Source organism: Schistocerca serialis, chromosome 3 (assembly GCF_023864345.2).
Source record: "Schistocerca serialis cubense isolate TAMUIC-IGC-003099 chromosome 3, iqSchSeri2.2, whole genome shotgun sequence".
NCBI classification, from domain to species: domain Eukaryota; kingdom Metazoa; phylum Arthropoda; class Insecta; order Orthoptera; family Acrididae; genus Schistocerca; species Schistocerca serialis.
In genome coordinates, this window is record NC_064640.1 from 451,375,316 (window position 1) to 451,618,803 (window position 243,488).

Here is a 243,488-nt window from a genome sequence, read left to right on the forward strand (position 1 = left end):
TCCATTCAAATTATTATTAACAAAAAGGGAATTATACTGCACAAACTAAGTTTAAACCATCTTAAGAAATAAATGCACTGTATTCTTTTCCACATACTAAAGTTGTGTTGCATGTTCCAAGAATTTTTTTTCCTGGTTTTGTTATAAAATTTTTACCAACAACAACTTAAATATGAAATGACAGTAAAAAGGACACAGGTTATATTGCTAATACAACTCTTAATGAAAACAGTATAACAATGCACTCAGGAGAACTGAATTAAGGATTTCTGCTGTAATGGAGGAGAGGAGTGGGATAGAGAGAGAAATAGAATTAGAGCTCAATGTGTGTCATTTTGTCAGTCACAGTTCTTCTCCATTTAGCTCCAGTAGTAGCAGTTTTGTTTAAAAGCCACAAAATATTATCATCATCTAAAGGCACTACTGTGTTCAGTAAATACAAAACTAACATTCCATTGAGTCTTTACTGACGGGTTACAAACACCCATACAGTGTTACTTCAACATTTTATTCAATTTGGTACAGAATAAAAAACTGTCTTATACAAAAATATCTTTCTTTTACATTCAAAGGTCTTACATGTATAGCCTGAGCTATTACATCTTACTGTATTAAAAGGTGAGATACACTTCCTGGTCTGGAAGTTAAACACTTTCATTATTCCTTGTTCTCTGCACAGGTGACTGGACAGCAAAATTGACATGCATTTTAACGTCACAAACATTACTTTCTATATTACCAGAGATGTGATTACATACAATGTATTGTTTCAGCTGATACACTGAACAAAAGCCATTCTTGCAACTGGAGAACTGTAAGTACTTGATGCTGTTTACTGGCAAGTAGGGAACAATATTTAAGTCTTTAACAGAAAGTAATGGAATTTGCACAAAAAATATGTGAATAACTGATATTACTATGAAGAATTACAGTTTCTGAGTACCAAAACTAATGAGATGATTCATATTTGGTGTGATGTCACATGAAAATTAACCACATCTACTACAAATAACTAATTTTCTCATTTTCAACAAGAAAAATGACCTGTACAAGGCATTTTACAACATTTTTCCACTACATGTGCAAATTTCCATGCAAGTTTTAACACTTGTAATGTGTACATCACAGGTACAAGTTCACAGCTCAGACACTTAAAAAATGTCAACAAAAATAAATAAAATAATTCTATATGAGAACTGGTACAACAGAAAGACATCTGAAAACATTCACAAAATAGAGTGAAATGTAATGCAATCATGGGTGAAAATTGTGGCTCGCATTATGCAGTCATTTGATGAGTACACACACAGTGGACAAATATACTGAAGAAATGCCTACCAATTTATTTCATTAGCTCCTTATCACTCAAAAGAAATTATATACAAAATGGACAGAGTAAGCAAATAAAACATGTGCTCATTTTTCCAAATCTGATAGGCTTATTGACTGTGCAGGATACTAAAAAAACTGTCACACATTTTCCTCTTTCCATAACTAAACAGTTTTATTTTGCATTGTTACATCGAAATGACTCTTATGACCTTAAAACGTGTCATTTATTTTGTTTACTGCTAGCCGTCTGTTAAATTAAACTGCCTCTGTATGTTCATATGCATTTGTTCTCTCCAGATTTTGGTAACAGCTACAGCTGAACATAAATACTTTAAATATGTAAACACGCAAATTTCTAAAATAACTTAAGTAACAACTACTATGACAATTTCAATTAGAATATTTGGCTAATCAATGCAACAAGAAAAATCAAACAACATATTGTATGCCAGTTTGACGAAATATATTTACTACATATCACATTTCACTTGCTACTTTAATCCAAATATGCACCAAAAAGAGTCCTCATTCTTTCACAAATTATGCCATTACATATATCGCCATCACAGACTGTTTCTGGACACTTCAAATAACTTTGAAATTCAATACTTTAAAACTAAATTTAGGACAAAAAGCTTTCTAATGGAATGAATTAATTAATTTTGTTATTCCTACTAATTAATTACATAAAGCCTAACAGTAAAATGTCTTAAGTAGTGACTGCCCATTACACAGTTTTCATACTGCCTATAATTGTTGCGAAAGGGCTATGTGGGCACATGTGTTACTAGGTGTACTACTGAGTTTTGGAAATGATAGTGATAGATGCATATTACTGAATAAATGTAACTGTAATGTTTCTGTGCCACATTTCATGATTAAATACAAAGTACCACCACAAAACAAAATCTTATCAGAATGGGAAGAAAAGCACCTGTGGCAACACTCATGTACCAGTCACTACTTAACTGTACTTAATCCAAAGTACTTATTTGTTTAAGGTACATTATCAGTAGTCTCAAGTACAAATATAATGTGATGTCAACATAACTGACAGAATACTCTTACTGCTTGTTATCACATGAAAATTAAAGTAGCAGTCAATAATCACAACTATAGTCATCTGTGATGTTACTGACAAAATTCTATCAGAACACTGCCCCACAGAGATTACTACCACATGAAGATATTTATGATGTATTTTCCCATAACCCTCTCCATAACACATACAAAAGACACTACATCAATAAAATGATATTACACAGTTAAATTTTACACTATCATGACATGTAAGTCACTGGAGTTAAGTAACTTTGTTCAGTAGTTAACTTCTCTTCTAGCACCATTTGCACTTAGCGAAGATATTTGATTATACTAACTCTGCTTTGATGGACTTCAGTGAAAATCTCTGCAAAATTTCAAGATGAATACCTGTTGTTATACACACTGAAGCCAACACACTTCCAAAAACTCTGTTTTTCAAAATGACTAGAAAAGAATTAAATATATACAGCTGTACAACCAAAGCATAAGGATATTTACTTAATAACATAAATATATGGTTCCATAAGTTAAACTGTGTAATAGTACAATTATATGCATCACACATGGAATGATTTTGCTATCACAGATGGACCACCTGTTTGCACAGAACTTACAACTGTAATCAAATAATTAGAAATTATCACCATATCTACGAACCTAGAACAGGTGTGCCACATATTTCAGTTCCACAAGTTGCTGCTGTGTGTCATTTTAATGAATATCGCCAATTTTATATTCCATATTTCATGACCATACACAAAGATAGCTGGCACGGTACTATTAAACATACTTGCAGTTACTGCAGTTTTCTTCTACAGTGGTCAGTTTATGAGCACATTATATATAATTCTAAAAACAAAGATGATGTAACTTACCAAACGAAAGCGTTGGTATGTCGATATACACACAAACAGGCACAAACACACACACAAAATTGAATTTTGTGTGTGTGTTTGTGCTTGCTTGTGTGTATATCGACATACCAACGCTTTCGTTTGGTAAGTTACATCATCTTTGTTTTTAGATATATTTTTCCCACGTGGAATGTTTCCCTCTATTATATTTATATATAATTCTGATTTATTGAACAAGAATATTCTAATACAACACGAAAAGAATAATTTTTATTCCAACCACCTTCACTTAAGAAACAGTGAGAATACAAACCTAAAAGAAACCATACTAACATTGTACTTTCCCAAGTAAAAATTCCAAATTATGCAATCAGCTTGTGTAGCTGCCAGTCAGTTATAAATACCATATGGATGTAAAGAAAGGGATGCAATTATTTAAATTAATGAAGCTACAGTTTTTGCCAAAATATGCAGATTATCAATATCATCATATTATCTACAACTAAGAAAAATGGAATGATGTGTTTATCAGTACACCATGTGCTTCATGCCTTCTTGCAGTGCTTCATGCCTTCTTGTAATATATTGTATGAAAATTGAGATTTTTATGATAATTATACTATTTTGAACTTTAAATTATATGTTCATCTCTGCCAATAAATGCTGTGATTGATACCTGACTATGAGAATACTAGGTCAAAACAGCAAATGGTGTAACAGACAGAAAGCACAATGTTTTGACGTAACACACTACAAAAAAAAAAAGACATTTGAGGATAATCTGCTCTGAAACCATGTCAGTTTACCTGATACAGAGATCCACAAACATATGTGGTCTATGTTACTTCAATTATTCATTTTATGCAAAATTTCATCATTCAGTTTACACACTGAAAAGATCAGTCCATGTCATACAAATACTTAGATAAAACTAAAAATGTTATACACAATAGCTATTATTCCCATGTGTACCTTACAAAATACCAATAGAAGAAAACCATGTAGCCTTATGAGAAATTTTGCACCTGCTTATTACACAACACACTTAGGCCATGAAAGTTCAGATTGTTTCATGCACAGCTTCTTTAAAAACAAAAGAGAAAACTTTTACATACAAATACACATGACAACGGAAGCAGATGATGAGCCTTCCAAACAGAGCAACAATCATTAGAGTTCAATAGTCACACATCTAATATAATTGTACCAAAGAATGAAGCCCAGACAATTTGCATAAAGCTGTTTGATTGAACAGCTAGGAACATGAACCACTAAATTTAAAGAATACTAAATATTTTTTTTTCCAACAGGCTCCTGTGATGATCTACAACAACAATACTAAAATGTGAGATAGAATTACAATGCTTTCACTTCTAACTCCCTATAAGTATCTGGCAATGAGAAAAAGCACCAAAGACAAATTATATCAACTGCACATACATTGAAAAAGAACATCAAGAAACAATACCATTAAAGAACAATATTGTATTGCCCAACAAAAGCAATAAAATTAAAGTTTACTACAATATTATTGGAAATAAATATTTGCCAATAGAGTAATACCTATATCTTAAAATGTAATGTTACAAACATGTCATTGGTACTGTAATGACAACTGATAACTGCAGTCTGCTATTATCTACCTGCTCAGACAAAACTGGGATTAGAATACAGTAATGGTGATAACACACTGCTGAACCTATTGGCAACAACAATGAAGGGCAACTGTTGAAGGAATGGTGTAAAAGTAGCTACAGGTATATACTCAAATAAACATAACTAAACAAAATATAGATTGAATTGTACAGAAACTAAATTCTGTTTAACCTGTCACACAAGAGAACTATCAGAGATAGAATTTTGTACCTCTGACTGCAAGTGGAATTTAAAAACTCATTCAAATTGATAGTTGGTGGATAGTTGAATATGATACAACACAGAATTTCTCTTTGTCAAAGAAACCAACCGAAGATCAGGAAATGTCAGTCTGCTTGAGAAACAGCTACCTGAAAAGAAAAAAGGTTCCAGATATGAAAAAAGGCAAAATCTTAGAAATTAGGTATTCAAAAAATGATGGGCAAAGCCAAATTTCAATGGCTAGTTTTGAAAACAATTTTTAATTTCATTGTGCATGTAGTAGTGGCAGTACTACTACTACTACTACTACTACTAGTAGTAAACAATTTTTAATTTCAGTGTGCATGTTGTAGTGGCAGTATTACTACTACTACTACTACTACTACTACCACTACTAGTAGTAGTAGTAGTAGTACTGCCACTACTACATGCACAATGAAATTAAAATTTTTTTTCAAAACTAGCCACTGACTACTACTACTACTACTACTACTACTACTAGTAGTAGTAGTAGTAGTAGTAGTAGTAGTAGTAGCAGTAGTAGTAGTAAAAGCAGCAAATGGGAATATAGGTTACAATTATATCTTTCACAAAGTACCAGAACCACAGGGAAATACAATTCGGTACTTTTGTTAAATTACTAGTTGACAGAAAATCCAACAAGGTCTCACCCGAATTCAGCTTCCTGCTTAAATACTCTGTGGCTCCTAAGCCCTATGAGAGAGGGAGAGATGGTATTCTATCCCTGGAGGCCCAGACTGCTGCAATGTGTCCATCTCATACATTTATCAAACATTTCTTAACATGTTTGAATGTAAGAAAATGTGAGCATAACTTTTAGAGTTTTAATTTATAGTGAGAAGAATGTAACACTCTCTGTTAGAAAAAGTACTCAGAAAAGGTAACACCAGGCAATCAGTTATGGACTGTGGGTCTCCTTTAGTAATGAGTTAGTCTGCCTTCCATATTACTTAGCTCACTACTACACAATGAACCAGAGGAAGGCAGAAAAAAGCCACTCTTTCATGTAGTGTCAACTTTCTTTATTGTCTTCTTTGACATATTGTTGTAAAGTTCGCTGTGAGTAATTTCCCTTTGTTCGGATAGTTAACTTTCCCTTATCAGTGTCCTTACGTAATCAACAGCCAAACACAGCACTTCCTGACATATTTTTTGGTTTTACACAATGCCACGTGCAGTACTGTGTCCACTGCATGGCGTCTTATTGCTTACTTTCAGGATAGCTTTGTTGCCTTCAAGAGCTCTCTGTTGTGCCAAGAAATCCAAGAGTGTGACACAAAATTTTACGGTGCTGGAGGTACAGCCTGTTTGAAGAAGCTAAGCTAAATATTTTACTTTATTATGTTCATCATCTAATTCCATATAAAAAAACAAAATAAAGATATGTGCAACTGCTGGACTTTTTTTCCTTTATCAACCAGAGACTTTTGTCCAATGGACGATGTGTATACATCAGCCAACAGCTTATTAAAATCCAGCATTGCCAGCATAAACAACCACCCACAAGGGAACTGCTGTACAGCATCAACATTTGTTGCTTACATCAAACATCTAATATTGTAGGACAGGCAATAGCCTTCCATACAACACCCACTTCACAGGAATCTTGACACTGAACTGTCAAATGACGTTCCAGTGTAGTGAAGTCAGTTGTCATATTACAACCTAAATAGAATGGTATACAGGGAAGGCCATACCTAGAACCAACAGTGTAGTGGTTCAGAAGAGGATCACTGCAAAGATGGTCAAAATATGTTGGTTGTAATATTTGTATTTATTTCAAAGTGATGCAGACTATTGCCCAAAAGAATTTTATCCAAACTGACACTGACAAGGAAGCCTACACCCTTATACTGGGTGCTACTGCTGCAGCAGAAAGCCATGGACAGAGGACGATGTCCTACATGGAGGCACATTAGTGCCAGTTCAAGCTACCTCTGTGACCATATGTATGAATGCCATGGTTGGAAGCTTATTGTTCATCACTTCCAACCAGTCTTCTGACCATCGGAACACAACCTTCAGACTCGACGCTGCATCAGTGCAAATGAACAGCTCATTATCCACAATATGTCCTTAACAAGCGTCCTTGAATGTTCCACCAACTTCGTCATTGGTACACATTCCAACATGCATTCTTACGCAGCAGAATGCTAATTCCTTCTTTTGAATTCATAGAAGAAGAAGGATCTATTTGATCGTCCATATTATTTCCTCCAGTGGGTGCATCTGTTGAATCATTTTAAAGGTAGTAAGGGAATCACAGTCGACTTCTCTCAATCAAACCTAGTCCACTAAAGTACCTTCAGGATTACATATGGTTATCATTTGAAATGAGTACCAAAATCATGTTCAAATCTTTATAATTTAAAACAGGGGCAGACATTTAAACAGTCTTTGCGTGAGTTGAGAAACTGTCCTATTTCATATATAGCATTATGATCAGGGAAAATGTCTTAAGCATTTCTGGAGCAGTACTGTAACACACAACAGTAGATTTTTCACACCTGACAGCGGGTTACATGTTGCACATATTACCGAATTCAGTTGCCACACTGAGAAAGTGTAGTTGTGAACTTAAGTGTTTGCATCTGCAGAAGTCCTGACTGCTTCTCTCAGTGTTTGGTTGGGGGTGACAAAGCTGGAGCCTTGATGATAGTGATTGAGCAAAATTCTCCACAGGTATCTGGCCTGGAAGATCCCATTCTTTATAACAGTATTAACAGAACACCTTCAGCTTCTCAACTGACATGTTTCTGATTTTCTACCTCATGGTCAATGATCTTTTTAAATGGTTTACGATGTTCGGACCTCCTCACAGCAACAACTGGTGACACTTTGGTTCAATTACAATGCTCACAACAATACAATCAGGTTTTAGCCTTCATAATTGGCTGTTCTTGAACCCTTGCAGAACAGACCCTCTGTCCTAGACTGCAGAGTGGAACTTGTCACTCTATCAAGTTTCATACTATCTTCTGAGCTGTCTGTAAGATTTTGTCATGGATTTATTGGCAGTGTGGCAGATCATGTTGTTGTTGTTGTTGTTGTTACTGTTGATATGATCCACATATTCTTGGATGTTGTCTCTATGTTCAAACAAAGATAATTGGTGATACATTGTAGAGTTTATGTTGCTGCAATCTGTGTAGATTAATATTTGGTGCTTCTATGTCTATAGAGGGTTTAAACAAGGGCGATGTACTTGAGGACAATATTATGGAAATGGAAGAGGATGTAGATGAAGAAGAAATGGGAGATAAGATACTGCGTGAAGAGTTTGACAGAGCACTGAAAGACCTGAATCGAAACAAGGCCCTGGGAATAGACAACATTCCATTAGAACTACTGATGGCCTTGGGAGAGCCAGTCATGACAAAACTCTACCATCTGGTGAGCAAGATGTATGAGACAGGCGAAATACCCACAGACTTCAAGAAGAATATAATAATTCCAATCCCAAAGAAAGCAGGTGTTGACAGATGTGAAAATTACCGAACTATCAGTTTAATAAGGCACAGCTGCAAAGTACTTACGCGAATTCTTTACAGACGAATGGAAAAACTGGTAGAAGCGGACCTCGGGGAAGATCAGTTTAGATTCCGTAGAAATGTTGCAACACGTGAGGCAATACTAACCTTATGACTTATCTTAGAAGAAAGATTAAGAAAAGGCAAACCTACGTTTATAGCATTTGTAGACTTAGAGAAAGCTTTTGACAACGTTAACTGGAATACCCTCTTTCAAATTCTGAAGGTGGCAGGGGTAAAATACAGGGAGCGAAAGGCTATTTACAATTTGTACAGAAACCAGATGGCAGTTATAAGAGTCGAGGGGCATGAAAGGGAAGCAGTGGTTGGGAAAGGAGTGAGACAGGGTTGTAGCCTCTCACCGATGTTATTCAATCTGTATATTGAGCAAGCAGTAAAGGAAACAAAAGAAAAATTCGGAGTAGGTATTAAAATTCATGGAGAAGAAGTAAAAACTTTGAGGTTCGCCGATGACATTGTAATTCTGTCAGAGACAGCAAAGGACTTGGAAGAGCAGTTGAACGGAATTGACAGTGTCTTGAAAGGAGGATATAAGATGAACATCAACAAAAGCAAAACGAGGATAATGGAATGTAGTCAAATTAAATCGGGTGATGCTGAGGGGATTAGATTAGGAAATGAGACACTTAAAGTAGTAAAGGAGTTTTGCTATTTAGGGAGTAAAATAACTGATGATGGTCGAAGTAGAGAGGATATAAAATGTAGACTGGCAATGGCAAGGAAATCGTTTCTGAAGAAGAAATTTGTTAACATCAAGTATAGATTTAAGTGTCAGGAAGTCGTTTCTGAAAGTATTTGTATGGAGTGTAGCCATGTATGGAAGTGAAACATGGACGATAACCAGCTTGGACAAGAAGAGAATAGAAGCTTTCGAAATGTGGTGCTACAGAAGAATGCTGAAGATAAGGTGGGTAGATCACGTAACTAATGAGGAGGTATTGAATAGGATTGGGGAGAAGAGAAGTTTGTGGCACAACTTGATTAGAAGAAGGGATCGGTTGGTAGGACATGTTTTGAGGCATCAAGGGATCACAAATTTAGCATTGGAGGGCAGCGTGGAGGGTAAAAATCGTAGAGGGAGACCAAGAGATGAATACACTAAGCAGATTCAGAAGGATGTAGGTTGCAGTAGGTACTGGGAGATGAAGAAGCTTGCACAGGATAGAGTAGCATGGAGAGCTGCATCAAACCAGTCTCAGGACTGAAGACCACAACAACAACAACAACAACAACATGTCTAGCAAATATATCTAGATCAGGAAATAGCCACAGGACCCTTAAAACTTCACCACTTTCACAAAGCAATGGGTTTGAGGGTATAAGGAAACAAAGAAATGCCAATGGCAGAGAATGACTTTGTCATACTGCAAAGTGTCTGCTCTGCTCCATGTTCAGGAGATACAGATCCTCTGACAACAGGTGGTTCTTAATAGTTCAACATACAAAGGTGGAATGGGCAGGGGAGCTGTATATAATGTTACACAGACCCTTTTGAATCTTCCAGTCCAAATACGAAATATTCCATATGTACCCAGAATCCATTTAATACTCCACACATTTTATTTTACCCCATCTTTTCATAAGATGGTGATGCTACAATGGTTACTGTGTTGTTTGTGGGACTTACTGGTTCTGCTATATGGTTTTAATATAAATATCAGAAGTCTTGGATCTCAACTTCATGATTTCTGCCAAAGTTTACATAAAAGTGTGACAGTTAATAAGGTGTTCCGATTTCATATTCATTTCTTCATGTTTTTCACATGATACACGGTCCTTACATTAAATAACGATAAGTTTTTAGCCAAATGGATTAGGAGCATGTGTCATTTAGGTGAAAGAAGCCAGCATTTACAAGTTTGGGCAAGACTGATGAATTGAAGGTAGATACAAATGTAGCTCTCTTTTCTTGTTCATCATTTGCCTTTTTCATTATATTTATCACTTCTCTGAAACTTTTCTATTATCAAGCTATTTAAACCATGAAGTCTTTTGTCATGGATTTCTTGTATAACATGTTCTTAGTGTATATACCATGTGAATTTGGGAGATGTTCCCATACCTTGGCTTCCCTACCATCCATGCTATGACAAAGATGAGGTCTTCTTCTGGTAATTCAAACTCATTGCTCCATTCTATAATTTTGTTCCTGATTTAAAATGTTCTGTTGTGTCATATACAGTTTTAAAGCTAGCTTGTTCCTTTTCCAACATGAATGAAATGAAATGAAATTAAATGTGTGTGAGACTGTGGCCTCCCACTGGGTGCAAGTCCTTTCAGTTGACACCACTTCAGTGACTTGCATGTTGATGAGGATGAAATGATGATGAAGACAAGACAAGACAACATCCACCATCTGAGCAGAGAAAATATCTGATCTGGCCAGGAACTGAATCTGGGCCCCTCCCATGATAGTCTGCCATGCTGACCACTCACCTATGGCAGTGGATATTCCCAACTGGAACCCTGCAATTTTTTTCTGTGGGCTAGGGATAACATTAGTGAACATCTTTCATATTACAGAGAGAGGATTGACAGGACTCTAGTTTCTTACGTCTTATACTTCTCCTTTCTTGTTAAAATAGAAAAACTACACCATCGTTCCACAGTGAAGAAATTGGTTTACTCTGTACACATTTAGTAAATAATATTGCAAGTCCCTTTTGCATTACTTTTGCTCCAGATCCAACAATTTCTATCAAAACACCATCTCCTGATGCCTCTCCTTTCTTCATACACTGACTGGCTTCGTACAAGTTCCTCTTCTGGGATTACTTTTGGAAAGTCTTCATTTCCATTAGTAACTATGTGTGTTTCTGATTCGTCTTTCAAAATACTCAAAGAGTTAAAGAAATATTTTACCGCTTTGTACAATTTTGTCTCTGTTGTTGGTTACATTGCCATCTGCTATCTTACCTGATGAAATAATGTGTCTATCCAACATAAACTTCTGTTCTGTCTTCTTGATACTATCTCTATTTTCACATGTTACCCTAACCAAATTTTCACTATACTCTCACATCTTCTCACAGATATTTCCAAATAGAATCTGCTGAAGTAAACAAAATTATTATTTTCCTATTATCGGTTGTTTGGAACTCTTGTATTCTCTATAACAGCTGTTTCTTTCCATCTGAGTTTTTATTTTCATTTACCTTCCTCATATCTGAAATATGTTTTGCTGTTTGTGTAGGTATCTGTTGACTTATTGCCCATACTGTGTAACTATAATCTTAATTTACCAGTATGTTTTACTAGTTTGAGATCCAGTATACTTCCCTATACCTAAAATAAATTCCCATAACCTACTTTTCTGACTTCCTGTCTGATTAGCCAGAGAGAGAGAGAGAGAGAGAGAGAGAGAGAGAGAGAGAGAGAGAGAGAGAGACTATGCTAACAGCAACGTGTTTAGGTGGGTACTGGAGACCAAAAGATACAATGCACTTCTTAATTTGCTTGATGACAACTATGTTCTGTGAAAGTTGGTTGCTTTCCTCCACGCAAAGACAATTCAGAATATTTTTGGAAGCTTGGCATATTATGATGCTCCTCTGGCTCTTTTGATTACACAGGCCAACGATGGAAACACTTTTTTGCTAAAAATACCTTATTCTTATGTCTTTTAGGGTGGGAAATCCAAATATGATACTTAACAAACTGTATCACCCACCATTTCTTCACATTTTACAGTTAAATTTATTAAATTAAGCATTTTTTTAAATTTAAAAGCTTTTATACACTTAAAATAATTTAAAAAGGAGGTGTAATAAATGTAGATGACATTGGTAGCACTGCTGAAAAACATTTGCTGGCAAAAAAAGGTCGATTCTATTTTTGTGTTAACAGATGGTTTTTTGTTTACTGTCGACATAACTTCACATTCCCATTTCCTGTACATGTGCTCAGTACAATGTACAATCATAGTTGTAAAAAATCTGCTGACAGTTTTTGTCATATTTGTGGTGAATTTGTGATTAAAAAACACCAAAGAAACATTACAGACTTTGTGAAAAAGGCTTATCTATCACACTTTGGATCTAAACTTGGTGATCAAGATAAATCTTTGGCACCGCATAAGGTATGTTATGTGTGTGTTGAAGATTTGAGAAAATGGTCCAAAAAGGAGAAAAAAAGCCTTTAGGTTTGCTGTTCCTATGATATGGAGGGAGACAAGAAATCATTCCAATGACTGCTACTTTTACAGTGTTGATATTACTGGTCATAATTCGAAAAATAAGAAGGTAATGAGCTACCCTAACCTTCCGTCTGCCATCTGATCAGTAGGGCATGGTGTAGATTTGCTGGTTCCTGAACCACCAAATGATTTAAATTCTATTCCAACAGAAGTATTTTCTGATGTACAATGTGATTTTGATGAACCAGATGTTGATGAATTCCATTGTAATACAGAAACTCTAGAGCCCAAATTGTTTACTCACACCGAGCTTAACGATTTGGTTAGGGATCTGGGCTTAACGAAAGAAGAAGCTGAATTGCTTGGCTCTAGATTAAAAGAAAAGAATTTATTGGCAGTTGGAACCAGCATATACATGTATAGAAAGAGAGAACAGCAATTTTCCAAGTTTTTTCAACAAGAAGGTGATTTGGTGTACTGCTCAGACATTCCTGGTCTGATGAATGAGTTTGGTACTGAATACAAAAAGGAAGACTGGAGGCTGTTTATAGATTCATCCAAAACTAGTTTAAAATAAATGTTCAAATGTGTGTGAAATCTTATGGGACTTAACTGCTAAGGTCATCAGTCCCTAAGCTTACACACTACTTAACCTAAATTATCCTAAGGACAAACACACACACCTATGCCCGAGGGAGGACTCGAACCTCCTCCATGACCAGCCGCACAGTCCGTAACTGCAGTGCCTTAGACCACTCGGCTAATCCCGCGCGGCACTAGTTTAAAAGCTGTTTTATTACACAATGGTAACATGTAAGCATCTATACCTGTTGGATATTCTGTACATATGAAATAAAGCTATGAAAGCCTAGAAATAGTGCTAAATAAATTAGGCTATTCCGCTCATGGATGATATGTGGCAATCTAAAAGTAACATGCATGCTACTTGGTTAGCAAGGTGGCTTTACCAAATTTCAATGTTTCTTGTGTGGATGGGGCAGTAGGGCTAGGGATCAACACTGGTGCAGAAAAAACTGGCCTGTGATGGATTATTTAAAACCTGGTGAGAAGAATATTCTACATAAAAACCTTGTAGATCCAAAAAACGTACTCCTATCACCTCTACATATAAAGTTAGGTCTAATGAAACAGTTTGTAAAGGCTTTGCCTAAAGATGCACCATGTTTTAAGTATCTCTGCCAAAAGCTTCCTCACCTTTCAGAAACTAAACTAAAAGAAGGCATCTTTGTCAGACCTGACATTAGAAAATTGATGCTTTATGTTAACTTTGAATCCACAATGACCTTAAATGAGAAAGAAGCAAGTTTATCATTCAAGCAAGTCATTACAAAGTTCTTAGGACATGAAAAAGACCCAGAATATGTTTCTATTACAGCTACAATATTAAAGAAGTTTGAAACTTTAGGATGTTTAATGAGCTTGAAAGTTCACTTTTTGAACAGTCGCCTTGATTACTTCCTGGACAATATGGGAGATGTTAGATAGGAGCAAGGAGAGCATTTTCACCAGGGCATTAAAGTGATGGAAAAATGCTACCAAGGCCACTGGAACACCAACATGATAGGGGACTACTGTTGATCACTTCACCGAGAAGTTCAGTAAATGACTCATTGTAGAAAAAGCTATGCAAGAAGCATCAAAGAAAAAAAGAGAAAGAAAATACAAACCAATTCCAGCTGACAAGTGAAACCTCTATAAACACATATCATTGTTTTAAGTAGCTTACAGTAAATACAAACCATGCTTATTTTGTACTAAAGCATTGATTAATTTCCCCATTTAGCATATACGATAAGATTTTTATAGTATACAATAAAAAGCATATAGCTCAGAAAGTATGGGTGATACAAAAATAACTAAGGCTAGATTTGGATTTGGCTCATAAAAATCTATAAAGATCAGCTATCAAAGTAAAAAAGTTTTTCAAAAAAATTTTTTCTTTGGCCTGTGTTATCGCCATTTCTGAATAAATATAATCCAACTGCCCCCTCCCCCCCCCCCCCTCTCTCTCTCTCTCTCTCTCTCTCTCTCTCTCTCTCTCTCTCTCTCTCTCTCTCCCCCCACCCACCTACACACACACACACACACACACACACACACACACACACACACACACACACACAATCCCTATCTATGTTCACACACTATGGAGAGAAAGTGCGCAAATTAGTTATCATATATAAAGACATGTTATGCTACTGAATGTCTTCTACACTGACTCTACAACATAGTGCAGATGGGCAAAAGATCTGATAAAACCATCACAACTAAAAGACCACATTCTTAAAATGCAAATTTCTACTAGATAATTTAAAGTATAAGAATAGTCTTTGAGAACTTTTTACTTAGTTGACAGGCTTACCCATATTAACATCAAAAACATTAAGATTACCTTTGTTGTGACAGTTCTCATTTTCCATCCCAAGTTTTCAGCTCCCCACCAATAAACAGAAGATTTCTTGTAGGCAAAACAACATTACTGAGCTGTTTATTGTAAATATTGCTTAACTCTTCCTGAAGGACTGGTAACTCCTTGAAAAAAGAAAGAATGAGGATTTATGGGATGTTTCATAAAACAAAGGAAAACATGTAAGTAATAAGTAATCTGAAAATAATATATTTGAGAAATGAATATGTATGTGTGTGTGCGGGGGGAGGGGGTCAGTGATTGTACACTTGCACACAGACATGTTGTTTGTAGAGCACTCAACTGTCTGCTAAAATAAAATAAATGTATTCAAAATTTATAAAACTGAAAAAAATTATAAAACTTAAAAAAATATACATAAGGTGAAAACTCAGTTAAAACTGCACTCACACTCTTCCATTTTTACATGACCAATCACACTCAAATACAAAGATTGCGGAACTGTAAATATGGGCTATGGTCCAATATACACTGTTGAAACACGGGCAAAATGCCACTGTGCAGGACGAAACAACAAAAGAGGAAAATGTGTCTCATTTATGATATTAAAATTTCTTCACTACTTGTTTAGAATGATGACTAGACTCTTCAAGAAATTTTAATATTCATATCACAAATATCTAACACAGATAAAAGATGATATCAGCTTCACTTTTGTGAATTCTCTTGAAGGAACAGGGAATCATGCACCAACAAACTGTAACTTATTAATAGGGCATTGAAACTGATTCACTTCTCCTATGTGATTAAAAGGAGGTGTGGCACAGTTGACCAGAAGGCATCATCAGGCACACCTGCTTGAAAGTCAGTTCAACCCATCATTTTTCTCACTGATTTACTGTTTTCTGCTTCAACTGATCTGCCTCTCTGAACCAGGTTCGCAGGAGAGCTTCTGTAAAGTTTGGAAGGTAGGAGATGAGATACTGGCAGAAATAAAGCTGTGAGTACCGGGCGTGAGTCGTGCTTCGGTAGCTCAGATGGTAGAGCACTTGCCCGCGAAAGACAAAGGTCCCAAGTTCGAGTCTTGGTCAGGCACACAGTTTTAATCTGCCAGGAAGTTTTAAACTTCATAATGTCAGCATGCTCAACTGTTTAAAGAGCAGTGCACGGAAGGTTCTAGGGTGAACACCACATACAACTCTTATTACACACTTCTGTGCCCCAAACAATTTTGTATCTTAATGACCAGCTATCCCAGAATATGATGTCATAGTACCTCAAGTGAATGAAATTTTCAAGTCAATTATTTTACATTTTCATCTCCAAAATTTGTAATCCAGAACTTATGTGTTTTAGATCCATAATATGAGAGTTGCACTGCATGTTCTAAATGCCCAAGAATTTAGAAAATTTTGTTTCACTTATTGATTTACCCTTGTCAATTATTTTCAATGATGTGATCAGGTCTTGCGCAGCACTTAATTGCATGTATTGAAAAATCCAAATTCAGTTACAGTCCATTTGCAGTGAGCCAGTTGTTACTTTACAAGAAAATATGATTTACATTTTCAAATGCTGAAGTTACTCAATTGTTGTTCTTGGTGTGGTCTTCAGTCCTGAGACTGGTTTGATGCAGCTCTCCATGCTACTCTATCCTGTGCAAGCTTCTCCATCTCCCAGTACCTACTGCAACCCACATCCTTCTGAATCTGCTTAGTGTATTCATCTCTTGGTCTCCCTCTACGATTTTTACCCTCCACGCTGCCCTCCAATGCTAAATTTGTGATCCCTTGATGCCTCAAAACATGTCCTACCAACCGATCCCTTCTTCTAGTCAAGTTGTGCCACAAACTTCTCTTCTCCCCAATCCTATTCAATACCTCCTCATTAGTTATGTGATCTACCCACCTTATCTTCAGCATTCTTCTGTAGCACCACATTTCGAAAGCTTCTATTCTCTTCTTGTCCAAACTGGTTATTGTCCATGTTTCACTTCCATACATGGCTACACTCAATTAGGCTCGATTATAGTACTTGCACTGTCAGCAAAGTGAATTATTTCTGATTCTTAGATATGATAGACGAGCCATACGACCCAAGATCAATCCATGTGGTAAACTTCTAGTGATTTTCCCCCATTCTGAAGATGATGATTCATTCTTTACACTTCCTGAGTTTCTTAATACAACACTCTACATCCTTTCAGTTGGATACAATGAAAACCAGTTACTAGCAACATCTCCAATAGTATAATATTTGAGCTTCTTTAGGAGAATACTGTGAACTACATAATAAAATTCTTTTGAGAAGCCACAGAAAATACTAGTTGGCAATATTTTATCATTTAAATATTGTATAATTGGATCTGTGAATTGAAAAATAATGTGTTCTATGGAGAGACTCTTTTGAAAGTCAAACTGAGTATCTATTTTGAGTGAGATTCATGTGTAAATAACCTTTCCCAGCACCTCTGAGATGGAGGTACAGAGTGGGCCTTGTCGGTGATTATTATCTGTCTTACCACCTTTTTAAAAAAGTTGTCTGGCCTTAGCATATATATATATATATATATATATATATATATATATATATATATATATATGGTAAATCACATCATCTTTGTTTATATATATATATATATATATATATATATATATATATATATATATATATATATATATATATATATATATAAAAACAAAGATGATGTGACTTACCAAATGAAAGTGCTGACAGGTCAACAGACACACAAACAAACAAACAAAATTCAAGCTTTCGCAACAAACTGTTGCCTCATCAGGAAAGAGGGAAGGAGAGGGAAAGACGAAAGGATGTGGGTTTTAAGGGAGAGGGTAAGGAGTCATTCCAATCCCGGGAGCGGAAAGACTTACCTTAGGGGGGAAAAAAGGACGGGTATACACTCGCGCACACACACACACATATCCATCCACACATATACAGACACAAGCAGACGTATTTCATATATTTCCTATATATATACACTCCTGGAAATTGAAATAATAACACCGTGAATTCATTGTCCCAGGAAGGGGAAACTTTATTGACACATTACTGGGGTCAGATACATCACATGATCACACTGACAGAACCACAGGCACGTAGACACAGGCAACAGAGCATGCACAATGTCGGCACTAGTACAGTGTATATCCACCTTTCGCAGCAATGCAGGCTGCTATTCTCCCATGGAGACGATCGTAGAGATGCTGGATGTAGTCCTGTGGAACGGCTTGCCATGCCATTTCCACCTGGCACCTCAGTTGGACCAGCGTTCGTGCTGGACATGCAGACCGCGTGAGACGACGCTTCATCCAGTCCCAAACATGCTCAATGGGGGACAGATCCGGAGATCTTGCTGGCCAGGGTAGTTGACTTACACCTTCTAGAGCACGTTGGGTGGCACGGGATACATGCGGACGTGCATTGTCCTGTTGGAACAGCAAGTTCCCTTGCCGGTCTAGGAATGGTAGAACGATGGGTTCGATGACGGTTTGGATGTACCGTGCACTATTCAGTGTCCCCTCGACGATCACCAGTGGTGTACGGCCAGTGTAGGAGATCGCTCCCCACACCATGAGGCCGGGTGTTGGCCCTGTGTGCCTCGGTCGTATGCAGTCCTGATTGTGGCGCTCACCTGCACGGCGCCAAACACGCATACGACCATCATTGGCACCAAGGCAGAAGCGACTCTCATCGCTGAAGACGACAAGTCTCCATTCGTCCCTTCATTCACGCCTGTCGCGACACCACTGGAGGCAGGCTGCATGATGTTGGGGCGTGAGCGGAAGACGGCCTAACGGTGTGCGGGACCGTAGCCCAGCTTCATGGAGACGGTTGCGAATGGTCCTCGCCGATACCCCAGGAGCAACAGTGTCCCTAATTTGCTGGGAAGTGGCGGTGCGGTCCCCTACGGCACTGCGTAGGATCCTACGGTCTTGGCGTGCATCCGTGCGTCGCTGCGGTCCGGTCCCAGGTCGACGGGCACGTGCACCTTCCGCCGACCACTGGCGACAACATCGATGTACTGTGGAGACCTCACGCCCCACGCGTTGAGCAATTCGGCGGTACGTCCACCCGGCCTCCCGCATGCCCACTATATGCCCTCGTTACAAAAAGATACGGTCAAACTTTCAGGAAACATTCTTCACACACAAATAAAGAAAAGATGTTTTGTAGACATGTGTCCGGAAATGCTTAATTTCCATGTTAGGGCTCATTTTAGTTTTGTCCACCTACGCTCAATGGAGCACGTTATCATGATTTCATACGGGATACTCTACCTGTGCTGCTAGAACATGTGCCTTTACAAGTACGACACAACATGGGGTTCATGCACGCTGGAGCTCCTGCACATTTCAGTCGAAGTGTTCGTACGCTTCTCACAACAGAATCGGTGACCGATGGATTGGTAGAGGCGGGCCAATTCCATGGCCTCCACACTCTCCTGACCTCAACCCTCTTGACTTTCATTTATGGGGGCATTTGAAAGCTCTTGTCTACGCAACCCCGGTACCAAATGTAGAGACTCTTCGTGCTCGTATTGTGGATGGCTGTGATTCAGTACGCCGTTCTGCAGGGCTGCATCAGCGCATCAGGGATTCCATGCGACGGTGGGTGGATGCATGTATCCTCGCTAACGGAGGACCTTTTGAACATTTCCTGTAACAATGTGTTTCAAGTCACGCTGGTACGTTCTGTTGCTGTGTGTTTCCATTCCACGATTAATGTGATTTGAAGAGAAGTAATAAAATGAGCTCTAACATGGAAAGTAAGCGTTTCCGGACATATGTCCATGTAACATATTTTCTTTATTTGTGTGTGAGGAATGTTTCCTGAAAGTTTGGCCGTGCCTTTTTATAAAACCATATATAAAAACTGAATACATTACATAAATGTAAAGAATAGGATTTAGTACTTTCCTTCCTCTGTCAGTGTTCTTAGTTTTTGAAGTAGTTAATTATATAATTATATTCTTCATTTCTTTGGAATAGCATGGAGTTATTGTGATTAGTATAAAGCATTGCTTCTTGCATGTATTCTATTGCTTTAGTCCATGAACTGTCTATGTCGATCTTCTGGGCAACTTCAATCAAGTGGTAATTAAAGAAGTTGGCCATCTGACTGCTATAATTTATTGTTTGGTTGTTTTCTTTAACAACGAGGTTGTCAAATTATTTAACAGATTTCCCAACTTCTGTTTTAACTGTAGCCTCTGCAGATTTTATTTTAGATAAATTACTGATTTCAGACATTATAAACCAGTTTTTAAATTTTTTAATCATGTTCTTGCAACATTTAATAAGCCCTACCTCTCTATTCTAAAAATTTCCCTTTCCATGCACAAGATATTCAGATTCCTTTTGTAATCCAAGGCATTTTTGAGGTCTTATTAGTGCCAAAGCCTTACTGTTTCCTCGGAAAATCACCTGGTAAAAACTGACAAACTCATCTATACTCACTTTATATCTAGTATTGACACCTATCACAGTAATTGCATCCCTCCTGTCAGCTTCCTGTAGGGCTGTCTTGAAACTTTTTGCTATCTGTTCATTAATTACTCTTACTGTTTTCACACAATACCACTTCATTCTAATCAAATATGTTATTTAGTATGGTTAATTGTTCATCAATGCAATAATTCCAGTTCCACATAAAGCAGGTATTGACAGGAGTGAACATTACTGAACTATAATAAGTTATTGTTGCAAAATACTTATATGAATTATTTACAGTAGAATGGAAAAACTGGTAGGAGCTGACCTTGCGAAAGGCCAGTCTGAGTTTTAGAAAAATGTAAAAACACGAGTCAACACTGATCCTGAGACTTATCTTAGAACATAGGTTGAAGAAAGGCAAAGCTACATTTATAGCATTTGCAGATTTAGAGAAAACTTTTGACAATGTTGGCTAGAATACACTCTCTGAAATTCTGAAGATAGAAGGGATAAAATACAGGGAGATATAAGTTCTCTACACTTGTACATAAATCAGACTGCAGTTATAAAAGTATGACATCAAATAGAAGCAGTAATTGAGAAGGGAGTGAGACAAGTACACTGCTTACCCTAAATGTTATTCAATCTGTATACTGAGCAAGTAGTAAATGAAACCAAGGAGAAATTTGGAAAGGGAATTAAAGTTCAGTGGAAAGCAGTAAAATAATCTGAGGTTTACTGATAACATTGAAATTTTGTTGGAGAAGGCAAGGGGCCTGCAAGAGCAGTTGAGCAGAATGGATAGTGTCCTGCATAGAGGTTGTAACATGAATCTAAATAAAAGTAAATTAGGCTGAAGGAACAAGATCAGGAAACGATACACTAAAAGTAGTAACTGAGTTTTTCAATTTGTGCAGCAAAATAGCTGATGATAGCCAAACTAGACTGGATATAAAATGCAGGCTACCTACAACAAGAAAAGCATTTCTGAAAAAGAGGAATTTGTTAACATCCAATATATTGTAAGTGTGAGGAAGTAGTTGTGAATTTGGTAATGGAGGGAAATGTGCTGGGTATATAATTCTAGAGACCAAGACTTGAATACAGCAAGCAGGTTCAAATTGATGTAGGATCCAATAGTTATGCAGAGATAAGAGGCTTGCAGAGGATATACCAAGAGGGCGAATGCCTAAACCAGTCTGGACTGAAGACAACGATAACAAGCTACATTATCATAGTCAAAGAGTCCATTCACAACTTGATAAACATTCATATAACTGATTAAATATTCACCCGCAAAAGTGTTTTCTATTAGTGCACTTATGTCCTGTTTAATTCTGGTGGGAAAATTTAACAGCAGAATTCATGTTATAATCGTTAAAGTAACATTTCCAAAACATTTCTTTTACCTGAATCTTACAGAAAATTAATATTCAATTCTCTATAGACTCCCTTTTGTTTGCTAAGTGGCATAATAATTATTCAATTTTTTAAGAATATTTACAAGTTTTCCAGTGGGGATCTGTATACTGTGTCAATTATAGATGACTTTTCCAGTAGCAGCAATTTGCAAGCATAGGTTTCCAATTGTTGATCTCTGCAGCAGCTATTGTTATCAATAGATTTGAACTTGATTTTATTTTTCACATACACAACAATTCCTTCTTTCTCCATATTTTCCCTACAGATGTGGGCTGCTAATTACTAGTTCTCTATGTTTAACATATGGATTCTTGTATTTACACAGTGCTCAAACACGTGAAATATATCAACTTCCTTTTGTCATTCTAGATTGTGTAAACAAACAGATAAGAAGTTCAACAACTTTATTTTTGAGTGCTTTAACATTTTGTTGCATTACGGTAAGGTTAGGCACATAAGTTTAATTTTGTGTGTGATAATTCATTTAACTGGATCTCTCTTAACCCTTGAGCACATGGCAGTGTATTTTGTACACGTTACTCAAGTAACCATGTATGAGTAAAATCACAGTTTAATCTTAATTTTAAAAGAGAAATATACAATACACTTAAATTATATGAGCTGAAGCATTGTTTAATTACACCACAACAAAAAAACTTTCGTAACATCACTCTGTTCCTGCATGCTAGTACTAACCTACAATAATAACCCACTCTAACCCAGTTACATCAGATCCCAGCCAAACACTTACTCCGTTATTATCTTGTACATAACAGCCTCATTATGGGATTTTGCTGCTAGCTCATAATCTGGCTAATTTTCTAGCACAGATCGTAAATTTTTTCTCACCTAGCATGCTGTTTATTTTATGTTACTTCTATTCACTTGGATGTATGATAGCACAGATTATCACTGTGTTATGTGAAGCAGTAACGAAGGAATAGGTATGGATTCAGAATCGTAAAACAACAATGGAATGGTACAAGAAAATGTTCTTTGTGGTTCGTGCACTTTATAGATACGCGCACCTGCTTGAGGGTTAGAGTAATCTGTCTGAATGAGTTATTTAACCTAAAAAAGGCTTACCTCTCACAGATATTTTACCACTGATGACAGTACCTTCCTCTTCACATCCTCCTTTCTCCCCATCCCCCCTCCCCTCAACCAACGTTTTCAGTTACTGGTCCAGCTAATCTGTTTTCGTCCTCCTGTTAAGGTGTGTCCCATGTCTTACATATCCCATCCTCCAACAGCAAAAACTGGCACAGAATCAATGTGAGCCCCATCCAAAATTATCTAAACTATTGCCTTTTTGCCCCTTTATTGTTACCTATGTCACATCGCCCCCCCCCCCCCTTCCCCCTCTTTATTTCATTTTTTGTTGCCTCAATCTCCGTCTGAGGGGTGGAAATCTTTGCCTCTTGTTCTGCAATCTTCCTGTCTTACATATGTTCAACATATCAATGTGAGGGCCTCACTAGGTACCCCTCCTTCTGTCTCACTGCATTTTCCCTACTTAAACTACAGTTTACAGTTCCCAATAACTACAACTCCCAAACTGTTAACTAACATGTGGCAGCATACAAATTTGTCACCAGTAGTCATACTGTTATAAAAAAAATTACACAAATGTGGGTGTCTGTACAGTCTGTACATACACTCCTGGAAATGGAAAAAAGAACACATTGACACCGGTGTGTCAGACCCACCATACTTGCTCCGGACACTGCGAGAGGGCTGTACAAGCAATGATCACACGCACGGCACAGCGGACACACCAGGAACCGCGGTGTTGGCCGTCGAATGGCGCTAGCTGCGCAGCATTTGTGCACCGCCGCCGTCAGTGTCAGCCAGTTTGCCGTGGCATACGGAGCTCCATCGCAGTCTTTAACACTGGTAGCATGCCGCGACAGCGTGGACGTGAACCGTATGTGCAGTTGACGGACTTTGAGCGAGGGCGTATAGTGGGCATGCGGGAGGCCGGGTGGACGTACCGCCGAATTGCTCAACACGTGGGGCGTGAGGTCTCCACAGTACATTGATGTTGTCGCCAGTGGTCGGCGGAAGGTGCACGTGCCCGTCGACCTGGGACCGGACCGCAGCGACGCACGGATGCACGCCAAGACCGTAGGATCCTACGCAGTGCCGTAGGGGACCGCACCGCCACTTCCCAGCAAATTAGGGACACTGTTGCTCCTGGGGTATCGGCGAGGACCATTCGCAACCGTCTCCATGAAGCTGGGCTACGGTCCCGCACACCGTTAGGCCGTCTTCCGCTCACGCCCCAACATCGTGCAGCCCGCCTCCAGTGGAGTCGCGACAGGCGTGAATGGAGGGACGAATGGCGACGTGTCGTCTTCAGCGATGAGAGTCGCTTCTGCCTTGGTGCCAATGATTGTCGTATGCGTGTTTGGCGCCGTGCAGGTGAGCGCCGCAATCAGGACTGCATACGACCGAGGCACACAGGGCCAACACCCGGCCTCATGGTGTGGGGAGCGATCTCCTACACTGGCCGTACACCACTGGTGATCGTCGAGGGGACACTGAATAGTGCACGGTACATCCAAACCGTCATCGAACCCATCGTTCTACCATTCCTAGACCGGCAAGGGAACTTGCTGTTCCAACAGGACAATGCACGTCCGCATGTATCCCGTGCCACCCAACGTGCTCTAGAAGGTGTAAGTCAACTACCCTGGCCAGCAAGATCTCCGGATCTGTCCCCCATTGAGCATGTTTGGGACTGGATGAAGCGTCGTCTCACGCGGTCTGCACGTCCAGCACGAACGCTGGTCCAACTGAGGCGCCAGGTGGAAATGGCATGGCAAGCCGTTCCACAGGACTACATCCAGCATCTCTACGATCGTCTCCATGGGAGAATAGCAGCCTGCATTGCTGCGAAAGGTGGATATACACTGTACTAGTGCCGACATTGTGCATGCTCTGTTGCCTGTGTCTACGTGCCTGTGGTTCTGTCAGTGTGATCATGTGATGTATCTGACCCCAGTAATGTGTCAATAAAGTTTCCCCTTCCTGGGACAATGAATTCACGGTGTTCTTATTTCAATTTCCAGGAGTGTATTAGTCACCTGTTCAAGTTTCTTTCGTAAGCCGTGTGGATGATATTAACTGTTTGTTGTGTTACAGTGTGATATTACAATACACACAAGTTGGAGTGCAATGACAAAAAACAAACTCTAAATCCATATCAGTCACAGCAGCACCACAATTCCCCCCCCCCCTTTTTTTTTTCAAGCACTCACTGAGTACACAAGGTTTTTTTAAAAAAAAATGGCATGAGCATAAAATTACAGTACATGTAAGCTTTATGAGGACAATTGAAAACTACTTGAAGCAGCAGCATCAGTTCAAACGTTGAAATCAATAGCCATAACAATGCTGAAGACATCTCCTATTGGAAATATGTCATTTAAATTTATGTATATTGACGTATTGTGCAGTTTATGTAAATGATGTATTTTCAATATTTGCAAGCTACAGAGCAACATTTGTTCAAGACACATCTCTGAGTATCGAAGTCCAATGGCATCTCAACAGAGGACGACACAGCAGCTTGTCAGCAATATGTAGTTCCTTGGGACTTATTGCAGAGCTACTACATTACTCTAACTTTCTATGAAACTCTTGAATCAGTATTTATAATTTCAATACAGTGGAAAAATGTAAAAAATGATGCTAACAAATCAAGTAAACAAAGGAAAGAATCACTTTATCTGAGGCAGGTAACTATGCTTTGATGTATCTATCTTTCACCTGTCACCACTGAAGACTTTTCACTTTGTTCAGGTAAAAATAATCCACAGATAACTGAATATCAATCACTCATCTTTTTGCAACTACCACAGTTTTCTCAAATTGAACATCTGAAGAAGATTACTCCAGGCATTGTCTGGACAAGGAGACATCTCCTAACTTCATAAAAAGATATAGGTATTCAGGGGAATGATGGGAGGGATATGAGACTACAAATCAAGAGCACATAATACAATCAAGCTGGAATATAGTCTAGGGACAAACTAAGTGAAAAATTGGTGTAATGGAAGGAACTGAACACATTAGAAAAATTTTAGATGATAAGTTTTTAAGAACCTCTTACACTGGACACAGAACCTTCAGCTCACAGAGTTATGTACTGTGCTCATTACTACAAACAGAACAGTGATAAGGTGACTTATCAAAACTGAAGCAAAATACAAAGCTACCATCACTGTAACTTATATGATTTATGATCTCCAACAAAATAGAAAATAATAAGAGACAGAAGATATATGAGCAAAAAAAGAATTAATTTATTATTTGATGTGAAATGCAAAAGCGTGGTTCAGTAAAACGAGAATGCAACAGAAGTGAGAAATAATATACAACGCACATTTCAAACTGTGTATAAAAGAAAAGAAGAAAAGATGAGTTCTTTATATCATCTGTGCAACTCTAAAAACTTCACACTAATGGGAAACGGGAAGGTATTACATGATTTCCATAAGGATAAGAGGAGAGTCAGCCACTGAATCCTGTAGTGTACTCAACAGCAAACTCTACCAGGGACTTGTCGAATGCACGCCACCCAAAATTACTCCTATATTGCTTACCAAAAGTTGGCCAACATACAATGGTTCACCAATGTGTACAACCAGTCACTACTGCCCATTAAGGTAAAAATAGTAACAAGGAAAGAAAAATTTAGTAATCACTGTAAATGCTTGGCATGCATTCCTCATAAACCAGAATCATGTTATTATCTTTGTGGGAAAGGAGTACTCCCAGGTTTGAAAGTCACTCCATTCGAAAGAATGAAAAGTTTTGTGTTAAAGCTATAATGTCTCAGTGATGCTTCTACTTTTGTTGCGAGAAGCTTGTAGTATCTATGAGAAGTTAACAACAATGTATCATAAAGATGCCATCTGGACTTTGTTTTGCGCAGACAAAATTTCAGATGCTGCATGACAAAGACAGTAGTTGCAGCAGAGTTGCGAGTGCACCAACATGTCATTTAAAGGCTTTGGTAACAGTTCTACGACACAAAAAATGTGTTGGTCAGTACATGGTTGACCTAGAGTAGCTGTTTCAAAAGAAGAGCAGTGCGTGGTCTTGCATACATTACAAAAGTCAACAATATATCCAACACAATTGTTTGCAGAGCTAACAGCTGCGTCATATGTTGCATTTTTCTGAAAACGTTACTACTGGAGGCTCAAGCACATTTGATTTATGTACTACATATCTGCCAATGTGTTTCCTGTTCATAACAATGTAGAGATGAACCCATTATTGCGTAATCAGAGACATTAAGATGGTGTGGTTGTAGGAGGATACAACTGGACTTAGACAAACTTTTTAGCTGATATGATGAATTGAAGCTTGACCTAAACACAAAAAAAAGTAAGTTAATGCAGATGGATAGGAGAAACAACCCCATTATGTTCAAATATAGCATTTGTAGCCTGTTACTTGACACAGTCACATCAATCAAATATGTAGGCATAACACTGCAATGCGATTTGAAATGAAACGAGCACATAAGAGCAGTAGTAGGGAAAATGCATGGCTGACTTAGGTTTATTGGGAGAATTTTAGAAAAGTGATGTTCATTTATAAAGGAGACCTCATATAGAACCTAATGTAACCCAATCTTGAGTATTGCTCGAGTGTTTGAGATCCCTACCATGTCAGATTAAAGGTAAACATCCAAACAATTCAGAAGCAAGCCGCTACGTTTGTTACTGGTAGGTTCCATCAGCATGTGCGTATTACAGATATGCCTCACGAACTCAAATGGGAATCCCTGGATGGAAGACGATGTCATTTCATGAACCACTATTGAGTATATTTAAAAAGCAGCATTTGCAGCTGATTGAGAAAAAATTTTATTGCTGCCAATGTACATTTCATGTAAGGACTGCAAAGGATAACATAAGAGAAATTAGGAGAAGGAAAGTTGCTACTCACCACATAGTGGAGACGCTAAGTCGTAGATAGGCACAACAAAAAGAATCTGTCAACAAAAGACAGACATACACACACGTCTCCCCCCCCCCCTTTCCCCCCCCCCCCCCCCCCTCCACACGACTGCAGTCTCAGGCAATCGTGGTCAGTTGCCTGAGACTGCAGTTGTGTGTGTGTGTGTGTTGTTGTTGATGGTATTAATGGTGGTCAAAAGCTATAATTGTGAGAGTCTTTTTGTTGTGCCTACCTGTGTCTCAGCATCTCTGATATATAGTGAGTAACAACTTTCCTTCTCATAATATTATTACATTCCATCCCAGATTTTCCATTGTTTGATAAGAGAACTTATGGCTTGTACAGAGGCATATAGATAGTCAATTTTCCCATCGCTAAATCTGTGACTGGAACAGGAAAAGAAACAACCAGTGGTGGTACGAGCTACCCTCCATACCTCATACAGTGACTTGTGTAGTATGTATGTAGATGTAGAACACAGGGATGTGCTTGTCACAGACAAATTCAGTCTATAGAATGATCTTAGTCACACATTTGTCTGAGGGAAGTGGTAGTCAATACAATAAGAGTAAAATATGGAAAGAAACCTCATAAACAGTCCTACTATGTATTATCAGCATGGTGTCTAATGGTTATAAATCAACTATAATTTTACTCATACAGTGATGACACGTTGAGCTAAGGATGAAAATTTAAAAAATAAAAGGTATGTTTATATACAATTTTATACTGTTTTTTTATTAATAAAAGTATTATACATTAAGTGTATTTTATATTTCTATCCTACATTGTGTAGAGACTCATTTTACAGTTTTATATAATATAATTGTTAATTGTCCTCCACTTGCAGCAAAACCAACTAATAAGGTCAAATTCTATTTCATGCTTCTGTAAATGTTGACTGTATAGCATAATTTTGTTTATGTATGTAACATGTCATCATTACATCACAAAAGTTTCCAATTTATCTGATGATGTATGCAACTATCTATGACACTTTACGGCAAGCTGTATCTTCTTTACATACAATTTGTGTAAACTTTGCCATTGTGATTACTTAGGGTATACTACTGTGATGATAAATTCCTTCCGTTAATTTCAATGTTAAACAAAAGCGTGAACCTCTAACATTGGGTGTAATTTTCATCGTGCAGTGCAGACTGCCATCTGGTGGTACCTCTCAGCACTAATTTCCATTACACTCCAAATCCAGTCATCAGTTACTCTGACACAGTCAACATGACATGATACCACAAAGAGGCAAGATGTGGCATGTAGCTGTATTGTTCGTGCCATTTGTACTCCCATGTTGTACAGACATTATGACAGTACCCCAGGCATGCCTTTGCAATGCCTCAACTCTCTCATGGAATGTTTTATTTAAATTTAACTTGTTAGATTAGTCTTTCTTATATTTTGACTTTGGATTGTATCCATCCATATGAGCAGAATTTTATGAGAGTTATCACTTTACAGCATATTGTATAGTCCCAAAGTGACAGTGTGATTTAAGCATTGTATGATGTAAAAACCACTGCCCAGTTTTATGGGTATGTAATTTTTGCCCCCCTGCATTTTTGTATGCCTCTAAGCATGTAACCTTGGCATATATTCTTTTCACAGATCTGAATATGGAAATACATATGGCCAATACCAGGAATCCAGGAATTGTGTTAATGCAATGATCTCAGTAAATAAATTGGTTTTCGCATTTCACAAGAAGAATATAGCAAAAACTTATATGTCTACAAGAACAGGTAAAGAACCTTCTTTAGCCGCATACTAGAAAAATTATTCCTTGCTCATAAGAAAAGTTATTAAGTACGTATATTATGAAACTTCCTGGCAGATTAAAACTGTGTGCTGGTCTGGGTCTCGAGCCCGTGAACTTTGCCTTTCTCGAGTAAGTGCTCAAACTACAGAGCTACCCAAGTACGATTCATGATTCATCCTCACAGCTTTACTCCTGGCAGTACTCATCTCCTACCTTCCAAACATCACAAAAGTTCTCCTGTATAACTTGCACGACTAGCACTACTGGACGAAAGGATATGCTGAGACACGTCTTGGCCACAACCTGGAGGATCATTTCCAGAATGAATTTTCATTCTGCAGTGGAGTGTACAGAACTTGAACCTGGGACCTTTGTCTTTTGCTGGCAAGTGTTCTACCAACTGAGCTACCCAAGTTTGACTCATGATCTGTCCACACAGATTTACTTCCACCAGTACCTCATCTCCTATCTTTCAAAGTTCACACTTCACACAAATTCTGTGTAACTTGCGAGACTGGCACTCCTGGAAGAAAGGAGTGATAGTCTTGCAGGTTACATTGTCTGACCCAAAAAAAACAACTAACCCAAAGGGGACGAAGAGATGAAGTGAAACTTCAGATATTCACGGGGTATATAATATTATTTCAGCAACTACAACACCAAGTCAAATTTACAAAGAATTTGGCAGTACTAGCCCATTTATTAGTATGAAATTACTCCTCCTCTGGCCTGGATGCGCAGACTGATTCGGTTGGGAAGGGAGTCATAAAAAAATTGTATTTTCTGCTGAGGCAAACTGATCCACAACTTTATTAAGTGGTCCTTGCTAATGGAACTGTGACAGTGTTGATGTCTGAACAGATCCCACACAAGTTTTGTCGCGGACATATCTGGTGATCTTGTTGGCCCTGAAAGTACCTCAACGTCATGCAGGCAGTTCATAGACACATGTGCCATGTGTGTCCTGTAATGGCACCATGATACTGCCACACAAGAAGTAACAAATGAGGGTGCAAGACATCCATGGTGTACTGTTGTGCCATCAGAGTTCCCTCAATCACTACCAGCTGTGACCTGAAGTCATACTCAATGGATCCCACACCACAATGGCAGGAGTAACACTGCTGTGCCTCTCCAAAACATTGGAAGAATGGGACCTCTCTCAAGGTTGCCACCATACCCACGAATGATGAACACAATGCGATGCCATTCATCAGCAGTTCAATCTTCCCCACCACAGCAAGACTCCAAATGCAGTCATCTGTATTGTGGTGTTAATGGCAGTATACATATGGGCCAGTAATTCCCTAGTCCGATTGCTGCTAGTACTGACCAATGGTGCAGAGTAACACACAATATTGCAGGGAGTCCATTACTTGTTCTTGGATGGTAACTGCAGATGTGAATGGGTGGCATTATGCTTGGTGCAGAATATGGCAATACTCCCTTGTGATGGTCAGACATGGTCGACTGGAACTTTGACAATGAGTACACCTGCCCTCATTTTCCCCACACAGTCCAACACTGCATCACTGTCACATCCGAATGTCACATAAATTTGGATATTGCACAATTCAATCATCCTGTCAAATGGAGACACTCAATGAGACCCCTTTCAAACTCTGTCAGGTGCTGATAATGCTGTCTCTAATCAGTACCCAGCACTTCCATGACCTTCGGTGGTCATTGAATACCTTACACTGTTCATGCCCCTTATATCCTACCAGGCCTGGCAACAACACTAAACATGAACAAAACCAATGCATTCTGGTGGCCACTCTACCTGTCAGAGGGAATTACAACTCTAACCATATACATACCTGAAAATGGCATGTACGTGTATGAAGTTACATTGACATCTGCTGATGAGTTCTGGGTGCTTCACTTTTTTTGGCAGGCAGTGTAGAAATGCCCACAGTTGCAACACTATACTCTGTTCATCATAAGAATAAATCTTATGTAAACATTACACCATGTATTCTTCCACATTTGCTTGAATCTCACTGGATTTCATTTCATGTGGAGCGGAAGGCAATCTGTGATCAGTATAGTCAAGTAAAATCACAAGGATACGTTTTATGCTGTGTTACCCACACAGACTGAGTGATAATGCGAGACAACAGCTTTACCGGCACATTCAACTTGGACAGCACTGACCAGCCAGCGGTCCAACTAACCTCCAATGATGTGAGCAGTTGCATTTCAGACGTAACAAGAGAAGAGCAAAGAAACAACATAGCTACAAATGTCATTTAATTTTTAAAGAGAATGAAATATTTGGCAAAACTCCAGCACTACCATGCTCTTCTTAGGTGACCACACACAAAGCATAAAATGCTTTTGTTCTCCCCGACACAGTATTCTAATTATCAACAAGAGTGATGAAAATTTCTAATTTAAACACAGGACTGTTGAATACTGAAGCCACTGAAAGTATTAATTACAGTCAGTCATATGGTAATCTCTTAGTCCCTTCCTTATCCGAATCCAAGATACACATTTCAGTTCTGTAAGTATCTGCTATGTTGATAACAAGCCTATCAACAACAGAATCCATTAAGCCAACCAGGTGCCGCATTTTCTCCTTTTCTTTTATGACGAACCGTTCTATATTTCGCCAGTGTTCGGCAGTGAAACGTGAAAAAGCTACATGTATTAGTTCCAGTACATCTGTCAGGTTAACGGTCTTGTCACTTCTTGGGCCAAATCCTGTAATTCTTCTCCAGATCAGTTCTGTTGGGTTCATATTTTAATTACACAGAGGTAAATGTAAAAATGCAGCACCTGTATGGTACGCTAAATGCCGTGAATGACTGTTCTTCATGTTTCTACAACACTACTCTACACCAGTGGTATAAAACAATGGACATGGTCCAAATAAAATGGTATTTAGTGTTTCAATTTTGCCATCAAAAATTAAATTGTTGTGTTTTCTTAATTTAAGCAATTTTTATTAAGTCTTTCATAAAATATAAACAATTAAGAATTTATTTTTGAAATGAAAACAGGAATTTTGCATGCAATATGTAATTAGAAACAAGAAGATGTGCATTATTCATAAAAAAAATGATGAATTTTACAGTTATGAGATGTAGATATTTCAAAATGAACGAGGAAAAAAATTGACATTGGCGAGATTTGAACCAGCGAACCACAAACTGCAGTACGTTATCAATCTATTTCGCTACTGATTCTTCTATACGTCCAATCCGTATGTGTGTCTCAACTGTATCTAATACAGGCCCTTGGAAAACTTCAAAGCTAATTATCTCTGTAAATTTAAGAAAAAACATTACGAACAATCTACTTCTCGACACTTTTTAACTGTTTTCCACACGTGTTACACTACGGAAGAGGAAGCAGCCTCAGCCATTTTCATACTGCACATTAACAATGCAACAATCAGAGCACAATAGTGAAGAGGCTGTGACTTTACACGATTTTTGAAATAAAAACTACACAGCCAAAGTGTGATTAAGAAAAAAACATTGAATATTTTAAAGTTTCATTTAATGTAACTTCATAATAATATATCTAATACATAAGTAGGACCTACTTCGAAGAGTGTAACAACACCAATGTATGTGTGCAACAGCTTCCGACCAATCATCACATTTGTGTTTGTTTACATCACGTTTATTCTTATGATGAGCGGAGTATAGAAGAAGCTGTTGGCAGCTGAGAAAGGAGTTCAATAGGTAGCCATAAAAATATTTGATCATTAGCCCAATGAAATAAAATGTCCACGAGATAGTAACTCACATGCCCATACAGCTCAATATTGAACCTGTATCAGAGATACTCAAGCTGGATTACTAATGTCTGGCAGCACAGCAAGGAGCATATGTTACGTGACATGGACTTGTCTGTCGGGATATAGTTACCCATATAGTTACCTGGTTACCCATCACGAGATTAGCACTTCACTCCATTTTGGCTTATGAAGCAAATCGTTACACACTGTATTGACCAACGTATTATCAACTCATTATGCTCAGATGTTTGTTTCTGGCTGACTTACACTCAATGAACTCTAACCTAATGTTTTTTCAAGTCAGTTGATATGCAGTTTCTGTGGTGTTTGGCAAACTGAAAACATGCAGCTTTATGTACTCCTGCGAACAATGGCCTTTTGCGAGGTACTCAACTCCGAACAACAATTGCATATTGTTCGCCTTTGAATGCTCATAAACTGGTTGATACGTATCTGAATTCACTAAAAGGAGCAACTCATGATGGTTTCGAATCTGACTGCCATTGACAAATCGTTACACTCTAGTTCGGTCCCTGTTGGTTAAGAGTCTTATCAGACCCATTGTTCTTATCCCGTGTTACACGGTTGTGAGTGGTACACCATTCCTTGTACACACAATGAACAATCCACTTTGATACACCAACAAATTGGACAGCTTCATTTGCACTGTAGTCATGGGCACATCCAAACACAATAGCTATTTTCTGCCATTCTGTCATGTGTCCATGCCTATAACATATCCCGTTATCATGCATGCTAGTGCATATGGACTCGTATGCTCAGCTAGAACCTGTTGTAAACCCAAAGCATCTTTGTTAGCAATAGGGCACAACAAATGTTCACAGCCAGTCATAATCAGCTGTTGCCATGACAACAGTCAATGCTCCCTTCACACGTGCCACAAGGGGCCATAGCAATCACAATGACTCAGCCTGACTACTGGTGTAGGAGTAATGAGCTCCAACTACACCACATTGTCACTATGACTTCTGTCCCCACAAAGGTTCATGGAAAGCAGGGACAGTCACTGACAAATGGAGATGGGAGGGGATGCTATAGGGGGGAAACTTTGACGCATTTACCATCGCCTAATCCCCCCTTCGCCTACCCCCCCCCCCCCCCTTCCCATCTTGGTCTACTAGACCTCTGCTCACAATACCTCATGCAGGTTACATGGCAGGAGATTGAGAAACACATGAGAGCTAAACACTTCCTATTTCCTAATCTCCATTCTCCTGCAGGCTGGCTCCAGTTGTACTTGTCAGATATCAGGGCAACAGGTGCAAAATCATGACAACATAACCTTTCTGGCTCCAACCAAGACATACCACTGAACCCATTGGTGGTGATCTCAGCACCACTCTCTTCCTATCCTCGTGAATCCATGGATGAACAGAGCTATTATTGGGCCTACGTGTTGATTAATAAATGAAGGAGAAAATTTTTATTTGTGCCTTTGTATTCATGCCCAGCACAGTCCAGGAATCCACACCCCATCTAACTTGAGCATCAATATGTTACTTGAATAAGACATACTTGAGCTATCAAGCAATGCTGATGTCCAGCAACAACGCAAGAAGCACATACAGCATATGATATTGGTGTGTCAGCTGGTTATAGTAACCTACAAATATTCCAGTGCAAACAGAGCATTGTACTCCTGTGTGTCCCATGAAGACATCCATTATATACCACATATATTTGACACTGCTGTATTTTGCAATTTTTTTTTTGACTGATCTTAAGGTCGACCTCACTTACCAATATAACATTCACTGTGCTATGGTGTTTGTTTGCAGCTTATTGTTCACTGTCTGAAATCTGACACTATTGACTGCTCAGAACTATCTGTGCATTCCCTCAATCACAACTTTTAGCAGTTTCCCAGAATAATGGTATACGAGGGCATGCTGAAAAGTAATGCCTCTGATTTTTGTGTGGGAGAACTTTTAAACCTTTTTAAATAAAACAGACATAATGAGCAATCTACATCTTTATTCTTCATGTCTACTTATTTACAGCCCTCTGCCGCAAGAGAGACCTGAAGTGTCGCCTTTAACATGATGGTGTATCATATAACTTTCTCAATGCACGGGAAACAGTGTAGTATAATCAAGTTTCGAATTTGAAGGGTTCATCCACACATGAAGCACCCTTTCCTTCAGTATGACAATGCCAGATCACACAAGAGCGCTATGATATTTGCACCAATCCTACTTTCCACACTTATCTAGAATGTTAATAACTTTTGATTTACTTAAAAAGCTTTAAGAGTTTCCACACAAATAATTTGAAGGTATTACTTTTCAGAATGCTCTTGTATTATTTCTGTCTGCAGTGCCTAAAATGTCACAGACTAACAAGTTCCCTTTTATTACCTTTAAGTCACTGTGTAATTTAGTATTCTGTATATGGCCAGCATTCAACCATATGCACAAACAAATAATATATACAAAGACTGTACACTGATTTGTTTCACAACTGTTTAATAGAAACTGTTCTAATAATCAATGGAAAATATAATTCACTAATCACAATCTTTTCAGAGATTCGGTAAATATATATCGAAGCCAATAGACAAATTTATTTTAACATCATTACTGGAAACTGCTACAGTGATTGTATTCCTTCCTGTGTACTTGTGAACTCTGGTAGAAGTTTATGATTAGCTACAAAAACAAAAAAAAAAAGAGTAACATAAGAGTTTGACCAATAATATGCGGGAGAGGTTCCAAGTAAAAACACACTATTCTTCACTTCCTTCCTTTATAGTATACAATTATTTTTCTATCAGTCTCATTACAGAGAAACCTACAAGTTCTGAAGTGTGTTCATACGTGTTTGTTAACTGAACCTTAGTCTTACTTTCATTAGATTTTATTGTAGATGATGACTGAACTATAAACTCAGTTACACAAATTGTCAGCATGTAGCCATATTTTTACTGATAAAATGTAGTCTAGTAGTTAAATTGCTGCCGCTTTCCACATTATAGCAAGTTATTACAAATATGATCTACAGAAAATGCAGATAACTAAATTAAACAGAAAAACAACAACTGTTATTTGGCTTCATTCGGAATGAAAAGAGTGTTAATAAGGTGTGCTAAAGGCAATCTCACATGTAGGAAATCATGTTTTTAGAAAGGACATGAAGCTTATCATTCATCAATAAATAAAACAAATACTTGTAGGATTCCAAGTGTGCCACTCATTAAAGGCAAGAATACGCATGCTAGAGTATGGCACGAACAACTGAACCCAAATATTATAAATGGGTTGGGGATAGTGCAATTTCTGTTTATGTATCACTGTAACTGTTTTTAAAGTAGATATTAACATGAAAAATAAGGAATGATTGGTCTCCACATATTGCATTCTTAACTGGTTCAACATCACAGAAATAATGCTAAAATTGGCAGAAATTTATTTGCAAAGGTGGCAGCAAACAGAGGAACACTGTTACTTATCCATGCATTTCTGAGAATTATTTCTCAGAATTCCACAAACCAACCAGGTTGAGGGTATGAACCATAAATGGTTCAAATGGCTCTGAGCACTATGGGACTTAACATCTGTGGTCATCAGTCCCCTAGAACTTAGAACTACTTAAACCTAACTAACCTAAGGACATCACACACATCCATGCCCGAGGCAGGATTCGAACCTGCGACCCTAGCAATCACGCGGTTCCAGATTGAAGCACCTAGAACCACAAGGCCACACCGGCCGGCGGTATGAACCATAAACTTAACAATTATTATGGCTTAATGGATTGAATGGAGTAAAGGCCACAGATACTGTTCACAGTAACACACCAAAAAATTACACACTAATGTTCTATGATGGTAGTTCACAGAGTTATTTTTATTATCCATACCTGAAATTTAGCTATGAAGTCCAACAAGTTGAGGCACAATTTACGACTGGAATGAGTAAGTTGACGCAGACTATCTTCTTGATACAGTTTGTAATGGAGGATATTCTTGCAAATTTCTCTGTTTATTTCCTGGTTAAACAGTGGAATTCCAAAACTACACTCCAAAAGAGTCCATCGATTTATATCTGTAGATATATTCTCAAGATCTCTCTTTTCACTACTATCATTTTCTGAGGACAAGAGGCTACTGTCATTCCTAATTTCATTGTCAACAGACTTTGATTTAATATTTAATTTTTCAGGATATGTGCTATCTATTTCTTTTTTTAAGACAGAAGCACATTCACCATTTGTGAAGCCATTGCTAGGTAATAAATCTACACTAGTGGGCTCTTCAAATGTGTCATCTGGGGATCCCGTTTTCACCCAAGCTTCTACAAAGCTGTCAACATTAGATCCTGAACTGGAGATAGGCGAAATGCACTTAGATTCTTCTGGAGTGTGCCTATAAAAATTACTTTTGTTAGTATGACCATCTATACTGTTCTCTGTATCAACCATACTTATAAAGCCACAGCTGCACTTCAGATCAATAACGTCAGACAGTTTCCTTACAGCAGGATGGGAATTCCAATCAACATCAGTGGTGCACACATTCTGAAAACTGCCACCTGTAAAAACAAAAAGTCAATAATATATGAAGACAGTAAACACTAACAACAGCACAATTCTCAAAATTCTTACCAATAGCTAGTGGTTTTGAGGACATCGGAAATGGTACCAAGAATGTTTCTGCTACTCGGCTAATACCATAAGCCTGAAAAATAAATGAAAAAGGAACTTACAGAGAGCTAAGGAAAATAAACAATAATCTCTCTTTTCTTTCCTTTTTATATTTACACTTTGTACATACTTATACAGTGAATATAACAGTTCTCAAAGAATTTTTTAAACTCATTTTTCAGTTACAAAGATCATCTGTTGTCCTGTATACACACTTTCAATTGTAAGGGTATGCTAAAACCTATGGAGCCACAGTTTTCTGCTAAGGGCAAACCCTCTGTCGCATGTCTGCACATGAGACAAAGTCACACTGGCTCAGCCAGCTTCTTTGCCGTTCTCCACTTCAACTGATTGCCATCAGTATGTTGCTGACCTGGGTTTTGGAATATATGCTATCTGGGCAAATCCCAGTGCAGCTGGTTATGATTTTGCAATTTATCACAGACCTTTCTTAGTACATTCTTAAGAAGGTGACCTTTGCTTCAATGACATGAATTTATTTACTGTCCATTAAAATGACCACATTGTGCAAAATAGTGTAACAGTATACTTTGAAACAGTGGCATTTAATTTTCAATAAATATTAATTTTGCAGCCATAAACCAGTATCCAACTTACGCTCAGTGATGTTCTCCCTTATTTTTGTCATATACTCAAACCCATTTCAATGCCAACAAAATCATCATTTGACTAGTACTGAATCTACTACTTACAATATACCAATACTCTCACCATATATCCTGTCTCACCATTTTTAATATGGGTGCTATTTTAATCAGTGGTAGGTAAACTGATCTCATTTGATTACTGAGGATGATATCTCCTGCACAAATGTCCATCAGTGTGAATGGCTTTATTATGAGATAGTACCATAAGCTTCATCAACAATCAATTTGTTGTTCAATCCCCATCCCCAACTCACATTCTCCACCCATGAGAAGAATTGTTCTGTTTATGAAATCTGTTTGTAAAATATGCCATAATAAATGAGTTATCATTTAGGAACAAGAATACCTAGTTTCAAAAAGGCAAACTATGAGGAGCAGTCAAATGAAAACTGAACATATGCTACAATGGGACCATGGGTTGGTTCCTTTCAAAAGTAATTACCTCATGCATTAAGACATTTAATCTCACTGGGAGATGAGATGATCAAATCCTGTTTCACTGAATGCAGTGGACTGCTGATAGACAATTGTACCCCCTCTTGCCCTTCCTTGTCTAGTTGAAACAGACGACCTGTATGTCTTTCTTCAGGTCGCCAAAGATGTGAACATCACACAGTGAAAGATCCTGGCTGTATGGAGGATGTTGCAGTGTTACCCAACCAAACTGCCGAAGCATAGCCTTCATCCAATTGGCACTGTGGGCACATGCATTATCATGCAACAGGATGATTTCATCTGACAACATTCCTGGGCATTCCGACGTTATGGCAAGTCACATTTCCTGCAACGTGTCTTCACAGCACTGTGCATTGACTGGGCTTCAATGCTCGAGGAACTCTATGATCAGAAGCAGCATCGTGTTGCACGATAACGCTAGCCCCCACACTGCTGATTGGACACTTTGCAATTTGGTTGGAAAATACAGCAACATCCCCCATACAGCCCAGATCTTTCACCATTTGAGTTTCACACTTTTGGCAAATTGAAGAAAGATGCGTAGATGTCAATTTCAATCGGATGAGGAAGTGCAAGAGTGGGTGCAGTTGTGGATACGTCAGCAGCTGACTGCATTCTACAAAACAGGAACTGATTGTCTCACCTCCCATTGGCATAAATGTCTCAATGTGTGCGGTGATTACTTTTGAACAGAACCATTCCATGGTCATGTTGCAGCTGGTGTTCGGTTTTCATTTGACTGCCCCTTATACATTAGATATTTATGAAAATATGAGGCATAAGAATTTAAGTGGTCAGTGGTTTATTTAGGTGAAACATAGATTTATACCTGTTACTTTGTGAATAAATGTCGGCAAAATAATAGTTTCCAAGGAGTACTGTGACACAAAAGTGTTGATTTATGTTTATTGCACTATACAGGGCACTGACATATAGTGCGTGGAGGTGTCCCACTTGTAGGGATTTGAGGCATACATTGTTACTGTCCTCCTTATTAGCATAAACAAGACAGTGCTGCCACCTTGGCCAGGTCTTCAGTTTGGCTTACCAGGTAATAGGTCTTATCTTTATTAACAGCACTACCAAAGGAATGACATAAAAATGAAAACATTCAATTAAGGTTCAGAATTTCAGACTATATTTCATTTATGCAATTTCATGTTATTAAACACACAGAAATGAAAATAACATAATCAATTCAGGTTCAGAATTTGAAAACAGAATTCTCCTACGCAATTTTTAAGTAGTTGTGCTTCACAGTATTCATCTCCAATGATTCCATTCATTTTATTTCAGTTGATGTTTATCTCTATAGCAGGGTAAGCCTTGGTCCTCTGTCATATTCTTTGCTTTGGTCATTCTATACCTAATAAGGAGAAACTCCTGTTGTTTGTTCATGAAAAAGTATGAGGAAAATGTAAGTGAGAATGAAGTTATGGGTCAGCCTAGGAGGAACCCTCAGATGGCCTAATTATTTTTGGCAACTGCTCACAATAGGCAGGGATCTGGGTGTGAGTCCTGCCCTGGCACAAATGTTTATTTTTAACAACAAATTCAACACACTAAAATTTAATTCATAAAAATTTAGGGTGGGTCCTCTTGCAGAGCAGGAAACTATGAGTCAACAGACTGTCCTGCTCATAGATGCGTAAGAAAGCCTTCATTCCACCTGACTGGCCTTCTGCAGATATACCAGTAGTTAGCATTACCAAATGTAGCTTACTGTTCATCACTCTTAGCCACACTTCTCCCCAATGATATATGACTGTGTACCTCTACAGTGTGGCGACAGCATGTAAGTGGATGGCACACTGGGTCACATATTTATCACACATTCTTCCACAGTTGCCATACTTGCTAATTTGTTTTCTTGAATTTCCATTCTTAGTCACGTAAGTAAAAAGACATCTCTTTTACCATAACCTGAATGCAAAGAAGGGATTTGTTCATCCTCCAGGTCCATGTGCTGTATAGCTTGAGGGCACTCAGGGAGTTCAAGATGGTGAGCAATTTCACTGCATGAATATCGAATCTTCTCCAGCACCCTACCAACTACTAATGACCTGAGGATGTACAGCACTTCCATAAACCTCACCTTCGTATCACTTATGTATGGCAATATCATGCAAGATACAAATATACGGGCCAGAAACTTTCCCAAATCTGTAAAACTTAGAATGGTACTCTTCATTTAAAAGTTAGGTAGGTTAAAACATGCAAAATAGTGGTTAACACTAGAACTATCAATAAGACATTTGTGTACCACTGAAAAAACTAAGAAACAATTATATAAATATAATAAACAGACACTGTGAAGTAGTGCACCGTGGCTCATAATCGTGGTCTCACAGACAAAAAGATGTTAGCTTTGATCATTAATAATGAAGAAGTTACATGCAAAGGAGAATATGTAGACAGTGTATCAATGGATTCTGTTTATGATCAAAACCAAAGTGCAGCAGGAAGCTCAGATGAATCAGAGGGCAGCCATGAAGATTTTGACGAATCCCCAAGAGTGAATCGTACTGGAAAAGGTAATACATAAAACATTTCTGAAATCATATATTTTTGTTTCACCACTTTCATTGCAACAGTGTTCACTCCTCAAAAAACACTCATTTCACTTATTCCTAGGTGCCACCTCAGTCGAAGGGCAATCACATAATCATGGTACAAGAAAAGTTAGCAGAGAGGGTGCTGTTGCAATGGTTTGTAGCAGTGCTGTCAGAGCTGCTAAACTTATTCTCAATCACTTTCAAACACACACTGAAACAGAGTTCTGTAGTGTCGGAATGGGAAAAATGGTCATTACCAATTGAGGAGCTTCATGCATTTGTTGCTGCTCTGTTTGTTTGGAGAGCTACTGAATCAAAGGAATAGTAGTGGATCTTCTTTGGTCAGAGAAGTGGGGAATATAATTTTACAAGCCCGTGATATCACACAATTGCTTCAGAGAAATGAGGTTCCTCACGTTTGATTTGAGGTTAACACACGCAAGAGAAAACAAAAAATGACAAGGCTATTCTCGTGTCATTTACATAGAAAACTGTCAAAGCGTGTATATTCCTGCCCCACATATTGGTGTTCATGAGCAGTTGTTTCTGTCCATGTGTAAATGTCAGTTCACTCACTTCATGGCTTCAAAACCTGACAAGTATGGGCAGAAATACGGAATGGCTGTTCATAAATAATTCAAATATATGCTAATGTTTTCCGATATCTTGGCAATGAAAAAACTCATCCTGGTAGTGAACATTTTAGTGACTTTGCAGTGAAAAAACCTTTACACCCAAACCTAAATAAAGGAAGGACTGTTTCGTGTGACAACTTCTTCACCCCACTTTCCAAAGAAAAATTAGAAAGGATGTGCCAGAGTGCAAAATGAAAGTGTGCGAAGACCTATACAAGACTGAAGCTTTCAAAAGTCATGAAATGATCCTCACAGTGTACCAAGGAAAGCCAGAAAAGAACGTAATAATTCTCAGTGCCGATTTGCAAATTGGACCTCACACCAAGTTGAAGTCCGACACAGTGAAATGTTATATTGAAACTACAAGTGGATTAGATGACGTTGACCAGATAGCTTGCAAGTACTCAGTGAAAGCTGATAAAAGAAGATGGCCTTTTCATACTTTTTCCAATATTCTAGACTTAGCAGGCATCAATGCTTGCATAATCTACAGAGAAGTAACAAACATCAAAGTAAGATGAGATTTCCTTCTCAAGCTCGCAGAGGAACTTGCCATAGTTTTTACAGAAACCCCAGATTAGAGCTCTAGCTATTCACATTGAATAATCAGATGTAGTTGGAAATGGTCACTGCTGTCATGTGCAAACATCTTCCAATGAAGAGAAAAGTTCATATACTCATAAATGTACATCATGCGACAAACCAGTCTGCAAGAAATGTGTTGTTACAGTTTGCTATATCTGTGTAGATTGCAAAGCTTAGTCTACCAATGATGACAATCTGCAGGTATTTAAAAGGAACATGGTTACTTACATAGACTGTAATGTAAAGCGATATTAGAATATGCCAATATGTTCTTGCTTAATTGTAGAAAGTAGCATTTTGTACTAATTTTTTTTTTTTTTTTTTTTTTGAGTTGGCTGTATTTCTATAAAAATACAAGATTTCTTCATGATTTTACAAAGAATTTTCAAGTACGTGCATATTTAAGTTGATTTGGACAAAAATTTTAAAAGTATTCTGTTTTTATTTTGTTACATGAAAATATTTTAAAATAAATTGTAAGTATCTAGTATTATTGTACTTAATGTTCACAATTAAAACAAAATAATGGACCATTAGAGTGACTATTTGCTACAGAAACACTCATCCACTAAAATAAAAATACTAAGAACAAATTCTAAGATCATTGACTAGAGATGGAACATTTTTGTATCAGCAAACGTTTTATAGAGTTTGAAAATGTCAGTGGTTTTAGTATCAAAAATCAAGAAATACACACTTCTCTATGTAAAAGTCAATAATTGGTATGTTTGGCTCACTCCTTCAACTTCCAAATTGCTTTGGAGGCTTTGAAGAGCAACACAAAGTTGCAAAATTGTCCACTGCACTGGATTTCTTAAGATGGACATTAAACTGTCAATGATGAAGAGGGCTATACTTCCTTGAGAGAATCTTCTTCCTCTCCAAATCTATCAGAAATAAATTCTCCAACTTAGAATCATTAAAAGCATTAGAATACATGAACCATATGGAGATGGCCACAGATGTTCCATTAATGCAGCTATCCAAGAATAGTTTACCTTGAAGTAGTGTCATAATGATTTCACATGACTTTCCAATGTCAAAAAGTAAGACTATGAAATGATGTCTATGCAGGAAACTCCAAAGAATAGCTATCTCCAATTTGTAAGGCCACACTTCAGTAGGTACTGGTGATGGTTTAGTTCTTCCACAGATTGAGAAGGGGAACCGAATTTACTTATTCCCACGTGTTGAGAATTCCTTAGATTCTGCTTATATGTCCTGCAGAATGTCCTACAGGTTTTCGTTGTGACCAGGCACATTATCAAAGTACTAAATCGAACTTCCACTTGGCAAACAGGCAGATATGGATTCACTCCTGTTGGAAATGAATCCACCACTCTCCACGGATGTACAGTGCAGTTGCCATCACAAAGTGCCCTACTGTTCCTTAAGCAACCTACAATTGTTTGGAGACAGCCCTTTCACAGTACAGTTGCTAGATAATGTAACTAATGCTCAGATTATGTGTAATAGCAAAAACAGCAACAGTGGACAAAATAGGTTGCTTAACATATTTACTGTTGTATTCAACAAGATGACAGCACCAGAAACTGTAAATAACATGCCAAAAAGTGAAATGAAATAATGATTTTGTAATGTTTAAAAAACTGTTATTTGCAGATAAGCTGCAAACAGTATTTTCAATGTGACACTATCAGCACAAAATAACTGCTATCATTATGTAAGATAACTACATAACAGTATAATTATCTTACTTTCCCAAATAGCTTTGTATGCCTAAGATATATGAAGGTGTACGGACAAATATTCTTTCAATATGGTATCTGCAAATAAAAAAGGAAGAGTGAGGGTGGAAAATGGCACTGGTGGTACACTATACACCCTCTGTCTCATATCACATGTCGAGTATGTAGATGCACGTGTCAGACTTAATTTCCTCACCCAAGGAGCAAGTGAATGCTCATTGCCATAGTATATGCTAGCCTCTATTAGGAAATAAGAAACACAGACTGTGAATCTGTATAGGTACTGAAATTAGTGCAGGAGACTCAGGATAAATTATTCAAGAGTGTGTAGATTAATTTTATTTGAAGATTAATTTTATTTGAATGTTAAATGTCTGGGAATTTTGTCTGTAAAATCTGAGTATTCATAAATATATGAGGAATTAAAAACCAGATATAGCTTCAATTCAATTTACTCTTAGAAATCAGATATATTATAAATCAGACAGTGTTGTTAAACATACCTGGACCAAAACAGCTGAATGGCAAAGTGCTTCATTGAGGGTAAAAATAATATTACTGACAGGTAGAACTCCAGGATCATGTCCCCATGTAGTTACCAAGAGCTTTTCATATTTACAGAATACAGCAGGTAGCCTCTTAATTCGAGAACCTGTAAAATCCAGAGAGAATAGATGAATAGCATGAAAGTGATTATAGTTACTTCAAGCAATACTTGTCATTTTGCATCAAAATGTTGTTATAATGCAGTCAATGGAATGCTTTCACAAACATACCAAAACATCACTTAACTTTCAAAAACACAATTTCCTTCAGTGAGACAGAGTCTTTCCTTCTCATCCTCTTCAATAAGTCTCCTCTGACCTGGGGTTCTATGCAACTTTTCCACAATCCTCCCCCATTTCCTAAACCTCACCAGTCCTTTTTATTCATCTGTCTTCCTTCCCCTTCAATCTTCCTATGGGTGGAGGAGCCCATGGCTCCAAAAGCTTGTACATGTCATTAACTTTTATGAGTTTTCTTCTGCTGCTGCTTGGTGAGTAGATTTTTGTCTATCTGGTTATATTTTCAAAAACTGATTATTGTCATTGCTACATTATCATTTAGCATTAATCATATAATCACCTACAGTTGCCTTTTTTTTTTAATTTTGGAAAGTTAAAGAATGGTTTTTGCTGTATAATACCGATCTTTGTGTGTAAGACCCCAACTATCAAGTGTATCAGTTGTCAAGCAGTGGAGTAGTAGTTGTTAGGAGGGCTACTGGACAAGTAATGTACTTTGACAAGCAATGCGATGATGAAATGTTGTTGAACACAATGTATGAAAACTAAGTTTTAGTAAGTGCCAACATATGTGCTGCGTCTACAACTGTGTTGGGTGCCAACTTCTTGCGTATTTTTCCAGCACTGATGAACACAGGAGCAATGCTGGTAATTTGCTTATTGTGTATGGACAAATGAAGTGGATTAATTACAAGCACTTTTCTGGCATGCCAGCTACTGCACAGTTGTGTACATTGTGGTGATCAAACAGTGAACTGGTGCTACAAGCTAACCTACAGTATCACTACGAACTGTGTGCGAAACTGTTAGTGCAATTCCAGGATCTCATAAGCGTATGTAATGTCAAAACTCCTCACAGATGGCAGTAAATGTATATAACTGACAACCACAACACACAGTATATAATGATTTCACTGTCACCATATTCAAATAATTTTTCCCCGGTTTCCAAATTTTATAGTAAAGGCTTTAAATAAACTTCCTTTTTAATTTACTACATCCCATAAACTTGGAGAGTCATATAAAAAGTAATGATTTTCTAAATAAGTTGTTTTGGATATTATATTTAGATAATGAGTAACTATTTTCAGTACCTCTCACATATAGTTCAGCTCACTGTTGAAATAAGGGCTGCAAATTTGCTAGTCTAAAACTTTCCACAGTGATTCTGAGTGAGAATTTTCAAATCTGTTTGAAATACCATTGCGTCATTTTTACAACTGTAGCAGAGCCTATGTGTACCTTTTCATGTTTTCCACTTTCTACAATCTTATTCTTGTCATTATTTTTCAGATAATATAATGCATATTTTTCTGTGGTATTTTCAGCAGAATTTAGTGGTACAGATATTTTTAATAATTTTTTTCCAAACTAAATGTAAAGTATTTTTATTCTACTTAACTTTTCAGATACAGGCCAACACACATGCACAGTTAACAATTAAATGCAAATGACAAATATTCCAATCCAAAATAAAATGTGGTTGGAGTATATTGTGAAAAGAGCTGCATCACAAGAGTGTTGTGATTCAGTAGCAGAACTTTCAAAATGAATTTTTCACTCTGCAGGGATTGTGCACTGTAACAAGCTTCCTTTGGAGTTTGGAAAATAAGAAAGATATACTGACAGATCGGAACTGAGATGAGATGTGAATTGTGCTTGGCTTGCTCAGTTAACTGCTTTGCCTGCAAAAGGCAAAGTTCAAGGTTAAATTTGTTCAAATGGTTCAAATGGCTCTGAGCACTATGGGACTTAACATCTGAGGTCATCCGTCCCCTAGAACTTAGAACTACTTAAACCTAACTAACCTAAGGACATCACACACATCCATGCCCGAGGCAGGATTCGAACCTGCGACCATGGCGGTCACGCGGTTCCAGACTGAAGTGCTAGAATTGCTCGGCCACACCGGCCGGCCGTTAAATTTGTAACACACTGGGTTAGTGTGATCTATTTAACAATTTATGGAGTTTACATGGTAGTCACCATGTGCGTAATATAGCACTCGACACTCTACAAATATGAAAACAAGTACTGTAATTATTTGTAATGACCATGCAGAACAAACATTCTAGTGTGGTATTGTATATGATGTTCAAAAATTGTATTCATCTTTTATATCTTTTTCATATTTTACAACAAAACCCAAAAATACCTCTCTCTCAATCCTTAATAATACTGTACTCTCTGTTCCCACTTAAAATACTTGAAAAAATTCTCTCTCTTCTGCAAATAACATTCAGTCAATCTCATATAAAGAAGTGGAATGCATTAATAGTGACAGAAGTATGAAAAGTATTATCCTCATAAGAGGAATTTCCTATAGCAAAGGTACACAAAAGCTAACTCCCATACGACATTTGTGTCTAACACCTGTAGAAAGATATCTGAAGGTATGAACATTCTCATAAAATAAGCACTACTGCTACTGCAATTTGTGTGTTAATTTGACATCCAAGCTGAAGTTACTTCCTGGTTTACCACTGTATAAAGTTCTTGCTGAAATTAAGCATGTGATAATTTTTGTAATGAAAAAAAGCTGCAATGCATTAATTACCAGGCAGAATACCTTCTTTAACATAATGTCACATTAAATTCTTACCTTTCACTAGAAGTAGAGATGGAGGACCATATCCAGTAATATAATATATGAACAGTTTAAACCACACACTATTTACTTCTGGAATAGCAGGTCCTAGATGAGGTGGCATACAGCTGCTAATTGGTCTTATTTCTTTACTCAGTGGCGCCATCGAAACAAGCAGCCTGCAACACAAACACACAGTGTTTTCCTTTAATGATCTGCAAATATAAAGAAGAACAGAGAACACATGAACAGACACCAGACACGTGTGTGTGTGTGTGTGTGTGTGTGTGTGTGTGTGTGTGTGTGGTGGGAGATCAAGAAACTACTAAGGTGTACAATTCAACATTAAATTGTATGTTCTATCATCATGAGAATTTTAATTGTGATCATTTCCAAAATAATTAGCAAAAAAATACAACCATACTGCCCCCCTCCCCATTCCTCTTTTTTCCTTTCTTTCAGATAGTGGAAATACTGGCATTGTGGTAAGACAAGGTTCTCATAAATCTACGGAATTGTTCTTGCCAAGGTCATTGCCAATTTCATTTGAATCTTTTTTTTTCCTCTAGGAGTGAAATTTATTTTGTTTTAGCTTGTCAAATCTGCTATATTACCACAACATATTGTGTCAGTACACCCTTTAAACATGCTACAAGAACTTAAGTGATGTTTAATGATTTGATTAGATTCTAACATAGTTGCATCATTCCTAATGGAATTCACTCTTGTATAATTTATTTTATTTTAGAATCACTAATAAAAAGAACAGAATTTTTTTGGGTTTAACATTCTCTCAAAAGGTAGGGTCCTCACTTAGAACTAACTCTCTCTCTCTCTCTCTCTCTCTCTCTCTTTCTCTCTCTCTCTCTCTCTCTCTCTCCCTCCCTGTGTGTGTGTGTGTGTGTGTGTGTGTGTTTAAGACAGCAGATTTCTGTCTTTGAGTGTCTAATAGCAAATGATGGTCTTCATATCTAGAAGTTTTGTAGCTGATGGACAAAATTGTCCAACTCTGGAACACATGGCCTGGCATCTGAAGTACTGTCATCAGATGGTTAATAAGTTTAATGGTGGCAGACAAATGCTGGTGTTGAAGAAAATATGGATGGACAAAAGATGGCTGTACCAATTTGTCTTAGATAAGTCATTTACGTGGATATTTTCTGGTAATGTTCATAAAAAAAAGTTAAAATAATTCAGAATGTAGCGGCCTACCTTCCATAGATGAATGGACTCACATAAGGCATTGGCTGATATGCTCTCGATGTATGTTGATATTAAACAGAGAGACTGGGATACAATACAGCCCATTGTGACATTTGCATACAACACAGTGTAGCAAGACACTTCAGTTTATACACCATTCTTTCTGTTCCACATTCACCCTTTTATCCTCACAGACCTCCGGAAGTTTGACCAAGTCTTTGTTCGACATGATACTGCGTGCAAGCCCCTGCAGTCACTGTATGATGGAACATATCCAGTCCTCAGCAGGATGAGAAAATGTTTAAGGTTGATGTTATGAGTATGCCAACTACTATCTCCATTGACTGCCTTAAACCTGTTTTCTGCACTTCCTATGCTGGTACAAACAAAACATCTGATAGACCTATCACAGACATGACAGAATTACCTGGCACCCATCACACACAAGCCACAACAGATATTGGACATCAACCATGCTGACTCACCAGCTGCCTTGGCAAAACCTGTTGTCATGCAATGTGGAGGTCATGTCCACTTCAACAGAACATATCGTTAGCATTTGGAGGGAGGAGGGTGATAAAGTGATTGTGCACCATAATGACATATGTGATAAAGAGGTAAATTGATTATGCTCCACAAAATGATTGCTGACACATGTTTATTCTTTGTTTTATATAATTATTCCTTGGCTTTGTCTTTTGATGTTTTCTCAGGCTGTTCTGTGTCCTTGTATAATACATTATTAAATGTTGCCAATAAAGTGAACATATTTAAACCACAATGGTTCAAAAATTTCATGGAACAATCTATATGATGGGAAAGTTTTATATTTCACAGTAGATTCAAAGTTTGGAATTGGTGTCTAGCACCCTCTACCAATTACTTAAGTGGGAATTGTGGAGTAATTATGTCACTGTAGAATAACTAATGGTGTTGAAAAATCAGCGGAATTCACAAAAAATAACAAGACTCAAGGACACAACCTAGCACCTGTCAGGTTCTATGAAACAAAACTGTTATTGAATTATTTCCACTCTTGATCATCATTTACTGCAGATCACTTGAGCAAATAACAGTTCCCAGTGACTGAGAAATGACCCAAGTCACACTTGTTAACAACAAAGGATTACAGAACTTATAAACTACACAACTTCTCTCTCTTTATAGTGTAATTCTACAAACAAATTTTTAAGTCCAAACATAATAATACATTTAGAACAAAATTACATTCCCCATGGTTAAACAGCACAGACTGCAAAAACATTCATCATGTGAAATTCAATATGCACTTCACAAGGCATCCAAAGGATTGTGGTTATGAAGGAAAAGTGCAAGGTGAAGTTACCTCTGACACTAGACTTGACGGTAGAATGTTTCCACGATCAGAGATCATCACACGTGGTACTCCGTGATGCAAAATGATGTCCTCTACAAGGACTTTGCAATTTCTGGAGTTTTGGCAGTCAGCACAGCTTTGATGACAGCACAGTGCGTGACATGCCCCGGACATAATTGTGGCATTTGCTTCCATTGACATTCATTACAGTGGTTCATATAGAATCTAGCAGATTGCTAGATACTCGACCAGTGATAGCTGAGTTTGTTCTGTCTAGTTTTCAAGAATACCAGGTGACCAGATGTTGAAAACACCATGGAAATACTTCAGGATAGCTGGCTGTATATGAGCCGGGATAACTAACAACGATTTCTGCACCACTGGATCGCAGTTCCTCTTATACAATGTTCCATCTATTAATTAGATTTGTCCTTTGGTTGGTTCCTCATTCTTCAAAACTTGTATGGTTTTCAGCAATGTTGGACCTTCCCTTCCGTTCAGCAGCAACATAATTTAATGCAGAGATGACTGAGACTTCGTCCACACTGCAGTGTTCCACCACCTTGCCAGTCAACCTGATGGATCCTCCAGGCTCATGAGGCAGCATTGAGAATGGTAATCCATGACAACAGTGAATGGTTTGCCAAATAAACATGGATAGAGCTTGCTGATGGGTCAAACAACTGCAAGGCACCCTTTCACAGCTGTAGAGTAATTATTTTTGGACACAGAGTACTCTGGAAGTATATACTATCGCCCTTTCAGCCTCTTCCTGAATTTGTACTAGAACTGTCCAAATCCCAAAACCACTAGCATCAGTATGAAGTTCTGTCTTGACTTTGTCATACAATGCTAAAACTGGAGAAGATGTAAGCACCTCACAAGAACAAGGAAACACCTTTCTTGTACCTTGTTCTGGGACTATGTGGCATTCCCTTGCAGTAGTTCTTGCAAGGGACATGCATTGGAATGGAGTCCTTTAAGAACCAGCAGTATTACGAACCCATTCTCAGGAAACTTCTCACATCACAAGCATACCACAGAGTTGGAAACTCTGTAACTGTTCTTATTTTCTCTGATATGTCTGTACTCCACTGCCATTCACTTGTCACAAGATTTTTATTTCTTGGAAATGAAAAGGCACTTTTTGGGATTCAGGCAGAGACAAGCATTCTCAACACATTTCAACACAGTTGTGTACTTCAAATGACACTGAAAATAACAACTGTGTCATCCTGATAGAAAATACGCATCGTCCATTTGAGGTGTTGAAGCAAGCTGTCACAAATTCAAAGGTGGCTGGAGCATTACATAGTCCAAATGGCATTACTTTCAATTTATAGAGGTCATCGAGAATTACGAAGACAATCTTTTCCCTGTCAGCCTCATCAATCTTGATTTTGCCAGTATTCTGACTGTGTGTCTGTAGTTTAGAAATACTTTTCTCCACTTTAGATTTGAAAGCATCCAAAACTGATGCTGGATAGCTGTTAGTCACTGATGATGTTCCTCAGCTAGGGTATATCCTAATGGTAGTTCAATAGTAGCTTCCTCTTCTGTGTTGTCTGTAGAGGTAGCAGAGCACACTATTCTTCCTCAATGACCCCAATATGCACCTGCTGAACTGGTTCGGTTCCCTATGCACATACCTTCAGCGGTGAATTGTGGATGCTCACGACAGTAACCCAAACTTCCCATTGACCACCTACAATGCTAACGATCATCACTGGCATGTAGATTTCTTTTGTGAGCCTGATTAGCTTTGTGCAATCAACAAATGCTTCACACTTGAACTGTAGATCTCAACTGAAGACTGAAACTTGTCTTGATGATGATGTGGTAACAGTATCTTCAACAGTAAACAACTGCACAGAGTAATCTTTGTTATGTGTGCATGCTGGAATAGGTTCATCAATCTGGAGCTCTGATACTCCACAGTCAATGACTGCATGCAATGCCTGCAAGAAGTCCCATCCACATTCTATTAAATGACAAATTCAAAATGCTGTGTTCTGTCACTTATAGTTATTCCTGTAATACATATCCCATTGGCTGGACATACAGAGCTACTGTAAATGATTCAATTGCAAAAGTATTACATGTACAAATATGGCTGATGCATGAACAGAACTGTAAACTCACGAAGTATGTATTTTGCACTCCAAAAATATTCTATGAGGCCCCTCTGGTCACATGACAAATACCTAAACAGTAATCAAGTTTGTTCCATACTGCATGTAACAACACCCTGTCAATGGTTATCATGGCAGCATTGATGCATTCTCGCAGTTGTCCCAGTGTTCTTGCATACGGGAGTATGTAAATGTGGTCCTTAATGTACCCCCAAAGGAAGTCACAAGGCGTTAGGTCATGTGATCTGGGGGGGCATTTCAAGGAAAGAGAGCCACATCATATTCATCATTTGGTCCCCTCCACCAAATCAAACAACCAACCATATTCACCACTATACCCAATGCAGCGAATGGAAAGTTTGCCATTTACGTAGCGACGAACATCGATGCTACTATGAGGGGTTGCCCCATCTTGTTGAAAGATGAAATTCTTGGAATCAGCAGTCAGTTGTGGCAACAACCACTGATAGTTATTCACATCAAGGTAAAATGTACTCATCACAATCTTCCCACAGAAGAAAAACAGCCCATACAGCTTCGTCTGTGACACTGAACATGAACTTAGCCTTCGGCAAATCTGCCCAACACTCCCACATTGGGGCGATTAACCTTTCCAGAAAAATAAATGGTGCTTCTTCACTGATCATCTGTTTGGAGGCAAAATGTTCATTCTCAAGTGCTTACTGCATTGTGGTGAAAAATGGAAGGCACTGGCAATCTTCCAATTTTAATTGCTGCACAAGCTGCAGACAGTACAGTTTGCAATGTAACAGCCATCACAAAATCTTCCAAACAGTTTGCTGCGGTATTCCAAGTTTGTGGCTTATGCAGACTGTTGATTCTTTTTTTTCAACTGAAAACTTTCTCTCACCCTCTCCATGGTTGCATCTGGCACACATCGTCGAGGGTACTTTTCTGTTTACAGAGACAACCAATGTCCCTAAATTGCCGAGACCAATACACCATGTTCTGCTTACTTGGCAGTTCTTTTACGTAATTCCTTCTAAATGCATGCTGCACTGTTGTAACAGACAAATATCTCGCATACTGCAACACACAAAAACTCTTTTCTTGCTTCGTCACAATTTTTTCCAGGCACTGCACTCATAATGCTAACTGGTGGGCACAATGCAAACTCGGTGAGTTTACAGTTCTATTCATGCATCAATCATATTTGTACATGTAATACTTCAGAAACTACAGAACTCTGAAAACAAATGAATCATTTATAGCTGCCTTGTATTTCCCGTTTATGATCTTCAGCAGTGTATTTTCCATTTGTGACCTTCAGCACAATCGCTTTCATATCGTGTAAAACAATCTTCTTTAGCTGATGATGATAAGCGTTCCACATTACAGAAATAGAAGTCTAAATCGAATAGTGCCCAGACTGGTTGACTGTAGATGAAATTGCATGTCATCTTGGCAACTGTCATTCATGGAGTAGACTCAACTCCATAGACAGTCATCTCACTTCATTTTCCTAAATTTGGTGGCTAGGCAAGCGGCTGGTACCTTCGTGCAGTTACAGGGAAAAGCTACAACATGCCGAGGGTGACAGGGAAAAGCTACAACATGCTGAGGAGTAACCTCATCCAGGGTACAGTAATGAGATTTGTCCCACAGGTCAGCTACATTCATCTGCAGTTGACTGTTGTGATGGTTGATGTCTTGTGGCATAGTAGTCATCAAACACTCATCTCCTTTCTCTGCAGTAGTGCACAGTGTGTCTGGGCATCCAATGAAAACAGAATGGCATGTTGTCTTCCATCCTTCAAATGTGTGTTTTTCTGTGGGACATTTAACTTGGTGGAAAAGTTAGTTGTACCTGCATTGGTCCAAAGTAGGGTTGTTGTTCAATTGGGGGGGGGGGGGGCAGGGGGGGGGGGGCGGTAAGTCTGAGCCCATTCTTCATGATGTGCTCAACTGGTGGTGGACACTCATGCCACCTCTTGTTCAATATTCTCTATTACCTCCCTACACGTGGAGTTGACACTCAAGGGTTCTATCACAATAGATACTCAGTCCAACATTTCTGGCTGCCCTACATTGCTGTATATCTTCTGATACAGTCTGGTTTATAAGAGAGGCGAGCTCATGGTGATCTACAACTGCTACAGGGGCCTCATTTGGGAGTCGGCTTTTGTCTCACTCTTTTCTATTACATTTTCTTGATTCCCTGGCACCACTTGATGAATTACTCTGTCATTGTGACATCCATTATCAGATGATCTCAATAAATGTCTTCTGCAACTCCTTTCATCAAGTGTGAGATTTAGTCAGCTTCTGTCATATTTGGATTCACAATGTGGCATAGGGTGAAAATATTCTACATGTAAGAGATTTAGTCAGCTTCTGTCATATTTGGATTCACAATGTGGCATAGGGTGAAAATATTCTACATGTAAGACCGTCATTTCTCTGTGACATTGGGCCCTGTTCTTAGATTGTATTCCTGCAGCGTCGACTTACTGATGATTGTAGCCAAACGTTTGCTTTGGTTCAGCCTGGAAATTGTTCCAGCTCTTGAGCTTTTCTTAGTTGTTTTCAAACCACTGGTGGGCTGTACTGCCTAAATAGAAGTGCCAAACACATCATGCAATCCCACCTGTTGTGTATGGTGGCTCGGGTGAATTCTTTCACTGAATTTGATGGGACCTAACCAGTGTCTTCAAAGAACACTGATGGATGCCTGATGTACAGCTGAATTACTGCTGGCTTGGAGTCCACTGGTCTCCTCAATATACACATCTTAGTAATGACTTACTGCTTGTATTCTGGTTCCTGTCCATGTAGGCAACAGCTATTACATTGTCTAACTGGAGCCATAGTGTTGCAGATGCTTTGAAGTACCTGGCATCTTCACCTAACAATGTCATGTGGTATCCACAATCAAGCCCAAATCCGAAACCAGGGTTATCAGAGAAGTACAACATTTAGCACTGATAGCAAATTTGTTACAGACACCACCATACAGTCAGAATATAACTGCCTCCTGGACAGAGATTGCTGCTATATAGGCACTGAAGCACCAAAGAAACTGGTATAGGCATGTGTATTCAAATAAACAGATATTTAAACAAGCAGAATATGACACTGTGATCAGCAATGCCTGTACAAGCGTTTGGCACAGTTGTTAGATCAGTTAATGCTGCTAGAATGGCAGGTTATCAAGATTTAAGTGTGTTTGAACATTGTGTTATAGTCGGCACTAGAGCAATGGGACACGGTATCTCTGAGGTAGCCATGAAGTGGAGATTTTCCTGTATGACCACTTCACACGTGTACCATGAATATCAGAAGTCCAGTAGAACATCAAATCTCCGACATCCCTGCAGCCGGAAAAATAGCCTGCAAGAACGGGACCAACGACAACTGAAGAGAATCATTTAATGTAACAGAAGAGCAACCCTTCTGTAAATTGTTGCAGATTTCAATGCTGGGTCAACAACAAGTGTAAGCTTATGAATCATTCAACGAAACATCATCAATATGGGCTTTTGGAGCCAAAGACCCACTCATGTACCCTTGATGACTGCATAACACAGAACTTTACACCTTGCCTGGGCTCTTCAACACTGACATTGGATTGCTGATGACTGGAATCATGTTGCCTGGTCAGACGAGTCTTGTTTCAAATTGTATTGAGCGGATGGACGTGTATGGGTATGGAGACAACCTCATGAATCCATGGACCCTGCACATCAACAGGGGACTGTTCAAGCTGGTGGAGGCTCTGCAATGGTGTGGGGTCTGTGCAGTTGGAGTGATATGGGACCCCTGATGCGCCTAGATACGACTCTTGACAGGTGACACGTATGTCTGCATCCTGTCTGATCACCTCATCCATTCGTGTCCATTGTGCATTCCATCCTGTCTGATCACCTCATCCATTTGTGTCCATTGTGCATTCCAACGGACTTGGTCAATTCCAGCAGGACAATGTGACACCCACTATGTCCAGAATAACTACAGAGTGGCTCCAGGAACACTCTTCAGAGTTTAAACACTTCCACTAGCCACCAAACTCCCCAGACATGAACATTATTAAGCATATCTGGGATGCCTCACAACATGCTGTTCAGAAGAGATCTCCACCCCTTTTTACTCTTGCGAATTCATGGACAGCCCTGCAGGATTCATGGTGTCAATTCCCTCCAGCAGTACTTCATACATTAGTCAAGTCCATGCCATGTCATGTTGCGGCACTTCCGCGTGCTTGCGGGGGTCCTACATGATATTAGGTAGGTGTACCAGTTTCTTTTGCCCTTCAGTGTATATACATCAAATATTCCAGAATATACAAACATAAGATATTTCGAGAACTTTCCACAATTGACAATAACTAAATAACAAATAACTGCTGGTGGTTGGGTTTGAACCAAAGACCTTGTAAAAAATAACTACACTCACTGATGGCGCTGCAGTCGCGGGATAATTTGAACCTTCCGCTGGACGCCATTATAGTGGTTGTAGTCTGATGTGTTGTCTAGTATTGTTGTTTATGAAGACCCTGATTCAACGTTGTATATTTGTTGGGGCATACATACAGTATTTGTTACTCGTAATTCTACTGTCTGTACATTCCAATCAAAAGAAGTACAATGGTGAAGAGTTGTGCAGCGATTAATTGTACAATTAAATTCGAGAAAGGAACGAATTTTACATTTCACAGGTACGTGAATATTTTAAGTTGTTTTGTATGTCAGTGCACTTGCTTAATAAATGTTTTTGTAATACGGTATTAGCATAATGGCTGTGCATCTATTCGCAGGTTTCCTTTCTCAAAACCACAGCTGTTACAAAAATGGTTACACGCTGTCAGGAGGCAAGATTTCCAACCGACAGAATACCATTTTATATGTTCTGATCATTTTGAAGAAAGTTCGCTGATAGATAGTGTTTTCATGGTCTAGATTAGGTTGAAACTTGATAATTTGGTCGTGAGTTGCCAAAGCACTATGCCATATATAATGCACCTCTCGTCACAAAATCTAAAGCAAGGTAGAGTCAGAAAATATCTATTAATATAGTGGGCAAATCTTCGAGTATTTTGATGCATTTTGCGTACATCTATCGTAAATGAACTACGGAAAATGCTAGGGGTCCAGTACATAACTTTTAGCTACGGCAGATTCCATGTAGTATGTAAGATAAATTCATAAACAGTGACTAGTTGCTGTTTGTTCATAAATTAAAAAGTATATTGTAGTAACGTATTTAAATGAGGCATTCTGTTTGCGACCTAAATCAAGGGAAGGCATTTTATAACCAAAAGCGATGTATAAACATTCGAACTCCGCACGTCAGTTTACCGCTCTAATGGCCTCCGGCCAGCTATTCAATTTGTCTGCTCTTCACAGTCGACCAATCGTGCGGTTGTGGGGGCCTGGTTTGAACTGACAATCTGTAGCATGCCAGCCAGCAATGTCAGAAACTACGCTACACAGCAAGCATATCTCATGCCAATACTGTTACATCACTCTGGAACTAGGTCACTCAGCAGGCAAGAGACATAGTTTTCTTATGGAGTCTAATCCAGATATTTCCAAAACAACCTTTTGGCCCATATGATTCTCATGCCTCTCTTTTTACACACACAAACAAACATGTAAGTGAAACAAACCTTAAGTGTGCATCATTCAGAGTCCCTGGAAGCAGTTTTCTGCACCAACAAAGAGTTCTTGGCTGACCTTGTAGAGGTCTGTATAATGTGAAGGAAAGTACTTTCAAAAGATAATAAAGAAAATATTTCAGAAAAACAGGCATCCTCTTGCAAAAAGAGAGGCAAGAGATTCAGGAATTTGCAGCAACAAAGACACCAGATACATACAGCTGGATAAAAAGGGCATAGATAATTTCTTAAGTTAACTGCTGACAAAGAGACAGAAGCAGAAGAAATAATCACAGCAGCAAAAAATGCCCCCTAATACCTGTAAATTTCTTCATGCAGTTATCAATAAAAACACTGTTCTCCACAGATGACTCACAATACACTTTCCTTGATGGGTATGTTGAATGGCTAAGCAGGAATGGCTAGAGAACAAAATGCAAGACTGTACAAGCATGGAGGAGGAACATACACTATGTGATCAAAAGTATCCAGACACCTGGCTGGAAATGACTTACAAGTTCAGTGAGATGGAAAATATGACACTAGAAGAAGAATTTAACAAAGTACTGAAAGATATAAGCAAAAACACGGCTCCTGGAAAAGACAACATTCCCTCATAATTCTTGAGATACTTGAGAGAGCCAGCCATGACAAAACTATTCCATCTGGTGTGCAAGATACTGGTAGATGAGATAGACAAAATATCCCCAAGACTTCAACAAGAATGTAATAATTCCAGTTCCAAAGAAAACAGGTGCTGACAGATGTGAATATTACTAAAATGTCAGTTTAATAAGTTATGGTTCCAAAATACCAACATGAATTATTTACAGAAGAAGGGAAAACCTGGTAGAAAGCAACCTCAGGAAGTATCAGTTTGAGTTACAGGAAATGCAGGAACATGAGATGCATTACTGACACCACGACTTATCTCAGAAGATAGGTTAAAGAAAGGTAAACCTACTTTTATAGCATTCATAGATTTAGAGAGAACTTTTGACAATGTTGACTGGAATATGTTTTTTGAAATTCAAAAGGTATCAGGGATAAATTACATGAAGCAAAATGTTATATACAGTTTGTACAGAAAGCAGACTGCAGTTACGAGAATTGAAGGGCAGAAAGGGAAGCAATGGTTGAGGAGGGGGTGAGACACGATTGCAGACTACACTTGATGTTATTCAATATATACACTGAGCAAGCAGTGAAGGAAGCTGAAGAAAAATTTTGATTGGGAATTAAAGTTCAGGGAGAAGAAATAAAAACTCGAAGTTTTGCTGATGACATTGTAGTCCTATCAGAGACAGCAAAGGAATTGGAAGAGCAGTTGAACAGAATGGACAATATTTTGAGAAGAGGTTATAAGATGAGCATAAAAAAGAAAACAAAGGTAATGGAATGAAGTTGAACAAAATCAGGCAATTCTGTCAGTATACAATCAGGAAATGCGACACTAAAAGCAGTAAATGAGTTTTGTTATTTAAGCAGCAAAATAACTGATGTCCAAAGTAGAGATGACATAAAATGCAGACAGGCTACAGCAACGAAATCATTTCCAAAAAAGAGGAACTTGTTAACATCAAATATGAACTTAATGTGTTAGGAAGTCTTTTCTGGAGGTATCTGTCTGGAGTGTAGTTTTGTATGGAATTGAAATATTGACAATAAGAAGTTCAGACAAGAAGAACATAAAGGTTTTTGAAATATGGTGCTACAGAAGAATGCTGAAGATAATAAGCTGGATAGACAATGTAACTGATGAGAAGGTAGTGGATCAAATTTGGGAGAAAAGAAATTAATGCCACAATTTGACTAAAAGAGGAGTTTGTTTATTAGGACACATTCTGAGGCATCAAGGAATTGTCAATATTGTAACTGAAGGGAAGTGTGCAGGGTAAAAACTGTAGAGGGAGGCCAAGGGATGAAAACAGTAAGCAGGTTCAAATGGATGTAGGTTGCAGCAGTTATTTGGTAATAAAGAGGCTTGCACAGAAAAGACTAATGTGGAGAGCTGCATCAAACCAGTCTTCAGACAGAAGACCACAATAACAGGGTGAAACACACAAATATGTGATATTCAGCAAAAACAAAACATACATGTATGAAAAGAAAACACAGTGAGAGACTAAATATGAAAAAAAAAAATGGATGGTTACAGCAAAAGTCAAAATTCAAAAATTAGCGTGTTCATTAGTCATTTATTTAAAAAAACATGTGTCATCAAATTTGGGTGGAAATAAATCAGGAAATTTCATTAGCTGCAACAATGTGCAGTGCTTACTGGCTGAACAATGTACACAAGATATCAGAAGCATTTGAGGGTTGAATAACATGTGCTTACTAGTTTTGAAACCAGAGGAAAAAAGAAAGAACATTAAAGCAGTTTCATCAGCTTTCTTGTACTTTTTTCCATTTCATGCTACATCTTTCCGTTTACAAAGAAGGAAATTATTTACAAGTTCTAATAGGTTACAATATAAAATATCTTTTGATCTATGCGCATGTCAGGCCTGCTCCAGATAATGTTTCTGTACCTGGTAAGCAGAAGCTGTTTTTATGTGCCAAATTGTGTTTACGTTAATGTGTAACTTCCATTCATTAGAGATCATGCAATTCTGTACTTTAATTAACACTTTACTTTTCATAACTTAAAGACGGCACAAGAAAACTTTATATGGAACTTACCTGTAATTCTTAACAAGCAGCCGAGTGCAGGTAGCAGGATCTAAAGACTGCAAGCTTTCACAGCGTACCAGATCTAGAGGCAAGTTCAGATCTTGTCCCATGGCAGGATTACTCCGTAAAAATCCAATGGTAGAACGTAAATTGAAGGCATGTTCAAAGTATCGTTGAGCTTCACCTTCACTATCCACTGTTGATATGCTATCTAGTTCAGTAACAAAGCTATCTAGTGATTCATCAGATAGCTTCCCCACTTCAAACATGGTTACTGCATGATTCTTCAACCCCTAAAGTAAAAGTAAATCACACAGTCAACACACACAGAAGGGTACAACTGATGTCATTAAGTAGTAGAACATGGTGCAAGTAATGCAAACTCTTGACATATATTATTCTTTTATGCAGGACCACTATAAGTGCAACTCCAAAACTGAAATAAATTCTATAAATTGACTTGAGCATACAGAAATGAAGTGTTGAGATGAAAGATGTTTAATAGTTAGCTTCATATAACACAAATCAGCAAAAAAAGTGGGGGCAAGATGGAAAGACATTAGTGGAAGCAATAATTTGGGAAAGTAAGTAAAGTGCAAGGACTGACAAAACAGTCAGATGTTGGACAAGAGAATGTAGACAAGGACAGGAAAAGGAAAAAAATGGATGAGGAACATGAGGTCAGTTGAACAAGGATAATGTGAGATATCAGTCATGGCCTTAATGGAGGAATGAGTCTGCCCTTCATCTGAAGCATTTGGGGAAACTGATGTAAATTTAAGTTAGGAAGGTTGAATAGGTATTTGAATCTTACATTTCCCGAATCTGAGTTAAATGCCTTAATTGTGGTAGTGAGGAACCCTGGATATTAAGAATAGTAGAAGATAATACTATCCAGATAGCAGAAAATGTTGTGTTTGAAGAATAATGAGGCAAAACTATACTGAACATACAGGAACAGAAAGAATTCTATGTCTGTCTGCTCTTGGAATGTCTGTCGTGTATTGGAGTAATGCATTCCTACACTTCCAGTTTCTCCAAAAAATGCTGGTTCTTTTGTCATTCTCAATTTCAGTTGATACAACACAATTCACGATAGTGTTCTTATTTTTTTAAACGTAACCACTTACTTTATTTGAGCTTGTGGGTTACATAAAACAAGATATTACATATTTGTTCCCTAATATTAGAAATTTTGCTGTTTTGTGATTGGCGTATAATATAATTTCCTTGGAAAAAAACAGATGAAAGCAAGATGTGGTAGGCATTTAGAGCCTTTATTTATGAGTAAAATTTTACCCGTCTTTTTCTTATTTAAAGATGTTTTGGCTAATGTAATGTACCATATTTTCACTGTGCTGACCTATTCCCCAAGTATAATAATATATACTGAGGAAAGGATCATTATTTCCAAATCTATATCTAATGGGAGTCTGCCCCCAATCCTGCTATGATCTTCACACTTTCAGCTTTCTTTGAATATCTTGTACCACTGAATACTGCAAATAGGTAACAGTAACGGTTTATCATCAACTAATACATTTCTACAGTTCTTTCATATTCCATAAACTGAGTCTTACATCACTTCTTGGTAGAACAACTTCATAATTATAAATGATAAGCACAGTATTGTGTATATTCTACAGTGTATACTATAGAACATACACAACAATAATTTATAAACATTTGATATTTCTCAAATCTTATTTCAATTTAATCACAATTTCTTGACATGACACATTAAGTCCATTATAATTATCCGGGCTGTTATGCCGTGGTCGGTTGATGAATTCTGTGTTGATTCCCAACGTTTCGTCTCCGACTGCGGGAGACATCTTCAAGGGGGTCCATAGCTCGATGGAAGGTCCAACACACCCACTGGCTCGCTACTGACTGCCGCTAAATTCCATGTCCGTGCGCTCCCACGCCGCGGCGTGATGTCACGTGTTTTGAAAACGTCAGTGCAATTGGCCGCTGTCCATCGCCGTTGCCATCACCCAGTAGTGGACGGGTGGTACACATCTTCTTTAGCACCGGCATCCATATACTGTTTAATTTCACACCCTCCTCCTTTTGGTTGAAATTATTTGGGTGTTTAGCGATTTCGATTGCCTCCCTGTAGAGCCTTTTGTAATATCCGCTTGTGGCCGCTAGTACTTGAGTCTCCTCGAAACTAATATTGTGGTTCCCTGGCTGGAAAGCATGCTCCGCAACAGCTGATCGTTCCGTTTCTCTACAATTTCCCTTGTGCTCTTCCAAATGTTTAGAAACAGTTCTTTTAGTATGACACATTAACACACCTTATTAGCAAAGCCATTAGCTCTCTTCGGAATGGTTATGAATGACTCAGTCAAATACTTATTCGTAGCTGAACATTTCTGAAGGCTGAAAATAAAAATAGTTTTCAGACTGACTGTGTGCCACTGTGCAACTGCCACACCAAAGTTGTCACATTACTAATATTTCATTTCTCTCTCTTTCTTTACATGTCTACCTGCAATCTCTTTAGATTTGTGTTTTCATGAGCAGATTCTACATATTACCCAAATAATATTATGAAACAAGAGTCTATTGAGAGGCATTCTTTCCAAATCCCTCTGTCAAAATGTGTAACACAACTTGAGTTTCCAAACCCAGGAGAATTCACTTTCAGTGAACATGACTGTAACATATTTTAAACATCAAAAACATGCCTCCATTTGTTGCCATTTAACAAAAGATATTCAACTGCTGATATTCTTCTCTTCCTAACCTGATGTTCAAGAGCATATGCCTCCTAATGACACAACACAGCACTTCAACACTCATGTGGTGGGATGCAGTGGACCACAAATTGTGCTACTGAGGCTCTCCTATAGTCATCCTACCTGTCATACCTTATCGGCTAAATCATTTCCCCGAATTCCCCAACAGAATCAGAGTATCAAGATACATTTCTCAGATGAGTATGTATGCTGAATAGCTTCGATGGTAGTCATGAAATCATTGTAGATGATGGATTTCTTGGCAGTGATATTTGATCTCTTCCTGAGTTCTCAAGGTCAAATGTTGCTCTGCATTATAAATGGTAAATCATTTGGTGAGTTAATTTTCAGGATTCCGTTTGTGAACAGCTAAGGTACTCTCCCTGTCATATTTGTCAGTAAAAAATATTATAAGACACAAAACAGTGAAGAATGGTGTGAAAATTCTCTTTATGTGATCTTTCTCTCTCTTAAAAAGTAAAGAACTTCACTTTCGGGGGATATTCAACACTGCCAAATTTTCTGATGACAACTCAATTAAAAAAAACCAAGCACAACCACAATTGTCAGGTGCCTAAATGGATACAGCAAACTTATCAGTATCACACTATTTGTTAACTGAATTATAGTGAAACAATTTATACTACATACATGCATGCGACTACACTAGTATCAAAACTGCAAAAAGAAACAGCTACAGATAGTTCAAAATGGTTCAAATGACTCTGAGCACAGTGGAACTTAACATCTGAGGTCATTAGTCCCCTCGAACTTATAACTACTTAAACCTAACTAACCTAAAGACATCACACACATCCATGCCCGAGGCAGGATTCGAACCTGCGACCGTTGTGGTCATGCGGCTCCAGACTAAAGCGCCTAGAACCACTCGGCAACTGCGGCTGGCAGCTACAGATAGTGCTCCACTGTAAAATATCTGTAATAACTGTTACAATCAAATAGCCTACACCACAAATGTATTCCTCAGCAAGATCAGTATATACATATTAATGAGAAGGTGTAGGTTATTTCGCTTTTAGCAGCTGTTACACGTATGTTGCAGTGGAGTACTATCTGTAGCAGTTGATTTTTACAGTTTTAATACTAGCATAGTCACATGCACATGTATGATGTAAACTGGTTCAGTATAATTCAGTTAAAGAATATTTTCATACTGATATGTTCTCTGTATCTACCTAGGAGTGTGAAGATGGTGGATTTTATCACCAAACCCAGCTGCAAATTAATAAAACTAATACACACAGCTGATTGTGCTGTTGCTACACATAAATTAGGAACAGCCACTGACCCATTATCCAATAAAAGATTGAGTGTAGACTTATTTGCTGTTCTCCTGAATTTCAAACATTCATCTACAAATTAACGATGATAAATAAATATTTCATTTGTTGTGTTACTCAACAGGAAGATACATGCATCTATGATTTTTTAAAATTATAGATCATATTTTTAAACACCCATTACAAACTTTGATGACTTTTAGTTGAAACTGAGTAGGTACGTTCGAAACAGTAACATTTCCAGGTTACTGAAACATAAAAATGTAGTGTAATGTACTCCCCTCCCCCACACCTCCTACATGAAAGAATGATAGTAATTTACTGTGTGTCTTAACTATAGCTTTTGTAACCATCTACTGTAGTAACAATACCCAATGCTAGTAGCTGTTGTTGTTGGCAAACATGATGCTGGTGAACAGTTAAAGTAGATCTACTACGTGACACAAATATACTGTTCATTTCGAAGACCCCGTAGCAACTGAGCATTACTATTAATAGGAGATAACATCAGTCTGATGTAATAAAAGACACAAATACATGCAGTCAAAGTGCATTAACTAACTCATTAATCATAATTCTATGCCAATTAAAACATTCCACACTGCATCATCAGACCATGCAGAATCAAGTAAAGTGATGATCACAAATAAAATTTTTTTCACTAGTCAGGCAAACAGAGGGTCAGCATGTCAGTTCCATTCATGATCTGCATCCTCAAAATGAACTGAACCTAAGATCTTACTGTTCGAAGTAAAAATGTTATCAAAGAGTTATTGGTTGAGAAGACAAAATACTGAGTTATCAGTTAAACACTGTCTCTTTTGTGGCAGCTTCTGGCTTTTAAAAGAAATTTTCAATTAATATTATCAGCAAACTGAAAGGAAACAAACGTGCTCTTAAACCGTGTCATGCTTATTTCAAGAAAGTATTCTAACACTGGGGATTTCTAATTGCTTATAACACAGTATAGTTTTATGGTGAAATGCACATTATTTTAAATTATTGGTGCACCCCACATGCCCAACCATATAGTTTCAACTTCCAGGGTTGTTAGGGACATTAAATGATGACAGAAAATATTATTCTTTCATTGGGAATAATGGCACTGACATCTGTGGATAAATTAGAGGCAGCACTCACTGGAGATAAGTTGCCCATCATGAGGAATGCAGTTAGTGTTGAATCAAACAGGAAGGCAATGCGCATACTTCGTGGCTGGTTTGATAAGAAGGCTGCTTCGACCTCTTCTGTACCACTTGATGCATCATCAGTGGGCGTTGTAACTGCTTCACTAAATGGCGAAGTCAGGTCAAGAGGTACTGGTTCTACTGATATGCTCCTGGAAATAACACTAAAGCTTAATCTTTGTGCTACAATATTTCTACACTACATTAATACACAAATTAAATGCACACACGCGCACACACACAGAGTCACATCATAACCACCGTCAAGTCCAAATCTGAAAGCAAAGTCAATAATGAAGTACAAAACTTACCACTGAATGCATGTTTACTACAGATACCAATATACAAACAGAAGAGAGCTGCCTCTTGGCCAAAGAGTGCTGCTACTGAATATTCCAGAATATACAAACATAAGAAATTTCATATATCTTCTAGAAATGATAAATACTAGTGATTGGATTTGAACTAGTTCCACACAGCACACCAGCCAGTAATGCTAATTGCTACTCCACAGTGCTTGCAGCACAACTCATGGCATTGCTCCTTCTCATGGAGAAACACAACAACCTGCTCCTTCAGAAGTTCCCAACTGAGCCGATTACAGCAACCTATATCTAGATCTAGATCCTGTGTTGCAGGGCTGGATGATTATCTCGTTGGGGTCACGCTGTCACATCCTACTCGCTATGATGAACATCAAAGGTAATCCCTCCTGTCGAAGCTTAGCAATCAACAAGCAAGCCTTCAGTTTTTTTGAACGAGAAGCCCACATCAATCCGTGCCTCATGACTGTAGTAATGTTTCATATGGGGGAGATGGACGACATTTCTACATTTTTGTCTTCTTGATGAAGTGTCATAATTGTCAACTTTGTATATGATGGTCGATAAACAACGAAGGATATGATGCAGCTCAAAATAGCATTTTAGTAACTTTTCCCATACTCACACTTTCCAAGTAGATGTAAAGCCCTATATCAAGTCTCCCGTACTGTATCTGTTTGGGCACTGTTTCATGTTATTGCATTCTTGATCCTTCTCGTGGGCATCTATGGAACAGAATGTGCACCGGCTGTCTTCCTTCTTTGATTCTAGTGATGAGGAGTTTCAACGTAGTCATCCTGGATATCATCTTGTCGAAAGGGGAGCAGTGCATCCATTCTCATTTTGGCCTTGCAACCATGGAGCAGAAAGAATAGTGTGCAGCTTTTAATGACTTGCTTTGCTGTATTATACACAAATGTCATATCAGACAGTACTGAAAACCAATACCTCCGACATCAATGTTCACTGAAGGCATATCTGCCAACATCTTATTAAACTGTTCTGCAACATCATTTATGTGTGGCAGGCAGTAGTCATTTTGTAGGTGATATTGCAATGTGAAATTACTTCTGATACTAGTCTCATCTGGAAACCACATTCATGAACAGAGACAATCAAATAGCTTCCTCTGTTTTTCTAAATGATGTCTTCCAGAAAGAACCTTGTAGTTTCTGGAGCTTCAGCAGATGGTACTACACACATCAAAAAAAGTTTTGCATCACCCCGGTTCCCAGAACTCCTGAAGATAGACGTTGACTGTGGATATTGTATCATGGACACAGCCCGTTTGACTGTTCAGAGATGTCACTAAACCCACCCGCAGATGTAAACAACCACGAGCAGCGCCTTACATGGAGGAGGTCCAACAGCTGACCAGTTCCAGTCATTCCACCAGGAAGGAGGTACACGGCTCGTGTTGTCCGTAGTTCAACCATGCCTAGACGGTCAGTACCGTGGTTTGATCGTGTCCACATTGTTACTTTTTGCCAGGAAGGGCTCTCAACAAGGGAAAAGTCCAGGCATCTTGAAGTGAAGCAAAGTGATGATGTTCAGACATGGAGGAAACACAGAGAGACAGGAACTGTCGATGACATGCTTCGCCCAGGCCGCCAAAGGGCTACTACTGCAGTGGATGACTGCTACCTATGGATTATGGCTCATAGGAACCCTAAAAGCAATGCCACCATATTGAATAATGCTTTTCATGTAGCCACAGGACGCCATGTTACGACTCAAACTGTACGCAATAGGCTGCATGACGCGCACGACACCAGGCAGCACGGTACAGATGGGCCCAACAACATGCTGAATGGACTGCTCAGGATTGGCATCACGTTCTCTTCACCGATGAGTGTCTCATATGCCTTCAACCAGACTATCATCGGAGACATGTTTGGAGGGAACTCGATCAGGCTGAACACCTTAGACACACTGTCCGGCGAGTGCAGCAAGGTGGAGGTTTCCTGCTGTTTTTGGGTGGCATTATGCGGGGCTGACATGCACCACTGGTGGTCATGAAAGGCACCGTAATGGCTGCACGATACGTGAATGCCATTCTCTGACTGATAGTGCAACCATATCGGCAGCATATTGGCGAGGCATTCATCTTCATGGACGACAATTCTTGCCCCCATCGTCCACATCTTGTGATTGACTTCCTTCAGGGCAATGACATCTCTCGACTAGAGTGGTCAGCATTGAGCATGCCTGGGATAGATCATTGTTGAGGAGTGGGGCAATCTGGACCAACAGCACCTTGATGAACTTGTGGATAGTATGCCATGACGAATACAGGCATGCATCAATGCAAGAGGACAGGCTACTGGGTATTAGAGGTACCTGTGTGTACAGCAATGTGGACCACCACCTCTGAAAGTCTCCCTGTATGGTGGTACAATGTGCAGTGTGTGGTTTTCATGAGCAGTAAGAAGGGCGGAAATTATGTTTATGTTCATCTCTATTCCAATTTTCTGTATAGGTTCCGAAACTCTCTGTTGCAAAACTTTTTTTTTATGTGTGTACTTTGCTGCCCTCATAATGACTGAGATAGTTGGGGCACACTATTATCCACTCTGATCGAATGGTGATGCTGCAGACAGATTTGATATGATATGCCCTAGAGGTAATTGCAGCATGTGCTTCTTTACAGTGGCACACATAGTGTACCAGATTGGTAGAGACCTGGCCAATGATACCTGTATCTGTTCAGTCAGGAGTCTTCAAGAATCTCAGGTTGACCAGATGTCAAAACGCCATGGAAATACTTCAGTACTGCTGGCTGTAAATGAGCTGGGACACAAGCAACAATTTCCACGTCACTGGATCATAATTCCACTTATAAAATGTTCTGTCTAAATATTGGAATTGTCTTTTGTGTTGTTCCTCATTTTTAAAGCTTTTATAGGTTTCAGCAATGTTGGAACTTCCCCCTGTTCAGCATCAAAGTAATTTAATGCAGTGATGACTGAGATTTCATTCACACTACTGTGTTCGTCTAAAGGATTCCTTGAAATGCAATTGGTGTCCTTGCATTTGTGTTCAGTTTTGTATATCACTGTGACACTGTACTCCTGAAGCCTTAGAACTACTCTTACCAGTTGACATGACGAATCCTTCATGCTAGTTAGCCAGCATAGAGACTGGTAGTCTATCACAATGGCAAATGGTTTGTCAAATTATTAGAGATGGAACTTGATGGCCCAAACAACAGCAAGGCACTATTTTTCGGTTGCAGATAGTTCATTCCAGACTTGGACAGTACTCAAAGCATAAGCTATCACATTTTCAGTACCTTTCTGAATCTGGAGTAGAACTGCACCTACCCCATAACCACTAATGTCGGAATGATGTTTCATCTCAGAATTGTTGTCGTACAATGCTAGGGCTGGAGATGATGTCACCACCTCCTAAGGACAAGAAAAGATCTTTCTTGCACCTCATTCTGAGAAAATTAGTCATCTCCCTGCAGCAGTTCTTGAAAGGGACGTGCCTTATTACAGAAGTTCTTCAGCAATCACCAGTAGTACGAGCATGTTCCAAGAAAACTTCTTGCATCACAAACAACTAGGGTCATGCGCGCCCATGTCAAAACTGTAAAACACGAAGACAATAAGAAGAGTTAATGATGACTACACGTCAATCCCTACTGACGGAAGAGAAGACAGCTAGAAACAGGGATGTGGAGAAAGGTCTATAAAATATGCCATAGAGAAATGGAAGTCCAGAACTAAATATTAAATGGACTTTTCCATATTGCTACGATGGATAAAAAGTAAGACATGGTCGACAGCCCACGTATCATTTGCTAAAACAGCCGATAATTCAGATGGCAAACACAGATGGGAATGTGAGCAGTAAAAAAAAAGGGCATTCTGTCAGGAAATGGTGGACAGTTAAAAGTTTGGTGGAATGTGCACAAAGTGGTGATGGACCACTTATCAAATGGTGATTGCTAAAAAGGCAGTGCCCAATACACAACCTAGTTAGAATGATATATTGACGGCGAGAGTGCTGAGATGAGGTCATCCAAGCCGTTGGGAGAGGCTTAATAACCCGGAGCTTGTTCCCATGAAGGGAGGGCCAGTGGTGATGCCAAAGTGACAGTACCTGCTGACAGATGGCAACACAGAGATCATCGGAGGAAGTGTACAAACTAGCAGGCTAAGGTACAAGAACTGCAGCCTTGGCAGCAGCATCAGCGGCCTCATTTCCTGTCAGACTGATGTGACCAGGAACCAACATAAACATCACAGTGGCTCCATCAAGAATGAGCAAGTGACAGCTTTCCTGGACCCGTTGCACTAAGTGATGGATGGTGTGCAGCACACAGAGGCTTTGAAGGGCACTGAGAGAGTCGAGCAGATGACACAATTGAAAAGCCTGTATTTCCAGATATACTGCATGGCCTGAAACACAGTGAAGAGCTCTGCTGTAAATACTGAGCAGTGTTCCGGAAGCCAATGCCAAAAAATGTCGGTGCCAATGACAAAGGCACACCTAACATCAGAGTCAGTCCCAGAGCCAGTAGTATATACAAAGGTACTACCGCGAAATTCCATATGAAGGTCATGAAACTGAAGGTGATAAAGTGAAGATGGAGTAGTGTCCTTAGAAAGCGAATGAAGGCCAAGGTGAACACAGGCCATTGCATGAAGCCAAGGTGGTAAAGGGTTCACACTCACTGGGAAAGCTGCAGGGAGCGACAAGTTAAGCTGCCAGAGCAAAAGCCGAAAGCGAACTCAATGAGGTAATGAGAAGAGGGATGCACCCCATACTGGCGATCAAAGGAGTCATTGAGGAAGGAAGCATAGGATGGGTGGCCATGCATGGCAGACAAATGGCATGCATGTCTGTTGAGGAGAAAGTCACGGCAGTAGGACAGCAGTAGTTCGGCAGCTTCTGCACACAGACTCTCAACTAGGCTAGTGTAAAAGGCACCAATGGCCAAACGGATGCCATGATGGTGGATAGTATTGAGACGGCATAAGAGGGACAGATATGCAGATGCATAAATGAAACATCCACAGTCTAGTTTTGAACAGACAAGGGACAAGTACAAACAGACGAGCGTGTTTCGATTTACACCCCAGGAAGTACCATTGAGGACCCGTAGGACACTGAGGGACCACATACAGTGGGCAGTCAGGTAAGACATGTGGGAGGATGAAGAAAATTTCCTATCACGCACGAGCCCCAGGAATTACATAGTTTCAATGAAAAGAAGAGCGAGGGGCCCAAGATGTAAAGATGGTGGAAGAAACCAATCACGCTGCCAGAAATGCATACAAACGGTTTTGTCAATTAAAAGTGGGCAGGAGATGCCCGGCGGGACACAGGCCATTATAGGGCTAATGGCGATAGCAAAGAGGACGACGTTCTGGATGGCATCCTGAGGCACACTGTTTTCCTGAATAAAGGTGTCCGACTAGGCAGAACCCACACGGACCTTGAAAACTTGGTAAGACTTCCTGCAAGAAACAGGGCAGGTGGCCACAGAAGCCCCACGTGTAGAGAGTACAGAGGATACCAGTTCTCCAGCAGGTGTTGTAGGCTTTCTCCAAATCGAAAAAAACAGCCACAGTCTGGGTTTCAACAGAAAACCATTCATTATGTGGGTGGAAAAAGTGATGAGATGGTCAACTGCAGAATGTCGTGCTCAAAATCCACACAGTGCAATGGTTACTAAATTGCGAGACCTGAGCCACCATGCCAGCCGGGCATGAATCATATATTCCATCACCTTGCAAACACAGCTGGTGAGAGAAATAGGGTGATAGCTAGAAGGAAGGTGTTTGTCCTTACTGGGTTTAGGTATGGGAATGACAGTGGTTTCACGCCAGCATTTGGGAAACTTGCCCTCTGCCCAGATGCGGTTGTATGTATTACGCAGAAAGTGCTTGCCAGCAAGAGAAAGGTCCTGCAACATCTGAATGTGAACAGCTTCTGGCCCTGAGGAGGAGGATCGGGATGAAGTGAGAGTGTCTAGCTCCCTCATAGTAAAGGTGGCAATGCAGCACTCACAATTTGGAGAAGTAAAGGGTATCGCCCAAGTCTCCTCCACTTGTTTCCAATGGAGAAAGGCAGAGTGATAGTGGGAGCAACTCTTAATCTCAAAAAAATGGCAGCCCAAGGTGTTGGAGGCAGCAATAGGATCCACGATGACATTGTCTGTTACTGTCAGGGTAGAAATTGGGGAATGGATCTTGGTCCCAGAGAGCCCTCATAGGTTGGCCCACATAATGGAAGAGGGAGTGGAACTGTTATATATAATAATAAAAAAAAAAAAAAAAAAAAAAAAAAACACACACACACACAAGGGAATGAAATCCAGCTAGCGTTTTTGCTATCCCGAAGAACGCGACAACACTGTGCACGCATCTGTTTATAACGAATGTAGTTTTCCGTCGTAGGATGACAGTTAAAAACACAGAGAGCACGTCTCTGCATGTGAATTGCGTCACAGCATGCCTCAGTCAACCAAGGGGCCAGGACACATGGAAAAGAAAAGGTGCAAGGAATGGAACGTTCTGCAACGTTTAAGGCTAACGCTTGTAAGATACTCCACCTGGTCATCACAACTGGGGAAATCTTACTTGTTGAAGGTCACCAGGAAGGAGTAAAGCCTCCAGTTGGCCTTAGTAAGCTGCCATTTGGGTGTGTACGGAGGTGGGGTATGAGTCAGCAAATGGACAGCACACTGGAAATGGTCACTCGTGTATGTATCAGAGAGAACAAACCACTCGAGACGATGGGCTATGTAGGATAGGTCCAAATAGGAATATGTGGGAGAGGAGTCTGAAAGGAACGTGGGCGCTCCTGTGTTAACGCTGAAGGTGTTAAGCTGGGCAAGGTCAGCCAAGAGGGCACCTCTCAGACAGGTTCTGCGAGGAGCCCGAAGGGGATGATGGGCATTAAAGCCACTGAGCAGCAGAAAGGGTTGAGGTAGCTGCCCAATAAGCTGGAGGAAGTTTGCCCTGGTGACATCGAATGATGAAGGGATGTAAACAGTACAAAGCGAAAAGGTTAAGTGAAGAAGGAAAAGGTGAACTGCAACAGCCTGAAGACAGGTAGTCAGGAAGATGGGTTGACTATGAACGTCATCCCATATGAGCAGCATGACTCCCCCATGAGATGGAATGCTGACTTCAGGTGGAAGGTCAAATCAGACTGGGAAGAAATGTGAAAGCTCAAAGCGGTCATGAGAATGCAATTATGTTTCCTGAAGGCAGAGAACAATTGGACATTGTGATTCTAAGAGCAGCTGTAAATCCTCTTTGTTGGATCAAAGGCCATGAACGTTCTATTGGAGGAGAGTCATGACAAGGAAGAAATGAAGGGGTGTCACCTCAGCAGCTGCCAAGAGCCAGCCTGTGAAGACTCGCTGCTACAGAGCACAGAGGCAGGAGGATCCTCCTCCATTGTGTCTACAAAAGCATCGGCTTTCTTCTGCTGTCAGCTTGCGGAGTCCAGCATAGAAAAATAGTTGGTGGTGCGCACTGGTGACACAGAGGCCAGCCGGGCGAGTGTATCACGTGGTGACACCATCAAAGAGGATGATCTAGTCAGCGAGGGAGAAGACCATTTGTCTTTGTTTCACTTCTTCAAGCCTTTCTGGTTACCAGAGGAAGACTCAGGTGTTGGTTGGTTGGAGGGATGTAGGAAGTCTTCACGAGAGTATTACTTCTGTCCTTTCCAGCCTGCCAGTTGTGCAGCTGGTGACTTCACCCAGTGAGGTGAGAGTTTGATGGCTTTTTGCACAGCTGGACAAAGAGACGGTGATGTTACCATGACACTAGGCGATTTCACAACCTCAGAGCTGAATTTGAGGTCACATGTCTGGGTGGCCATGTCCTTCATGGAGAGAGATGCAGCAAGAACAGTACAGTAAGTGCCAGACACTACAATGCAGAGTTTGCAACTTGCCAATAACTTGCGAGTGACCAGGTAAGGTACTTCTTCCTTTACCCAGATTTCCTGGACAGCCTGCTCATCAAGATACACCGGACAATATCAAGAGGAAGCGGCATGGTTGCCACTGCAGTTGATACAGTGGGGAGAAGGAGGTGGGCAATCGCCCTCATGAGCCTACCTACCACAGATTACACATCTGGCTGGTTGAAATGATGACACTGGTAGCAGTGTATCGGGTTTGGAATGTACGGTCGGACTGTGATAACTTCACAGCCTGCTTTGATTTTGGACACAAGCACCACTCTATCAAAGATGAGAAAAAGAGTGTGTGTGGGCACTAAGGAGGCATCTACCTTTTTCATCACACGATGGACGGTAATGACACCCTGATCAGACATTTGGATTTTGGTCTCAGTCAGACCATTGAGCAGCCTAGTGTAAATAACACCATGGGAAGAAGTCAGAGTTCTATGGGCTTCAACACGAACAGGATAGCCATGGAGAAGTAAAGCGGCAAGCAGTTGCTGTGCTTGAGAATCAGTAGTAGTCTCCAAACGCAAAGTGCCATTGTGTATCAAGAGCAGGATTTCACAGGGCCGGCAACTGAATCAACACCTTTCTGAATTAGAAATGTATTTATTGTTGCAAAGGACTGACCATCTTCAGTACATGGAACCATGAGGAACTGTCATGCAGCTGGGAGGGTCTTTGAATTGGGAGCTTCATTCCATTTACATTTGGTAGATGTGGACTGCAAAGATGATGAGTGGCTCATTGGAAGAATGTACCCCATGACTGCCAGCATCTCCGATGGCATGCTCCTTCCAACTGTGAGCCCCTTTCACAAGGGGACACAACTGCCTTATGTGGTTGTTCACACCTCAAGTCACACCTCCCGGACACCTGACAGAGGGACCAATCCACAATTTGGGAATGTAACAGCACAGACAATCACCCTCCCTGGACCTGGCCTATACAAGGGGGTATGTGTGAACCCTACCTGTCGACTCGGGGCTGGGAATTATGTGTTACCAAGTCACCTGTTGCATGTCAGACAAGTGGGCCAGCCTTCAGGAGTGCACAGGGAGGAGGAAGATGAAAAAGAAGAGCCTAAAATGCCGAAGCGCAGGAAGGCTGTGAGAAGGTAATAAGGAAAGGAAAAAGGAATTGAAAACAGTGGTACGACTGTTCTTATGTCAGCTACAAATAATGTGGAACATTCCCAAAAACACCCCAGACATGTTCCCCAAGAGAGAGGAAAAAGAATAGCAAGAGGATAGACACAGCATGGAAGGGAAAAGATGTTGCAAAGGCTGGGGACCTGTGGTAACCAAGCACGAACCTGCCACCCGCCAAAGAGAGAGAGCCCCCTGGGGGCAGAAAATCTGTGACTGCTCTTATTTTCTCTGGATCAGTCTGCACTCCACTGCCATTAACTTAGGTTCCCCAAGATTTTTATTTCTTGGGTGATAAAGAGGCACTTTTTCTTATTCAGGCGGAAGCCTGCAGTCAGAAAACACTTCAATGTGGTTTTGATACGGCTTAAACATTCTTCTGATGTCTTTGATAAAACAGCAATGCCATGCAGACAATGAAGACACATTGTCCATTGAAGGTGTCAGAGAAGGTTGCCAATCATACACTCTAAGGTGCCTGGAGCATTACAGAGTGCAAATGGCATTGAAGGCAGTCTTTTCCCAGTCAATCTCATTGGCCTTGATTTGCCAGTAGCCTCTTCATGTCCATTGTTGCGAAATACTTGGCTCCTTATAAGCAGACTAGGATGTCAGATAGCGTATGGCGATGGACTTCATCCCACAAGTTCTTTGATCCAACTCTTTTCCGTTTTCCTTGACATGCTGGCACCACCTGATGAATCTCTCTGTTGTTGTGACATACTTTACTAGAAGAGCTTGCTTTTTACTTGCCTTCTGCGATTCCTTTCATCAAGTGTGAGATTTTGTCACATCTGTCATATTTGGAATCACAATGTGGCATGCTGTCAAAACATTATGCATCTAAGGCTATTTCATTTCCCCTATCTGTTGGGCCCTCTTCTTCAATTGATTTTCCACTAAGTCGACTTGTTGCTATTTATCAACCAAATTTTTTATGCAGTTCGGCCTTTAATTTGTCCCCTCTATCAAGCTTCTCTTCATTGTTTTCAAACTGCTGCTGGGCTGTGCCACCCAAGTAAAAGTATACATTTGCCAATCACATCATGCCACGCCTCCTATTATATTTGACACCTCTATTGAAGCTATTCCGCTGTTTTGTCAGGTCCTGATCAACATCCCCAGAAAACTATGATGGATGGATGATGTGTAGCTAATGTACTGCTGACTAAGAATCCATTTGTCCACTGAATATATGGACATGGGGAACAATACTGTTTGTATTCCGTTTCTGTCCTTGTAGCCAATGGCCTTTACGTTGCCTAATTAGAGGCATGGTAATGTACATGTTCTGAACTACCCGGTGTCTTCACCAAACAATGTCATGTCATAACCACAATCAAGTCCAAATCTGAAAAAAAGGGTTGTCAATGAAGTAAAACATTTAGCACTGGGACCACCGTAGAGCCAGAACAGACCTGCCTCCTGGAAGGAGAGTGCTGCTATTAATGCAGACATCAAGTGTTAACATTGCAGAATGTGCAAACATTACAAACAGCAAAATTTTGAGAACCTTCTAGAGATGACAAATACAAAATAACAAACATTTGCTGATCATCAGATTTGAACTGGTGACATGCAGCATGCCAGCCAGTGACACAAACCACTACTCCAAAATGCATGCAGTATAGCTCATGGGAGTATCACTGTAATAACAATTAACAGTAGAGATGACAACCCTTAGATTTATAAACTTCAAAAGATGCAAAATCAATTTATGTTTCCTCTTTTGTGTGTTTGTCAGTGGCACTCCAACTGTTCATGCTTCAGCAATACACAAGTAACCACTTACTTAAATGATACTTATTATTCATGTCACTATTTGAGGAGAACAATATGGTTTGCCTTCCAAGAAAAACTATAGCCACTCTTCTACCTCATTCAGGAGGATAAAAACACATTATGTATAAAATCATCTTACAGCAATAACAATGACAAAAATAATAAAGCATTTAACCGAGAAATAAATTTTATGAGAATCATGCTGGCAAGTTTAAACTAGCTTTGCGTAGCTTATTACAGACTATAATGGAAGGTTAGGATTTAGCATCCCAATGATACTGAGGCCATCAGAAACTGCTCATAAGCTCAGATGGCAAGATGGAGAAGGAAATCATCAATGTCCTGTTCAAAGAAACAATCCTGGCAGTGACCTTAATCATTTAGTGAACAAATGGAAAACCTAAATCTGGATAACCTTACACAGATCTTAACATCACTTCTCCTAAACATTCAGTACACTAACCACTGCACCACCTTGCTCAGCAAAAAAGATTATTGGATGGTATAGGCTACATTACCAATAGATTTATTACCTATATGTGTTATTATACAGTTTCATTCAACAGCTTTCATTCTGTCACACTTCATAAGTATTTTAAACAGTGATTAAAAGAACAAGAAAGAGGATCAGCCCAAAGGGGATTTTGGAATGCAGAACATGATGACATGGACAGTTCCATAACGCATCATTCAGAAATAGGAACCGGTCATGGGGAGGAAAAAGGCGTGGGGGGAGGGATTCTAATAACGTAAGTGAGATATCCTAAGAAGTATGATCTGAAACTAAATGGTTACTTCTGATCTGAAGCCCAGTTTGGAGGTGGCCTCTGATACATATGGCCAGTTGATTTATTACCCAGACCTTGCAGGATGTTTTCAAGTTGTCATAGCAGACTTGATAGTTGACAGATGACGGCTTCATATGTTGCTCTACCAATGGTGGTAAAAAACTATCCATCACAAGACTGGAGAGAGGCAGGGGGATTGGGTGGGAGGGTTGCAAGGTGGGTTATAAACTTGGGTCATTACCAAAGATTTAGTCACTGGAGTATGGGGTTTTAGGAGATGCAGAAAGGATCTCCCGTGAATTGTTCAAGTTTGAGGTGGTATAGTATGAGAAAGGAATGTCTTTATGATTGGTTAACACTAATGCAAAGGGTATTAGGAGTTGCGTCTACAGTAAGGGAAATACTACACTACTGGCCATTAAAATTGCTACACCACGAAGATGACATGCTACAGATGAGAAATTTAACCGACAGGACAAAGATGCTGTGATATGCAAATGATTCGGTTTTAAGAGCATTCACAGAAGGTTGGCACCGGTGGCGACACCTACAACGTGCTGACATGAGGAAAGTTTCCAACCGATTTCTCATACACAAACAGCAGTTGACCATTGTTGCCTGGTGAAACATTGTTGTGATGCCTCATGTACGGAGGAGAAATGCGTACCATCACGTTTCCGACTTGATAAAGGTCGGATTGTAGCCTATCACGATTGCAGTTTATCGTATCACAACATTGCTGCTCACGTTGGTCAAGATCTAATGGCTGTTAGCAGAATTTGGAATCGGTGAGTTCAGGACGGTAATACGGAACGCCGTGCTGGATCCCAACGACCTAGTATCACTAGCAGTCGAGATGACAGGCATCTTGTCCACATGGTTGTAACGGATCATGCAGCCACGTCTCGATCCATGAGTCAACAGATAGGGACATTTGCAAGACAACTATCTGCACAAACAGTTTGACAATGTTTGCAGCAGCATGGACTATCAGCTTAGAGACCATGGCTGTGGTTACCCTTGACACTGCATCACAGACAGGAGCGCCTGCGATGGTGTACTCAACGACAAACCTGGGTGCACGAATAGCAAAATGTCATTTTTTCGGATGAATCCAGGTTCTGTTTACAGCATCATGATGGCCGCATCCGTGTTTGGTGACACTACGGTGAATGCACATTGGAAGCATGTATTCGTCATCGCCATACTGGCGTACCACCCGGCGTGATGGTATGGGGTGCCATTGGTTACATGTCTCGGTCACCTCTTGTTCGCAATGACGGCACTTTGAACAGTGGACATTACATTTCAGATGTGTTACGACCCGTGGCTCTACCCTTCATTCGATCCCTGCGAAACCCTACATTTCAGCAGGATAATGCACAACCGCATGTTGCAGGTCCTGTACGGGCCTTTCTGGATACAGAAAATGTTCGAATGCTGCCCTGGCCAGCACATTCTCCAGATCTCTCACCAATTGAAAACGTCTGGTCAATGATGGTCAAGCAACTGGCTCGTCACAATACGCGAGTCACTACTCTTGATGAACTGTGGTATCGTGTTGAAGCTGCATGGGCAGCTGTACCTGTAAACGCCATCAAAGCTCTGTTTGACTCAATGCCCAGGCGTATCAAGGCCATTATTACGGTCAGAGGTGATTGTTCTGGGTACTGATTTCTCATGATCTTTGCACCCAAACTGTGTGAAAATGTAATCATATGTCAGTTCTAGTATAATATATTTGTTCAATGAATACCCGTTTATCATCTGCATTTCTTCTTGCTGTAGCAATTTTAATGGCCAGTAGTGTATTTGGCCAGAAGTCTTTGGTCCCCTATTGCTGTTGATTCAAAAGATGCCAGCTATGTTACCAACAGTATGTAGGACTATTTCTTGCTACAATTTCAGCGCATAACATCCAAGGAATGCTTTCCACAGAGGTCTGATACGATAAAGAACATATTTTTCCATTCTTCCTAAAATAAATTCCAGTTATCAAATTATGTCACAAACTGACTGGACCTAGAACTTCTCCACTTTATCCCAAAAATGTCTGATAGTATTCATGTCACAACTATTAGCAGGTCATCCAGCAAATTCACCAGATTTTCTCAGAGTGAGGCTGACATATAAAGGGTTTGTTTTGACACTTTTACCACAGTATCATACTTTTGCTATTGGCTGAAATGTTTCTACTGACATCTATATTAATTCTGCCATCAACTGAATGGTCTAAGGGAAAACCAAGTGAATCAATGACAGATTATCCTACCATTACTAAATATACCTGTTGCATATTAGGCATTGACTCTTGTGATCACTAGCTTCTGGGAAGTAATATGGTCATGAAAACTCTGTCCTATCAACTAGCATGAGATGATTTTTTTCACTGATCTCTGTAGTAGTTGCAACAAAAGTCCTCCAACAAGAATATCTGGTAGTCGGTTCATACAGTACATTTTACAGTTAGTCAGCTCCTCTGAGTCAATTTTTAAGGGTTGTCAGAATGATGCTGGAGTTTGATATTTCCCAAACATTTCCCTTCACAATAAACCTGGTATCAGCAGACCCATGCAAACATAAATGTGAGATCTGTGAGAGTGTAAACCATAGCCTGGGGGTTGCAAAATAATGCACCATTAAAACTCACTCAGCTATCTCCATTGAGTCATTTGAGAGGCAAAAGTATATATTACAAATTGTGGTTGCACTTACATGCCTCACATGCTTAGTCTGATGTCACACAGGACCCTTCCTATTTTTCAGATCCCATTTCTTCACCTTTTGGTCTTCCTAAATCTCTCCATCTTCTTTGTAAAATTACTTCACTTTATTTGATCTTCTTTGCTCAGGGTCTTCTGCCAATCTCACATCCTCCCCATGACACACACACACACACACACACACACACACACACACACACACACACAAAATCCTCCTTACTGCCACAATTTCACACCCTCTTTCCAAGCTCCACACTATTTTCCACAACATTTCTCTAATTGGCCCTTCTGCTTTCCTGCCCTAGTGCGAATAACCACCTCTCATATAAAGACACAACATTTTTGTTTTATGATGTTTTGTTTATTGTTAATCAGGACCTTCCTTTATTGCAGTAATATATTTGTATTACACAGATGGGACAGTATGTAGTAGAGACAAACAGAAGAATCATATCACTGCTGGGAGTTCACAAATACTGTGGGAATTTCATTTGTTAAAAACACTAACACCGAAGGGCTCTAATTCTTAATTACTGTATAACAAATATTTCATAAAGGCTGAAGAAGAATTGTCCAGTTTCTTCTGAGTCCAAGAATTCTTCATCAGGTCTTGGTGTCAAGGCAGAATGCATAGCAAGTTTCTAGTTTATCCATGCAAATTCATAGAAAATGAGAGAACAGATAGAAAAAGACAGTGTATCCTGGACTGGCAATGGGTTCCTGTATCTGTGCCATAGAAACAAACACATAAAACACTGTGATCCACTCTCGCATCTTTTGTAAGACTTTTGAAATTATTACATTTGTAGCCAATTAATGTGGTAACAATTGTTGACAATAACTTCTGTTGCAATGGTGGAAAGGGCTGCAGATCATAAAAAAGAAATGAAATGATCATATGGCAATGCCAGCTGGGAGAGCCCTTCTGGGATAGTTCAGCCGCCTTATGCAAGTCTTTTTATTTGATGCCACTTCAGCAACTTGTGCAAATGATGTGGAGGACAACACAACACCCATTCCCAAGTGGATAAAATCTGTCCCAGCTGGAAATTGAACCCAGGGCCCCATGATCTACAGGCAGCAATGCTAGCAACTAGACCACGCAAATGAAATAATAGACACTATATGTGTACGTTTACATGGACATTAAACATTTTCTGTGTGTCTTAGCATTAGACATTGTTACCACAGTTAGCATGTTAGAAATGTATTAATTTCCAAAGTCACGGAACATTGTAATTGCTCTTTCACCCAATAGATTTGGAAGTATGGGACATAGTATTTTATATGGTTGTTCCATTAGTGTAAAAACATTTTTCTCCACTTCACATATACAGTGTCCTCAATATGTCCTCGGATTTTGTAAGGGGAATTATAAAAATTCTGTGTGTCAGTTTAAATGGAGGTACACACTGTATTCTTGATTACCTGATCCTGAGAAACATTAATACTCTTCAGCTAGCTGTGGGGAGGGGAAGAGAGATTATAAATAATTGCTGAATATAGCACCCATATTAATTACAAATTAACCACCACAGTTACTTACTTCTTACTAGAAGGATCACCTGCTTTCCAGATAGCATTTGTATCCTCTTGATCATCTTCAACACATTTTTTGTACGCAAATCCAAGACGACAATACAAGGAAACAGCATTTTTTACTGCCTGAGGATCAATCTGGAGTACATTTGCTAACTACGAAGAAAAATGACAAACAGAATTGTAAGTTCAGTAATGGGGTATCAATCACTTATCTTATACACACTTTCTATTTAGTGTAGAACACTGTAAATAATGGAATATTAATATTGTACTAATTACCTCACCCACTGTTGTATGTTCATCAATGGATACAAAAATTTTGTAAAGTAATGTTTCAAAATAATCACCCAGTACACGATTCATTACAAATCCTTTCAAGGGTGGTACAATTATACAGTCATCATCTTCAATAGGAACATCCAGGTAGATAAGGCCCTTCCTGTGATAAGAAGTACAAGTAATGAGAGGATTATTTTGAAATAAGTTTTTTTTTGCAAGAGAATTTACATCAATACAAGAGACAGTACTTACAAATAGAGATTATGTATCAGATTAATATCAAGATCACCAGCTTTCTGAGTGCCATTATCAATAATTTTATCTATAACTTTCTTCTCTTCTTCACTTATCAACTGCAATAAACAAAGAACAAAATTTATATTTTCAGTTGGGCATTATAAGATAAGTTACGTTTTCTTTTCTTAAGACTGCCAACAATAAAAAATGGTTCAGTCTTGCATTTAACATATTTCTTGTATTACTGTTTGTGAAAATTGCAACAGCCAGAAGGAGTTCCCGAACTCACTTCAGAATCAGAGGATGTGTATAAAAGTGAAACCATAACAGGCAGTTAAGGTTGCAGAGAGACAGCGTGCACATAGGGCCAGCAGTGCCCTCTTTTGTGCGACTGAGCAGGTCAGTGTTATGCCACACTCAATTGGTACAGAGCTGTCAAACAAAATGGAAATGTGTGAGCAAGTGCAGGTGTGCCTTGTCGACATCAAATGGTGTAATATCAGCATGTGAGCAAGTTCCAACAGGGCCAGAATGATTGGTCTCCGGAAAACAGGTTTGTCTCTCAATGGCACTGCGGTGTGTATGTGGCACACTGTTATGATATGAATGTGTTTATAGAACCAGTGGACAGAGAAGGGTCGTACACAGCAATGAATAGGCACTGGAGCACACAATGTGACCACAGTGCAGGATGACCACTATCTTGTCCGCTGGCTGTAACCAATAGAACAGCTTTATACACAGAGCTGACTCACTATTGGAGCATTGTAATGGGTGTGGACATCTCTAAGTTAATGTTTGGACACCATCTGCTGAGGGCTGGACTGGTGACACACACATCATTGTGTAGGCTTCCACTGACCAGAAACCACAAACATTTCAAACTGTATGTAAAAACCATCGCCGACATGCTGAGTGGCAAAATGTGATATTTTTGGACTAATCCCACTTCAACCTGTGCTACAATGACAGCTGCATACGTGGTAGATGCTACAATGGTGAACACAATCAGGCAGACTACATTGTTGAGCAGAATAGTACGTAAATGTCACATGTGATTGTTTGGGTCGCTATTGGCAATAACATGCAATCTTATTTCCTACATATTGAAGGCAATCTGAATGGTAACAGCTACGTCAGAGAGGGTGTAGTGCCCAAGGCACTGCAGGCAGCTTCACACCTCATATTTTATCAGGACAATGCCCAGCCATATGTGGCAAGGAATGTGCAAATGTTTTTTTCAAGAATTATGGATACCGCAGCTTCCCTATCCAGCACATTTGCCTGACATGTTGCCCTTCAAACATTTCAGCATGTGGTTGGTTGGCAACTTGTTCATTGAAGTCTTCATGCAACCACCGTCAATGCTTTGTGGATGCACCTACAAACCATGTGGCAGTGTGTTCTTCAGCAGCATATCCAGACCCTCTTCAATTCCATGACATGACATGTAGAGGATCTGAGTGCCAAACGTGGCAGCTTTGCACTGCACTAAATCCTGGCAGTCAAAGTGTGTGTACAGTTCTGTAATTCTAATGATCTGTATAGTGTCATGTCCCTGACTGCAGAATAAATTTCATTGTAATCATGTCTCTCTTGGTGTTGCACTTTTCACAAACAGTAATATACATTTTCTTCTTCATGGAGCTGAAGACTATGACCTATTACAAATATAAATATGTAAATAACAGTTTGATTTGAAATTTATATTTTTCAGTGAGGGGGTGGATATAGGTATTTCTAATCCAGTGTGTGTCAATTGTGTACCAGTACTGACTCCATAGGTTATTTATTCATGATGTGTGTGTGTATATAACAGACAAGTTCTGTATCATAAGAACCGTTATTGGCAAAATATTTTAATACTTTTACTTCATGATAACTACAAACATGTTGTCCATGGCAGCTTGGTAATCCAATCATTAGTACACCATCAAGCATTATGAATACAGGGCATTTTAGGAGGAATAGTAAATATTTTAGGAGGTGGTAATGTAGATTAATTCAAACAAAACATCCCATATAACATGTGCCCAAATTTTACTCTTTACAGAGATATAGCTAGTTATAGATATACATTTTCATTTTGCATGTTTGTACTGAAGTTTAGTGCACTGAATATGTGTGGTGAAACTGTGTGACAAGTGCTCATTCCCCATCACACACTATGCACACATTGCGGAAACACAAGGCCAGCAGTCTCCACAGTCAGTATCACATAGCATGCACTCGTCACTGAATGGCCCTGCCACACAGCTACAGAAACATATACTCTGCACAACTTTGTCTTGATGTTTGGTTTGTTGGGCGCTCAACTGCACAGTCATCAACACCCATACAAAGTCCCAATTTTTACACAACCCAATTTTTGTACACAGTTCAATCTAGCCACTGTCATGAATGATGATGAAGAAGAAGAAGAAGAAGAAGAAGAAGAAGAAGATGATGGTGATGATGATGAGGAGGAGGAGGAGGAGGAGGAGGACACAAACACACAGTCCCCAGGCAGAGAAAATCCACAACTTTGTCACAACACATCAGTACTAATGGGCCTGGAAAATGTTGGAATGCATTTAGAATTAAAATTATTTTGTAGCTGTCTATTTTCTGTGTTTCTTACGGAGAAAATGTATGCTGTATATCTAAGAGTCATCAAATATTACCACAGCAATTGAATATGGTTATGTATAATGAAAACTAAACAGATAATCAAATAGTGAAAGTTACTGAAGGTCACTGATTTAGCTGTGTAACTGCAAATTTGTGTGACCGAATAGTTGAAGGACTAATGTTCGCATTCAGTCTGCAGCTAAAATTGCACTGACACTGAGATGTATTTTGGACATGACAAATGTAAAAGATTTATGTTAGGAGCATGATAACTTGATGTAATTATCAACTTCGTTTGTAATTGACAACAAAATTCAACCACGCTACACTGTAGTCTGGCTCTCATGAGTAAATCGAGCAAATGAACTAAAAGGACTTATTACAGTTGAGAATATTAACTACAATGGCCATAAAGAGGAAAAAAGCACAAGACATAGTGGTAAGCAGTAGTGGGAATTATCTGAATAAATTTCTACCTAGATAATTGTTCGAACAAGTAGGTCATTCAAACAAATTTCTTCATGAGTAAATTATTTTTAGCTTAAATAAAAATAGTATAGAATGTAACTGCATTTTTCCTTGCTTACTTTTTGTACAAAATTCTACAAGTAGGTTTTGTTTCCTTTGCTCAATGCAGTTTCTGTTTCATAAATAACTTACGAACAGTTTCTTCGGTAGTAAAGTTCCAGACTACAAAGCTTAAGGTTAGGAGTTTTATCTCCCACTGGTCCTTTGATTTTTTCTTTTACTTAACACTTCTATCATTCTAACAATGACAAAGCTGCCAAGTCAAGCTGCACTGTTTTCAACAGTACATGTTTAACGTTAAACTCTAGGTTCCTATCTAACTGGCTGCACAAGTTCAGAGGGAGGGGGGGAAGAAGTGAAGGGCACACCACCATACCTAATAAAGCAACAAAGTGTTTAAACCAACCTATGCAAGATAAAAATACTCCACCGGGGTACAGCCTTAGCAGTTACACTACCGACACGGCCCAATTTAACAGACTCTGCACTTGTCTCTACTCCCATATCCCCTTGCTAAAAAAACATGCTGAAATACCATGTAAGTAGCTAAAGATGAGATGCAGCCAACAATTTCTTTGTGTTTTCTTTAGGAAGTAATAAACAGCTGTTTATAAAAATGTCTTCTTCAGAAGGATAATAGTGACAACTGGGTTACACGTTGTAGTGGAAGTACGTTGAAAAATAGCGGAAAAGTGTCAATAAAATATAAAATTTCACTTCCATAATATTAAAAACATGCACAACATGGTGGTTATCATTGAATAGTACATCACCAATGTACAGATTATGCACTAGTGTTGGGTACATGATGCTTGGACTAAGGAAAGCTTCCGGTGTGAGAAGGCACTGTTTTGATGATTTTCAACGAAATGCCCATATATTTAGAAACAGCTTTTGAGACCTGGCCAGGTAAGAATTTTAAAATTTTGTACATGGCTGGAGCAGCAACCACAGGATGAACCCCTCATAAGAAATAATAAAAGCCAGTCAGTTATAAAATGGAAGGCTTATTTAAACCCTTTGACCATGGTGTCAACATTTATAAATTTATATATTTTACTGATTCAGCTCTTTTTCAATCTATCTCTGCTACAACATGATGTTTTTATAAACATTTAATCCATGGTCCAGGAGTTTAAATAAACTTCCCATTTTGCAACTGATTGGCTGTTTATTATTTCTTTATGAAGATTTTATCCTGCAGCAGCTGCTCCAGCCAGGGTTACAAAATTTTAAAATCATCTGTGTTGGTAGTGCTAAAAATGAGTGAACAAATTAAGAACTCGGTGGTTTTTAAGCACTAACATCAAAACACTTTACATTTAAAGTCTCCTAAAACATTTTTGGAATGCTGCTGGATGTCCAAAGTCATCTGAAAGTGTTTTGGGCTAACTCTGAGTAAGATGACCATTAGAAGATGAAATATGTTTTTGATCTGGCATTCACCAATGCAGCTACATAGAGGGTGAGATTGAAAGTTTTGAGTTTGAGGCACAGAGTGTTTGAGGGCATGGATTACAATATTGCAGCACACTGGCAACTTTTTCACCAAGAAAGTGTCAAGAGTTGATTGGAAGGCTTTTTTCAGCTCTTTACAACCACGGCAATTATTGTTGCAACATCTTACCCATAATTTAAGAACACATAGTTCACTTGTATTGCTGTCCTTGAACAACAAAATTTATTTTGAACGTTATTTGGGAGTAGAAGCTAATGTGGAATCATAATGAATTTCTTTGCCAAAACTACACCAGAATTGATGATATCTCAATTTTTGCAGGCGATTTGAAAGTCTTCCATTGTTTTTCTGAAATAAAGACAATTTCAGGACATATAACACACAGATATACTCTTTGAAGATGTAGAATGCATTTTCTTTAATGTGTCACAATGTCAAATCTTCGAAAGAAATAAACTTTCCGGTGAGATGTTTGGGAAAAAAAGAGAGTTGTTTTAAAGACTGATTTAAAAGTAACAAAATGTTTAAAAGCAAGAAAATGTACATTTGTTTAATAAATAACAATGAACTGGGCCAATAAATATTGCTGAATTTCAATTTACAAATTATTCATTACACTTTCTAGTCCCAGATTACAAATACATATTTTTATTCATGTAAATGAATACTGTTTCAAATAAATACCGTAGTTTCATTTGTTACTCACAAATAATGAACAAAAATTTTTATCTGTATTTGTTATTCATCATACAAATAAATTCTGTCTCGCTCTGATGCTAAGGGAAGCACACTGCGCATGCACATACTGCTAAATCATTGGTTGTGTGCAAATGAGTGCAATTGTGAGAGGAGGAGGAGGAGGAGAAGAAGAAGAAGAAGCACCGAGAACCCTATTATTAATTGCAATTGCAGAGACTGTCAGACTTTTAACTTCTTGTTGAGGAACGCTGTTTCCCTGATCAAACCAGAAAGACGACACACCATATACTCAATATTATGAAGTAACATTAGAAAATAAGGACCATACAAAAACTGAAATATGTTCACAGGAAGACTCACCTAAGGAGTTTTTTGAAGACTGTTATTCTCCCATCTCCAGCAGAGTAGTCATGGTGTCTTGTGCGGAATAACATTTTATGAACCCACATGGAAATATTTTAAGAAGCTGCCTGGATTGAAAAACTCAGATGAAGCTGTAGTTCACAATTTGCTTCAGTATCTTTCCCACAGAGCCAATGATGGCAACAGTATCATTTTTATGTGGGCTGACCTGGTTCTCTTTGTGTCAAGGAAGGGGACAGATTGAATCTCTCCCTAAGGAAACTGACTTATTTCTTAGAACAAATAGAAAATATTGAGGTAGGTTTATTTAAGGTTCCTAGTGAGATGTTAAAGAGACAGATAATGCACAGTCTGACTGCCCCATGAAGAATGGGCAGTAATTTGCTACATCACAGGTCACAGTGAAGCCTCAGGTGCAGCTGTACAGATCACTATTTGGCAGTGTAAAAGCTCTAGTCTGACTGGCAGTCTTTCTTGTAGATGCAGCTTGCTGGAATGCTTTATGGCAGGCTGTTCCAACCGAGCTCCAGGGAGCCGGAGCGCTCACTGTGGCAGCTCGGAGCCCGCGTGGAGGGGGAAAGCGAACTCACTGCCCCCTGGCCGCATGCAGCCGCAACTGACGTAATAATCCGTGTTCAATGACAGCTATGACTGGCCGCGGGAACCCTGTACCTCTATTGGAGGATACCTTTCTATTCATTGAGAGGGATGGTCGTCCGCAGTGTCTTGTATGTCATAGAGTATTTAATTCTGCGAAGAGGTACAATATACAACGATATTATACACGTCTTCACGCAGCGCACTACGATCAGGTAGAAGGCGTTGCATGGAGAGAACTCGTATCCAGGCTTAAGAACGACATACCAGGAGACGTAAGTTTAAAAACGGTTTCGTAATACGGAGGGTATCAAAACATGCAACATAGTTTGTGTCCTGTAACACGTTTATAATTTTCAGGTGAATGAGAGCGGAGAAAACACTACTGAATCTGCAATTCAAGCAAGCTACAGGATCGCTCAATTCATTGCGATGGGTGGCAAGCCGTTTTCGGTGGGACCACTCGTAAAATCGTGCATGGTAGCAGTTGCAGAATGTTTGTTTCCAAGTCGAAGCACACAATGTCTCATCCAATCCTGGACATGGCAGCGGATTTAGAGACACAGCTCAAGAAAAAGGCGGAGAGCTTTGTTACATTTTCGCTAGCGCTTGACGAAAGCACCGACATATCTGACTGTGCTCAGCTTGCAGTCTTTGTGTGTGGTGTCGACATGATGGAGCTGCAAGTAACTGAAGAACTCTTGGATGTGGTACCACTCGATTACACCGCAACAGGACGTGACATTTTTGAAGCTGTTTGTGAATCAGTGGACAATATAAATTTGCCGTGGGATAAGCTCCATTCTGTAGCGACAGACAGTGCACCACAAATGATCGGGCGTCACCAAGGATTTGCTTCTAGTTTGAAAAATAAACTCAGGGACGAATTCGGGAAAGACATTTTGACTCTTCATTGTTTTATTCACCAAGAGGCACTGTGTGCTGAAACAGTAGAGCTAGATGGCGTAATGAAAGATGTCGTGAAGTGTGTGTATTTTGTGCGGCGTCACGGTATGAATCATGGCCAATTCAAAGGATTCCTGAAAGATATCGAAGCAGAGTATGGGGATATACCTTACCACAGTACAGTTCGTTGGCCGAGTCGGGGAAAAGTTCTTGATGTTTTCTTTGCCATTCGTAAGGAAATATCCCTTTTTCTCTAAACTAAAGGGGAAGAAATGCGTTGTCTAAACGATATGAAATGGATATCAGACCTGGCATTCCTAGCCGACATAACTATGCATCTGAATAATTTAAATCTGTCATTGCAGGACAAAGGGCACCTAATCGTTGACATGCGCGACCAGGTAAAAGCGTTCATGGAAAATTTACGTTTATTTGAGAGGCAGATGAGTAATGGACATTTAACGTTCTTCAATCGTCTTGCTTCTTTAAAACTACCTGAAGGTACTACTTTCGACGATTACCAAACAAAGTTAAAGCAGCTCATCACGTCATTTGAAACACGATTCCGAGACCTCACTAGTTTGGGAAGGGAACCTAAGGTGTTCAGCACTCCTTTTTCAGTTTCCCCGGACGCCTTGTCATCGTCAGTTCAATTGGAGATTATTGATTTGCAAAATTCAACTTTGCTGAAAGAGAGGTACTACAACACGTTGGAGTTGTCACGATGGTATCATTCATTACAGCAAAAAACATTTCCCAAGCTTCACAACAATGCCGCACAGATCATGTGCATGTTTGGATCTAGGTATTGTTGTGAGCAGCTTTTCTCAGCAATGAAAAGAGTAAAAAGTAAGGAACGATCCTTCTAGGTTGCAACAATGAAGGCCATCCTCCGCATTAACGCTGCGAACACTTTGACGCCTGATATTTCCGATCTTGTAATGAAAAGAAAATGTCAAGCTACAGCAATTTCTTGTAAAACAGTTGTTTCTTATTTATTTCCTGAACATCGTATTTCCTGGTGGAGCATGTCACCACGTGTTAGCAGCTGAGAGTATGAGGTTGTCGATCTTGTAAGACGCAGCTGGCACATTAAAACGCTTGCCTTGCCGCCTGCCTCAGGCAGCCGTGCCACGTGCCGGCGTGCCGGCCCACTTGAATGGTCACAGCAAGCGACACGGCTCCCTGGAGCAGGGAGCGCTCCGCAGCTCACAACGGAGCCGACGAGCTGGAACAGCCTGCTTTATGGTGTTAAGAAACTTAGAACACAATTTCTTCTTCTACCCTTTTGCAAGTCAGTGACATTTTCCCTTCATTTGGGAGTGTTGGATGGAATACCAGCTCATACTGGGCAAGGGTGGGAATGAAATTAGCTTTGGACTTGTTCCGAAAAGGAAATGTTGGCATTAAGGATATAACCATTGGAAACTTGAATATGGATGATCAGACTTGGATTTGATCCTCACTGTTCACTGTCAAACACTATGCCCTTTCACCCAGTGAGAATGATGAAAGAATGGTTGGAGTCAATGGAATTCTCATGTGACATGTGTCCCAGTGATGAACTACTAACAGCGTTTTTCCAAAAGAACACACATCTCCGCAGCACATATACTTACTTTGACTCCTTTTTTAAAAGATAGCTCTATAATTTTCATTATCTACATAGTTAAGTTGAGATCCTTGTTCCCTGTATCACATAAAGTTTCACTATCTTGCCTAATGATGATTACTGAAACAGATTCAGAGCTTAAAGGTATAAAGAGCAGGTAGCATTGACCAATTCACAGTTCAGGAAACCTAGTTCCATGATTCTCAATCATAATCAAGAACGGATGATACCCTGCGGTGCTAACCATTTGGCACCAAACAGAGAAAACATGAACTTCAGGTGCAATGGATGCTGTGGACTTCTTTGCTGATGAACTACTATTTCTAAGAATTTTCAAACAAATTTTTGTCCAGTATCTCTCTCCCTAACAACTGGATCTGCATGGGCACTCCATTACTTGGGTGGTAATTCCTAAGCTTCACTATGATAGAATCTAAAACCTTCATTGATAAAATATGTACTTCAAGATATCAACAAATGACTTGAAGTTTGAAATGCTCTCCACAACAAGCTGCTTCAACTAAATGCAGTGTACTGATGCCTATATACTGTGAGATTACCAACAAAGCTTCACACGGGTTAAATATGCAGCTAATTTCATGTGAAAATGTTCACTGGCCTAAAGGAACTAGAGTACTTGAGCAACTAAAACAGCATGTACAGATTGTGCTGAACTGTAACAAAAACATTTCAGCAACTATAATTCTCATATACACATGGAGGCTAATACTATTAGCTACCAATGTTGTCCAAACTTGTGGCATGTTGAATTTCTCTCAATTATTCCCCCCACACGTTCACAGTAATACCACCTATGATGTAACTGTAAGAACCCAGCATTTGTATACTAAAAATAGTGAGAAAAATGCTACATGACAAGCAATAAAACTTATCAACACAGTTTTTGGAATATTTGTGTTTGGCTATCTCTGTACGCATTACATATAAACACTAGTGAACAGATTGTAATGAAGTTTTAAATACTGCATTCACTAAATCTTCATGTAACACACAGGCTTTGTTTCATTGTGAACAGTCGATTGGAAGAAAAGTTACACTTGCCTAGAGATACAATTACTTGGCATCTACATAGATGGAGTCACATGGTTGTTTCCAACAGGCTAGTGACACACACACACACACACACACACACACACACACACACACACACACACACACACACACTACAGCCAATGCTCATTCACTATATGTCAACATATGACTCTGTATTTGGTTTTAATATGCAAAGTAAATATGTTAACTAAAATTTATAATGCACTTCCATTAACAATGCATTTATTCCACTTTGACATTCTTATACAATTTCTAAGTGCTTTACCATACTGATACAATATAGACAATATCATTAAGAGGATAGATTGCTATTCACCATATAGCGGAAATGCTGAGTTGCAGACAGGCACAACAAAGAGACTACTAAACCAGTAAGCTGTCAGACAGAAGGGCTTCTTCTGGGGAAAAAAACACACACACACACACACAGCTCTTACACACACACATGATCACTGTCTCTGGCTGCCGAGGTAGTCCATTTCAGGAGGAAGTCATCTGGCCAACAGCTTAAGTGTTTAGTAGTCTTTTTGTAGAGCCTATCTGCGACTCAACATCTCCACTACATGGTGAGTAGCAACCTATCCTTTTCATGATTCCTTCCTAGATTTTCCATTGTTTGATAATATTTAGAGTGATTTTTGTGACTTGAATACTTAACGGGTAGAAGGGATGGTTATTAAAGTAAGTAAGCAGCTTGAATTACAAACAGAGATTTGCAAAGTTTGAGTTCATGGTTTTGAGATTTTCATTGAGAAACATTAGTTATACCTAATTACAGTATACAGTTACTGAAACACAAATTTTCAGAAATTTTGACATGCCTGCTAACACTGAGATTATTTTATTTTATTTTATATATTTATTTATTTATTTATTTTTTTTTTAGCAAAGCTTTTCTCAGTTCTTGAGAAAATAGCTTAAGAAATTAACAGATTGGAGGAGAGTGAATACTCAGAACTGGAAGAATACTATGAACCACATCTTAATCCTCAACAAGTTTATACTGCATCCTCTGGGTCACTTTGGAGTAGAGAAAACATAAATTTTTTAACATAGTGAAGAAAGTTAAGTGCATTTAATCCCTGATCACAACCATCATGCTCATTCTCATGAAGTAACACAACATTTACTTGCTATCATGCAGTGCAAAGATATAAAGCCGTTATAGCATACAAGAGATCTTCAGTTTGTTTGTGAGAACTAGTAAGGACATATACAAAGAAGAACTAAAATTAATCAGCAGGGTCATTTGTGTGAAATATTTCACACACTATTATTATTGGCTTTCATATCATTTTTGTCTACTTGGCTACTGTTAGAGCTTCAAAAAAAAACAAAATGATTGATAATGCATACACTTCAAGATGACATTTCTTCTGTGTACAGTGCCAACACACAAATAACAGATAGTGTCACACCCATTTTTTTTTACCATCACCACCATTATGGGTTATGCAGTCATCAACCAAAAGGTCTGCTTGAACACCACAGTGCTTTGCTAGGCACGGTACTTTGAACCAACTTACCCAGCCTGTTATAGGGGAGAATTACAGTTTAACATGGACTCAAAACGATGATACAATTAATTACTTTTCACATTAATAATCATTGTCAAAGGTGAAAGAAGTGATAAATGACCAAATAAAAATCCTTGGACTGACCAGGCTCAAACCCTTAGCTCTTTGGATCTGTGATCTAGCACTTGCACAGAGCCACAAAACCACTACACATTGACAACTATTATTATTATTATTATTATTATTACTTCTTTAAGTCATCAATTTGTTGACTACTTTTATGTTGTCCACCATCTCTGTCTATCTTGTTCTAAACTTATCTCCTCAAAACTATTACACTCAGTATACACCACAATCTGTTTTATGTATTCCAGTCTTCGTCGGTCCTTACAGTTTTTACCATATAACACTCTTTCCACAGCAATTTAACTATTTCTGCGTGTTCTAACACATATCACGCCAACTTATCCCTTCTTTGATGACCTACTCTCACCTCAAGGATAGTATTACCACCAAAGAATAACCAAACTGCAACCATTAACACACATCTACTGTAGCATGTTAAGTAAAAATGTAAATAAGGGTTGATTAACTGGACTGTGCAGAAATATGATGATACCAATTACCTAGTTCAAGTTTTAAACACATTAACTAATCAAGGGCTTCTATGTCATCAACTAAACTTTAAAGTCAATCTGACAAATACACAGGTCATGATGAAAAACATGTTTTTATGAAAATGTTTTAGTCCTGTGGTTTTTTTCTATGCTGAAACCTAATATGATAACAAAGAGGCTGTATTACCCATCATATTTACAATGAACACCAATTTTTTTTTAAAAAAAAATCACTTTATACATAAATTAATTACATACATTTCATACGTCTGAAATTAACTGACCTGTACAAAAATCTTCGGAGCCTTGATAGAACACATTTTGCACAAGAAATTCATGGATATGAAAGATACTACTGTCTCTACACATTACATCAGGCCTGATGAAACAGTTTGTGAAAACGTTAACCAAAGAAAGAGAAGTTTTCTCAATCACCAGAAGCAAAATTAAAAGGAGGAATGTTTGTTGGACCGGAAATTTGAAAAATGAAACAAAAATGGCTGTTACAGAAAGAGGGGATGGGATATCATCCAAGGAGGTTACTACCAAGTTCCTACACAATTAAGAAGATTAACATTGTATTTACATTGCACTGAACATGCTGGAGAAGTCCAAGATTCATATTTTGAAAAGTCACCTTGATTTTTCCACTGAAAATTTTGTTGGCTGTTTGATTGGGGGTTAGGGGAGGAGGTTAAGGGACCAAACAATGAGGTCATCAGTTCCTCAATCTAAGAGCAGTACATATGGAAGCAAAAATGCCCACTGACAATGTTTTCTGGTATAGTCAGAAGATTCATAACAGTAAAAGCTAGCTAAAAATAAACTGGACACCTTTTGTACAGTCAATATAACACAAGCAAGTTGAAGGAGATGGGGAAGTCAGCAGATGGGTGTCCCTGGGGCTCTGCATGTAACAGGTAATATCCCACACCTGATCTTTTACAGTCAAGAATGTCCACCATCCAGTAAAGTGTGATTCCCACAATAGAAAATTGTAGTGCATCAGAAAAGAGGTAAACTGAATCTAAATGTGACTAAAAAAGTAAAAGGGAGATGAAAGGAGCCCAGTCAAGGAGGTAGGGCTTGGGATCCCCATACCTAGCATACTGTGGGAGACACCCGTCTCCAATCACCCCGCCCCTGATCCGAAGGTAGATTAAAACCTTATAACTGAGAATAAAAACCACTTTCCCAGAGAAAACTGACACCAGTTCAACCATTTCTGAATTGTCTGCCAATATGAGAGGCAATAAGTCCATAAGTCCATAGTTAGCACAGAGGGCCACAAGGTGGGAGCATTCCACCATGATATGAGCTTGTCTTTCAGGCTACACAGCCACAATTTAAGGGGGACACCCAATATGACCGATGCAAAGGCGACATAGGACTGTGGATTCCTTTTGGGAGAAGCTAAAGGAAGAGCACCATGCTGCAGCAGTCTCCTCAATTGTGTGGAGTTTATTAGATGGGGCAGTAGACAGCCAAATGATCTCATTTCATTCCAAAGCAAGCGGAGATCTCATGTGCACCTGCAAATCAACACCAGGGGTTGGCAAAGCAAATGGCAAGTGAGTTAGTGTTCCTCTAGACAAATGGTTGGCCAGTTCATTCCCTGGGACACCTATACGACTTTGGATGCAGAGAAAGACAACTGAGCAGGCAGCACAATGAAGGTCAGCAAGAAGGCCATGAATAGCAGAGACCAAAGGGCAGGAAGAATAGCATCAGTCAATAGCCTGGAGTCTGCTCATTGAGTCAGTACATATTAAAAAGTGGTCAAGGGAGGTCCGTTTAATAAAATGTGATGACACCAAGTGGTGTCATTAACATTATGCAGGTTAAAAGAACTGCAACAAATGTTGGCATTTAGAAAGAGCCTGTTGGGTTACTCGCTCTGAGCACTATGGGACTTAACATCTGTGGTCATTAGTCCCCTAGAACTCAGAACTACTTAAACCCAACTAACCTAAGGGCATCACACACATCCATGCCCGAGGCAGGATTCGAACCTGCGACCGGAGCGGTCACGCGGTTCCAGACTGAAGCGCCTAGACCGCACGGCCACACTGGCTGGCTGTTGGGTTACTGTTTCCAGTGTAAGTACATGGTTGGTAGTGGATTGTCCTTCATGGGAATCACACTGAAAGGGGGCAAAAGGCCCCAAGATTTGAAAACCCAGCATAATCTGCAGGCAACTATCTTTTACGTAGCTAACAGAGTACCTTGATTGGGCTAATCAGCTGGTAACTTTAGAGAAGTGATGGTTCTCTCCTGGCTTAAGGTTTGGGACAACTATGTTAGCGTGTCATTGCTAGGGGAAGGCACCTTGGAGCCAAAGACAGTTGAAGACCCTGAGGAGATTTTGACTTTGAGGAACATTCAAGCGTTGGATCATCTGACTGTGAACTGAATGACGGACTGTTGTCGCTTTTCCAGCAGAAAGGTAACTGGATAGTATGAGGATGCTGATGCTGTTGCAAAGTGGTTCTGCAAGAACCAATGAATCAATACAAAGGCCACCCTGTAGGGCAAGACCTGGGACAGCTGTTAAGCACTGGTGGTCCATAGGACCAATGAGCTTGTCCCATACCTGAGATTAACAGGCATATATTCCCAGGGAGGAGACATAGTGCTCCCAGCATTCCTTCTAACTGCGTATGATTAAATAGTGAGCCTTAGCATGAAGTCACTTAAATGTGATAAATGTGATTGCTTATCAGCAATACTGAATAGCTACTGCAATGCCTTTGATCCACCATGAAACCGGCTGACAATGGGCAAATGGAAAGGGGGAGGGGGGGGAAGGACCTGTAGAAAGGGAATACCAAATACCAATTCCAGCGGTGTGGTGGACAATCGCGTCTGAGATGCCCTGCACAACCTTATCAATACATTTCAAGAGAGAGCTGGTGAAAGTAACAGTGGAGGCACACATAGGCCAGCTGACTCTGTGAAGTGCCCAATGTGGTAGTCAGTCTGTCTGATTGTGGCAAGGAAACATCATCACTGGAAAGTGGTAACTGTCAAAAAGTTCACTGTGTAGTGACGAATGTAGTGAAGCCACAAAATTAGGGGAGAGACCATTGGATCAATAGCTTACAAGGTACCATGGACGGCACTGAAGAGGGTATGAGAAATATCACTGAGGAGGCACAGATCATGGTCTGTGAGAAACTGGTCGATTCGAAGGCTACTATGAGAAGATGTGATACTCCCCCGTAGGGGGATGGAGTTCTTTGAAGTCCCCAAGCACAAGAAAAGGGGGAAGGGGGTGGAGTTGCTGCATAAATGTGGTCAATTCAACGTAAGTAAGTGGCCTGTCTGGAAGTACATAAACACTGTAAATGGTAATTGCTGAGTTCATTTGCACCTGCACTGTGTCCAACAAGGAATGAAGGTGAAGCTAGTCACCATAGACATCTGTAGGAACCAGAGTACAGATCCCTCCAGATGCCCTCTCGAAACCAGAATGGTTTGCAACAGAACGCACAATAACCACAGAGCATTGGAGAATGGTCACCACTGAAGTGCATTTCTTGGAGAGCAATGAAAACCACAGAAGAGGAGGATATAAGGTGCTGTAGTTCCGGCAGGTGACAGCAGCACCTATTACAATGCCACTGAATGGCCATGTGACTTGTGGTCAGGTTTGGTGAGAAGGGGCCAGGATGGCCAGTCATGCTGTAGGATCACTGCCTGCAGCCAGTGAGGACAGAACCACATCCACATACATCGACTCAGAATCCGACTGCGTGGAGGGATCTGGTATCTCCAGAGGCATCAGAAGAGCCCTGTCCCTATATTATTTCTATTGCTTCTTCTTCTTCTTTTACTTTGTAGCCTTTGGTGAGCAAAGTTCCTCAAGGGCTAACCACACTGAGCACATGGACAGATGAAGAGTGGACAGTCCTGGGACCCACAGGCCATGGGTTCTTCAGCCATTGTTTGGTGTCAGGCCTCTGGTCTGAGGTTGCCAGGGAGAGGGATTCAAGAAGGAACCCTGTCACTGGTAAACACCAAAGATTGAGAATGGCCTTCCAATCAGTTGTGGGAACTGGTTCCTAAAGAATGTACAACGTGAACCATGAGTGAGGAGGGTTGGGGATATCAGGTTTAGGGAAGTTTGAGGTAGGGGCGACAATGGTCATGATGTTAGCATAATTGATAATCATATCCACAGGAATCAGATGTTCATATTCCTTCTGTGCTTCACTATATAACAGGTGGTCAACTGCTTTGTATTCCTAGATCTTCTTTCTTGAAAACTGGACAAACTAGTGGACATGGAGTATGATGTCCTGCACCACTGACACACACAGTTCGCCACAACTACCTTCATGGAGTGATTGTCCACAGCTGCTGCATTTTGGATCCACCCTGCAGTGGGATATCATACACCCAAAGTGTGCACATCTGAAGCATCTCAGGTGGTGGTACATACAGATTCACATCACATCATACCCGTACACCATGACCTTAACTTTCTCTGCCAGGACATTTCTTTGAAAGACTAAGATAAAGGCACCTGTAGCTTTATGATTATCATTGGGCCCTTTTTGTACTCGTCTCTTAAAATGTATGTCTTGCCACTGGAAATCAGTCCAAGCTCCCCATCTGTTTTGAATGTAAGATCTCTGTGGAAGATGATTTCTTACACCTTGTTTAAAGATGTGTGGAGCAGTGGTCACACGTAAGTCACCTACACGATCACAAGCCTGAAGAGAGCTGTAGTTTGTGCAGAAAAGGAAATTTTAATTAATAATGAACCATTTTGCATTTTCCCCAGTGATTCAACTTCCCCAATTTTTCTTCAATGTTTTCAACAAAAAACAATGGTTTCATTGGAGTAAAAGTACCCCTATCAGTCCCAGTAAAGGCCATGTATTGGGGGAAGCGTTTTGCACCCCAATGTCTGACTTGACCCTCTTCCAATGGTGTAGCCAGGGAAGAAAACACCGTGGGGTCATACCACTCTGCATTAGTATAATCTTTCCCATCTGAAGAGGCTACTGGGCTTGTGACCACCAGCAGAAGAAACAACATGGCACCATCCACTCTGAATGATGGCTCTCCCAATGGGCGCATTGAGCCACAGCAACAGTTATCTGGCCAATGAACTGTTGCCTGGAGTCCCTGTGCCCCAGCCACAATGGGCACACACTCCTTGGCTTGCGTGGCACCAACAGGACAATCCCTGCATGGTCAGAAGGTTACCGCCTTGCAGATACTTGATGACCCATCCCCCATCAACAGAATGGCTACCATGTTAGGTTTTGGGCATAGTAGTACCTTTGCAAGAAAGGAAGGGTGCAAAGAGAGAAAGGCACAAGAGGTGGAATATACACCACACTGGAAACTTTCCCGCATGATCCGCACTCCGTAAAATTTGGAAAAGGAGTAGCAAATCAAATTCAACAGGGGACCATAAAGTTAAGAATGACACGTTGTAGAATGCCAGAAGGGAAGAAAATTATTGTCCAAAACCACAAACCAGGTCTGGGCACAATCAGCACCAAGATGACCACAAAATGGAAAATTAGAGAAGGAAAAAAAATAGATAGATAGACTTGCAGCACAGAAATGTAAGTAGCGCTGAAAGGGCTGGGGACCCGTGGTGGCCAAGCACATACTCACAAAAGTGTAATGAAAGGGTGCATACGCGGACAAGGAAAAAAAATTCCCGGATTTTTCGGTTAAAAATACACTTTCTCCCAGGTGAAAACACACTTTTTCCATCTTAAGTGACAGTATATTTTCCCTTGGAACTGCAAAACTTATCAATCCTTTGAAGGTTATGGTTTTGGACATGGGCGCAGAATTTCCCGGCTCTTTAGAAAACGAAAATAAGGGAAAGACACGTTTTGGAAATATCTTTGATGTGCAGCAACATGTACGCTGCCTACTTTCATATTACGAAAATATACATTGGAATTCCACCAAACACCGCATGTTACTTTCTGAATCACTGAAATCGAGATTGCAATGCACTTTTGTAAGCTCATGTCACGTGATCTCGCCAGCCGATAACAGCGAATATTTAGAGCACAGGACGCGTGATGTAGTCAGCCAATAGCAATATCATTGTTAAGTAGCAGTAACACTCAAGTTAATGGTTTAAAATGGTTCAAATGGCTCTGAGCACTATGGGACTCAACTGCTGTGGGCATCAGTCCCCTAGAACTCAGAACTACTTAAACCTAACTAACCTAAGGACATCACACACATCCATGCCCGAGGCAGGATTCGAACCTGCGACCATAGCAGTCTCGCGGTTCCAGACTGTAGCACCTAGAACCGCACGGCCACTCCGGCCGGCCTAATGGTTTAAATTAATATACACAGTGTTGCTACAAGAAAAGAAAAGCTTTCACATATAATAGTGGTCTCTAAGGTTAAAGCTGCAAGAGAAGCTAATCTTTTGCATTTAATACTGATTTTTTTGTGCGTGTTACACTTTACGATATATCACACAAATGTGCCAGTACATTTTTTAATGACATAAATGTTTGATCTTCAGTGTTCGAAATTCTTCTAAATGGTTCTTCATCAAAGTGTTTATTTTTAATTGAGAGTCAAACGCTCTGTGATTTAAGAAATTCATGGTATATTCTCGCGCATAACCAACTTACGTTAAAGGATATTTACTTTGAAAGTAACGCTTTTCAAACCAGCATTCGCAATATTTTTCCGCGACCTGTTAGAAATAGGTTCGTTTCAGTAGTTGCCAGGCAGCGCCAGGTAATAGGCGACACCGCACTAGCGCAGCTACCATGACGTAGGAAGCCCGTATGTACGCACATGTAAAACATTAAAAGATCATACGTTATGTCATAAAAGAAACAAGACATCAGAGGATACTCCAAGAGCACCAGAATTCCGTGAACCATAATAAAATGTGCACACTTAAACTATAACTTAAAGTACACATTCGTATGTCCAGATTCCCAATGAAGTAGACCTCGACCAGATATTAAGCTTTTCAGTGTGGTTGGGTTGTTTTGGGGAAGGAGACCAGACAGCGAGGTCATTGGTCTCATTGGATTAGGGAAGGATGGGGAAGGAAGTCGGCCATGCCCTTTCAGAGGAACCATCCCGGCATTTGCCTGGAGTGATTTAGGGAAATCACGGAAAACCTAAATCAGGATGGCCGGACGCGGGATTGAGCTGTTGTCCTCCCGAATACGAGTCCAGTGTTTTCAGTGTGGTTTTCAGGGTGTAAATTTTCTTGGAGCACCAGTACTGTATTACATAGTGTTTGGTTCTTTATTATGGCATAGTGCCATACATGCTAGAAGATGAAAACGTGCACTTGAAATGCAGCGAACAGTTGAAACTAGCCAGTACTGTGGAATTAAAAATTTTGTTTCAAATACATTGACTGCCTCTGTGGAAAAGGTTAATAAAAGCCTAACTTCTTTAGCAAACAGACAAAAATAACTTCATAGTTCTGCAAGGCGATTAACGCTTGACTGACAGAAAGGTGTAAATAAAATAAAATCTGGAACTAACAACGTATTTTAGCCTTCCGTAATTATGTGAATGTATTTTAATTCACTTGATACCTCCCGGCAACAGATATCCGTTTTGTTTTCATTTGACGTGAGAGTAAACAAAGGGGAAACAGCAAAATCACTAAACGTAAACACGGGTCATGTGGAGACTACCCACTATAACTCAGGCTGCTCTGCGTATCAGCCCTGGATCTATGATATTTGCGAACCGGGTCAATACTAAAAAAAATTGAATTTTCAAAAATATGTGTATCTTGTAGGGCACATCATTCTGAAAAGTTTGAAACATAAAACATATGTGTTCGAGAAAATGTAAGACATGTTATTTGGTCTTAAGTGTGCCGAAGTGCAGTGCCACGCCTCTTCATACAGCATGTTCTATCGCACGTCACTGTGTTTCGTTCTGTGGAATTGAAACGTGTATATTTTGTAATCGATGCCATCAAACTATATTCAGGACAGTGGAAAATGAAATGTTCTGTGGTGCCTCTCCTGCTCCCAGTCGGCCGGTTTGACAGCCTGCCCCTCTTTTTTATTAAAAAAAAAAAACTCATCATTAATAGCGGATGGGATTATTTGTAATCGGGCGAACAAGAACTCTTCAGAAACTTACACTCTTCATTGTCTATTAGCTAATAACTTGATGTTTTGTGTGACATAAAAGTAAATATAGGATACATAAAACCAATATAGACCAGAGACAAGCAAGAAAGTACACCTTTCTTCAATCCTTACCTCCTAGCATTTTTTTCTCTCTAATCTTGCTACAGCTTTACATGACGTGCTTGCCTTCCTGTGCAAGAATCTATTACCTCACTAAAGTTCGTCAAACGTTTTGCTACATGAAAAATCAAAATTTCATTATCTAATACTAAAAAAGGTGTTAATACAAATAATACCCAAGACTGGTGTGGTTTCTCGATCTGATTACATATATTTTGTCACTGTATGCTAGATAAAACAAAATAGGCCTTTCTAATATTGCAGCAATTTTGTAACACACACCAAATAAGCGAGAATATCTTGGCACAAATGGTCATTTTAATAACACGACAGAATATAATTCACGAAGTACCAATATCAAATGCCTATTAGGCCTACTGCAAGCAAAGAGATTTATGTTAGGAAATAGTTTCACATTTCATTCATACGCACCAGTTTCTCAAGCATGAGATCGAAAGTAGTATTACGAAATTTTTATATAAATTTAGAATCATCTTATTCTTCCATAATTTGTGTGATGTCCCCATTTCTTCTGCTTCCTCGTTCTAACAATCTTGTCATCACCAATTCTATGGCTATTCCTGCCACTGTCAAAATTTGTTTGCTGATTAACTTCACTAACCCTGCCAGAATCACCGGTTTAGTAACACCACGATTGTTCTGCGGTTAGGCGTTGTTACATATTCGTACAAAATGTTTTCTGCGTTACTTCCAAAATAGAACTTAAGCTGCTAGCCGGGGACTGTACAACTGGTCCTTACTAGTGTAGCGATCTGGCCAAAAATTTTCTGTCAAAATTTCATTTTCTTGGATAAAACAAGAAGATAATACATAATCTTTCTCACTTGTTATTCCTGTAGTCGTTTGTTTCCATTCTGGTAGACTGAATCTATGGACTTCGCTAGTAATTATAACAACGCTGATCATTCGAAAACCCAATCAACCACATAATACGACAGCAATTGGCATTCATTCGTTCGGCTTTACTCCGCTCAGCTCATATGGCCCCATCCCCTTTTGTCTGCAGAAAGTTTATTTCTAGATGCGACACGGCTTCTCCTGACAGAGACATCATGTACACTATGCACGCCTTCAAAAATCAACTTATGATTCATTCAGAAATGAACTTAAAATGTGTTCAAAAATCTTCAAAAACCAACAGGGATGCGTTTCAAAATCATATAAATGATCGATAGATCAACGTGCGCTGGATGCTAGGTGCTTTATGAAACAAGTTTTCTTTCCTCGAGAATGTGAATTTGGTGCCCCCTTTTCTCGGTAGCATCTAGCTGCTTGCTGCGACTGCTTGCACAGCCAACAGCCACATTCCTGTAGCCAGAAGCGGTAGAATCTACTACTCAAACATGACTCAACAGCGCGTGCGCATGAGCCCACTCATAACTGCTAACACAAATCAAATGTAAACAGTTGTGACTTCACACTCATCGGAGGGAATTTGTTGTTATGAAGTATTGCATAGTCTTCTCAAAGCCTTTGACACATTTGCTGTCGGCAGACGCTTGCATGATGACTATGTGCCATTGTTGTATATGGAGCATTTCCTTTACAATTTAAGTTATTTTCCTTTTTTTCTCTCATTTATGTGTTATTGTTGAAGTATTATTCTGCAGTAGTGGGATACAGTAATATCCTTTGTTAGAGTAACGGTTCTTACTAGTCAAAATTATGAAAATTTAACTGAAAACTAAAACAATGAAAAATTCCCCGAATTCCACAAAATTCCCGAGTTTTTCCCGGTTTTCTCCTGGACAAAAAAATTCCTGGGTTTTTCCCGGATCTCCCGGTTGTCCTGGGTCACATACACCCTGAATGGGCCACCTAGGAGTGAGGATGGGGGGCTGAGGTGGGGAAGGGGTATTTGGGTGTTATGAGTGAGGAAACAAATTAGCATTTCAGAATGAGATTTTCACTCTGCAGCGGAGTGTGCGCTGATATGAAACTTCCGGGCAAATTAAAACTGTGTGCCCGACCGAGACTCGAACTCGGGACCTTTGCCTTTCGCGGGCAAGTGCTCTACCAACTGAGCTACCGAAGCACGACTCACGCCCGGTACTCACAGCTTTACTCTACTGGTAGAGCACGTGCCCGCGAAAGGCAAAGGTCCCGAGTTCGAGTCTCGGTCGGGCACACAGTTTTAATCTGCCAGGAAGTTTCATATCAGCGCACACTCCGCCGCAGAGTGAAAATCTCATTCTGGAAACATCCCCCAGGCTGTGGCTAAGCCATGTCTCCGCAGTATCCTTTCTTTCAGGAGTGCTAGTTCTGCAAGGTTCGCAGGAGAGCTTCTGTAAAGTTTGGAAGGTAGGAGACAAGGTACTGGCAGAAGTAAAGCTGTGAGTACCGGGCGTGAGTCGTGCTTTGGTAGAGCACTTGCACGCGAAAGGCAAAGGTCCCGAGTTCGAGTCTCAGTCGGGCACATAGTTTTAATCTGCCAGGAAGTTTCAAATTAGCATTTCATCAAGATGTGAAAATGATGGAAATTCTGCTTCTGTTTGAGATATGGTAGAATATCAATATGAGGGAAGACTACAGCTGGTAAGTTCACTGAGATTTGAGAAGTGAAAATCATGAGAGAAAAACTATAGTACATGCTTTAATGAGAATAGAGAAAGGAAATATAAGGAAACTGATGCATACCTACTTTAGTAAAACATATGTTCAAGTTTGAAAAAAATTAAATTACTTTTCAGTCACTAATTCCTATTTTATAATGAAGTCACACTGTGATAAAACTGTATGTGAGGGGGAAAAGCAGAGGTCAGATATGAATTAAGTGTCGAGCATCTAGAAAGCAGTGCAATGACAATTAACAAAGTGGAGGGGCAGATGCTGTGTGGTACGAGTGTAGCCCACCACATTAACTACGGTTCAACATGGCTCTCTTCCTTGTTGTTGATGCAAGCAGTCTATACAATCACGTTCCTGAAGACATCAGCTGAAACTATGTTTACATGGCAATAATGTTTATCATCCCATTTTTGTTTTCTCCTTCACAGTATGTTCATCTGTACATTAAATTTGTAAATACTCAATTCCATGCAACCATTAGCACAATTAATGTAACACTAAAAATTACTGGAATATTTATTAGAGATGTAATTTTTGCACACATGGCTTGCAGATGAGCAGTAATTTCAGAAAAATCCCAAATTTGCACACTAACTACAAGACAAATAGAAAAGTTAATTCCGGTAATCTTAATATATGAGAGTTGCCCAGAAAGTAATGCACCACATTTTTTTCCAGCTGAAAACAGTACTACTAATACGAAACATTACGCATGTATTATTTGAAGTCTCCTGAGTGAACGCGCCAAGTTTCCGTCACTTCCGATAGATAGCGTAGCTGCAGGACAGTTTCAAAATGGTGTCTGTAGGTGATGTACATTACAAGCAACCTGACATCATCAAATTTCTCACTGCAGAGAAAGAAACAGTGGAGAACATTCACAAAATCTCGTGCAAAGTCTGCAGAGCATCTGCTGTCGACATAAGTACAGTTAGTTGCTGTGCACGGAGGGTGAGGTCATCAGAAGGTGGTTTGGCACAGCTCCACTATTTGCAGCAGTGGTGGAGACATCCACGGCTGCCAAACCTGACATTTTGCAGTGAGCTGATGTCATTCATGAGGACAGATGCATTACAACTCAGCAGTTGGCTACATCTGTCAATCAGCAAAGGAATTTCACGCAGTGAGGCACTGGCTCTGCCACCAGGACAAGGATTGGTACTGACAGGGCATACACAGCCTTGTCTCACGTTGGAGGAAGGCTATACAACGGGATGGAGATTAAATGGAAAAATTGGGTGTGTAGATAAAACACGATTCTTTCATGTGTATAATTCTCATTATGTTCAATAAAGAATTGTTGAAGAAAAAAATGTGGTGCATTAGTTTCTGGGCAACCCTTGTATATTAAGATTACCAGAATTAACTTTTCTATTAGTCTTGTAGTTAGTGTGTATATTTGGGATGTTCTGAAATTATTGTTCATCTACAAACCACATGTACAGGAAATGTTTATAGAAAAAAGGTTTTACAGACTCATGATAATTACACGTAAACAGCATGGTCACAGTTAACATTTGAAGGATATTCTGACCTTTATATCATCCTCAATTACCAAACCAACTTCAACATTCCACCATGGCTTAACCATAATTTTTGCTGGTTTTGCTGGCAAAAGATCCCTAATTGTCTTCTTTCTAAAGAGCCTCGGCCGAGTACGATACTGGTTCATTAGTTCTATATACTCATTTCTGCCAATTCCTAATAATCTGAGACCTGAAACAAAAGAAAACCTCATTTAGATAACAGAGCAGAATCAGTATAATAACAGTAAACTCATACCTATATGTAGGATGCCCAGGAACTTGTGAATTGTGCACCAATTTTTGCTCAATCGGGTCACCCACACTGAAGCTGTCATGGTCATCATCTGGTGTCTCTGCAATTAGCAGTCACAAAGTAATAGACTACTGTGTTATTATAGAGAAAATATATTACAAAAGCAGGGGATATTTTGAAACAGATCACAGACTGGGTGCATTCTTGGACAGACTAATGCACCTGATAAATCCAAAACACAAAGACTGGTTATGATATTTAAAAATATGCATTTGACTGTAGAGTTCAGACCCTGCATAAGTCTTCTTTGAAGATGATGCTGAAAATGCAGTACCTGTGAATCGAGACCATCACTGATTGTGTTCAGAAACTTCGATTTAAATAGAGTGACACAACATGTCACATGCACCAAGGAGAGGAAAAAACCACTCTCACATGAACAATTCTTTCAGGCTTTTTGGTATCCCATATTCTTCCATGCTAGAGGCAGAGATTCCAAGTGTCATTCTGAAACCGAGCTGCAGGAATATATCGCCAAAAGAAGAAAATAATGTCAACAGAATCAAGGAAGCTATTTTAGTTCTTTTTAAGACTAATAAGAAATAAAACTACAAAATATATTTAAACTCACAGCAAAAAGAAAAAAGAGAGAGAGAGAGAGAGAGAAGAAAAATCTGTTACTTCCACAAACCAAATTCTGCAAAACATGCAGTAAACTGGTAACAACAGTACATCTGAGGTGTGAAGACAAACTGAATTTTTTTCGTCTGATGTGTACATACACACTGATCACTTTTTGTGAAAAGAGCGATTAATGGAGAGTTGATAACCTAGAAATATAATGTAGGTACAAATTTGCCCAACAGAAATCCACAACAGAGCACAACTGTACTAAAATAAAGTCAGTTTACATTGAGTGGTGTGTGACTTTTATATTTTGATTCTATATTCCAAAATAAGCCACAAAAGTTTACAAAATGGTGTAGCAGGAATATGTTTAAAATTTTCTTTCATAACAAACACCATTTCATTGGTTCAAAATTTAATGTTGACTGTGTTGGTTAGAGAGGATGTAATACTGTTTTCCCTTTTCAAGAGGTGGATGATTTGTCAGTATCAAGTAATTAGCCCCTCCTCTCTCCACCACACACAATAGTTATTGCAGAATTATATCACACATTAGTTTCGATGAAAGTATAGAACACATCTGATAAAATTTCCCTGATCTGCAACCATCTGATTGATATCTGAACCACAATCTCTCAGAATTATATGTAGCATATCTACCAGCATTGGCGAATACAGCTTACTGTGAGCATACAACTTTACCACTTTCAAAGAGACAATATCAATCTAAACACACAACTAACTTGTTTTGTAAGTACAGAATTAAACCCTGCTCTCTTAAGAAATGTAACAATGACTAAGTAGTTATGCATAATCAAATAAAACTCTCATCATTTCTAAGTCAGATTACAAATATCTTATCTGACATAGCACAAGCTGTACAAAATAATGAAATATGTGTTTACATTGAAAAATATAGCATGGGATGGTTATAATATACTCATATGGATTATATCAATACTCACAATAAAAGTGAAGTGAAGAAAAGTAATTCTTGAACACATCTACGTACAATTAAAGGCACTTTCAAACTCCCCCCCCCCCCCCCCCCAACTCTCTCACTCTCTCTCTCTCTCTCTCTCTCTCTCTCTCTCTCTCTCTCTCTCTGTGTGTGTGTGTGTGTGTGTGTGTGTGTGTGTGTGTGTGTGTGTGTGTGTGTGTGTTTAAAATATTTCATTACAAAGTCAGTGCTACATTATTTGAAATAAGTGTTGTACATCACCATAAATTAACTTTGCTCTGTACATACAAGCCAGTTATGTGCTCTTAATGTAATGTGTCTATAATATGTAATTTCACATTTCTTTTTTCTCTTCTACCATGCTTTAGGCCTTGCTAGAAATTTTGCATCTGCATTTGGTCCTTCCATCTTTTTGCTGATCTGCCAGTGCATCTTTTAACTTGCAGAATATCTTATGAAAAATTTAGTGGTTATCTGGACTCCTCCATTCACAAAGATGGAATATCAACTTTTGCCTATTTTCTTCCACCTTATTAATTATGTCTCAAACTTTATGTATCCTGCTATGTTCCTGAACAATTTCATTTCATTGGCCTGTAATATAATTTTATTTTTTTTTTTTCAGAACCCAAGATTCACTCTCATACAGCAATGTTGGTACTGACATAACTTCAAGACTGCATTGCCTCTAATGACCTCAAAAATGTGAAAACTAATAGCAACAAAATGAAATTGCATTAATAAATGCACTGCAAAACTAGCCGATTGCTGTTTATTCACTCATCATTGTAGCTACTCCACTCCTGGAATTTAAGTAACATCTGTATCACAGGGATTAAAATTCAAATACATAGTTCAAGAAACAAGAGAGTAGGGAAGAGCAAGAGAGAAAGGGAGAGGGAGAGGGGGAGGGGGAGGGGGAGAGGGGAGGGATGGAGGGATGGAGGGAGGGAGGGAGGGAGGGAGGGAGGGAGGGAGAGAGGGAGAGAGAGAGAGAGAGAGAGAGAGAGAGAGAGAGTACTGAATCACAACTGAAGTAAGTTTTGGATCTGTGTTGCATTTTACCAAGGGCCTTGAAGCTAGAGTTATTACTGTCTAAACATCCGTAACACAAGAGCATAACAGTAAAAATATTCAGACAAAACACACTTTCATTTTATCACATTAACATATATCGCATATGGACATATGTAAAGAGCTGAAGACTGCAATGAATCAGAACACTTTGCAACATGGAATCTTAAGAAAGACACATATATGTCTTATACATTACCATAACAAAAATAAATAGCTGTATATTGCTGAAAAGTTTTGAGAAGAAGCATATTAGTATACAGCACAATAAAAAGTAATGAATGATGAATGCATTCTGAATGCGAGTGCTGTAGCGGCTGTAACTTTATTGCCCAACTGTACAGCTGTGTCAAAATGCTAATGTAGTGCAGTTGTGAGTAAAACAGACAAAATGGTTAGCAGTTAACAACTCACCAAAAAAATTTGGCAATGTGCAACTGGAAGATTCTAAGCATGGAAAAAAATGAGGAAAATCGTGAAAGGCAACTAAATCTTCATCCCTTAGCAATCTGCAAATTGTGTAAAAAATCCCATTAAATGTATAATGCCTTGTCAAGTCATGATAGGGCCAATAGTATTATCACTCAAACAGGTAGACAACATTAAATCAAATGCATGCACACTGTGGGTACCACCAGCTGACCTGTATCTGCATGTATGGTTTGCAGATGCCTTTGTGTAGTTTGGATCAATTTAGATTTGATTGTTTCGAGGTGCTCAATAATGATCTTCAGCACCCATGCCTAAAATAATCAGACACAATATTGTTAACAACCCTGAAACATAATTAAAAATTTAGTAAAAATCATATACAAAAGTCTCTCTCTCTCTCTCTCTCTCTCTCTCTCTCTCTCACACACACACACACACACACACACACACACACACACACACACACACACACATCAGATCAGTTTATTTATTAAAAAAAAAAAAATAATACAAGTGGTGGTGGTGGTGGTGGTAGCAGTGGCAATTGTTGTTGTATTTTGGTTAAGGGATGAAATTATGGGGTTATCAGTTCCTCATATTCACGAAACAAGCCCTAAAATGGTACTGTCATAAACTGCTGACAAAGACCGTCTAGTCGAGGTATTTGGAGCAATAGAGATGCTTAGAGTAGTTTCACAAGAGATAAAGTGAACATAGGATCAGGTTGTCTTATAGGCTGGGGATTAGATGGGGGAACCTGGATTGCATTTGCAGTAAGATATGCACCATCCGAACCCCCCCCCCCTCCCCCCCCCCCCAAATGCAATGCCAGACCCACAGCTGACTTGATGCAGCATTGGAACAGTGTTGTTCATTGCTGGCTGTTCAAACTGCAAGACTAGGAAGGATGATAAGTGCAAAATTTTACTTATTGCAAGTATACATTATATTAGGAATAATAAATGATTAAATTTCTCAGTGATTTAAGGATGTACAGAATGTAAATTTTAGTACACACAGCTGTCATCTCCGACAGCTACAATGGCTCTAACACTTTGGGCATCAAATCGAGCTGGGCTTGTATGATGAATATGTGTATGTTGTTCCATGTGGTTCCAGCTCTTAAGTCAGAATTCATTAATCATAGCAACTGATGAATAGTGGGGTGCTAGTCTCTCAGTACCCTGAACTCCATGTTTTCAATGGGTTAGAGTCCTGCACTATGTTGAGGGTCAGGGGTCAGAACAGCTGGGGAAGGAGAAGGATCTGATAGCTGGGATGGTTAGGAAATTAGTGGACGGGCTAGGCATAGCTGAGTAGTAGTTGGTGACATCAAAACTGCAAGGATGAGATTCCAGACACCATCAGAAGACTGTCTATTGGGCTTTTCTGGAAACTTGCAGTGTCAATGTTTATCCTAAAATGGTGAACAGGGTCTAGTAATTGCAATGCTGATGAAGCTGCTGAATGTACACCTGGCATCCACATCCCAACTGTAACAAAACTAGAGCTCTACAGAAGCGTAATAGTATGATATTATCCACATCACAAGGGGTATGACTGAAAAATCTGAGTGCATTCTGTTTCCACATACAACTTAATTTGAGCTGACAGTGGAGGAAGCCACATCAGTTCATCATCGAAGAGTAGGCTCGGAAAGTTGGACTGTGCAACTACTTTGAGACAATGGATTCCTAAGAAAAATTCCACATATGAGTGGATTATGGTGAGACAATAAAAGAATGAATTGCATTTTGATGGGGAGAAATGAGAATCATGGTGATGGACCCACGACAATGTCCTTCTGGCCGCATTGCAGTTGATACCCAGAAACAGGCATGGACTGAAAGCTGTACCAAATAAAAAAGTCATCTAAATAGAGGGCAGGAGAAACTGTTGGCTCTACAAAGTTCATGTGGGCATTGGTAGCTTTAAGAAAAAGGGCAACACTAAGGATGGAACCCTGGGCTACAACATTCTCGTCCAACTGTGGGTTCAGATTAGCCCTGAACTATCAATGAGGCAAGAATTGTAGATAAATATCAGTAAAGCACCACAGGGGTATAGTCAAGATATGGTGGCACCCAAGTGTGTCATGCAGTTTAGGTAAGTCAAAGAAAACTGCAATAAGATGGTGGCATTTAGAAAAGACTTCTTGTATTGCCACTTCTAACCCAACCAGGTGGACCAATCCTCCCAAAAATCACACTTGCAGATGGATAAATGGCCTTATGACTCAAGGACCCAGGTGATTGGTTAGTAGATATCAATGAAGGTTGAGTCCTTTCCAGGCTTACGGAATGGGATTTCTCCATTGTGAGGAAAATTCACCTCTAAACCCAATATGATTGAAAACTCTATTAAGGTAATTTTTCTGATCTACATTCTAAAAGTGGATTATTTAATTATGGATCAGGTCAGCACGTGGGGCCATTTCATTAGATGGGTTGAGGCGACAAAGCACTTCTCATTCCATAAATGGTTTTTCATATGACCACAAACAGTTCACAGTAAAAGGTGGAAAGGTGTCCTCCACCCTATGTTTATATACCTGGAAAGCAGGGAGATCAAAAATGGTCACTGATGCAGCCACAAAGTTGGATTGCAATATATTCTTCAAGGACAGATTGAGCAGTGCAAATACCAACATGAAGCTGAAGACCAGGGACAGCCACCAACCATTGGTAGCCAAGAAACCCATAGAGTTTCAGACAAGGGTGCATGCATTTCCAGGGGACAATGGTATCATTCAAAGCTTTTTTTTTTGGTGTTTAGTTTAAAACTAAGTCCTCATACACAGCCATTTGAAATATTATAACGATGACCACAAAGAGGTCTCATTTTATCACTGAAGGGCTCACCATTAGTCATGGACTGTCACCACAGTTCCCTCAGACCTACTATGACCCCAACCATCAGTGATGAGAGCTCTTGGAGAACGAATTCACTACCTTCTGAGGAAGGAAGGAAGATTAGCATTCAATGTCCCAGTGACATCGAGGTAATTGGAGACAGAGCCCAAGCTCAGAATGTTTTGTTTAAGAATGGAAAAGGAAACTGACCCTGACCTTTCAAAGGAACTACCCTGGTGTTGTTGTGGGGCAATTTAGGAAAATCACGGAAAACCTAAATCTGGATGCCTGGACGTGGATTTGAACTTTCATCCTCCTGAATCCAAATCCAGTGTGTCAATCACTGCACCACTTCATTTGGTTGCTATATCAGCAGAGTTGGTAAATGCTGTTGTTTCATGTCAAAGAATATTGTCAACAGGTCAAGATAGAGAAACAGCGAACGTGACATTCAAAAGGGTAGCCAGTTTGTCCTCTGGAAGGCCCAACTGGCCAGTTGGTTGTAATGATCATTACATACAGCCAATTGGCTAAGCTGGGTGAGCAAAGTGTATGATCAATGGACAAGAACAAAACCTTGCACTGCACTGAAATGGACAGGGGGCTCTGTCATTATGGTAACACAGTTAAAAATTCGGCAAGCCTCCTGCTGTTCCTGAGAGCTGACACAAGTTTTAGCATGGACACAAGTGGGTTCATTTTACTGAGTAAATCAACTATTGACAAAGGTGGATTCATTGGGAAATCAATACGGTGTATGTCAGAGATGGACGCACTTAAAGCACCACAAACACAGTGGTACATGTGTCTTGACATCACAGTGGTAAACCAGGATCTTCACCATTCCTGTGAGAGTGATCCCTCCGAACACCAGAATAAATCCTCCCATGCCCACTCTTCTTATCCTCTGAGTCCTTCAGGATAAAGCATACAAACTGCACTCCCCATTGGAGGTTGACATGTAGTTCTTCACCTGATTAAATATCAAGTCCTGGTGACAAATAACATTCTAGGACGAGTACGAGAACTGGAATGTTGTACAAAGTAGAACAGTTCAAGACTGGGTGGAGTCCATGCCTTGATCTGGAGGAAGCCGTTCTGTTCCTTTTTTAGTGCAGTCACCTCTCCAAACTTATCTTTGTTGTGTTCCTTATACAACTGAGATTTGGCCAAAAAGGCTCGCCATCCATTCCAATACAGTGTTGAGCAGAGTTTTTCATGTTGAAATTGCTGTCCCACCTTCCATGACAGAGCCAAGAGCTGGTAAACTTTGCAGTTGTACTGATGAGCATCATAGTGGGACTGAAGAGACTGTCAGGGTCTAGCAACTGCTTGCATGAGCATGTCTGAGACCCTTCATGGCAGATTGCCCACCCTGGTGTCCCCCATTCCAAACAGGTGCACCACAGCCATGACAACAGTTACCTGGCATGATGAGTGTTGGCCATAGTCTGGGTATACCAATAGGGACAGGCACCAACTGCTTGGCATGTATGGAGAGTTTAAAGCACAGACACCAGCTGTACAACCCTTGGATTGCTAGGGCCTAAAACTGTGCGGGTAAATGGCAACCAAACTACAATGGACTAGCTACCACATTAGGTTTTCAGTCTGGCAGGTAGTCTGCATAGAACTGGGTGTCACGATGGTCATACCTGGACGGATACCGACATACTGTGTTGGGTGACCTTCACCACACAATTCACACCTCATAGAAATTTTGGAAAGACTGAAGGTGAAATGTGGGTAGGGACCAAAGGAAGCTAAGAAACGTAGGAAGTAATGTAGGAGGTCATGAAAATAAGCAAAGGTAAGACCTCAATGAGAGCTACATCGTCATTAGGTTGGTTGGTTGTTTTGGGGAAGGAGACCAGACAGCGAGGTCATCGGTCTCATCGGATTAGGGAAGGACGGGGAAGGAAGTCGGCCGTGCCCTTTGAAAGGAACCATCCCGGCATTTGCCTGGAGCGATTTAGGGAAATCACGGAAAACCTAAATCAGGATGGCCGGACGCGGGATTGAACCGTCGTCCTCCCGAATGCGAGTCCAGTCTCTAACCACTGCGCCACCTCGCTCGGTCGTCATTAGGAGAATGGGCAAAGGTAGAGGGACTGGAGGACTACAATAGGAGGCAGGAATTGCATTATACAAAATTAATGGCTTGGGGCCCAATGCTTGCCACTCACATTCCCACAAAAGAGTCATGGGCCACCAGCAGGATGATTTTGGGGTTTGTGAGTCACATTTGTCCCATATGACTTGAAATTTGTGCACCATGGAGGAGTACCAGAATTATCAGCACTTAAAGCAGCAAATGATGATAGTTGTAAAAGATCTAACTCTCAGGCAGCAGAATCTCTTGCAATGTACTCTAATAACTTCACTATTTTGAAGATAAAATCTAAAAGCAACAGTCTTTTCTAGTTCACCATCTCTCTCTTTTAATATCCCTGACTTTGGTTACATTACCATCATACCAGTTTTGCTGCAGCTCTTTAGTGTCAGAATAAATTTTGTTTTTACAGTTGATAATCCCTTTACTTTAGCTCTGTAGTTACAGCATTTAACAGCTTGTTTACTTTAATGGCTCTCATTGCATCAGGCAGAAATGTATAGCATTACAACTTCCTAAGTGATTCAAGTAACTCTAAAAAAAGTTTCTCTAGTATTTTCTGAAAACTGGATTTGATTTCACATGCACGGCACAGCATTATGAGCTGCCACTTGACGGAAAGACACAGCTCATCTGTCTCTGCACACAAGCTGGAAATGTAATTTGTTCTGTTAACTCCTACTGGCACATTGATTGTGTTATACTGGCCCATTCCTAGTACCAATATAGGAGGCTCACACTGATCTGCCAACAGTAAAAGCAAGATTGAGACAGCATTTCATAACAACCATCTCATGGTAGTTACAGTGAACGAAATCTGACAAGACCGGGGATGACTCAAGAATCCACAGAAACTGGATGACTAGCCAAGGGCCATCAAAAATGAGTTGCCAAGTGTGAGCAGGACGATGACAACAACAAAAGGAAGAGAGGCAACAGAAATGGCATGACAGCACTTGCAGACGTTGTAGTGGGGCATAGTGGCCGTAATCAAGTTCCCTGCCCTCCAACATCACTAGGCCGGGATACTAGATTTCCCCCAACCCCTCTGAAATGTGTGCATAGGAGCTGAAGGGACCTGGACTGTTCTTTGGAAGGCAAATCTGCAGCACAGATGATGTCCTGGCACTTCAGCCTGCTAGCTGGTGCAAGGAATCAGGGGGCGCATCGGGCAATGCACTGGGGTGCAGCAGTTTGGGAAACATTGGCTGTGGGTACGGAGGCTGCAACGAGATCTCCACCTCCATGACCGCATCCATAGGAACTGCCACTGGTGATTTGAAGTTCAAGCTATAACTTTGTGGTTGTGGAGCTGGCAAATGTTGTCTTTCCAGGTCTGACTGAGCCACCAGCAGCAGTGCAGCCAGCAGGCATGGATGGATTTGACTAGTATGATGGTACTCCAAACCTCTCTGAGTGTCAACTGTCAAAGCGCTATCCCTGGATGGACACTACAAGCATCTATGCATCTTTAGCCCCATATGAGGGTTCCCACAAAGCAGTGCCTGGTTAATAGTGCTCAGCATTCTGTGCCTGGGGTTTCTAGGACGGTGGGGCTAGGAGATGGAGGATAGTTCACAGCTGCTGCCCATGGAGAAGCTACACTTGGCTAAGATTGTCGATGGCAGTTGTTCCTTAAGTGCTCAGAAATACCGTAGGCACAGCTGTGGTAGAGATGGTTTCCACTGCTTTTAACATTTGCTGTTTATGTGAAGTCTGAGCTGCAGAATCCTTCAAAATCCATCACCATGAATTGGGTCCCCTCATCCTACACAATTGTTTGGGGAAGCCTTTCAATGGCTACAATATGGATGAGTGCATTAAGGTGGTGTCAGTGTTTATGGACACCTTGCTGACCACATAGGGATAGTTACACTAAGTGCCCACAAAAATGACCCACATCAAGCTCAGAAAGGAGATCACGAAGTATAAATGAATGTGGTTCCAGAGGCAACAGGGGATGTGCCAGTGGGTGAAAGATTGGGGTGGAGTGGGCTGGTGCTAGGCACAAGTGAATAGGCACAAGTGAAACAGCTGTGCATCATGGCCTCCACATCCTTGTTCAGTCATAGCCAGTAGCAGTGTTGCCTCATGAAGGTTTCCATCCATGATGTACCCCAATGCCCGCAATGAGGAGTTGTAAAACTTGAGGCTGCAGGGGAGTCAGAATGATGCCTCAGTGCCAAGCAGCAGAACATCGGTGATGATTGAAAGATGGTGGGAGTGGCAATTCCAGGCCTGAAGTTCTGGAATGGTGTTCTTTGAAAAATATGTGGGACAACTAAGGAGCACAGTTTTTCCGGTGTGCCATAAGATACCATCATTGCGCATGTCTACAATATTTTGCGCAATAGCAATCAGACAACTGTGAAAGGTGTGTTGCCGTTCCATAAGGAAATGAGATTTACTGCTAATCAAAGGCCACATTTGGTTCAGCAGGTAAGCGAGATAGAGCATCCACATCTGTGTGTTGCACTGTGGGCTTTTATTTAATGGTATAATTGTAGGAGTTGAGGAGAAGTGCCTAATGCTGGAGCCATTGGGCTCTCCTCTCTGTAAACTGGGAGCATGGCCCAAAAAGCTCTACCAGCATTTTGTGGTCCGTAATGAATGTGGACTCATTACTGAATATGTTAACTTGGAACTTCTTAATTGCAAAGATAATAAACAAAGCTTCTTTTCTACCAGTGAGCAGTCATTTCGAGTGAGTGTCAACATCTTTGATGCACAGGCAATCAATTGCTCAGTATCATCATCATTCCTATGTGCCAGCACTGCACTTATGCCATATGGAGAAGCATCTGTGGCCAAAACCAGTGAACATGATGGATGCCAAAAAGGCATTTTTTTTTTGGTGGGGTTTAAGGGCGCTCAACTACTGAGGTCATTAGCGCCCAGTCACAGTTATTAGAGCACATGGAATCTAGTAAAACTCAAGGGGAGTGGGGGGACACCAGAAAGGCTTGACAAAGATGCAGATAAAATAAGTAAAAAAGTTAGATGTCTTCGGACAAGCCAGTCAAAGTTATAAAATGCAGAACACGGGCAGCTGCTCGAGCATCATCAGCTAAAATATCCGGTAAAGTAGATGGCAGGGACAGGACAACACGAGATTGACTAAAACGGGGACACGACAACAAAACATGGCGCACTGTTAATCCCTGACCACAAGGGCACTGCGGGGCTGGGTCACCGGAGAGCAGGTAGCGGTGGCTAAACCGGCAATGCCCAATCCGCAACCTGGTCAGAAGGACCTCCTCTCGCCGAGATGGTCGGGAGGAGGTTGTCCAAGTAGTTGGGAGCAGTTTTACTACCCGGAGCTTGTTTCCTTGGAGGGATGACCAAGCATCCCACCACAACGACACAAGCCTCTTACAAACATCCCCACGAACATCAGATGACGGGACACAATGGGAGGCTGGCCGAGGCAGGAGGACTGCAGCCTTGGCTGCAGCATCCGCAGCCTCATTCCCAGGCATTCCTACATGTCCGGGAACCCACAGAAAGCTGACAGGAGAACCATTATCAGCGAAAGAATGGAGGGACTGCTGTATCTGTTGAACCAAGGGATGGACCGGATAGGGAGCTCCAAGGCTCTAAAGAGCACTGAGTGAGTCAGAGCAGAGTACATACGATGAATGGCGGTGGCGGCGGGCATACTGAACGGCCTGATGGAGAGCAAAAAGCTCGGCCGTAAAGCTGGAACATTGGTCGAGGAGCCGGTATTTAAAGGTGGCGGCCCCGACGACAAAGGCACAGCTGACACCATCGTCAGTTTTGGAGCCATCGGTGTAAATAAAGGTGTGACCGGCAAGTCGAGCACGAAGTTCGACAAACCGTGAGCAATACACTGCAGCCGAAGTACCCTCCTTCGGGAGTGAGCTGAGGTCGAGATAAATATGAACCGGAGCCTGGAGCCAAGGTGGTGTCGAGCTCTCACCCTCTCTGAAGGTGGTAGGGAGGGCAAAATCCAAATGTTGAAGCAGGCGACGGAAGCGGACTCCGGGGGGCAGCAGGGCAGACACATACAACCCGTACTGACGGTCGAGAGAATCGGCGAAGAAGGACTGGTAAGAGGGGTGGTCGGGCATAGACAACAGCCGGCAGGCATACCGACACAGCAGTACGTCGTGCCGGTAGGTCAATGGTAATTCGGCAGCTTCAGCATAAAGACTCTCGACAGGACTAGTGTAGAAGGCTCCGGTCGCAAGATGTAACCCCCGATGGTGGATGGAGTTGAGACGGCGTAAGAGGGATGGCCGAGCAGACGAAGCTCCGATAATCCAGCTTCGATCGGACTATGGACCGAAACAAGCGAAGCAGGACAGTGCGATCCGCTCCCCAAGATGAACCACTAAGAACTCTGAGGACATTAAGGGAACGTGTACAACGGGCCGCCAAATAAGAGACATGCGGAGACCAACACAGTTTCCTGTCCAACGTGAGCCCTAGAAACTTAGTTGTTTCCACGAATGGGAGAACAACGGGACCGAGATGTAAGGATGGCGGAAGGAACGCTTTATATCGCCAAAAGTTGAACAAACCGTCTTCTCTTCAGAGAATCGGAAGCCATTTGCCACGCTCCATGAGTATAGGCTGTCTAGACAATGCTGAAGGCAGCGCTCCAGGAGGCATGTTCTCTGGGCACTGCAGTAGATCGCAAAGTCATTGACAAAGAGAGAGCCTGAGACATTAGGTGGAATGCAATCCATAATTGGATTGATCGCGATGGCAAAAAGGGCTACGCTCAAGACGGAGCCCTGAGGCAATCCATTCTCCTGGAGGAAGACGTCGGACAATACGGAACCCACACGTACCCTAAACTTTCGATCCGTTAAAAAGGAATCAATAAAAAGGGGCAGGCGACCGTGTAGGCCCCACCTGTGCATAGTGCGGAGGATACCTCCTCTCCAACAGGTATCATAAGCCTTCTCCAAATCAAAGAACACGGCTAACGTTTGGCACCTTCGCAAAAAGTTGTTCATGATGAATGTCGACAAGGTCACAAGGTGGTCAACAGCGGAGCGATGGCGACGAAAGCCACATTGGACATTGGTAAGTAGCTGTCGAGATTCAAGAATCCAAACTAACTGAGCACGAACCATGCGCTCCATCACCTTACAGACACAGCTTGTAAGAGAAATGGGGCGGTAACTAGAAGGAAGGTGTCTATCCTTCCCGGGTTTGGGTATAGGAACAACGATGGCGTCACACCAACGCATGGGGACCTGACCTTCGGTCCAGACGCGATTGTAGGTACGAAGAAGGAAGCTTTTGCCCGCTGGAGAAAGGTGTGCCAGCATCTGAATGTGAATGGCATCTGGCCCCGGAGCAGAGGACCGGCACAGTGCAAGCGCACGTTCGAGTTCCCGCATAGTAAAGGGGGCATTATAAGTTTCCAGATTCAGCGAGTGGAAGGAAGGTAGCTGAGCCTCTTCTGCCTCTTTCCTGGGAAGGAAGGCAGGGTGGTAATGGGCGGAGCTTGAAACCGCTGCGAAAAACTGGCCGAAGGCGTTGGAGACAGCCACAGGATCAACGAGGACCTCATTACCTGAGGTCAGGCCAGGTACCGAGGAGTGGGCCTTAATGCCCGACAGCCGGCGCAGGCCACTCCATACGACAGAAGAGGGAGTAAAACTGTTAAAGGAGCTGGTGAAAGAGGCCCAACAAGCTTTTTTGCTGTCTTTGATGACTCTACGGCATTGCGCTCGGAGTTGTTTGTATCCAATACAATTCGCCAACGTAGGATGGCGGCGAAAGGTGCGTAAAGCACGTCATCGAGCACGGATAGCGTCTCTACAAGCCTCGTTCCACCAGGGGATGGAAACGCGACGTGAAGAAGAGGTAGTACGAGGAATGGAACGTTCGGCAGCATTGATGATAACAGCCGTGAGGTATTCGACCTGACTGTCACAACTGAGAAAATCGTGGTCCGGAAAGGTCGCCAGGGAGGAGTAAAGTCCCCAGTCAGCTTTTGGTATGTTCCAGCTCGAAGGACGTGGGGATGGGATGTGGTGCAGGAGACGAACGACACAGGGGAAGTGGTCGCTCAAATAGGTGTCAGAAAGGACATACCACTCGAACCGACGGGCAATAGTGGTAGAACAGATCGAGAGGTCCAAGTGGGAGTAGGTATGAGTAGAGTCCGAGAGGAAAGTCGGGGCGCCAGTATTGAGGCAGACAAGATTGAGATGGTTGAAGACATCCGCTAAGAGTGAGCCTCTTTGACAGGATGCAGGAGAGCCCCAAAGGGGATGATGGGCATTGAAGTCGCCAAACAATAAAAACAGTGAAGGAAGCTGAACAATCAGGTGCATCATGTCAGCCCGACTAACAGCGGATGATGATGGAGTGTAGATGGTACAAACTGAAAAAGTAAAAGCAGAAAGAGTAATATGGACAGCTATTGCTTGGAGTGGGGTGGTCAATGGGATGGGATGGTAATAGACATCGTCCCGAACGAGCAACATGACCCCACCATGAGCTGGGATACCGTCCACAGGGGTGAGGTCATACCGCTCCGAGGTATAGTGGGTAAAGGCAATACGGTCAGTCGGGCGCAACTTGGTTTCCTGGAGACCAAGGACGAGCGGACAGTGCAAGCGGAGGAGCAGTTGTAATTCCTCCCGATTAGATCGAATACCTCTTATGTTCCAATGTAACAAGGCCATCCCTAGTCAAAAAAGAGGGGGAACAAGACGGGGGAAGAGCTGGTCACCTCGACGGCCGCGGAGGGCCAGGTTTCAAGGGAACAACGCTACAACCGGCGGGAGGCAGATCCTGTTCCATCGAGTCGTCGCCAGCTGCGGCCGCTGTCCCTGGTTGTGTAGGAGGGGCAGCATCATTTGCCGATGAGAGGCCAGCTGAGCGCCTGGCAGCAGAGCGTCCCAGCGAAACTGAGGACGGCCGGGAGCAGCGACTCACGGATGGAGCGTCAGACGAAACGCGCCGGGGTGGAGAGGGGGATAGAGACTTCTTCTTGGAGGCCTTCTTGGAAGTCCGAGGAGGCACAGGGATGGTGGGCTGGACCCAAAGAAGGTCCTCACGCACGGGGTCCGTTTTGGAACGCCGGACCTCGGAAGCTGGGGTCCGGAACGTTTCTCCGATGGACGCCTGAGAAGAGGATCGCTTCTCAGGCGGCGGGGGGCGGAGGAGGAGGAGGAGGAGGAAGGGCGGCCCCTGGGGCAGAGGGGGCAGGGGCCACGGGGGAGGAGGATTTGGAAGGGAGGGATTTGGGAGGCGGAGGCAGAGACCCCGGATGGGGGGAGGAGGCGGAGGGGGGACAGGATAGGGGTGAGGATACCGCGGAAGGAGTGGACACAACTGAGGCAAACGAAGTGGTCAACAGCACGGGATGGAGGTGGTCATACTTCTTCCTGGTCTCAGAATAAGAGAGATGATCCAAAGTTTTGAGTGCTTGTATCTTCTTCTCCTTCTGATATGCGGGGCAGTCTGAGGATCTAGGCGAGTGGATGCCAGGACAATTAATGCACCGAGGTGGTGGGGTGCATGTATGTTCCTCACGAAGAGGACGTCCACAATCGCCACAAAGGGGCTCAGCCTCACACCGTGACGACATGTGCCCAAAGCGCAAACACCGAAAACAGCGCATATGAGGCGGGACGTAAGGTCGCACGTTGCACTGGTAGCACATCACCTTTACCTTCTCCGGGAGAACATCCCCCTCGAAGGCGAGGATAAAGGCCCCGGTGTCGATGCGACGGTCTTTGGGGCCGCACTGGACTCGCCAGACGAAATGCACGCCTCGGCGCTCCAGGTTGGCCCTGAGCTCCTCATCAGATTGCAGCAGGAGATCCCCATGAGAAATAACCCCCTGCGTCCTATTTAGTGCCAGATGCGAGACAATGGACACTGGGATGTCCCCTAGGCGGTCGCACGCCTGGAGCGCCGCCAACTGTGTGGCGGAGGTGGTCTTTATAAGAACGGACCCCGAACGCATCTTACTGAGAGCCTCGATTTCCCCGAAGATGTCCTCAATGTGCTGAACAAAGAACATGGGCTTGGAGGTGGCGAACGTCCCCCCATCGGTTCGAGAACAGACCAAATAGCGGGGGAAGTACTTCGCCTCAAGCCTGCGTGCCTGTCCCTCCTCCCAGGGAGTGGCCAAGGGGGAAAGGGCAGGAGAACAGAACCAGAGACAGTACAGTTCCTTTTGAAAGACTCGGCCGCAGAGCAACCTGATACGTGTTGACGTTTCATCTGCGAAACGTCCGCCCCGGTACCACCCACTCTGACCAGGGGCTCTCCCCACGGGCGCCACCCAGCCTCAGCAAGGGCCACCTGGCAGGATGACCGTTGCCGGGAGTCCTGATGCCCCAAGGAGACGGGCATCTACTCCTTGGCCGACATGGGGAGGGTGCAGCTCAGGTATCGGCAGCACGATCCCTGTGTTGTCAGGGGGCTACAACCTAGAGGGTACATGACGACCCCACCACAACAGGCTGGCTACCGTGCTGGATTTCTGGTGCCATGGAAAGTCCGTCATGATCGTAGGTGCAGATGGGGACGCACTATGGGCGTAACTTGTACAACCCATCAGGCGTTTAGGCCCAATGTGAGGAATAGTGGGTATGGTTACAACGCCGGTACAATGCTGAGTGCCAAGGTCTTAGTGCACTGAGGACCAGTGGTACACCACGTAAGGTGTCCTTCCCAAAAAGGCTCGTACTTCTGTAGAATTTTGAAAAATGGAGGTCAAACCCCAAGGGGGACCATCACATGGAAGGCCGAAACGGTTGAAACTCCCTTTTAGTCGCCTCTTACGACAGGCAGGAATACCTCTGGCCTATTCTTACCCCGGATCCGCAGGGGGTGACAGGGGCCTGAGCACAACTTGAACTATGTGATGGTATACTCACAGGCAGCCATCCACCTGTATTGAATGCCTTTCTTCTGCAGCTGGTTTAGCAAATGCATAATATGGGTGACTTGTGGGATGAACTTAGAATAATAATTCACTTTTTCAAAAAAACTGGCACTCCTTTAAGTTTCAAGTGTGGGACAGCTTTTCAATAGCCGCAACATTGTGGTCAGAGTTGGGCACGTGTTTGGGGTACTCACTTGCTCCTGAAGATGGTGGCAATTGTGCAAATAGGGTGCAAAGGTTGCGCAGGTGGTCTTGACAGAATAACATGGTTAACTGTTGCAGGTATCTCTGGAAGATTGCTGGACCAGATGAGATTCCAAAAGGAGAGTACTTACATTTGTATAAGCCCAAGGGAGTGTTGATAACCATGTTGCTTTATGACTCCTCATCTTGCAAGATCTGCAAATACACTGGGGAGGGGGGGATTAGACTAATGAAATTTTGGGTATACATTTGTCTAGGTAGCATATTTAAGTGATTAACACTGCCCATCTAGGTAACATATTTAAGTGATTAACACTGCAAGATCACAGGTTAAAGTAAGCACAAGAGAACCCATTGCAAATGTGAAATGATGTACCTGCCAGAATGTTAAATGCCAGCATGCAAACATGCATGCATTGTTCTGTACAGGTACTGGGTGGAGTTTCTTGCCTGCTGCACTTGCTCGGTCAGTACAGGGATGGTTAATGCTGGTTGTGGATGACGCTAGAGTTGTTATCCGATAATGTCCCATATGTGCTTCACTGGAGACAGGTCTGGTGATCGAGTAGGCCGAGGCAACATGTCAACACTCAGAGAGCATGTTGGGTTACAACAGTATTATTTAGTTGAGTGTTGTCCTGCTGGAAAACACTCCCTGGAATGCTGTTCATGAATGGCAGCACAACAGGACAAATTACGAGACTGAAATACAAATTAGCAGCCAGGGCGCATGGGATAACCATGAGAGCGCTCCTCCTGTAATACGAAATAGCACCCCAGACCATAGCTCCACGTGTACATCCAGAGTGTCTAGCACACAGACAGGTTGGTTGTAGGCCTAACCAACACAAGGCCATCACTGGCACCGAATTAGAACCAGATTTCATCAGAAAACACAACAGACCTCCAAACTACCCTCCAATGAGCTCTAGCTCAACACCAGAAACATGCCTACCAACTTCTGTTTTTATTGCACAAGTCCTTCTTGGTGATGCTTTTTTTCCATCAGTACAAATGTCGAACAAGTCTATCTTAGAAAAATATTCACTCCCGACCAGCTTTGTAACAAGGTCCTCTGGATGTGGTATGTGGTACGTTTCCACTTGTGCCTTGGCACTGATTGTCGGTTTAAAGTCTGCACACAGTCGAGGCGGAACCACTGGGTTTCTCAATCACTACCAGGGTTGTGGCTGAAGCACTAGTTTTAACAGGTACAATCACCCCAGTCTCTTGAAGGCAATCAAGTTCCTACGGGACGCTATACATGGGGCACTTTCCAGAAGATGGAGATCCTGAGAGAGTGAAGCGAGACGCATTCCAACCGGCAATCCCACCTGAGGGCAGGTATCAGGAGGAAGATGTCCCTCGTTTGCAAAGAGGGCAGGGCACACGGGATGGTCAGGGAATCATCGAATGGCGATTGCATAAGAAACCAGAAGCTGGCTCTGTCATATCTACAGAGGGGGAATCCCCACTTCTGCATGGAGACTGTCAGCAGGACTAGTGCAAAGTCATTGACAGCCAGCTGCACCGCATAATGATGAACAGGATGAAGTAGTTCCAGAGTGGATGGAGCTACTGAGCCATAAATCTGACAGCCATAATCTAGTCTCAACAAAACCAAAGCACAGTAAACATGGAGAAGAATTGCACCATCTGCACTCCAAGATGTATAGGCCAGGAGGCAGAGAGCATTTAGCTTCTGCATGCAGGTAGTCTTCAGGTGGTAAATACGAGATAGCCACATCAACTTTTCATCAAAATGAAGGCCCAAGAAACAGGACTATGCTACAACATCTAGGTGCTGGTTGCCTAAATAAAGTTCTGGATTGGGGCGTATTGTGGGTCAACAGCAAAAATGCAAAACCCCCATTTTGGAGGGAGAAAACTGGAAGCAATGAGAAAGGGCGCAGACAGACGCCCATCGGATGGCACCTTGGATCTGACATTCAGCAGATGCTACTGAGTGGCAGCTGCACCAGATGCAAAAACTGTTGACATACAACGTCAGGGTAATCAGAGGCCCATCAGTGGTTACAAGCCCTTTGATGGCGATGAGGAAGTGCGTGACACATAACAGACAACCCTGTGGGATACAGTTCTGCTGGATCGGAGGGGTGCTGAGTGAAGTGCTAATTCTAACCCGGAAGAGCCAGTGGGATAAAAACTCGCGGATAAAAATTGGAAGGGGGTCACGAAAGCCCCAGTTGTGGACAATAACTAAAATGTGATGGTGCCAAGCCATGTTGTATGCCTTCTGTAGGTCAAAGAAGACCACAACAAGGTGTCGGTGTTTAGAAAAAACATGCTGGATTGCTGTTTCCAATCTGAGTAATGGTCTGTTGTAGATCATCCTTCCCGGAAGTCACAATGATACGAGCACAAAAGGCCCCGACATTTGAATATTCAACATAATTGATGGCTAATCATCCTCTCAAGCAGTTTACAAAGTATGTTGGTCAGGCTAATTGGTCGGTAGCTGTTGAGATATATTGGGTTCTTCCCAGGCTTAAGCACAGGGATAACTAAGTTGTCTCACCATTGTGAGGGGAAGACACCTTGAGCAAAATGTGGTTGAAGCCACTGAGCAGCTATGGTCTCTGGGTAATGTCCAAGTGTTGGATCATCTGGTTGTGGATGGAAACCGGACCTGGGGCCAAGTCATGTGAAGAGGTAAGAGCCTTCAAAAACTTCCATTCAGTGAAGGGTCATGATAGACTTCAGCTTTGTGGGGGGTTTAAACAGAGGACGGTTTCTTCAACTCATCATTTCTGCTGGAGAAAGGTAGCAAGATTAGAAGAGGACATTGGCATTGTTCCAAAGTGTGATGCAAGGTGTTTGCAAGGACCGATGGATCAGTACACAGAGCACCCTGCAAGATAAGGCCCAGGACAGTTGATTGTCGCAGGTGACCCAGAAGATTATGGAGCTTGGACCAAACCTGAGATGAAGAGGTAAACATAGTGTTCCTAGCATTCCTTTTTACTCTGCTTAATAAGATAGCAAGCCTTAGCATGGAGACACTTGGTTGGTCTGTGAAGGTTGTCATTTAAATCATTGCAGTGGCCCTGGATAGCGACTGCTAAGTCCTTGGTCCATCAAAGTACCAGTTGACAATGAGGTGGTCCTGTGGATAGAGGGATAGCAGTGCTAGAAGCATGAACAATAGTGGCAGGCAAGTCTTGCACAACCACATCTATGCAGTCCAAGAGAGAGGTGTCAAAGTGCACAGAAGACATATATAAAGGCCAACTGGCTCTGTGGTATGCCCAACGTGGGGCCTGTCTCCCTAGGGTGGCAAGGTAATGATAGAGTCACTGGAAATGGGGTGACCAATGTAGTGAATATACGAAGACAGTAACTTGTTCTCGACAGAACAGTTACTGTTGATGACCGTGCAGCTTTTCCCTGGAATAAATGATGACTAACTGAAAAACTCAGCTGCCGACAGGTGTTGTTGATGTGAATGTAGTGAAGCCGCAAGACCAGGGGGAGGAGATCATCAAATCAATAGCAGAAAAGGTGCCATGAACGAAACTTACGTAGGTAGGAGAACTGACACTGAGGAGACAAAAATCAAAGTCTGTAATAAGTTGGTCAATCAGAAGAACCCCACACGTCGAGGTGACACTTCTCCACGTGGTGAGGGAGGTGGGGGGTGGGGGGTTGCACTGAAGTCCTTGAGGTGGAGATACAGGGGCGGGAGTTGTTGAATTAAGGCAGGCAGTTCAACATAAGGAAGTGGCCTACCTGGAGGGAGGTAGACATTGCAAATGTTGATTGCTAGGGTCGTTCGCACTCATACTGCACTTGCTTCTAGGTTGGTACAAAGGTGGATACAGTCACTAGTGACATCAGCAGGACCCAAAGTGCAGACCCATCCCTATGCCACCTTGGGACTGGCACAGTTCCGACAGAATGCCCAATCGCCACAAAACATTGGAGAGTGGTCATCACAGAAATGCATTTATTGAAGGGCAAGACAGAACACAGAATAAGAGGAAACAAGTTGTTTAATTTCCAGGATGTGATGGTAATATCCACTGCAATTCCACTGGATTAATGTGTGGCAAGAGTCCAGGTTAGATGTAAAGAAGCCGAGGGCAGGTCACGTGACCAGGTTAGTGGTCATCACCGATGAGGATGGGGTAACATCAATAAAAGCTGGGTCTGATTTGGAGTGAGAAGGAGTGGGCGAAGACCCACGGCCCTCTCCCTCAAAGGTAGGGAGGAGGTGTTATAATTAAGGGACTAGGTGGCAGCGATGTCCGGACTGGACAGCAAGCAAGCACTTTGGGGCTCTCAGAGCGTGGGTCCCTCGTCCCGAGAAAGCTGGGGAGGGGTGCTCCAAGAGGGAGCCAAAGCACTAGCAGGGGCCAGAGAAGAGATTTGTTCTCTGGCCAAAGAGTAGGAGTAGGAGTGGTTCCTTGAGGGAAAGGGAGAGGAGCCGCCAGGGAAAGGGGGAGGAAAGTGAAGAAGAGGAGGAGGAGGAGGAGGAGGAGGAGGAGGAGGAGGAGGAGGATGGGGGAGGAGACTTAAGTGAGCCAAAAATAGATAAGAGAACCACAAGGTGAAGGCTGTCAAACTTCTTACGGTCTCAAAGTAGCTGAAATGGTCAAGGATATTTTGTTCTCCGATTGTTTTTTCCTTAGTATACAATGGACACTCTGGTGAGTGGGGAGAATGTACACCAGAGCAGTTTACACAGACAGATAGTGGGAAGCAAGGGCTACCCACATGAAGGGGGTGACCACAGTCACCACAGATGGGAGTGGCATTGCATCGCGAGACATGTGGCTGAACTTGAGGCACACCCCCTTGACCTTCTCAGGCAGGGTATCCCCCTCAAAGGCCAGGATGAAAGTGCCCGTGTCTACACAACTGTCCTTAGGGCCTCTCTGGACACATTGTTACAGATTCATCATAAGTTCATTGGAATGGAGGACAAGATCCCTATGAAAAATTGCACACACATATTGAGACACTTGTGAGGAGTGATATTCACTGGGATGTCTCCCAAGTGGTCACAGGCACAGAGGGAGGCAGACTGGCTGGCAGAAGTTGTCTTTATAAGGAGGGAGCCAGATCTCATTTTCTTTAAGGACTCAACTTCATTGCACTTGTCCTCAGTGTGTTCAAAAAAAAAAAAAAAAAAAAAAAAAGGAGGTTTGGTGGTGGCGGCAAAAGTTTCCCTGTCAGCCCTGGTACAGACCAGGAACTTCAGAAAGGGTTTTGCCCTAGCCAGTGGGCCTGGCCCTCCTCCCGAGGGGTAGCCAAGGGGGGAGAGGCTGGAAGGCAGAAATGGGAATTCAGAAATGGGAATTGAGACAGAACTAATCCTAGGATACAACATGGCCATGGAAGAGTGGCTGGAAAGTTTAACATGTTTCATTTGCCAAACATCAGTCTTGGTACCACCCACTCTGATCAGGGGATTGCCTCGTGGGTGCCACCCAGCCACAACAATGGCCACCTGGCATGATGGTTGTTGCCAGGAGTTCCGATGCCCTGAAAAGATAGACAACCACCTCCTCGGCTTTCATGAGACATTCACAGTGCAGGTACCAGCAGTGTGATCTGCGTGGTGTCAGGGGGCTCAGCCAGATGGGTACATAAAAGCCACACCACATGGACTGGCTACCAAGCTGGTGACCCAGCAAGTAGGTGAAAGGGCTATGGCTGGGAAGGAGAAGGAGGCAGAGGGGGGAAAAGGGAGAGGAGGACAAGGAGGAGGTGAGGAACCCACACCAAAGACACTAGGGAGGGAGTTCTTCCCCATCTGGCTCACACTACAGATTTCAAATCTGAGGGAGACCAAAAAAGAATAGCCAAAAAAGAGGAGGAAAAGCAAACAAACTAAAACTGCAACACAAAATGCAGTCAGGAAGATAGCCCGGCTGACATAAATAAGAACACCAAGAGAGGGAAAAGAAGGGATAAAGGGAAAGGAATAAGGCCAGGGAGGGAGAAGGAAGGGGAAGGAAAAGTGACCTGGAAAAAATGAAAGACTGCAATAGCTTGTGGGCCAGAGCACGCCACACACATTGAAATGTAAGTGTGAAAGTGGCACAAAGGTCATCGAGTTCCCAGAAGGGAACCATGTCAAGACAACCTGAACCTCATCAGTTATGAAGCATCCAAACAACAACAAGGCATCCAGACCAAAAATGTTTCTGGCTAAATGTATATAGACAACAAACAGCCTAATCAGCTGTGTGACCATTTTGTATGCAGCAGTGATTGTGAGTTGACCCCAGAGAGGACTCTGTCACCATTTGCATTATACGTCTTTGGTATCATGTCATAAGCACGTGACTGTGTGTGAGATCGCTCTCTAAGTTTTTATATATTTTTAGGTTTCAGATACATATTTTAACAGTTTTTGTGATAATATTTACTATATAAGTGACTTATTAGTGGTTTCTTCATTCACCACTGCCTTTCTTGTGTTGTGACCTGATATTTGTGTGTGTTTTGTATTGAGCAACTTAACCTCTTACCTGTGTTTACATTCCGCGCTGACCAGTTGCAGCTGTAGCGGAGCATCAAAAGCTAAATACTAATTAATTGCTTGTGTATAGTGGTTCATTTAGGAACTTTAGTAGTCTTCAACCGGTGTTCTTGGTGTTTTATGGTGAAATAATTTCAGGAGAACTTTTTGGGAACTGTTTTCAGTTTTGTTACTGTGTCATTAGACATTTTATTTTCTTTCTGTGTTAGTCTTTTGTTATATTCTCATTTGTTGTTGATTAATACTGTTAATAATAGTTGTTACCTCCCTTGTAGAGTAAGTCTGCGATTATTGTAGTCAGTTTTTTTAACATCATCTTATTGTAGTAGTGGAACTTAATACAGTAGTTTTCTTATTTCAATAACTGTTACATTTTACCATTAGTGAGAAGTGTGGGCTTTGCCGTAGATTCGTGAGTAGTGGATTGTGGTGTGAGACTTGTTCAAAGTATTTTCACTGAGGCGGAGGGGGAGGGGGGGTGGTTGCAGTGGGGAAGTAAGTGGGCATTCTGGTGAGATCCTCTCCTGGAACTGCAGGTTATGTAGCAAGAGTAAGTTGATAGAGGAGCAGGAGTGTAAGATCTGTGCCCTTCAGGTGCAGCTGAAAAACACACAGAAAGAGCTAGATAGGATGAGGAGGGAGAAGGGGGTTGGGGAATGGGAGCTGGCTGTTGGCAAGAGATCTGCTAGGAGAACGAGATTTTCAGATAGTTTTACTATTGGCGTTTGCAGTAGATATGATCAACTGTCAGAGTCTAGTGGAGAGGAATCTCTAGTAGCTGTAGATGTAGGGAGTATGCAGCAGACCTCAGTAGTTACTGTGCCTAGAACAGTTGCAAAGTCGAAGAGAAAGAAGTAGGTTCTGCTGTTAGGTAGTTCTCATGGCAGAGGTGTAGGCCAGCAGTTGCAGGAAGTGTTGGGGACTGAGTACCAGGTCACCAGCTTTGTGAAGCCTAATGCAGGATTGGCTCAGGTGACTGTTAACATAGGGGGGTTATGTAGGGATTTTACTAAAGAGGATCAGGCAGTGATTGTGGGTGGGGCTGGTAATAGTATTGATAGGGATGGGGAGTATGACATAGATGGTGACCTGGCAAAAAAAGCCACTCAGACTGGCAACACGAATGTACATTTCATGGGACTGTTTCAGCGTCATGATTGGCCTCATCTTAATACAGCCGTCAGGCGTAATAACATGAGACTTGGGGGTGCGCTGATGACAGAAGACGTGGGTCACATTTCAGTGGTGTCGGTGGAGTCTATCAGCAGGATGGGTTTCACTAGACATGGGCTGCACCTCAACAGGTATGGGAAGGGGAGGTTGGCAAAGCTTATAGGTGACAGCATAGGTGGGGTTGGTGGGATCACTCATGGGAAAATTCCTGCAGTAGTGGGTGTTAGAGCTGCACCTTTTTTAGATTGAAGTCAGCTGATAGGTATTCCTGCTTAAGGGAAGTCTCTCTAACAAGGGAATCACTTTTGACAAAGCTTAGGTATCCGAGTAATGAGAGAATTAGTATATTTCATCAAAATATACAAGGTATTAAAAAACATGGTTCAAATGGCTCTGAGCACTATGGGACTTAATATCTTAGGTCATCAGTCCCCTAGAACTTAGAACTACTTAAACCTAACTAACGTAAGGACATCACACACATCCATGCCCGAGGCAGGATTCGAACCTGCGACCGTAGGAGTCCCGTGGTTCCGGACTGCAGCGCCTAGAACCGCACGGCCACCGTGGCCGGTTGCAAGGTATTAGTGATAAAGTTAGTGAACTGCTTATAGATGTTGACTCTGAAATTATTGGTATATCTGAACACTTCTTAAATAAGGAGATAATTCAGAGGCTTCTTTTACCAGGATACAGGTTGGCTGGCAGCTTTTCTAGGAGCTCTTTGCAGTGTGGGGGAGTAGCCATGTATGTGAAAAACGGCATCCCATTTGAGTCAATTGATGTTTCAAAGTACTGCACTGAAAGGTGTTTGAATGTTGTGCAGGTGTGGTTAAATTTAACGGAGCTAAACTTCTAACTGTTGCTATTTATAGATCCCCAGACTCCGATTTCACAACATTTTTGTTAAAGCTACAGGAGGTTCTTGGTTCACTTTATAGGAAATACAAAAAGTTAGTTATATGTGGTGACTTCAATATTAATTGTATAAGTGATTGTGCAAGGAAGAGGATGCTGGTAGACCTCTTTAATTCATATCATCTTACGCAAACCGTATTCTTTCCAATGAGAGTGCAAGGGAACAGTAGAACAACCATAGACAATATCTTTGTTCATTCCTTATTACTAGAATGGAATTCTGTTTGCAAAAAGGTGAATGTCCTTTCAGATCATGATGCACAAATTTTAACTTTAAAAGATTTTTGTGCTGCAACACAAGTTAAATATAGTTATCAACTGTTTAGGAAAGCTGATCCAGTTGCTGTAGAGACCTTCGTAAACCTTATCAAGGAACAAGAGTGGCAAGATGTTTATAGTGCTGATACAGTAGACGATAAATATAATGCTTTCCTCAAGACTTTTCTTGTGCTCTTTGAAAGTTGCTTTCCATTAGAATGTTCAAAACAGGGCACTAGCACTAACAGGCAGCCTGGGTGGCTGACTAGAGGGATAAGAATATCTTGTAGAACAAAGTGGAAATTATATGAAAACGTTAGAAACAATCAAAATCTAAATGCAGCAGCCCATTACAAACAGTATTGTAAGGTACTTCAAAATGTTATTAGGAAGGCAAAAAGTATGAGGTATTCGGATAGAATAGCTAAGTCTCAGGATAAAATTAAAACCATATGGTCAGTCGTAAAGGAAGTTGCTGGTCTGCAGAGACAGGTCGAGGATATAGAATCAGTGGGTAGTGGGAATGTCCGTGTTACTGATAAGTCACATATATGTACAGTATTTAATAATCACTTTCTGAATATAGCAGGTGAACTAAATAGAAACCTAGTCCCAACAGGGAATCATATACCGCTCTTAGAAAAAAGTGTTCCGAGACTGTTACCTGAAATGCTCCTCCATGATACTGACAAGAGATGGATTGAGTTAATAATTAAATCACTAAAGACCAAGAACTCTCATGGATATGACGGGGTATCTAGCAGAATACTGAAGTATTGTTCTATGTATGTTAGCCCAGTACTTAGCCATATCTGTAACTTTTCCTTTAGGAGTGGTCGGTTTCCTGACCGATTAAAGTACTCGGTAGTGAGGCCACTTTATAAAAAGGGAGACAGGGATAATGTTGACAATTTTAGACCTATTTCTATGCCATCAGTGTTTGCTAAAGTTATTGAGAAGGTTGTATATACAAGGTTACTGGAGCATTTAAATTCATGTAATTTGCTGTCAAATGTACAGTTTGGTTTTAGAAATGATTTACAACTGAAAATGCTATATTCTCTTTTCTCTGTGAGGTTTTGGACGGATTAAATAAAAGGTTGCGAACGCTAGGTGTTTTCTTTGATTTAACGAAGGCTTTTGACTGTGTTGACCACAAAATATTACTGCAGAAGTTGGATCATTATGGAGGAAGGGGAGTAGCTTACAACTGGTTCGCCTCTTACTTTAAGAACAGAAAGCAGAAGGTAATTCTCCACAATATTGAGAGTGGTAGTGATGTTCAGTCCCAATGGGGTCCTGTTAAGTGGGGCATTCCCCAAGGGTCGGTGCTGGGGCCACTGCTGTTTCTTATTTATATAAATGATATGCCTTCTAGCATTACAGGTGATTCAAAAATATTTCTGTTTTCTGATGACACCAGCTTGGTAGTGAAGGGTCTTGTGTGTAATATTGAAACAGTATCAAATAATGTAGTTCATGAAATAAGTTCGTGGCTTGTGGAAAATAATTTGATGCTAAATAACAGTAAGACTCAGTTTTTACGGTTTCTAACTCACAATTCAACAAGAACCGATACTTTGATCAGACAGAATGTAAGCTGTTGTGGAAAGCCCATGTTCTGGATCTTGTTCAGAAACTAAGTGCTGCTTTATTTACCATTAGAACAGTATCTGAAATAAGTGACACTTCAACATGAAAAGTAGTCTACTTTGCATATTTTCATACGCTTATGTCATTTGGTATTATTTTTTGGGGTAATTCTTCTGATTCAAAAAGGGTATTTTTGGCTCAAAAACGGGCTGTTCGAGCTATATGTGGTGTAAGTTTGAGAACCTCTTGTTAAGTCTAAACTGAAGAGTTTCCTCATGGCTCACTCCTTCTCTTCTGTTGAGGAGCTCCTGGAAGAACTGAAAAATTAAGCAAATTCCAGTGTTACACTGTTGATTTTCTTTATTTAAACTTATGACTTGTCACCTGAATATGTTTCTTATATTTACTTTTATCTGTTTCTACTATTGTGTTATAATTTCATGTATTGACTCGTTCCATGACCATGGAGACTTCTGCTTAATTTGGTCCCCCAGAACAATAAATAAATAAATAAACCACACATGACCAATGTATAAGAGGCTGCGACCAACTCAGACGAGCATATGTTTGCAGGTTCACCAACAAAACGGTAGCTCCCATGTCCACCTAGAAATGGACATTTTAAACTGATAACTGTGAGGTCAATAAACAACTTGGCAGAATGAGGATCACCCTTGGCAAGACCTGCCTGAAGTTCACACACCACCCTTGACCCAAGTGTAGATTGGAGAATGAATGGCCTGAAGCTTATGGTAGACCAGTCGGAGATGTCCATCTTTGCTACAGCAGGTGCAGTGCATTCAACTATCTGGACAGCCCACACACGGATGTGCTGCGAAGCAGTCAGGACAAGATGGAAGATCACAATGACAGGGTGTGACTGACTGTTCAGAGGCCATCAACACATCATAAGTCGATGAATCGCAACACCTTCATCAGAGAAAATTTTCACAAGTATTTCACCCCTTCTGGTCCTCCTCCCCCACATGGCACGATGTGGCAGCTAGACTGCTGCTAATTGTGGTCAAGCCATGAGGCATTCAGTCAGTCACCCATGAGTCATATGACTGACAAGGTTGTTTGTGGCACAGATCAAACTCGAGTCAAATGTGACCACATGGAAATATTGCAGATAATAATCAAAAGCAACAGATGCATCTCCCTGAAAGTGAGTGTGACTGGATTTGAGAAGGCAGCCACCTTCTTCAGTAAGAAAAACATCTTGAAGTAAGCCCAAGAAAGGAAGAGCAATCATTGGAGGGCATCGTAAGAGACCCGTTAGGAAGTGAAGTACTGTTGCAGCCACTCCAAATACATGTACCAATCCTCTTTGGCACTGTTAAAAGGTGGAAACACTGGTGAGTGGCTGTCCATCTGAAAAGTGACCACTGCCTACATGTGATGGGTACCCTGGAACATGCAGCTGCTCCTTCAAAAGTTGAATTTTCTGATGGAGCAATTCAGTTTGCTGCTGCTGCTGCTGCTGCTCCTGGTACTTTGTTGTTGTTGTTGTTGTTGTTGTTGTTGAAATTGCCGGTGAAAGGGCTGCTGCTGCTGCTGTTGTTAAATGAGCTATACAAGATTGGTGTCCACGGAATGCTGCTATCGTCAACTACAGTGATCTGAGTCTGACAAGACGGGAATGACTCAAGAATCCACAGAAACTGACTGACTGGCAAGTTGCCAATTGTGAACAGGAGAATAACAACAAGAGGAACTTGTGCAACAGAGACAGCATGGTCAAATAACAAGCCCAAATGAGTCTATGAGTCATGTGGCCAAAACAACAACGTGAAGTGAGAATGAGACAAGAGCATAGTGAAGACAGAGCCGCTGTGATGCTAGGTTTATAGTGTGGATCGAGCATTAATCAGGTGACAAGATGGGCATTACTCTGTGGTCAGCACTGCTGTGAAGAGATTTTCACAACTGCTAGGCCAGGATATCACAATAGTATGCTAATACTCTTGGAAGTCACAAATGAGCCAGTCATTTCAACAGCATAACTGCTTATAATGGACAGTAGAATGCCATAGCAGCACAGTACTCTTACTGAAACAATTCCTATACTAGCTCTGGGTTATCAAAGATAAGCAAAACGTGAAAAGTAGGGAGGCAAGATGACTGATGAAGCACTTCCAATAGAGAATTTCGCAAGCTAAAGCACAAGCATATCAGCAGACAATGAGATGACAGTTTTAGTGAATAAAACTAGAAACGACAGCAGGATGCAGCAAGAGAGAAGGAAGTTGGGTATTTTATGCTACTGTTACTAAGATTCCAACTAGATTGCAACAACAAATGTTTTAATAATTTTCCACACACATGCAACAATATTTGTGTCTTAATGAAATATTGCACACTTGACTACACAAAATACATCATACTGAACATTCTCCTCTTCACAAAAATAACCATCTAGTTAAACTCCCACTTTCTGAGTACCACCACTACATTATCCTGTTATACTTTGCACACTTGAAGTGCATATCAGGGCACACAAAGAAGACAAATTCCAGTCTCACCAACACACAACTATCCCTTCTATCCTAAATGTCCCATGATGTGTATGACAAAACCACATAATCGTTTGAAACAATTGTAACAGGCATAACTCATCTGTCTCTCAAGCTCTACCTTTGTGGCATTTAAAGATAATCAGTGCCCTGCAACTCTTTACAGTAACATCCTCAAATGTGGCAATCAAATAATGTTCGTATCCTGCCAGAAAGCAAGAAATCTTATGGTACTTTTTTTAAAAAAATTAAAAACTGGTGATAACTGTGGCAATTTTTTAAAAAACACACAAAAATGCACTGACGTTTAACTCAATGAACCATTACTCTATCCTCATAAGAATCTGCTTCAAGTGCCATTCATTCAGCAGTGACACACACTAGTTCAGTAGTCCACAAACAGGACCAGCCTCCAACAGAAACCCTTTTAAGACTGCTCTTTCAACTCTGAAAGGGAGAATAGTTTATCAAGAAATCCTGTATACAGTATAAACAGTGGCTACCACTCAAAGAGGAACTGGTTCAGAAAGGAATGAAAATAACAGTAGCACTTCATCAACATCGAAGTCAGTAGTGACAAAGCCTAAGTGCAGGTGTACCAGAAAAGGGGAAAAAATAAGACACGTTTTTTTTTTTTAAAAGAACCTTCCCAGCATATACTCAGATACAGGGAAACCATGGAAAACATTAATCAAGATGAGTGAACACGATTTAGGACATGCTCCTCCTGGACATATCTCACCCTCTTATTTATTTTTATTTATTTATGTATTTATTTATTGTCCCGTGGGACCAAATTAAGGAGAAGTCTCCATGGTCATGGAACGAGTCAATACATGAAATTATAACACGATATTAGAAACAGATAAAATGAAATATAAAAAAACATATTCAGGTGACAAGTCGTAAGTTTAAATGAAGAAAATCAACAATGTAACACTGGAATTTGCTTAATTTTTTAGCTCTTCCAGGAGCTCCTCGACAGAATAGGAGTGAGCCATGAGGAAACTCTTCAGTTTAGACTTAAAAGAGTTTGGGCTACTGCTAAGATTTTTGAGTTCTTGTGGTAGCTTATTGAAAATGGATGCAGCAGAATACTGCACTCCTTTCTGCACAAGAGCCAAGGAAGTGCATTCTACATGCAGATTTGATTTCTGCCTAGTATTAACTGAGTGAAAGTTGCTAAATCTTGGGAATAGGCTAATATTGCTAACAACAAACAACATTAAAGAAAATATATATACTGTGAGGGCAATGTCAGAATTCCCAGATTTTTGAATAGGGGTCGACAAGACGTTCTCGAACTTACACCACATATAGCTCAAACAGCCCGTTTTTGAGCCAAAAATACCCTTTTTGAATCAGAAGAATTACCCCAAAAAATAATACCATACGACATAAGCGTATGAAAATACGCGAAGTAGACTACTTTTCGTGTTGAAGTGTCACTTATTTCAGATACTGTTCTAATGGTAAATAAAGCAGCATTTAGCTTCTGAACAAGATCCTGGACATGGGCTTTCCACAACAGCTTACTATCTATCCGAACGCCTAGGAACTTGAACTGTTCCGTCTCGCTTATAATATGCCTATTCTGTCTGATCAAAATATCGGTTCTTGTTGAATTGTGAGTTAGAAACTGTAAAAACTGAGTCTTACTGTGATTTAGCATCAAATTATTTTCCACAAGCCACGAACTTATTTCATGAACTACATTATTTGTTACTGTTTCAATATTACACACAAGATCCTTCACTATCAAGCTGGTGTCATCAGCAAACAGAAATATTTTTGAATCACCTGTAATACTAGAAGGCATATCATTTATTTAAATAAGAAACAGCAGTGGCCCCAGCACCAACCCTTGGGGAACGCTCCACTTAACAGTGTCCCATTGGGACTGAACATCACTACCACTCTCAATATTGCGGAGAATTACCCTCTGCTTTCTGTTCTTAAAGTAAGAGGCGAACCAATTGTAAGCTACTCCCCTTACTCCATAATGGTCCAACTTCTGCAATAATATTTTGTGGTCAACACAGTCAAAAGCCTTCGTTAAATCAAAGAAAACACCTAGCGTTCGCAACCTTTTGTTTAATCCGTCCAAAACCTCACAGAGAAAAGAGAATATAGCATTTTCAGTTGTAAATCATTTCTAGAACCAAACTGTACATTTGACAGCAAATTATGTGAATTTAAATGCTCCAGTAACCTTGTATATACAACCTTCTCGATAACTTTAGCAAACACTGATGGCACAGAAATAGGTCTAAAATTGTCAACATTATCCCTGTCTCCCTTTTTATAAAGTGGCTTCACTACCGAGTACTTTAATCGGTCAGGAAACCGACCACTCCTAAAGGAAAAGTTACAGATATGGCTAAGTACTGGGCTAACATACATAGAACAATACTTCAGTATTCTGCTAGATACCCCGTCATATCCATGAGAGTTCTTGGTCTTTAGTGATTTAATTATTAACTCAATCCATCTCTTGTCAGTATCATGGAGGAGCATTTCAGGTAACAGTCTCGGAACACTTTTTTCTAAGAGCGGTATATGATTCCCTGTTGGGACTAGGTTTCTATTTAGTTCACCTGCTATATTCAGAAAGTGATTATTAAATACTGTACATATATGTGACTTATCAGTAACACGGACATTCCCACTACCCACTGATTCTATATCCTTGACCTGTCTCTGCACACCAGCAACTTCCTTTACGACTGACCATATGGTTTTAATTTTATCCTGAGACTTAGCTATTCTATCTGCTTACCACATACTTTTTGCCTTCCTAATAACATTTTTAAGCACCTTACAATACTGTTTGTAATGGGCTGCTGCATTTAGATTTTGACTGTTTCTAACGTTTTCATATAATTGCCACTTTGTTCTACAAGATATTCTTATCCCTCTAGTCAGCCACCCAGGCTGCCTGTTTGTGCTAGTACCCTGTTTTAAAGGTTCTAACGGAAAGCAACTTTCAAACAGCATGAGAAAAGTCTTAAGAAAAGCATTATATTTATCGTCTACTGTATCAGTGCTATAAACATCTTGCCACTCTTGTTTCTTTATAAGGTTTACAAAGGTCTCTACAGCAACTGGATCAGCATTCCTGAACAGCTGATGACTATATTTAACATGTGTTGCAGCACAAAAATCTTTTAAAGTTAAAATTTGTGCATCATGATCTGAAAGGCCATTCACCTTTTTGCTAACAGAATGCCCTTCTAGTAATGAGGAATGAACAAAAATGTTGTCTATGGTTGTTCTACTGTTCCCTTGCACTCTCGTTGGAAAGAATACGATTTGCATAAGATTATATGAATTAAAGAGGTCTACCAGCATCCTCTTCCTTGCACAATCACTTATACAATTAATATTGAAGTCACCACATATAACTAACTTTTTGTATTTCCTATAAAGTGAACCAAGAACCTCCTCTAGCTTTAACAAAAATGTTGTGAAATCGGAGTCTGGGGATCTATAAATAACAACAGTTAGGAGTTTAGCTCCGTTAAATTTAACCACACCTGCACAACATTCAAACACCTTTCAGTGCAGTACTTTGAAACATCAATTGACTCAAATGGGATGCCATTTTTCACATACATGGCTACTCCCCCACACCGCAAAGAGCTCCTCGAAAAGTTGCCAGGCAAGCTGTATCCTGGTAAAGGAAGCCTCTGAACTATCTCCTTATTTAAGAAGTGTTCTGATATACCAATAATTTCAGAGTCAACATCTATAAGCAGTTCACTAACTTTATCTCTAATACCTTGTATATTTTGATGAAATATACTAATTCTCTCATTACTCGGATACCTAAGCTTTGTCAAAAGTGATTCCCTTGTTAGAGAGACTTCCCTTAAGCAGGAATACCTATCAGCTGACTTCAATCTAAAAAAGGTGCAGCTCTAACACCCACTACTGCAGGAATTTTCCCATGAGTGATCCCACCAACCCCACCTATGCTGTCACCTATAAGCTTTGCCAACCTCCCCTTCCCATACCTGTTGAGGTGCAGCCCATGTCTAGTGAAACCCATCCTGCTGATAGACTCCACCGACACCACTGAAATGTGACCCACGTCTTCTGTCATCAGCGCACCCCCAAGTCTCATGTTATTACGCCTGACGGCTGTATTAAGATGAGGCCAATCATGACGCTGAAACAGTCCCATGAAATGTACATTCGTGTTGCCAGTCTGAGTGGCTTTTTTTGCCAGGTCACCATCTATGTCATACTCCCCATCCCTATCAATACTATTACCAGCCCCACCCACAATCACTGCCTGATCCTCTTTAGTAAAATCCCTACATAACCCCCCTATGTTAACAGTCACCTGAGCCAATCCTGCATTAGGCTTCACAAAGCTGGTGACCTGGTACTCAGTCCCCAACACTTCCTGCAACTGCTGGCCTACACCTCTGCCATGAGAACTACCTAACAGCAGAACCTACTTCTTTCTCTTCGACTTTGCAACTGTTCTAGGCACAGTAACTACTGAGGTCTGCTGCATACTCCCTACATCTACAGCTACTAGAGATTCCTCTCCACTAGACTCTGACAGTTGATCATATCTACTGCAAACGCCAATAGTAAAACTATCTGAAAATCTCGTTCTCCTAGCAGATCTCTTGCCAACAGCCAGCTCCCATTCCCCAACCCCCTTCTCCCTCCTCATCCTATCTAGCTCTTTCTGTGTGTTTTTCAACTGCACCTGAAGGGCACAGATCTTACACTCCTGCTCCTCTATCAACTTACTCTTGCTACATAACCTGCAGTTCCAGGAGAGGATCTCACCAGAATGCCCACTGGCTTCCCCACTGCATTCCCCCTAGTGAAAATACTTCGAACAAGTCTCACACTGCAAGCCACTAGTCACGAACCTACGGCAAAGCCCACACTTCTCACTCATGGTAAAATTTTACTTTTTCTAAGTTCCGCTACTACAATAAGATGATGTTAAAAACCTGACTACAATAATCACAAACTTACTCTACAAGGTAAGTAACTACTATTATTAACAGTATTAATCAACAACAAATGTGAACATAGCAAAAGACTAATACAGAAAGAGAATCAAACGTCTAATGACACAGTAATGAAGCTGAAAACAGTTCCCAAAAGGTTCTTCTGAAATTATTTCACCAGAAAATACCAAGAACACCAGTTGAAGACTACTAAAGTTCCTAAATAAACCACTATACACAAACAATTAATTAGTATTTAGCTTTCGATGCGCCGCTACAGCTGCAACTGGTCAGCGCGGAATGTAAACACAGGCAAGAGGTTAAGTTGCTCGATACGAAACACTCACAAATATCAGGTCACAACACAAGAAAGGCAGAGGTGGATGAAGAAACCACTAATATGTCACTTATATAGTAAATATTATCACAAAAACCGTTAAAATATGTATCTGAAACCTAAAAATATATGAAAACTTAGAGAGCGATCTCACACGCAGTCACTCGCTTATGACGTCACACCAAAGATCATGACTCTATTCCATCATATCTATCTACGAGTTATTTATATGTTGCTTTACATTTATACAGTAACGAGAATCCCCTTGGTACTGAAAAAGACTTATGAGAAGCTGTCTGCATAGGACCTTCTGACTTCCAAATGAATAGCACCAGAAATGCCTGAACTGAAGAGTATTTTCAGAATGGAAGCAGCAATTAAGTTCCTAGACTCAAGACTTTGCACTAACATGACAGTTATTGAGCTTTCAACGTCTTGCGTACGCAGCACTTTAATAATTAGTCTGATAAACAGACGTTCATCAGCACTGCAGAAGGAGATTGTAATTGTCTCTTTCACCCCATTTAGATAATGCCCTCATTCTAAAACTACGTTATTATTATTATTATTATTATTATTATTATTATTATAGAAGGTTTTTTTTATCTTCTACTTCTGAGTTGCCACATGCTACATTTGAAATTGTAGTGGCTGCTATAACCTATTGTACAGCACTACTCTTGTTCATGACAGTTTGGATTAACAAGGAATACTGAAACTGTAGAAGGAACATCACTGGTTCAATCAAATGAGTTACTGAAATTTCAAATACCGTGAAACTGGGCAACAGAGAAAGAAAGCTGTCAATTATCTTACAAAATTAAGCTTACACATTTCCCATAGCCAGGAATTAGTTGGTAACCCAGGATAGCCTGCTGGCTCCCAGCTACTGCTTTGATAGAGACTGTGAAGAAGAGACCAGAAAAATTACATCTCAAGCTGAGGCATTTAGGCAATATTTCTCCATGTTGTGCTTATATAAACAGAACAAAGAGAATGTTAATACTATTATACAATAATCATTTGCCATTTTGGCAGTAGTGTTTCTCTGTGTTCTAATGAAGGTGAAAGATATGTTCTGCAAATGGTCATAATGTTAATACTTTGTTATTTAGACGCATTTTTTATTGTTTCCCTGCAACTGTTCTGAATGTATTTATTTGATACTCTGAGAGTTGCACATTTTTAGCTATTTTTTCATATCATGTTTCATGTAACACTACATTCAGCTAATCTTCAAACATCAGTTGCACTTTGAAATCTCGCAATAACATCACATCATTGCAGATATATGCATTTACAGATTAACCACACAATACAACCAGAGGCCTCCTTAATGTAAATCAAAATTTTAAAAAGTAACTTTGTTAAGCTCAATAGTCACATTATGTTAATGTTATATGTCGTAACTATTTATCTGAAGAATGCTGCTGACATGCTAGCTAGAGTAGCTTGGCACCAACAAATCCAAAAGCAACAAAAAGCTTGGATATGGTCCATCTCGAATTAGGTAATCGGTGCCTGGTAATTACTGTATAATGAGTCTTGCATTCATCTTCTACATCAGTGTGGCCATAGGATTTTTGTGATCCTGAGTTACTAAGGCATCCATCCCACAGATTGGCAACAGATGGCCAAGTTTCAAAGGACTGTGTAGATGGATTGTTGGAATTTCATGTAATTTTGAATGACCAGAGAAAAGATGGTATGTGTGTTCCACACTAACTGATAGATATTTCCATGGTGTGCAGGTTCTGCAGATGTTTGTGAAAACATCTCTGATTACATATGAAGCTAGTTATTTAACAACCCAAGCATTTACACTGCTGCACAATGAGAACTTCCCCTATATAGTGAGTTGAAGGGCAAAAATGTTGATGCAGATGAGTAAAATATTTTCAGGACATCTTCAGGCCAAGTTTTTTCATCCAAATGCTACAGTATGTTCACAACAGCAGGAGTTACAGTCAGCAAGTAACTGATAAACTGACATGTTGGCTAGAGTAGCTTGGCACCAATGAATAAAAAGGCAATGAAGCTTGGCTATGGTCCATCTTGAATTGGGTAATCAGTGCAGGTAGTTACTGTATAATGAGTCCTGCATTCATCATCTACATCAGTGTGGCCATAGGCAGCTGCGAGTTATATTTATCAATTTCATACATGCCCATTATTCCAATTTGAATAATTTAGTTCAATGGAAAGTACCGCTGATATGAAATTGTAACTCCTCCTTAGGCAAGCCATATGTTGCTAATATTTTCCATGGGTGCACAGAGCAATATCAAGCAATCACAATATAACTTCATCACAGTTTGAAATCAGATAGTGGGTGTTTGTTCTCAGAACTGATAAACTGAAGTGCAGGTGAGACTGTATACTAAATACTAAGCCAGACACCTTAATGAAACTGCAGCCACCAATATGTCAGTCAGCATACAATATTTAAGAAGCATTTTAAGATTTGTATCTGGAAATATGAGATACATTTTCTTTGTAAGAACACTCTCTCTCTCTCTCTCTCTCTCTCTCTCTCTCTCTCTCTCTCTCTCTCTCTCTCTGTGTGTGTGTGTGTGTGTGTGTGTGTGTGTGTGTGTGTGTGTGTGTGTGTGACGTAGGAAGGGGGAGGGGGCAGGGAGGGTGGTGGTGTGATGTACTTTCTTTTATTTAAGTGTCTGTCAAAAATTCAGTTTATTTGATGGGTTTTATAATGCAGATATCCTCTCCCTGGATGGTTTGTTGTTGTTTTCAATTTTCTTCTCCTTCAAGATGCCTAATTTTCTAGAGATTTTTTTGTGTCTCTTAAAAATAATGAAAGACTATTACAATGAATGTTTTATTATTTATTATAACTTTCTCCCATTATCTTCTGCAATCTAAGGGTATTATTTTCAATTGTCGAATTTTGTCCAGTAAGAAGAAAAGTCCACACTCGTAAGAAAGAGTCCATCTGAATAATTAAAAAGCTAGCACATTTATGAAAGAATTGTAATCAAAATTGCAAACAAAACTGACAGAAATATACAAATGATAAACACCAAGAAGATTCCAAAGCTTCTGTCCTGATGATGCCATTTTACAATGAATAATCAGTTTCCAATTTCCCTCTGCAGAAGATATTGGACTTAATTCAAAATTTAGTATGACAGGGTATACAGAATAATCTCCATTACAGCATGAAAGCTGAAATAATAAAGTTGATATATTATAACTGCAAAAACACACACACACACACACACACACACACACACACACACAATATGATTGTGGTTTCACACATGAATTAATACTTTAAAGTATTTTTTCTGTTTCTGAAATAGAAAAAAACAATATCTTCCTGAGGTTTAGCAAATAACACTGCCATCCAAAGGTTTTTTTCCAGTTATAAGAACAATATATAGCATAGCTGGTAGGCAATGTGATGGGATCTCCCTGACCAGCCAGTCCAGAGTGTAGTACATGAGGAATATCATAGGTGGGAGAAGGCAGTTCTCTTTCTAGTTGGCAATCTTACACCCAAAATAAAATTCTTCTTTACAAGAGAATAATGTTTCTATTTTTGTGATTTCAGCATTAACTCTCTAAAGACATATAAAATAATTTCTTATTTTCACAAGTATGACCCATTTATTCTGAATTAGCACAAAACCCAAACCTTCATAAATTTAGAACAAGCAGTCACTTCCAACAATTATCAGAACTCTCATGCCGAGACATTTAAGGTGGGGGGGGGGGGGGGGGGGGGACCACAATGTTATTCACATGTTCAAGCGAAGTTCACCCACAGTACGATAAAACTGTCTTCTTTTCTGGAGGTAATTTTCTGAACTGAGGGCCATATACGACAACTCCTGTACATATTTCGATTATTTTGAAAATTTGCTAACACTTAAATACGAAGAATATTTAAGTCAAGCTACAGAAGAATATCCAATACATGGTGTTTCCAAGGAATACAATAAATAGTGGATAACACGTCATGAAAACTAAGCCATATAACTAAAAATTGATTTCACTTTCGAATACAGCACTCATGACTTAACAAAGAAAGTCATTTGCATTCTCAGTAATAAAAATGTTGTTGACTATTCTAACATAACACTGACAAAAGAAAATACAATTTTACTTTTAATAATTATGTTTCCACATAGTTATGAAGAGAGTTATACAGCGTATAAAACTTTCTTGGTTTACTTATTGCATCAAGTCTGGGTAATAGCTCAAGCTTTTAACAAAATCTTACAAAGTCTTTGCCAGAAAGTATAGAATTTTGTGGCTGTTGTTGTCAGTATCACATATAGCGCATAGACGGCTTGTGATTGGTTGGCACACATCATCATTACGTCATGCTACCAGAGACTGCATGCATGCCTATGCTGATGGTGCCCTTGCTCTCATAATAACAAAGAACTCAGCACCTTTCTCTATGTCTTCTCTGCATTGAGAGCTCACTTCCACACGCCACTACTTTCATAGCTGCTCTCCTCATTGGGATTTTTCTTGCATATTCTACATTCTACAGCTTCCTTAATAACAGAATCCCAATATATGGAAGCATGGTGCTGATTTTAGTTTCATAAAACATTATTCTGTGTTGACTTGAGACAGGGTGCTCAGTAACAGCTGATTTTTCAAGTTCTCAATTTTTAATGTAACTTTGGTGTTCTGCATAGTGGTTGACATAACAGTACGGACAGACTTACTGATGTAGTTGCTTCAGTTTCCACAAGGAATCTTATAAATACCAGCGACCCTGAGACTCAGATTGTCCTTAACTAGATACAGCATCTCCTCTACCTTCTTATGGGGTCCGAAAATATGTCTTACGCCTCTTCTTCTCAGGACACGATCTATTTTTCTAGATGTAGTAATGCAGAAGAAAGAAACAAAATAGATAGTTTGGCATGTGATTGAGCAACATGATCGTGTTTTTGTTTCTTGGAGAGCATTAACACTATATATACTCCACAGTCATTCTTCTGAACAAATACTTCAGATGATTAATCTTGGAATCCAAGTAGTCCTTGTAACTAACAGTTGCAACTATATATAGGCTGACCCAGGAACAGTACTGAGGGATACATCAGAATGATCATTTGATGCAAAAAAATCTAATAAACATGGGCTCTAAAATGCATACCTTAAGAACTACAAGCACTTGTTCAGTAACATTCCTGAATACTGACCATTCCTCCTAGGCTACCCTGTACATTAAAGCACTTAAAACTGCTCTCTTCTGGAAAATCTGCATACTTAAATAAAAATCAGTGTGCACCGACTTCTTGTAGACACAGTGGCCAAACCGTCCATCTGATTTTTGTTGAAGCAAAATGTCTAAAAATCCTAGCTTTTTTCTCTCTGTGCCTCAACAGCAAATAAGATGTTTGGATACATGAACTCCTCCAGAGCTTCAGTGCCACATGGCCTGGCCATATATGTGTTGTCAATATACTGATAAAACTGAGCTCAGTCAAGTACTGTCTCAATCTCAGGTTCCCTGGACTTTATAAACCTGATTGTGAGTGCGGAACCAACTACATCAGTCAGTCTATCAGTACCTTTAGTCACCACTGCACAGAACATCAGAGACACAACAAAAAATGAGAACTTTAGAAATCAGGAGTCTCACAAATAAACAAAGAATAAAGTCTGCTAAAACTAATATCTAGTCCCATGCTTCTACATACCTGGATTCTGTTATTAAAGAAGCTGTAGAATTTAGAATGTGTGAAAACGACTTCAACCAGGATAGCGACTATAAACTAAGCGGTGCATGGAAGCGAGTTCCCGATGCTGACAAGATGCAGAGAAATGTAATGAACTGTTCACATTCCTAAGACAGCAGACACATCACCAGCATAGGCATGGATACAATCCTTGGCAGCATGGCATAATGATGATGTACACTGACCAGTCACAAGACAGCTATGTTGTCACCACAACAACAGCCACGAAAGTCAGTAGTTCCTCACAAACACGGAGGATTTTGTCGAAAGCTCAAGATTTTACCCAGATTTGATGCAGCAAGTAAACTAAAAATATTTTGTACACGGATGTAGTCATGAGAATCTTCAATATCTCACACAGTACTCACAGTCAGCAGCTGTAAAGTTAGGAAGAGAATCATAGCTCTTCTCCTGTGCCATAATACTCTCCATCATTGCCGTGTAGTATTGGAAAGGTGTTACTCTTAGCCCCTTTACAACAACATCAGATAGATGGTAAGGATATAGCATTAAATTTTGTTTGCTATAATCCAACACATCTTCATAATAACGGCGTTCATCTCTCCGAACCAATCTGATGAGATTTCCTTTGTATCTCAATTGATTTCCGAGGCTGAATTGGACTATCCATTTTTCATACTCTTTCTGCGAGTTTCCAAGGCTCTAGAAAAATTAAAATCTGATATAGAATCTGGATCACATAAGATAAAAAGGGGGATGTAGGTGGAGTTCTGATCAGCATCATAATTACACACTTTTTTTATTAAAGTATGGTACACTGTGAATTACATACTAAGGCATTGGTGAATATGATAGTGTTACTTTCATATACTAAAGCACTACATAGAACACACACTGTCAAAACTGATAATATAATGAGAGAAAATTTCATACTTCTCATTGATTTCTCTTAAATATGAACTGAGGCATTGGTGATATTTAGAAGAGCACATAAAAACATACATCTTGATTCACACACAGATACCGAATAATATCTTATGGTGTGTCCATAGAAAGAGCTCCAATGTTAGACTGGAGTAAGTATCAATCATATGTACAATCATTCTTTTTAGTCAACTGAAGGAAGATTATGGTTTAACTCCCCAGCAACAGTAAGGTAATTAAAGACAGAGCACAAGCTCAGATTGGGGGAAGTGTGTGAAAGAAAACCATAGTATTGGATCCTTTGGCAACTATTTGCAATTTTGGGAAACCACGAAAAACCTAAATCTGAATGGTTGAAGAGGCATTTGAATCACTGCCTTCTCAAATGTGATTCCTGTGCACTAAAAAAGTGTGTCACCTCAATAGGTTCAAGCCAACTAAGAAACTACATATAAATAACTTTAGTCACTTGGGTTAGCAGATGCAACTGGTAATCAAATTAATCTTTTTTGAGTGCTACACACTAATTCTGTTGTTCTCTGGAAAATTAAGGGGGAAGATAATAGCACAGTAGTTACTAAGTGACCTACCATTAGCTTTGTGAGGAAAGTATACAGCATCAGTTATGCATCACTTGCCAGAAACAACCGACATTTAGCTACTGAAAGGAATGTCAGGTAAACATACACACAGGGAATCAGTGTTGGAGATGTTATAAGAGTAGAATCACTGATTTCCCGGATGATGTAATGGGAAACAAAGGAAAAATATTTCAGGGATATCCAACAGTGAGAGTGGGGCTTGCAGTGTCTTCTAGCTGTAAAACATGAGCCACATACATAGTAGTGTACTATAAACAAAAATACTGTCGCTACTTATGAAAACAATACTTTAGCCTTAAGTTTTTATGTTTTTGAAAACTGCTAAAACAATCCCAGATAATCCACAAACCAGAGACTGCATATCTGAATAATCAGGAGCATACTTTACTTGGATCAAGGCAGGTAGTAATATACATCTCTCCTCCACTGAAGGTGGAAACATTGCTGAACAACTTTCAGCCTGGTACCTGAAAGAGTGCACAGAAGTGTTTGCTTTGTATGTAGATTGTAAAAGTATGAGAAGCACTCAATATTCTTTCAGTTTATGGCGAATTTGGTAGGAATGGTAAAGAAACTGTCAAACTACATCATAATCAGAAGTTCATATCACAATAAAGGACAGATAAACACTTCAAAAATTTACTAACAAAAGATAATTGGCATGACAAGCTACCTCTAGCAGTCCAAGCAGTTTGTGAGATATTGCATCTAAAGCCTGACTCTGCTGACACAGAATCCTTCAACTACTGCACGAGTGTAAGTTTCATCCTTTGCACATCAGTCTACATTACTAACTGCATGAAACTGAATTCTAAAAATGGGCAATTTTGTAGATTCGTGTTGATGTACATACAAGATGAAAGATCTTTCATAAAAATGATACTGATTACTAATGAAAGCGCATACACGGACCAGGGTCATGAAAATTTGAGCATTATGCATTAAGAGATGGTACAGAATCCTTCCTAGTTGTTGGTGATTTCACATCAGTCTGTTGTAGAATTATAGAACATGTTTTATGCACACACATTAAGACCTTTTTGGACAATGAAAATCTCTGCTATAAAAATCAACATGGATTCTGCAAATAAAGATACTGTCTCACTCAGCTTACTCCACATGTCCACAGGCTGCAGAGCACCGTAAATAATGGTGTTGAGGTGAATGTCATGTTCCTTGACTTTTGGAAGGCACTTGATAGAGTTTTGCACTGTCATTTAGTGAACAAAATATAAGCTTATCAAGTAATGGATCAGATCTGTGAATAGATTCAGGACTTCCTTACAGATACAAGTTAACATGTTCTTAACAGGGTGAAACCAAATGAGGTAAAAGTAAGTTCAGGATACCCAATGAGAATGTTGTAGAGTCATTACTGTGTACAATATCTATAAATGATCTAACAGATAATGTTAGAAACTCTTTGTGGCTGTTAATGGATGATGCTACTGCCTGTATGAAGATTGCAACATGAAGTGCAGGAAGACCTGCTGTTGACCCTACACATAAGTAAATGCAAACTATTGTACATAAGCAGGTTATGAGATGCATTATTGTTTGATTGCAATGGTGGTAAATCACTAAGAGTAACTGTCCAGCATGGCCTAAAGTGACATGACTACATAAATCTAGTTGTGTGTACAGCAGATGGCTGGTTGAGATTCACTGGAATAATCTTAAGGAAATGTAATTAATCCCCGAAATAAGTGGCTTTCAAAACACTCATTTGCTTGATTTTTGAGTATTGCTCATCAATCTGGGAACATTACTGGATTGGACCGATAAAAGAAATAGGAAAGATCCAATGCAAAGTGGTACTTTCCAGTATGAGGTTGTGTAGAAAATGTGACTGCATAACGACGGTGTTCAACAAACTCCAGCAACAGACTATATAAGGGAGGTATCGTGAATCACAGAGAGGCCTAGAATTGGAATTCCAACAGTGTATGTTCCAAGAAGAGTCAGCTAACGTACTACTTCCTTCCAAATGTGCCTCATAAAATGACTATGCCAAGAAAATAAGAGAATCAGAGCTGATATGGAGGCATGCACCATTCGCAAATTGAACAGGAATAGGAGGGAAATAATTGTCATTGTAGAAGTACTCTTAACCACACTCCATAACGTGACTTGTGGAGTAAGATGAGGATGTAGATCATTGGATCATGTTCTACTGAAAGGACCTCTCACTAGCCACATTTGTTAATATCCTTAAAGAAATTTTGAAGGTGTTCTTGTAAATACCCTTAATGTTATGTCAGAATATGTGGTTTCATCATGATAGTTGAGTTACTACTTTCATTCAGCATCAAGGCAAATACTAAATGAAACACATCCAAAGTAATGAACAGGACATGGTGGCACAGTTGCTCGCCTGATCTCATACCAACCCATTTTTTTTTTCTGTGGGGAACTTTGACAAACAGTTTTAGACAGCACCAATGACATCATTTTAAGAAAGTTTTGTATGTTTATGTTGATAGTTGTTTATCCCACATTTTTATTTTCTATACTGTTTATGTCTTTTACTAACCAAGATCAAAAATACGCCACAAAATAGCGCACTGTAAAATGTTGTTATACTAAATGGATACCTGTTTCGATTATTTAAGGTTGTAGGAGAGTCATTTTCCCACTACGGAAAAACTGAAGCATTTAGCAAATTTGATAAAATACTGTAATTTATAATATTTTGTTACTCAGAATGGACCATGTCGCATTTTAAAGTAAAGCTGTCATCAACCTGAAGGTCAGGTTGAGTACAATAGTGTTTTATTAGGCATGTTCTTGTTGGAGGTAATATGTCACCACCTTCCTCTGACCTTTAAACTGGCTTACCCAACAAGTTACGGAGGTATATACAGTTAAATATGAACTCCGTAGTTTCCATATTAACAAATCATTGCCAAAGTGGAAGAAGCAATAAGTGACAGAGAAAAAGAGATGACTGAACCACAGACCTTGGGATTTGTAGCCTGCCCATCATCCAATTAGTCACCAACACAAAATGTAAATAAAATGTTGCTAATTATTTCAATAAATGCGCTAAAAACTTCAGCTTCCTCAAGAACAGAAATTTACTTCACTGTGACTTCAAAGCCTCCATTTGCTCACCACGCAGTTGAACCAACCAATTACATCTAGCATCTGCAAGTGGAAATGTTTGTGGAAGTAGGAGCACCTTGCAAGGCATGAAACTGCCCTGAAAATGTTTACTGTAGACTGTCACATCATTGTGTACGGCACCCCCCCCCCCCCCCTCCCCCCCACTATATCTCGAAGCTTTAAGCAATTAAAGTAATGAAGGTGGGACTTCATCTCGAGTGGTGCTGTACTAACAAGGGAACCTCCCCATCGCACCCCCCTCAGATTTAGTTATAAGTTGGCACAGGGATAGGCCTTGAAAAACTGAACACAGATCAATCGAGAAAGCAGGAAGAAGTTGTGTGGAACTATGAAAAAAATAAGCAAAATATACAAACTGAGTAGTTCATGCGCAAGGTAGGCAACATCAAGGAGAATGTGAGCTTACGAGCGCCGTGGTCCCGTGGTTAGCATGAGCAGCTGTGGAACGAGAGGTCCTTGGTTCAAGTCTTCTCTCGAGTGAAAAGTTTAATTTTTTATTTTCAGACAATTATCAAAGTTCAGGCACTCACACATAATCAACTTCGCTCTCCAAAATCCCAGGACATGTTCAGATTTGCTTGGACATATGCAGGATTTGACAGTCTACACACGGAAACATTTGAAAACGTAAAAAACATATGTTTCGACAGAGCACAGGGAAAACTGTGCAACTGTGAAACTGTTGCATTCATTTGTTGCAGTTTATGTGACAAACTCTTATGTTTTCATCACTTTTTTGGGAGTGATTATCACGTCCACAAGAAAACCTAAATCGGGCAAGGTAGAAGAATCTTTTTACTCATTCGCCAGGTGTGCAAGTTAGGTGGGTCGACAACATATTCCTGTCATGTCACGCACATGCCGTCACCAGTGTCGTATAGAATATATCAGACGTCTTTTCCTGTGGAGGAATCGGTTGACCTATGACCTTGCGATCAAATGTTTTCGGTTCCTATTCGAGAGGCACGTCCTTTCGTCTACTAATCGCACGGTTTTGCGGTGCGGTCACAAAACACAGACACTAAACGTAGTACAGTGAACAGAGACGTCAATGAATGAACGGACAGATCGTAACTTTGCGAAAATACAGAAAGTAAAATTTTCACTACAGGGAAGACGCGAACCAAGGACCTCTCCTTCTGCAGCTGCTCACTCTAACCAAGGGACCACGGTGCTCCTCAGCTCACATTGTCCTTGATGTTGCCTATCTTGCGCATGGACTACTCAGTTTGTATATTTTGCTTATTTTTTCATAGTTCCACACAACTTCTTCCTGTTTTCTCGATTGATCTGTGTTCAGTTTTTCAAGGCCTATCCACTGTGTCAATTTATAACTAAATCTGTGGGGGGTGCAATGGGGAGGTTCCCTCGTAAGCCTTTTGTTCCTACAGGTTTTGAATTAGTGTTGAGAAACACACAAGAAACACACAACTAAAAGCTTTTTTAAATAGTGACTGGCAGTGCAACTCTTTTGTCAGTAACTGTCATGAGGACAGAGGTTTTGTCCTTGTTGAATTTCATCCAGCCTTCACTGCCCCAAGTGCAGAGGTAAAGCACCAATACAGGCATCGATCTGAGGGCTGCTCAGCTTATGTTAAAACATTTAGAGCAGAGACAGTGTCTTCCTCTATGCCTTGGAAAATGTACCATAATTACAACTAACTAGCTTTTTGCAAAAATTTAACTACAAACCTTTTACAAAAACACTACACTAATCCACAGTTTCTAAATTATTATCACATTTACACAAATATATTAAGAGGGTACTGTTTGCTGAAAATAAAGGGTGACATGAACCAAAAAACTGGAAGATACAACATCAATAACACAAATGAAACATGGATGTAGATTAATAGAAAAGCCACAGGAACTAACAAATTTTATAAATGATTATTTTTCAGCTATTGCAGGGAACCTGCAGCTGTAGCACCCACAATGATTCTTGTGCCAGCACAATGATGTTGTATTCCACAACAGAGCAAGCAGTTAGGATGACAATACAGCCCACCTAGAAGAGGTGTTGATCTTTCTTCTGAAAACCTGAATTGACAGCATAGAAACTCCATTAGGAAAAATATTAAATGAGTCTTTTCAGTATGATATCTTTCTGGATTATCTGCAGTAAAATGAATTGTGCCCCTACTAAAGAAAAGTAATCCAGAAAATACTAAACATTATCAGGTAGTTTCTCTGCTCTCGTCATAAAAAAAAAGAATCACAAAAGACACACTGACTTCTTAAAGAATCATATTTTGATTTCCAAGGTAGCAGAAGTACACTATCAGCAATAATAAGGGTTTACAAATGTAGTACTGAAACTCTTGCAAAGGATGACTGTGTTACCGACATATTTTTAGATCTGTCCAAAGTTTTGGCACTATTAACCATAAAATGATGATAAACCAATTAGAATCATTAAGTATAAGAGGAATGGTTAATAAGTGGTTACAGTCATAAGCAGGGTGCCACAGATAGAGACAGCCCACACTTAAGATGAAACTAAATTTTTAGTGAAATGATTACCAGACATCGGTGTTGCTCAGGGATGTAGATTAAGACCAGTTCTATTCTTCATCTATATCAATAACTTTTCAGAGAATATAAGAAATGAAATGAAAATTAATTTTGATGGCAACAGCAACATTAGGCCTATAGTCACTGATAAAGCACCAGAATTCATAATTGAGAAGGCATATGAATAAGTCTATGACTGGTCAGTAGCTAAATAATGCATTGAAACTGCACATGAAGAAACAAGGAACATGAATGTCAGCTTAAATAGGGAAGACAATTCTGACATATTAAACATAAATGATGATGTCTACAAACTATGTAGCAAACATATAGTTACTAGAGCAGAATATTATTTGTGTAAGGAAATATTTTAAAACACTGGGTATCTTTATTGCACCAAGTGAATTCATCTACCAGTCCATTGTGTATAAGATGAAAAATAAGAGTAAATACGACTTTTCACAAACAGTCTGAACTTAACATTTACCAATGGAAAACAAATAAAAAACCCTAAACAGCATTTTCTATCAGGGATTAAAACTGTACAATAATTTATACAGTGAGATGAAAGAGATAACTAAAATAACTTCATTTAAAATGAATTCAAGGATTATGTCTTAAATAATGCAGTCTAGACAATTAAAGATTATTTTGATAAAGCAGAGTAGAGTTTCATAAAAATGTGACAATTTCAACATCTCTATCACATAGTATTTACACTTTTTCAAGATTGGAAGAACATAATAATGTCTGGCCACTACTCTCAACTCAAGATCTCACTCATCAGGAGAGAATGCCAATTCAGTTTTTTTCAAACAGGCTGACAGGAAGAAATGGAGATGAAAGAGAGGCAGCATGGTGGTAATCCTAACGTCATCTGCAAGTATGTGTGTGATGAGTGCAGTGATAAGTATTCAAATTTGTATCATTATACTTTCATGTTCCAAGTATTTAAAACGTAAAACCATTGTATGTTAGGTATAATGCAATGACAAACAATAGCACATTTTTTAAAGACACAGACTTCAGATTTGGCAGGATGAAGGCTCATGCTCTGTCTGACAATACTGACTTGTGTTTTCCTCAATCACTTCAAGCAAACAGCAAGATGGTCCTTTAAACAAAGCCATGACTGATCACATATACTCACCTCATAATCCATATTACTATTGGTGTATACATGACTTCCTTTTTCCTTGCATTAAACTGTCAAACCCTAACATTAGAAAATGATACTTGGAAGAATAAACTGCAGTCATCATCATGATGATCATCAACACATTCCTGACTACCTAACAGTGTGTCTGAATATACCGATACCTTATGTCGGCTTCATCCAAAATGTGATGATGGTGTGACATGTGACATCATGTGTGTACAAGCCTTCGACCATAAATATAATAGACTGGCCCTGACGTCATTTTCGTGGCTCCAACATCTCTGGGCTGAAGTCACGTGAATGTTGGCAAAACATGGTTGTTTCGTGTTGCGCTTATGGCTGTACTCAGCGTTTTGTCGGGGGAAATGGCATTACATTTCATGTGTAAGTGTTTCTATGATAGTGCAGATGCGTTTATTGAAATCTGCTGAAGTAACTTTTATATGTTTTTTACACTTGAAATAGAGTATCATGTAAATTAAAGTGTTGAAAGTGGTGCCTGTAAAGTCAGACTCATACTACATTTTGGAAATTATCTGTGATAATTCGGTTACAGAAGTAAGTAAAACTGTTTTTCGTTCCTACTCATAGGTTCCCCAAGGATGAAAACCGAAGGCAGCTTTGGATACAGGCCCTAAAGCGGAAAAACTTTACGCCATCTGCACATACGCGCCTTTGCTCGAAGCACTTCGAGGAGAAATGTTTTGATAGGTTAGTTATTATTTACAATCTATATTTATAATTTGTATTTACAATGTCTGTCATTTTTAAACCTGATGTTTTTATAGGGCTAAGACTGGAGGGAATTGGCTAAGTAGTGATGCTATCCTGACACTTTTCGATTTTCCGGAGCATATGAAATCGAAGAGGCCTAAGCTCCGTAAATCACACACTAGAAGGCGTTCGTTAGATGATGCCTCATCTTCTGAAATATGTGCTTCCAATGCCTGCAAGTCTAAATGTTGTTACAATGTGTGTAACAACTGCGAGTTAGTAAAATATTGTATTAGAATAGAACTGTAGTACGTTACATTAAGTGCCATTTCGGACATGCTTCGCCCACAAATTATACCTCAAAACACGCATTTTTGTTTTGTTTACAGTGACGTTATGCAATATGGAAACGAACACCCCAAAAAACAAAAGTTTCAGGTATATTGGGGACTTTTCGAATAGCGATTTGTGTACTCCTGGCATAGCAGAAAAAGTGATAGATGTAGCAAGATGGCAGATTAGCATCAAAGCCAGAAAGTTAAAGAACTTGCAGCGGTCATCTCGTGGGATGAAGAAGAAAGTCTTGTCTTTGAAATCTTTGATAAATAATTTTGAAAATAATCGTGTTATAAATGAATCCCCAGCTAATTTACTAAAGGCAAGTATATTTACAATGCCTGTCATTTTTAAAATGTATGACTGATTGCAGGTTGGAATACTTATGCTTAAACGATTGTGGCTTTATGCTATCAGATGCTGCCACCTGGTACTTCAGAGTTGCTCCAACGTGTCAGTAAAGGTAAAGAAGCAAATATGTATCCAGCAGCTCTTCGGACCTTTGCTCTAACACTCAATTTTTACAGTAGCAAGGCATATAGCCATGCAAGGAAAAATTTTAAAACATCACTGCCACATCCACGAACATTAAGAAAATGGTACAGTGTTGTTGATGGGGATCCTGGTTTCAGTAAAGAAGCAGCAATAGCGCTTAGAATAAAGAGTCAGGAACTCATTAGCAAAGGTAAGAAATTACTTTGTGCCACGTCATTTGATGAGATTGCAATAAGGAAGCATGTTGAATTTTGTGGAAATAAGTTTATTGGTTACATAGATTATGGCACATATCTTGACAATGACAATCTGCCTGTTGCAAATGAGGCATTAACATTCATGTTGACTGCTGCTAATGGTTCATGGAAAATTCCAATTGGTTACTTTTTAGTCAATGGCCTGGGTGCTGTTGAAAAATCAAACCTACTTAAGGAGGCATTGAAATTTACATATGATGCTGGAGTAGAAGTAATTTCTGTTACTTTTGATGGTGCTCACGTAAACACTGCAATGGTAGACAAGCTAAAGGCCTGTCTTTCAATGTGCAGAATGAAATCTTTTTTTAAACACCCTCTATGTAAGGATGATGTTTGCACATTCCTTGATCCATGTCACATGTTCAAGTTAATACGCAATACATTAGCTGGGAAAGGTGTCATTTTTGATGGAAACAGAAATCCAATAAAATGGGATTATGTATTAAAATTACATGAGCTGCAAAAAGTGGAGAAACTTCAGGCTGCTACAAAAGTAAGAACAAAACACATTGAGAGGTATCGTCATAAAATGAATGTTAAGGATTGCTGTGCAAACATTTAGTAGTGGTGTAGCTAATGCTCTAGAATTCCTTGACAAAGATTTGCAGCTAGCTGACTTTAAAGGCTGTGAACATACAGTTAAATTTATAAGGACAATGAACAACCTTTTTGATTGTTTCAATAGTAGGAATCTCCTGTCCAAAGGGTGTAAATCACCTCTGTCAATGCAGACAGCTGGCCATATTTTACCATTTCTTGATGAAGTGGAAAAATATATTCAGGAGCTGAGACTTGAGGCTAATGGGCCATCTATTTTGTATACTAACAGAAAGACTGGTTTCCTTGGCTTTCTTGTATGTATACAGAGCCTAAGAAAATTATATGTTTCCCTCATAGACAGCTCTCAACCAAAACTAAATTTCTTGCTTACATATAAATTGCTACAGTACCACATAGAGACATTTTTCAGCTAAATCAGAAGATATGGTGGTGATAACAACAATCCCACAGCAGCTCAATTCAAAGCAGCCTACAAACGATTGCTTATCCATCAGCAGGTAAGAGGGTCAGAATTTGGATCTACTTTGGATACTGCAGATTGTTCCATTCTCATTGTATCTTCTGGACTGGATGTGATGCAATCTAACCCATTTACATCAGTTATCAATTGTAATTCAGAGAAGTTAGGCCTAGATGTTGCATCAGTCTCTCATGATCACTCATACAGCATTCCTGCCGTCTCATCTGAACAGCTGTCAAATTATGTACAGAATGTTGTTGCATACATAGCAGGATTCATTGTGCGTAAATTGAAGTCAGTACATTGTGTAGAATGTGCAAATTCCTTGTGTGGGGCAGTGGACAGTGACATTGGACTAATCGTTTCATGTGCTATGACAGATGTTGATTGTAGTGTTTTTCAATCCATCAACGAACATATTATGGACTTTGAGCCCACAGAAAATCACAGAAATGCTCTAATTAAATAAATTTTATTTGAATATTTTAAAATTAGAAATCACCATTTTGGAAAGACTCTGACAGAAACATTCCAGAAACGTTGTGTGAGGATTTTATACACAAAAACTGTGCTGTTTAAGGGACATTAAATATTCTATGCCTGATCCCTATTACATTAGAATTAATAATTGCCAAAGTTATGTTGTTTATTATTATTAATGTTTGAACCTTGATGTCCACACAAAGTACAGACAGAGGTACCGGTATCTGGAGTTCTTAGCCTTTCTAAGTGCCCGTACTGCATCCACAGAGCCTTTTTCATTATATGTTTGGACTTTACTTCTGTTTTCAGACCAATTGGATTCATTTGTTTTATGTAAACCTAGATATGCTTTTGCTCTTAACAGAATATATATTTATGTACTGTCTCTTTTTTATTTTTTATTCCTTCTAGGTCTGTATGTTGTGTTGTTAATTTGTTTGGGCCCTTATATTTTTACTAGATTTATTCTCTTGTCAGTGTCTTCGATATCTTTTTATCTGTTAAACATTGTTCTGCCCTCTTAGAATATGGGCTTAAGAAATAAATCTGGTGGAAAATATTGTGTTGTGAGAAAGAACATGTGAAATAAAATTTTGTAAGAAATAAAATAATGTTGTGAAATAAAGTATTGAGTTAATTTTTTCTGACTATTTTTTCCCAAGAGATGTTAGTTTCCTTTGAATACTTGCAGCAACTGAGAAAAAAGTGTAATAAATTCAAAATGAGAAAAGCACTTGAAAGAATCAACACATATTTCTTTTCATGTTATCTATGGAAACTCAAACCCCCAAAAGTTGTTTCACGTAAAAGTTTAAACCAGTTTCTTGATTCTTAGTCAACTGTAGTTGGGGCAATGGATTGTGTTCACTTCGGTAAAATGTGTCTGCTATAGATATGTAATAGCCACCAGGTAGTAAGGATGTGTCAGATGAGATTGTAATACAAAATTCAGTAGGCTCTGAGTGAAGCATGTACAGGTACATTGAGTGAAGCAAGTACAGGTATATATATTTCATTCATATGCAACAATTTCCAAAATTTGGTGCAAAACATCATGAAAATGTGACATTGTGCATGGCATTGGCAGTTTATGAACTCTGCAGAAAACAGACCTCACTTTTCAGTGCAAGAACAACTTTTCCTATCTTTAAAGGTAAGCCTAAAATTTCTGTTAAAAAAAGTGAGTTTTTAAACTCTAGGTTGACTTATTGTCTTCTGCTGCATTTATAGTAAGCTATTCAAATTGTTCACAAACTGCAATGATAATAATTAATATTTAAATAAAGGGGAGTTTTATTTGATTTATGCTCACACGATTATTATGCAGAGGCAAGGAAAAATTTCCTCATGATCCCACACAGTGTCAGAACAAAATCAGATCACTGTACAGGCATTATTTTTCTAAAATAAGAGCCCCTATTCTTATTGTACTGAGACACTGCCAAATGTTTTTGTTTTGGCAGATGAGCTCTAACCTGTTTGTGCCCTGGAAAATAGCTCTTAATCTGGATGAGGGTCAGTACAGTTTTGCAATATTAGGAGTGGAAAGTGTCCCTTAGATAGTTTTCTTAAAAAATTATATACTGTCGCAGTTCATTGTGGGAAATATTTTGCAGTTTGTTTCCCCACAGAATGACTGTCTTAAGACAGAAGTTGACAACAGTGTTTTAACCTTGAAAAGAGTTTTCCTTGAGATTGTTTTCATCAACTGTGAAGAAATACCTGTAAAAAATTAAAATCATTGCATAGTCTCTTGGAACTTTTAATTTATGGCCTGCTCTGGTTAAATTGAGAGCTGTAACGACTGTTTCAGTTGAAATTTTATATGTGTTTCTGGAGTCATAATTGACATCTTTTACTACGGTGCACAATATTCACTTTGGTATATGCATTATTCATTTTGATGCACTTAATAGCCCACAGGTAGCAAGGATTTGTATATTCAAGTGAGATTATAATAAGGTAAGAGCACCTATAGTCGACACATGAAGAGCATTTTTTCTACCTTCTAATACTATTAAATAAATGTAGGCTCCAAAATTATTTTCTGAAACTTCAAAGTCTCACCTTTCATCTAAAATATTTTTTTTTAAAAACTGATAGTTTAAACTTTTGTAAAAATATTGGGAAACGAACCTTTGAAGTACACCTAAAATGGACCTGCTCCTAAAGTCGACAATTTTGGCACCTATATTTGACATAATTCCCATATCCCATTTTCTTTTATAAGTGACTAGAGCTCAAAACACAGCGAATCCAATGTTCAAAGTTTTGACACGAGCCCACTCTTACTGTTTAAAAGAATTTTAACGACATTTTACTTTAATTGATAGTTTATGGTAATTTCGTCCTGCTGCGCGCCAGAGTGGCATTCGATGTATTTGTTAGATTTTATAAATGATACTGTGAACAAATCCACGTCAAATGTAGTTCTGGAATAATTTTTCGCAAATAAAAAGTATTTTTTGTTGGAAGCGTTTGGCAGTCAATTGAGAAATGCAGGGAAAATACGATACAAACATAGGATGGCAGACTGCTGATTTGAAATCCCACCACGTTTTGCCAACAGTCACGTGGTTTATGTTGGAGCCACACCAGCCCTATAGCTTCTGCACAGCAAGGCCAGTCTACTAGTATCTATGGTCGAAGGTACAAACAGAAAAATAATAGAACATTGACAACATTTATTTTGCGTCTGCATTAGCTTTTGGAATGTAGGTTGTGGTGAGATTGATGTGAGGCATGGCCCTAAACCTACATTGTGTTGGGAGGTGACAGTTTGGGGTAAAAGTTACTTATTGGACCTCCAACATCATTGTTCAATATGGTAGGGACATAAACATTACTCTTTGTTACCAGTCAGTTTCTTAGCAGAACCAAAATTTCTGCTCTCTCATTTGTTAGCTTTGACAACTTACAAGCAAACTATCACCTTCCAACCTAATCTAGACCTTGGGCTGCACTACAGATCAGTTTCTCACCACAACCAAGAGTCCAGGGGAAAGGAGCCCCATCTGGTGGTCAGCTGCCTAAGAAAAGAAATGTGAATATGAGAAGATGTGTAGATATGTTGATCTATACCACAGCCTGAGATAAAACATAAGTTCAATGGTTAAAGTATCGTTAAGACCCGGCAAAGCAGTATCAGATGCTTCAGCTAATGGGTTAGTGTAACGGCTGGTGCTTGGAAATGGATGAACAGTATATCACTAGCTTTTTACACTAGGAAGTAACTTCTTTGTAAATGAATAAACAAAACAGCATTAGACACTGGTGATAAACCAAATGTGACTGGGCTGACTTTAATGGGCAGGCAGTTTATTGAGGAAGCTAAGGTTACATCACCCATGAGAACAACCTGATTTAGGTTTTAGGGATATGTCTTTTTTTTATTATTCTTAAACTGTAATAACATATGTGCATTATCCTTGTAGAAGTGTTCTACGTATGAAGATTACCATTACATACCTTGTATAAAAAACAGTATATTTCTTTTGTGAACGAGACGAAATGTTTCAGATTATAAATGGTCTCTTCCAAATGATTAATATGATACATGCCAAGTGACTAACTCTAGTCACCATGTAGAGTCAAATCCCATGACTGGACTGACATTTAACTATCAAATAAGTGTCAAGCATTAACTGACATGGAAACACTAACATGCAATATTGAATGAAATTTTTCTTTACCTGCTTAACATTTGCAGGAAGTTTCGCCCAAGTATCATTGTTTCGTATGTGGAACTCTACTTCGGAGTTCATGCTGTGAAGAATGTCTTGCTACAGCTGGTATCAGTAAGTACGTATACATTTAAAAATGATTGCCGCAAAACGTAAACTACTCTGCTCACTTGTTTTTTTTTTTTTTTTTTTTTTTAATAAACTAACGCATGTGCTGCCGAGCAAGAAAAGCACCACTTCACTTCAAAAACCGATTTTCACCTGACAATAAAACTTCCGTCAACTGTTGACTGAATCTTTGCTTTGCCAATGTGACTATTTGTACACATTTCGCTTCAACAACACACACCCTCTCGTCTCGACACAAACCACATCGACACTGATATCGAATATCTGTAGTCGAGATATCGCTACACTGCAGAAATTGATAATTGCAAATATTGTTTTCGATGTAGCATGCTCAAACTGCACAAGTTATCAAAAAAGTATAGAAATATAGACACATCCTATAAGAAACTGTTGGTATATGTATCAAATATTACTGACTTGTCGACACACTCAAATGGGCTCGGCTAAGATATGAGTAGTCGAGCGGTGAGCAGCGGGCGTCAAAGCGACAGAGCGGTACAGCAAAGAGTGGCGTCGGTTACGATAGAAGCGGCAGAGCGGCATTTTACATCATTTCTTAACAAGGCGTCGTCACGTTAACTAACAACTAAGCTCCTCATTTTGAGTGAACATAGTCCTTTTTGGGAACGTAAGTTACTGAAGGACAATAGGAATCATGGAATTCATGTAGTCGATATCTGTAGAAAGGGTTACAGAGAACAGCACCATCTGTTTCGTGATTTAAGAAATGATGAAAGTAGGTATTTTTGCTTATACAAGAATGTCTACCCGAACATCCAATTACATACTCCAGAGAATAACTCGGCGCTTGACGAGGAAAAGACCAGGCCTACCACTCCAAGCGACACCAGAAGAGAAATTCGTTGTAACGCTGAGGTATATAAAAAAGAGATTTACTAAATAACTGACACTTTACTTAAAAATCCTTAAAAAAAATAAAAATTGAAATATAATAAATTTATTTTCAGTTTCAGTTAAATATTTATTGTTGTTAAGGTAACAGAAAGTTCGTCTTATTTCCCAATATACATCTATAGGGTGTTTCAAAAGAAAGTCGATGGCAAAACTTCAAGAATGGATTCCTCATATAACAAGAAAATAGAAGTCTAGAAAACATGGGATCTAAAATGCATACTGCAAGAGCTATGAGCGCTTGTCTCTCTTTACTACTGTGAGATACATCTCTTTTATTGAACAAGTGCTCAAATTTCTATAAGGATGAGCTTTAGAGTCCATGGTTACCAAACAATTTCTTCTTGTTTTGCTCCTCCCTAAATATGGAAAGCAAACAGCTTGAAGTGAAAGAGATTTGTTTCACTGTATCGGAGATGAAGAACTGCTTCTAGCTCTTAAGCCCGGTTTACACCAGACGCGCGGCTCTCACAAGAAAATCGTCTTCTACTGCAGCGCTCTATGCGATAGATCGTTCAACCAAAAAAAAGCATTTATACGACGCGTGTGTTTGTAGTCGTCTGCTCTACGCTTTTGCTCGTTTGCTGACAGCTTCCAGAACGCGAATTGACAGCTTTAGTTCACATTCGAGACTATCAGGTATTTTACATCTTTTTGCAAGGGCACTACATTAATTTTTTCTGTAGATGGTCACTAGATGCTTCTATTGTTTTCATGTAGTTTATATGAAACTGTAAGTCGCTCACATGTGTAAATGCTCTCATTACAAAAGGCGTTTAAATACTTCATAAAGACGAGCCTTAGGACGGTGGAGGAAGATATCGCCTTGGCGCTTATTACCGTAGCGGCAGCTTTCATCATAAAGAAAAAGCCGGAAGAGAGACGCAGCAAAAATAGAAGCTGCTGGGTTTGGCCCTGGCTTCAAGGAAAGGACCAGGAAAAGGACTGCTATTCGTTATTGATGAAGGGTTGGGTTGTTTTTGGGGGAGGAGACCAGACATTGGGGTCATGGGTCTCATCGCATTAGGGAAGGATGGGAAAGGAAGTCGGCCGTGCCCTTTCAAAGGAACCATCCCAGCATTTACCTGGAGCGATTTAGGGAAATCACGGATATTGATGAAGGAGTTGAGAATGGAGGATCTATTGCAGTTCAACAATTTTGTGAGAATGGCTCCAGCTTGTTTCGACAAGCTGTTATCCTCCATTGAGCCGAATATACGCCTGAGAGACATTGTTATGAGCGAAGCAATTTCGCCAAGCAGAAGGCAAGACTTTAATGTTGTGTTTATATTTTTTCATATGATTCTTTGTTCAACTACGTATATATTCGCTGAAAACTCATATTTTGTACCTTTCTAGGTTAGCAGTTAAATTACAATTTTTGGCGACTAGCGGATCCTACAAGAGCTTTTCATTTGCGCATCGTATTTCAGTTTCGAGTTTGTCGAAACTGATAACAGACGTATGGTGCGAAATCAGTAATGCTTTAAGGGATAAGTATTTGAAGGTCCCTGTTTCCTGAGAATTTTCACTTCACTTCTGTTTTCTTACAGGCTCCAACAACTAAGGGGGACTGGCTTCAAATAGCAGCAAGTTTTGATAAACTATGGCAGTTTCCAAACTGGTAGGTAAGCTACTTACTTCAGAAAAGCATTATTTCTTTTCTTATCACTTATGAGACAACAATTTTAGATTTTAGATCAGATTAGATTTACTTTCATTCCAATTGATCCGTAGTGAGAAGGTCCTCCAGGATGTGGAACATGTCAGAAAAACTACAATACATGACAAATATTTACAACTAAAACAAATAAGCTAATGTACCATTCCACAGGTCCCAAGTGGAATGATCGTCATTTTTTAATGAACACTAAGAGCCATTTTACAAATACTAGTGCACTGAATTTAAAATAAAAAAGTTTTTTAGTTATTTATAAGGTAATAAACATATAATACAACTACTGTAGTACTTATTTACAATGAACACATTACTGCACTGAAATGGTACAGAAGTTAGATTATACTTACACACACACACACACACACACACACACACACACACACACACACACACACACACACACACACACACACACACAAATTTTCAATGAACACATTACTGCACTGAAAATGTGCAGAAGTTATGTTGTACTTATATACAAATCAGTTGGTTTTACTAAGAAATTCATCAATGGAGTAGAAGGAGTTGGCCACCAATAAATCCTTTAGGCTTCCCTTAAACTGAATTTCATTGTTTGTTAAGCTTTTTATAGCTGCTGGCAAGTTATTGAAAATGCGTGTTCCTGAATAATGCACACCTTTTTGTACAAGACTAAGTGACTTTAAATCCTTGTGAAGATTATTCTTATTTCTAGTATTGATTCCATGAATTGAGCTGTTGGTTTGAAAAAGTGATATATTTTTAATGACAAATTTCATTAAGGAATAAATATATTGGGAAACAGTAGTTAGTATCCCTAGTTCAGTAAACAGGCTTCTGCAGGATGTTCTTGAGTTCACACCACATATAACTCTTACTGCACGTTTTTGTAACCGGAAAACTTTTGCTTGGCTTGATGAATTACCCCAAAAAATAATCCCATATGACATTATGGAATGAAAGTAAGCATAGTATGCCAGCTGTTTCATTTTTATATCCCCTATGTCTGACAAAATTCGCATTGCAATCAGAGATTTGTTAAGATGCTTCAGCAGTTCTGTGGTGTGCTCCTCCCAGTTGAATTTATTATCAAGCTGTAATCCCAAGAATTTAACATTGTTCACTTCTTCTATCTTCTTGTTATCGTATGTTAGACATATACTCTTGGGACACCACTTACAAGTTCTGAACTGCATGTAGTGTGTTTTTTCAAAGTTTAGTGACAAAGAATTGGCTAGGAACCAGTGATTAATGTCCACAAATATTTTATTGTCTGATCTTTCTAAGACTACACTTGATTTGCTATTTATTGCAATGTTTGTATCATCGGCAAACAAAACAAACTTGGCATCTGGTAATGTTACTGATGAAAGGTCATTGATATACACAAGAAAAAGTAAGGGCCCCAAAATGGAACCTTGTGGGACCCCACATGTAATTAGTTTCCAGTGGGATGATGCCTGATAGCTTGATACATGTCTCTTTCCTAATAACATCCTTTGTTTCCTGCCAGAGATATAAGATTTGAACCATTTTGCAGCATTTCCTGTTACACTATAATATTCTAGTTTACTTAAAAGGATATTGTGATTTACACAGTCAACTGCCTTTGACAGATCACAAAATATACCAGTTGCCTGCAATTTTTTGTCTAATGAATTAAGCACATTTTCACTGTAAGTGTAGATAGCCTTCTCAATATCAGAACCTCTTAGAAATCCAAACTGTGACTTTGACAGTATGTTATTTGAGATAAAATGGTTATAAAGACGACTGTACATTACTTTTTCGAAAATTTTTGAGAATGCTGGCAACAGTGAAATTGGACGGAAATTTGATGCTATTTCCTTATCTCCCTTCTTAAACAGTGGCTTAACTTCAGCATATTTCAGCCATTCAGGAAATATTCCACTGATAAACGACTGGTTACACAGACAGCTTAATATGTTACTTAGCTCAGAATCACATTCTTTAATTAATTAATTAAATTTAGGAATTAGTTAAGCTATGATCAAGGTATTGATTCTGGGCATTTAGTACAGGGGTGTTAGTAATACATTATAGTACCATTAGGCTTGTGTTCTCTAATGTAATAAAAGTTTAGATCATCCCACCCTCCTCCCTTGCTTCATATTAAAACACTGTATATGTTTGGAAGGATTAGTTTGGTTTTAAGCACAACATATTACAACAATTGTGTATATTTTTTTCTGACTGCAGTCCTACCTACAAAGCCAACTTGCGCATACAGTCTCAGTCAGACATAAATGTCAGACTGCAGTGCTCTCATTCTGATCACTGTCCAGCTGTAAAGTAGTGTGAAGCAGGGAAATTCAATCCCTATTGTATGTTTTAATAGTGTTAAAGTTTGTTTTAGTTGCCAGTCATGTACTAGTTGGAAGGTTACTTACTGGGACAATAATAGGATTTCTTCCATGTGTAGCAATCTGCTGCAGAAAGGGTTAGTTCTTAATATCTAACATATATGTACAGTATACATGCAATAGTTCTAAAATGTGTAACTCTTACATGCACATTGTATTGAGATCAGTCTGCTAAATAAATATAAATACTGAGACATTAGCTGAACAAAGCTGTGAAAATGTTTTCTCTGTAGTTAATGTATCATATTAGAGCACTTCATTAGACATTCTGACTGCTTCATTAGTACATGTGTATTTAGTTGATGCACTGTATGCATCAGAAATATATATTTCATAGTGTTCATATCATGTGGTATGGGAGATATTCATTTGCTAAAATTATATCTCTTGTAAATATCTTGAACATACCAAATACATTGTTTGATAGCACAGACAAAATGTGTGTACTATTAATTTAAAAAGAAATTATGGCATCGGTTGTTTCCTCATTTTTTCTTCACTTGCATTATTTGCTTTTCCAGATCTCATTTTTTTCTTTATGCTTCTCTTGAAACAATGGGTTGTGGAAAACCTATCATCATTTTCAGTACAGGAAGGCATTGTGCCTTGTTCGTCGTTACATTGTGTGACATCAGTCTCTGGGATTTTGTAATCTGTGCCAGTGGTGTCTTCTTCTTCCTTGTTTCTTCTCTTTCTTCTCCTTCCACTGAAGGACACATAAGGTTTCCGACCATCAGACTCAGAAGAACTATGTCCCAGATGAATTCAATAAGAGTTACAGATCTACACTTCTTGAGTGGATGACTGGAAGCAGAACCAGATTTACACTGTGGAGTTTGCACATTCTTCCCGAACGTCTCTTTCAGGTTATCCCATTTCTTTCTACATTCGCCTCCTAAAACATTAAGAATTTATCTTGTTGGAACTAAAAACTGTAGTCATGGAAATCTTCGAGCCAGGAAAGTCTGCAGATCATGGTCTAGTGGATAGCGTTGCTGCCTCTCGATCACAGGGTTCCGGGTTCGATTACCAGCTGGGTATGGGTTTTTCTCTGCCCGGGGACTGGGTATTTGTGTTGTTCTCCTAATCATCAGTCCAGAAAAGGAATCTCATTATTTAACATATTTTGTCATGAATAATAAATGTGGAAAAACCTATGTCTCAAAATTTACCTTATGGAGACTTCGAATTAACACATTTATTCTAAAAGTTCAGATCAAGCACAACAATCAGAACTAAAAAATTTAAGATAAATATAATACCTACATTACTACTTTTATTGAAAATATTAATGAAGTTATAACATTAGATGATTGTGAAGATAATTCAGTTGTAGTATTCGATAAATTTACCCTCGAAAACCAAGATATAGATTAAGAGTATTTTATTAGAGGAAAATATAAAAGAAAAGATTGTTTTGATTTTGTCCAAACACATTCTAAATTGCCAAAACAACTAGTAAAAGATAATTTAAGTTTTCTAAATGTTTTCAGGCAAGTTGATACAAATTTAAATCATATTTACTGCTAGTTTTTTGGTGGAGATTTAAATTCTGGAGATTTTAAAGAAATGCATAGTAAATATTGGAATAATACTAAATGTGGTTTTATTACAATAGAGATGAAGAGAAAAATTAGTGAACGAAAATACTGAAACCAAATTAAAGTTTTTTTAATAACATAGAATTTTGAAATTAACAAATCTAAAAAATTTTTATATTACAGATTAAAAATAAAAATTTGACTATGGCGTGAGATGAATTTAAATTTGTCGAAAATATTTTCAATAAACCAAGAGACAAATAAATTAAAACTAATATTTGGAAAAATTATGTTGATCTGTCTTTAATGATAGAAAATTTGAGAAGTAAAAAAAAAAGAGAACGTTGATTATATGAAAAAATATGTTGATGAATTTCTTTTTACCTATGAAGATAATATTATAGATATTTGAGAAGAAATATAAAAGTCAGATACTCACTCTTATATGACTGTAAAACAAGTTATGAATTATCTTACAAATTGTGATCATGCATTGTTACATCTTTATATTAATATGTTTTTCCCATGAGGATGTGAGTATTGTAATTTGCCAAATATAATAAAAGACTATATAGAAATTTATACCATAGTTTTAGAGATTTCCTGAAGTAATTATCTAAAAACTGAAGATAATTTTTTTAATTCTCAGTTAATATTCTGTGTTATATATTGTATGCTAAATTGTTTTTCTGTAAAAAGTTACATAAGCTAATTTATCATCAACAATTTTGTTACTAAAATAGCACATAATTTCGTAGCAGCCTTTTGTTTCACCACTACATTTAAAATACAAATAAGATAATCTGAGATAACACTACAGGGATGTGTATTGATATCTGCTTTTAATTGTGATATTCTTTTAAAATCACAATAAGAATCGCAAGCTGTTAAATAATTAATTGCAGGTTCTGAATTCCACATTTCTTGGGGAATAATTACATTTCTTCCATTTTTTAAAATACATGTTCTGTAATTTAACATTATGAAATATTGAAGAATGAACCAATTCATAATTGTCTGGAAAACAATAAAAATATAGTAAGGTACTTTGTAATATGCTGAATATAACGATTTGTTGTACCTAATGCGAAATTACTTTTATTACCTAACCTAGCGATTTCTATAGTTTGTAACTGATAGAAATATATTGCTATTTTAGGGTTTTTTAGTCTTTCTTCTTCTAATTGGAGTTGATTATCAAGATCATATTTGATAATAGTACTCTCATTCCCATATTTGCAACTACACTTTTTCCTTCTTTCTAAAGAGTATCTCCTATTACAACTCCATTATTACTTTTTTCAGGCAATCTAAGAATAGAATCTGTAGCACTAGAACGCCAAGTAAAACTTACAGATAAATTTTGTTCCCACAAAACTTTTTTATAACCTTTAAAAAATGCTTTAGATATTTATAAAGTATAAAGTACTTAATTTTCTTTACTTTTTTAATGTACCATTATTACGAAAATGTCATTCCATATTGATTTTATCAGAAAGTCACAAAGATAAATTTAATAAAACTGATGAAAAAATAAAAGGATATTCTATTCTGGACAAAATATTATATCTTTTCGTTATGGTTATGAAATCAAATAGCTTTGCCACATAATTGTTCAGCAGTGTTTTATTGGATTTTCTGTCATATGTAGGACATTCTGAACCATCAACCTGATTAATTTTAAAACTCATAAATGATTAGACTGAAGACATTGTCCTCCAATATGTATATAAATTTCTACAGTTTCATTAGGAATATTTGATTAATTGTAAAAGATTAAAATTGAGAACTTTTAATTTCTTGATTTATAAACAATAAAATTTGCGAAGATTAAAATCTTCAAAATTTAAAAGATTAAAATTTATTAATTATATTATAACATAATTTCTGGTATCCAATTATTATGGAATTATCAAATCTTATCCATTTAACAAAAATTTTATCAACTTTCTTTTTTAAAACATTTTAGAAAATTTTTTCTCCTTTTAATTCGCTTAATTTGTATGTAACTGGATCAGAATATATAATGCTTTTAATTTCAAAAATTAAGCTGTGTATCCTTTTTGAAAGGTTTCTTATTCTTACTTTATTGCCTATTTTATATTTAGGCTTATTATTCTATACAGCAAAAACTTTCTATAAATTTTCATTAACTTGTATTGGCTTAATTAATATTGTCAAATGTCTTGAATTGTTATAGTTGTCAAGTACATTTTTAACTACATCGAACTATTTACAATTATCCTGAAGACCAAATTTTTTCCCTTTTTTCTTTTAATTTTGTATTAAGCCTTTCAACAACAGGTGCTTTTCATTCTGTAAACGTAGAATAATGATTAATACTATATTTTTTCATAATTTCTTCAAAAATCTACTATAAAACTGTATCCATTATCTGTTTGTAAATTTTTTGAAGTTCTTATTTTAAATATTTTTTGAAAGCATCCCCTACATTTTTAGTAGTTTCACATTTAACTGGAATAGCCCAAGCATATTTTAAAACACATCAATTACAGAAAATAAATATTTGTATATTATATTTCTTGTGATATACCTTTAAATCAAAGAAATTCATTTTTATTAAATCTGCATGCCATAAATCATCTACAAAGAGAGAAATAATATTTCTTTGTTAGCAATTTTTTCTAAGAGTTTCTTTAATTCATTAATAATTTCTACTTGAATATTATGTTGTAAACCGTTACCTACAACTCTCATAAAAAATATACTTTTTTTCAAATAGAACAATTCCTTCAATTCTTTGTCTTCCATTTTTTGCTGTTGTTCTGTTCTGATGATGTGTTCAGAACGTTTTTTACATTTTAGATACCAAATATGATTGCCTGAAATGCGATTAAGATAATTCATGTACATAATATTATATTTCACCAAATAAAATTATTTTCACAGCGACTGGAATAGTTTTAACTTTATCTATTAATTTTACAGTTAGAAAATTCGATTTATGTAATATCTTTATTGACTGGTTGCCAGTAGTTATTTTGTAAAGATTATAAAACATACTTAACAAAATAGTAAAATCATTGAGTATAGTTTTTTGTGGTTTCACTGCTAACAACAACTTCTTAAGGCAAAATACATTCACAAAATTAAGTGTTTTCTGTTCATTTCTACTTATAAATATATATTCAATTATTTGTTTATTTTTTAATCCATTAAATTCATCTGAAGCATAATTGAGTGTTGAATTGATATTATTTATCTTCCTATATTAGTCTTCTATAGCACCATCATAAATTGTATTTCTGCTGTTGATATTAGTGGTTTTTCTATATATTGTTAGTAACATAGTTACTGAATTGTATTAAAACATTTGTATATTCAACTTTAGTTATAAGATTTTTAAACTCTTTTATCTAACAAGGGAATGGTGCAATAAGACATGTCAAAACATACCCTGAATTTTTGTACACAGGAAGAAGACAAAGAAAGAAATTCACTGCCAAAATTTTAGCTGCTAAGAGGCACTGCAAGTATTTTGTAAAAAACATTGAAGTACATATTTTTCCCACATGAAAAACAGCTTATAACAACAGTTTGTACAGGCCTGCCCACCTAGCACGTAACTCGGTGAATCACTCACGCAGCACCATGAAGGAGAATTATCCATAGTTCACAGACACCAATTTTAAGCACCTAAAGGCTGTTTACAATGGAGAGAATGGAAGTGAACACGTATGAATGAGCAGTTGCTCAAAACTCACTACCATTGGCTTGTATATGGGTAGAATCGTTTATACCGGACGGAATGAATGAGAACACCAAACATTGCCTATGAATGCCGTGTTATTAGTTTTTAGTTTCTGGAGCTAATATTCGTCGCACAGGATACAACTCTATCTTCTTAGAGCCACAACACGAAAGTTTACTTTTCAGTTAGGATTATTTTGCATGGCAAGTGCACTGTTCTTGACAGAGTATGCAAAATGGAGCAGGGGAGGAAGAATTTAACGGTCTATATTTGCATGGAGGAGTGAAACCCATGGAGATCGTGAGTTTTACATTGAATTGTATCTCCATCTCTCCTTAGCACTATTCCTAAATGTTTCTTGTATGTCGGCTGCCATTTTTTCCTGGCTTCACATTACCATTAAGGGTAAATTTATAAATGGAACGCTAATTACTGACGTCGAGCATCACCTCAAGAGGTGATACAGCCTGCATTTACAGTACACATGTAAGGTCTAAGGGTCATATTCTTTTTCTGTTTTTTTTTTCTAAAACTAAAATGGTCAAGTGGTAAGGCACATGCTTTGTAATTCAGGAGCTTAGGATCAAATCCCATACAGACCACAACTTTTTCACTGTGATTTTTAACCGAGCATTTACTTCTCTCAGATGTTGGAGTGGCCATGAAAGAAATGTTGTTTCGAGCCCACTTTAAACAGCATGTCTCCATTTTCTGATTAGGTAACTGGAGAAGGTTAGGGACTCGTTAAGTAGCTGCAGTGGCGTCCAATTGAAAGACCCGCAAGAAGCCTACCGGGTACACCAGACTGAATTCGCTTTTGCTCGTACTTGTTTTATTTGTTTGCCCTGGTGAACACCTGGCTTAAACTGTACAAACATTTTTTTAAATAACTTCATATCAATAGTTCAATTGTTGCACATATAATTCTGATGAAAGTGGCTAGCAGAGAAAATAAAATCATGGCAGTGTTTGATTTCACAGACGACTTCCATCAATGAGGACTTGTAATTTGTTGAAATGGAATGCGTCTTGGAATGTGTAGAGGTAAGATTAAAGGGAAATGCTGTGACCTCACACCTGCGAAGCCGAGGGTAGCCATCTTGATCTGACCAAAACATTGCTGCTGTAAGCTTGTGTGCATAGGCTTGTCGCTCGTTTTCGGAAGCATTTTGAGCTATTATGGTAACTTATGTCGTTTTCAGATGTACGAATTGTTCTGATTGTGACCTGAAATCGAAGGGAATAACATTTCATGTGTAAGTTGTCGCGATAATAGTGATTTTACAACTTCATTGTGACCGAACGTAACTACATCTTTACTTGTACTATAGCGTATTGTTCTCTTTTATGATTTAGGGAGAGTTCATTTTCAGAGAAGTACTTACAATTCCTGAAAAACTGTTAATAATACCTTCTGTTGCTTTCTTTCCAAAGGTAGGTATTATAATACTAATATTATCTGCAGAAGTACCAGTTATACTTGATCAATGATAAGTTGAAGGTCAGTCACTAATATAATGAATATATGTTGACTCAAAACTGAACCTTTTGGGACTCCGTTTGTGATTTCTCCCCAGTCACTAAAACATTCTCTCCTTACAATAATGATTGAATTATTCACAACAACGTTTTGCAGAACATTTATTGAGTATGATTCAAAACAGTTGTGTGCAGAACCATCAGTTTTATAAAAATTAAGCTTTTCTAAGAGAGTAACATGGTCAATGCAATTAAATGTGTTGGAAAGATCACACAAATACCAATGGGCGATATTTCATTTTTTGATACTTGCAGAATTTGGTGAGTGAATGTATTAATAGCATCATCAGTTGAGCAGCCCTTCTGAAATATAAACTGTGATGTGCTAAGTAAATTGTTTCTGCTTGAATGTGAGACTGCTCTTGAGTATATTACTTTTTATAACCTTTTGGAAAAGGAAGGTAACTGGATAATAATTATTTAAGTCTTTCTTGTTACCCTTCTGACAAAGAAGTTTAACAGTTGCATATTTTAGTATGTTTGGAAGATAACCCAGTGCTAGCTATGCATTACTTACATCACTATGACATTATTTATTGTGTCAGACCAATGTTTCACGAATCTTTTGAAAATCTATAAACACAATATGAGCTTTTGTCTTTTAGAATTTTTTAATTCTTCTAATTTCTGTGAACAGAGGTGTAGATACAGGGATGATGACAAGAGCATCCTACAGCCCCCGCCCCCCTTCCTCAGCAACAAAGTTTTCTTTTTGGCAAGTGCAGTGGTAAGCATAACAAGAATCTCTGAATTTTGTCAGTGAATGACGAGCCATGCTAGTGAAAATTGCATCAAGAAAAGTTGAACAAGCAACACACTAGAATCATGTTACGCAAATACAGTGGCCCCTAGTGTACAAAGTAAGAAACTACAACCTACTTGATGCAAACATTTACTTGTGACAGGAGTTAATTATTTGGATTCATCACTAGAAAAGTGTGGAAGAAAATGGAATGATAAGTCACATGTCCACTACATTCACTTAGATATAGAAACTTTTTATTTAAATAAAAAAAACCTGTGAGTTATGTGTGAACAGTAGTATGGCACTCATGCATTTCAATTTAAACCCAAGTGTAACTGATAGAAATATAACTTGGCCCATTCCTGTTATGCTGTTCAATTTGAGTGATGTAGATAATCTACTGACTGCCAGACCAATATTTTCAAAATTGATAGTTACCATATCATGTTGTAACGAAAAATAGTTGCCATTGTGTGATTTCTTTGAATGGGTTTACTCATGTACTTCCAAAGAAAGCCAGTGGAATTTTTAAAACTTTCATTCTACATAATTTCCAACTTCTCAGATTACACAGGTGAAAATACATATTCAGGAAAACCACTTTATTAGACTGCTTCTGTTTTTTTTTTTTTTTACTTTTACCCCAGTCAGCAAAGACCAACTAATGTCGTCTAGGGAAAAAATTCGTGTAGTTGCAAATTTTTGTACAATATTATTGGGGAGTGTCATGAACAACATACTAAAATGTCTGACTGGTGGGATATGAGCTCATTTATTCTGTAGGGCTAATACTTTGGGTGTTGCAGGAGATGGAAAAATCGCATATATTGACAATAGTGTTTTAATGAAATAACATCGATGTTTATTCTTATGTAACGTCAGTTAAGAACAAATATTAAATGTATGTGGCACATCTTAGTGCAATAGAAGCATGTTACAGGATAGATTGTGTTCTTGGGGTGTAACAAAGTAGAAAGGTGGGAGTGGAGGTTAGAAGCACAAGGGAAGGTATGTCACTGGATTGTGGTCATGCACTTCCCTCCTTCATAGGTCTGCAAAAGTAAGAGCCAGCAGGCATTCTGTCTACCGCACTAAGTCTCAAAAAGCAACTATAGTGTGGTTCACAATGTTCTACCGACCCTTCTGCAGCTTACCTTATCAATCACTGGCGACACAGTGTGTGGACACTCCTGGACGAGGTGTGGGGGGTTCATTTTCCAAAAAGTGTGTTAACACTGCATTGAGTATGAATATGAGTTACTAACAGTACAAACAAAAGAAGAGCATATGGACAGATTCTATGTAAATCTTTGCACATAGTCTTCCACAATTTTTAAAATCTCCTAAGGCAAATGCCAGTATGGTGCTTTGAATGGACATGGTCAATTCCCTGCTCCACCTCTCCCTAATCCGAGTGTGTGCTCTGTCTCTAATGACATCACTCTTGATGAAAGTTTAAACACTTATCTCCTCCACCATTTACAGCTCCAGCCATTGAGCTTTCTTACATAATAGCTAATTAAACAACTGTAAATAAATGTTCAGCAAACTAAAAATAACTCCACTATATAAATGCGAGCTCAGTGATTTTGTCTACTCATGTAAGAGAACCGGAGAGGATACAGTGGGAGGTATAGTCTGCCTGTAAATTGAAAAGTGAGCAGCAGTCATAGTGGGGAAAGTTGCCTTTTTTGGAAGAACGCTACAGCTGCTGTAAATGATGACTAAGAATCAATTTCCTTCTAGCATTGTAGAACTGTGTGCAGAAATTAGCGTAGATCCTGTCCATATGTGTTACTTGCATTAGTACTATTAGTAATTCATATTTATATTCCATGTAGTGTGAGTCGCACTTTGTGGAACATAAAAAGCTTGGGTATGTTTGCACACTCCGTCACCTATGAGTCACAAGAGGATCTGCGGAAGGGTCAGTACAGTACCCCATAATTGCTTTTTGTGATGTAGTGCAGTGAAGAGAATGGAGAATTGCCTGCTCTCTCTTAATTTTGTAGACCTATGAAGGAGAGAAGTGCATGACCGCAATCCAGCAATCTCCTTTCTGTCATGCTTATAACGTCCACCCCCGACTTTCCACCCTGTTACATTACCAGAACACGATTCGTCCATTAATACAGCTCCACTGCATTTAGATGTGGTAAAACCTTTCAATGTTTCTTCTTTAACAATATACTTCAAGTTTATGCCATTAAAAAACAATTTTTAATAAACTGCGATTTTACCGTCTCCTGCAACACAGGAATTATTAACCCTAGAGAAAAAGTGAATCGAACCTTTTTTGTAGGAAGTTTCATGTAGGTCAATTTTGAACAGGGAAACATTTTCATTACATGCCGCAGTTTTCGAGATAGTCAAGAAAAACCTAGAAAAGTGAATTTTACATGACTCCCACCCTCATGTTCACACCCCACCAGTCTGTATTTTTACTATGTTGCTCATGACACTTCCCCTATCACTTTATAAATATTTTTGAACTTTTTCTCCCAATTTTTCCTCATTGACTGGACTATTTAACACACAGTATTAATGATTATTTTAACCCTACACTGTCACAGCATTTCAACACTGAACATTTGACATTTTTATTGTCTCTTTTTAGGAACTATCATGGAGCCTACAGTTCATGAAAGCCCTTTTCCAGCATCAATTAAATTATTTTTTCGAAGTCAAGTAGTAAAACTTGAATCAATCTGATGTAGATTAGATTAGATTTACTTTCATTCCAATTGCTCCATAGTGAGGAGGTCCTCCAGGATGTGGAACATGTCAGAAAAACAACAATACATGAAAAATATTTACAACTAAAACAAATAAGCTAATGTACCATTCCACAGGTCCCAAGTGGAATGATCGTCATTTTTTAATGAACACTAAGAGTCATTTTACAAATACTAATGCACTGAATTTAAAATAAAAAAGTTTTTTATTTATTTATAAGGTAATAAACATGTAACACAACTACTGTGATACTTATTTACAATGAACACATTACTGCACTGAAATGGTGCAGAAGTTAGATTATACTTACACACACACACACACACACACACACACACACACACACACACACACACACACACACACACAAATTTTCAATGAACACATTACTGCACTGAAATTGTGCAGAAGTTATGTTGTACTTATATGCAAATCAGTTGGTTTCACTAAGAAATTCATCAATGGAGTAGAAGGAGTTGGCCACCAATAAATCCTTTAGGCTTCCCTTAAACTGAATTTCATTGATTGTTAAGCTTTTTATAGCTGCTGGCAAGTTATTGAAAATGTGTGTTCCTGAATAATGCACACCTTTTTGTACATATAACTCTTACTGCAAGTTTTTGTGCCCAGAAAACTTTACCTTGGCTTGATGAATTACCCCAAAAAATAATCCCATATGACATTATGGAATGAAAGTAAGCATAGTATGCCAGCTTTTTCATTTTTATATCCCCTATGTCTGACAAAATTCGCATTGCAAACAGAGATTTGTTAAGACGCTTCAGCAGTTCTGTGGTGTGCTCCTCCCAGTTGAATTTATTATCAAGCTGTAATCCCAAGAATTTAACATTGTTCACTTCTTCTATCTTCTTGTCATCGTATGTTAGACATATACTCTTGGCACACCCCTTACGAGTTTTGAACTGCATGTAGTGTGTTTTTTCAAAGTTTAGTGACAAAGAATTGGCTAGGAACCAGCAATTAATGTCCACAAATATTTTATTGTCTGATCTTTCTAAGACTACACTTGATTTGCTATTTATTGCAATGTTTGTATCATCGGCAAACAAAACAAACTTGGCATCTGGTAATGTTACTGATGAAAGGTCATTGATATACACAAGAAAAAGTAAGGGCCCCAAAATGGAACCTTGTGGGACCCCACATGTAATTAGTTTCCAGTGGGATGATGCCTGATAGCTTGATACATGTCTCTTTCCTAATAACATCCTTTGTTTCCTGCCAGAGATATAAGATTTGAACCATTTTGCAGCATTTCCTGTTACACTATAATATTCTAGTTTACTTAAAAGGATATTGTGATTTACACAGTCAAATGCCTTTGACAGATCACAAAATATACCAGTTGCCTGCAATTTTTTGTCTAATGAATTAAGCACATTTTCACTGTAAGTGTAGATAGCCTTCTCAATATCAGAACCTTTTAGAAATCCAAACTGTGACTTTGACAGTATGTTATTTGAGATAAGATGGTCATAAAGACGACTGTACATTACTTTTTCGAAAATTTTTGTGAATGCTGTCAACAGTGAAATTGGACGAAAATTTGATGCTATTTCTTTATCTCCCTTCTTAAACAGTGGCTTAACTTCAGCATATTTCAGCCATTCAGGATATATTCCACTGATAAACGACTGGTTACACAGATAGCTTAATATGTTACTTAGCTCATAATCACATTCTTTAATTAACTTTGTTGATATTTCATCATACCCACTAGATGTTTTTGATTTTAAAGATTTTATGATGAACATTATTTCTGTTGGTGTAGTGAGGGTCAAATTCATATTATGGAAGTTACTTGAAATGTCTGGTCTAAGGTAATCCATAGCAGCATCTACCAAACCTGACAAACCCATTTTTTCAGTAACAGTTATAAAATGTTTGTTAAAAAATTCTGCAACACTATACACATCTGTCACCAATGTATCATTTACTCTTAATGCTATTTGTTCCTCTTCATGTCTGGTTCTACCGGTCTCCTCCTTCACTATATCCCATATTGTCTTTATTTTGTTATCTGATATGACTATCTTTTCCTTGTAATATATTTCCTTTGACATCCGTATTACAGTCTTTAATATTTTGCAGTATTTCATATAATGTGCCATAGCATCAACATTGGAAATGTTTCGGATTGACATACAGTTTTCTTTTTGTTTTACAAGATACCCCTATTCCTTGAGTAATCCATGGCTTCTTTGTACACTTTGCTCTAACCTTGGTAAGTTTTGGGGGAAAGCGGTGTTCGAATAAGGTAAGCACTTTATTAGCAAAAATGTTATATTTTTCATTCATGCCATTAGCACTGTAAACATCAGTCCAGTGAATGTCTCTGAGGAGTGTCCTAAAATAATCAATTTTTGGCTTACTGATTACCCTCTTGAGCTCAGATTTAACAGATTTTATATCCTGTTCAGTATTAACATTTAACAGAAGGAACTGCATGTCATGGTCTGAGAGGCCATTGACTATTGGTTTTGTAATATAATTTTGTTCATTGGACTTTTCTATAAAGATATTATCAATGGCTGTTTGTGAGCAAGTGGCTATCCTAGTGGGGAACTTTACAGTGGGAATTAAGTTGAATGATAGTGTTACTAACTCAAATAAGTTCTTATTGGGAGAGTCTTTAAGGAAATCTACATTGAAATCACCAGCAACCGCTATTTCTTTGTTTTTGGTTGTTAAATGGGCCAATACAGCTTCAAGGTGGTTTACAAACAGATTAAAGTTACCTGCAGGTGCTCGATATACACTTAATATTATGAAGGATTTTTTGTGAAATTCTAATTCTGTTGTACATGCTTCCATATGCTGATCTAGGCAAAATTTATGAATGCCTATGTTCTTAAATTTTGGACAGTTCCTGATGAATGTGACAACTCCTCCTTTCTCCATTTCTGATCTACAAAAGTGAGATGTTAACCTAAACCTTGTAACACTTAAAAGTTCTATACCAGTGGTCACATGATGTTCAGAGAGGCAGATTATGTCAGCTGGGTTTGAAGACTCTAATTCATCTATGCCGATAGTTAATTCATTAATTTTATTTCTCAGTCCTCGAATATTTTGATGCAATAAAAATAGCTGACATTTCACATTGACTGAATTAAAATTGGGTGGAGTTGAAATATCTGCTGACAGTTGAAAATTCTTAACCAATGGCTGTTTATGCTGATGTAATAAGCTGGAAATATGTTTTTTGATTTCTTTCTCAAACTGAAGGTTTCTCTCAGTTCTAACCTCTCTTAAAATTTGCTTTCTTTCAGTCCTCCCTACCCTAAAAAAGGGTCTTTTCTGAATCCTATAACCACTGGTATTTTACCACTCATGACAGTGCCTCCCCCCTTTAACTTTCCTGCTATTTCCCCAGCCAATTTACCCTTCCCCTTCCTGTTGAGGTGAAGGGCATGCCTAGTATAATCCCACCTACTGAGAGAATCAACATGAACCACACCAATGTGTGAACCTGCACCCGACATGAGCAGCCGTTCCAGCTCCAAATTAACTCTCTTGACAGAAGAGTTCAAATGAGGTCGGTCATGGCCCCCAAGAACAGATACAAACTCAACACTAGTATGCTTCGATGCAATCTTCGCCAGGTCACACTCAATACTGTACCCAGGATCTCTGTCAATACTGTTACCTGCCCCACCCACTATAACCACGGTGACTTCCTTAGTGAAATCTTTGCAAAGTGATCCTAAATCCTGTGTCACCTGCTCCAGACCAGCACTAGGTTTAAAAAATTAGTGATCTGGTATTCTGACCCTAGTTCATCCTGCAAAAGTTGGCCAACACCTCTTCCATGGGAACTACCTAACAACAACACTTTCTTTCTCTTTACTGATTTCCCTACATTCTTACTTTTCAATTTGCTGCTGAAAGTTTGTTGTGCCCTGTCTACACCTGCAACTGCTTGAGGCTCACCAGCTTCTAACTGAAGCAACAGGTCAAATCTATTTTCCACATTCACCATAAAGCTGTCAGGCAAAGTTCTAGCCCAGTTCCTTCTGTTGCCACTTCCCACCTCTCTTTACCCTTCTCCCTCCTTAACCTGTCAAGATCTCCCCTGGTCTTGTCTAACTCAGCCTGAAGGGCGGCAATTTTCCCCTCCTGTTCTAGTATCTTCCTATCTCTACTACAAATCCTACAAAACCACTGATGAGTCTCATTTACTTCCCCTATTCCCACGCCACTACAGTCACCCACGTGGAAAAAAATACAGCACCCATCACACCAAAGCCCCGACCTAACAATTCTACGGCATACGGCAAGTCAAGCACTTTTCACTGATGATAAACGTAATAGTTTATTAAGAATAAGTCAGTTAAACTACAGATAAACACGAAAATATGGTTACACAAATTTGGCCTATACGCAACTGTGTGTAAACGAAAACAAAAGTGCAAAGTTTCTGAAACAACAACTTAAACTTTACGCTACTTTCCGGAAATGCTAGTTAAATAATGAAGAGGTACGCTAAGTTAAATTGCTGGAGAAAGCAAGGAACAACTAAACGAAATTCTATAGATTTGCTGCAGCAGAACGTAAACAGAAAATACGACTGTACGGTCTTTTCGCGTTTTCTGCTATATTACGTAAAGAAAAATGAAACCTTTAATGGTACACTTAAACGGCATGCTAATACACTTATTTACCACGGAATCAGTACTAATCTATATGTTTTATAATCTAAAATGACTTATCTTTACGAGAACACCAAAACTCGCGCTAGTCGCCTGGCTGCAGGGCTGCCAACGTAGACAGTTCAGATGATAGTACTACTGTGTTAACGTTTCTCCATTGCCAACTACATCTGTGAAAAATGACATTTTTTTGTTTGTTGATAGAAGTAATTAAAGAGACGCTAACTGATTTGAAAAAACTAGTATTAACAAATATATGGGTAAATTTGGTGAGGAAGGAAGCATTTGGAATGGACTGTCATGTAACATGGTTCTAAATACTCAGGACCAACAGAGCGCTTTACATCAGTATCAAAAGTGTCCCAGTTTTTCTGCTACAATGCTTTCATTTCCATTCAGATGTATCACAATTTCCAGTAGATGTAACTTTTTTTTTCAAATCCAAACGATGATAACGTTTATGACATTTCAGCTGCTGGTGTTCTGGGATACTGATCTGAATAAACTTCTTATATGTCAACAGAAGTGAACACCCTACCCCTCCCCTTCCCAGAAGAAAAAATTATACTGCTGGATTTAGAAACTCACTGTTAAAAATACTTGTGACTTAAGAATTATCAGACACAACATTTTCATTCAGTTTAATTGTTATACTATCATTTACACTGACTGGTTGCCATGTGTCCTGTTTCTCAATATCTGATATAGTTTTAATCTTATCACCTGCATTATTAATTTCTGCCAGCATGTGCATATTTCTGGACATTTCAATGGATTTCTGTAAAATACTATATTTTAGCTTGTATATAAATTACCCCTTTTCTCTTACATGAGATTCCCTTTAGTTATCCACAGATTATGTGTTTTTTAATGTGCTTTCTGGATAATTTTTTAGGAAAGCTACTTTCAAATATTGATACAAATTTACAGTCTAAGTTACTGAATTTCACACTATCATCTCCTTCCGTATTGAATCTCATCCCATATCACCTCTTTTAGCATATTATTAAAACATTGTATTGTCTTCTCGTTAATAAGAGTCACTGCTTTGTGTGAATATGTCACTGTGCTTTAAGGTGCTATATTGTTTACTCCCATTAATTGTGGATCATGATCAGATAGCTCATTAATAATTTGGTACAATTATATTGTTTCAGGCTGAGCATTGTCTATAAACATGTTATTAGACAGGGTCCAGCTATAGAGCTGTAAAACATTAAATAGAAAACTATTGAAGATAGACATGAACTATTCCGCAAAAACCTGCATGTTAAAGTTTCAAGAGCCACAATCAAGTAATGAATTTAGAAGTACCCTTCAACCCACCATGTATCACTCCCATAGAGACGGTTAATCTTCACATTGTCCATACAGGATTGCAAGGGCACAAATTTTATCATGTTGTACAATGCGAAGTGCAGTCTGCCATGCACTTAACAGTGCCTTGCAAAGTATGTATGTAGAAGAAGATTTACATACTGTTGCAAACTGTACCAAAGGGATCCTTCTTTCACTCCCATGACAAATGTACTGAAGTACCAATTGTTCCAAAAGTAACTACGCAGTGCCACATAGTTGTGTGCTAAGTAATGACTGATATGATCGTCAATTATAAATAAATTTTCCATTGTTTAACATATTTGTACCATATTTGAAAAGTTATTTGTGTTTGTTTGTAAGTAGAGTTGATTTGAAGACCATCGCCTTGTGTAACATCATTGTGATCCAGGTCATCATGCTGAACAAATAGTGTTTCTTGTGGAGCATGTGTTCCACAGTGGAAACATGTTTACTCAGCAGTAGAAGCTGCATTTGCAGCAAAGTTCCCAGGAGTGACGATCCCTAACTGCAATGCTGTACAGAACCTCATCACCAAGTTTCGAAAGACCAGAAGCGTTCATAATGCTCCGAAATCAGGCAGTCCATCCACAGTCATATCTTAAGAGAAGGTGGCAGAGGTGCAAGACATGATGCTGCAAAGTCCAAAGAAATCAGTTAGACGAGTAGCTCTACAGGCCTACATGTCAGAGGGTTCTACTCACAAGATTCTCCGGGAGTCACTGTCCATGTATTCGTACAAAATGTTGGTCATGTGTGAACTGAGAGACACCGATCGCCCAGCGTTTGTTAACTTTTGCAGCTGGTTTCTGTCCTTCCTGCAGTACAATGGTGAGGGGATTCTTGATACAACGTTTTTCACAGATGAGGCATGGTTTCACATCTCTGGTTAAGTGGACAGCCAGAATAGTCATGGGTGTACTACAGAGAATCCGCATGAATTTAAGGTGTCCCCACTGCATGATCAAAAGTTTGGTATTTGGTGCGCCGTGACTTGTGACTGCATCATTGGGCCTATCTTCTTTCAGGACACCATAAATGCAGAACGGTACTGCACCGCATTCTGGAGCCCTTCCTAGGTGAACTGAGTGAGGATGAAATTAAGAATGTCTGGTCTCAACATAATGGGTCGACTGCACATACCACCCACAAGGTGATGAACTCTTTAATGGACAACTTTGGTGACCGCATCATCTCTCGAGGACTCTGGCCTCTGCGTTCACCTTACTTGGCTCCAACAGATTACTTTCTATGTGGTGCATTGAAGGGAAAAGGCTATGAAGGCAATCTGCACACCATACGAGAACTCCAAGCTGCACTGATATGTCACATTTGGAACATGACTCCCGAAGTTCTGCACAACATCTTCAAGAACGTGCAGAAATGTGTACAACTGTGCCTTCAAGTTCAAGGGGATCACTTCCAGCATCTCTTATAACTTCCACGACCTTATACTTTAATATGGCAAGTTATGAACTCCATAGTTACCTACTGAATATCCTGTAGCTAAGAAGAATGATTTAGGCAGTTCAAGGGATGTGCGATAGATACAACAAATAGTGCGAATGGGATATACAAATAGAAAAATCCTGATCACTCAGTGCTCTGAGAAATAAATTACAAATGTAATTAAGTCGCTCAAACCAAACAAAATCTCGCTGCAGACAGATCCTCTTTACAAGAGAAGATATGAGGGAGATACTAATAATTACTAACCAGTCTCATTGCATATCTCCTTCTCAAAGATACAAAGATAGATTAAATATGCAAAAATCACAACAAACGCCTGTCAGGCTCAGTTTTGGATTTTAAAAACGTCTCTCTACAGAACATGCTATTTTTCAATTCTTGAATCAGACGATACAAAATTTAAATGCTAAAATACTTCTAACTGATATTTTTTGTGATTTGTCAAAATAATTTGATTGTACAGTGCACAGAATTCTCCTAGTTTATCCCCTACAGTTAATACACACTCTAAAACAAAACCAAAAAATGCATGCACCACGAATGAATTATCCAAATGTGAGGTAATTTGGTAGATGCGATGTATATAATTATACAGGCAAACAACGATTACAATTTCAGAAGAATTCGATGACTTATTCAAGAGAGAGACTTTCACAAATTTAGGAAGTGAATAACATGTTAGTTTGCCTCTGGTCCTAGTGCAAGATTATTCGGTTTGGCATTAATTGATAGAGTTGTTCGATGTCCTCTTGATGGGTATTGTACCAAAATCTGTCCAATGGGCGTGTCTACAAACACATCACCAGCCAGGAATCTCATTTACTGGAGTAGAATTGCCTTCAGTGATGCATCCCACTTCGAATTGAGCCCTGATGACCAGCAAAGACATATCTGGAAATGCCCTGACTAGCAGTGGGATACCAATCTTACTGGTGGCCCCAATGAGATAAATATTCGATGGTCTGGGGTGCCATTTTTTTCTTAGCAGGATACCTTTGGTTGTCATCTGCGGCACTCTTACAGAAGAGCAGTACGTTGACGATATTCTACAATCCGTTTTGTTGAAGTTCATGGCAAACCATCTTGAGTTCACATTTCAGCAAGATAATGCCCACCCACACACAGCGAGAGTTTCTGCCGTCTACGTGCTTGCCCAACTGTACCTTCGCCAGCAAGATCGCCGAATCTCTCCCAGATTGAGAACGTTTGCGGCATTATGGGCAAGGCCCTCCTACCAGCTCAGGATTTTGATGATCTAATGTGACAATTAGGCAGAATCTGGCGCAAATGTCTCAGGAGTACATCGAACAACTCAATCAATGTCAAACAAAATAACTATTTGCATAAGGGGCGGAGCTGAATCAGCACATTATTGACTTGCTCAGTTTCTGAATCTCTTTCCTCTTTATAAATCATTTAGTTTTTCTGGATCATTTATTTGCTTCTATTTGTATATCAACACCTACCACACAGGTGATTCTTCCATAGTGCTTTTTTGTCTCAGAGTGTAAAAGCTGGTTTCCACCCATCTGACCAAGACGCTGTAGATTGTTGCATTAAGAAACCCATGGAGTGTACACAGCAAAACAGCATCTTCAGAATGCAGAGTACTAGTCATAAGTGAATGACATGGATCGATGTTGGGTCCTTGGATCTGCTCTTGTTGTATATAAATGATGTGCTATCTTATATCCATGAATCAGAAATAGTTGTTTTGGCTGATGTTACAAATATCATGATTAAGCCTAATGGATGATCTTCAACACTAGAAAAGTCAAATAAAATTTTCTTCAAAATTAATAACTGGTTCTATGGAAGTGGACTGTCACTGAATGTAGATAAAACACAATGCATGTATAAAGATACAATTTGAAGTCGTGCATGAGGGTAAAACAACAAATGAGGCAGAATATCCTTAGATCGCAAGAGTTTATGTTCATAATTATATGAACTGGAAGTCACATGTTACAGAATTTGGAAGTCATATGTTACAGAATTCGAATCGAGATCAGCTGCCAACATGAGTAACATAGAAGTAAATATCCTCGGGGTAGTGAAGCAACTTAAATCACTTAATAAAGTAAGTCTTCTGGCCCATACTGTATACCAATTACGTTCCTCTTGGAGTATCCTTACGCATTAGCTCCATACTTAACAATCATATACAACCATTCGCTCGACGGAAGATCCGTATCCAAAGACTTGAAAGTTACACAGGTCACACCAATATTCAAGAAAGGTAGTAGGACTAATCCACTATATTACAGGCTCATATCGTAACGTCGATATGCCGCCGGATTTTAGAACATATATTGCGTTCGAACGTTATGAATTACCTCGAAGAAAACGGTCTATTGACACACAGTCAACATGGGTTTAGAAAACTTCGTAACTGTGAAAGACAACTAGCTCTTTATTCACATGAAGTGTTGATGCTATTGACATGGGATTTCAGATCGATTCCGTATTTCTGGATTTCCGGAAGTCTTTTGACACTATACCACACAAGGGGCTTGTAGTGAAATTGCGTTCTTATGGGATATCTCTCAGTTATGTGACTGGATTTGTGGTTTCCTGTCTGAGGGGGTAAAGTTCGTAGCAATTGACAGAAAGACATCGAGTAAAACAGAAGTGATTTCAGGTGTTCCCCAAGGTAGTGTTACAGGCCCTTTGCTGTTCCTTATCTATATAAACGATTTGGGAGACAACCTGAGCCGCCGTCTTCGGTTGTTTGCAGATGACACTGTCGTTTATCGACTAACAAAGTCATCAGAAGATCAAAACAAACTGCAAAACGATTTAGAAAAAATACCTGAATTGTGCAAAAAGTGGCAGTTGATCCTAAATAACGAAAAGTGTGAGGGCATCCACATGAGTACTAAAAGGAATTCGTTAAACTTCGGTTATGCGATAAATCAGTCTAATATAAAAGCCGTAAATTCAACTAAATACCTAGGAATTACAATTATGAACAGCTGAAATTGGAAATAACACATAGAAAATGTTGTGCAAAAGGATAACCAAAGACTGCGTTTTATTGGCAGGACACTTAGAAAATGTAACAGACCTACTAGGGAGACTGCCTACACTACACTTGTCCATCCTCTTTTAGAATACTTCTGCGCAGTGTGGGATCCTTACCAGATACGACTGACCGAGTACGTTGCAAAATTTCAAAGAAAGGCATCACGTTTTGTATTATTACGAAATATGGAAGAGAATGTCACAGAAATGATACAGGATTTGGGCTGGAAATCATATAAGAAAGGCGTTTTTCGTTGCGACGGAATCTTCTCACGAAATTCCAATCACCAACTTTCTCCTCTGAATGCGAAAATATTTTGTTGATACCGACCAACATAGGGAGTAACCATCACCACGATAAAATAAGGGAAATCAGAGTTTGTACGGAAAGATATAGGTGTTCATTCCTTCCGTGTACTATAGGAGATTGGAATAATAGAGAATTGTGAATGTGGTTCGATGAACCCTCTGCCAGGCACTTAAATGTGATTTGCAGAGTATCCATGTAGACGTATATGTAGATAGATCTTCTTAAACGTCTAAACTCTTGAACATTTCTGTTGTGGGTAATACAAGTTATTTGAGATGAAACCTCAAATGGCTGACTTACCTTCCTTATTTTCCTTCAATAATGTCTTGTTGTTGTTGTTGTGGACTTCAGTCCTAAGACTGGTTTGATGCAGCTCTCCATGCTACTCTATCCTGTCCAAGCTTCTGCATCTCCCAGTACCTACTGCAACCTATATCCTTCTGAACCTGCTTGGCGTATTCATCTCTTGGTCTCCCTCTACGATTTTTACCCTCCACACTGCCCTCCAATGGTAAATTGGTGATCCCTTGATGCCTCAGAACATGTCCTACCAACCGATTCTTTCTTCTAGTCAAGTTGTGCCACAAACTTCTCTTCTCCCCAATCCTATTCAATACCTCCCCATTAGTTATGTGATCTACCCATCTAATTTTCAGCAGTCTTCTGTAGCACTACATTTCGAAAGCTTCTATTCTCTTCTTGTCTAAACTATCTATCGTCCATGTTTCACTTCCATACATGGCTACACTCCATACAAATACTTTCAGAAACGACTTCCTGACACTTAAATCTATACTCGGTGTTAACAAATTTCTCTTCTTAAGAAACGCTTTCCTTGCCATTGCCAGTCTACATTTTATATCCTCTCTACTTCGACCATCATCAGTTATTTTGCTCCCCAAATAGCAAAACTATTAATCTAATTCCCTCAGCATCACCCGACTTAATTCGACTACATTCCATTATCCTCGTTTTGCTTTTGTTGATGTTCACCGTATATCCTACCTTCAAGACACTATCCATTCCGTTCAACTGCTCTTCCAAGTCCTTTGCTGTCTCTGACAGAATTACAATGTCATCGGCGAACCTCAAGGGCCGGCCATGGTGGTCTCGCGGTTAAGGCGCTCAGTCCGGAACTGCGCGACTGCTACGGTCGCAGGTTCGAATCCTGCCTCGGGCATGGATGTGTGTGATGTCGTTAGGTTAGTTAGGTTTAAGTAGTTCTACGTTCTAGTCCCATAGTGCTCAGAGCCATTTGAACCATTTGAACCTCAAGGTTTTTATTTCTTCTCCATGGATTTTAATACCTACTCCGAATTTTTCTTTTGTTTCCTTCATTGCTTGCTCAATATACATTTTGAATAACACTGGAGAGAGGCTACAACCCTGTCTCACTCCCTTCCCAACCACTGCTTCCCTTTCATGTCCCTCGACTCTTATAACCGCCATCTGGTTTCTGTACAAATTATAAATAGCGTTTCGCTTCCTGTATTTTACCCCTGCCACCTTCAGAATTTGAAAGAGGGTATTCCAGTCAGCATTGTCAAAAGCTTTCTCTAAGTCTACAAATGCTAGAAATGTAGGTTTGCCTTTCCTTAATCTAGCTTCTAAGATAAGTCGTAGGGTCAGTATTGCCTCATGTGTTCCAATATTTCTACAGAATCCAAACTGATCTTTCCCGAGGTCGGCTTCTACTAGTTTTTCGATTAGTCTGTAAAGAATTCGTGTTAGTATTATGCAGCCATGACTTATTAAACTGATAGTTCGGTAATTTTTCACATCTGTCAACACCCGCTTTCTTTGGGATTGGAATTATTATATTCTTCTTGAAGTCTGAGGGTATCTCGCCTGTCTCATACATCTTGCTCACCAGATGGTAGAGTTTTGTCAGCACTGGCTCTCCAAAGGCCGTCAGTAGTTCTAATGGAATGTTGTCTACTCCCTGGGCCTTGTTTCGAGTCAGGTCTTTCAGTGCTCTGTCAAACTCTTCATACAGTATCATATCTCCCATTTAATCTTCATCTACATCCTCTTCCATTTCCATAATATTGTCCTCAAGTACATCACCCTTGTATAGACCCTCTATATAATCCTTCCACCTTTCTGCTTTCCCTTCTTTGCTTAGAACTGGGTTTCCATCTGAGCGCTTGATATTCATGCAAGTGGTTCTCCTTTCTCCAAAGGTCTCTTTAATTTTCCTGTAGGCAGTATCTATCTTACCCCTAGTGAGATAAGCCTCTACATCCTTACATTTGTCCTCTAGCCATCCCTGCTTAGCCATTCTGCACTTCCTGCCAATCTCATTTTTGAGACGTTTGTATTCCTTTATGCCTGCTTCATTTACTGCATTTTTATATTTCCTCCTTTCATCAATTAAATTAAATATTTCTTCTGTTATGCAAGGATTTCTATTAGCCCTCGTCCTTTCACCTACTTGATCCTCTGCTACCTTCACTATTTCGTCTCTCAAAGCTACCCATTCTTCTTCTACATTATTTCTTTCCCTCATTCTTGTTTATCGTTCCCTAATTCTCTCCCTGAAGCTCTCTACAACCTCTGGTTCTTTCAGTTTATCCAGGTCCCATCTCCTCAAATTCCTACCTTTTTGCAGTTACTTCAGTTTTAATCTACAGTTCATAACCAATAGATTGTGGTCAGAGTCCACGTCTGCCCCTGGAAAAGTCTTACAACTTAAAACCTGGTTCCTGTATCTCTGTCTTACCATTGCGTAGTCTATCTGAAACATGTCAGTATCTCCAGGCTTCTTCCATGTATACAACCTTCTTTTATGATTCTTGAACCAAGTGTTCTCTCCCTTTTCCTGCTACCGAATTCCAGTCACCCATGACTATTAAATTTTTGTCTCCCTTCATTATCTGAATAATTTATTTATGTCATGATACATTTCTTCGATTTCTTCTGCACTACTGTAGTACGCGTGGGCTTCGTGTTTATCTTGGCGACAATAATGCGTTCACTATGTTGTTTGTAGTAGCTTACCCGCACTACTATTTTTCGATTCATTTCAAACCTACTCCTGTATTACCCCTATTTGATTTTGTATTTATAGCCCTGTATTCGCCTGACCAAAATTCTTGTTCCTCCTGCTACCGAACTTCACTAATTCCCACTATATCTAACTTCAATCTATCCATTTTCCTTTTTAAATTTTCTAACATACCTGCCCAATTAAGGGATCTGACATTCCACACTCTGGTCCGTAGAACGCCAGTTTTCTTTCTCCTGATAACAACGTCCTCTTGAATAGTCCCCGCCCGTAGATCCGAATGGGAGACTATTTTACCTCCGGAATATTTTACCCAAGAGGACGCCATCATCATTTAACCATATAGTAAAGCTGCATGCCCTCAGGAAAAATTACAGCTGTAGTTTCCCCTTCCTTTCAGCACCAGCACCAGCACAGCAAGGCCACTTTGGTTAGTGTTACAAGGTCAAATCAGTCAATCATCCAGATTGTCGCCCCTGCAACTACTGAAAAGGCTGCTGCCCCTCTTCAGGAACCACACGTTTGTCTGGCCTCTCAACATATACCCCTCCATTGTGGTTGCACCTTCGGTATGGCTATCTGTATTGCTGAGGCACAAAAGCCTCCCCATCTACAGCAAGGTCCATGGTTCGTGGGAGGGGGGGGGGATAATGTCTTGCAGCCTCATAAATATATCACATAAATAATTAATTATTTGACAGAAGCTGCTTGCTGGTAGTAATTTATTTTACCACCCTAGTTTCAGGTGTTTCCCATCATCAGCGGCATCTGTATTACACAAAAGACTCTTATTTCTTACAATATGTTACTTACAATGTATATCACTGTATATAGTAGTGCTTTATGTGTATGTGACTTTCAGTTCATTGTGTGACTTTCCTTATACTAATGTTCTCTAGCGTATGCCAATGACAATATTCGGTAATAGTCATGTAATAATGGGAGTAAATGACTTATATATACATATATATAAAATCATCATAAGGAATTTTGTACGAATATATATGCTGTTGTCATTGACAAGTACTGTACACACAGATTATTTTTCATATACATTATGGAATATAAATAATGCCTCTTCTAATTCGTATTATCTCTGTTGGCTGAACCATGAAATGTGATGTCATTAAACAAAAGTAGTGAAATTTTCCAGAATTTTTTTCTCTTTTAGGTCGGTCTGTCTTTTTAAAGATGTTCAGTTACATATGTGAAAATTTATATTTCTTCCAAAATATTTAGTTAACTGGTTTTTTTGGCAATATGTAGGGCTGATAGGCATTGTGTCATGTCACTGACTGTGTGGTTTTGTTCTTTTAAGGTGATTTCACGCTCTTAGCGTTCTCTAGCGGCAATTGTTGGATTTATTTGGTGCGCAAATCATTAGCTGTCTGCTTGGCGCTCGAAGCACACATAGTTAAAGGTGTAAAGAGATCCAACTGAATGGCTGTGTTCGCCTTGTTGGCTATTGTTGAAGATCAGCGTTGGAAGCCCCACAGAAGTTTATAGTCATGTTGCTGGATTTGGAAGCGTGATACTGGTAGAGGAACAATTCATATGCTGCACAATGAGCTGAGATATGTGCCACCGGTAGTTGTTCTACAACACAAATTGTCAGATATTTTAGCTTGTGTTGGATACAGTTAAAATATATTATTAACCTTCCACTTCTGCTTAAATAATTGCATTTTTCTCGAAGTTTTATAGAATTGCTGGTCTAATGTAACTTACTTTGTCACTTAAATTTCAAGTCCCAGAGTATTTTTGGAACTTCGCCAGAATGGATGAGGACATGTTTTCAAAGTTACTGAGTAAATTAACAGTGACATTTGCCGCCAAGATACAATTATGAGAGAATCAGTAAAACCAAAAGATAGGTAAGTATCTTCTACTTAAATGTTCATTGGTAGCAAAAATATCTTGTGTGTAATGTTGTGATGCTTGTACTTATTTTGTTGTAGTCTGGCGGTCACTTTAAGATTTTTCCAGTGTCTGGCTTGTCCTAGAAGAATTGTGCCAAATATATTGTCAAAAATCGCCTCAGAAACCCCGCAAGAAATTTTTAATAATTTGGAAAAGAAGTGCATAAAGGTAATGTGTGCCTCTTACATACAGTATTTACTCTCTATTACACTGATCTCTAAGGAGGCAATATGGATTTTGTGTATTTCCACGAAAGAATAAAATAACAGCACATGAAATTCACACATTTACTGATTGATTACTGCATCATAAACAAGTTTCAAAATTTGTTGTTTTACAAGCATCCTCGTTTTGTGGCTTCTGATGGTTTTCATTTCTGTGGCTAAGTATTTACCAAATGCATCAACATCGTCATTGGTGTTTGATTGCAGTCTTTCGGCGATCAACTGAAGCTAACTAAAATAAACTGCTTCACTTTTCTTTCTTTTTCTTGCTGCAGCATTCTGCCCTACACTTGTCGTTGCTGGCGAAGAGATTTCAACGACAATGTTTCTTCTGCAAAGTCGATATCATTATCCTCTGCATGTGTTCAACTAGTTGTGGAAGGTCCCACAGAACAGTTTTCATTAGAGCTTTCATCTCTCTGAAATATGTATGAAACAATGACTTAGATGAAAGTATTCAGCTCTGTCTGTTAGGATAGTGTATACAAACATTATTTTGTATAAACATGTGACAATAAATGCACACTTGTAATAGTAGTAGTAGTAGCAGTAGTAGTGTTTGCACCAGCAGCTGCAAAAAAAATACTTTTAGATGGGTTACATATGTTGCCAAAGAACATCCAAATCGGATTTTAAAAAAATATGGAGACAGAAAGCCCAAATTAAGATTATTTATGAAGTAATCTGTACACTCCTGCTGCTGGTGAGTATTGAATTCAACCAGTTAACAACAGTATCACCTAACACGAAAGAAAGAGAACCATGCATACTAATAAATGAAATAGAGACAGAGAGTAGAAGTTAAAAAAACGAATTCTTCCCTTCTACACAAGTACAGATTCACATATAAAGGTGAAATTTCTCGAGAAAGTAAAACTCTCATTTTCACTACTGCACTTTGTTTGAACTAAAATCACAAAAAATTTCAATTAGATATTATGTATGATGCTCTTATGTAAGTACATGCAAAATTTTCTCAAGGACGCCCTCATCGAGCATGATTGGTACCTGTCATATCACAGTATCAAGTACATAAAAAAGCCAAATTAAGAGTCTTTTTATGCGTTTTCTATTTTTGGTACTTAGAAAAAACATTGATATATTCATTATTGAAAAAATATTGAGCTTAAAACTTTTTCAATTTACCCATCGCTGTTATTGTTAAATTTCTGATTATTGCTCAAAATCTTTGTCTTCAAATCTGGGTGTTTAGTATAGCAAACTCCTTAAAAAATAAAAATAGAGTATGAACTGAAAATGAGAGGAAAAAATAAAAACTCAGTGTGTTGGTCTTTCAAGTGTACTATGCTAATAGTATCTTGCAGACCCCACTGGCATAGCTCACAGACCCCTGGGGGTCCATGGACCACCTGTTGGGAACCTCTGCACTAGACATTTGTTTCAAAAGATCACAAATAGTCAGCAATTTGAATATAACGGCAGGATTAGCAGTAAAATATTTCCATGCACTTAACAATGGCTTTTGGAATACTGAACACTCGGACAAAGACAGTTTCAAGTAAATGTACAACCCTGAAAATTGTAACTGTGCTCCATTGATGGGATGGCCGAAGATAATGATGTTGTCACGCTATTTTGTTGTATATAATGTTCGTCCAGAAATTCCAGCTTGTGGAAATATCACAAAGTTGGCGTATACACCTGAAAAATTATTCGAAACGATTTCTGAAACGTGCTGCACTTCATTTTCTGGTTGCAGTGTAATAGCAAATACCAGTGCATACTTAAGTTATTAATAATCCAGTAGATGAGCGGTGAATACTTACATCATCTGTCCCTATTCTATTTCTCATACTTTCTTTCCTCTTTCTGCTTTCTACATTATACATGTTACACATGTTATAAAATTTAGTTTGGCACTCCTTTGGGTTGCTCAGTTGATGCCTAATACGCTTCAGGTTAGAAAAAAACACATGAGAGACCTTCCATACAACAATGCAAACAGTTATAATAATTCCTGCCTTTTACATTATAGAGACACTGTTTTTCTTTCATTGCTTGGATCAAAACACACATTTGCTCCTTCGTCCACACTGTAGCCATGTTGCAACCAAATGAAGTCTGAACTTAGCGCGAACATTCTGTATGTGATGCAGAGAGCACACTTGCTTCTTATTGGTTCTACTTTAAGAGACACGTTGCCGAAATATCACAAGTGTTATTTTGTATTTCACGTGATGGGATGACTTCTAGCCCGCGGTGACGTCACAAAACTCGACGAGTGCCACGTCAATGTTAGCTATCTCGTTCCATGTGCCGACAGCAGCTTCAGCATGAGGGTGCATTTTCACTAATAAACACCTGAATGTACATATTTACAGGACTGTTCTATGTTACAACAAATTTTTCCTCAATATAAACAATGTGTATTTGGTATAATTTGGCGTTGTCAAAGTAATGTTGTATTTTTTTGTTTTGTTTTCATTTGTGTGTAGTTTTCTGATATACATTTTGTCGACTATGATAGGGTTATAATCGTCATATTCTTCTTAGTGCCTTTAATACACGTGTTGTTTTTTCTTTAGTCAATGGATACTTTATTAGTCTCTCTATACAGGTACGAAAATTGCATTTTTGTGTGCTTTGGATGATTAGAATTATTATGTATTATACAGTCTGTGGTTGGCTATTTTTGGCAGATTTGGAATTTGTGCATTAGTTCATTTCTTGTAATTTCAGAAATTAGAAAATTTATTTTATTACCTTGTTTGTGTTCTTTGTAAATGTGATATTTTTATGTACGCTATTCTACTTTGAATGAAATATGTGTATTTCATTTCCTGTTCCTTCAAATAAAATTAACATATCATCTACATATTGGCAGGAGTATCGAATTTTATTAGTCCATTCTGGATGATTTAAGAAAAAAATTATTGATATTGTAAAGAAAAATATTACCTAGTTTACCAGCAAGACAATTTATCATAGATAAATTGTTAACTTTTGTATATAGTTGGCTGATGAAATTAAAATAGCTATGGAAGTGTGTCTATCTTAATGAACTAATAAATTTTTCTATTTTCATTGTGCACAATTTCCCACATGTATGTAAATTATGTTTGATAATTTCAATAGTTGAATTAACCGGTTCTCTAGTGTACATGTTGGTCATATATAAGGAAATGAATGTTGCAGTCTCTGTATATATAAATCTCGTGATTGTATTATTATATGAATATTTCTAACTATTGTTATTGTCTTACACTAGAGAACATTACATATTAGGCAAGTCACATTACAACGAATTGAAAAATCACATATGTATATAAAATACTAAATACCCTGTAAGTAATTTATTATAAGAAGTATGTGTCTGTTGCATAATACAGAAACTACTGGTGCTGGGTATGCCAGTAAAAGAAACTACTACAAACAAGTAGCTTCTGTCAAACAATTAATTATTAATTGATGAATATACAATTTCTACAAGCTGCAGAGCACCAAATGTAAAGACATTCTTGTGGCGTCATTTGGTTGTCCAGATGTGTGTAATAAGGATAAAGTGTGATGTCTGCTCTAGAAGCTCTTGTAAACAGTCTTTCAACAGCCTCACAGAACGTATACTCTCTTATGAAATTTGCTGTCAACAACTAATCACTGTTTGATAACAACTGTAGCATTAGTATACAGAATGGTACAAGGAGAAATGCTTACATTATTCTTCACTCAGCTTTTGTGTAGCACAGAAATGAGTGAGGTATTAGCCATAAAAATTGTTGATCATATACTCGGTGACGAAAGAATTCAATAGACAATAAAACTATCTTCAAACACAAATGGCAATCCTGTATACATGAGAACTCCTTCGGCTCCATAGAAGTATCAGAGAAAGGGACACACAGAGAGAGAGAGAGAGAGGGAGAGACATTTGATTACAGTTAAGCACAAATCATGGAGTACAAAAATGTAACTCTATAAAATCATGTAAAAGGTCAGAAAGTTGCCATATGTTTCACTGACGAAGTGCATTATAATTGGAAAAGTGACTAGTGCCACATCACAGTGAGAGGTCGCAAGTGTTATTCATGGAACATACAAATAACTAACCAACTGTCCCAATCATTTATTTACACAGTCTACAAATTTTAATTGTCACCTTGGCACAGGTGGAGAGCAGTCAGCTACTTAATTAATTCCCTGTTTCATAGGTCATATTTCCATATACGTTGTAATGTGGCACTTGTGAACTAGAGAAACGTTTCTATAGGCAATTGAAAACATGTTGGTCACTTACATTTGTAATTGATTACATATATCCAATTATGAATACCTCTATGGTGTTAACAGAATTGTTAGTGAAAACCAATTTCAATCTACATTTCAAAGGACTTCCACTGTTTATCAAACATTTTATTTTTTGGAGCAGAGTATCAAGAGATTACATAGCATTTATCCACTTTATGTACCAAAGAGGATATACTAGAGGCAACTGCAGATCATATTTCAGTCTCGTATTTTATTTTTGAATATTTGTATTACACTCAAATTGTAAATGGTTTGTTGACAACAAATTTCACTGTGAATAAACGTATTGTGTGCATTGGTATACATTCCCAGTTGGTTAAACAGATGTCTGTTATATGTATGTAACTGAACCTAATCTTTAATACAGTGAAGACATTTTACCAAAATGAGTGGTTAATCTAGAGTATTATCATGTGGTGAATGGAAGTATGTAGGATATGTCAACTGCCCCCCCCCCCATCCCATCATGAGCCACAGACCTTGCCATCAGTGGCGTGGCTTGCATGCCTCAGTAATGCAAATAGCTGTACCATAGATGCAATCACAGTGTAGGGATATCTGTAGAGAGGACGGACAGATGTGTGGTTCCTGAAGAGGGGCAACAGCCTTTGCGACAGTTGCAGCAGCAACAGTCTGCATGATTAACTGATTTGGAGTTTTAGCATCAACCACAAAGGCCTTGCTGTGCTGATGCTGCAAACAGCTAAAATCAAGGAGAAACTACAGCTGCAGTTTTTCCTGAGGGCATGCAGTGCAACTGTATGATTAAATGATGATGACATCCTCTTGTGTGCATCCTACCAGATGGGGACTACTCAGGAGGGTGTCATCAGGAGAAACAAAATTGGCGTTCTGCGGATCAGAGCATGAAAAATTAAATGCCTTAATTGGGCAGGTAAGTCAAAAAATTTAAAAAAAAGGGAAAGGGATAGGTTGAAGTTAGATATAGTGAGAATTAACGAAGTTCGGTGGCAGGGGAACAGGACTTCCAGTCAGGTGAATACAGGGCTACAAATACAAAGCGATGTAGGGGTTATATAGGAATGGGTTAAATAATGAGTAAGAAAATAGGAATGTGAGTAAGCTACTGTAAACACCATAGCGAATGCATTATCATAGCCAAGACAGACAAGAAGCCCACACCTACCACAGTAGTACAAGTTCATATGCCAACTAAGTCCACAAATGATGAAAAGATTGAAGAAATGTATGATGAGATAAAATAAATTATTGAAATTGTTAAAGGATACTTAAAAGGTAATCATGATGGACTGTAATTCTATTGTAAGAAAAGGAAGAGGAGAGCAAATAATAGGTGAATATGGACTGGGCGAAAGGAATGAAAGAGGAAACCACATGGTAGAATTTGCACAGAGCATAATTTAATCATCGCTGATACTTGGTTTAAGAAACATGAAAGAAGGTTGTACATATGGAAGAGACCTGTAGACCCCCAGATGGTTTCAGATTGATAATACAATTGTTAGACAGAGAATTGGGAACCACATCTTAAATATTAAGACACTTTCAGAGGCAGATGTGGACTCTAACCACAAATTATTAGTTATGACTGAAGACATTGCAAAAAGGTAGGAGATTAAGGATATGGGACCCAAATAAGTTCAAAGAACCAGAGTTTGTTGAGAGTTACTGAGGTAGCATTAGACAACAGTTGACTAAAACAGTGGAAAGAAATACGGTAGAAGACGAATGGGTAGCTTTAAGATATGAAGTAGCGAAGGCAGAAGAGGATCAAATAGGTAAGAAGACAAGGCCTAGTAGAAATCCTTGGATAACACAGGAGATGTTCAATTTAATTGATGAAACGAGACAATTTAAAAATGCTGCAAATTTAGCAAGCGAAAGGGAATACAAATGTCTAAAAACCGAGAGTTTTTAGGAAGTTCAAAATAGCTGAACAGGAATGGCTAGAGGACAAATGTAAGGATTTGGAAGCATATTTCAATAAGGGAACGATAGATACCGCCTAGAAGAAAATTAAAGAGACCTTTGGAGAAAAGAGAAGCAACTGTATGAATACTAAGAGCTCAAACGGAAAATTAGTGATAAACAAAGCAGGGAAAACTGAAAGGTGAAAGTTTGTATATAGATGGTCTATACAAGGGAAATGAACTTGAAGGAAATATTATAGAAATACAAGAGAAATTAGATGAAGGTGAGATGGGAGAGATGAAATTGTGAGAAGAATTTGACAGAGTACAGAAAGATCTAAGTCGAAGAAAGGCCCCAGGACTAGACGACATTCTGTCAGAACTGCTGATAGCCTTGGGAGAGCCAGCCATGACGAAACTTTTACATCTGGTGTGAAACATCTGTGAGACAGATGAAGTGCACTCAGACTTCAAGAAGAATGTGGTAATTCAAATTGCAAAGAAATCACTTGCCGACAGATGAGAAAATTACCGAACTATCAGTCTAATGAGCCATGGTTGCAAAATACTAATACAAATTCTTTACAAAAGAATGGAAGAACTGCCCAAAGCCAATCTCAGGTAACATCTGTTTGGATTATGGAGAAATGAAGGAACACACTAAGCAATACTTACTCTAAGACTTATCTTAGAACAAAGGTTACAGGAAGGCAAACCCTCGTTTATAGCACTTGTAGACTTAGAGAAAACTTTTGAGAATGTGGACTGAAATAATCTCTTCGAAACTATGGGGGTAGCAGGATTAAAATGCAGGGAAGGAAGGGTTATTTACAACTTATACAGAAACTAGATGGCTGTTATAAGAATTGAGTGTCATGAAATGGACGCTGTGGTTGAGAAGGGAGTGAGACAGAGTTGTCGCATATACCAGATGTTATTCAATCGGTACATTGAACAGGCAGTAAAGGAAACCAACGAAAAATTTGGAGTAGGAATTAAATTTTAGGGAGAAGAAATAAAAACTTCTTTTGAGCTTTGCCAATGATATTGAAATTTTGTCAGAGACATCAAATGACTTGCAAGAGTAAGTGAACAGAATGGACAGTATCTTGAAAGGAGGCTATAAGATGAACACCAACAAAAGCAAAAGAAGTATAATGGAATGTAGACGAATTAAATATGGTCATACTGAGGGAATTAGATTAGGAAATGAGACACTTACAGTAGTAGATGAGTTTTGTTATCTGGATATCAAAATAACTGATGATGGCCAAAGTAGAGAGGGAATAAAATATATACTGGCAGTGGCAAGAAAAGCGTTTTTGAAGAAGAAGAATTTGTTAACATCGAATATAGATTTAAGTGTTAGAAATTATTTTCTGAAGGTATTTATATAGAGTGTAGCCATGTGTGGAAATGAAATTTGGAAGATAAACAGTCTAGACAAGAAGAGAATAGAAGCTTTTGAAATGAGGTGCTACAGAAAATACTGAAGATGAAGTGGATAGATCACATAACTAATGAGGAGGTACCGAATAGAATTGAGGAGACAAGACATTTTTGGCACAACTTGATTAAAAGAAGGGATTGGTTGATGGGACACATTCTGAGACATCAAGGGATCAACAGTTTAGCACCGAAGGGAAGTGTGGGGGGTAAAAATCATAGAGGGAGATAAAGAAATGAATACAGTAAGCAGATTCAGAAGGGTGTTGGTTGCAGCAGTTATTCAAAGACGAAGAGGCTTGCCCAGAGCAAAGTAGGAAATAGAGGTTCATCAGTGCAGTCTATGGACTGAAGACCACAACAACAACTTGTCATCTCATCGATTGTTATGTAAGCAAAATGGAAATTATTCTAGTGGAAAAATAGTTGAGCCTAAACATTTTTGCTGGAGCACTTTAATGTTCTTCCAGTTCAAATTTCCATCAACATGTACATGCAAGAACTTAGAATTCTCTGACCTATTCTACCTTTTTTTTGGTACACTCCATTGGTATGTTTCGTAGTAATTCTGTCTGTAAAAGACTGGATTAACTATGAAAAAATTTAAAGCTAGCCCATTTGTGCAACATCAGTCAATAACATTAACAAAATCGTAATGTACCATTTTCCCAGCTGATGCTTCTTTGCTGAGCTTGACAATAATGTATGTATTGTCTGTAGAAAGGCCTAATACGAACCATGAATAGTAATGGGAATAGGACAGAATCCTGTGCAATGTAAATTTTGATTTCTCAGCAAATAGATGACGTGGTGTATTATTTACACATCGCATTAGATACTTCTAAATCCTATTCCATAAATAGGATCTAACTGAGTATGTTCTAAACCACATGCATCATAAAACAGGATATTGTGATGGATACAATCAAATGCATCATAATCATGTACAGACAGTTTTTGATCTGTCATTTTCAATCACGAAGGACTTAATTTTTAATGATGTACAGATGTTTGGCTTACATTCTGAGTTTCACGTGTTTTTCTGCCTGCTTATGTCGTCAGTATTTTCGTCTCCTTGTCAACATGCAGCAGAAGTATTTCTGTTTTGGCCAGGCAATCGGTAGCCACTGGAATCTACTCAACAATGGTAGGCACCAGTCAGAAAGAGCCTAGAACAGCCTGTGCACTTATACTGGTGGTTATTTGCTATGAATACTGGTGAATGTTGCCGCTGCACCTCTCTCCCCCTGGCCCGTTTCTACTACAGTACAAAAAAATGCTGCTTTAGAAGGAAACAAAAACACGATGATCGAAATTTGAGAAGCAGCAGTACCGGTATTGTTTCACTCCTTTTCCATCTCACTTCATACCATAGGACTTATCTTCCCCAGCATGTATTGTTGTACTACTCGTAAATGTGGAATACAGGCAGTCCTGAGAGTGATATTTCTGCAATCATATTTGACCACACAAAGATTTGCAATATGAAAGTAATAGAAATGCTTTTTTGGAAAGTTTGTCTCTTATTATTTCATTTATTTTTATTTATTTGTCAGTTCATTTGAAATATTTTTATCACTGTCTGTAGTTATATTGGATACATCAAAAACATTTTGAAGGTGTGCACAGAAAGTAAGTACCGTTTCGTTTTCCTACCACCACAGCACTATAGTGTCGCAGTTCCACATATTTGCGGTAGTATCTCTGTTTCATTGTCTTTACACAGACGCCCTTACAGCCAGATTGTGTTGTATTTAAATTTGTTAGTGATAGGTAAAGACGTTGAAGACAATCTCCTAGCCCATTTACAGTGAAGTGTGTTCTGTAATACGGGTTTTGAACACAGATATAGTCAACTTGAAGATATTTATTGTGGAAATGTGATGGCTGAAGAAATTATGAAAAAGTGGGTAAGACAATACAATGGTGGACAAACCAATGTTAATGATGAAGCATGGAGAGTGTGGCCTTCTGTTATCAGTGATGGTTTGGTTGAGAAAGTGAATAAGAGAATTTGTAAAAAAAAGGACAGTTCACAATAAGAATGCTTTGTGCTGAGTTTCCACAAATTTCAAAAACTGTTTTGCATGAGACTGTCTCATATAGCTTAAATTTCCGCAAATTGTATTCCAGTTGGATTCCGAAAATGCTTACAGATGTCCACAAAATGGAGCGACTTGGCAGTGCTTAAACATTTCTTACCTGATACAGTGATGCGGAATATGAATTCTTAAACAGAATTGTGACCAGTGATCAAACATGGGCTTTTCATGTCACTCCAGAATCAAAACAACAGTCTATCAAGTGAAGGCACTCACACTCCCTCAAAAAACAAAAATTCAAAGCAATATTGTCAACCCAAAAAATCATGTGCGTCTATGTTCCGAGACAGTCAGGACGTTCTGTTTGTTGAATTCCTTCACAGAGGTGAAACCATCAGTGCAGTATGGTACTGTGAAACATTGACAAAACTTCGGCATACAATTCGAAACAAAAACCGTGGAATGCTCAGTCAAGGCATTGTGTGACTCCATGACAACGCACGTACCCATTTTGCTGGTGTCACTAAAAACCTTATTCAACAATTCCATTGGGAGCAGTCTGATCACCCGCCACACAGCCCTGATCTCGTATCTTCTCACTACCACTTGTCCTTGAACTCGAAGCGTGGCTTTAGAGGAAGAGCGATGACGACGCAAAAAACGGCGTTAACCCATAGCTGTCTTTACTAGCAGCACTTTTCTAAGAAGAGGGAGTAGAAAAGTTGGTTTCCTGCTATGACATATTTCTGAACAATGGTGCTAACTAGAAAGAAAAATAATTTAAGATATGCTCTGGCTTGTAAAAATAAATTTTCGTTTGAAGCACACCAGTTGTGTCCTTACTTGCAGTTACTTGTACTTTAGGTACTTGGGCTATGCTCAGTTTAAAAAGAATGGCTCAGTGTAGTCAGAGGGTCGAGTCGCACACGTCTGCTTTCAGGCACCGCAACTAATTTGCGGCAAATAACAACCTAACAATATGTAAATAAAAGAAACAATATAAACATTTGGTCACACGCCATCTACAATAAATATAAGTAATAGTTGGTTCATAAATAAATAAGTCAGCATTCTTGCACAAGTGTGCTCATGATAAATGACAAGAGTTTGTCATTAAATATTGATTAACAAATAATTTATTCCTCCTTGACAGAAGTGCCTTTTGGTACTGTTTCCAACTGTGGTGTCATCTAATTGCGATTGACTAGTTTTGGATTAGCTCTGTTTTTAATGCTATTTGCAATCAATATTCAAATAAAGTTACTGGCAAAATAGTAAACTATTCATTAAATAACCATACAAATATGCCAAGATATGAGGTATTCATGCTGTGTTCATTTGCCGTGTAATTGTGGAGCATACAATTTTCTCACAAATATTAGTGTAATGAAAAGATATAAAAACTTAATAAACAAGAAATGAAACAGCTCATCTAAGATATTGTATGCTGAAATCGTGTGAAGAAATTAAAAGTTGTTAATTCAGAGGTTCATACTGAAAATATTTATTCGCTGTGAAATATTTTCTGTAGTTTCAAGGAAATTGAAATACTGTTCTGTCATTAGACATGCCTCATTTCTCTGAGGTTGTATATGTATTCAGACTTGCTTTAATACTTGACTGTGAATTATTATACTCGTAGATTCTTGAAGAGCTGTAAGAAGGAATCTTTCAGCTTGTCTGTCATTCTAGTGTTTCTTGGAGAATTGTCTGTCCTCTTAAGCGCCAAAATCCCTGTGGCAGGATTTTCCCCATGTCTGACGAGGCCTTTGTACCTGCACTTCGAGTAGCCAGCGACAGCCACTGCCTCTTGTGTGGCTGTGGCGCTTTGGTGGTCCTGGGGCTGTCCGCCAGCGGTCAGCCTCACAAGCAAATTCACGTCACCTCGTACCAATTTCAGGCGGCCGAATAATTCGCCTATGTACACGTAATGTTACACACCTCCACTCAATATGGCACTTTAGCGCCCTAACTTGGCGCATTAAGGCGCACCAAATTTTACATACTGACCTAACATAAGAAATACATGCATAACATAATAAATAGAATACCCTAGTTGAATGTCAGAACAATAAAGTAAGTATCTTTGTGATGGTGTATGAAACTGCATGTACTTCCTTGGACATATCATAACATATTATCAGTATTAATTTACTAAATATAACACAAATTATAAAAATTTCAGCATGTTATTTCAATGCTCAAATACACATAAATCATACAAATTTATGGAGAACTTCGAGACAACTCAATTTTTGCTCTTTTGAATTCACATTTTGCTTTGAGCACTTCTTTGTAGTACTTCACTAACACAAACACAGTACAGGATCGGTGTTGTGGATTCGGCGTTTAGACAGTTTGCAGTCCAGCCGCCTGTGCAGAAATTCATGACCCCTTTGGTACTGCACCGAAACGTGCGTCAATCCGTAGTCACTGTCAGTGCTGAAGGACACACCTGCTCTTTTCCTAAAAAGGACAGCCCTTACTTCCTGTTTCTGTACAGGCTAAGTTTTTGTAACTATTCCTCTACTCCCTCTAAGTGTGGTTTGTTACTCTAACATTTGCGTGTTTCTTCTTTGCGTCTGGAGCATTGACGCGTTTGTATACCACCCATCTCGCTGCCGAAGCAGGTCGGGCCAAGTGGTGGTCCGTCGTTGGTGCTGCTGGTTTCCCAGACTTGAAATGAGCCGACTGTCAGATTGCCGCGATGCTTCACAGAACCGTCGACATTTCAAACAGTCTTTGCACGTTCCCACTAGAAAACACGTTTTTAATGCTACGAAATTTGTTCGATGCCATAAATCAACCAACATTTTATAATTTCTCTACGATTTTATCGCATCTAATTAAAAACTTTAAAAGTAATTCTACCCTTTGCAGAAATCACCCATTTAACTTTCATTTCAACTCAGCGGATTTTTGCAGTCTAAATTCATCAGTATCCTATTTGCAAAGTGACAGACTTATCCCTAGAATTATTCTCTCAAACATACGACTAAGTTGTCCCCAGAATTTTACACAGAAATCTATTCAAAACCCTTCCAAAATAACATACATCACAGAATTAATCCACGTAATACACCCCCAACCACTTAGTTCATACTTTTCGCAAAGCTACATGTTTTACTCCCATAAGCAACTAAAATTTTAATTAGGTTTTATGACCCCCAAGCACTAGATTTTGCGTGAACAACAATTAAAAGGTACATGAAAAGTCCATCAAAAATATTAAAAGTAACACATTTAAATAACCCCTTGAAATTATCCCTAAATTTTACCTACAGTACAGTTTATTCATTTCTTTCTCAAATAACGAAATTAATTATGTTCTGTCGACCTCTGCATGCCAAGACTTATGCGACCAATGTTGACACTCTCCTTGCACTAAGTTGTGCCTTCACACATTTTACATACATCTTAAATTCATCATTTTACCCTTTAAACAAGCAATATAACCCAAAAATTCTTATAAACTACTCATGAAAATTACATATATGTTGTGATTTTTTCCACCAAGTACAAACTCTATGGATCGATCGATCAGAGGATATGGAACAAAAAAGAGCTAATGAACTTACATCCAAAAATGCATGCTTTCCATTCTAGAGACCATTTATTCTGTCATACATTGTTACAGAGACTGCGGTCTAATGCGTGCTGTACCATGCAGCTGTTGTGTGATGTCCTTAGGTTAGTTAGGTTTAAGTAGTTCTAAGTTCTAGGGGACTGATGACCATAGATGTTAAGTCCCATAGTGCTCAGAGCCATTTGAACAATTTTTCGTACCATGCAGCCTCAGTTACAGCATGTGTTGAAAATTGTTTCCTGCCTCAATGCATGCGTGTACACGCCTAGCACTTTCTGTCTCACACGTTCACATCTGCCAGGCTGCATCCGAACAGTGTCAAAGGCAGTATGACTGAGCTGCTCCAATGTCTCCATATCTGGAATGACTCTGTATACACGATATTTTTGATATGGCGCCATAACCAGAAATTGCATGGGTTCAGATCCAGTGAATGAGCAGGCCGTGCAACTAGATCCCCCATTGAGCGATTAACCAGGGAAGACACGATTAAGAAGTGTCCGGATGTTAACGGCGAAGTGGGCAGGAGCACCATCATGTAGCAGCTACATGACCCTTCGAATCATCAATGGCACTTCTTCCAGCAGGGGAGGCAAAGTCACCCACAAGAAACACGATAGTTCCGTCCTGTTAGGCGAAGTGGAAGGAGGACTGGTCCCAAAATATGGTCGCCAATTATCCCGGCCCACACATTCTGGCTGCACCGATGTGTATGATTTGCTGTCACCGTATTATGGGGGCTCTGCATACTGTTCCACAGAAGACTCTTATGAAAGTTGAAGATACCACTCTGCATAAAGTTGGCCTCATGTGTGCGTAGGATGGATGATACAAATCCCAGAATCATGGTTTCCTGTTGAAGAAATTAGTGACAACACTACTCCCAATGAGGAAAGTCTGCCACACACTCTGTAAGTGATAAGGGTAGTAACAATTATCATGGGGAATGTTCCACACAGTCGTCTGGCTTACCCCTTACAGGTGGGCTAACTGCCTGGAACAGAGACGCTGGTCGCCTTCCTCAGTGTTAATCACATTTTCCTCCATGTCTGGTGTCCAAACACTTCAGGTACAACCTTCATGATTTCCTGCTTCCTGAAACGACAATCGGTGAAACACTGTTGTAAACATTGAATGCTGTGGTTGTTGTCAGCGGGGATAGGACCCCTGATACAACTTTGCTGCCCACCGCCAGTCGCCATTTCCCTTCCCATAAGTAAACACCATGTCGGCTCTCGATTCGAATGCGGAACCATTGTGTACAACGCTGCATCACATCCACTACAAGGTGAGTCAGCAAGAGAAGTGAATCGGACACAACATTACCAAATACTATGGCAGCAGAGGTCGCTAGGACATGACATATGAGGAACAGTACCACCCTCTAGGTGGAAGCCATGCAAACTGTAACTGTGACTGCATGGTACAGCGCATATTAGACCGCAGTATGATTGAATAAATGGTCTCTAGCATGGAAATCATACATTTTGGGATATAAGTTCAGTAGACCTTTTTTGTTCCGTATCCTCTCATCGATCAATTCCCAGAGTTTGTACACGGAGGAAGAAATCCCCCTGTATATACACACACATATGTACATACATACTACATTCTTCTTTTGATCCATAATCGCAGTTGCGCCACGTTTTGTAGCCCCAGTAATTTTCCCTATACAGCATATTTAAGCCTACACACATAGTGGTGTGGACATTCAATGCCGCGAACGCTTCATAGTATAGTCTGAGGACCTTCTTTATTTCTACTTCACCAGATTTTTCTTTGGTTTTCACCAAGACGTGGTCACCAATCTCGCACTTAATCGTGTTATAACGGCAATAATGTCGCTTTTTTCTTTCATTTTCCATCTTCTCTGTATGAGTCTTTACTGTCTCATCTCTTTTGGCTGCCATTACTGGTTGACCTGGTAGAAAACCCACGATCTCAGTAAGTAAGAACTTCGGCTTGCTTCCTAATTGTGAGTCTGTTGTAGCATTACTGGAAACACTGTTTAATACACCTTCAAATGATTTGATAAACTCAGTCCTCTTAGAATGTTTGTTGCTTGCGTACGTTCCACACAGGCGGTCAGTTTCTGCGTATAGCGTTCACGTGGGTTACTTGTCAGGTGGTACACTACCTTTATCCGATTGATGCCTTGATTATCCATGAAATCATTCACCACTTTATACGTAAATTGTGATCTGTTCTCAGACAATAGACTCTCTTGTTTTATTACTTTAGTAAAGAAACTCTTTTCCAGTTTGAAAATCAGAGTTTTGCTATTAGCTTTCCATATCAGACACAATTTGATAAACTTATAAAATGCATTAACAGCCGCAAATATATGCTTCATACCACCACGACCAGTTAGGAGTGGCTCGAAATTGTCTACAGCTAATAGCTCGCCAACTTTGCTCGGGATGATCTTTCCATTTTCCCCTGGTGGAAGGTAGTGCAGTGTTTCGCCAGGTGGCATTTGTCACAACTGGCCAGCTGAGCGCGCACCTCTCTGGCTAGACTGTTTACGTGCACATACTCTTCAATGATTTCTTGTGGCCTGTAATGCCCCTAACGTAGTGCATCAGCTGCTCAACATACTTTTCCGGAAAGCACTGTCTCCACCTCTCTGTTCTCTCGTCTTTCCTACGAAATAAAACACCATCATGAATTTTATAGTATCAGGGTAGCTCTTTGTAACCTTGGCTGCTAAAATTTGTTTTTATATTTTACAGTTCGGGGTCGTCATTTTGCGCCCGTCGCAGGTCTTTGCAAACAGCACGAATCTCTCTTTTCCCTTCTACTCCTCTCATGTATAAGAGTCGATACTCTTCATTTACTTCTTCCTCATCACTGCCCTCTCTCTCAACAGACATCTGTGACAGTGCGTCACCTATGCAGTTGTTGGTTTCCTTTAAATATCTTATGCTATAATTGAACTATTGCAGAAACATTGCCCAGCGCAAAACATTTTGAACCCGTACACAACAGCGAATAACTCTTCTTCAGCAATGCTGTAGCAGTGCTTATGTTTATTTAACACACAGCTGACAAAAGCTATACTCCATTCACCGAAACAAGAGACGTAGTGCAAACACGGCAAGGCGCGTGACCACAGCGTTGCCGTCGAGGGGTGTACAAGGCAGGGGCGTCAGAAATTAAAAAATGAAAGTCGTGTTTTTTTATAATTTTGCACCTGAACATGATAAAGTGAGCCGAGAACTACCTTCTGACACCTTTTTTTACATTACATTAAAATTTATTGTCACTGAAAAAGAGAAATATTTAAGCTTTCAGGAAAAGTTGTTTTTTCGCGTTACTCTACATTTATCACGCCATATCTTCTAAACTGTGTGTCACACAGCAAAATAATTTTATAGTTGCCTTCAGTACTACATTTTGATGACGTCTGCAAATTTTCTGCCCAATAGAGTTAGTAATAGTGAAGTAATAAATTAAAATCTCACGTCCGATGCAGAACTTTTAGCAAATCATCATCCGAAACATAGTAAGCGACGAACTTTTCCCCTTTAAATTTTTTTTGTGGGTGTGTAAGCGAGAAAAGTTTCACAAAGATTTGAATTTAATTTTGTAGTTTGTTCGAATGCGATGGGTGCAACCGTTTGTCCTTTATGAGCGATGTATTGTGCAGTTCACAGGCGCGGCGCTTAGTCAGTGTGGCCATCTCAGTTGCAGGTGTGAGCTCGTCAGTGGGTGTTGTACAGCGGCGATTTCAGGATATCTTAAGTTCATCTGTAAAGACGCTTGAAAGACTAGTTGTAGATTATTAGAGTAAGTATATGTGTTTGTAGTCAAGCTGAGCATTCACTGTTTATGTGCACATCCAATAGCATCGCATGGTTTCTTATTTTATATATTCACTTATTTCATTAGCATCACATACGGCTGTCATCATTATGTCATCCACGGATTCAGCGAACGAGGTCGACGTGTCAGTTCTCAGTCCACCAAAGAAGCGAGCAAAGAAGAAATCATTAAGTTCTTCTGAGAAGCACATGATGCTTAATGTGTATAAATCGGAACTGTTACATCCAGAGCAGTCGATGAGTGACATTGTTTCGAAAACAGCTGCAGCTACAGTGTTGGACGTTCTTCAGTGTATCGTCTGATAAGTGAGTACAGGGCCACACAGTCTTTGAAATCTCCCAAGAAAGGAAAATTACGACAGAAACTTTCTGAAAGTGTTGATGACTTCGATAGAAATGTGATGTAGGAAAGTACACGATTTTTTTTTTTTCCGTAACGAATTGCCAACAATTGATAAAGTGCTTACAGTCGTGAACGAAGATGCAGATCTGGGCAATTTTCGGAGAACTACATTTGTTGAGAGAAATGAATTTCAAATATGTCTGGCGTGGGCGCGATAGCATGTTAATAGACAGGGATGACATCATTTTATGGAGGCGGCGTTATCTTCGAACCATTAAACGGTTGAGGGATGAAGGCACACCCATTTACTATTTGGATGAGACGTGGGTGAACGCAGGACATACCCGAAGTTACGTCTGGGTAGATGACGCTATAAATTCCTTAAAACAAGCTTTTCTGTCCGGATTATCCACCGGAAGCAAGGGCCCATCAGGTAAAGGGAAACGTCTGATTATCGCACATATTGGCAGCAAAGCAGGGTTCGTTGAAGGATGTTTGTGGACTTTCGAATCCAAGAAAAGTGGAGATTATCATGAGGAAATGTGCGCCGAAACCTTCGAGAAGTGGTTTCAAGATGTTCTTCCTCGGCTTCAGGAAAATGCAGTTATTGTTCTTGATAAAGCGCCGTACCATTCTCGGAGAAAAGAAAAAGTTCCCAATGCGAATTCCAATAAGCACGAAATATCAGAGTGGCTAAAATCTAAAAACATCGATTTCGAAGACGGTATGTTGAAGAAAGATCTTTTAGATATAGTTAAAAATCACAGAACAGCGTACAACGAATACGCAATAGATGAAATGGCGAAGAATGCAGGAAAAACTGTTCTCAGAATTCCTCCGTACCACTGTGAATTAAACGCCATCGACTCAGCGAAAAACAAAACATACAAAATGCCAGAAGTTAAAGTACTGATAGAAGAAGTAGTAAGAACAGTGACTGCAGAGGATTGGAACAAGTGCGTCCTCTATGTCGTAGAAAAAGTGGAAACTCAAATGTGGAAATTAGACTGCATTATAGAGGAGAGACAAGAGTGGTTTGTTATAAACCTCAATGAAAACAGTTCAAGTTCGACAAAGTGAACCTTGTTTCAACCTTTATCATTATTATTACTGGTATTGATATTACAATTAACAATTAATTGTGTTTGAATGGAGCGTTTTGTTAGCAACCTGAATGAAAATAAATCTGCTTCGACAGAATGAACTCAGTTTAACATTATTGTTAAATTTATTTCGTACATTGTTTTAAAGGTTTCTCACGGTCCACTGTGACAGCTCGGCAGCCAGCCAAACGCCGCTAGCTGCAAAGCGTGCGCCAAGGATTTTCCACACCCCTACGTATCACGTGAACACCGAATGCTTTCTCTGGAAACGAGTGTAGTCGCTCACGTGACACTTTTTATGTTTCGTCCCAGCTCTCAGTGAATAGACTATACACTCCTGCGCTCTATATCTCCTCCTGCCAACTTCCCATTGAACACCTCACATCCGATGCCGTAATCTGAACTGTCCATAGCTAGGCAGAATGGCAGTGTCATGTCGGGGTAGTATAACATTTTACTACTGCACAAGTTGTTCTTTATGGTTAAGAATTTGCTCTCACACTTGTCGCTCCATATCCATGTCGAGATTTTCTTTAATAATTTGGATAGGTTTGGTGTATTCACCCACCCATTAACCAGAAATTTTCGATAAAAACCGCATAACACTACGTATGATTTTACTTGTTTTCTGGTAGTTGGCCTCTTGCAGTCTGAAATTGCTTTAAATTTCTCACTGTTTAGCAAAATATCTTCAGATGAGAATTTATGGCCTAAAAACTGAATTTCTATTCCAAGAAATTCACACTTAAGTGAGTTTGAAGGGTATTCCTCGCTTTCTTAAAGCCAAGGACACTTCCTCCAACAACTCGCAATGTTCGCGCAAAGATTCCGTGGCAGTCAAAATATCGTTTACACTGACAAGTTTGCTCGTTAATCGATCTCCCAGTATGTGACTTTTAGGGCTCTTATGAAAATCGCGACAGCTATTATTAACCCGAATGGCATCACCCTGAAGCGGTAACTTCACCCTTTAAACAGAAATTTGCCAAAAGCCAGATGTCAAATCAACACTCGACATCAGTTTATATTGCGAAAATTTTGTAAGAGTTCTTCTGTTTTTCATGGCCAATCTAGTTCTCTTACTACAACCTTGTTCAATTTAAGAGCGTTTAAAACTATGCTGGCCGAATTATCCTTCTTTTTAACAATTACAATCGGATTGCAGTAATCATTCCTCCATTGCTCCACAATATTGCATTCTAACATTTGCTTTAATCTAGCCTGCACTGCCTCCCAATCAGTAATAGCAATCACATATGATTTTGATCTATAATCACATGTGGCTCACCTTCAAAGTCCACCACCCTACCAGACATCTCAGAAAAATTACCGCCTCAACAAATTACACAATTTATCCTATTCCGCAGTCCAAATATCTTCGACTGCTTCAGTAGTTTCTTTTATTCGGCCATACATAGAGGTTTTTGAGATTTTCTTCTGTTAGTGTATCATCATCATCATCATCATCATCTTTCTTCTACACCGCATGCACCAATTGGATTCCTGTGTTTTAATTATGCTTAGGCGTGCTCTATATGCCAATATATAAACTTGCTTTCAGTCCCCTACAATGCTGCCAAAAAGTTAAGCATAGTCAGGAAAATAGGAAAATGGAAAGAGGAAAGTCTAACAATTAGTTTCCTCACAAAGTGGATATGTGCTACCTGTTTATGCAAGAAATAACCTTTGCTTTGAACACTCACTTGACTGAAAAATATCAAAAGACAGTACATTAGACTCATAGTAGTTCTGCTGTATATACACTTTAATTGTGAGCAGAGAGTAGTTTCAAAATCAAGTAACCATGTAATCTGGTAACAATATCATGCCACTGCAAGCTATTGCTTGCTTTAATCATAAATATATGGCTGAGTGATGCTAAATGTTATTATTTTTACACAAGGAAAAGTATTGTCTTCTCAATAATCTACAAATCTTGAGCTACACCCTTAATTTTTATATATGAATTAGTGGATTTACTCATGTCACTTTTGTTGCCTATGCCTGTGGTTACTTTCAGAACTCAAATTAATAATCAAAGAAATTAATTTAATGAGACTGAACTTTAAATTGCTGGTGTACCCATGTACCACCACAATAAAAAAAACAGTGAATAGTCAAGGGAGTGTGAACGAGAACAGCGTTGTATTTAAGTTTACAAAATAATGACAAATTTTATTAATGCTTTTATAACTATAATTATCAGACCAAAAATGACAAACACAAATCACAAAAGGAATGGTGTTTGATTGGCAAAGCATACATTACTGTGGAAGCTATACAAATTCTCCCCTGAATTAATCCCTTTAACAATACAATCTGATTTTGTTTACATGAATCCACTGTGAGGCCCAACTCTACTCAAATGGAATCAACTATGAGTAAATATACCACAAACTATGGTTCCGTGAGACCTACCAACCACAAGTCTCACCCACTTGGGGAAGACCTGGAGTTCTCCACAAGGGGAGGACCAGAAGACGGAAAGGGCATAGAATAACAACCATTTTCCACGAAGCCTCTGTATGGGAGCCGAATTAGCAAAAACGAAACCGCCCCCACATTGCACAAACCAACTGAGTTCTCTTCCACTCATTCAATCTCTCCTTTTGACTGGACTGTTGGCCTGATAGCCAGTCCAGACACAGCACCAGGGTTCCTACATAGAGGGAGCTAGCGTCCACTTTGCATATCCTGAGAGGAGCCAATCAGCGACTCCAAATCTCTCTTTTCTGATGAAATAAGATTTTAGTTTAGCGAAACGTCGTTCTCACGGTAAGCATGCCCATGTTTTGGCAAAAAACATGTATCTAGATGGGACCACAGTCCGTCAATTATGGAGAGATCGAAGCTTTCCGGACCGACCATTTCCGTTGTCTGAAAGAAGGCTGTTAAGCTTCCTAGACAATCATGACTGTGAAATATATGTTTTGCCGCTTGCTAAAAGAACCTGGCGACTTTCTGGAGTCAGGGTGGGCTACAGTCTTGCCTTCACTAAACACATACACCAGCCAATCTGTCCGTATCGTCCCTGCTTCTAACAAGAGAACGCACAGTTTTATGACCTTCCCATCGTTTGCACAAAAGTTCAGTTTAGAACAGCCTCTCTTACATGCCTGCCTCCACTGACTTTCCGCCAACTGGCCCCAACTTTCACAATAGGCTGCCTTCTGGACCAGGTAAAATGTTTTGCAAGCTAGTGCCCTCCTGTCTAACCCTAAACGGGAAGGAGGAGTGGCCTTCGGCCAGAAGTCTCTCTGCAGGTAAGACCCACTGATAGCGACTTTCCAGAATGACTCACATAGCCAGGTCACTGCACTCAGCATTTATGGGCCCCAATTCAACTTTCTCCCTGTTTTCCATTGTCTCAACTATGGCCTCTCGAGTACAAGTTGTCTAATGTTACACATACAGTTATAAGAACATTCTGCCCATAATTTCCTCATGTAAAGAAGTCATAAACCACACGTACCAAGTGTAGTACTGGGAAACAGTAAGATCATGACTTAAAATATGAACGTTAATCTGACTGACAGTGTTGTTGAAGTGAGAGAGTCGAATTTCCCACAGTTTATAGAGAGTTGGTTGTGATTTCTCAGCTGGTGTTTAGTAGGATACAATACGTGATCAACAGAAGTGACATCTGGCGAACTCGAGTATCAGGATATCAACTGGAATTTATCATCCTACTCTTCAAATAAATGTTACAGAATTCTGGCCTTGAGACAAAGAGAAAGGTCAAAGGTCCTGCTGAGAAATTCAATGTCTGATGAGAAAGACATCAGACCTTAAGGGATACAAATGTCTAGCAGTAACCTTATCATAGTATAAACCATTTATGGTGCTTTTGGCAATATCCAGTCGTCCAGAGGATGTGTTGAAGATCGCTAATATAGCACTCAAGCCGCCAGACCATTTCTGTCGAAGGTGACAAAGTATTTCGACCAGCAGTGTATCCTCAGAAAAACCTGTGCTTTTCCAAACGTTATCGCCACTACGCCACAGATTGCTGTATTACAGAATGGTCAAGGCTCTGAAGTACAAGTGCATAGTGAAAAAAAGTGCCTCATAATTTTTTATGTGAAAATTTTTAGACCTATTTTTAATAAAACAAACTTTAACAACATTCTACATCTTCATTCTTCATGTCCGCATATTTATTTCTCAACATAGTCACCCTGGCGACGAACACATTTCTCCAATGGGAGAACAGTTTGTTGATACCGTCATTGTGGATGAATGAAATTATGAACGAAGCCACAATATCACTCCTGCTTACACCGCTTCATCACTATCAAAGTGAAATTCTCGAAGGTGTTCTTAAAGTTTTGGGAACAGATGAAAATCGGATAGGGCCGAATCAGGACTGTATGGAGGGTGGTCGATGACAGTGAACTATTGACTATCTTCGCGTCTCTCAGCTGTCTACGCTGCTAAAGGCAATTATTCAGACTTTTGAAAAGTTGTCACTTGATGTGACTGGACAGTAATGAACGTTCTTCCATGCATGGGACATCTTGCGCCCTCGTCCCTCCTACCCCTTTTACCTCGTACACGCTCGGTTCTGGCCATCACATTCAATTCCAGACGCAGCGCCATCATAAACTTTCTTAATATCATTCAAATCACAGCCGTTCCCTGCACACACAGTAGATCGAAGAATTACGTAGTTAATTTATTAGTTACACTGAAGAAATTGGTACACCTGACTAATATCGTGTAGGTCCCCCAGAAGCACGCAGGAGTGGTGCAACACGACATGGTAAACAACTAATGTGTTAAATAGTGCTGAAGGGAATTGACATCATGAACCCTGCAGAGCTGTCCATAAATCCGTAAGAGTACGAGGAGGTGGAGATTCTTCTGAATAGCACGTTGCAAGTCATCCCAGATATGCTGAATAATGTTCATGTCTGGGGAGTCTGGTGGCCGGGGGAAGTGCAGTGTCGCGCAGTCATCAAAGGAACACGAGTCGATCTTCGACCCATATCGAAAGTCCATATCGATGATATTTCGTAGAATGGTTCGAATCACAGTCTAATATATACAGTCGCGACACTCTCGCTGATTTTTGTTATACACAGCGACAACAGCGCCCCAAGCGGTGGAGAAGCTAGGCTGCTGAATACGGTATTCAGTAAATGTAAACAGTATCGTTTATATTCATTTTTAAGATAGTTTTTACGAAAGGCAGCGTATGTACCGCAATCAATTGCAGTAATAATAGGAAGAAGACACCACATTTGTCATTCTTCAGGTTTCCTAAGGATCCTGAGAGGTATGAAACACCACACTAGTACGCTCTTTATTTACGATTTTTTTCTAAACTATATTGAATTACTGAATTTGTTTATCTTTTTTAGGAACAAGAAATGGTTGATAAATAGTAGAATACACGACCTGCTGCAAAAAGATGTCCTTTGTTTGCACAATAACGTGAAGTTTTGTGCATTACATTTCGAATCAAACCAGTTCATGAGAGCGGAAAATAGGACATTGGTATGGAATGCAGTTACTACGTTATTTGACATGCCGAATAAGCCACAACTAGTGACGATGAAGAGAAAATTGCCATACAAACGTCAAAGTGTTACTGCAAAAAGAATAAAACTGTCTCCTGACACGGAAGAAACAGCTACCACAAGTGCTACTACACGAGAGACACATATAAAATCACTAACAACGGAATCTGCAACACAGACATCTTTTGAAGATGAAATGCTTAAATTACGTGAAATTATTCGCGTGTTGGAAAATCGTGTGAAATGTAAAAATGTGCAAATTATTAGACTTTAAAAAGTATTTGTTCCAAGTACTTGAAAAAAGATGCTCTCGATTTATTGATAAGCCAAATCAGTATACCATTGAATGGAAAACGTGGTGCGAGATGGAAAGATGAAACTAAATTATTTGCACTTAATTTGTTGTATTATAGTACTCAGGCATACAGTTTTTATCACACTGTTTTAGCCTTGCATCAGTACATGCCTTACAAAGGTATGTGGAAGATATACAATTAAATTGTGGGATAAATAATAACATATTTCATATTTTAAAGCAGAAAATGCAGCAGTTACCAGAAACTGAAGTAATTGTTAATTTGTCTATGGATGAGATGTCACTAATGGAAAAATTGATATATGACAGCTCTAGGGATCGTGTTATTGGATTTGAAAACATGGGTTTCATATGTACATCTGTGGTTGCCAATACTGCATTAGTTATAATGATTAACGGCATCTTCTCAAATTTTAAACAGCCATCAGTATATTATTTCTCCAAAGGACCAGTAGGAGCCACCCATGTGATGCGCATATTTTTTTAAGTTGTCAAAAAACTCACAGAGATTGGTTTCGTTGTAAAACATGTGTGGCTGACCAAGGCTCGAATTTTGTGGAGTGGAGGAACAGACTGGGTATCACACCAGTTAATCCATGCTTAGTACACGAAGGGAGTAAGATCTACTTTTTTATGTCACCCCACACTTGATAAAAAGCATACGTAATAATTTATTCAGGTATAACACTATCCACACAACAGATGAAGGAGGGATTGGCACTGCTTCATGGAAGGACATTTGTCAGTTGCACTCAAGTGATTGTGAAAGGAAGTACAAGTTGGCCCCCAAGCTCACTAAAAGAGCTTTCCAACTGCCAGCATTTTCAAAACTGAGGGTAAGCACTGCAGTTCGTGTGTTGCGTCATTGAGCAGCAGGCATTGAGACACTTCTTACTTGTGGCACCATATCATCATCTGCTATTGCTACTGCAGATTTTTGCCAAAAAGTAAACGATATTTTTGACATATTTAATGCATATAGTGTTAAAGGGCCTGTATCCTTAATGAACTGCATTACAAGTGCCTCAAGACATTTGGAAATATTAAAGACACTGAAGCCATGGATACAGTCATGGAAATTTTTAGATGTTGATGGGAAACATTTTTCATCTAGGATTAATTGTGTTACAGGACCTCTGGGTAACATAAGCGCTTTGAACATGTTTGTTGATAATGTTTTGGATGGAACCAAGTTATATTTATTAAAACGCAAAATTAATCAAGATCCACTGGAAAACTTTTTCTCAGTGATAAGGCATAAAGGTGATTTTTGTAGCAACCCATCACCACGACAGTTTTGTGCTGCATTCAATAATTGTGCTTTAAGCAAATTAATGAACACACACAATGTAGCTACCTCCAATTGTGAGGGGATCAACTGGGGTCAGACAATAGTGGATATGAAAGCAGCGCCCAAATTACTTGTTTCACCACTGTTGGACATCGGTGACACGAGTTCAGTGATCAGACTACCAAATGTTGAAGTCCAAACAGACCTGAGAGAGGCAAACAGCATGAGATACGTGTTTGGTTATGTATTAAAGAAACTGCTTACAATACATAACTGTTATAAATGTAGGACAGTACTTGTAGATGGCAGCCAAGACTTAGACGCAAATGACAAAGTTTATTGTCATTTTAAAAGTTATGAAGGCAACTTTGGAAGCCTATTTTTCGTACATAGGATGTCAAAAAAAAATTTTTAACTCATTGTGAGACTAAGATGACTTCTACTTTTGATGAATATGCTCACATAAGTAATTGTGGTGCTTTCTTTGTGAACATGTTGATGGACATCCCCAATTTTCCACCTGGGTGCTGTGCTGAAACCAAGCTGCTGTTAATAAGACTGTTTGTGAAAGTGTGGCTCTTTTACATTATTAAATTCAGGAATCAAGACTTAGTCTGTAGGAGCAAGAGAAGAAATAAAAAAGTAATGAAGCTGGCTCATTTGGGTTGTTAAAGTGTTAGGACTGACGCATTCATTTAATTTTATTTTCGTTAAATGTATCAATGGGATATAATAAAGTTTTAAAACAGTCATACTTTTTATTGAGATAACTTGATACCACAAAGAATAAGACGGAAATTGTATTTTTGGAAGCAGGCTTCCTGCAAAGCAGAACGTAATGAAAAGTGATGTGTCGCTTCATTTTTACACAAGGAAGATCATCTATATACTTCATATGTGGGATATACAGTGTGTATTCTCTTACTTTCAGTGGACTAAGTGCGATTGTATGCTACTTCTTAATTATTTCTTCAAGAATATGTTGCAGCTTATATCAATTCATTCAATAGTTCGTGCTCTGTTTACTTATATTTCACGATCATTTATGTCTCTCACTGTTCTCCTAACACTTGTGACGCAAAAATATATTAACTATTTTGTAAATTACGTACAAAACGAATTAAAAACAAACATTATTTTTACGTCGCATCTGCCGTCAGAGGAAGGCGAGCTTTCTGGCCGCTAGTGTCACTTGAACTGTCAAATGGTAACAACTTTCACAGCAGTAAGTGTCGCGACTGTATATATTAGACTGTGGTTCGAATGCTGACACTTGCTGATGGCCCAGCATTGAAATCTGCATCAATTTGCGGAAGGGTTGCACTTCTGTCACGTTGAACGATTCTCTTCAGTCTTCGTTGGTCCTGTTCTTGTAGGATCTTTTTCCGGCCGCAGCGATGTCGGAGATTTGATTTTTACCGGATTAATGATATTCACGGTACATTCCTGAAATTGTCGTACGGGAAAATCCCCACTTTACCGCTACCTCGGAGATGCTGTGTCCCATCGCTCGTGCGCAGACTAGAACACCACGTTCAAACTCACTTAAGTCTTGATAACCTGCCATTGTAGCAGCAGTAACCGATCTAACAACTGCGCTACACACTTGTCTCATATAGGCGTTGCCGATCGCAGCGCCGTATTCTGCCTGTTTATATATCTCTGTATTTGAATATGCATGTTTATACCAGTTTCTTTGGGGCTTCAGTGTATAACTGTATATACTGTTTGTTTTATAAAGGTAGACAGGCAGTCATGATGTTCTATTTGCAGAGTCATTATTCTGCTGATAATAAATAATATTTACAAGAAGTTAATGTGTCTGTGTCTGTTCGGAAAACACCAACTATAGTCAATAGTTTTCGTTCCTTAGTGACTGAGAGAAACGCTAGAACTACGTATTAACACTCCTGTCAGTGTGAGCCTTCTGCTTGTTTGCAGTTGAATGTTAGTATAATACTGATAACAAAATTCCAGAGTGACTTATGAGATAAAAATATCGCATCAGTATCACATTACACACTGCGGCAGGGTCTCGCTGCCACGCAATGGTGAGAAGAGAATAACGGAATAAAACCAGCGTCTGCCCTTACAAGAGGATGGATAAGAATATGGAAACGCAAAAAGCACAATAATATGTACGAAAACTATTGACTTTCAAAACAGGTTCCAGTAATCTCGGAATGGATGGATACGTGTTCTGTATGCATTTCAAGGTAATCATACACTATTCTTCCTGCAAAAAAATGGCGAGTTTAGGTAACTATGACAGAGATGGATAGCGATCACGCACCCTTCTCTCCAAGCTAAACCACAAAGGCTCAATAACGAGATCTGGCTCTGGCGGCCAGGGTAGATGCAACATTTTCACTCTTGTGCTCACAAACCCAGTCCTAGACGATGCGAGATGTGAAGAGGAGCTCGGCCGTCTTGGGACACAGCATCATCATTGGTGAAAAAATTGTGTACCATCAGCCAAAACAGTCACATAATCCTTGGAAGCAATGTGACCTTGTAGAGTACACAGGGGCCCATGGAATCCACGATGTTTCTGCCCAAAATCATCAATGAAGCCAAGCCATGATTTCACTCTTGGGACGTAAACTCGGCCAGAAGTTGGAAACAGTCTAAAACAAGACACACCCGATCAAAAGACATTCTTCCATTGCTCCATAGTCCAGGTTTTATGACAGCCTCAGATGAAACAGGCTTTACCACAGTGCTAAAGCCGAGGAAAGTTATTGCCAAGAAGGGAATGAAGCAAGTTGGAGTCATAATATCTGCTGAACGAGGGATATTTGTTAGAGTGGAACTGGCAATAAATGAATTTGGTCTTGTGGTCCCTGGTCCCGGCGGAGGTTTGAGTCAGTCCTCCCTCGGGCATGGGTGTGTGTGTTTGTCCTTAGGATAATTTAGGTTAAATAGTGTGTAAGCTTAGGGACTGATGACATTAGCAGTTAAGTCCCATAAGATTTCACACACATGCAGTCCCTCCCATGTTTATTTTCCCCAGGCTTAACTACAAGGATTTGTTTATAAAAGGTGGGCCACCAGAATCTATTGGTGCAGAAAACAGTTCAGGATGGATGACAGCTACGGAGTTCATGAAATATATGTATCATTTTATCAAACATACTAAACCATCACCTGCAGATCCGATTTTGTCGTTGCTCGATAATCACCAATCTCGTATTGATATCAGTGTGGTGTTAAAAGCGAAATCTAACTCCATTATAATGCTGTCATTTTTGCCTTATTGTACACACCGCCTACAGCCATTGGATGTTGGAGTAAATGCACCTTTCAAAAGCTATTGTGCAAAGGCTCAGGAAAATTGGATATGCAATAATCCTGGCAAGACAATGTTGATATATGAGATCCCAGAAATTGTTACATATGCGCTACCTCGTGCATTTCAGAAAAGCTGGCATTTGGTCTTATGGCTCCATCGTATGTTGCAGATCGCCCTTTGGCTTTAGTTGGTTGATTTGGGGGAGGGGACCAAACAGCGTGGTCATCAGTCCCATCTGATTGGGGAAAGGTGGGGAAGGAAATTGGCTGTGCCCTTTCAAACGAACCATCCCGGTATTTGACTGGGTAAATTTAGGGAAATCACGGAAAACCTAAATCAGGATGGCGGGATGCGGGTTTGAACCGTCATCCTCCCGAATGCGAGTCCAGTGTGATAACCACTGCACCTCCTAGCTCGGCTTAGCTTTAGTAAATGCATCAGATGTGACTTTAGGTATTTCAAATGAGATCATCACCAATAGTTCGGAAGCAGTAACAGAGACTGTTATTAGCATAGACGTTAACACATCTGAAATTATAAACATTGGTACCGATACAAGGCAAATTGTTGATGCGCCAAGGCCATCAGGGGTTGTTAATCTGTCTGCATCTTCTGGTGTCATAGAAGAACAAATTAGAGATCAAGTCCCTTTCTTTCCAGAAGCAGTACGTCCTTTTCTGAAGGCATCGCCAAAGATTGAACAAACAAGAGACATCTGAGAAAAGCCGCTATTTAACCTATACTCCAGTAAAACACACCTTAGCAGAAGAGCAAAGCAAGAAAAGGAAAGTGAACATCAACAAGTAAAAAGTGAAAAAAATAAAGGAAAAGGGTAAAGTAAAACTGTTGTGTCGGTAGCTGGGCCGACACCGTGAAGTTGAGATGGCTGAAAATGCAAGCTACACTAACGCTGTAGCCGATAGGGCACGCAAGGCTTATGCAGACGGGCGTGAAGTCTGGAACATGAGAACTTATAAATGAATAAGAAGAAAAGTATGTAGATGCTTATTACTTATCTTTTAATTAGTCCTTGGAATACATCTCTCTTGAATACTCATAAGCTATAGGCACTGATACAAATGGCGCCTTGCTAGTTCGTGGCCATTAACTTAGCTGATGGCTATTCTGTCTCTCGGCTAATGAGAGCGAAAGGCTTCGTACATCTGGTCGGTAGCTAGGTTCTCGTACAACTGGCGGTAGCTAGGTTCTCGTACAACTGGACGGTAGCTAGGTTCTCGTACAACTGGGGTGAGTCCACTCTCGTATCACGAGACCTGCCTTGGTGGTGGCGCTAGGTCTGCGATCACAGTGGCGACACGCGGGTCCGACATGTACTACATGGACCGCGGCCGATTTAAGCTACCACCTAGCAAGTGTGGTGTCTGGCGGTGACACCACAAAAACAACACAAGGAAATGGAGAAGGAAAAGGCAAAGGGAAGGGGAAGTCTGTTAAACGATAGGTTTTACAAACGCGTAGTGAATGGTCTGAGAGTGAAGAGGACAGTTTAGAGTATTATTGTCTAGTGTGCTGTGACAGTTATTCTAATTCATGTTCTGGTGAAGAATGGGTTCAGTGTCAAGAATGTAAGAACTGGGTCCATTCCAGACGTAGGCAGAATCAAGCCTTATTAATCTACCTATGCCCAAACTGTGACTGTGATATATCTTCTGATGATTAATTAGTTGTAAGTGTATATGTTTTCTGCCGATGACGGCAATATGATAGATATTTTCAGCCTAAGACAAGGCCAATATGATTGAAGACTGAATTATCAAGGCTGAGTAGTTACAATTTATTTGATAAACTGTTAATTACTAAAGGTTTAATAATTGTTTAAGTAAAAATTATGGTTACATGTTATATAAGATACAAATGTTTACCTGATAATACATGCGACATTGTTGATTATTACTTAAATAAACAGACATGGTTTAATCATTTATTGATTTTTATTCCACAAATAATAGCTTTAACAAATATGGTGTGGTGTGCATACTGTAAGACCTTCGGTCAGGGTCAGAAATCTCTGGGCAGAAGGTGAAAATGTATGTAAATACAAATACAAATACAAAAGCAAGTTTAATGCCTTGCCTATTGCTGAAAGTATACCGAAGCCAATTGTTGGGACTGAGGTCGATCTTTCTGAAAGGTCTGATCAACTGCAGAGGGAGGATTTGCTGGTGATTGTGAGTTTCAATGTAAGGCTGGTGATGGAACCCCTTAGCGAAATAGCAGACAGGTCAGGAAGAAAAACTAGTGACCACTCTGTATGCTTACGAGGGGGTATTGTCAGAGGTGTGGAGGAGGCCCTGCAAAAAGTTATGGAGAACACTGAATCCACTTGGCTGTAAATTGTGGCTCACATCAGCACTAATGATAACTGCCACCTGAGTTCAGAGGCTATCCTTGGTTGCATTCGGAAGACGGCTAACCTCATGTACAGGTTGAAACCTGACTTAATGTTTTGCAGGATCATTCCCAAAGCTGATCACAGTCCTCTGATTTGGAGCGAAGAGGAAGCCTGGAAGAATGTAGCATACAGATTATGAACTTTGTTGGAATTCCATAAGCAAGGCTCATGTTCTCAACCTTCTTTACCATCCCCTGGAATGACTGCACTACAGAGCTCATATCCTAATGTGCTCTCCAATCTGCAGTTGGTTGCACCGTGTATTCTCAACAGCTCCTGGGAACTTGTCGTTAACATTCTGTTGGTACACTTCTCCCACTGAGGCGGCAGCCGCCATTAGCACCAAACTTGGGTGACCTAACTTTGTAATGGACAGTTAGCCAGACTTAGCGCAGCAGGACTGAGACTGCATGTAGAAATTGCTCGGTTAGTGTTATGTTCTTTGTTATATAGGCGAACCTAATTGCGTGACGGATAGGGACTGAACCTGTTGTGTATGGATACAGGGGGAATTGCCCATTGTCCGGAAACAGTTGGAATTTGACACAGCTGACATGCTTCAGGTTGCTGCCCTGGGCTGCATTGGCATTGAGGCTCTAGATGGGAAAACTGTGTTCCTTGATGTTGCAGCGTCTTCCGATTCACTCGTGCTGTCCGGTTCCCAGGTTCGCCAGGGGTTGAGGCCATTCTGTGAAAAGAAAGGAGGAAAATTATAACTTAACATCTCATCGACAGTAAGGTCATTAGAGATGGGGCATAAGACTCAATTACGAAAAGATGGGAAGGAAACTGGTTGTGCCCTTTCTTAAAGGAACCATCCTGGTATTTGCCTGGAGCGATTTAGGAATATTCTGTGAAGATCTTGGTTGCAGATTTCTTGGTCATCATTACTGGATGAGAGGTCAAGGGTGTAATACACACAGCAAGCAGCTACTAGGGTAACAGAGGTAACAGAGTACGTATGGCATGCACTTGTGAAGAAACACCTCCATAGGCCTTATAAATATTCTGATTTCAGAGAGAGAAGAATAGCAGTCCCAAGAATAACAAACAAAAGTATTCATAATCGTAGATCAGAGAAAAGAAATGTAAAAAAAAGCAATGAGATATCTTCAGAAACGTTCATGTAAAGATACCAGAACCGCTCTCGCTTATTAATGGCAATAATGTCCACAAAGTACTAGAGACAGAACTCTTACTCAAACCAGATGTTATTAGAAATAAGATTCTAAATTCTTTTTGGAATGTATATTGTAATGATAACCTAGATGCGTGCAGGCAATTTTATAGCTCTAAATAATGTGATTATGTATACTGATCACACACGTTTGCTTGGCCCCGCGCGGCTGTGATCGGTTGAAGTCAGCTGACTTTGTGCCGCTCCGTAATGCTTGCGCTTGTGGCCAAACTTATCTAGGTAACAGTATTGTACGACATAACAATAAGTAAACTATTGTGAGTGTAGTGTTGATCCATGTTGGGTGTTGAGTGTAGTGATTGTTAATATTATTTACAGAAATAAGTGATGAGGCTTTCCCTGATCCTTCTAGTGACTCCTAGTATAGATACTGAATACGAAATAATTAGGGTGAAGGTAATAAGGATTAAGGTAAGATTTCAAACTTACCAGTTATAGACTAGGAGACGTGTGGTTATGGTTAGTAGTAGCGGCAAAGAATCGTGCCAGTTTGTTCTAAATGCATTATCCAAATGCTGATCATAGCAGTTTATCAGAGAATCGACTCATGAGGGTAACATTTTAGATCTCCAGATTACAAATACGCCTGAAGTTTTCGACGTAACATGGAGCAGGGAATCAGTGATCATAAGGCTGTTATAGTAATACTGACTACAGGTGTCAGTGGGAATGTAGAGAAAGGTAGTGCGATGTTTCTGCATGGTAGCTGTAACAAGAAACAGATTTAAGTGCCGAACTGTATCAAACACCCTCCAGAAGTCAAGCAACATGGCATCGACATGAGTGCCAGTTATATACTGCCATTTGGGTCTCATGGACGAATAGAGCGATCGTAGTTTCATGCAATAATTGTTAACAGAAACTATGTTGATTCTTACAGATGGCATTTACCATCTACAAGAAAGGTCATAATATATTAGCACGATACATGTTCCAGAATTTTAGAACAGGCCAAGATCAGTGATCCAGACTTATAGATGTGCGTGTCTGTTCGAAAACAGTATCTTTGAATGTTTCCAATCACCCATGATAGACATTATGTGGTGTCACCGCCAGACACCACACTTGCTAGGTGGTAGCTTTTAAATCGGCCGTGGTCCGTTAGTATACGTCGGACCCGCGTGTCGCCACTATCAGTGATTGCAGACGGAGCGCCGTCACACGGCAGGTCTAGAGAGACTTCCTAGCACTCGCCCCAGTTGTACAACTGACTTTGCTAGCGACGGTTCACTGACAAAATATACTCTCATTTGCCGAGACGATAGTTAGCATAGCCTTCAGCTACATCATTTGCTACGACCTAGCAAGGCGCCATTACCAGTTACTATTGATACTGTGAATAATGTACCATCAAGAGCGACATTCACCATTAATGGATTAAAGTTAAGTATTCCACCAGCTACGTCCGTTTTTTTCTAAATTCTAATTTCCTTGTCCTGTTCCAGACCTCACGCCAGCCTGCGTGAGCTAAAACGCGAGCCCTTCAGCTTCCTCTAGTAACACGGTGTTGGCTCTCCTGCCAACCACAACACATTACCCATCCCTCGCAGCTTTGCTTGATACATCTCTGTCTTAGGCATATTGTACAACACTCTTGAACTTTGACAATTTATACTCAAGATTTTCAGCTCCAGTGATGAATGATGTTGATTGTTCATGTCTACATCTACAGCTACATCTGTACATATGTATCTACATACATACTCATCAAGCCACCATACAGTGCATGGCAGAGGGAACTTTGTACTATAACTGGTCTGTACATTGTCAAATAAAGAACTAGATAACCTTCACATCACCTTTGGTTGTGAATTTACAGCTGACGCAATTGTGCATGTCACATTGAGGTTTACTGTTGACATGTGGCAAGGACACCCAGGAGTGAGGGAAGACAGATGGGGAAGGCAGGGGAAAGTCGTCCAATGGGGATCGAGCTCCCTCCCACCCTTCTTCCATTTTGCTCTCATCTAATAAGAATCAGTCGAATTCTGTATTCTGAGATGAGAAGACCCTATGAACAATTTTTTAGTGCTCAAAGAAATTGTTGCAATTATGCAACACCAGTGTTGTTGACATCCATCAACATGCTACAAGTGCACGATTTTACAAACACACCGAGATGATGCACTGTGCCCATCTGTGCTATACCATGATTATGCAGTTTTCCTGGACTTGCAGCACACACATGTTGCAATTTTTTGTGCAAGTGTAGTGTTGCATAGAGCTCCTTTAACACTCTGCCAATGTGTGATTCTGGGAACACGGCAAGATGACGTCCTTGGTACGACTCTTCTGCAACCATAGAATCTCGCGCCAGAGGCACTGCCCGTGGACACCATGTCATATGAGCAGCCATTTCACGTTGCATGCAGAAAAATATTAAAAAACTTCTTCCCTATGGTCCTGATATTCACATAATAAGTTGTTTTATCCTAAAAAAATGCATAGATACATGTTGATTATAATTAAACTTTTGCATTTTTGAATTATGTTGCATATCTGTGGAATGTTCACGTCTTCAAAAATCATGCATTCTCAACAGTTCATATTGTCTCCCCCCCCCCCCCCCCTCCCCCGCCAGTGCAGAAAGAGGAGCACTACCGTTGCTGTTGTTTTGTCAAATGGCAAACACTCTGGACATCATTCCTATAAAGTTAGGTGGCCATAGTAAAGTAAGTATTTGTATTAGAACCTGCTAATGGTCCCAAGATGTATTGTACTAAGATACATATAAATATACCCATGGGTGGTGTATATTCAAACACACACCTGATTATAATTATGTGTGTGGCTGTATACTCCACAATGCCAGCCCAGATATTTATGCATTGATTGCCAGCTGGCACGTGCCAGCTTCTGCACCTGATGCATGGTATGAGGCAGAGATAAGATCACTATGCAGCAACTCAGTGATGAGAAACAGCATTATTCTGCATTAATAGTGAAATAAACCATAATTTCCTACTAAAATACATGCAACAGCTGTCGATATATTGCTCTCCCTGCCACACAATAACTTTCAAAGGCTAATCACGTCATCACATATAATGGTGTTTACAGTCAGTTACAGCTTAAACAAGAGTGCCTATAAACACAGCAGTTTGAAGCTGATACAGGATTGTTAGTTCTATTCAGTAGTGGTATTTGAAATTCTGTGGTATGTTGACTTTGAGGTAACATTATCACTAGATGAGTGGAATAGTGTATGTAGTGTTTCAATGCATAGCAACCCTGGCGTATAGAAACAACTGAAAGATTTGAAAGCAAATAAATTATGAAGGCCAGATGGAAGTGTACTTTATGGTATTGGCCCCTTAAATAGCCTGAATTTGTCAAGGATCTCTCGCCCAGCACAAAATCCCAAGCAACTGGAAAAAAGTGCAAGTGACTCCAGTATATAAGAAGGGTAGAAGAACGGATCCGCAGAATTACAGACCAATATCCCTAACTTCAGTTTGTTGCAGAATTCTTGAACATATTTCAGTTCAAATGTATTAAATTTTCTTGTGACTGAGAAGCTTATGTCCATGAATCAGTATGATTTTAGAAAGCATTGCTCATGCGAAAATCAGCTTGCCCCTTTCTCACATGATATACTGATGAAGGGCAACAGGCAGATTCCATATTTATAGATTTCTGGAAATCATTTGATATGGTGCCCCACTGATTGCTATTAAAGAATGTATGAGCAAATGGAGTAGATTCACAGGTATGTGAGTGGCTCGAAGACTTCTTAAGTAATTGAACTGAGTATGTTGTCCTTGGCAGTGAGTGTTCATCAGAGACTAGGGTATTGTCAGGAGTGCCACAGTAAAATGTGAGAGGACTGCTGTTGTTCTTTATATACATAAATGATGTGGTGGATAGGGTGGTCAGCAATCTGTATTTGTTTGCTGATGATGCTGTGGTGTACATTAAGGTGTCAAAGTTGATTGACTATAGGTAGATACAAGACACCTTAGACAAAATTTCCAGTTGGTGTAACGAATGGCAGCTAGCTCTAAATGTGGAAAAATGTAAGTTAATGTGTATGAGTAGGAAGAACAAATCTGAATTGTTTGGATATGGTATTACTATTGTTCTACTTGACATAGTGAATTCATTTAAATATCTGTGCATAACATTACAAAGTGATGTGATATGGAATGGGCATGTGAGAACTATGGTAGGACGGGCGAATGGTCGACTTTGGTTTAGTGGGAGAATTTTAGGAAAACATGGTTCATCTGTAAAGGGGACTGCATGCAGGATGCTGGTGTGACCTGTTCTTCAGTATTGGTTGAGTGTTTGGGATCTGTACCAGGTCAGATTCAAGGAAGACCTCGAAGCAATTCAGAGGCAGGTGACTGGGTTTGTTACCAATAGGTTTGAACAACACTTAAGTGTTACACTGATGCTTCGGAAACTGAAATGGGAATCCCTGGAGGGAAGGCGATGTTCTTTTTGAGAAACGCTATCTGAGAAAATTTAGAGAACCAGCATTTGAAGCTGACTGCCAAATGATCCTACTGCTGCCAACATACATTGTGTGCATGGACCATGAAGATAAGATACGAGTAATTAGGGCTCATATGGAGGCATAAGGACAGTCGTTTCTCCATCACTCTATTTGTGTGTGGAGCAGGGAAGGGAATAACTAGTGGTAGTTATGGTATCCTCCACCATGCACAATTTGATGGGTCATGACAGATGTGGATGTAGATGCAGGTCAGGACCCAATGAAATGGCTGAAGGGATTCAACTGGGTCACCAGATACAACAGGTGGAATAACATGATGTGTTCGGCAAATGTGTTCTTTTACATGGATGGCACAGCCCAGCAGTGGTTCAAGGACAATGAAGAGAAATTCTATACCAGGCATAGATTCCCAGCCAAATTGAGGAAAAGATTTGGTGACAATCAACAGGAAGATCACTTAGTGGAAGACCAAGTGAAGAACAGGGCCCAATATCATGGGGAAATGACACAGTTCTAAAAAAAGAATGTTTCAACCCTATGTGACATTGTGAATCCAAATATGACAGAAGCTGAAAAAATCTCACACTTGATGGAAGGAGCTGCAGAAGAAATTTACCAAACTCTTCTGGTGAAGGATATCACAACAATCAAGGAATTCATCATATGATGTCAGCACATCAAGGAAGTTTAAAAGATTCAGGTGAAAGAAGTATGACTGCCTCCTGAATGTGGTCCCTATGGATGTTGTAGAAGACAATCGTGATCTCGACTCCCTCACATGTTAGTTGGTGGGAGAAGAGACTAAGTGTTTTATGGCAACCAGAACTGTTGGACTGAGTTAGCAAGAGAAAACAGCCATGAATGTTTACCAGATACACCATGAGGTAATAGAGAATGTTGAAGAAGTGCTGTATCAATCTTTATCACTGATCACTGCTGCCAATTGAATGTGCCATGAAGAATGGACTCCACCAACTTGGAATTATGTCACAGTCATGAAATGGCAATCCATCACTACCAACTCCTGTGTCCAGTGCAGTGCCCTGTAAAACACACATTCAGAGAACATAGGGCAACACACCACTGTGTTTCCATTGTGGACATCCTGAAAATGTTCTACTCCACTGTGGAGAGAGAAGGCGAGTTTTCAGTGACTACTATGCCACCAAGTGTCAGCTATCACAGCAGTTCTATTCATGCTCGTCAGCTGCAGATGATTACACAGTACAACAATGAAATTTACCACAGAACAAAAATATATGGCTGTTAAGTAATTCAGTACCCTGATGACAACGGTGAAAACCATTGTTCACTATCATGTAAACTTTCTTTTGAAAACACAATTTTATCTGCACTTGACTGCGTTATTTATGTTGTTGTGGTGTTTATCACATTCTGTTTTTTTAAAATATTATTGCCTAGTGGTGGGAGTAGAGAGAGGTGGGGAGATGCCAGATGGGGTAGGTAATGGGAAGTTGCAGTGGCATTAGTCAGTTGACTATCAATCATCGACTGTCTCACTATAGATTTCACAGTATCAACTCTCGACATGTTTACATCCACTAACATAAAGAATATTGTTTGTGTGTGTTCATGTGTTTCCTATACTCAGCAATGTCTAGGAAGTGTGTTAATTAGTTAAATATTTTCTGCTGTGTGAGTGGCAAGTTTACGAATAATCATCAAAATAGCATATGAGTTGTATTTTATCATTCTACTTCCTTAACACCTCTAAAAATGTTCGCAAAAATATTGGCATGTGAACATATTAGCTCTCTTTTAACATGCAACTCACCTTTCCCACAAGCTCCCCTAACTGTAACCTGGTCCATCACTGTAAGAGGCTCATACCCATCCACTCCCAACTGCCCATTCTCTCTCTCACAGATTTGGTCCAACTTGTAGTCATTCTCTTTGTGGCTCTCCAGCTGTCACTGTCCCCCATCTCACAGCCACAGTTCACAATACATATAAATGACCTAGTAGATAGTGTCAGAATTTCCATGCGGCTTTTCGTGGATGATGCTGTAGTATACAGAGAAGTTGCAGCATTAGAAAATTGCAGCGAAATTCAGGAAGATCTGCAGCGGATAGGCACTTGGTGCAGGGAGTGGCAACTGACCCTTAACACAGACAAATGTAATGTATTGCGAATACATAGAAAGAAGGATCCTTTATTGTATGATTATACGACCTAGAATGAAATTTTCACTCTACAGCCGAGTGTGCGCTGATATGAAACTTCCAGGCAGATTAAAACTGTGTGCCAGACCGAGACTCGAACTCGGGACCTAGAATTTCATTCTAGAAACATCCCCCAGACTGTGGCTAAGCCATGTCTCCGCAATATCCTTTCTTTCAGGAGTGCTAGTTCTGCATGGTTCGCAGGAGAACTTCTGTAAAGTTTGGAAGGTAGGAGACGAGGTACTGGCGGAATGAAAGCTGTGAGTACGGGGCGTGAGTCGTGCTTGGGTAGCTCAGTCAGTAGAGCCCTTGCCCGCGAAAGGCAAAGGTCCCAAGTTCGAGTCTCGGTCCGGCACACAGTTTTAATCTGCCAGGAAGTTTCATGATTATATGATAGCGGAACAAACGCTGGTAGCAGTTACTTGTGTAAAATATCTGGGAGTATGCATGCAGAATGATTTGAAGTGGAATGATCATATAAAATTAATTGTTGGTAAGGCGGGTGCCAGGTTGAGATTCATTGGGAGAGTCCTTAGAAAATGTAGTCCATCAACAAAGGAGGTGGCTTCCAAAACACTCATTCGACCTATGCTTGAGTATTGCTCATCAGTGTGGGATCCATACCAGGTCGGGTTGACAGAGGAGAGAGAGAAGATCCAAAGAAGAGTGGCGCATTTTGTCACAGGGTTATTTGGTAAGCGTGATAGCTTTACGGATATGTTTAGCAAACTCAAGTGGCAGACTCTGCAAGAGAGGTGCTCTGCATCGCGGTGTAGCTTGCTATCCAGGTTTCGAGAGGGTGTGTTTCTAGACGAGGTATCGAATATATTGCTTCCCCCTACTTATACCTCCCGAGGAGATCGCGAATGTAAAATTAGAGGATTCGAGCGTGCACGGAGGCTTTCCAGCAGTCGTTCTTCCCGCGAACCATACCCGATTGGAACAGGAAAAGGAGGTAATGACAGTGGCATGTAAAGTGCCCTCCGCCACACACCGTTGGGTGGCTTGCAGAGTATAAGTGTAGATGTAGATGTGAGGGTCAGTGTTGGGCACCACAGACCTGTTGCTCACATTGCTCCCACTATTTAAGAGGCTGATTCCATGGAACCCACCATCTATGCCATTTGCCATGCCACAGTTGTGGAGGGAACCTAGAGACCACATTACAGATTGCTACTTTTGTTTAATGAAGGTAAAGGCAATCTCAATTAAATCAAAACACACAGTTTGTTATCCAAATCTGGAATCTTATCCATTTCCACATTCTGATTCTCTTCCAGTTCCAAAACCACCATTGGAATGGACATTGGAAGGTGAAACAGATGATGATAGTGACAAACCAACACATCATGAAGCTCTTTAGTACATGCCATCTGCAACATGGCTACAATCATAGCCATTGTCACAGACATTGTAAGGGATTTCAAAGACACAAGCAGAATTGCTTGGATCTTGTCTTCAAGACTTGGTACAACCAAACCCTAGTATTACCTTCTGCAAATAACAGATTGATATTTCAACTTTTTTTCTCAATGACAGAGAGTTTGGTATATTGTACTGACACACATGGACTGCTTATAAATTTTGGGATGATTCACAATCTGAAAGAGCGGTGCCTATATATAGAGTCCTCAGAAAGTAATCTCAAAACTTTTCTCTTGAATAACGGAAATGAGAAACCTTTCATACTAGTGGCCCATTCCACGCAGTTAAAGGAAATCTATGAGAACATGAGACAGCCTCACTGTGAAATAGTCACCCTGTGAGGCAAAGGTAATTTCCTAAGAGAACATCATCAGAATCCTGTGATAGCCCATTTCTCAAAGACTCAGAATTTTCTCAAAGGATTGGTGAACTGCAGGGTTATCAGTGCTTAAAAACTGTCCGCGGTTTGTGGTCTTGCGGTAGCGTTCTCGCTTCCCGCACACGGGGTCCTGAGTTTGATCCTGGCGGGGTCAGGGATTTTCTCTGCCTCGAGATGACTGGGTGTTGTGTGTCTTTCATCATCATTTCATCCTCATTCACTTGCAAGTCACTGTAGTGGCATTAAAGAACTTGTGGAGCGGCGGCCGAACCGCCCCGTGAGGGGTCTCCCGGCCACCAATGCTGTACGCTCATTATTATTATTATTAGTGCTTAAAAACTGACTACACTGGTTGGAAAAAAAAGACTTTGTCAGATGTCAATGTAACTTCATACATGTACACACCATCGGCAGGTATGTAAACGATTAGAGTTGCAATTCTCTGTGACAGATAGGACAGCCACCAGAATACTTTAACATTGTTTGTATTTGCTTTTGTTTCCAGGCCTGGTAGGATATATAATGGATGTGAACAGCAGTAGTCTTCAGTGATCACTGTGAAGGACACAGAGCTACTGTATACTCTTGAGAGACTGCATTATCAGCACCTGACAAAGTTTGCAAGGAGCCTCATTGACCTTCAGTCAATCTCTGATACATAATATACTACAAATTCAAAGACATATCCAGTTTCTCTCTCTCTTCTGCTCTCTCTCTCTGTCTCTCTCTCTCTCTCTTTCTCTTTCAGACCCCCCCCCTCACACACACACTATTTACATTGGTTGCGCATTTATTAATTAATTCATGATGGGCTCCCATCATTGCCATGAGGTGTCACTCCAAATACCAATTACAAATGGAACATTTCATGTCTCCTAATAAGTTTCCTGATGTGTGCTACTTAAATCATTTCAGTCATATGAAACTGATGACCTTCAGTTACCCATAATTGTTCTCAGAATTTTTTGCACAACTCTAGACAGTTGTTGATAAAAAATATTTACTGCTATGCCGGACAAAACATTCAGCCATAGATACTTTGTGCTAGCTGAAGTTGGGGCTGATTGCTGGCTTACCTCAAGGTAAATGATTATTGTAATTATGATGCTCATGTGAGTGATATGAAGGGGGCTGTAGTATATTCATAGAATCTTCACTTTATACAGATTTTTGAAATTTTGTAGCTACGTTTTCGTGGAATAAATAGTGCCTCTCTTGAAGTGTCCATTAGTTCACATTTTTGAGATTTATATGACACTGTTCTATTGGTCAAACAAACCTATTACCATCTGTGTTGCCCGTCTTTGAATACATTCAATATTCCTTGTTAGTCTTATTTAGAATGGATTCCACACGCTTTAGCAGTATTCTAAGATGGGACATATAAGTGTTTTGTAAGCAGTTTTCTTTGCAGACTGAATGCATTTTCCTTTATCATACCAAGAATTTGAAATCTGCCACCTGCTTTGGCTATGAGCCTATGTGATCATTCCATTCCATATCTATACAAATTGTTATACCCAGGTACTTGTATGAGTTGACTGATTTTAGTTGTGATTCACTGATATTATTGTCATAGGTTACTGTGTTTCTGAATTTTGTGAAGAGCTAAATTTTGCTATTCAGAATATTTGAAGCAAGTTGCCAATCTTTGCACCACTTTCAAATCATATCAGGATCTGACGAATTGTTAGTGCAGCTTTTTTCATATAGTACTCCATTACAGATGAAAACTTCATCCACAAAAGATTTGTTGTTACTGTTAATATCACCATGCAGGTCATTAATATATAGTATTGACAGCCAAAATCTCAATAGACTTCTGAAGGACATGCCTGAGGTTACAACACCTGCTGGTGACTCTCAGTCCAAGATAACATGCTGGATACTGCCTACCAAGAAATCCTCACTCCAGTCACAAATTTTGTTTGATACCCATAATACTTTATTTTTGCACTGTAGCAACTATTTCTTTTTGTTAGGTAAGAAATACAGTACTCATCTGACTGCCGTAATTTAAGGATATTGTGAGAAAAGTGTGAGTTAAGTTTTCAATGACATATTTTTGCAATCCAAGCTATTTGGCATGGTGGAGTCATTCTCACTAAGATACATCATTATGTCTGAACTCAGAATATGGTCAAAGATTCTGCAATAGGTGGATGACAATGGTATTAAATTGTGGTTTTGTGGTTTGCTTATGCTACCCTTCATTTATATGGGTGTGACCTATGCTTTCTTCCAAGTATTCAACTACATCTAGGGACAAGTCTGATGGTCTATAGAGATAACAAGTTGCAAGTTTGTGCCTGTACGAAATAATACCTTTTGGCCTAACAATCTTGCTTGCGGCTTCAGTTTATAGCTCAGCGGATTTGAGTTTTTCATCTACTGTTAAAAACACACAACTTCCATTTCCCTTCACCTTATCCTTCTGGTATAGACTTAGATCTAAAAAATCGCATTGGTGTCAATTTTTTATTTTGTCCAGCATTCTGTACCTAGAGTCACTTAACCTACAGAACTCTATTGTGCACCTCCACACCCTTTCAACTACTGAAGAAGTAATGTCTGAAGTATAGTGCACAAGTGATCCATTTAGGGGTACCCTATGGTTCTCTAAATTGTGGTTCAAGTCTTAGAAGACTTAACATAACTTTCCACAGAATCATTGAAAACTCTGGTTAAGTTCTTGGCGTCTCATTGTCCTATGCAGGGCATCTAGATTTATCACTGACTTGCAACTTAAAATTAAGTCAATGAGTGGTAATAGTTCATGTACTTCCTGGAGAGTAGATAGTGTACAAGGAAGAGTCTAGTACTTGAGGTACCTTTTTGTACCTCTGGCACATGACCTTTTTGTAAAATCTTGTTGCCAGTTTTGTAATAGCCTCGTCACCACAGCTGTGCAGGCCAAGTTACCACTGTTACAGTAGGCTGAGTTTGTGAGTTCATGAAATGGCTTCTGGTGCAGTACCCTGCTAAGACATTTTTTTCTTCCTGCCACTATTACACAGCTATGCCCCAGGGCCAGGTAACAGAATAGGAGAACGAAGGTTCCACAACATTCCAACAAATTAGTAACAAAGTCACACAAATAAGTTAGAAAGGTTTACTTATCTTTGTGGTCTGTTGAATGATTAAGTCTGCAACACTGCATGTAATTACATAAAAAGGCCTTCAGTGGCTAATCGTAGGTAAACTTCACAGTACATAGCAAATGCAATTTACAACAACTCTCTGTTCACTTCTAAGAGTTCACTAAATGATGTTCCCTGTCTAAGTCAGCCCTGGACAATGATCTATAACCAAATGGATGAGAGCTGCTCTTCTATCTTCCGAGTAGGCTTCTGTCTGTTGTCTGGTCAATGGTAGATTGTACTTGGCTGGCAATTGACCAAGGCGAAGACGAATTCTTCATCCTCAGCACAGCCCAAGGCACTGGTGGAACTTGCACAAGTGGTGAGTCTCTATGACACTAGCACCAGCTTGCATCTATGTGCCTGTAGTGATTTTGCCCTGGCTGTGTCTTGTTTGGATGTGTCTGGCATTCACTGCAACAGCACACAGCACCAGTGGTAATAGGAGCAGTCATCACACCAGAAGAAGGCAGCCACCCTTGAGAAGCCAGGATTTTTGCTGGGGCAAAACAGTGAACAACAGCACATAACAGGGAAACAGGTAAATGTTTGCAAGCAGAGGAATCTACAACAAGGTATGAAATCTTGTAACAGTGTAAGAGAAAATGCATCAACAGAGTGTAAAGTCACAGGTCAGTCGGATTGTTCAAATCAGCTAAGAATTGTGAGTCTGAACATTCAGTGTCTTAAAAACAAGTACCTTGAACTTGAGGTAGCAGCAAATAGTGACCATATTGATTGTTTATGTGTTATGGACCATTAGTGCAGGGACAGTGAACTAAACAGCATAAACGTAAGCCAATATAAACTTGCCAGTCAGTACTGTAGGCAAAATGCCAAAGGTGGTGGTGTATGCATTTATCTAAATCCCAAGCTTAAATTTAAGTTAAGGTATGAGGCTAAACCATTAATCATAGAAAAGGATTTTGAGGCAGTAGCCATTCAGTTATATAGTTTAAAGAAGAAAATAATTGTTGCAGCAATTTACAGGTCACCATCTGTAGACTCGCATTCGGGAGGACGACGGTTCAATCCTGTCTCCGGCCGTCCTGATTTAGGTTTTCCGTGATTTCCCTAAATCGCTTCAGGCAAATGCCGGGATGGTTCCTTTGAAAGGGCACGGCTGGTTTCCTTCCCCATCCTTCCCTCACCCGAGCTTGCGCTCCGTCTCTAATGACCTCGTTGTCGACGGGACGTTAAACACTAATATCCTCCTCCTCCACCATCTGTAGATACTGAAGTCTTTCTTAAGAATTTGGAAGAAATGCTCAACATTTTCTCAAATGAGAAATCTACCATAATTCTTTGTGGTGACTTTAATATTAATCTATTGGTCCAGAGTCCAGTAAAAAACAAGTTTTTAGACATACTAAAAAGCTTCAACATGTTCCCCCACATATCAGCTCCCACTAGAACAACAGATTCCAGTGAAAGCCTAATAGATAACATCTTCTCAAATGTGGTCACACATGAAGTTGCAATTACAAATGTGAATATAGGATTATCAGATAATAATGCACTAACCTTTAATCTCACTGCAACTCCCAAGGAGGAGGAAAACAAAAAGGAGTACAAAGATTTTTCTCTACTGAAAATTGTAATCAGTTCAAAAATAATTTAAAAAATGCAGTTTGGTCAGAGGTCTTGGCACAAACAAACACAAATGATGCTTGCAATATATTTGCTTCCACTTTTATGACATACTTTGAAATGTGTTTCCCAAAAAAGCTTTTGAGTTATAGATCATGTGGATCCAAAGGGACTTGGATTACACCCGGAATTAAAATGTCAAGTGAAACCATGAAATTACTAAGTTTAAAGTTAAAAACATGTCATGATCAGCAGTTTGTTGAGTATGTGAGGACATACAAAAAGACTTACTGCAAAGTAATAGCAAAAGCAAAATTATTAAGTAATGATAGATTAACAAGTCAGGCTAGTAACAAGTCCAGAATGATGTGGAAAATGGTAAAAAAAGAAACTGGGGGTCAAACTAAAGAACAGGAAATCAATCTTAAAAATAATGAAAATATTCCCATAGAAAAAGATGCCATGGCAAACTATGTAAACAATTATTTTGTAAATATTCCCCTTACTTTAAGTAGTAAATTTAAGCAACAACCAACAGTGATGACTCCAATGGTAAATACCAGCATGATGGCAATCCCAACAGATGAGCACGAAGTTCTAAAAGTCATTAAATGCTTGAAATCCAAAATGTCCTCTGGGTTGGATGATGTACCTGTATCAATAATTAAGAAAATTGCTCCATGTGTTGTCAAACCTATAATGCACATAGCAAACTTGTCCCTTAGTGAAGGGATATTTCCGGATAAACTTAAAATCTCTAAAGTGATACCTCTATACAAAAATGATGACAGACATAAAATAGAAAATTACTGACCTATATCTCTCCTCCCAGCCTTCTCCAAAATACTTGAGGAATTAATGAAAATCAGGGTCACAAAAATCTAGAAAAACATAAACTAATAAATAACAGTCAACATGGCTTTCGAGCAGGGCACTGTACAGAAACAGCCATATTGGACTACACAACAGAAATAGTAAGAAATTTGGAGTCAAATAAACAGGTTGTTGGAATTAATCTAGATTTATCCAAAGCCTTCGATACTGTGAACCATGTAATATTACTAGAGAAACTTGAAGCAATAGGCATCAGGGGTACTGGCAAAAAATGGTTTGAATCGTATCTGCAAAACAGGTCACAAGTTGTTGAGCTGAGGTCATCCAACAATCTTCACAGTTTTAAACTCATATCTGAACCAAAACAAATTGAAATAGGTGTTACACAGGGCAACATTCTGGGCCCATTGTTATTTCTAATTTATATCAATGATATACAGGCTCCAGACAGCTCAGCCAAAATTCTACTATTTGCAGATGACACGAGTATCATAATTAGTGATAGAAAAGAATCATTGTGTACTACAGCAGAAAAAATGCTCTCATACATACAGTCATGGTTTTATTCAAATAAGCTGACATTAAATACAAAGAAAACAAACTGTATATGGTATGGAAGCAAGTGTCAAGGGGAAAATATGTGCCTTATGCTGGATAGCAAACAAATAGAAAAAGTGTGCACCACAAAGTTTCTGGGAATGCGAATTGACCAAGATTTAAACTGGAATGAACACAGTGTATATCTTACTCAGAAACTTAGCTCAGCATGTTTTGCCTTAAGAATAATATCCAAGGTATGTAGCAAAGAATGTATTAGAGTGGTGTACTTTAGTTATTTCCAATCAGTTGCAAGCTATGGCATAAGTTTTTGGGGAAAAACCAGATCAAGACTAAATGACATTTTTATTATGCAAAAAAGAGCTATTCATATCATGACACACAGCCCACCACAAACTCACTGTAGACCCTTATTCGGACAACTAAAGATACTTACAATACCATCAATATATATTTTCAAATGCCTGGAAATTATCAGTAAAAATAACTGCGATCTCCAAACCAACTCAAGCTACCATGATCACAATACAAGGCATTGTAAAGACTTCCACATTCCCTATGTAGCAAAAACTAGAAGTCAGTAACATGTTAGCCACTTAGGAATAAAGCTTTTAAATGCACTTCCATCTCAAATTAAAGAATTGAAAGTCAAAAATAATTTCAAGCGTGAAGTAAAAAAATACTTGATGGAAAAATGCTACTAGAGTGTAAATGAATACCTGTTTCAGACTGTGGATTGAAACATGTACTTATTTTTTAAAAATTCAAACTGATTTGATTATGTTTTCAACTTCATAATTATGGTACTTAGGAAAAATCTGTTAAATATCCGTAATATGTTTTGTGTATAAGGCGTAGTTCATGATCTATACTTG

The 243,488-nt window shown here is 39.4% G+C and overlaps 1 protein-coding gene across 2 annotated transcripts; it reads right to left on the reverse strand.

Moving 5' to 3' along the window:
- Nucleotides 1-445: 445 nt before the first annotated feature.
- Nucleotides 446-164,530, reverse strand: LOC126470351 (protein FAM91A1). Of its 2 annotated transcripts, XM_050098139.1 has the most exons (14): nt 164,196-164,530; nt 149,280-149,574; nt 107,506-107,687; nt 83,179-83,279; nt 82,927-83,086; nt 82,652-82,800; nt 66,357-66,555; nt 61,181-61,464; nt 48,226-48,389; nt 45,342-45,490; nt 38,192-38,264; nt 37,448-38,118; nt 15,208-15,347; nt 446-5,236 (listed from the first exon to the last, which is right to left on the reverse strand). In XM_050098139.1, the coding sequence occupies exons 1-13, from the start codon at nt 164,265-164,267 to the stop codon at nt 15,225-15,227; spliced, it is 2,622 nt and encodes an 873-aa protein (XP_049954096.1). In that variant the 5' UTR covers nt 164,268-164,530; the 3' UTR covers nt 446-5,236; nt 15,208-15,224. The 2 variants fall into 2 exon arrangements, with proteins under 2 accessions (XP_049954096.1, XP_049954097.1); XM_050098140.1 differs by lacking the exons at nt 446-5,236; nt 15,208-15,347 and adding an exon at nt 36,121-36,237.
- Nucleotides 164,531-243,488: the final 78,958 nt, after the last annotated feature.

Coding starts and splice junctions, on each gene's coding strand:
- LOC126470351 (XM_050098139.1), bottom strand. CDS start 164,267: ATGAACTCCGAAGTAGAGTTCCACATACGAAACAATGATACTTGGGCG. Junction 83,087..83,178: donor CTGATACATAATCTCTATTT/GTAAGTACTGTC, acceptor TTCTTATCACAG/GAAGGGCCTTATCTACCTGG. Junction 38,265..45,341: donor ATTCAGCTGTTTTGGTCCAG/GTATGTTTAACA, acceptor TTTATTTTTCAG/GCTTATGGTATTAGCCGAGT.